A 230,492-nucleotide genomic window follows, 5' to 3' on the forward strand; every position below is an offset into this window, starting at 1 on the left:
GATGCAAAATATTCGTTTAGATATTGTGCCATGCCTAGATTATCCTTAATCTCCACTCCATCTACAGTCTTCAGCGGTCCCACTTCACTATCTGAAGCCCCAGTAACCCTCCCCACCAGCACAGGGGGCTGATTGCAGGACCGGAGCCCTAGTGGGGTACATTTTTCATGAAAGCCTCCAGGACAGTAATGTTGGAAGTTGGCTCTTTCCAATTCAGCAAACAGAGTGAGTCAGTTCCAGGAAGGGAAACACCCCCTTGCTGCTGCAGGCGGGGCATAGTGTGAACTCAGAAAATTGAAATTTACCCTGTTACTCTGCCCAGAGGGAGCCATGGCTGCAGTGAACCCTGTGGAAAGTCTCCAGGACGAAGCTACATGTCCCATCTGTCTGGAGTATTTCACAGAACCTGTCACTCTGGAGTGTGGGCACAATTTCTGCAGAGCCTGCATCAGCCAGTGCTGGGAAGGATCTGATACAGCCATCTCCTGCCCTCAGTGCAGAGAAACTGTGCAACAGAGAAACCTCAGGCCGAACAGGCAGCTGGCAAATGTCCTAGAAATAGCCAAACGGCTGAGTTTACAGGCAGCAAAAGGAGCAGGAGGGGACGGGGCGTGTGAGAGACACCAGGAGACTCTGAAACTGTTCTGTGAAGAGGATCAAACTCCCATCTGTGTGATCTGCAGAGAGTCCCAGGCTCACAGAGCTCACACGGTGGTTCCCATAGAGGAGGCTGCCCAGGAGTACAAGGTAGGGAATTGCTGTCAAGTTTAATGGGTAATAACTGGATTTTAATTACAGGCTGATTTCACTGAAAGTTGCCTGTCACAGGTGTAATGCATCATTCAGCTCTGTAAAGCCTTCATTGTATGGGTGATGTTATAAGAAGTAAATGATCAGCTAGCGTGGCAAGAAAGGCAAACAATGAAGTCTTTAAAATATCTGATGTGGGAAGCTTTTCTCTTATCCTTTTCAAAACTACTTTCCCCTGTTAATTGAAGCTGTTAATTGATCAATAAGGTTTAAATCTTAAGAACTGCAGGCCAGTCTATGTGGGTGTGTTATCTTCAGCCTGGAAAAGGGAAGGTACAAGCTGCTGTTACAGATTTGTTTAATACAATTTATTATTATCTTTATTTGCATCCCAGTAGCCTTAATAGACCACAAATGAGATCTGGGCCCTGCACAAAACACAGTGAGGGACAATCCCTGCCCTGAGCACTTTACAGTCTAAATAAGCAAGACAAACAAAGGGTGGTGAGGAAAACTGAGGCACGAGGAGGGGCAGGGAGTTGCCCAGGGTCACCCAGCATGTCAGTGACTGAGCTTGACATAGAACCCAGCTCTCTCCTGTCCCAGTCCAGGGCCCAAACCACTAGGCCATGCTGCCACCTTAGTATCAGCCCCTGTGAAGAAGTTTGTCCATTAGGAAGGAAAGACGCCTCGATAAAGGTCCCAGGCCCAGCAGGGAGATGAGGTTTCTCACTGGGATGCTGAACTCCTGTGTTGCTCCATCAGGGGTTAAAATCCGATGCCAGCCTGCACTAGAGGAGATCACTGGGCTGAACACTGGGTGGACCCCAAACACCTTGAGTCCACCCACAAAAGGGCTCCAGACAGTGCAGGGCTGGGCCAAATACCAGGGGGATTAGCCTGGATTGTAGCAAATAACTTCTGGGCAGTGCTGACCTGTGTCAATCTGAACTGCACTAGTGTGTACGTGGGCAAGGACCAGCCAAAGTGGTTCCATTAGGCCCACCTGCAGCCTTTGGAAATCTCCCAGAATCCACTGCTTCTGGGATCTTTACCAGGGAATGGGACAGGGAGGTACCTACCCAGAGGGCATTGCCACTGAAAAGCTTTAGGACAGCACTAGGGCAATCCCCAAATGTTCTTTATACAAATCTGCATTTCTAATACGGTGGCCATAGATACATCCCCAGAATATGGGACATCCCCACACCTGCCTGCATGGGCCCACCCCACCTTTGTCATTCTGCATGGAGGTGTCCCCCCCCCACCCCCTGCTGGGACCTGGGGAGTCTGTGTGGGGCACTGGGAAGTTGTTGGGGGGGCTGTATAGGGGGCACTGGGGTGCCTAAATGTTAAAAGTGGTGGTACCCCTACTTCCCACAGGGGTTAGGAGCTCCGAGCCACTGCAGGCAGTGGGGGTTGTGACGGGTTGGATCACAGAAACCCCCTTGGGAGCTGCCACCCAATGTGCAAAGACTACCCCTGCTTCTGTTTTCCCTGCCAGCTCAGGATTCCAGCACCCTGTCTTGCTGAGCCAGACACTCCAGTCTGCTCTAACAAAGACTCAGGGTCTGAATTACTAGTCCCAAAGCTGCAAGTTTACCCGAAACCAACTCACAGGAGTGTGCTTGTGTATAGCACTCAGATGCCCAACTCCCAATGGGGTCTAAACCCAGATAAATCCGTTTTACCCTGCATAAAGTTTATGCAGGGCAAACTCATAAATTGTTCGCCCTCTATAACACTGATAGAGAGATATGCACAGTTGTTTGCTCCCCCAGGTATTAATACATACTCTGAGTAAATTACTAAATAAAAAGTGATTGTATTAAATACAGACAGTAGGATTTAAGTGGTTCAAAGTAGTAACAGACAGAACAAAGTAAGTCACAAGCAAAATAAAATAAAAAGCGCAAATCTATGCCTAATCAAACTAAATACAGATAATCTCACCCTCAGAGATGCTTCAGAAAGTTTTTCTCAGACTGGACACCTTCCAGGCCTGGGCACAATTCTTTCCCCTGGTACAGCTTTTGTTCCAGCTTAGGTGTTATCTAGGGGATTCTCCATGATGGCTCCTCTCTCCTCTCAGTTCTCTTCCACCCCTTTATATATCTTTTGCATAAGGCGGGAACCCTTTGTCCCTCTGGGTTTCCACCCCCTCCCCTCACTGGAAAAGCACCAGGTTAAAGATGGATTCCAGTTCAGGTGACATGATCACATGTCACTGCAAGACTTCATTACTCACTTGCCAGCACACACATACAGGGAGACTCACAGGTAAACAGCCATCTGCAGACAATGGGAGTCATCAAGATTCCAAACCATCATTAATGGCCCACACTTTACATAATTACAATAGGCCCTCAGAGTTACATTTTATATTTCTAGTTTTAGATACAAGAGTGGTACATTTCTACAAATAGGATGATCACACTCAGTAGCTTATGAGCTTTGTAATGATACCTTACAAGAGACCTTTTGCACAAAGCATATCCCATTTGCATTATAGTCACTTATTATCAAATTTTTTATAAAACTATCCCAGTTACATTATATTCACTTATTATCATGTTTTTATAAAACCATGTAGACTGCACAACGTCACAGGGGTACTCTGCAGCTTCCAGACACCACAGACAGCAGGGGACCCTGGAGCTCCGAGTCCCTGCAGGCAGGGGAAGGGAGCTCGGACCCGAGACCCCTGCAACTGCTCAGCCACTGGGGGCAGTGTGGGGACCACGCCGGGGGCACGCACATGTAAATCCAGCGCTCTCTCATTTTCACCGGACAAAGCCATGTCCAGTGCTCAGTCCCTACCGGACAGGGATAGTGCTCCACAAAACTGGGACTGCGCAGCTTCAAACCAGACAAATGGCCTCCTGACGTCTCATGGGGTTTGACCTGGTGCTTGGATCAGCTCTGTCCAACCAGTGCAGTCCCCAGGGCTTCAGGGCTGAACTCCCAGCCAATATTTAAACCCTGGTGGCTTCTGGGATTTGTATCACTTTGTTCATTAAGCCTTCTCGATCACAGGTTTATTGATTCACCCCCATGTGACTCCAGAGTCCTGTTATGCGCTGTACCACTAATCAATTCACAAATACCAAAAAAGCTTGGTTACAAATGAGATCTCCCTAATTACCAAAAAAAAAAAAAAAAAAGTTGAACCTGAATTGCTAACAAGTCTGAATATGACACACTCCCAGTCTCCATTAATAAGGTTTCATCTCCTTGGTGGTCCTGATGTCACAAAGTGATTAGAACCAATCAATCTGGGGGTTTGGATGGAAAAAACACCCAGCTCCACACCCTTCTCAACCCTCCAAATAAAACCTCCCAAATCATTTCTGTTTCTTCAGGAAAAAATCCAGGCCCATTTGAAGACTCTGAGGGGAAAGAGAGAAAAGCTGCTGGGATTTAAAGTGACTGGAGAGGGGAAAAGCCAGGAGTATCTGGTAGGTGTTGTAGGAGCAACAGTGATCTGTATGCTCTGTATAACCTGTATGCTCAAAAGGTCTGTTACACTTCCCCTCTCCCCCCCCCCTCCTCTCCCTCTTTGAATACCTGTGAAGTGGCTTTCCCCCTCCCCCACCCTCCTGAAATGCTTGTGGGATGAATGGGCTACTTAAACAGCTGGAAGATCAGAAGAGCTCCCAAGTAGACAAGGTGTCTGGCACTCTGATTAGGCAGAGCTCACACACCCAATGCATGGACACTGCATGGACACCTCCCGAGGTGGAGTGTGTTGAGAGTAACAGAGTTCACTCTTTTGTTTGGGTACAGCAAATCAGATTCTTTATTCTCTTTAACAGCTGTGTAAAGGAAGAGAGTGCACTCTAGGACACAGGGTCTCCCCCTCCTAGGCAGGTCTCTCAACAGGTAAACAATTACAGCAAGCATTTATACCTTTTGATACAGACAATGAAAAGCAACCACAGCATTTTGTTTATACATAGGTCATTCTGATATCTTGTTTTTCTCACTAATGTAGACTCTCAGTCTGCATTCCATATTGTTTACACATTATATCTACACAAGGTCGAAACAACTTCTCACACAGTTCTTTCCCACTCGCCTCACACATCCTTGCTTCTACAAATCTCGCGTTATTAGGGTTACAGTTAGCCTGACTCTTGTTAACAAACTGTTATGCATTGCAATCCCCTTCCTGTCAGTTCTTTCTCTGCTTCCACAACCCCCCCCCCCCTTTTGTACTACTAGTACAACAAACATTCTCAAATCTCTATTTGCATTAAGTCTTGGAATTCAGATTCTACTTCAGATGCTTCAACCTTAGGGGTTTTGATTGGATGTAATGACAATGCATGATGAGCATGGACATGAAAGGTATTACTATTATTACATCCTTTACAATAACATAATCCTAAGCTAACTAATAACAATACAAGCAATAACATTCCCATAGCAATAATATGATGGGGTTGTTGTACTGTTTTAGTCATAATACATCATACTTAGTACATAAGGTAGACACTCTATAAGCTGTATGAAAGGCATACTTTTCAACTTGATATATATTTTGAAGCATGTGAATTTGCCCTTGTATTTCAGAGATTCTTTGAACCTCTGGTAACACTGAAAGCAAATTTTGAAATCAATCAGGTCCTAAGCTGGTCCAGTTAAAGGGTATCTGGAACCTAAGGACTACTTGCAAAATTCTGTCTGCAGGCCAGTAAACAATATGATTGCCTGCAGTGATAATAAGATTAAAATGTATGTCTTGCAATGTGGTGGCATTAACATAGTGTGGCAGAGCTCTGACCTTGTCCCCGTGGGTTCTGCGCTTCTAGGCGGCATATGCTAGCCTCAGTGGCTCTCTGTGACCCTCCATGTAGCCCTTCTCTCTCTAGGGCTAGGGTTACAGTCTACTGAGCCCTTTTCATCATAAGCCAGCAAGGAAGTTGGTGAGAGAATTCCCAGTCTCTGTTGTCCCTAGGGCTTGTTTTAGAACAGTTTAGCCTCCTGTCCTGACAGGGGCCTGACTTCCCCTTCCAGGAGGTATTCCTGTAGTGGTGGGTTGGGGGAAACCCAGGCCCGCCCTCTACTCCGGGTTCTGGCCCAGGGACCCTAATGGTAGCAGCTGTTGTCAGCCAACCTTTCAGTGCCAGAGTTGCTACATTTCCCTGGGCCACTTCCCCACAGCTCTCCTGCTACTCTCTTATCAATAACTTGAGGGTGTCTTCATTAACCAGTCCTTCAGCCACACTTCCTCTCCTCTGCCTGACTGGAGTGAGCCCTTTTTATAGTATCAGCGGGGCCTTAATTAGAGTCAGGTGGTCACATTAGCTTAATCGCCTCACCTGACTCTTTGCAGGTTAATTGGAGTCAGGTGTTCTCATTAGCCTGGAGTAGCCCCTGCTCTGGTCAGTCAGGGAACAGAAAACTGTTAATCTAGTGGCCAGTATATCTGCCTTCTGCTATTCTGCTGTACCCAACTGGCCTGGGTCTATCACAATACACACGGCTATCATTAGCTTGAAAAAGTAAGTGTCCTGTCAGGGTAGTTCCTTGTCCCCTACCCTCCCAGCAAATGCAGTCATGAACAGTGACAACTTCTCCTGGCTTCAGTTTACATGTACACTGAAGCTGTGGGGTTCTAATGGCCAAAATGTCCATTGACTCACTAACCCCATTCAAATGTCAGGTGTAATCCCAGGAGCACTGACTAAAAATCGATTGGGCATACCAGGTAGTCTAATTTCCCAGATGTCTCGGTGAATAATCCAATCCCACATGCATCCTCCCCATGGACCCGGCAGGATTCGGTATGTGGGAGCCCCCCCCTCCCCCCAACCGGTCCATATGCTTGGAAGGAGCACTGTGAATGTCCGCAATTCCACCCAAAAAGTCTCCAAGTATGTCTCCATGGCCACAGATCAGATGGTACTCCTGATGGGTCTGTAAGGGCAGTGGGCCAAGCCTGATGCTCTAGATCATTCCGAATGGCCATTAGCTGGTCATTCAGGAAATCCTGAATTTCTGAACATGCTAGATTCCACTGCAATGCCTTTCCAGCCTCAGTGATATTCAATACCATCTCTGTCAGCAACTTCTGGGTCATAGAACTAAGGGCGGAGATAACATGTAACTCACCAACTCCAGCCTGTACCTGGGTTAGCTTTGCCCCAGAAATAAGGCCAATGGCCTTCTCTAGTTGTCCCAATTTCTCAGCATGTTCTTGGCTCTTAAAAATATTCCAAACTGCTGCTGCACTATTGGCCCCATCCCAAAGGGATCCAGTCAAGTCTCTTCTTTCTAGAGGAAATAACCCAAGCCCTCTGTTGTGCTAATCTAATGGCAGCCCCCTTTGAGCAGTTTGGATATGTAGAGGTGATCTGGAAACTGGATAAGGGCAATGAAAATTTAACAGTCCCTAGTGTAGTGTTAATCATAGTCCATTGATATCCTAATACATTTCTCTTTGGTGTAGTACTATACCACATCTGTTGGTTGAACACCTTTATATATTTCCGGGAGTCATTGATACTAATGGCATAAGGAGGGGTGTATTGTAATAAAGTACAGGTAACATTATTAGTCACTGGAATAATTTCTATGCAGGTAAAATTTCCAGTGGCAAAACAAACTCTTTGGGTATTTGTTTAATTGTTCACTAATTGGGTGACCAAATAACAATAAGGGCCTCTCTCATTTAACACAGTGCAAATTCCGGAACAGCCATCATATCTACTTCACTATAGAACCCATTAATTGCAATTACAAATTCTTGGGGTTCACTTGTAGTGATATCATATACTTTTATCTCCACTGATCCATTCTTTTCCATTCAATTGTTCGCTTATATGGGATATCCTGAACCTTAAAAATAATTTTTTTCAAACAATATTTAAATAAATCACTAAAGTGTGAAGGCCTTGGCCATTAGTTTTATCAAATATATGGCATTGACTGTATTTGGATGTGTGACAGGGGTAATAGTGTAATGGAGGAGATGGCAGGGGCACTGGCAACAAGGTGCCTTTGTTACTTATCATTTAAAATCCAATTAGGGAGGGCAATACATGCTGAAGGACTTATCCAAAACACAGGGTGCAGCCTGTAGAATAAACCCCCAAATCCAATCAATACCACATTCCCAAGCATGGGTCCCACAAGTTTCTTCCTGCCAGTGTATAATTCTTTGTTTCTTCACCAGGGTCAGTTCTTAATGTCTTTTGTAGGCAGGAATCCCTGGACTTTGTGGTTTCAATGAGGCAAGTGTTCCTTCTTCTCTTTTCCTGAAACAGTTGTGGTTCAGCATCATACAGGGGAGAGGTTACTAGCACTTCACCCTGTACTGGTTTGATTCCTTTAGAAAAATTCAAAGGCACAGTAGGTCTGTCAGTGGACAAGGGAGAGGTTACTAGCACTTCACCTTGTCTTTTTTCCCCTGCTGTCCAGAAGGCACAGCAGAGCTAGAAGGAGAAATAGGCTTATCAGGCGGAGAGTCCTCCCGAGGTGGAGGGGTTTTTTTACAGTGAGAAGCATGGGTCCAGGTAGGCAGTCCTTGGCACTTCACAGCGGTGTTGGTGGTTAACAGGACTTGGAAAGGGCCTTTCCAGCATGGAGCCAAAGCAGTCTTTTGTAGACTCAGTCTCCTGGTTTCAATGAATGGCAGGGCTGCTAGGATCTTTGGGTAGCACTTCTTTTATCTGTGAGAAAAGAAACCTAACACATTTCATTAATGCCTGGCAGTGTTTTGCAGATCTCATAGTTGCTTGGGCACATTCAGGCCCCCCTTTTCTTGGCTGTCAGCCAAGTCTTAGCTGTGGGCAGTGTCCTTGGATGGGGCCAGCATCTTATCTTTGGACTGAGCTTGCTAGCTATTTTTTCTTCCAGTTAACTCATTCTGTTCTTTTTCCTTTTTCCCTTCTTGGCTTCTTTTCCTGAAAGGAAACTTCCACTCTTCACTCATACACCTTTTCCCAACAATGAACACATACACATTGCCATTATACAGTACATTAGTCTTATTATTCAATGTATGCCATATACACCATTCCAGTAAAATAACTTTATTACAGAGCTTTGGAGCAACAAACCAGGACAAGCACACCCACTTTTGAGGAGTCCACTCGGTACAACCTCTGGTGTCCAATAGCTTTCCTCCCTCCCCAGCCCTCTGGCTAGAAATCTGAGGTAGCCAGAAGGATCCCATGTGCAATATGGGGAGTGGGTTAAGCCTTCCATGTCCTTGCTTCCAAAGACTGTTGGTATGCAAATTTCAACAACAATTTTTCAATTAAAAGATCTGGCCAATGAAATTTCTTTTTCTTACTTAAGCAAATGTATTAGACTTTAGTATATCACATTTTCCTGATTTATCCAAACACTTTGTATTCCAAGTTGAATAAAACAAGTATCTGCTTTTTTTTGATTTAACCCTTCTATTTAATTTTGAACTAGACTGTCTTATGAAAATATTAAACACAACAATTCTGGCCACAAGACAAACACCACAAGACAGGACATAGAACACAAAAAGAATTCCTATTGTACCAGTAAATGCATGGTACGTTGAATGCTGGTCAGCTGGCATCCATTTTCTCTGATGATCTGAAAGACAAAAGAACAGAGGTCTACCCCTTCTGGGTAGTCAGTCATTGCTTAAAATATTTCCTTTATATACAAATACTCTTGTTGATTTCAGGCAAAACAGAGGAATTACCCCATATTTCCTTGTATTTGTTTCATAGGCAGCCCAGGTTTTAGTGGCTTCTACCTTATCAGTTAGATAATTGCATTAATACAGATGCTTTCTGGCTTGCTTCTGGATCCAAAGCTATCCACAGCTTAAAGATTCTTACTTAAAAAGGGACACAATTAACTTTCCCAGACTCTTGATTGCCTTTTACTTCTAACTCCTGCTTTCAAACACCCAGTGATCTGAAAAAGACAACATAACCTATATTGGTAGGTTTGCATTTCTTTTACCTCTGCTACAATATACACTGCACATGTTCTGGGGAAAATGCACATCCTCTCCACAATTCAATTTCTACACAAGGTGTAACTGTTTCTTTTGTGCTTACAAAATCTCCATGCACCCCTAGTAAAGTGACAGCTCGACCACACAGAGCCAGGGGCACTGTCCTTCTCTCTCTTTACCAGATCTTTTATCTGCTATTTTGTTACCCCAAAACAAATTCAAATCTTTTATTCTCCTGGCTTTGACTACCCTGCTGCAGCCACAACCTTTGGTCTTTAGTTAAACATTTTAAATTTTGTAAAGCATTAAGTCACCTTAAGGATTACATGCTAAATACCATATTAAACAACACTAGTTTCCTGTGTCTGGCAAAAGTATTCTCGGTTTTGCAACTTTAAAACAATACCAATTAATCTCAAACTTATAAAACACAGATTGTACACAGCAGGAGTGTTCTTCAGCAAATTCGACTAACTTATTCATAGTCAAATAATTCCACTTAAATAACCTCTTGCCTGGATTACTTACAGACATTCCTACCAAGTTTCACTGCTTGATTCCCTCTAGCAACTACAGAGTTAACTTCTCATTCTATTTTCTTAAATCACTTGCTTGTCTCCCAAAATGACACCCAATCAACTCAGATTTTACCATTCCAATTATTGTCCTGGGGACTTGAAATCCCCATGCTTATAATTACTTACTCCTTTCCTTCCACTATGCCCTCAAAGTTTCCAACCTGTTTTCCAATCTCTCTATCTGTTGCCTGCCTGCTTGGGCCCGATCCTGCTTTTCTCGCTGAACCATCCCTTCCATGGGCACCGGCTTTTTTCACTACCAATTTAGCTAGGAGGGTGGGCTTCTCAACTAGCCCCCACTCTTCCTGGTCTCTTCCCTTAAACATTCTTACTCCCAAGGCTACCCGAGTCCTCCCTCGTGAGGCTTGCCACCTGGGCAAAACGCATGGCCCATTGGCGTTTAACTATTCAATTTTCTCTTGTGGCAAACACACTGCTGTTACGGCATATACTGAGCACAAATGATTAAATTTTGACAAGTCCCTGAAGGACCGGTACTTGCTTAGCCAGTGCTTCCTTTTCTGCCTGGAAGTCCTGTCTCAAGGCTTGCCACTTGCCCTGGGCGTAGGTTTGAGTTGCTGCCTGGTTCATGATCTATGCTCTTAATTGCTCAATTCTAGTTATCAAGTACACAACTTTTCCCTTTTTCCCAACTTGTCTATTGCCCAGTCTTGCTACGACTGGGGTAGATCCACCTGACACCCTTCCCAGTCAACCGGGGTGGACAGAGGAATGCTAAACCCCTCTCCGGTTCTCAGACTTACTGCAGCTGAGAGTAGGCACACTTTCATACTCACATATGTACGTCCAGACTGGCCACGTCTGTATATAACGTCCAGAGAAGGGGAAGAGGTGGACGGGAGATTATCCTGTATACAGCTTGTCCAGAATCTCCAACTTGCTTCCACTCTTGGGAGGGCTGTTCTTTTACACCCTGGGGTCTCCTGCGGCATCTCTTTCAGAGATTCCAGTCCAGGCCGGCTGCCTGTGGCTTCTTCACAGCATCCCCAAACCACGCCAGCTCCAGGGTCTCAAAGGCAGACTGTTGGATCTCACTGGACAGTTAAGCTTTGCAAATGTAATCTCAGCACTGTAACTTGTATTGCCTTTGGTTTGCCTCTGTCTATATATTTTTTTCACAGCCAGCTGGGGCCAAAAGCAGTTTTTCTTTGTACTTAGCCTGGTCTGCGTTGATTCTTTTCCTCAATAGACACATTGCTCCCACTGTGTGTCAGAGGTTTTTGGTGATGTAAGGGTTTCTCTGAGATATGTAAGTTTATCTAAATCGAAGGTACCTTCCAGTGGGCATTGTTTAAATGGATTTGCACGTGTGTAATTATTCCAATTCTCTAAATACCTGCAGGTTTTAGGACCATAATGTACGTACATGAAATAAGCTGGGGTACCCTTAGGGGGTGAGAGGGAATACTTAGACTGTCCCCCACCCATTTTCCAATCACACACACAGGGGGGATGCCCTGTCCGTGCTAGCAGCACATAAACTAAGGATCTCTCCCTACAGGGTACTCACACAGGAGAGACTAGCGAGGATGGCCATGACCCTCCAACACCTCCCTTCAGCAAAGAGCGCCGGCTAGTCTCAGAGAGATGGCACCGCTCACTCTCTTTGCATCCAACGAGATGATCAGACTGTCAGTGGCTCACACAGAGAGGAAAGGGGAGGGAAGATGGGTTCACACACTCCTAGACCCAGGTAGCTTCCTCGCTGGACGATGCCAGGCTGAGTCAGCCTACCATGGGTCAGATCTTCTAAAGATCCTCTAGTTACCGGGCTTGCGTTAGAGTAGTTCTGGTCACAAGCCAAACAACTTCGCAGAATACTCTGGGCGTCTTCCAGTAACTCTCAATTCACACTGGTGTACACACACACTCCAAGGCCTCTATTTCTAAATACCATGATGCATCTATACCTTATGTCCAGACTCAATACACTATGAGGCGGTAACAACCCCTCTTGAGGCGGTAACAACCCCTCAGCACCGGTCTTTATTAAATCCTACTGTCTGTATTTAATAAAATCACTTTTTATTTAGTAATTTACTCAGAGTATGTATTATTACCTGGGGGAGCAAACAACTGTGCATATCTCTCTATCAGTGTTATAGAGGGCGAACAATTTATGAGTTTGCCCTGCATAAGCTTTATGCAGGGTAAACGGATTTATCTGGGTTTAGACCCCATGGGGAGATGGGCATCTGAGTGCTAAAGACGAGCACACTCCTGTGAGCTGGTTTCAGGTAAACTTAATGCATTTCCCTTATGCATATGGGGGCGGCCAAACTAACAGTTCCCCAGTACCGCATACAACTACCTTATTGAAGGTGGCAAACTAAGTCCTCAGTACCACTTTAACTAACCTTGTTGGGGGCGGCAAAACAGTTCCCCAGTACCGCTCTGCATCTGATCTTGCTGCACAGTCAATAAGTTCAGATGGCGTAAGCCCAACAGGGACAGACGATCTCCACGGGCAGTCCTCCTCCGATACCCCAATAGAGATTTCAAAAGGTCTCCTACCTCTATTGTGGCACCATGGGGTTCGAAGGGGAACGATCCGTAGCAGCTGCCGCTGTCTCAGCGGGCATTGCCATCCCGGACGAGCCCCCAAATTGTCAGAGAATAACAGAGTTCTCACTCTTTGTTTGGGTACAGCAAATCAGGAGGGGGCAGGCAGCCCCAAGTACCGGACACACTGTGGCAGAGACCGAGTTGACTCCCACACAAGCAATAAAGTTAGCAAAAACCCTGGGTAGCATAGATAAAACCCTGGAGGGAAAATGGGTACACCACAGACAACTCAAACAAGCAGGGTCTCGCCATGGTGGAAGCACTGCACTAATTTGTTTCTAAGCCTCTATCTTTCAGCCTCCAAACCGAAACATCAGAAGAGCTGGTACCAACTAAAAAGTTATAGAAATACCATGGTTATAGTGTCGTGACAAAGTCTGTGTTCCATGTTCTGTGTCTGTCTCTGGTGGGTGTCCTGTGCTAGCATTGGGGATATTACACTAGACAGGGTAAATGCCTTTTCCTTTCTCTACTTCTCCCATCTCCAACTAAATTATCAATCACATCCACCTCTGTCCAAAAGACTTTGGTCCCCGATGCATCAGGTTTATTTTTTGTTAGGTTCTCTAATAATCATTTTGTTGTTGATTTTTGTATTTAATACATTTGTATTGTTAGTTACATTTTCTTGTATTGTTAATTTCACACTTTCCTCTATGCACCCTGGTTCTACTTCCCCAAGTAGAATTGCTAACATAGTTCCTGTTTTTAAGAAAGGGAAAAAAAGTGATCCGAGTAACTACAGGCCTGTTAGTTTGACATCTGTAGTATGCAAGGTCTTGGAAAAATTTTTGAAGGAGAAAGTAGTTAAGGACAATGAGGTCAATGGTAATTGGGACAAAATACAACATGGTTTTACAAAAGGTAGATCGTGCCAAACCAACCTGATCTCCTTCTTTGAGAAGGTAACAGATTTTTTTAGACAAAGGAAACGCAGTGGATCTAATTTACCTTGATTTCAGTAAGGCATTTGATACGGTTCCACATGGGGAATTATTAGCTAAATTGGAAAAGATGGGGATCAATATGAAAATTGAAAGGTGGATAAGGAACTGGTTAAAGGGGAGACTACAATGGGTCATACTGAAAAGTGAACTGTCAGGCTGGAAGGAGGTTACTAGTGAAGTTCCTCAGGGATTGGTTTTGGGACCAATCTTATTTAATCTTTTTATTACTGACCTTGGCACAAAAAGTGGGAATGTGCTAATAAAGTTTGCAGATGACACAAAGCTGGGAGGTATTGCTAATACAGAGAAGGACGGGGATATCATACAGGAAGATCTGGATGACCTTGTAAACTGGAGTAATAGTAATAGGATGAAATGTAATAGTGAAAAGTGGAAGGTCATGCATTTAGGGATTAATAACAAGAATTTTGGTTATAAATTGGGGACACATCAGTTGGAAGTAACAGAGGAGGAGAAGGACCTCGGAGTATTGGTTGATCACAGGATGACTATGAGCCGCCAATGTGATATGGCCGTTAAAAAAGCTAATGTGGTCTTGGGATACATCAGGCGAGGTATTTCCAGTAAAGATAAGGAGGTGTTAGTACCATTATACAAGGCACTGGTGAGACCTCATCTGGAATATTGTGTGCAGTTCTGGTCTCCCATGTTTAAGAAGGATGAATTCAAACTGGAACAGGTACAGAGAAGGGCTACTAGGATGATCTGAGGAATCATTATGAAAGGAGACTCAAAGAGCTTGGCTTGTTTAGCCTAACCAAAAGAAGGCTGAGGGGAGATATGATTGCTCTTTATAAATATATCCGAGGGATAAATATCAGGGAGGGAGAGGAATTATTTAAGCTTAGTACCAATGTGGACACAAGAACAATGGATATAAACTGGACATTAGGAAGTTTAGACTTGAAATTAGACAAAGGTTTCTAACCATCAGAGGAGTGAAGTTCTGGAACAGCCTTCCAAGGGGAGTAGTGGGGGCAAAAGACTAAGCTTGATAAGTTTATGGAGGGGATGGTATGATGGGATAGCCTAATTTTGGCAATTAATTGATCTTTGATTATTAGCAGGTAAATATGCCCAATGGTCTGTGATGGGATGTTAGATGGGGTGGGATCTGAGTTACTACAGAGAATTCTTTCCTGGGTGCTGGAGGTGAGTCTTGCCCACATGCTCAGGGTTTAACTGATCGCAATATTTGGAGTCGGGAAGGAATTTTCCTCCAGGGCAGATTGGCAGAGGCCCTGGAGGTTTTTTGCCTTCTTCTGCAGCCTGGGGCACGGGTCACTTGCTGGAGGATTCTCTGCACCTTGAGGTCTTTAAACCACGATTTGAAAACTTCAGTAACTCAGGCATAGTTTAGGGGTTTGTTACAGGAGTGGGTGGGTGAGCTTCTGTGGCCTGCGTTGTGCAGGAGGTCAGACTAGATGATCATAATGGTCCCTTCTGACCTTTAAAATCTATGAGTCTATGAGTCTATAAGCCCCAAAGGGTATTTCATGGGCCCCCATAACCTGTAAAATGGGCCCGTAATTGTAGGGCCCCGTCTTTCAGCTCCTGGATTTGTTGTCCCCCCCACCCCCCAGACCTCTTAAAAACAACTGTTAGTAATAGGTGATTCTGCAACATTTTAGCAACTAAATGTTAGTTTAAGTCCAAATCAGTTTAACCTTGCATAACAACTGTGGTACTCCTACAAATCTTGTTTGTTGTGTGTACTTAAGGAGGTCCTGACCTCAGTAACTTTAATTGTTTGATGGCTATTGCAGCATCAAACTTGGACCTCATTTTGTTTGTCAATGTACCTAATTATTGTAATGGTGATGGTTTTATTGTATTCCTAATTATTATAATTGTTTGCATTTGTGTTTGTTATATCTCATGTTTACTCAATTGTAATGTTTTTAGTTATATTCACCTGGTTATAATTGTTTGGTTTGTTTGCAACAAATCACCTGTGCTCTACAATTACAACAACTACTGTAATAATCATAGATCAAGGGGCAGAGTGCTGTAGGAGCAGCAGTGATGTGTATAACCTGTATGCTCAAAAGGTCTGTTACACTTCCCCCCCCTTTTGTCTCCTCTCCCTCTTTGGGTATGTCTACACTACGAAATTAGGTCGAATTTATAGAAGCCGGTTTTTTACAAATCATTTTTATACAGTCGATTGTGTGTGTCCCCACATAAAATGCTCTAGGTGCATTAAGTCGGTGGACCGCGTCCACAGTACCGAGGCTAGCGTCGACTTCCGGAGCATTGCACTGTGGGTAGCTATCCCACAGTTCCCGCAGTCTCCACTGCCCATTGGAATTCTGGGTTGAGATCCCAATGCCTGATGAGGCTAAAACAGTGTCGCGGGGGATTCTGGGTACATGTCGTCAGCCCCCCCCCCCTTTTTCACCGTCACCATATGTCATCTGGGTGCCGGCAGACGTGGTACTGTATTGCTACACAGCAGCAGCTAATTGCCTTTTGGCAGTAGACGGTGCAGTATGGCTGGTAGCCTTCATCGGCTATCTGGGTGCTGGCAGACGTGGGGCTGCATTGCTACACAGCAGCAGCTCCTTGCCTTTTGGCAGTGGATGGTGTATTACAGTTGGTATCCGTCATCGTCGTACTCCTCAGTGAGTTCGGTCAGAGGCGCCTGGGCAGACATGTTTTGTCTCCTGGAGACTCAGTCCTGCCGGCAGTCCTATTGCACCGTCTTGACGATGATGGCTAGCAATCGTAATGCAGCATCTTCTGCCAAGCACCCAGAAGATGCTGATGGCTATCAGTCATGCTGCATCATCTGCTGCCAGCCTAAGATGTAAAAGATAGATGGACCAGATTTGTTCTGTATTCATTTGCTTCCCCCTCCCTCCGTGAAATCAACGGCCTGCTAAACCCAGGGTTTTGAGTTCAATCTTTGGGGGGGGGGGCATTCTGTGTGACAGTTGTTTGTGTTTCTCCCTGATGCGCAGCCACCTTTGTTGATTTTAATTCCCTGTAAGCCATGTCGTCACTTGCTCCTCCCTCCCTCCGTCAGACAATAGTCTCGCGCCTTTTTTCAGCCCAGACGCCATAGCTCTGGGATCATGGAGCCCGCTCAGATCACCGTGGCAATTATGAGCACTATGAACACCACGCGCATTGTCCTGGAGTATATGCAGAGCCAGAACATGCCAAAGCAAAACCAGGCGAGGAGGCGATTGCAGCGCGATGACGAGAGTGATGAAGAAATTGACATGGACATAGACCTCTCACAAAGTACGGGCCCCAGCAATGTGCAAATCATGGTGTTAATGGGGCAGCTTCATGCCATGGAACGCCGATTCTGGGCCCGGGAAACAAGCACAGACTGGTGGGACCACATCGTGTTGCAGGTGTGGGACGATTCCCAGTGGCTGCGAAACTTTCGCATGCATAAGGGCACTTTCATGGAACTTTGTGACTTGCTTTCCCCTCCCCTGAAGCGCCAGAGTACCAGGATGAGAGCAGCCCTCACAGTTGAGAAGCGAGTGGTGATAGCCCTGTGGAAGCTTGCAACGCCAGACAGTTACCGGTCAGTCGGGAATCAATTTGGAGTGGGCAAATCTACTGTGGGGGCTGCTGTGATCCAAGTAGCCAACGCAATCAAAGACCTACTGGTATCAAGGGTAGTGACTCTGGGAAACATGCAGGTCATAGTGGATGGCTTTGCTGCAATGGGATTCCCTAACTGTGGTGGGGTGATAGAAGGAACCCATATCCCTATTTTGTCACTGGAGCACCAAGCCAGCCAGTACATAAACCGAAAAGGGTACTTTTCAATGCTGCTGCAAGCCCTGGTGGATCACAAGGAACATTTCACTAACATCAACGTGGGATGGCCGGGAAAGGTACATGATGCTCGCGTCTTCAGGAACTCTGGTCTGTTTCAAAAGCTGGAGGAAGGGACTTTTTTGAGCTTAGCTATCAGTATAATAAACGTGCTGCTTTCTGCCAAAGTCTGGTGAGTCATTAGTCCTCCCTAAGCTTACTAACTGGCCCAATTTCGGGTAACAGTAGGTGCCTGTTGTTATTAACCAGCAGGGATTCGCAGCGAGAGGTCTGTTAGGAGGCAGATTCCTCTGTGGCCTTGGTGAACATGGGCTTGTGTGTGTTTCTTCATCATCATGGATTTCTGGGTTAGATTCATGCGTAGACAAGCCCTAAGCTTCCATTGCAGCTGATTAGTTAATGTCTAGCCCTTGTGTCTTTCACAGAAATCCCCCCCAAGTGAACTGAATGTCACCCTTGAAGTGCTGTCCACTGAGTCTGGTCATTTCTTGCATTGCTAAAATGTTTGTTTCTTTTAACTCCCCTGGTGTCTCTGTCGGTGTAGTGCTGAGTCCTGCCTCCTGCTGCTCTGGATCTGAGTTCCCAGAGATGATGAATAACAGAATATGCTAACATGACAGACATGGAAACATCCCTTTCAGAGACACAGGTGCCAAAGGGGAAGGTGTGAGAGAATCCTCTCCCTAGTACCCATAGGGTAGAGTCAAATGTCAGAAATCAGGATTTTCAACAAAGTTCTCCCTCCTGCACACTCAGCTCTCCATGAAAGGGCCCTGGGCTCCATCCATGTCCCTGACCAGCCCTTTCCCTATTTTTGTACAGAAACAAACACAAACCAAGAGGCAGAAGATTGTGTCTGAATTTCAGCAACTGCGGCGGTTCCTGGAGGAACAAGAACGACTCCTGCTGGCCCAGCTGGAAAAGCTGGACGAGGAGATTGTGAGGATCCAGAATGAAAATGTCAGTAAACTCTCAGAGGAGATTTCCTGTCTCAGTGAGCTGATCAGTGAGATGGAGGGGAAGTGTCAGAAGCCAGCGAGTGAATTCCTGCAGGTGAGACTGAGTGAGAAACAGAGACACCGACTCCGTGGGTACCCCAGGGCTGGAGCACCCATGTAAAAAAATTAGCAGGTGCTTAGCACCCACTGGCAGCCAGCTCCCCCCCTCTCCCCATAGTGCCTCCTGCATGCCGGCAGCCTCACCGATCAAGTCCTCCGCCTCTCCCCGCAGAGCCTCCTGTCTGCCACAGTCAGCTGTTCCACAGTGTGTAGGAGGTGCTTGGAGGGAGAGGGAGGATCAGGAATGGGGTGTGCTCAGGGGAGGGGGCAGAAAGAGGTGGGGGCAGGAAGATGAGGGGCAGGGGTGTGGCATTGGGGGAAGGGGTGGGGTGGGGGCGGGAGCTGGGGTTGAGCACCCCCAGGGACAACTGGAAGCCAGCGCCTGTGGTTAGAAACATCCCAGGTCCCCACACAGGGAAGGGAGGGCTCCTGAATCATAAGCACTGGGACCAGCAGTCGGAGATCTCAGTGTAATTCGGCGTGTGCGTTCCTGTTCTTTGGAGCGTTACAGACACATTGATATTACAGATGGAAAAGCCCAATTAGCTCACGGAATCCATGGTCTGGGGTCAGGGCAGGGCCTCTCTTCCCCATATTTGCAGAATCCCTTCCCTGGGATCCCCTGTGTGTGCATGTCAGATGGGACTGAAATTCCCTCTCTCTCTCTCTCTAGGATGTCAGAAGCACCTTGAGCAGGTACGTGGCTCTCTCTGACTCCTCTTCACATTTCACAACACTGGGAAAGAGCGTGGTGGTGATGTTAGTGTGACTTTCTATACCTTTGTGGAGCACTCTGTAACCTCCAGAGTCCTCATTTACATATAATTGTGATATTGCGTATAAAGCATGCCATGTGAGGTATCACGGGAACAGTTATGATCTGCTGAAACCCATTGTTCCATCTAAATGTGTATATCATCAATACATATGAAGTTATGAGAATGTATTGTATGCTTGTCACTAAAATATGCTGTGGGTTTGGGAGGCGCCTAGATACTAGCTCTCCAGAGAGAATGACAAGGGAGGTATCCAACTCCCAGGTGTGTACTGAACAAACAACACCAGCCATTGTCCAGCAAGGGAGCTACAATGCGATGACTCACTTGCATAAGGCCACACCAGGGCAATTGCTCAATCTTGCCTGGGGACTCAGCAATGCCCACCAGAGACATGCCTGGACTTGTGTTCTCCAAGCACATGGGCTACGGGTATAAAACAGAACACAGGGGGGGCATGCTTGGCCTTTCTCCTTCCCCCCACCTATGCTGCAAGCAACCAAGACATAGAGAAGACTTAAGACTCCAACAGAGGAGACTGGCCCAGATTTTAATGGTGAAATCTGTGTACTATGAACTCCAATATCCAGTGGGGTGAGAAAACCTGCTTAATCTAGATGTTGCCCAGTCTAATAGTGTTGAGAGATTAGACTGCGTGCTTATATTTTATTTTATTTTGGTAAATAACTCTGACTTTTTGTCTATCACTTATAGTCATTTAAAATTTATCTTTTGGAGTCCAGAAATTTTTTTTACTGGTTGTCTTTACCAGTGAGTTTGTATGAAGTGTGTGGTAAATCTGCTCAGGTTTTGCAAAGGCTAGTGTATATCCACTTTCCCTTGATGAAGTGGTGAACCAATTAATAACCAATTAATAAATTAGATGATACATTCCTGAGGTAAAGTGCTGGGTGCTGGAAGCTGGAAGCTGGGATGTGGGGTGGGGGAATTTGGATGGTGCTTTTCTCTGTGTGATTTGTGAGTGGCTCTGGGAGCATTCAGGCAATCTAGCTGGGTGTGGACGGGCTTGCTGCTTGTCACTAGCAAGGCATTGTGAGAGACAGCCCAGGCTGGAGAGAGTTAAGGGGGTGCAGTGGTCCCACAGTCCCAGGCTGCACTCCGGAGAGCCCATCACAGTTAGCACCACATCTCCCCAGGGCTCTACAACAAAATGTCTGGTGAAGGTCACAGGTTGGATACAAATCTCTCTGGCCAACTTCATCCTGAGGTTCTCACCCTTGCAGAGAAGACTCTGGAATTATCCATTCAGTGGGAAGGACTGACCTAAAGTATTTCGTAGAGGTGTTACATCCCTGGGGGACTGGCTGCCTCAGGATTGTGGGGATGGATTATGGGCCTGTCACTGCTGGGGCACTGGTTACCATTCAGCCCAGGGCAGCAGTGGTCAAGAGTCTTTCCCACCTGAGGACTGTTTGGAGCCCTGTGTGGAATGAGCTGGGGAGGGGGCAGTTGGTGTCTCAGTCTAGTTCCTAGTGGGCATATTTCTACAGCACTTCACCTGGGAACCTGCTGTCCCCCAGAGCATGGAGGCCATGGAGTGAATTGGCCACAGAGACTCAATTCCCCTTTTATCCTCAGAGCAGGTCTCTTCAGGCCAGAGATGGAGGGGAGGGATAGCTCAGTGGTTTGATCATTGGCCTGCTAAACCCAGGGTTGTGAGTTCAATCCTTGAGGGGGGCCATTTAGGAATCTGGGGCAAAAATCTGTCTGGGGATTGGTCCTGCTTTGAGCAGGGGGTTGGACTAGATGATCTCCTGAGGTCTCTTCCAACCCTGATATTCTATGATTAATGGGTCCTTGGAGGGGAAGGTTGCATGGACATGGCCTGTGTTGCACCTGTTCTGAGGCTGGGAGAAGTAGAGAAATTCTAACTCCAGGCCCATTAGAGCAACGACTTCCTAGCAACAACTTATAATAAGTCACTAAATGAAATATAATCACGTGAAATTGTTTCTCTCCAGGTGGGAGAAGGGGAAGTTCCAGCAGCCAGAGGAGATTTCTCCTGAACTGGAAGAGCAAGTCAGTGGTTTCTCCCAGAAAACTATTGCGCTATCGGAGGCTCTGAGGAAGTTCAAAGGTATCTAGGAGGGGAAATTGGGATACATGTCTGAGACTGTGGGAAGAGAATGGCGCTGGTCAATTGGTTCATAATTAGATTATGCTTCTATTTAATTGTTGGATGAGAATGCCATACACTTAGAATCCAAGACACACAGACTGATTAATTCAACCCCTTATTTGTTCCAAAAGCATGTCTTGCCATTACAATTACTATTCAAGTAAGACATGACAGACATACCGAAAGAAATACTGCCCAGCTACCTTCTTCGGGGGCATAGGCAGGTCATGATACATTTCTCCTATGATGCTCCATCTACCCTTTACAATGTCTTACATATTACACACATCCAAATTATATATTTATTAGTTCTTTCCCAATCACCTTTGTGTGTTATTAATAGTATCTTGTATAACTCATACACTACACATGCATGAACTTTCTAATTGGCAGGGCTTTTGCTGTCCAAGCTATTTTCAAGTTATTCTCTTTTCTGATTCGTTCATTACCAGTCATTACACACTGATGTGCACAGGTCACTTTGATCCTTTTCTCCACATGGGGTTTTTTGGACTTTGCTAACTGCTCCTTGGCAGTACGTTTTGGGTGCCTGTTGTCTTTAAGCACATTGTGTGTGTGACATTGCACTCTATATGATTTTATGAAAATATGCTAATGTAACTGGAATATGCTTCATGCATAAGGTCTCTTGTAAGGTATCATTACAAAACTTATAATCTACTGAGTGTGGTCATCCTATTTGTATGTATGTATCACTCTTGTATCTGAAACTAGAAATATGAAATATAACTCTGAGGGCCTATTGTAATTATGCAAAGTGTGGGCCATTAATGGTGATTTGGAATCTTGATGACTCCCATTAACCAGGACCATTGACTGCAGATGGCTGTGTTTTACCTGTAAGTCTTCCTGTATACTTGTGTGCTGGCAAGTGGGTAATGAAGTCTTACAGTGACATGTGATCATGCCACCTGAACTGGAATCCATCTTTAACCTGGAGCTTTTCCATTGAGAAGTGGGGGGTGGGAACCCAGAGGGGCAAAGGATTCCCGCCTCATGCAAAAGATATATAAGTGGGTGGAACAGAGAAAAGAGAGGAGCCATCATGAGGAATCCCCTAGCTACCACCTGAGCTGGAACAAGGGCTGTACCAGGGGAAAGGATTGTGCCCAGACTGGGAAGGCATCCAGTCTGCGAAAGAGATTTATTGAAACATCTTTCAGGGTGAGATTTTACCTGTATTCAGTTTCTTAGACATAGACTTGTGTGTTCTATGTCATTTTACTTGGTAATTCACTTTGTCCTGTCTGTTACTACTTGGAACCACTTAAATCCTACTTTCTGTATTTAATAAAATCACTTTTTACTTATTAATTAACTCAGAGTATATATTAGTACTTGGGGGGGCAAACAGCTGTGCATATCTCTCTATCAGTGTTATAGAGGGCAAACAATTTATGAGTTTACCCTGTATAAGCTTTATACAGAATAAAATGGATTTATTTGGGTTTAGACCCCATTGGGAGTTGGGCATCTGAGTGTTAAAGACAAGAACACTTCTGTAAGCTGCTTTCAGTTAAGTCTGCAGCTTTGGGGCAAGTAATTCAGACCCTGGGTCTGTGTTGGAGCAGACGGGCGTGTCTGGCTCAGCAAGACAGGGTGCTGGGGTCCCAGGCTGGCAGGGAAAGCAGGGGCAGAAGTAGTCTTGGCACATCAGTTGGCAGTTCCCAAGGGGGTTTCTGTGATCCAACCCGTCACGGTGTGGTCAAAACATCTCTTTGTCCCACATAACAACTTATGAATACATCACTTAATAACAAGGTGACTTAAGGAAACATTTCCCTTATGTTAAGCAAACTGCTCACCAGGCCAAAGCCAAGTCAGTCAGTATAAACGCACAATCTCGGTTTGTCCAAACTTCTGCATAAGAAATGACCCTTGCACCGATTCTCAAAACTTAACCTAATAACTAGTGGAAAGCAGACACTTTGAGCAGATGTAGTAGAGGCCCAGGCCTCAGGATGTCTCCCATTAATTCATGACTTAGCAAAGGTCACAACATTAAGGCCCATATTTACGAAAAATGACCTAATTTGGGACACCTGAGTGTCTCTCTCCCAACTCGAGAGCTGCAGGGCAGGTGCTCCAGAGCTGTGTAGCCTCCCCAGCTGCAGGTGGAGTCAGTGGGAGCTGCAGGTGCCCAAACCCTCTGAGAACCAGGCCCCAGGTACCTAAAGGTCGGCACCCAAAATCTAGTCCCTAAATGAAAGGCCACTTGTTAGAGCTGGACCCAGCCCATCACTGGGCTCTGGTCCCGTACGGCAGCTAGTCTGGGCACATGGGCTGCGGGGAAGGAGAAAGCCCCTCCCCCACGATGAGGGATCCCTCCAGCACAGGAGCCTCTTGTGCCTCCTCCCCAGCAGCTGCAGGCACAAGGCGTGTTCCTGAGAGGGCTGGGAATGGGGTGGGGGTGAGGGCGGTTGGAAGAGGGAGGGGGGTAGACGAGGGACAGAGGGACGTGGGCAGTGTAAAACTGGGCCTCTGACACTCTGCACACTGGGCAAGACACACAGGGGCCATTGTCATAGGGATGTAACTCTGGCTGGCTTCAGAACTTCCTCAGCCTGTGCCAAGGTCTGCACCAGCCCCTGCAGCCACTGAATAGCGGAGTCACAAACGGCCCCTCCCCTCTCTCCTTTTGCCGGTACGGGGTGAATCTGGCCCATGGAGCCAACCTTCCCCCTGCCTCAATTCCCACATGGATAAAATTATTTTATTATTATTCATATTTCTGCCTAGGGAGGATGAGAGCCCCATTGTGCTGCTCTCTGTAGAGACGCTGAGTAAACAGACCCAACAGCTCACAATTAGAGCCAGGACTTCGTAAGCTCTGAACATCCCGTTAGTGTCAAAGGGACCCAAGTGGGTTACTTTTATGCCAAAGTCTTTGCAGGATCTGGGTCTAGGTTATGAGAAAAGGCAGCAAGTCAATGAGACCAACTGGAGTCTGAACAGTGGGGGTGGGAGGGGGGAGAGTAAATCACATTTACAGATTTTGTATCCTGGGATGGTTGTGAGGCTTCATGGATGTTGGTTCCATTGATGGGAGATGCCTGAATGAGAGAGGAAAGAGAAGGTTTCCGACCTTTTTATATTAATTACCTGAGTGTGTCTCTGTCTGTTTCTCTGTCATGATGAAAACACAGTTCTAGGAGTTCAGAGTGGTGATGCTGTTATAATATGAAAGCCTGAAATCTCACCTCTCTTATCCTTTCCCCTCCAGACACTCTGCCGTTTGCACTGGAGACCAAAAGAGGGAAATACCTACGAGCACACAGACAGGGTAAGGTTGCAGGTGGAGCTTGTCTTTAAATTATGAGAAAATTCCAGTGAAAGCATCTTCATGAGATTGTAGCTAAAGATATCAACCAAACCAACAGCAACCATGACACACAGCCCTAAAAATAACTCATTAAACAGTGAGGAGATCCAGAGGCCAGGCCATACCACTTTTAAAAGTGGGATGGTCAGGCCCCCCTTCTTTTTAACATAGCCATAGTTTGGAGGAAGGCAATGGCAGATTTAGAGTTAGTGGGTCCCTGTGCACAGCTTCATTTCTCTCCCGCCCCCCGCCCCCGGCCCCTCGGGACCCAGCCAAGAAAAAGAACATTCTCTCTTATCTCCCCCCTGTTTTTCATTCTTTTTTCCTTCCTCCTCCTCCTATGTTATAGGAAGTAAAGGAAAATAAAGTGGGGTACTTTGATTGGGGCAGGGGGTTGGGGTGCAGGAGGAGGTGTGGGGGTTGGGCTCTGGGAGGGAGTTTGAGGGCTGGGTGTGGGCTCTGTGTTGGGGCAGGGAGTTGGGGTGTGGGAGGGGGAGAGGAGTGCAGGCTCTGGGAGGAAGTTTGGGTGCAGGCTCTGGGCTGGGGCAGGGGGTTGGGGTGTGGGAGAGGGTCAGGGGGGCAGTGCTTATCTTAGGCGGCGCGGCTCCAAAAGCGACTGGCACACCCCTCTGGCAGCAGCTCCTTGGCGGGGGGGCAGGGGGTCTCCGTGCGGCGCTGCTGGCAGGCACCACCCCTGCAGCTCCGTTTGGCTGCAGTTCCTGGTCAATGGGAGCTGCAGAGTTGGCGGATACACCCCCACCCCCAGGGACATGCCGGCCACTTCTGGAAGTGGCGCAGTGTGGAGGGGGGGAGGCAGAGCAGGCAGGGAGCCACCTTAGCCCTGCTGCGCTGCTGATGGCACGTCTCTGCACACCCCTTGGGGGAAGGGAGGCAGTGGGTCAGGCAGCGTGTGGAGCCACCTCCCCCTCCCGCCAGGGGAATGCAGAGACGTGCCAGCAGCTGGTCACTTCCAGGAGTGGCACGGGGCCACTGCCTGCCTGAGCCCTGCTGCATTGCCGCATTTTGGGAGCCCCCCCTGTCATTGAGGGCCCTGTGCCACCGCACGGTGTGTTTAATGGTAAATCCGCTCCTGGGGGCAGGGGACCATGTTGCCCCCCAAAACTGCAAGCCTTGGGCAGGCATAGAGCATCACAGGCAGTGGCTGTGCTTTGTGGTATGGCAGCTGATCAGCTTCCCCCCGAGGAGCACAGACCCTGACTGCAGCGCCAGCCTCTTCCCGGTCCTGGCCCCTCTCAGTGGCTCCTATCCATGCTTCTCTTCCCCCAAGGCCCTGCCCCCTGGCCAGGCCACAAGCTAGAGCTGTGCTGTCACCCAGGGAGCCCAGGCTGCACTAGGGAGCCCTAGACCCTCCACCTGCCCTGGGTGGCGCACTCCGGGGAGAGGGGACATGGGCCGGGGACTGCTCTCAGGCCCCCTGGATCTCGGCCCAGGGCAGGTGGAGGGTCAGGGGCTCTCCACAGTGGCCAAGGCTCCCAGCCCTGTCAGGGGGCGGGACCTCGGTGGGAAGAGGAGGTGTAGGGCGGTGCCATGGAGATGGTGGGGTCACAGGCTGCGGAACCTCTTGCCCCCAAGGTTCAGGAACTCCTGGGGAGATCCCAAGCTGACGTCACACAAAAAATCCTGACACCAAGGTTAGTGTTGAGTTCATGCCCACGCTGATGAACAGAAACACTCACTGAGCAGCACCTGGACAGAGCTCTCTGCCCTGAGGGCTGACACATCCCTCTGCTTTACCCCAGTGCAGAGGGTCTCCCCATCGCTCTTCTCCAACATCCTGCCTTTCCTTTGGGCACGGCTGGGCTCTCCCATTGGAGCTGCTCACTGCTTCCTGGATTGGGGAGATGCTCTCCCTGTGACGCTGTCAGCTCCTCCCTTCTCTCTGGGCTGGGGATGGGGCTACCCCACCCAATGCCACCTCCTACTCTCTGGTCTTAAGCAGCTCTTCCCCAGTGCTGCACCTTCCTCTCTGTTCCCTGGCCTGGGAGTGGAGGCTGCATTAGGGGAGGGAGCTTCATTCTGGGGCTTAAAGCTGGTACCTGCCTCTTCTGCTCCCTTCTCAGTCAAAGCTTCTGACACCTTCCTGTCTGTGTCTGTGCCACTGGGAATGGAGCAGCCCCAGAAGGGGAAGCTGGGAACTGAAGCCTCTGCAATAAATGAGAAACTATTGAAGTGGGTTCCATTCAGGGGTGAAAGTAAGGTGGTACGGGCTGGTATAGCATACCGGTAAAAAGTGGCTGCCTGTACCGGCCCATACCGCTGGCAGCACTTTAAAGGACCCTGCCTAAAGCGCTGCCATGTCGCTGCCACTTTTGTGCCCCCCATCGCCGGCCCTGCCAGACCTGATGGGGGGCACAAAAGCAGCAGCAACATTAAGCCACGGCAGCGCTTTAACATCCCTGCTCCTTTTGCCCCTCCCCGGGCCACCGACGGGGAGGGGCAGGAGCAAAAGGAGCAGCTATCCCGGGGCCAGCTACTTAAAAGGGCCTGGGACTCCAGCTGCTGCTGCGATACGCCGCTGGAGCCCTGGGTGGTGCGGGCGGGCTGGCTGGGGGACACTGGAGCTTCAGCCCCGCCCCTTCTGGCCGAGGCCCCGCCTCTTCTGGGGTGGGATGTGGGGCGCAAAGCTCCCCCCCGGTACCGGTAAGAGAGAAATTTTACTTTCACCCCTGGTCCCATTACAAAGACAGAGGAACTGCAGTGACATCTCTGCTCAGTCTCAGGCGCCCAAGACAGAGGCAGCTCCCTGGGATCCAGGACTGTCCCAGCCAGAACTGCTGGGGAGTGTGAGAAATGGTCCCAGCCTCCCCCAGGGCCGAGCTCTGCCCCATACGTTCTGATTCTCTCTCCCCAGCGAATGTGACTCTGGATCCAGACACGGCTCATCCCCAACTCGTCCTGTCTGAGGATCGGAAAAGTGTGAGACTGGGAGACACACGGCAGGATCTGCCTGACAACCCTGAGAGATTTGACGCTGAGCCCTGGGTGCTGGGCTGTGAGGGATTCACCTCGGGGAGACATTGCTGGGAGGTGGAGGTGGGGAGTGGGCGATACTGGGCTGTGGGGGTGGCCAGAGAGTCTGTGGGAAGGAAGGGAGAGATCAGCCTTAGCCCTGAGGGGGGGATCTGGGCTGTGGGGTTGGCGGCTCAGTTCTGGGCTCACACCTCCCCTCTGACCCCCCTGCCCCTGAGCCGGGTCCCCAGCAGGATCCAGGTTTGTCTGGACTGTGACCAGGGGCAGGTGACATTTATCAATGCTGGTGACAAGACCCCGATCTTCACTTTCCCGCTGGGCTCTGTCCCTGGGGAGAGAATCCGACCCTGCCTCCGGGTGTGGAGATCCCAGCTCAGCCTGTGGCCCTGAGACCCCGGGGAGAATATTCCACTGGGGACCCTGAGATCAGCCTCTCTAGCCTCACACACCCTAGTCTCTGTGATCATTGCCTGTGGACTTTCTATCATGCCATCTCTATGACCCTGGAGGTTGCTTCCGGTTCTGCACCGTCTGAACTGTCAAACCATAGAGAGCATTGAGTGAGTGAGGTAGAGAAGCCAAATCTCATCACTGCCCCAGGCATTGTGCAGCCTGTTTGCCACTGTCCTCTATGAGCCAGGGGGACTCTGGGGATCCTGGGTCAGACAGTGCCACTGAGAAATGGGGGGAACAGCCCACTGGGAATGGAAAAATAGGCTTCTCTAGCCACAGTCATCCTAGCCCCTATGGCCTGGAGGACTCCTGTCTACCCAACCATCTGGCTAGCTCTATGATCCCTGGAAGCTCCTCCCCACTACCTCTGTGCAGAATCAGGGATGGGAGGGGACGGGGTGAAGAACCCCTGGAGCTGCAGGAGGAGCAGAGGGGTCCTGAGGGGCAGATGTGGGGGCTGCAGGGTCAAAACTGAAGGAGGGGCTGGGGGCAGAAGTGATGTGGGGTAGAATTAACAGCCGGGCTGGGGACAGGTGGATGTGGGGGTGGCAGGGACACAGAATTAATTGGGGTTTTGGGGAGAAGCTGGAGGCTCTGCACCAGCAGGGATACTAGCAGAGGGAGAGCCAGGGACTGGGGAGTGTGCATTCATCCCAATATCCAGTAGAAATGAATGGCTAGCATAGACAAGTCCTGCATTGATAGAGAGGCAGCAGTTAGGGCAACAAAGAATTCTTCCCTTGACCTATCTGCGTCTACATCGGGGTTAGATCGACCTAACTACATCACACAGGATGTGACATTTTTCACGGCTCTGAGCAATGTAGCTAGGCTGACCTAAGGTTTAGGTGTGGACTAGGCCTCAGGATGAACAAGGGTATGTCTACACTACAGTGACTAGAGTGGCACAGCTACAACGCTACAGCTGTGTCCCTGAAGTGCCGTTACATTGACAGAAGTGTTTTTTCCATCGCTGTAGTTAATCCCTCTTTCTGAGAGGCCATAGCCAGGTCACCAGGGGAATTCCATTGTCAGCACCAGGGGCTAGGTCGATCTAGCTGTGGCACTCAGATCACACAATGTTTCACAGCCCTGAGTGATGTCACCAGGTTGATCTTAGTGTTAGGTGTAGAGCAGGCCCTCTGAGGGACTGGCTGGCAGCTTGGTGTGTGTGTGAGGCAGAAAGCCAAGAGAAGCAGTCGTGAGTGTGATCCCGGGAGGACAGAGAGACAGAAGTTGCTTCAGGCACAGGGTTCCCTGGAAAGGCCGACATGGAGTTCTGAGTAAGGAAACTGCCGGCTGCTGTTTGTTTGTACCGTGTTCAGGGCACAGGAATGTGCGGACATTGTTTGTAAATAATAAAGATTGCACCCAAGAAATACCTGACTCCTATAATCAATTTCTCCTCCCAGTGGAACAACTTAGCAAGACCCCAAACACTGGGTAACTGCTGAGGTCAAAGGAGCAATGGTACAACCCGAGTCAGAATCTAGACCTGTGGAGGCAAATGTGTTGGTGGGAAACATTTGCCGGGAGCTCCAGCAGCAAAGAGCCTATGCAGAGGAGCAGATTGCTGCTAATTGTGGACTTGAGCATGTCCAGCTTTGTGGGCCGAACAGTCCCCATTGTCCCTTGTCTCAGGCCTGACACTCCTCTGCCTAGAGTCAGACAAACCAAAACATGGATCCATGGCTCATATTTCCCCCCAGCAGACCCAGTCCACACAGTGATTATGGGCTCAGTATGGGGCCAAGGAGAAAAAATGACAGGAATAGACTGGGGCAGCTGGAATGGGGCGTGGGTAGGATTGTTACTTTCCTTTCTGTGCATGGAGTTTTACAAAGATTAAACCTAAAATCTTTCCAGCTCTTAGCTGGTGTTTTGAAGGGGCTGGGCTGTGACCTTTAGCCTGTAACATCAGAAAGCTTAGAAGATTTACCATAATATCACCCTTCAGCTCAAGGATTGCTCCTGATTAATGAGCTGTTTACATTTACATGCCTTGTCACTAGCACACACAAGCTGCCTCTGATCTTAACCCAGGGAGCCCCTGTATCCCGGCTGGTCCCGGCGGGGGGAGGGAGAGCGGCCAGACGTTCAGCAACACGCAGCCAAGCCAAGGCTTTTCTACACCGCCATTGAGTTATTTCAGTGACAAAAAAAACAGGAGTACTTGTGGCACCTTAGAGACTAACAAATTTATTTGAGCATAAGCTTTCGTGGGCTACAGCCCACTTCTTTGGATGCATAGAATGGAACATATATTGAGGAGATATATATACACATACAGAGAACATGAAAAGGTGGGAGTTGTCTTACCAACTCTGAGAGGCCAATTAAGTAAGAGAAAAAAACTTTTGAAGTGATAAGCAAGATAGCCCAGTACAGACAGTTTGATAAGAAGTGTGAGAATACTTACAAGGGGAGATAGATTCAATGTTTGTAATGGCTCAGCCATTCCCAGTCCCTATTCAAGCCTAATATCAGGGGGTAGCCATGTTAGTCTGTATCTACAAAAACATCCGAAGAAGTGAGGTTTTTACCCATGAAAGCTTATGCCCAAATAAATCTGTTAGTCTTTAAGGTGCCACCAGACTCCTTGTTGTTTTTATTCAAGCCTAAATTGATGGTATCTAGTTTGCATATCAATTCCAGCTCAGCAGTTTCTCGTTGGAGTCTGTTTTTGAAGCTTTTCTGTTGCAAAATTGCCACCCGCAGGTCTGTCATTGAATGACCAGACAGGTTAAAGTGTTCTCCTACTGGTTTTTGGGTGTTATGATTCCTGATGTCAGATTTGTGTCCATTAATTCTTTTGCGTAGAGACTGTCCGGTTTGGCCAATGTACATGGCAGAGGGGCATTGCTGGCACATGATGGCATATATCACATTGGTAGATGTGCAGGTGAACGAGCCCCTGATGGTGTGGCTGATGTGATTAGGTCCTATGACGGTGTCCCTTGAATAGATATGTGGACAGAGTTGGCACTGGGGTTTGTTGCAGAGTTAGGTTCCTGGGTTAGTGTTTTTGTTGTGTGGTGTGTGGTTGCTGGTGAGTATTTGCTTCAGGTTGGGGGGCTGTCTGTAAGCGAGGACAGGTCTGTCTCCCAAGATCTGTGAGAGTGAGGGATCATCTTTCAGGATAGGTTGTAGATCTTTGATGATGCGCTGGAGAGGTTTTAGTTGGGGGCTGAAGGTGACAGCTAGTGGTGTTCTGTTATTTTCTTTGTTGGGCCTGTCTTGTAGGAGGTGACTTCTGGGTACTCATCTGGCTCTGTCAATCTGTTTTTTCACTTCAGCAGGTGGGTACTGTAGTTTTAAGAATGCTTGATAGAGATCTTGTAGATGCTTGTCTCTGTCTGAGGGATTGGAGCAAATGCGGTTGTATCTTAGAGCTTGGCTGTAGACAATGGATCGTGTAGTGTGTTCAGTGACAATGCGCTTTAGTTCCCACCTCGTGTTGTTTCAGTGCAAGTCTGTGTGTGACTGTGGACACTGTCATTGTGAATTAAGAATGGCCTGGTTCGATTGAGGGCACGTCTACACAGCACCTGGGAGATGTGATTCCCAGCTCGGGTACATGTACACATGCTGACTGCTGGTTCGACCACACTACCAATAGCAGTGCGGTCGTAGCACCAACGGGGCGGCTTGTGCTAGCCGCAGGAGTACAATCCAGCCCCACCCCTGCCTAGACACGTACTGTGTAGACAGACCCTGACTGTAAGCTTTTGTGTCCTTGTTTGTTTCCTCCCCCCCTTTTCCTTTCATTCCCTTTCTGCGTCTTTACAAACCGCTGCTCCCATTCCTTACCTATGTAATTCCTGCTTCCTTCTTTCCTCCTCCTCCTGGGCTCTCCTTTCTCTTCACCTCATTCTGCACCTGTACAGCTGATATGAGGTGGGACAGGCACCTGCCATTATCAGAAAAACCATTTCTGCTGCAGAAAGAACAGAAGACCAGAGATCCCAGCAGCCATGGCCTCAGTGGCTCCTGTACAGGAAATCCAAGAGGAAACCAAATGTCCCATCTGCCTGGAATATCTGACAGACCCAGTGACCACACACTGTGGGCACAACTTCTGCCGAGGCTGCATCACTCAGCACTGTGAGACATGGGGCAGAGCTGGTCTCTGACCCTTTGTGCTGCCCCAGCTGCAGAGCCCGAATCCAGAAAGTGCTCTCCATAGTAATTATCAGCAAGCAAATATAGTGGGAAAAATCAAACAACTGGATTTCAAACCAGGAAAAGAGAATCTGTGAGATGCACGACAGAGCCCTGGATCTGTTCTGTGCAGCGGCCGGGGAAGCCGTGTGTGTGGTTTGTGAGAGATCCCTGGAGCACAGACGTCACACGGTGCTTCTCATGGAGGAGGCTGCCCAGAAATACAAGGTAGGACACATACTCAGAGTCTCTGAGAGCCACAGAGTCTCCCAGTTTCCCAGATTTTCTCCCCTGATTTCTGCTTCCACCTAAATCTCTGCCCTGCAGGCTCATTCCTCTAGGCAGGTGCAGGGAGCCCTGGCCACTGATGCTGCCCCAGCCTGTCAGCCCCGCACTGTTCTTTAGAGAGAGGTGGGCACCAGAGCTCTGGGTGAGGCACTTTCCTTGCACAGAGGATTGAAGCTGGATGCGTCCGTGCTGCTGCCAGGCAGGAATGGAGGGAACGAGCTGCTCCCACCGCACCCCTGACAGTGCAGGCACTGCCAGCAGGGCAAACACATTAATCATGCACACAGCCGCCCTCGCTCTGCTGCACGGAACATGAGTGGATTTAAACACAGGTGCTATATAGGATATTCCCTAGGGACCCATCTCTGGAGTCACATGATTAAAACAGATCCTCAGGTTTCATAATAAAAAAATCAGCAACCAAAAAGGAACCTTCTAGCCCCTCTGACTGAAAAGATACATTTGAAAATGTGGCCTGAGCATAACTGACATAGAGATCCTGAGCCAATAGCTCTGAGAAGAGGGAACTGCCCCATCCATCTCAATGGGCTTGTCTACTTTACACAGGTAGGTTGACTTAAGTTAGGTCACAGTTACTTAAGTTACAGGCTACAGCCCCCTTCATCAGATGCATAGAATGGAACATACAGTAAGAAGATATAGATACATACAGAGAACATGAAAAGGTGGGAGTTGACCTACCCACTCTAAGAGGCTAATTAATTAAGATGAGCTATTATCAGCATGAGGAAAAAAAACTTTTGTAGTGATAATCAAGATGGCCCATTTCAGACAGTTTGACAAGAAGGTGTGAGGATACTTAACATGGGGAAATAGATGCAATGTGTGTAATGGCTCAGCCATTCCCAGTCTCTATTCAAGCCTAAGTTGATGGTATCTAGTTTGCATATCAATTCAAGTTCAGCAGTTTCTCGCTGGAGTCTGTTTTTGAAGCTTTTCTTGATTATCACTACAAAAGTTTTTTTTCTCCTGCTGATAATAGCTCATCTTAATTAATGAGCCTCTTAGAGTTGATAGGGCAACTCCCACATTTTCATGTTCTCTGTATGTATCTATATCTCCTCACTATATGTTCCATTCTATGCATCTGATGAAGGGGGCTGTAGCCAGAGGTGAGCTGGAGCCGGTACGCACCGGTTCGCAGGAACCGGTTGTTAAATTTAGAAGCCCTTTTAGAACCAGTTGTCCAACCGGTTCTAAAAGGGCTTTTAAATTTAAAGTGGCGCCTTAGGCATCAACTCCGTGGGTGCTCCGGCAGCTCCCCGCCCCGCCCCCGGCCCCAGCTCACCTCCACTCCGCCTCCTCCTCCTCGCCTGAACGCTCTGCCCCGCTTCTCCTCCCCCCACCCGCTTCCCGCGAATCAGCTGTTCGCGCGGGAAGCCTGGGAGGGCTGAGAAGAAAGTGGTGGCTTCACGCTCAGGCCCAGGGAGACGGAGCGGAGGTGAGCTGGGGTGGAGGGGCGCGAGGAGGGCCGCCCGCGCCGCGGCAGGTAACCCCCTGTTCCCCCCCTAGCTACGCTACCCCACCCCTAGAAGCCAGAGGGACCTGCCGGAAGCTTCCTGGGAGCCGCCCCAGGTAAGCACCGCCAGGACTTCGATTCCCCACCTCGTCCCCCAGCAGGTCCCTCTGGATCTTAGGGGCGGGGCAGGGTGGGCACCCACTATGGTGGCACACGAGACCCTCCTGCCCGGCCCCTAAGCTCCTGGCCGGGGAGGCTAGTCCCCGGCTGTTCCCCCTCCCCCGCAGCTTCATCTCGCCCCACCGCTGGTGCATGCTTTGGGCGGCAGGCTGCGAGCTCGGCCTGACCCTGTGCTCCAGATGCTGTGCGGCGGCGACGTGGCCCGGCTCCAGCCGAGTGGCACGGCTGTAGCGCCGCCAGCCACCAGTGCTCCACGTGGTGCGCGGTGGCGGCAGCGCGGCCCGGCTCCTGCCGAGTGGCGCGGCTGTAGCGCCACCAGCCACCTCCAGGCAGCGCGGTAAGGGGGCAGGGAGCAGGGAGGGGGTGTTGGATAGAGGGCAGGGGAGTTCAGGGTGGTGGTGGGGGGTGGATAGGAGTTGGGGCTGTCAGAGGCCGGGGAACAGGGGGATTGAATGGGGGCAAGGGTCCCGGGGGGGCAGTCAGGAAGGAGCAGGGGTTGGATGGGGCGGTGGGAGGCAGTCAGGGGCAGCGGTTCCAGGGGCAGTCAGGGGACAGAAAGAAGGGGTAGTTGGATGGGGCAGGGGTCCCGGGGGGGCATCAGGAATGAGAGGAGGGGTTGGATGGGGTGGTGGGGGGCAGTCAGGGGACAGGGAAGGGGGGTGGATGAGGCAGGAGTCCCGGGGGGCGGGGTGGGCCCCGACCCCCTCGTGGGGTGAGGAGGGAACCGGTTGTTAAGATTTTGGCAGCTCATCACTGGCTGTAGCCCATGAAAGCTTATGCTTAAATAAATTTGTTAGTCTCTAAGGTGCCACAAGTACTTCTGTTCTTTTTGTGGCTACAGACTAACACAGCTGCTACTGTGAAACCTGTCATTATGCAAGGATTCAGATAGTCTGAGTTTAACTTTAACCAGTAAAATCCATGACTAAAGCATTCTCCCAGGGTCACCAGCCACCGTTGCTGGGATCCCCCTTTTCATGAATGCAAAACACACTCTCTTGTTTGCTGTGGGATCCCCCTTTTCATGAATGCAAAACACGCTCGCTTGTTTGCTGCCTGAAGGATCGCAGGGTGCGGTTCTTGTCCCTCAGTTATAGTCCAGCAAACCACTGAAGTGCCTCCCCGCCGCCCCCATTGTTTGTTCTCCAGTGTGCTCTCTTTGTTGGTCTTATGTGCCAGTAGCTCTCAGCCTTTCCCAACCACTTTAACCCTTTCAGGAGGCTGATTTGTCTTGTGTACCCCCAAGTTCCACCTCATTTAAAAATGACTTGCTTACAAAATCAGACATAACAATACAAAAGTGTCACAGCCACTAGTACTGAACAATTGCTTCCTTTCTCATTTTTACCATATAATTTTATAAAATAAATCAATTGGAATATAAATATTGTAATTTCATTTCAGCGTATAGTATATAGAGCTGTATAAACAAGTCATTGTCTGTATGACATTTTAGTTTGTCCTGACTTTGCTAGTGATTTTTATGTAGCCTGTTGTAAAACTAGGCAAATATCTTGATGAGTTGATGTACCCCTTGGCAGACCTGGGGGAAGGGGGGGCATACCCCTGGTTGAGAACTACTGCTATATGCAAACAGGACTTCAATTGTATTCGCTTACAATGCTTCATCTACATGTGAACAGTGGGAGAGAGACGACTAGATATCCCTTTGTCTGGCAAAACCTGTTTCTCAACCCTGCCTGGATTCAGACTTTAAAACAGTTTCTGGTATATAAACATAGCTCCTTAAAGATCATCTGCCCACACTTCTTGCAATGATCCTGAGGACCAGTGTGACATGAGCCTTTATTAGACCCATTGTGGATAAATACGATGAAAGCAATGCCTGAGGAGTAGTGAGTTGGTCAGGCCTGATCGGCGTTGCCCTCATAGAACAATGCACCCTTTTCCGGTCAACACTGGAGGGCTCTTAGTGTCACACCTATGAGTGGCAGGTGAAACCCCCTTTCAGGGATGCTAGCCCCCTGGCCCCACCCCTTCTGCCCGAGGTCTTGCCCCTTCCACCCCCCTCACCTGCCGGAGCCCCAAGGCCCCCCCACTCCCACTGTGGCCAGAGGAGCACTGGACCGAGCACCCACCCAACCCCCAGGCTGGCCTGAGCACCATCCCGAGCCACCCCGAAGGAGGAACACAGCAAGCTGTGGGAACCTCTGGGGTGGGGGGAGGTGGAGAGGAGGGACTCACCAGGCAGTGCGTGGGCAGTGGAGGCCTTGGGGAAGGGGCGAAGCAGGGAGAGGAAGAGGCGAAACACAGGCGGGACCACCACAGCCCAGGTGTCCGGTGGCAGCTGCGCCAGGGGAGGCTTAGCCTGAATTCCCCCCCCCCCCCCCCCCCCCGCAGTTACATGCAGTGTTGCCAATTTAGTCATTGGTTGAAATGAAATTGAAACATTAATACACACTTTAAAAGCATATACAGTATATGAGAAAATACTTGTACCTGAGAAAGCACAATGGGTTTGAAAAGTCTGAACAAAGACTGGCTTCCTCACACAGCTGTTGTTTATGACAATGTCGGCGCATTGGTTTCGGCTATATTGGCCTACCTAATAATTTCAAATTATGATTTGTAAGCAAGGTCTGAATGAGCTCTCCCCTGACAGCTAGTGAGGAGCCTGTGGTGTGGGGAAGGCTTCAGGACCAGACTGTATTTACATGAACTCACCTACTCTGCCTGGGTATCCAGCAGACAGAGCTGTGCTGCCCAAGTGATCAATTTTGGCTGGTGTTCGGTTACAAATCATTTTAGTATTAAATGTGGGGGTCAGGAAATGTTTGTATCCTTATTGTGTGAGTAAAGGGCAGCAGAACTGTACTTAGCCTGACTGAACGGGGGAGTCTCCCTCGGTGCTTAGTTTGTGCTAGGGCTTGCCAGGCTCAGCCCCGGCACCTCTAGGCTCGGCAGTTCATAGCCCCAGCACCTCTGGGCTTGTCACATCAGTTATGAAAGTAACAGACTTGCTTGAGCTCCGGCACCTCTTTCGTTACAAATTAAGCACTGGTCATCCTCAACTGAACTGCACTCGCTAAGCAGGAGGTTTGGATGCCAGATCCTAGCGCAGAGAGAGAGAGAGAGAGAGAGGGTGGGGCACAGGTGTTTTGCTAACAGTCACAGGCACTATTTGACCTGCCCCTCTCTCCTGTTTAGAGAGAGAGCTGATTAGGCTCCATAGAGAGTATTTTGGTTTGTTAAGTGACCACCAGAGCTGAAATCACTGATAACCAGGTCTAAGTGCTTAGATTTGCTGTGGAACAGTGTTTCTGTGGAAGAGACGGCCCAGCCTGCACTAGCAGTGAGGTTCCCCCACTGAGAGCTGAAATCACTGAGAGCTGGGTGGAACCTTGAAAGACCAACTCACAGAGGTCACAGTGGCAAGTGGCAGCAGAAGGTGATGGTCCAGGGATATTGTGGAAGGAGCGGTGGAGTGAACAGTGGCACAGCAAACAACAATGGCCAGAGCATTTGTTTGTTGGACTATGTTTTAGTGACTTTGCTCCAGAATGCTACATTTGTGACCGTGAAATGTACATAAATATACGTTTCCAAGTAAGCCAAGATTTGGGTCACCTCGAGCCAGGTGATTGGGTCTACGTACGGCACCATCATCGAAAACACGCCTTGGAGCCCCGGTGGAAGGGTCCTCATCAGGTACTGCTTACTACCCAGATGGCTGTTAAACTATCTGGCATAGCAGCGTGGATACATGCTTTGCAGTGTAAGAAGGCACCATCCCCAGCGAACCAATCATCACCTCAGAACCGCGCAGAGTCAATTTTGACTCCGGAAGAAGACGTAGAGGAACAGCCTGCAATACCTTACAATCTATGCTCTCGTAAGGGTTGCCAGAAGCAGACGACGACCTAAAGCAAGGCCCAAGAAGAAGCAGTAGCAAGCCTAGCGCCTGCTGCCTGGTGGATGTAAAACCGTGACTGTGGTTCCCTCAGTTGAGGTTGTCAGAACCAGAAGGGCCTTGCCTCCAACATGCGCCTCTGGTGGCGCCTGTTCCTCAGCTGCTGGTGTCTTAAGGTCTGGGGAGTCCACAATGACAATTCTTTTATCCAGCAGCAAGTGTGGATAGCTCAGACCCTTAATATTTCTAATTGCTGGGTCTGCAGCCACATCCCAGCCCACTCTCAAGCTGGTGTTCCTGTCCTGGCAATCCCACTCAATTCCCCAGACCTCACTGGAGGACCTTGTCCATTTAACAAAACATGGAACAGCAATGACACTTGGGAAGCAGTGGGAATAAATGTATCTAAATGGATAAGTGTGGTGGAGGGAAAAGGTCATTGGTGTTGGGTGTGTAATGGGACAGGGCTGGATCTGGGAAAAAGCCGTTGCCTTCAGCATATTGTGGCCAATGGTGTATGGGATTATTTGAACAAAACTAAAGAGTGGCAGGCCGGGTATGGGGATATGAACTTTTTCTTGACCTGGGATCAAACAGAAAAATCAATCTCATGTTCCCCCTACAGTAATCTTAATGAAAACAATACAATCTTTCAATGCCATGCAAATAACACCACTCCTCGTAAGGAGAATTACCCTGTGCCCTTTGGAGGATATTACTCCTCCTTCGCAGGCACCTATGTGACAAATAGGCCATCATTGGGTTTGTGGGACCAAAGCTTATACTGCATTACCAGCTAACTGGTCAGGTATCTGTTATCCCGCCCGACTCTTCCCATTATTCCGAGTGCTAGGGTCCTTCCCACGAGAACGCCTCCGTAATTTCAGGCGAAGAAGAAGGGACTTACCAGATGCCCAATGGTATGTAAATAACATAAGCCCCTTAACCTGGGAAGAGGCCATTGGCGGTTCCCTTATCCCACTTGGGGGAGTAATACACCATGCAAAAAGGCTCCTGAGGTTACAAGCAGTAGTTGAAATAATGGCAAATGAAACCAGAGAGAGTTTAAGAGCCCTGGCCAAAGAAACAGGGGCGATCCGACAGATGGCCCTCCAAAACCATCAGGCATTGGAAATAGTGCTGGCGGCCAAAGGAGGGACCTGTGCTCTCATTGGAAAAGAATGTTGTGTGTTTATACCTGACAACACCAATGAGGTAATAGATCCCTGCTAGCCACTTAGAACAAATCACATATCTTCCCCATGAAGAGCCGAGTTCTTTATGGAAGTGGCTACATAACCTGTTCAATTTCTCTGGCATAGGAAACTGGTTGTTTCAGGACGCCCTGACTATCCTGTTTGGAATCCTAATGATTTTTGTATGTTTTCAGTTAATCTCCTGTTGTATCCAGAATTGTGTAAGGTATGCCACCCAGGTGACTGCCCCAAAACAGAGTGCTAAAATGATGATTTTAAATATCGCTGATGAACAAAGAGATAAAGAACGGTTAATATGTGGAACCCAGTAATTGTTGGTCATTTGCGTAGCTTGACCAAAAGGAGGGATTGTGAAAGTAGAATGAATTATATTGTAAAAATAGAATGGATTAAAGAAATGCTGTATGTACCTTTAAGCAGAAATAAGGAATGTTGAAATACAGGTGTCAGGAAAAGAAACATTAAGGCATAAACCAGGGGTCGGCAACGTTTGGCACATGGCTCACCAGGGTAAGCACCCTAACGGGCCGGGCCAGTTTATTTACCTGCTGACGCGGCAGGTTTGGCCGATCACAGACCCCACTGGCCGCGGTTTGCCGTCCCGGGCCAATGGGGGCGGCGGGAAGCCGTGGCCAGCACATCCCTCGCCCCCGCCGCTTCCCGCTGCCCCCATTGGCCCGGGACGGCGAACCGAGGCGAGTGGGGGCTGCAATCGGCCGAACCTGCTGCGTCAGCAGGTAAATAAACTGGCCCGGCCCGCTAGGGTGCTTACCCTGGCGAGCCGCATGCCAAACGTTGCCGACCCCTGGCATAAACAATGAGTCCACTGAAGCTAATGGTGGAACATTAACCGGAGATCTGTAAAAGTTAGCACAGAAATTGAATATGTATGTCTAGCCTCAGGTAAACATGTCAGTTCTGCTTTTTTTGTCCTCTTGTTAAGTTTGCACCCTTTTTATCTGTATAAAATAAGGTAGTGTGGGTCTTGCATGGTGCTCACATTATCTAAGTGTATTAGCAGAGCGCTGTGCTAATAAACAGAGTGGTCTAACAAATTGTGAGTCCTGAATTTAACTTTGACAATAGGAACATATGAACGGCCATGCTGGGTCAGATCAACGGTCCATCTAGCCCAGTATCCTGTCTTCCAACAGTGTCCGGTGCCAGATGCCCAGAGGGAATGAACAGACCAGGGAATCATCAAGTGATCCATCCCCTGTCGCCCACTCCCAGCTTCTGGCAAACAGAGGCTAGGGACACCATGCCCGCGCATCCTGGCTAATCGCCATTGATGGACCTGTCCTCCATGAACTTATCAAGTTCTTTTTTGAACCCTATCATAGGCTTCACAACATCCCCGGCAAAGACTTCCACAGGGTGCCTGTGCATTGTGGGAATAAATACCTGACCACAGGCTGCCTGGGGCGCCCGTGGGGCTGTTGCTTCTGCCCCTCGGCCCTTGACATCCGCCCGGCTCAGCCCCTGGGCAGCTGGGCAATGGGGCGTTGGCACCGTGGAGGAGGAGGCTGCGGCTCCCTCGGTCCCCGTTCAGGCCGATCCCCGAGCTGCTCCTGGGGGCAGAGGGTCCTGGGTCCTGCAGAGCATCGCCCAGCCCTGCGGCTTCCGGGCAGAGTCACTGGGGGCGCCCTGGGGCCTGGCAGAGAAAATCCCCCATCCCTCCCGCTAGCCCCACGGCCAGGGGCTGATTTCTCTCCCCATTCCCTGCAGGGCTCCTAAGTTAGATCCTGGGTGTCGGATCCCCCGGCCGGCAGGAGTTTCCGTCCATTTCTCCCAGCACCTCGCCCAGCCCAGAGAATGCAGAACCTGGGGCCGGTCCCTTCCTGTCCCTGTCTGCTCCCCGTGCTCTGCCCGGCTCCAGCCCACGCTGCCCCCACCTGGGGACCCGTCCCTGCCCCTCAGTCCCAGCAGGGCCCTGGGGCGACCCCTCCTACGTTAACCCTTTCCCTGCCCCAGCCCAGCCCCATGTTTCCTCTCGCTGCCCCCGCTGCCCTCGGGGAACCTTTGGGGGATGCTGCTCCGCAGCCTTGGGGGGAGCCGGAGCGAGGCCGGGCGCTGTTAGAACTGCTGCACCCTAATAAACCATCCCCAGCCCCCCCCCCGGCTCCGTGCTCACTGCTCCCCCGGGGACAGGGCTGGGGGCTCTGGGCCCTCTGGGCTCTGGCTGGGGGGAGCGGGACGCAGGGCACAGACCAGCTGCCCTGGGGGAGGGGACTCCCCAGACACACCATGGGGCTATTTAGCGGCTGGAGGGATCAGGGTTGTTGTGCTGGGGAGGGGCCTGGGCAGGACCGGATCGGGAGGGAGGGAGGGGGCAGGACCCCAGAGAGGGGCTCTGAGGGTGGGGGTGACTCCTGGGGGGGGGAGGCTGTGGGTTCCCAGTCCCACTGCAGACTGGTTCCTTCCCCAGGGGTGGGGGGCATCAGGGAGGAGGCAGTGGGGAGTGGGAGCCCCAAGCCCCTTTCCCATGGGAGAAACAGCTGCAGGGGGGGAGCCTCACAGCACGGACACCCCAGCCTGGGGGGCAGCGACAGGGCCGGGCTGTCAGTGAGCTGGGCTATATGGCAGGGGAGCAGCTCAGGGATGGGGCAGGGCAGTTATTATCCAGGGGTCCAAACCCCACAGGGAGTCACAATGTAGAACTGATGAATGAAATTGTTTTTAATTGTTCACTTTATTAATGTAACTTCATAAGTAAAGTTTTATGAATGAAACAACATTCATTCATAAAACCGATTATAGCTGTTCAGCCAGTTGCCTTTGTAAGTTTCACTGTCACTCCAATTCCTGCTTAAATCACTGAGATTTGCACTGTTTCAGTATTGTAACTTCTGTTCATTGTTTGCCATTCATTACACTTGTCTACTTCTGTTCACTGTTTGCCATATTGTAATTCAAACTCCATTTTAAAACGCTCACTCCATTCTGTAAAAGCTTGCTGCAACCTTCATTTTTGCAAAACCCTGCTGTAATCTTATTAGTTTAGTTCAGATGTGTGAATGAGGTATGTATGGATGATGGAATCAACTTCCAGCGCCAGCCTGTCAAACACCAATGGCTGAAGATGCAGACAACAGCCCTAACAAAGTAAGAAGAGGTTTCAGGGTAGCAGCTGTGTTAGTCTGTATCCGCAAAAAGAACAGGAGTACTTGTGGCACCTTAGAAACTAACAAATTTATTTGAGCATAAGCTTTCGTGGGCTAAAACCCACTTAATCGGATGCATGCAGTGGAAAATACAGTAGGAGGATATAGATAAACACACAGAGAACATGAAACAATGGGTGTTACCCTAGACACTAGAGTGAGGGTGAGCTATTACCAGCAGGAGAGGAGGGGGGGGGGGGAACCACTTTTTGTAGTGGTAACCAAAATGGCCCATTTCCAGCAATTGACAAGAAGGTGTGAGGAACAAACAGTAGGGGGGAAGAATAAACATGGGGAAATAGTTTTACTTTGTGTAATGACCCATCCACTCCCAGTCTTTATTCAAGCCTAATTCAATGGTGTCCAATTTGCAAATCAATTCCAATTCAGCAGTCTCTCGTTGGAGTCTGTTTTTGAAGATTTTTGTTGTAATAATGCGACTTTTAGGTCTGTAATCGAGTGACCAGGGAGATTGAAGTGTCCACCCTAAAAAGAAAAGAACAAAGGTGCAATTGAAACAAGATCAAAGCCAGGTCTGAGGCTGAAAGTCAAGTCTGCAATTGACGGGTGATGAATCACCAAACCCAGAGGCAGCGTGACACAGCAAGACCTATAGACTCTGGATTCAAATGAGAGCCTACACAAAGGATGGGTGAGATGGAAGACTTTGGAGGGTAACGGTCTGCTGCCAACATGGGAGCGCAGACCCAGCCCTTCCTTGTGCCTGGCTTTCCTAGCCAGTTAGCTGCCACAAGCTGCAAAATCAAGCCACGAACTGAAGCTATGTTCAGGACTGGTAACTATGCAGCACCTGCAGAACATCTGATGGATGTGTGTGTGTGTGTGTGGATGTGTGTGTGTGTATAGGTATTAGGTATATTGGTCATAAATCAAATTGTGTTATCATAATAAATGTGGCAACTTCGTCTTGCCCCCTGAAACGATCCTGTGTAGTTTTGTTTGCATAACAACAGCCCCGCCCCCCCAGGGGCCCAGAGACTCACCACCGACACCAGAGCCCCATCCCAGTCAGAGTCCCACATCCCGCTTGGGGGGTTGACTGTGGGGTCCCAGCTATGGGGGATCCCACAACCTCTGGGACGATATGTGGGCTGGGTGCTCACATTCCCCCTCCCCCCCCAGCCCAGCCCTGATCTATCACTCACCCTGCCCCAGGACTGTAGGGGAGACGCCAGGCCCAGCCCCGGCCCCGCCATGGCAATTAACGCTCCCCTGGCCCGTCCACCCTGCCGCTCCCACTGGATACTGGTGTCTCCGTCACTTCCTGTCCCAAAGTGACGTGCTGTTTCCCAGCTGCCAGGCCCCACCCCAGAGGTGGCTGCATTTCTGTGCGGGGAATTGGCCCCAGTGCTGTCGGGTGCAACGAGCTCTGGGATCCTGGTGGGGGAGCGTCCCAGAGAACGGGGAGAGGAGGCCATGGGGACGTCCCTGTCAGCTGCTCCCATGGGCTGTCCCTGCTGGAGGGGACACAGGACGAGGGTGTGAATCTGTGTGAGTCACTCAGAGCCTGGCCTGCTGCTCCTACTGCCCCCCCCCCACACACATACACCCCGGCTATTCACCGTCCTGCCGCTGTGCTAACCAAAGTCTGTGTCACAACTTAACTATCATGTAGCTACGGCAGCCCCAAGGCATCAGGACTCCTGGGTTCCAGCCCAGCTCTGAGTACTGGCCCCTCCTGACTCCAGCCCTTGAGCGCGGCCCCCCTCGGCTTTCCCTGCGCAGGCTCCATCTGGGAGGGCAAGTGGACGGGGCAGCGCTGAGGGGTTGCGGGGGGGGGGGGGGGGGAGGGACTGGCTGGCTCACGGGGTTGGGGATGGGACACCGGCCTCTGCCCTTTGGGGGCTGGGGGCTCTGATCCAGCCTCAGGGCAGGGGACTGGCTGGCTTAGGGGGCCGGGGCCAGGACATGGGGCCTTTGCAGTCCAGGGCCGTCAATCCAGTGTCAGCGTGAAAGTCCCCGTGCAATTGCCCACAACCCAGTGGAGACATTTCTCCGGCCCCGCGACCCAGAAAGGGTTAACTCTCCACATCGTTTCATACCCCGTCCGCTTGTGGGTGGACAGACGGACAGACTGACGTCTGCTTTTCCCCTCACCTGGTTTCACTCCCCCACCCCCCAGGGATGGTTCTGAGCCCCCCCAGCCCTGAGCCCCCGCAGCATCCAACACACTCTGCTCCCTGGCCCGACTCTGCCCAGCGCCCGGTGATGCCGGGTCGGTGCTGCGCTGCCACTGGCCGAGCCCCGGAGGCACTAACCCCGGCCCAGCGTCGCTGCCTGTTTGTGCGTCAATGAGACACCAGGGTCCCATGGGCGGGAGTCATTTCGGTGCCAGGGACTTTCCATCCGAAACCACCCGGGCCTGCAGCCTGGCTGGCATCCGGGGGCCTGGCCCCGCCCCACACCTGCACTGGCAAGGAATAAACTGCAAGTGAAATGCAGCCCCGGTCGGTATCCTCACCCCACTGTACAGAGGGGGACACTGAGGACAAGGGACTTGTCAGAAGCCACTGAGCTGGGATAAAACCCAGGAGTCCTGGCTCCCAGTCCCCCCTGCTCTGATACACCAGCCCCACTCCCGTCCCAGAGCTGGGGATAGAACCGAGGGGTCCTGGATTCCCAGCTCTAACCGTTACACCCCACTCCCCTCACAGAGCTTGGAACAGGACCCTGGAATCCTGGCTCCCAGCCCCCGCTGCTCTGGTCCACTAGACCCCACTCCCCTCCCAGAGCCAGGATAGAACCCAGGAGCCCTGGCTCCCAGGCCCCCTCCCCCACATGCTAGAGACAAGCTTGGGGGCTGTCTGTCCATCTGGGGTGCTCAGTCAGAGGAGTGGGGCTGGCACGGAATGAGGGGTCCAGGCTGAGAATGGAGGTTCGGGGGTGCTCAGGATTGGGGTGTAGACGGAGGGTCAGGCTGCGGGTCACGGATATCCCCCCCCCGCCCAAGCGGGACCCTGTGCAGCCGGCTTCCCTGTGGGCAGGTTCTGGGGGTGTTGGTGGTGGGGGGGATCTGTGGGACACATCCCCTCCTTCATGGGTGAGGCACTTCCCAAGAAATCCAGCCCATCCTGCACTTCCCCCACTGGATCCTCCCCCATGTTCCTGCTCCCTCCCCCCCAGCTATATGGAGCGGGTGCTGCTGTGGGTGTGAACGGAGCCCCCTGGTGATGCTCTCAGAGACAGACACGGGTCGCTCCCTGTCCCCCAAATGCTGCTCCCTGCAGGGTCCCCAGGTCAAGGAATCCCCTGTCCCGTCCCACCTGGCACAGACCCATAGCAAATCCCATCCCAGAGCCGACAGCCTGCCCCACGGGGCTCCAGAGAGCAGGACAGGGAGTGAGCAACCGTGGGGTGAATCCAGGGGCTCTGCAAAGACCAACTGCTCCCCCTGGGGCGGGGGTCAGGCACTCTCCCCCCTGCCCACCCAGCTCACACCCACCCAGCAACGGGGTGCTCTGGTAGGGCCAGGCTGAGCAGCGGGCAGGCCGAGTCCCAGGGCAGTGCCAGGCGCTGTAGGGCCTGGCTATGGAGGGCTGCCCCAGCCGGGGTCACTCGGCACTGACTGATGGAGCGACATTGAGTCACAGCAGCTGTGGGTCTGTCTGTGTTTAAAGCTGGGGCTGGGGGACGTCCTGACTCCACTGAACTCATGGGCAGACATCTCTCCCCCCCCCATCTCCATGGGGTGAGAACAGCTACGGGGCGGGGGGCGGGACATTCTCCCCAGGTGATTGGTCAGACCCAGGGCAGGGGTCTCCACAGCTTTACCAGCTCCTGTCTGGCTCTGGGGCTGCCTCCAGCTCAGCGTGGGGGACCCTCCCCCGCCCCATGGGGACCTACCAGCCCCGATTCCCTCAGAGCAATGTCTGTCCTCTCCCCTGCAACCCCCACACCGGCCTGTGGATGGGGGGACGCCAGCTGGGGCTCTCCTGGCACCACTGAGCCGGCTGAGACTCCAGCAGAGCCTAGCCATCGGGGGCCAAGCAGCGCCCCGGTCGAGGGGCTGGGCCGTCAGGCCACACTGCCCACCTTCTCCCCGGACATTGGGGCTCCTCAGGGCATCATGTGTCAGCCCCCCAGAGATGGAGGGGCCAGGAGTCGCCTCGGGACGTGCCCCCCCAGTTCAAGGCAGAGGATCTGCCCCTCGCGGGGATGGAGCCGGGCTGAGGAGCAGCGGGGATGGGCTGGCAGGGGGACGGGGGGCCAGACTCCTTGCAGGTGGCAGCGAGGGCAGCGTCTGGAGGTCATTCATTTGGGTAGTGGCATCTCCCACCCTGCAAAGGCCCAGCCTGAGATAGTGACAATGGTGCCCCCCCTGCCCCTGGGCTCCCCAGGACTCCAGGGGCACCCCACTGATCCTCCCCCCCAAAGCCAGAGCCCTGCAAATGCCACCAGGAGACAGGGCAAATGCCTGGCTCTGGACTCTGCCGCATACCCGTCCCCCAGCAGGACGCAGGAGGGGGGCTGGACGCCGCCTCTCAGGCTGGTCTGGGCGGGGGGGGGGGGCAGCCTGGGGCGTAGCCAAGCGGACGTACAGCCAGTCAGGACAAGCTCCGTGCGAGGCTGGACACAGGGATCCCGGCTGAAATCCCCGGGGTCGAGTTACGCAGGAGGCCAGGCTGGCTGAGCAGAAACCAGGGGACATTTCAGAGGCCCAGGACTGCAGCCCCCAGAGCCCTGGTCTGACGAAATGGAGGGTTTTCTTGTTTTTTTCTTGGTTTCTCCAGTGGTTTGGATGCAGAGGGAGTGGGACTCAGTTCCCCTGGCTGTTACTGGTTTAACGAGGTGAGGGGAGAGGTTGTTGGTTGTTACAGAGGACCGGCAAGGGAACGTGGGACCCCAGCCAATGGCCTGGAGAATGGACACCCCAGTGACTGGTGACCTGGTGACCCAGAGGCCCAGCTCAGGAGTCGCCGCTGGTTCTGGCCAGTGGGAGGACAATGGGCTGCAGAGAGAAGATCCCAGTGACCTGACCAGCCGGTTCCAGCCAGAGGAGGGCGGAGAGGAGAGGAGGTCCAGGCGACCTGTTTACCTGGAGAGAAGACAACGGACAGAGGCGGGGCTTGGGGCCGGTGATCTCAGATGCCCAGCTGGGAAGCAGGGGGGCTCAGGACTGGAGGGGGGAGCAGGCAGAGCCCACCTGGATGCAGGGAGACTGGGATGTGCTGGGCTGAGGGAGGCCAGGCCTGAGGCCCTGAGAGTTTCCTGTGCTGTGTTCAACGCTCAATAAACCCTCCTGTTTTATGCTGGCTGAGAGTCGCTGTGGACTAGAGAACAGGGCGGGGAGGGGGGGACATCATTCCCTTCGGGGGTGGAGGCCCGGGAGGTCCAGAGCGAGTGGACTCCCTGAGGGGGCCCACGGCAGAGACAGACGTGCTAAGGCTCCGAGAGGTGCAGCTCCAGGAGGTGGAGGGGCCTGACCCCGAGAGAGAGTGGACCCCCGAGAAGGGCTGTCACACTGAAGGGGGTTCCCCCCACGGACAAGAGTGGGCACGATCTGTGAGTCCGTGACACCTGGCTACTGTGATTCTGGGGATCCTGACCCCAGGCCCGTGACCCCCCAACACAGAGACCATCAACATTCACATTTCACACCCCTTAAAAATGCCCCTTCCCGGGCTGCTACCGCAACCAGCGCAGAGCGCCTGTCTGGACTTCTCTGAGCCCAGCTCGGCCGGTCGGCCCCTCTCCTCCAGGGAGCCCCTACGCCCCCCTGCCCGCCTCTGGGGAAGGGGCAGCACTGGGGAGCTGGGAAAGCGCTAAGCCCATGGCGATGGGGCAGCCGGGGCCCAGCTGGGGGGACCTTGCTGGGGCGGGAGGAAGGCAAACGCAGCATGGGGGGGGGCTCAGTTTGACCCCAAACCAGCAGAGCACGTCAGCACATGCGGCAACTCACAAAATCCAGGAGGTCGCTCGGCACGTGTGCAGGATCGGGGCCTCTAGCCCCTTAGTGACCTGCCTGCATCCCCCTCCCCCGCCGTTCTCAGCCCCTGGGACTTCAGTCTAGCTCCTCCCGCTGCCGGGACACGGACACGGCCGGGCGTTTCCCCCACAAGCTGGGGCCTGCCCATGCCAGAGAGACACACGTGTGTGTGTGTGTGTGTGTGTGTGTGTGTACATGGATTCCAATAGCCTAGTGCCAGGGGACCCCAGGATTCCGCCCCCCCCCCCAGGGCCGAGTTAACCTTTTGTGGGCCTGGCACCAAACATATCTGTGGTCCCCCATGGAGACAATGGAGCCTGGCGCGGGGAGGTCGGTCCCCGGAGCGAGGGGCCAGCCAGCGGCAATGGGGCATGGCCGGGGTGACCCTGCTCCACCCGGTGCAGGGCACTAGTTACAAACTGGCAACTGCCAGATGCACAGTGGCCTGCCTGGCCCTGTGCTGCCAGTGTGCCGCTTCCCCTCGGGAGTCGGGCCCATACTACACAACCCCCCCCCCCCCCGCCCAGCACCCCCCGACTCTCTATGGCCAGAGGCTCCCCCAGACCCACTATGCCCAGCACCCCCCATAGAGTCCCCCACCCTAGTGCCCCAACACATACAGATCCTCCCCGCCCCTTCACAGCCCAGCACCCCCCCCATACTCCCCACAGACCCACTCCCCCACGCCCTGCGTCCGGCCGCACTCACCAGGCTGAGCCGGCAGCACAGCCAGGGCTGGTCCCAGGGCCGGGAATCGCTCTGGCCCCTCGGCAGTGGCGCGATCAGCCAGGCCCGGGCTTGCCCCAGCCAGGCTCCTTCAGGACCCACTTGCCTGGAAGGGCCCAGCCAAGCCCCCCCCACTGTCCCATCGCCCCCCCCCCCCAACTGGCTGAGACTGGCCAGGCTTCTGCACCAGTTCCAGTCAGCTCAGTTCCAGGGAGACAGGTGGGGCCCCACAGGTGGTGGGAAGCAGAGACTGCCCGGAGCCGGAGGTGCAGTGGAGTCTGGTCAGGGGGCAGAGAGGAGCCGGCAGCTGGGGCCAGGGGGCGGAGAGGAGCCCTTGGCGGGCAGGCCAAGAGGAGCAAGTGGTGGGTGGGGGGAAGCCAGCGGGGTCTCAGGGCACAGTGCAAGCGCAGCATGCCGGGGCCCCTTCTGAACATGGGCCTGGCTCCATGGCGCCACTGGAGCCATAGTAAACCCAGCACTGCCCCCCCCAGGGGATTACCAGGGTCCTGCCGCAGCTGCCTGGCTCTGACATACCCAGCGGGCCCTGCCTGGGCCTCGCACCCGTCTGACGCAGCACCAGGGCCCCCGCTGGACACCAGGCTGAGGGTGGATCCCTCTGGGGCAGCTCCTCCCCAGGTGCAAACCAGCATTGCCGTCGGGGGGGCGTTGCTGATTTACACCGCTGAGTAGCTGGGCCCAATTCACCCTCACGTGGCCATTTCCACGCGTCCTTGTCACCAGGTGGGACAGGGTCTCCCGGATGCCTGCACCAGGCCCCCGACGGGAGCGTCCTGGCTGCAGACGTGTCTGGCTCAGGCTCCACACTCAGGAACGTCTCTGCCCCGCTCTGCGCCGGTGGGCGGCTGCACCAGCCCCTCCCTCTGCTGGGGGCTGGAAACAGGCTACGTGCCGGCCTCAGCCTGCTCCTGGCCGGGTCCCCCCACTGGTTCTTGGGCCTTGGCCTATAACTGCTGCAGTTCGTCCACCCGCCAGGCGTTTAGCCTCATTGGCTACAGAGCGATGGGAGCCCCTGGCAGCCGAGCTCCTCCGGCCTCCTCTAGGTCAGCTCTCCAGTCCCCGAGCGGCCCAGCAGCCCTTCCAGGGCTCATCGCTCGGCCCCAGGGGACCAGAACCGGCCTCAGCGTTCCAACTCCGCACCGGATTCGCTGGCACAAAATGGGTGCAAAGCACTCGCCCCCACCGCCCCCCCCACCGTGTAACTGGATGCATGACGCACCAGGCGGCGGTGAATCGGGTTGGGTTGGGGGGGAAAATCCAGCTGCGAGCGGCTGGTGCAGGCCTTATAGACCAACAGACGTATTGGAGCATAAATGTCTAAATCTAAAGCTTTGTAATGATACCTTACAAGAGACCTTTTGCATGAAGCATATTCCAGTTACATTATATTTAACTCATTAGCATATTTTCATAAAATCATATAGAGTGCAACATCACACAATGGATTTGGCCTGATGTGAGGGGTTCTCTCCAGATGCTGTTTTTAAACCGGTCTCAGAAAATAGCTCACGAACAAGAGAAGCAGCTAATCAAACCTGAGAGTGACAAATGGTGAACACTTGGGTTTCTGGAATGGCAAAGAACCCTTCCCATGGGCTTGGGTGCCATGAGGGTTCTCTAAGAGACGGGAAGCATCACCAAGTTAAGGGCTCCAGAGAAACTGGCCAATATTTTCAAACTTTAGGATGCCTGAATTTCAGCCCCTAAACCCACTTTTAAGCAACTAACTAAAAGTGACCTGATTTCCATAGGTGCTGAGCACTCAAAACTCCTAGTGAAATCAACAGGAGCTGTGGGTGCTCAGCTCCTCTTCAAATCAGGCCACTTATAAGTTATTTAGGTGCCTAATTTAAGGCATCTAATTTTCAAAATGTAACCAAAGCCTATTTCATGCCGTTACAGGATGAGTTTTGCTAATAGCAGATATCACTGACTAAAACTCCAACACCAACGGTGAATCAATGGGAATGATGTCATAAAAGGATGACATATCCCCTCTGGCTTGGGTAACAAATGAAGTAGCTGCCCATTGGTTCTCAGACAACCAATCAGAAAGTATGTTTTCTCTGTCTGCACTGAGGTTATAAAAGGCTGCAGGCTCAGACAGGGTCAGCATACTACTGTGGTGATTTCAAGAGGTGGCTTAGCCAAGCCACACTTTGTCAGGCCAGTCATAATCAGGCCAGAGCAGGAAGAAATCAAAGAAGGCAAAATAAGAGAGAGAAAACCAAGTGAACAGAGCAAGGAACAGAAGGAAAGAGAGTCAGGCAAGCCAAGCAAAGAAAGACACAGGCAAGTGGAGCCAAGCAAGGAAACATCCACTGAAGCCAAGCAAGTCAAGAAAAAAGCTAGGCAGGCCAATTCCTGAGGAAAGACTCAGGTAAACCAAGCAGAGAAAACAAAAGAAAGCCAAGAAAGTCAAGCCAAGTGTTGCTGGAACACTAGAAGTCTGCAATATGTCTGAGACCGAGTCTGAGTCTGAGTCTGAGCACTCTGGGGAGACCTCAACCGCAAAAGACCCTAAGGCCAAAATCACCCGTTCTTCCCGGGCTGGGCTGCAGTTCTCTGTCAGTCGCATAGACAGATTGCTCCGCAAAGGACAATTTGCAGACCGTATTGGAGCTGGAGCCCCAGTATATATGGCCGCGGTGCTTCAATAAGTGACTCATGAGACTGTGGATATTGCTGGGGAAGTCGCTGCACACAGCAAGAAGCGTCGGATTTCCCCACGGCACTTGCAGCTGGCCATTCACAGCAACTCAGAGCTCAAGAAACTGCTGGGAGGTGTCACCATCTCTCAGGGCGGAGTCCTGCACTTAAATCAGCCTGTGGTTTTACCTTCCAAGAAGAGGAATGGCAGGAGAGCCATCAAGAGAAGGATTGCCCCTGCTGCTGTCCCTGTTAAGTGAGAACAGAGCAAAGGGGAGACTGCCACCCCAGATTTGGGAGAAATGACATTGACTTGATTGCAAGGCTCTTTTCAAATGCATCAGTATGGTCTAATAAAAGCAGTTAAAATGCCTGGTCTTCTTTTGTGAATTAATTTCCTCTTTTACTATCCTACAATTTTAAGGGATCATTCAGTTGGTCAGGTAGCTGCATTGATAATATGGTATAAAAGCCTAGAAAGATAGAACTCAATCATTTCATTAAGAAATTTACATCAGAAATTGTCTAAATGGTGTCAAGTATCAGAGGGGTAGCTGTGTTAGTCTGGATCTGTAAAAAGCGACAAAGAGTCCTGTGGCACCTTATAGACCAACAGACGTATTGGAGCATAAATGTCTAAATCGTGTAGATTCTGGGAGGTGATTTCTGTGTTTTTTTCAGGCATTTCCCCAATAGATTGAAGATTAGGAACATTTTTCCCATGGTGGTGTTGATGTGTATTGCATGTTTTGTGAAAACAGAAAAAAGAACAAACTCGTGACAGAAAAATTTAATCCATTACACATGAAGGATAAAGCCTATGGGCCTGGTTTTTCTTTTTGTTTTGTTCTTTTTGTTTTGTTTTGTTATTTTTTAGTTACCCCATTATAAAACCATTGACTCATTTAGAGTAATATCAGATTTATACAGTATAAGTGATACTAGAATCAGGCTTTCTGAAATTATTAAATACCTGGAGGGGTTCACATAAACTTTGATCACCTTTTTAAAGGGAAAACATTACCCACTTGCCAGCACACAGGTATACAGGGAGACTTACAAGTAAAAGAGAGCCATCTGCAGACGATTGTCCTGGTTAATGGGAGTCATCAAGATTCCAAACCACCATTAATGGCCCACACTTTGCATAATTACAATAGGCCCTCAGAGTTATATTTCATATTTCTAGTTTCAGATACATGAGTGGTACATTTATACAACTAGGATGACCACACTCAGTAGATTATAAGCTTTGTAATGATACCTTACAAGAGACCTTTTGCATGAAGCATATTCCAGTTACATTATATTTAACTCATTAGCATATTTTCATAAAATCATATAGAGTGCAACATCACACAATGGATTTGGCCTGATGTGAGGGGTTCTCTCCAGATGCTGTTTTTAAACCGGTCTCAGAAAATAGCTCACGAACAAGAGAAGCGGCTAATCAAACCTGAGAGTGACAAATGGTGAACACTTGGGTTTCTGGAATGGCAAAGAACCCTTCCCATGGGCTTGGGTGCCATGAGGGTTCTCTAAGAGACGGGAAGCATCACCAAGTTAAGGGCTCCAGAGAAACTGGCCAATATTTTCAAACTTTAGGATGCCTGAATTTCAGCCCCTAAACCCACTTTTAAGCAACTAACTAAAAGTGACCTGATTTCCATAGGTGCTGAGCACTCAAAACTCCTAGTGAAATCAACAGGAGCTGTGGGTGCTCAGCTCCTCTTCAAATCAGGCCACTTATAAGTTATTTAGGTGCCTAATTTAAGGCATCTAATTTTCAAAATGTAACCAAAGCCTATTTCATGCCGTTACAGGATGAGTTTTGCTAATAGCAGATATCACTGACTAAAACTCCAACACCAACGGTGAATCAATGGGAATGATGTCATAAAAGGATGACATATCCCCTCTGGCTTGGGTAACAAATGAAGTAGCTGCCCATTGGTTCTCAGACAACCAATCAGAAAGTATGTTTTCTCTGTCTGCACTGAGGTTATAAAAGGCTGCAGGCTCAGACAGGGTCAGCATACTACTGTGGTGATTTCAAGAGGTGGCTTAGCCAAGCCACACTTTGTCAGGCCAGTCATAATCAGGCCAGAGCAGGAAGAAATCAAAGAAGGCAAAATAAGAGAGAGAAAACCAAGTGAACAGAGCAAGGAACAGAAGGAAAGAGAGTCAGGCAAGCCAAGCAAAGAAAGACACAGGCAAGTGGAGCCAAGCAAGGAAACATCCACTGAAGCCAAGCAAGTCAAGAAAAAAGCTAGGCAGGCCAATTCCTGAGGAAAGACTCAGGTAAACCAAGCAGAGAAAACAAAAGAAAGCCAAGAAAGTCAAGCCAAGTGTTGCTGGAACACTAGAAGTCTGCAATATGTCTGAGACCGAGTCTGAGTCTGAGTCTGAGCACTCTGGGGAGACCTCAACCGCAAAAGACCCTAAGGCCAAAATCACCCGTTCTTCCCGGGCTGGGCTGCAGTTCTCTGTCAGTCGCATAGACAGATTGCTCCGCAAAGGACAATTTGCAGACCGTATTGGAGCTGGAGCCCCAGTATATATGGCCGCGGTGCTTCAATAAGTAACTCATGAGACTGTGGATATTGCTGGGGAAGTCGCTGCACACAGCAAGAAGCGTCGGATTTCCCCACGGCACTTGCAGCTGGCCATTCACAGCGACTCAGAGCTCAAGAAACTGCTGGGAGGTGTCACCATCTCTCAGGGCGGAGTCCTGCACTTAAATCAGCCTGTGGTTTTACCTTCCAAGAAGAGGAATGGCAGGAGAGCCATCAAGAGAAGGATTGCCCCTGCTGCTGTCCCTGTTAAGTGAGAACAGAGCAAAGGGGAGACTGCCACCCCAGATTTGGGAGAAATGACATTGACTTGATTGCAAGGCTCTTTTCAAATGCATCAGTATGGTCTAATAAAAGCAGTTAAAATGCCTGGTCTTCTTTTGTGAATTAATTTCCTCTTTTACTATCCTACAATTTTAAGGGATCATTCAGTTGGTCAGGTAGCTGCATTGATAATATGGTATAAAAGCCTAGAAAGATAGAACTCAATCATTTCATTAAGAAATTTACATCAGAAATTGTCTAAATGGTGTCAAGTATCAGAGGGGTAGCCGTGTTAGTCTGGATCTGTAAAAAGCGACAAAGAGTCCTGTGGCACCTTATAGACCAACAGACGTATTGGAGCATAAATGTCTAAATCGTGTAGATTCTGGGAGGTGATTTCTGTGTTTTTTTCAGGCATTTCCCCAATAGATTGAAGATTAGGAACATTTTTCCCATGGTGGTGTTGATGTGTATTGCATGTTTTGTGAAAACAGAAAAAAGAACAAACTCGTGACAGAAAAATTTAATCCATTACACATGAAGGATAAAGCCTATGGGCCTGGTTTTTCTTTTTGTTTTGTTCTTTTTGTTTTGTTTTGTTATTTTTTAGTTACCCCATTATAAAACCATTGACTCATTTAGAGTAATATCAGATTTATACAGTATAAGTGATACTAGAATCAGGCTTTCTGAAATTATTAAATACCTGGAGGGGTTCACATAAACTTTGATCACCTTTTTAAAGGGAAAACATTACCCACTTGCCAGCACACAGGTATACAGGGAGACTTACAAGTAAAAGAGAGCCATCTGCAGACGATTGTCCTGGTTAATGGGAGTCATCAAGATTCCAAACCACCATTAATGGCCCACACTTTGCATAATTACAATAGGCCCTCAGAGTTATATTTCATATTTCTAGTTTCAGATACATGAGTGGTACATTTATACAACTAGGATGACCACACTCAGTAGATTATAAGCTTTGTAATGATACCTTACAAGAGACCTTTTGCATGAAGCATATTCCAGTTACATTATATTTAACTCATTAGCATATTTTCATAAAATCATATAGAGTGCAACATCACACAATGGATTTGGCCTGATGTGAGGGGTTCTCTCCAGATGCTGTTTTTAAACCGGTCTCAGAAAATAGCTCACGAACAAGAGAAGCGGCTAATCAAACCTGAGAGTGACAAATGGTGAACACTTGGGTTTCTGGAATGGCAAAGAACCCTTCCCATGGGCTTGGGTGCCATGAGGGTTCTCTAAGAGACGGGAAGCATCACCAAGTTAAGGGCTCCAGAGAAACTGGCCAATATTTTCAAACTTTAGGATGCCTGAATTTCAGCCCCTAAACCCACTTTTAAGCAACTAACTAAAAGTGACCTGATTTCCATAGGTGCTGAGCACTCAAAACTCCTAGTGAAATCAACAGGAGCTGTGGGTGCTCAGCTCCTCTTCAAATCAGGCCACTTATAAGTTATTTAGGTGCCTAATTTAAGGCATCTAATTTTCAAAATGTAACCAAAGCCTATTTCATGCCGTTACAGGATGAGTTTTGCTAATAGCAGATATCACTGACTAAAACTCCAACACCAACGGTGAATCAATGGGAATGATGTCATAAAAGGATGACATATCCCCTCTGGCTTGGGTAACAAATGAAGTAGCTGCCCATTGGTTCTCAGACAACCAATCAGAAAGTATGTTTTCTCTGTCTGCACTGAGGTTATAAAAGGCTGCAGGCTCAGACAGGGTCAGCATACTACTGTGGTGATTTCAAGAGGTGGCTTAGCCAAGCCACACTTTGTCAGGCCAGTCATAATCAGGCCAGAGCAGGAAGAAATCAAAGAAGGCAAAATAAGAGAGAGAAAACCAAGTGAACAGAGCCAGGAACAGAAGGAAAGAGAGTCAGGCAAGCCAAGCAAAGAAAGACACAGGCAAGTGGAGCCAAGCAAGGAAACATCCACTGAAGCCAAGCAAGTCAAGAAAAAAGCTAGGCAGGCCAATTCCTGAGGAAAGACTCAGGTAAACCAAGCAGAGAAAACAAAAGAAAGCCAAGAAAGTCAAGCCAAGTGTTGCTGGCACACTAGAAGTCTGCAACATGTCTGAGACTGAGTCTGAGTCTGAGTCTGAGTCTGAGTCTGAGCACTCTGGGGAGACCTCAACCGCAAAAGACCCTAAGGCCAAAATCACCCGTTCTTCCCGGGCTGGGCTGCAGTTCTCTGTCAGTCGCATAGACAGATTGCTCCGCAAAGGACAATTTGCAGACCGTATTGGAGCTGGAGCCCCAGTATATATGGCCGCGGTGCTTCAATAAGTGACTCATGAGACTGTGGATATTGCTGGGGAAGTCGCTGCACACAGCAAGAAGCGTCGGATTTCCCCACGGCACTTGCAGCTGGCCATTCACAGCGACTCAGAGCTCAAGAAACTGCTGGGAGGTGTCACCATCTCTCAGGGCGGAGTCCTGCACTTAAATCAGCCTGTGGTTTTACCTTCCAAGAAGAGGAATGGCAGGAGAGCCATCAAGAGAAGGATTGCCCCTGCTGCTGTCCCTGTTAAGTGAGAACAGAGCAAAGGGGAGACTGCCACCCCAGATTTGGGAGAAATGACATTGACTTGATTGCAAGGCTCTTTTCAAATGCATCAGTATGGTCTAATAAAAGCAGTTAAAATGCCTGGTCTTCTTTTGTGAATTAATTTCCTCTTTTACTATCCTACAATTTTAAGGGATCATTCAGTTGGTCAGGTAGCTGCATTGATAATATGGTATAAAAGCCTAGAAAGATAGAACTCAATCATTTCATTAAGAAATTTACATCAGAAATTGTCTAAATGGTGTCAAGTATCAGAGGGGTAGCCGTGTTAGTCTGGATCTGTAAAAAGCGACAAAGAGTCCTGTGGCACCTTATAGACCAACAGACGTATTGGAGCATAAATGTCTAAATCGTGTAGATTCTGGGAGGTGATTTCTGTGTTTTTTTCAGGCATTTCCCCAATAGATTGAAGATTAGGAACATTTTTCCCATGGTGGTGTTGATGTGTATTGCATGTTTTGTGAAAACAGAAAAAAGAACAAACTCGTGACAGAAAAATTTAATCCATTACACATGAAGGATAAAGCCTATGGGCCTGGTTTTTCTTTTTGTTTTGTTCTTTTTGTTTTGTTTTGTTATTTTTTAGTTACCCCATTATAAAACCATTGACTCATTTAGAGTAATATCAGATTTATACAGTATAAGTGATACTAGAATCAGGCTTTCTGAAATTATTAAATACCTGGAGGGGTTCACATAAACTTTGATCACCTTTTTAAAGGGAAAACATTACCCACTTGCCAGCACACAGGTATACAGGGAGACTTACAAGTAAAAGAGAGCCATCTGCAGACGATTGTCCTGGTTAATGGGAGTCATCAAGATTCCAAACCACCATTAATGGCCCACACTTTGCATAATTACAATAGGCCCTCAGAGTTATATTTCATATTTCTAGTTTCAGATACATGAGTGGTACATTTATACAACTAGGATGACCACACTCAGTAGATTATAAGCTTTGTAATGATACCTTACAAGAGACCTTTTGCATGAAGCATATTCCAGTTACATTATATTTAACTCATTAGCATATTTTCATAAAATCATATAGAGTGCAACATCACACAATGGATTTGGCCTGATGTGAGGGGTTCTCTCCAGATGCTGTTTTTAAACCGGTCTCAGAAAATAGCTCACGAACAAGAGAAGCGGCTAATCAAACCTGAGAGTGACAAATGGTGAACACTTGGGTTTCTGGAATGGCAAAGAACCCTTCCCATGGGCTTGGGTGCCATGAGGGTTCTCTAAGAGACGGGAAGCATCACCAAGTTAAGGGCTCCAGAGAAACTGGCCAATATTTTCAAACTTTAGGATGCCTGAATTTCAGCCCCTAAACCCACTTTTAAGCAACTAACTAAAAGTGACCTGATTTCCATAGGTGCTGAGCACTCAAAACTCCTAGTGAAATCAACAGGAGCTGTGGGTGCTCAGCTCCTCTTCAAATCAGGCCACTTATAAGTTATTTAGGTGCCTAATTTAAGGCATCTAATTTTCAAAATGTAACCAAAACCTATTTCATGCCGTTACAGGATGAGTTTTGCTAATAGCAGATATCACTGACTAAAACTCCAACACCAACGGTGAATCAATGGGAATGATGTCATAAAAGGATGACATATCCCCTCTGGCTTGGGTAACAAATGAAGTAGCTGCCCATTGGTTCTCAGACAACCAATCAGAAAGTATGTTTTCTCTGTCTGCACTGAGGTTATAAAAGGCTGCAGGCTCAGACAGGGTCAGCATACTACTGTGGTGATTTCAAGAGGTGGCTTAGCCAAGCCACACTTTGTCAGGCCAGTCATAATCAGGCCAGAGCAGGAAGAAATCAAAGAAGGCAAAATAAGAGAGAGAAAACCAAGTGAACAGAGCCAGGAACAGAAGGAAAGAGAGTCAGGCAAGCCAAGCAAAGAAAGACACAGGCAAGTGGAGCCAAGCAAGGAAACATCCACTGAAGCCAAGCAAGTCAAGAAAAAAGCTAGGCAGGCCAATTCCTGAGGAAAGACTCAGGTAAACCAAGCAGAGAAAACAAAAGAAAGCCAAGAAAGTCAAGCCAAGTGTTGCTGGCACACTAGAAGTCTGCAATATGTCTGAGACCGAGTCTGAGTCTGAGTCTGAGCACTCTGGGGAGACCTCAACCGCAAAAGACCCTAAGGCCAAAATCACCCGTTCTTCCCGGGCTGGGCTGCAGTTCTCTGTCAGTCGCATAGACAGATTGCTCCGCAAAGGACAATTTGCAGACCGTATTGGAGCTGGAGCCCCAGTATATATGGCCGCGGTGCTTCAATAAGTGACTCATGAGACTGTGGATATTGCTGGGGAAGTCGCTGCACACAGCCAGAAGCGTCGGATTTCCCCACGGCACTTGCAGCTGGCCATTCACAGCGACTCAGAGCTCAAGAAACTGCTGGGAGGTGTCACCATCTCTCAGGGCGGAGTCCTGCACTTAAATCAGCCTGTGGTTTTACCTTCCAAGAAGAGGAATGGCAGGAGAGCCATCAAGAGAAGGATTGCCCCTGCTGCTGTCCCTGTTAAGTGAGAACAGAGCAAAGGGGAGACTGCCACCCCAGATTTGGGAGAAATGACATTGACTTGATTGCAAGGCTCTTTTCAAATGCATCAGTATGGTCTAATAAAAGCAGTTAAAATGCCTGGTCTTCTTTTGTGAATTAATTTCCTCTTTTACTATCCTACAATTTTAAGGGATCATTCAGTTGGTCAGGTAGCTGCATTGATAATATGGTATAAAAGCCTAGAAAGATAGAACTCAATCATTTCATTAAGAAATTTACATCAGAAATTGTCTAAATGGTGTCAAGTATCAGAGGGGTAGCCGTGTTAGTCTGGATCTGTAAAAAGCGACAAAGAGTCCTGTGGCACCTTATAGACCAACAGACGTATTGGAGCATAAATGTCTAAATCGTGTAGATTCTGGGAGGTGATTTCTGTGTTTTTTTCAGGCATTTCCCCAATAGATTGAAGATTAGGAACATTTTTCCCATGGTGGTGTTGATGTGTATTGCATGTTTTGTGAAAACAGAAAAAAGAACAAACTCGTGACAGAAAAATTTAATCCATTACACATGAAGGATAAAGCCTATGGGCCTGGTTTTTCTTTTTGTTTTGTTCTTTTTGTTTTGTTTTGTTATTTTTTAGTTACCCCATTATAAAACCATTGACTCATTTAGAGTAATATCAGATTTATACAGTATAAGTGATACTAGAATCAGGCTTTCTGAAATTATTAAATACCTGGAGGGGTTCACATAAACTTTGATCACCTTTTTAAAGGGAAAACATTACCCACTTGCCAGCACACAGGTATACAGGGAGACTTACAAGTAAAAGAGAGCCATCTGCAGACGATTGTCCTGGTTAATGGGAGTCATCAAGATTCCAAACCACCATTAATGGCCCACACTTTGCATAATTACAATAGGCCCTCAGAGTTATATTTCATATTTCTAGTTTCAGATACATGAGTGGTACATTTATACAACTAGGATGACCACACTCAGTAGATTATAAGCTTTGTAATGATACCTTACAAGAGACCTTTTGCATGAAGCATATTCCAGTTACATTATATTTAACTCATTAGCATATTTTCATAAAATCATATAGAGTGCAACATCACACAATGGATTTGGCCTGATGTGAGGGGTTCTCTCCAGATGCTGTTTTTAAACCGGTCTCAGAAAATAGCTCACGAACAAGAGAAGCGGCTAATCAAACCTGAGAGTGACAAATGGTGAACACTTGGGTTTCTGGAATGGCAAAGAACCCTTCCCATGGGCTTGGGTGCCATGAGGGTTCTCTAAGAGACGGGAAGCATCACCAAGTTAAGGGCTCCAGAGAAACTGGCCAATATTTTCAAACTTTAGGATGCCTGAATTTCAGCCCCTAAACCCACTTTTAAGCAACTAACTAAAAGTGACCTGATTTCCATAGGTGCGGAGCACTCAAAACTCCTAGTGAAATCAACAGGAGCTGTGGGTGCTCAGCTCCTCTTCAAATCAGGCCACTTATAAGTTATTTAGGTGCCTAATTTAAGGCATCTAATTTTCAAAATGTAACCAAAGCCTATTTCATGCCGTTACAGGATGAGTTTTGCTAATAGCAGATATCACTGACTAAAACTCCAACACCAACGGTGAATCAATGGGAATGATGTCATAAAAGGATGACATATCCCCTCTGGCTTGGTTAACAAATGAAGTAGCTGCCCATTGGTTCTCAGACAACCAATCAGAAAGTATGTTTTCTCTGTCTGCACTGAGGTTATAAAAGGCTGCAGGCTCAGACAGGGTCAGCATACTACTGTGGTGATTTCAAGAGGTGGCTTAGCCAAGCCACACTTTGTCAGGCCAGTCATAATCAGGCCAGAGCAGGAAGAAATCAAAGAAGGCAAAATAAGAGAGAGAAAACCAAGTGAACAGAGCCAGGAACAGAAGGAAAGAGAGTCAGGCAAGCCAAGCAAAGAAAGACACAGGCAAGTGGAGCCAAGCAAGGAAACATCCACTGAAGCCAAGCAAGTCAAGAAAAAAGCTAGGCAGGCCAATTCCTGAGGAAAGACTCAGGTAAACCAAGCAGAGAAAACAAAAGAAAGCCAAGAAAGTCAAGCCAAGTGTTGCTGGAACACTAGAAGTCTGCAATATGTCTGAGACCGAGTCTGAGTCTGAGTCTGAGCACTCTGGGGAGACCTCAACCGCAAAAGACCCTAAGGCCAAAATCACCCGTTCTTCCCGGGCTGGGCTGCAGTTCTCTGTCAGTCGCATAGACAGATTGCTCCGCAAAGGACAATTTGCAGACCGTATTGGAGCTGGAGCCCCAGTATATATGGCCGCGGTGCTTCAATAAGTGACTCATGAGACTGTGGATATTGCTGGGGAAGTCGCTGCACACAGCCAGAAGCGTCGGATTTCCCCACGGCACTTGCAGCTGGCCATTCACAGCGACTCAGAGCTCAAGAAACTGCTGGGAGGTGTCACCATCTCTCAGGGCGGAGTCCTGCACTTAAATCAGCCTGTGGTTTTACCTTCCAAGAAGAGGAATGGCAGGAGAGCCATCAAGAGAAGGATTGCCCCTGCTGCTGTCCCTGTTAAGTGAGAACAGAGCAAAGGGGAGACTGCCACCCCAGATTTGGGAGAAATGACATTGACTTGATTGCAAGGCTCTTTTCAAATGCATCAGTATGGTCTAATAAAAGCAGTTAAAATGCCTGGTCTTCTTTTGTGAATTAATTTCCTCTTTTACTATCCTACAATTTTAAGGGATCATTCAGTTGGTCAGGTAGCTGCATTGATAATATGGTATAAAAGCCTAGAAAGATAGAACTCAATCATTTCATTAAGAAATTTACATCAGAAATTGTCTAAATGGTGTCAAGTATCAGAGGGGTAGCCGTGTTAGTCTGGATCTGTAAAAAGCGACAAAGAGTCCTGTGGCACCTTATAGACCAACAGACGTATTGGAGCATAAATGTCTAAATCGTGTAGATTCTGGGAGGTGATTTCTGTGTTTTTTTCAGGCATTTCCCCAATAGATTGAAGATTAGGAACATTTTTCCCATGGTGGTGTTGATGTGTATTGCATGTTTTGTGAAAACAGAAAAAAGAACAAACTCGTGACAGAAAAATTTAATCCATTACACATGAAGGATAAAGCCTATGGGCCTGGTTTTTCTTTTTGTTTTGTTCTTTTTGTTTTGTTTTGTTATTTTTTAGTTACCCCATTATAAAACCATTGACTCATTTAGAGTAATATCAGATTTATACAGTATAAGTGATACTAGAATCAGGCTTTCTGAAATTATTAAATACCTGGAGGGGTTCACATAAACTTTGATCACCTTTTTAAAGGGAAAACATTACCCACTTGCCAGCACACAGGTATACAGGGAGACTTACAAGTAAAAGAGAGCCATCTGCAGACGATTGTCCTGGTTAATGGGAGTCATCAAGATTCCAAACCACCATTAATGGCCCACACTTTGCATAATTACAATAGGCCCTCAGAGTTATATTTCATATTTCTAGTTTCAGATACATGAGTGGTACATTTATACAACTAGGATGACCACACTCAGTAGATTATAAGCTTTGTAATGATACCTTACAAGAGACCTTTTGCATGAAGCATATTCCAGTTACATTATATTTAACTCATTAGCATATTTTCATAAAATCATATAGAGTGCAACATCACACAATGGATTTGGCCTGATGTGAGGGGTTCTCTCCAGATGCTGTTTTTAAACCGGTCTCAGAAAATAGCTCACGAACAAGAGAAGCGGCTAATCAAACCTGAGAGTGACAAATGGTGAACACTTGGGTTTCTGGAATGGCAAAGAACCCTTCCCATGGGCTTGGGTGCCATGAGGGTTCTCTAAGAGACGGGAAGCATCACCAAGTTAAGGGCTCCAGAGAAACTGGCCAATATTTTCAAACTTTAGGATGCCTGAATTTCAGCCCCTAAACCCACTTTTAAGCAACTAACTAAAAGTGACCTGATTTCCATAGGTGCGGAGCACTCAAAACTCCTAGTGAAATCAACAGGAGCTGTGGGTGCTCAGCTCCTCTTCAAATCAGGCCACTTATAAGTTATTTAGGTGCCTAATTTAAGGCATCTAATTTTCAAAATGTAACCAAAGCCTATTTCATGCCGTTACAGGATGAGTTTTGCTAATAGCAGATATCACTGACTAAAACTCCAACACCAACGGTGAATCAATGGGAATGATGTCATAAAAGGATGACATATCCCCTCTGGCTTGGTTAACAAATGAAGTAGCTGCCCATTGGTTCTCAGACAACCAATCAGAAAGTATGTTTTCTCTGTCTGCACTGAGGTTATAAAAGGCTGCAGGCTCAGACAGGGTCAGCATACTACTGTGGTGATTTCAAGAGGTGGCTTAGCCAAGCCACACTTTGTCAGGCCAGTCATAATCAGGCCAGAGCAGGAAGAAATCAAAGAAGGCAAAATAAGAGAGAGAAAACCAAGTGAACAGAGCCAGGAACAGAAGGAAAGAGAGTCAGGCAAGCCAAGCAAAGAAAGACACAGGCAAGTGGAGCCAAGCAAGGAAACATCCACTGAAGCCAAGCAAGTCAAGAAAAAAGCTAGGCAGGCCAATTCCTGAGGAAAGACTCAGGTAAACCAAGCAGAGAAAACAAAAGAAAGCCAAGAAAGTCAAGCCAAGTGTTGCTGGAACACTAGAAGTCTGCAATATGTCTGAGACCGAGTCTGAGTCTGAGTCTGAGCACTCTGGGGAGACCTCAACCGCAAAAGACCCTAAGGCCAAAATCACCCGTTCTTCCCGGGCTGGGCTGCAGTTCTCTGTCAGTCGCATAGACAGATTGCTCCGCAAAGGACAATTTGCAGACCGTATTGGAGCTGGAGCCCCAGTATATATGGCCGCGGTGCTTCAATAAGTGACTCATGAGACTGTGGATATTGCTGGGGAAGTCGCTGCACACAGCCAGAAGCGTCGGATTTCCCCACGGCACTTGCAGCTGGCCATTCACAGCGACTCAGAGCTCAAGAAACTGCTGGGAGGTGTCACCATCTCTCAGGGCGGAGTCCTGCACTTAAATCAGCCTGTGGTTTTACCTTCCAAGAAGAGGAATGGCAGGAGAGCCATCAAGAGAAGGATTGCCCCTGCTGCTGTCCCTGTTAAGTGAGAACAGAGCAAAGGGGAGACTGCCACCCCAGATTTGGGAGAAATGACATTGACTTGATTGCAAGGCTCTTTTCAAATGCATCAGTATGGTCTAATAAAAGCAGTTAAAATGCCTGGTCTTCTTTTGTGAATTAATTTCCTCTTTTACTATCCTACAATTTTAAGGGATCATTCAGTTGGTCAGGTAGCTGCATTGATAATATGGTATAAAAGCCTAGAAAGATAGAACTCAATCATTTCATTAAGAAATTTACATCAGAAATTGTCTAAATGGTGTCAAGTATCAGAGGGGTAGCCGTGTTAGTCTGGATCTGTAAAAAGCGACAAAGAGTCCTGTGGCACCTTATAGACCAACAGACGTATTGGAGCATAAATGTCTAAATCGTGTAGATTCTGGGAGGTGATTTCTGTGTTTTTTTCAGGCATTTCCCCAATAGATTGAAGATTAGGAACATTTTTCCCATGGTGGTGTTGATGTGTATTGCATGTTTTGTGAAAACAGAAAAAAGAACAAACTCGTGACAGAAAAATTTAATCCATTACACATGAAGGATAAAGCCTATGGGCCTGGTTTTTCTTTTTGTTTTGTTCTTTTTGTTTTGTTTTGTTATTTTTTAGTTACCCCATTATAAAACCATTGACTCATTTAGAGTAATATCAGATTTATACAGTATAAGTGATACTAGAATCAGGCTTTCTGAAATTATTAAATACCTGGAGGGGTTCACATAAACTTTGATCACCTTTTTAAAGGGAAAACATTACCCACTTGCCAGCACACAGGTATACAGGGAGACTTACAAGTAAAAGAGAGCCATCTGCAGACGATTGTCCTGGTTAATGGGAGTCATCAAGATTCCAAACCACCATTAATGGCCCACACTTTGCATAATTACAATAGGCCCTCAGAGTTATATTTCATATTTCTAGTTTCAGATACATGAGTGGTACATTTATACAACTAGGATGACCACACTCAGTAGATTATAAGCTTTGTAATGATACCTTACAAGAGACCTTTTGCATGAAGCATATTCCAGTTACATTATATTTAACTCATTAGCATATTTTCATAAAATCATATAGAGTGCAACATCACACAATGGATTTGGCCTGATGTGAGGGGTTCTCTCCAGATGCTGTTTTTAAACCGGTCTCAGAAAATAGCTCACGAACAAGAGAAGCGGCTAATCAAACCTGAGAGTGACAAATGGTGAACACTTGGGTTTCTGGAATGGCAAAGAACCCTTCCCATGGGCTTGGGTGCCATGAGGGTTCTCTAAGAGACGGGAAGCATCACCAAGTTAAGGGCTCCAGAGAAACTGGCCAATATTTTCAAACTTTAGGATGCCTGAATTTCAGCCCCTAAACCCACTTTTAAGCAACTAACTAAAAGTGACCTGATTTCCATAGGTGCGGAGCACTCAAAACTCCTAGTGAAATCAACAGGAGCTGTGGGTGCTCAGCTCCTCTTCAAATCAGGCCACTTATAAGTTATTTAGGTGCCTAATTTAAGGCATCTAATTTTCAAAATGTAACCAAAGCCTATTTCATGCCGTTACAGGATGAGTTTTGCTAATAGCAGATATCACTGACTAAAACTCCAACACCAACGGTGAATCAATGGGAATGATGTCATAAAAGGATGACATATCCCCTCTGGCTTGGTTAACAAATGAAGTAGCTGCCCATTGGTTCTCAGACAACCAATCAGAAAGTATGTTTTCTCTGTCTGCACTGAGGTTATAAAAGGCTGCAGGCTCAGACAGGGTCAGCATACTACTGTGGTGATTTCAAGAGGTGGCTTAGCCAAGCCACACTTTGTCAGGCCAGTCATAATCAGGCCAGAGCAGGAAGAAATCAAAGAAGGCAAAATAAGAGAGAGAAAACCAAGTGAACAGAGCCAGGAACAGAAGGAAAGAGAGTCAGGCAAGCCAAGCAAAGAAAGACACAGGCAAGTGGAGCCAAGCAAGGAAACATCCACTGAAGCCAAGCAAGTCAAGAAAAAAGCTAGGCAGGCCAATTCCTGAGGAAAGACTCAGGTAAACCAAGCAGAGAAAACAAAAGAAAGCCAAGAAAGTCAAGCCAAGTGTTGCTGGAACACTAGAAGTCTGCAATATGTCTGAGACCGAGTCTGAGTCTGAGTCTGAGCACTCTGGGGAGACCTCAACCGCAAAAGACCCTAAGGCCAAAATCACCCGTTCTTCCCGGGCTGGGCTGCAGTTCTCTGTCAGTCGCATAGACAGATTGCTCCGCAAAGGACAATTTGCAGACCGTATTGGAGCTGGAGCCCCAGTATATATGGCCGCGGTGCTTCAATAAGTGACTCATGAGACTGTGGATATTGCTGGGGAAGTCGCTGCACACAGCCAGAAGCGTCGGATTTCCCCACGGCACTTGCAGCTGGCCATTCACAGCGACTCAGAGCTCAAGAAACTGCTGGGAGGTGTCACCATCTCTCAGGGCGGAGTCCTGCACTTAAATCAGCCTGTGGTTTTACCTTCCAAGAAGAGGAATGGCAGGAGAGCCATCAAGAGAAGGATTGCCCCTGCTGCTGTCCCTGTTAAGTGAGAACAGAGCAAAGGGGAGACTGCCACCCCAGATTTGGGAGAAATGACATTGACTTGATTGCAAGGCTCTTTTCAAATGCATCAGTATGGTCTAATAAAAGCAGTTAAAATGCCTGGTCTTCTTTTGTGAATTAATTTCCTCTTTTACTATCCTACAATTTTAAGGGATCATTCAGTTGGTCAGGTAGCTGCATTGATAATATGGTATAAAAGCCTAGAAAGATAGAACTCAATCATTTCATTAAGAAATTTACATCAGAAATTGTCTAAATGGTGTCAAGTATCAGAGGGGTAGCTGTGTTAGTCTGGATCTGTAAAAAGCGACAAAGAGTCCTGTGGCACCTTATAGACCAACAGACGTATTGGAGCATAAATGTCTAAATCGTGTAGATTCTGGGAGGTGATTTCTGTGTTTTTTTCAGGCATTTCCCCAATAGATTGAAGATTAGGAACATTTTTCCCATGGTGGTGTTGATGTGTATTGCATGTTTTGTGAAAACAGAAAAAAGAACAAACTCGTGACAGAAAAATTTAATCCATTACACATGAAGGATAAAGCCTATGGGCCTGGTTTTTCTTTTTGTTTTGTTCTTTTTGTTTTGTTTTGTTATTTTTTAGTTACCCCATTATAAAACCATTGACTCATTTAGAGTAATATCAGATTTATACAGTATAAGTGATACTAGAATCAGGCTTTCTGAAATTATTAAATACCTGGAGGGGTTCACATAAACTTTGATCACCTTTTTAAAGGGAAAACATTACCCACTTGCCAGCACACAGGTATACAGGGAGACTTACAAGTAAAAGAGAGCCATCTGCAGACGATTGTCCTGGTTAATGGGAGTCATCAAGATTCCAAACCACCATTAATGGCCCACACTTTGCATAATTACAATAGGCCCTCAGAGTTATATTTCATATTTCTAGTTTCAGATACATGAGTGGTACATTTATACAACTAGGATGACCACACTCAGTAGATTATAAGCTTTGTAATGATACCTTACAAGAGACCTTTTGCATGAAGCATATTCCAGTTACATTATATTTAACTCATTAGCATATTTTCATAAAATCATATAGAGTGCAACATCACACAATGGATTTGGCCTGATGTGAGGGGTTCTCTCCAGATGCTGTTTTTAAACCGGTCTCAGAAAATAGCTCACGAACAAGAGAAGCGGCTAATCAAACCTGAGAGTGACAAATGGTGAACACTTGGGTTTCTGGAATGGCAAAGAACCCTTCCCATGGGCTTGGGTGCCATGAGGGTTCTCTAAGAGACGGGAAGCATCACCAAGTTAAGGGCTCCAGAGAAACTGGCCAATATTTTCAAACTTTAGGATGCCTGAATTTCAGCCCCTAAACCCACTTTTAAGCAACTAACTAAAAGTGACCTGATTTCCATAGGTGCGGAGCACTCAAAACTCCTAGTGAAATCAACAGGAGCTGTGGGTGCTCAGCTCCTCTTCAAATCAGGCCACTTATAAGTTATTTAGGTGCCTAATTTAAGGCATCTAATTTTCAAAATGTAACCAAAGCCTATTTCATGCCGTTACAGGATGAGTTTTGCTAATAGCAGATATCACTGACTAAAACTCCAACACCAACGGTGAATCAATGGGAATGATGTCATAAAAGGATGACATATCCCCTCTGGCTTGGTTAACAAATGAAGTAGCTGCCCATTGGTTCTCAGACAACCAATCAGAAAGTATGTTTTCTCTGTCTGCACTGAGGTTATAAAAGGCTGCAGGCTCAGACAGGGTCAGCATACTACTGTGGTGATTTCAAGAGGTGGCTTAGCCAAGCCACACTTTGTCAGGCCAGTCATAATCAGGCCAGAGCAGGAAGAAATCAAAGAAGGCAAAATAAGAGAGAGAAAACCAAGTGAACAGAGCAAGGAACAGAAGGAAAGAGAGTCAGGCAAGCCAAGCAAAGAAAGACACAGGCAAGTGGAGCCAAGCAAGGAAACATCCACTGAAGCCAAGCAAGTCAAGAAAAAAGCTAGGCAGGCCAATTCCTGAGGAAAGACTCAGGTAAACCAAGCAGAGAAAACAAAAGAAAGCCAAGAAAGTCAAGCCAAGTGTTGCTGGAACACTAGAAGTCTGCAATATGTCTGAGACCGAGTCTGAGTCTGAGTCTGAGCACTCTGGGGAGACCTCAACCGCAAAAGACCCTAAGGCCAAAATCACCCGTTCTTCCCGGGCTGGGCTGCAGTTCTCTGTCAGTCGCATAGACAGATTGCTCCGCAAAGGACAATTTGCAGACCGTATTGGAGCTGGAGCCCCAGTATATATGGCCGCGGTGCTTCAATAAGTGACTCATGAGACTGTGGATATTGCTGGGGAAGTCGCTGCACACAGCAAGAAGCGTCGGATTTCCCCACGGCACTTGCAGCTGGCCATTCACAGAGACTCAGAGCTCAAGAAACTGCTGGGAGGTGTCACCATCTCTCAGGGCGGAGTCCTGCACTTAAATCAGCCTGTGGTTTTACCTTCCAAGAAGAGGAATGGCAGGAGAGCCATCAAGAGAAGGATTGCCCCTGCTGCTGTCCCTGTTAAGTGAGAACAGAGCAAAGGGGAGACTGCCACCCCAGATTTGGGAGAAATGACATTGACTTGATTGCAAGGCTCTTTTCAAATGCATCAGTATGGTCTAATAAAAGCAGTTAAAATGCCTGGTCTTCTTTTGTGAATTAATTTCCTCTTTTACTATCCTACAATTTTAAGGGATCATTCAGTTGGTCAGGTAGCTGCATTGATAATATGGTATAAAAGCCTAGAAAGATAGAACTCAATCATTTCATTAAGAAATTTACATCAGAAATTGTCTAAATGGTGTCAAGTATCAGAGGGGTAGCTGTGTTAGTCTGGATCTGTAAAAAGCGACAAAGAGTCCTGTGGCACCTTATAGACCAACAGACGTATTGGAGCATAAATGTCTAAATCGTGTAGATTCTGGGAGGTGATTTCTGTGTTTTTTTCAGGCATTTCCCCAATAGATTGAAGATTAGGAACATTTTTCCCATGGTGGTGTTGATGTGTATTGCATGTTTTGTGAAAACAGAAAAAAGAACAAACTCGTGACAGAAAAATTTAATCCATTACACATGAAGGATAAAGCCTATGGGCCTGGTTTTTCTTTTTGTTTTGTTCTTTTTGTTTTGTTTTGTTATTTTTTAGTTACCCCATTATAAAACCATTGACTCATTTAGAGTAATATCAGATTTATACAGTATAAGTGATACTAGAATCAGGCTTTCTGAAATTATTAAATACCTGGAGGGGTTCACATAAACTTTGATCACCTTTTTAAAGGGAAAACATTACCCACTTGCCAGCACACAGGTATACAGGGAGACTTACAAGTAAAAGAGAGCCATCTGCAGACGATTGTCCTGGTTAATGGGAGTCATCAAGATTCCAAACCACCATTAATGGCCCACACTTTGCATAATTACAATAGGCCCTCAGAGTTATATTTCATATTTCTAGTTTCAGATACATGAGTGGTACATTTATACAACTAGGATGACCACACTCAGTAGATTATAAGCTTTGTAATGATACCTTACAAGAGACCTTTTGCATGAAGCATATTCCAGTTACATTATATTTAACTCATTAGCATATTTTCATAAAATCATATAGAGTGCAACATCACACAATGGATTTGGCCTGATGTGAGGGGTTCTCTCCAGATGCTGTTTTTAAACCGGTCTCAGAAAATAGCTCACGAACAAGAGAAGCGGCTAATCAAACCTGAGAGTGACAAATGGTGAACACTTGGGTTTCTGGAATGGCAAAGAACCCTTCCCATGGGCTTGGGTGCCATGAGGGTTCTCTAAGAGACGGGAAGCATCACCAAGTTAAGGGCTCCAGAGAAACTGGCCAATATTTTCAAACTTTAGGATGCCTGAATTTCAGCCCCTAAACCCACTTTTAAGCAACTAACTAAAAGTGACCTGATTTCCATAGGTGCTGAGCACTCAAAACTCCTAGTGAAATCAACAGGAGCTGTGGGTGCTCAGCTCCTCTTCAAATCAGGCCACTTATAAGTTATTTAGGTGCCTAATTTAAGGCATCTAATTTTCAAAATGTAACCAAAGCCTATTTCATGCCGTTACAGGATGAGTTTTGCTAATAGCAGATATCACTGACTAAAACTCCAACACCAACGGTGAATCAATGGGAATGATGTCATAAAAGGATGACATATCCCCTCTGGCTTGGGTAACAAATGAAGTAGCTGCCCATTGGTTCTCAGACAACCAATCAGAAAGTATGTTTTCTCTGTCTGCACTGAGGTTATAAAAGGCTGCAGGCTCAGACAGGGTCAGCATACTACTGTGGTGATTTCAAGAGGTGGCTTAGCCAAGCCACACTTTGTCAGGCCAGTCATAATCAGGCCAGAGCAGGAAGAAATCAAAGAAGGCAAAATAAGAGAGAGAAAACCAAGTGAACAGAGCAAGGAACAGAAGGAAAGAGAGTCAGGCAAGCCAAGCAAAGAAAGACACAGGCAAGTGGAGCCAAGCAAGGAAACATCCACTGAAGCCAAGCAAGTCAAGAAAAAAGCTAGGCAGGCCAATTCCTGAGGAAAGACTCAGGTAAACCAAGCAGAGAAAACAAAAGAAAGCCAAGAAAGTCAAGCCAAGTGTTGCTGGAACACTAGAAGTCTGCAATATGTCTGAGACCGAGTCTGAGTCTGAGTCTGAGCACTCTGGGGAGACCTCAACCGCAAAAGACCCTAAGGCCAAAATCACCCGTTCTTCCCGGGCTGGGCTGCAGTTCTCTGTCAGTCGCATAGACAGATTGCTCCGCAAAGGACAATTTGCAGACCGTATTGGAGCTGGAGCCCCAGTATATATGGCCGCGGTGCTTCAATAAGTGACTCATGAGACTGTGGATATTGCTGGGGAAGTCGCTGCACACAGCAAGAAGCGTCGGATTTCCCCACGGCACTTGCAGCTGGCCATTCACAGCGACTCAGAGCTCAAGAAACTGCTGGGAGGTGTCACCATCTCTCAGGGCGGAGTCCTGCACTTAAATCAGCCTGTGGTTTTACCTTCCAAGAAGAGGAATGGCAGGAGAGCCATCAAGAGAAGGATTGCCCCTGCTGCTGTCCCTGTTAAGTGAGAACAGAGCAAAGGGGAGACTGCCACCCCAGATTTGGGAGAAATGACATTGACTTGATTGCAAGGCTCTTTTCAAATGCATCAGTATGGTCTAATAAAAGCAGTTAAAATGCCTGGTCTTCTTTTGTGAATTAATTTCCTCTTTTACTATCCTACAATTTTAAGGGATCATTCAGTTGGTCAGGTAGCTGCATTGATAATATGGTATAAAAGCCTAGAAAGATAGAACTCAATCATTTCATTAAGAAATTTACATCAGAAATTGTCTAAATGGTGTCAAGTATCAGAGGGGTAGCCGTGTTAGTCTGGATCTGTAAAAAGCGACAAAGAGTCCTGTGGCACCTTATAGACCAACAGACGTATTGGAGCATAAATGTCTAAATCGTGTAGATTCTGGGAGGTGATTTCTGTGTTTTTTTCAGGCATTTCCCCAATAGATTGAAGATTAGGAACATTTTTCCCATGGTGGTGTTGATGTGTATTGCATGTTTTGTGAAAACAGAAAAAAGAACAAACTCGTGACAGAAAAATTTAATCCATTACACATGAAGGATAAAGCCTATGGGCCTGGTTTTTCTTTTTGTTTTGTTCTTTTTGTTTTGTTTTGTTATTTTTTAGTTACCCCATTATAAAACCATTGACTCATTTAGAGTAATATCAGATTTATACAGTATAAGTGATACTAGAATCAGGCTTTCTGAAATTATTAAATACCTGGAGGGGTTCACATAAACTTTGATCACCTTTTTAAAGGGAAAACATTACCCACTTGCCAGCACACAGGTATACAGGGAGACTTACAAGTAAAAGAGAGCCATCTGCAGACGATTGTCCTGGTTAATGGGAGTCATCAAGATTCCAAACCACCATTAATGGCCCACACTTTGCATAATTACAATAGGCCCTCAGAGTTATATTTCATATTTCTAGTTTCAGATACATGAGTGGTACATTTATACAACTAGGATGACCACACTCAGTAGATTATAAGCTTTGTAATGATACCTTACAAGAGACCTTTTGCATGAAGCATATTCCAGTTACATTATATTTAACTCATTAGCATATTTTCATAAAATCATATAGAGTGCAACATCACACAATGGATTTGGCCTGATGTGAGGGGTTCTCTCCAGATGCTGTTTTTAAACCGGTCTCAGAAAATAGCTCACGAACAAGAGAAGCGGCTAATCAAACCTGAGAGTGACAAATGGTGAACACTTGGGTTTCTGGAATGGCAAAGAACCCTTCCCATGGGCTTGGGTGCCATGAGGGTTCTCTAAGAGACGGGAAGCATCACCAAGTTAAGGGCTCCAGAGAAACTGGCCAATATTTTCAAACTTTAGGATGCCTGAATTTCAGCCCCTAAACCCACTTTTAAGCAACTAACTAAAAGTGACCTGATTTCCATAGGTGCTGAGCACTCAAAACTCCTAGTGAAATCAACAGGAGCTGTGGGTGCTCAGCTCCTCTTCAAATCAGGCCACTTATAAGTTATTTAGGTGCCTAATTTAAGGCATCTAATTTTCAAAATGTAACCAAAGCCTATTTCATGCCGTTACAGGATGAGTTTTGCTAATAGCAGATATCACTGACTAAAACTCCAACACCAACGGTGAATCAATGGGAATGATGTCATAAAAGGATGACATATCCCCTCTGGCTTGGGTAACAAATGAAGTAGCTGCCCATTGGTTCTCAGACAACCAATCAGAAAGTATGTTTTCTCTGTCTGCACTGAGGTTATAAAAGGCTGCAGGCTCAGACAGGGTCAGCATACTACTGTGGTGATTTCAAGAGGTGGCTTAGCCAAGCCACACTTTGTCAGGCCAGTCATAATCAGGCCAGAGCAGGAAGAAATCAAAGAAGGCAAAATAAGAGAGAGAAAACCAAGTGAACAGAGCCAGGAACAGAAGGAAAGAGAGTCAGGCAAGCCAAGCAAAGAAAGACACAGGCAAGTGGAGCCAAGCAAGGAAACATCCACTGAAGCCAAGCAAGTCAAGAAAAAAGCTAGGCAGGCCAATTCCTGAGGAAAGACTCAGGTAAACCAAGCAGAGAAAACAAAAGAAAGCCAAGAAAGTCAAGCCAAGTGTTGCTGGCACACTAGAAGTCTGCAACATGTCTGAGACTGAGTCTGAGTCTGAGTCTGAGTCTGAGTCTGAGCACTCTGGGGAGACCTCAACCGCAAAAGACCCTAAGGCCAAAATCACCCGTTCTTCCCGGGCTGGGCTGCAGTTCTCTGTCAGTCGCATAGACAGATTGCTCCGCAAAGGACAATTTGCAGACCGTATTGGAGCTGGAGCCCCAGTATATATGGCCGCGGTGCTTCAATAAGTGACTCATGAGACTGTGGATATTGCTGGGGAAGTCGCTGCACACAGCAAGAAGCGTCGGATTTCCCCACGGCACTTGCAGCTGGCCATTCACAGCGACTCAGAGCTCAAGAAACTGCTGGGAGGTGTCACCATCTCTCAGGGCGGAGTCCTGCACTTAAATCAGCCTGTGGTTTTACCTTCCAAGAAGAGGAATGGCAGGAGAGCCATCAAGAGAAGGATTGCCCCTGCTGCTGTCCCTGTTAAGTGAGAACAGAGCAAAGGGGAGACTGCCACCCCAGATTTGGGAGAAATGACATTGACTTGATTGCAAGGCTCTTTTCAAATGCATCAGTATGGTCTAATAAAAGCAGTTAAAATGCCTGGTCTTCTTTTGTGAATTAATTTCCTCTTTTACTATCCTACAATTTTAAGGGATCATTCAGTTGGTCAGGTAGCTGCATTGATAATATGGTATAAAAGCCTAGAAAGATAGAACTCAATCATTTCATTAAGAAATTTACATCAGAAATTGTCTAAATGGTGTCAAGTATCAGAGGGGTAGCCGTGTTAGTCTGGATCTGTAAAAAGCGACAAAGAGTCCTGTGGCACCTTATAGACCAACAGACGTATTGGAGCATAAATGTCTAAATCGTGTAGATTCTGGGAGGTGATTTCTGTGTTTTTTTCAGGCATTTCCCCAATAGATTGAAGATTAGGAACATTTTTCCCATGGTGGTGTTGATGTGTATTGCATGTTTTGTGAAAACAGAAAAAAGAACAAACTCGTGACAGAAAAATTTAATCCATTACACATGAAGGATAAAGCCTATGGGCCTGGTTTTTCTTTTTGTTTTGTTCTTTTTGTTTTGTTTTGTTATTTTTTAGTTACCCCATTATAAAACCATTGACTCATTTAGAGTAATATCAGATTTATACAGTATAAGTGATACTAGAATCAGGCTTTCTGAAATTATTAAATACCTGGAGGGGTTCACATAAACTTTGATCACCTTTTTAAAGGGAAAACATTACCCACTTGCCAGCACACAGGTATACAGGGAGACTTACAAGTAAAAGAGAGCCATCTGCAGACGATTGTCCTGGTTAATGGGAGTCATCAAGATTCCAAACCACCATTAATGGCCCACACTTTGCATAATTACAATAGGCCCTCAGAGTTATATTTCATATTTCTAGTTTCAGATACATGAGTGGTACATTTATACAACTAGGATGACCACACTCAGTAGATTATAAGCTTTGTAATGATACCTTACAAGAGACCTTTTGCATGAAGCATATTCCAGTTACATTATATTTAACTCATTAGCATATTTTCATAAAATCATATAGAGTGCAACATCACACAATGGATTTGGCCTGATGTGAGGGGTTCTCTCCAGATGCTGTTTTTAAACCGGTCTCAGAAAATAGCTCACGAACAAGAGAAGCGGCTAATCAAACCTGAGAGTGACAAATGGTGAACACTTGGGTTTCTGGAATGGCAAAGAACCCTTCCCATGGGCTTGGGTGCCATGAGGGTTCTCTAAGAGACGGGAAGCATCACCAAGTTAAGGGCTCCAGAGAAACTGGCCAATATTTTCAAACTTTAGGATGCCTGAATTTCAGCCCCTAAACCCACTTTTAAGCAACTAACTAAAAGTGACCTGATTTCCATAGGTGCGGAGCACTCAAAACTCCTAGTGAAATCAACAGGAGCTGTGGGTGCTCAGCTCCTCTTCAAATCAGGCCACTTATAAGTTATTTAGGTGCCTAATTTAAGGCATCTAATTTTCAAAATGTAACCAAAGCCTATTTCATGCCGTTACAGGATGAGTTTTGCTAATAGCAGATATCACTGACTAAAACTCCAACACCAACGGTGAATCAATGGGAATGATGTCATAAAAGGATGACATATCCCCTCTGGCTTGGGTAACAAATGAAGTAGCTGCCCATTGGTTCTCAGACAACCAATCAGAAAGTATGTTTTCTCTGTCTGCACTGAGGTTATAAAAGGCTGCAGGCTCAGACAGGGTCAGCATACTACTGTGGTGATTTCAAGAGGTGGCTTAGCCAAGCCACACTTTGTCAGGCCAGTCATAATCAGGCCAGAGCAGGAAGAAATCAAAGAAGGCAAAATAAGAGAGAGAAAACCAAGTGAACAGAGCAAGGAACAGAAGGAAAGAGAGTCAGGCAAGCCAAGCAAAGAAAGACACAGGCAAGTGGAGCCAAGCAAGGAAACATCCACTGAAGCCAAGCAAGTCAAGAAAAAAGCTAGGCAGGCCAATTCCTGAGGAAAGACTCAGGTAAACCAAGCAGAGAAAACAAAAGAAAGCCAAGAAAGTCAAGCCAAGTGTTGCTGGAACACTAGAAGTCTGCAATATGTCTGAGACCGAGTCTGAGTCTGAGTCTGAGCACTCTGGGGAGACCTCAACCGCAAAAGACCCTAAGGCCAAAATCACCCGTTCTTCCCGGGCTGGGCTGCAGTTCTCTGTCAGTCGCATAGACAGATTGCTCCGCAAAGGACAATTTGCAGACCGTATTGGAGCTGGAGCCCCAGTATATATGGCCGCGGTGCTTCAATAAGTGACTCATGAGACTGTGGATATTGCTGGGGAAGTCGCTGCACACAGCAAGAAGCGTCGGATTTCCCCACGGCACTTGCAGCTGGCCATTCACAGCGACTCAGAGCTCAAGAAACTGCTGGGAGGTGTCACCATCTCTCAGGGCGGAGTCCTGCACTTAAATCAGCCTGTGGTTTTACCTTCCAAGAAGAGGAATGGCAGGAGAGCCATCAAGAGAAGGATTGCCCCTGCTGCTGTTCCTGTTAAGTGAGAACAGAGCAAAGGGGAGACTGCCACCCCAGATTTGGGAGAAATGACATTGACTTGATTGCAAGGCTCTTTTCAAATGCATCAGTATGGTCTAATAAAAGCAGTTAAAATGCCTGGTCTTCTTTTGTGAATTAATTTCCTCTTTTACTATCCTACAATTTTAAGGGATCATTCAGTTGGTCAGGTAGCTGCATTGATAATATGGTATAAAAGCCTAGAAAGATAGAACTCAATCATTTCATTAAGAAATTTACATCAGAAATTGTCTAAATGGTGTCAAGTATCAGAGGGGTAGCCGTGTTAGTCTGGATCTGTAAAAAGCGACAAAGAGTCCTGTGGCACCTTATAGACCAACAGACGTATTGGAGCATAAATGTCTAAATCGTGTAGATTCTGGGAGGTGATTTCTGTGTTTTTTTCAGGCATTTCCCCAATAGATTGAAGATTAGGAACATTTTTCCCATGGTGGTGTTGATGTGTATTGCATGTTTTGTGAAAACAGAAAAAAGAACAAACTCGTGACAGAAAAATTTAATCCATTACACATGAAGGATAAAGCCTATGGGCCTGGTTTTTCTTTTTGTTTTGTTCTTTTTGTTTTGTTTTGTTATTTTTTAGTTACCCCATTATAAAACCATTGACTCATTTAGAGTAATATCAGATTTATACAGTATAAGTGATACTAGAATCAGGCTTTCTGAAATTATTAAATACCTGGAGGGGTTCACATAAACTTTGATCACCTTTTTAAAGGGAAAACATTACCCACTTGCCAGCACACAGGTATACAGGGAGACTTACAAGTAAAAGAGAGCCATCTGCAGACGATTGTCCTGGTTAATGGGAGTCATCAAGATTCCAAACCACCATTAATGGCCCACACTTTGCATAATTACAATAGGCCCTCAGAGTTATATTTCATATTTCTAGTTTCAGATACATGAGTGGTACATTTATACAACTAGGATGACCACACTCAGTAGATTATAAGCTTTGTAATGATACCTTACAAGAGACCTTTTGCATGAAGCATATTCCAGTTACATTATATTTAACTCATTAGCATATTTTCATAAAATCATATAGAGTGCAACATCACACAATGGATTTGGCCTGATGTGAGGGGTTCTCTCCAGATGCTGTTTTTAAACCGGTCTCAGAAAATAGCTCACGAACAAGAGAAGCGGCTAATCAAACCTGAGAGTGACAAATGGTGAACACTTGGGTTTCTGGAATGGCAAAGAACCCTTCCCATGGGCTTGGGTGCCATGAGGGTTCTCTAAGAGACGGGAAGCATCACCAAGTTAAGGGCTCCAGAGAAACTGGCCAATATTTTCAAACTTCAGGATGCCTGAATTTCAGCCCCTAAACCCACTTTTAAGCAACTAACTAAAAGTGACCTGATTTCCATAGGTGCGGAGCACTCAAAACTCCTAGTGAAATCAACAGGAGCTGTGGGTGCTCAGCTCCTCTTCAAATCAGGCCACTTATAAGTTATTTAGGTGCCTAATTTAAGGCATCTAATTTTCAAAATGTAACCAAAGCCTATTTCATGCCGTTACAGGATGAGTTTTGCTAATAGCAGATATCACTGACTAAAACTCCAACACCAACGGTGAATCAATGGGAATGATGTCATAAAAGGATGACATATCCCCTCTGGCTTGGGTAACAAATGAAGTAGCTGCCCATTGGTTCTCAGACAACCAATCAGAAAGTATGTTTTCTCTGTCTGCACTGAGGTTATAAAAGGCTGCAGGCTCAGACAGGGTCAGCATACTACTGTGGTGATTTCAAGAGGTGGCTTAGCCAAGCCACACTTTGTCAGGCCAGTCATAATCAGGCCAGAGCAGGAAGAAATCAAAGAAGGCAAAATAAGAGAGAGAAAACCAAGTGAACAGAGCCAGGAACAGAAGGAAAGAGAGTCAGGCAAGCCAAGCAAAGAAAGACACAGGCAAGTGGAGCCAAGCAAGGAAACATCCACTGAAGCCAAGCAAGTCAAGAAAAAAGCTAGGCAGGCCAATTCCTGAGGAAAGACTCAGGTAAACCAAGCAGAGAAAACAAAAGAAAGCCAAGAAAGTCAAGCCAAGTGTTGCTGGAACACTAGAAGTCTGCAATATGTCTGAGACCGAGTCTGAGTCTGAGTCTGAGCACTCTGGGGAGACCTCAACCGCAAAAGACCCTAAGGCCAAAATCACCCGTTCTTCCCGGGCTGGGCTGCAGTTCTCTGTCAGTCGCATAGACAGATTGCTCCGCAAAGGACAATTTGCAGACCGTATTGGAGCTGGAGCCCCAGTATATATGGCCGCGGTGCTTCAATAAGTGACTCATGAGACTGTGGATATTGCTGGGGAAGTCGCTGCACACAGCAAGAAGCGTCGGATTTCCCCACGGCACTTGCAGCTGGCCATTCACAGAGACTCAGAGCTCAAGAAACTGCTGGGAGGTGTCACCATCTCTCAGGGCGGAGTCCTGCACTTAAATCAGCCTGTGGTTTTACCTTCCAAGAAGAGGAATGGCAGGAGAGCCATCAAGAGAAGGATTGCCCCTGCTGCTGTCCCTGTTAAGTGAGAACAGAGCAAAGGGGAGACTGCCACCCCAGATTTGGGAGAAATGACATTGACTTGATTGCAAGGCTCTTTTCAAATGCATCAGTATGGTCTAATAAAAGCAGTTAAAATGCCTGGTCTTCTTTTGTGAATTAATTTCCTCTTTTACTATCCTACAATTTTAAGGGATCATTCAGTTGGTCAGGTAGCTGCATTGATAATATGGTATAAAAGCCTAGAAAGATAGAACTCAATCATTTCATTAAGAAATTTACATCAGAAATTGTCTAAATGGTGTCAAGTATCAGAGGGGTAGCCGTGTTAGTCTGGATCTGTAAAAAGCGACAAAGAGTCCTGTGGCACCTTATAGACCAACAGACGTATTGGAGCATAAATGTCTAAATCGTGTAGATTCTGGGAGGTGATTTCTGTGTTTTTTTCAGGCATTTCCCCAATAGATTGAAGATTAGGAACATTTTTCCCATGGTGGTGTTGATGTGTATTGCATGTTTTGTGAAAACAGAAAAAAGAACAAACTCGTGACAGAAAAATTTAATCCATTACACATGAAGGATAAAGCCTATGGGCCTGGTTTTTCTTTTTGTTTTGTTCTTTTTGTTTTGTTTTGTTATTTTTTAGTTACCCCATTATAAAACCATTGACTCATTTAGAGTAATATCAGATTTATACAGTATAAGTGATACTAGAATCAGGCTTTCTGAAATTATTAAATACCTGGAGGGGTTCACATAAACTTTGATCACCTTTTTAAAGGGAAAACATTACCCACTTGCCAGCACACAGGTATACAGGGAGACTTACAAGTAAAAGAGAGCCATCTGCAGACGATTGTCCTGGTTAATGGGAGTCATCAAGATTCCAAACCACCATTAATGGCCCACACTTTGCATAATTACAATAGGCCCTCAGAGTTATATTTCATATTTCTAGTTTCAGATACATGAGTGGTACATTTATACAACTAGGATGACCACACTCAGTAGATTATAAGCTTTGTAATGATACCTTACAAGAGACCTTTTGCATGAAGCATATTCCAGTTACATTATATTTAACTCATTAGCATATTTTCATAAAATCATATAGAGTGCAACATCACACAATGGATTTGGCCTGATGTGAGGGGTTCTCTCCAGATGCTGTTTTTAAACCGGTCTCAGAAAATAGCTCACGAACAAGAGAAGCGGCTAATCAAACCTGAGAGTGACAAATGGTGAACACTTGGGTTTCTGGAATGGCAAAGAACCCTTCCCATGGGCTTGGGTGCCATGAGGGTTCTCTAAGAGACGGGAAGCATCACCAAGTTAAGGGCTCCAGAGAAACTGGCCAATATTTTCAAACTTTAGGATGCCTGAATTTCAGCCCCTAAACCCACTTTTAAGCAACTAACTAAAAGTGACCTGATTTCCATAGGTGCGGAGCACTCAAAACTCCTAGTGAAATCAACAGGAGCTGTGGGTGCTCAGCTCCTCTTCAAATCAGGCCACTTATAAGTTATTTAGGTGCCTAATTTAAGGCATCTAATTTTCAAAATGTAACCAAAGCCTATTTCATGCCGTTACAGGATGAGTTTTGCTAATAGCAGATATCACTGACTAAAACTCCAACACCAACGGTGAATCAATGGGAATGATGTCATAAAAGGATGACATATCCCCTCTGGCTTGGGTAACAAATGAAGTAGCTGCCCATTGGTTCTCAGACAACCAATCAGAAAGTATGTTTTCTCTGTCTGCACTGAGGTTATAAAAGGCTGCAGGCTCAGACAGGGTCAGCATACTACTGTGGTGATTTCAAGAGGTGGCTTAGCCAAGCCACACTTTGTCAGGCCAGTCATAATCAGGCCAGAGCAGGAAGAAATCAAAGAAGGCAAAATAAGAGAGAGAAAACCAAGTGAACAGAGCAAGGAACAGAAGGAAAGAGAGTCAGGCAAGCCAAGCAAAGAAAGACACAGGCAAGTGGAGCCAAGCAAGGAAACATCCACTGAAGCCAAGCAAGTCAAGAAAAAAGCTAGGCAGGCCAATTCCTGAGGAAAGACTCAGGTAAACCAAGCAGAGAAAACAAAAGAAAGCCAAGAAAGTCAAGCCAAGTGTTGCTGGCACACTAGAAGTCTGCAATATGTCTGAGACCGAGTCTGAGTCTGAGTCTGAGCACTCTGGGGAGACCTCAACCGCAAAAGACCCTAAGGCCAAAATCACCCGTTCTTCCCGGGCTGGGCTGCAGTTCTCTGTCAGTCGCATAGACAGATTGCTCCGCAAAGGACAATTTGCAGACCGTATTGGAGCTGGAGCCCCAGTATATATGGCCGCGGTGCTTCAATAAGTGACTCATGAGACTGTGGATATTGCTGGGGAAGTCGCTGCACACAGCAAGAAGCGTCGGATTTCCCCACGGCACTTGCAGCTGGCCATTCACAGCGACTCAGAGCTCAAGAAACTGCTGGGAGGTGTCACCATCTCTCAGGGCGGAGTCCTGCACTTAAATCAGCCTGTGGTTTTACCTTCCAAGAAGAGGAATGGCAGGAGAGCCATCAAGAGAAGGATTGCCCCTGCTGCTGTTCCTGTTAAGTGAGAACAGAGCAAAGGGGAGACTGCCACCCCAGATTTGGGAGAAATGACATTGACTTGATTGCAAGGCTCTTTTCAAATGCATCAGTATGGTCTAATAAAAGCAGTTAAAATGCCTGGTCTTCTTTTGTGAATTAATTTCCTCTTTTACTATCCTACAATTTTAAGGGATCATTCAGTTGGTCAGGTAGCTGCATTGATAATATGGTATAAAAGCCTAGAAAGATAGAACTCAATCATTTCATTAAGAAATTTACATCAGAAATTGTCTAAATGGTGTCAAGTATCAGAGGGGTAGCCGTGTTAGTCTGGATCTGTAAAAAGCGACAAAGAGTCCTGTGGCACCTTATAGACCAACAGACGTATTGGAGCATAAATGTCTAAATCGTGTAGATTCTGGGAGGTGATTTCTGTGTTTTTTTCAGGCATTTCCCCAATAGATTGAAGATTAGGAACATTTTTCCCATGGTGGTGTTGATGTGTATTGCATGTTTTGTGAAAACAGAAAAAAGAACAAACTCGTGACAGAAAAATTTAATCCATTACACATGAAGGATAAAGCCTATGGGCCTGGTTTTTCTTTTTGTTTTGTTCTTTTTGTTTTGTTTTGTTATTTTTTAGTTACCCCATTATAAAACCATTGACTCATTTAGAGTAATATCAGATTTATACAGTATAAGTGATACTAGAATCAGGCTTTCTGAAATTATTAAATACCTGGAGGGGTTCACATAAACTTTGATCACCTTTTTAAAGGGAAAACATTACCCACTTGCCAGCACACAGGTATACAGGGAGACTTACAAGTAAAAGAGAGCCATCTGCAGACGATTGTCCTGGTTAATGGGAGTCATCAAGATTCCAAACCACCATTAATGGCCCACACTTTGCATAATTACAATAGGCCCTCAGAGTTATATTTCATATTTCTAGTTTCAGATACATGAGTGGTACATTTATACAACTAGGATGACCACACTCAGTAGATTATAAGCTTTGTAATGATACCTTACAAGAGACCTTTTGCATGAAGCATATTCCAGTTACATTATATTTAACTCATTAGCATATTTTCATAAAATCATATAGAGTGCAACATCACACAATGGATTTGGCCTGATGTGAGGGGTTCTCTCCAGATGCTGTTTTTAAACCGGTCTCAGAAAATAGCTCACGAACAAGAGAAGCGGCTAATCAAACCTGAGAGTGACAAATGGTGAACACTTGGGTTTCTGGAATGGCAAAGAACCCTTCCCATGGGCTTGGGTGCCATGAGGGTTCTCTAAGAGACGGGAAGCATCACCAAGTTAAGGGCTCCAGAGAAACTGGCCAATATTTTCAAACTTCAGGATGCCTGAATTTCAGCCCCTAAACCCACTTTTAAGCAACTAACTAAAAGTGACCTGATTTCCATAGGTGCGGAGCACTCAAAACTCCTAGTGAAATCAACAGGAGCTGTGGGTGCTCAGCTCCTCTTCAAATCAGGCCACTTATAAGTTATTTAGGTGCCTAATTTAAGGCATCTAATTTTCAAAATGTAACCAAAGCCTATTTCATGCCGTTACAGGATGAGTTTTGCTAATAGCAGATATCACTGACTAAAACTCCAACACCAACGGTGAATCAATGGGAATGATGTCATAAAAGGATGACATATCCCCTCTGGCTTGGGTAACAAATGAAGTAGCTGCCCATTGGTTCTCAGACAACCAATCAGAAAGTATGTTTTCTCTGTCTGCACTGAGGTTATAAAAGGCTGCAGGCTCAGACAGGGTCAGCATACTACTGTGGTGATTTCAAGAGGTGGCTTAGCCAAGCCACACTTTGTCAGGCCAGTCATAATCAGGCCAGAGCAGGAAGAAATCAAAGAAGGCAAAATAAGAGAGAGAAAACCAAGTGAACAGAGCCAGGAACAGAAGGAAAGAGAGTCAGGCAAGCCAAGCAAAGAAAGACACAGGCAAGTGGAGCCAAGCAAGGAAACATCCACTGAAGCCAAGCAAGTCAAGAAAAAAGCTAGGCAGGCCAATTCCTGAGGAAAGACTCAGGTAAACCAAGCAGAGAAAACAAAAGAAAGCCAAGAAAGTCAAGCCAAGTGTTGCTGGAACACTAGAAGTCTGCAATATGTCTGAGACCGAGTCTGAGTCTGAGTCTGAGCACTCTGGGGAGACCTCAACTGCAAAAGACCCTAAGGCCAAAATCACCCGTTCTTCCCGGGCTGGGCTGCAGTTCTCTGTCAGTCGCATAGACAGATTGCTCCGCAAAGGACAATTTGCAGACCGTATTGGAGCTGGAGCCCCAGTATATATGGCCGCGGTGCTTCAATAAGTGACTCATGAGACTGTGGATATTGCTGGGGAAGTCGCTGCACACAGCAAGAAGCGTCGGATTTCCCCACGGCACTTGCAGCTGGCCATTCACAGCGACTCAGAGCTCAAGAAACTGCTGGGAGGTGTCACCATCTCTCAGGGCGGAGTCCTGCACTTAAATCAGCCTGTGGTTTTACCTTCCAAGAAGAGGAATGGCAGGAGAGCCATCAAGAGAAGGATTGCCCCTGCTGCTGTCCCTGTTAAGTGAGAACAGAGCAAAGGGGAGACTGCCACCCCAGATTTGGGAGAAATGACATTGACTTGATTGCAAGGCTCTTTTCAAATGCATCAGTATGGTCTAATAAAAGCAGTTAAAATGCCTGGTCTTCTTTTGTGAATTAATTTCCTCTTTTACTATCCTACAATTTTAAGGGATCATTCAGTTGGTCAGGTAGCTGCATTGATAATATGGTATAAAAGCCTAGAAAGATAGAACTCAATCATTTCATTAAGAAATTTACATCAGAAATTGTCTAAATGGTGTCAAGTATCAGAGGGGTAGCCGTGTTAGTCTGGATCTGTAAAAAGCGACAAAGAGTCCTGTGGCACCTTATAGACCAACAGACGTATTGGAGCATAAATGTCTAAATCGTGTAGATTCTGGGAGGTGATTTCTGTGTTTTTTCCAGGCATTTCCCCAATAGATTGAAGATTAGGAACATTTTTCCCATGGTGGTGTTGATGTGTATTGCATGTTTTGTGAAAACAGAAAAAAGAACAAACTCGTGACAGAAAAATTTAATCCATTACACATGAAGGATAAAGCCTATGGGCCTGGTTTTTCTTTTTGTTTTGTTCTTTTTGTTTTGTTTTGTTATTTTTTAGTTACCCCATTATAAAACCATTGACTCATTTAGAGTAATATCAGATTTATACAGTATAAGTGATACTAGAATCAGGCTTTCTGAAATTATTAAATACCTGGAGGGGTTCACATAAACTTTGATCACCTTTTTAAAGGGAAAACATTACCCACTTGCCAGCACACAGGTATACAGGGAGACTTACAAGTAAAAGAGAGCCATCTGCAGACGATTGTCCTGGTTAATGGGAGTCATCAAGATTCCAAACCACCATTAATGGCCCACACTTTGCATAATTACAATAGGCCCTCAGAGTTATATTTCATATTTCTAGTTTCAGATACATGAGTGGTACATTTATACAACTAGGATGACCACACTCAGTAGATTATAAGCTTTGTAATGATACCTTACAAGAGACCTTTTGCATGAAGCATATTCCAGTTACATTATATTTAACTCATTAGCATATTTTCATAAAATCATATAGAGTGCAACATCACACAATGGATTTGGCCTGATGTGAGGGGTTCTCTCCAGATGCTGTTTTTAAACCGGTCTCAGAAAATAGCTCACGAACAAGAGAAGCGGCTAATCAAACCTGAGAGTGACAAATGGTGAACACTTGGGTTTCTGGAATGGCAAAGAACCCTTCCCATGGGCTTGGGTGCCATGAGGGTTCTCTAAGAGACGGGAAGCATCACCAAGTTAAGGGCTCCAGAGAAACTGGCCAATATTTTCAAACTTTAGGATGCCTGAATTTCAGCCCCTAAACCCACTTTTAAGCAACTAACTAAAAGTGACCTGATTTCCATAGGTGCGGAGCACTCAAAACTCCTAGTGAAATCAACAGGAGCTGTGGGTGCTCAGCTCCTCTTCAAATCAGGCCACTTATAAGTTATTTAGGTGCCTAATTTAAGGCATCTAATTTTCAAAATGTAACCAAAGCCTATTTCATGCCGTTACAGGATGAGTTTTGCTAATAGCAGATATCACTGACTAAAACTCCAACACCAACGGTGAATCAATGGGAATGATGTCATAAAAGGATGACATATCCCCTCTGGCTTGGGTAACAAATGAAGTAGCTGCCCATTGGTTCTCAGACAACCAATCAGAAAGTATGTTTTCTCTGTCTGCACTGAGGTTATAAAAGGCTGCAGGCTCAGACAGGGTCAGCATACTACTGTGGTGATTTCAAGAGGTGGCTTAGCCAAGCCACACTTTGTCAGGCCAGTCATAATCAGGCCAGAGCAGGAAGAAATCAAAGAAGGCAAAATAAGAGAGAGAAAACCAAGTGAACAGAGCCAGGAACAGAAGGAAAGAGAGTCAGGCAAGCCAAGCAAAGAAAGACACAGGCAAGTGGAGCCAAGCAAGGAAACATCCACTGAAGCCAAGCAAGTCAAGAAAAAAGCTAGGCAGGCCAATTCCTGAGGAAAGACTCAGGTAAACCAAGCAGAGAAAACAAAAGAAAGCCAAGAAAGTCAAGCCAAGTGTTGCTGGAACACTAGAAGTCTGCAATATGTCTGAGACCGAGTCTGAGTCTGAGTCTGAGCACTCTGGGGAGACCTCAACTGCAAAAGACCCTAAGGCCAAAATCACCCGTTCTTCCCGGGCTGGGCTGCAGTTCTCTGTCAGTCGCATAGACAGATTGCTCCGCAAAGGACAATTTGCAGACCGTATTGGAGCTGGAGCCCCAGTATATATGGCCGCGGTGCTTCAATAAGTGACTCATGAGACTGTGGATATTGCTGGGGAAGTCGCTGCACACAGCAAGAAGCGTCGGATTTCCCCACGGCACTTGCAGCTGGCCATTCACAGCGACTCAGAGCTCAAGAAACTGCTGGGAGGTGTCACCATCTCTCAGGGCGGAGTCCTGCACTTAAATCAGCCTGTGGTTTTACCTTCCAAGAAGAGGAATGGCAGGAGAGCCATCAAGAGAAGGATTGCCCCTGCTGCTGTCCCTGTTAAGTGAGAACAGAGCAAAGGGGAGACTGCCACCCCAGATTTGGGAGAAATGACATTGACTTGATTGCAAGGCTCTTTTCAAATGCATCAGTATGGTCTAATAAAAGCAGTTAAAATGCCTGGTCTTCTTTTGTGAATTAATTTCCTCTTTTACTATCCTACAATTTTAAGGGATCATTCAGTTGGTCAGGTAGCTGCATTGATAATATGGTATAAAAGCCTAGAAAGATAGAACTCAATCATTTCATTAAGAAATTTACATCAGAAATTGTCTAAATGGTGTCAAGTATCAGAGGGGTAGCCGTGTTAGTCTGGATCTGTAAAAAGCGACAAAGAGTCCTGTGGCACCTTATAGACCAACAGACGTATTGGAGCATAAATGTCTAAATCGTGTAGATTCTGGGAGGTGATTTCTGTGTTTTTTCCAGGCATTTCCCCAATAGATTGAAGATTAGGAACATTTTTCCCATGGTGGTGTTGATGTGTATTGCATGTTTTGTGAAAACAGAAAAAAGAACAAACTCGTGACAGAAAAATTTAATCCATTACACATGAAGGATAAAGCCTATGGGCCTGGTTTTTCTTTTTGTTTTGTTCTTTTTGTTTTGTTTTGTTATTTTTTAGTTACCCCATTATAAAACCATTGACTCATTTAGAGTAATATCAGATTTATACAGTATAAGTGATACTAGAATCAGGCTTTCTGAAATTATTAAATACCTGGAGGGGTTCACATAAACTTTGATCACCTTTTTAAAGGGAAAACATTACCCACTTGCCAGCACACAGGTATACAGGGAGACTTACAAGTAAAAGAGAGCCATCTGCAGACGATTGTCCTGGTTAATGGGAGTCATCAAGATTCCAAACCACCATTAATGGCCCACACTTTGCATAATTACAATAGGCCCTCAGAGTTATATTTCATATTTCTAGTTTCAGATACATGAGTGGTACATTTATACAACTAGGATGACCACACTCAGTAGATTATAAGCTTTGTAATGATACCTTACAAGAGACCTTTTGCATGAAGCATATTCCAGTTACATTATATTTAACTCATTAGCATATTTTCATAAAATCATATAGAGTGCAACATCACACAATGGATTTGGCCTGATGTGAGGGGTTCTCTCCAGATGCTGTTTTTAAACCGGTCTCAGAAAATAGCTCACGAACAAGAGAAGCGGCTAATCAAACCTGAGAGTGACAAATGGTGAACACTTGGGTTTCTGGAATGGCAAAGAACCCTTCCCATGGGCTTGGGTGCCATGAGGGTTCTCTAAGAGACGGGAAGCATCACCAAGTTAAGGGCTCCAGAGAAACTGGCCAATATTTTCAAACTTTAGGATGCCTGAATTTCAGCCCCTAAACCCACTTTTAAGCAACTAACTAAAAGTGACCTGATTTCCATAGGTGCGGAGCACTCAAAACTCCTAGTGAAATCAACAGGAGCTGTGGGTGCTCAGCTCCTCTTCAAATCAGGCCACTTATAAGTTATTTAGGTGCCTAATTTAAGGCATCTAATTTTCAAAATGTAACCAAAGCCTATTTCATGCCGTTACAGGATGAGTTTTGCTAATAGCAGATATCACTGACTAAAACTCCAACACCAACGGTGAATCAATGGGAATGATGTCATAAAAGGATGACATATCCCCTCTGGCTTGGGTAACAAATGAAGTAGCTGCCCATTGGTTCTCAGACAACCAATCAGAAAGTATGTTTTCTCTGTCTGCACTGAGGTTATAAAAGGCTGCAGGCTCAGACAGGGTCAGCATACTACTGTGGTGATTTCAAGAGGTGGCTTAGCCAAGCCACACTTTGTCAGGCCAGTCATAATCAGGCCAGAGCAGGAAGAAATCAAAGAAGGCAAAATAAGAGAGAGAAAACCAAGTGAACAGAGCAAGGAACAGAAGGAAAGAGAGTCAGGCAAGCCAAGCAAAGAAAGACACAGGCAAGTGGAGCCAAGCAAGGAAACATCCACTGAAGCCAAGCAAGTCAAGAAAAAAGCTAGGCAGGCCAATTCCTGAGGAAAGACTCAGGTAAACCAAGCAGAGAAAACAAAAGAAAGCCAAGAAAGTCAAGCCAAGTGTTGCTGGAACACTAGAAGTCTGCAATATGTCTGAGACCGAGTCTGAGTCTGAGTCTGAGCACTCTGGGGAGACCTCAACCGCAAAAGACCCTAAGGCCAAAATCACCCGTTCTTCCCGGGCTGGGCTGCAGTTCTCTGTCAGTCGCATAGACAGATTGCTCCGCAAAGGACAATTTGCAGACCGTATTGGAGCTGGAGCCCCAGTATATATGGCCGCGGTGCTTCAATAAGTGACTCATGAGACTGTGGATATTGCTGGGGAAGTCGCTGCACACAGCAAGAAGCGTCGGATTTCCCCACGGCACTTGCAGCTGGCCATTCACAGCGACTCAGAGCTCAAGAAACTGCTGGGAGGTGTCACCATCTCTCAGGGCGGAGTCCTGCACTTAAATCAGCCTGTGGTTTTACCTTCCAAGAAGAGGAATGGCAGGAGAGCCATCAAGAGAAGGATTGCCCCTGCTGCTGTCCCTGTTAAGTGAGAACAGAGCAAAGGGGAGACTGCCACCCCAGATTTGGGAGAAATGACATTGACTTGATTGCAAGGCTCTTTTCAAATGCATCAGTATGGTCTAATAAAAGCAGTTAAAATGCCTGGTCTTCTTTTGTGAATTAATTTCCTCTTTTACTATCCTACAATTTTAAGGGATCATTCAGTTGGTCAGGTAGCTGCATTGATAATATGGTATAAAAGCCTAGAAAGATAGAACTCAATCATTTCATTAAGAAATTTACATCAGAAATTGTCTAAATGGTGTCAAGTATCAGAGGGGTAGCCGTGTTAGTCTGGATCTGTAAAAAGCGACAAAGAGTCCTGTGGCACCTTATAGACCAACAGACGTATTGGAGCATAAATGTCTAAATCGTGTAGATTCTGGGAGGTGATTTCTGTGTTTTTTCCAGGCATTTCCCCAATAGATTGAAGATTAGGAACATTTTTCCCATGGTGGTGTTGATGTGTATTGCATGTTTTGTGAAAACAGAAAAAAGAACAAACTCGTGACAGAAAAATTTAATCCATTACACATGAAGGATAAAGCCTATGGGCCTGGTTTTTCTTTTTGTTTTGTTCTTTTTGTTTTGTTTTGTTATTTTTTAGTTACCCCATTATAAAACCATTGACTCATTTAGAGTAATATCAGATTTATACAGTATAAGTGATACTAGAATCAGGCTTTCTGAAATTATTAAATACCTGGAGGGGTTCACATAAACTTTGATCACCTTTTTAAAGGGAAAACATTACCCACTTGCCAGCACACAGGTATACAGGGAGACTTACAAGTAAAAGAGAGCCATCTGCAGACGATTGTCCTGGTTAATGGGAGTCATCAAGATTCCAAACCACCATTAATGGCCCACACTTTGCATAATTACAATAGGCCCTCAGAGTTATATTTCATATTTCTAGTTTCAGATACATGAGTGGTACATTTATACAACTAGGATGACCACACTCAGTAGATTATAAGCTTTGTAATGATACCTTACAAGAGACCTTTTGCATGAAGCATATTCCAGTTACATTATATTTAACTCATTAGCATATTTTCATAAAATCATATAGAGTGCAACATCACACAATGGATTTGGCCTGATGTGAGGGGTTCTCTCCAGATGCTGTTTTTAAACCGGTCTCAGAAAATAGCTCACGAACAAGAGAAGCGGCTAATCAAACCTGAGAGTGACAAATGGTGAACACTTGGGTTTCTGGAATGGCAAAGAACCCTTCCCATGGGCTTGGGTGCCATGAGGGTTCTCTAAGAGACGGGAAGCATCACCAAGTTAAGGGCTCCAGAGAAACTGGCCAATATTTTCAAACTTCAGGATGCCTGAATTTCAGCCCCTAAACCCACTTTTAAGCAACTAACTAAAAGTGACCTGATTTCCATAGGTGCGGAGCACTCAAAACTCCTAGTGAAATCAACAGGAGCTGTGGGTGCTCAGCTCCTCTTCAAATCAGGCCACTTATAAGTTATTTAGGTGCCTAATTTAAGGCATCTAATTTTCAAAATGTAACCAAAGCCTATTTCATGCCGTTACAGGATGAGTTTTGCTAATAGCAGATATCACTGACTAAAACTCCAACACCAACGGTGAATCAATGGGAATGATGTCATAAAAGGATGACATATCCCCTCTGGCTTGGGTAACAAATGAAGTAGCTGCCCATTGGTTCTCAGACAACCAATCAGAAAGTATGTTTTCTCTGTCTGCACTGAGGTTATAAAAGGCTGCAGGCTCAGACAGGGTCAGCATACTACTGTGGTGATTTCAAGAGGTGGCTTAGCCAAGCCACACTTTGTCAGGCCAGTCATAATCAGGCCAGAGCAGGAAGAAATCAAAGAAGGCAAAATAAGAGAGAGAAAACCAAGTGAACAGAGCCAGGAACAGAAGGAAAGAGAGTCAGGCAAGTCAAGCAAAGAAAGACACAGGCAAGTGGAGCCAAGCAAGGAAACATCCACTGAAGCCAAGCAAGTCAAGAAAAAAGCTAGGCAGGCCAATTCCTGAGGAAAGACTCAGGTAAACCAAGCAGAGAAAACAAAAGAAAGCCAAGAAAGTCAAGCCAAGTGTTGCTGGAACACTAGAAGTCTGCAATATGTCTGAGACCGAGTCTGAGTCTGAGTCTGAGCACTCTGGGGAGACCTCAACCGCAAAAGACCCTAAGGCCAAAATCACCCGTTCTTCCCGGGCTGGGCTGCAGTTCTCTGTCAGTCGCATAGACAGATTGCTCCGCAAAGGACAATTTGCAGACCGTATTGGAGCTGGAGCCCCAGTATATATGGCCGCGGTGCTTCAATAAGTGACTCATGAGACTGTGGATATTGCTGGGGAAGTCGCTGCACACAGCCAGAAGCGTCGGATTTCCCCACGGCACTTGCAGCTGGCCATTCACAGCGACTCAGAGCTCAAGAAACTGCTGGGAGGTGTCACCATCTCTCAGGGTGGAGTCCTGCACTTAAATCAGCCTGTGGTTTTACCTTCCAAGAAGAGGAATGGCAGGAGAGCCATCAAGAGAAGGATTGCCCCTGCTGCTGTCCCTGTTAAGTGAGAACAGAGCAAAGGGGAGACTGCCACCCCAGATTTGGGAGAAATGACATTGACTTGATTGCAAGGCTCTTTTCAAATGCATCAGTATGGTCTAATAAAAGCAGTTAAAATGCCTGGTCTTCTTTTGTGAATTAATTTCCTCTTTTACTATCCTACAATTTTAAGGGATCATTCAGTTGGTCAGGTAGCTGCATTGATAATATGGTATAAAAGCCTAGAAAGATAGAACTCAATCATTTCATTAAGAAATTTACATCAGAAATTGTCTAAATGGTGTCAAGTATCAGAGGGGTAGCCGTGTTAGTCTGGATCTGTAAAAAGCGACAAAGAGTCCTGTGGCACCTTATAGACCAACAGACGTATTGGAGCATAAATGTCTAAATCGTGTAGATTCTGGGAGGTGATTTCTGTGTTTTTTTCAGGCATTTCCCCAATAGATTGAAGATTAGGAACATTTTTCCCATGGTGGTGTTGATGTGTATTGCATGTTTTGTGAAAACAGAAAAAAGAACAAACTCGTGACAGAAAAATTTAATCCATTACACATGAAGGATAAAGCCTATGGGCCTGGTTTTTCTTTTTGTTTTGTTCTTTTTGTTTTGTTTTGTTATTTTTTAGTTACCCCATTATAAAACCATTGACTCATTTAGAGTAATATCAGATTTATACAGTATAAGTGATACTAGAATCAGGCTTTCTGAAATTATTAAATACCTGGAGGGGTTCACATAAACTTTGATCACCTTTTTAAAGGGAAAACATTACCCACTTGCCAGCACACAGGTATACAGGGAGACTTACAAGTAAAAGAGAGCCATCTGCAGACGATTGTCCTGGTTAATGGGAGTCATCAAGATTCCAAACCACCATTAATGGCCCACACTTTGCATAATTACAATAGGCCCTCAGAGTTATATTTCATATTTCTAGTTTCAGATACATGAGTGGTACATTTATACAACTAGGATGACCACACTCAGTAGATTATAAGCTTTGTAATGATACCTTACAAGAGACCTTTTGCATGAAGCATATTCCAGTTACATTATATTTAACTCATTAGCATATTTTCATAAAATCATATAGAGTGCAACATCACACAATGGATTTGGCCTGATGTGAGGGGTTCTCTCCAGATGCTGTTTTTAAACCGGTCTCAGAAAATAGCTCACGAACAAGAGAAGCGGCTAATCAAACCTGAGAGTGACAAATGGTGAACACTTGGGTTTCTGGAATGGCAAAGAACCCTTCCCATGGGCTTGGGTGCCATGAGGGTTCTCTAAGAGACGGGAAGCATCACCAAGTTAAGGGCTCCAGAGAAACTGGCCAATATTTTCAAACTTCAGGATGCCTGAATTTCAGCCCCTAAACCCACTTTTAAGCAACTAACTAAAAGTGACCTGATTTCCATAGGTGCGGAGCACTCAAAACTCCTAGTGAAATCAACAGGAGCTGTGGGTGCTCAGCTCCTCTTCAAATCAGGCCACTTATAAGTTATTTAGGTGCCTAATTTAAGGCATCTAATTTTCAAAATGTAACCAAAGCCTATTTCATGCCGTTACAGGATGAGTTTTGCTAATAGCAGATATCACTGACTAAAACTCCAACACCAACGGTGAATCAATGGGAATGATGTCATAAAAGGATGACATATCCCCTCTGGCTTGGGTAACAAATGAAGTAGCTGCCCATTGGTTCTCAGACAACCAATCAGAAAGTATGTTTTCTCTGTCTGCACTGAGGTTATAAAAGGCTGCAGGCTCAGACAGGGTCAGCATACTACTGTGGTGATTTCAAGAGGTGGCTTAGCCAAGCCACACTTTGTCAGGCCAGTCATAATCAGGCCAGAGCAGGAAGAAATCAAAGAAGGCAAAATAAGAGAGAGAAAACCAAGTGAACAGAGCCAGGAACAGAAGGAAAGAGAGTCAGGCAAGTCAAGCAAAGAAAGACACAGGCAAGTGGAGCCAAGCAAGGAAACATCCACTGAAGCCAAGCAAGTCAAGAAAAAAGCTAGGCAGGCCAATTCCTGAGGAAAGACTCAGGTAAACCAAGCAGAGAAAACAAAAGAAAGCCAAGAAAGTCAAGCCAAGTGTTGCTGGAACACTAGAAGTCTGCAATATGTCTGAGACCGAGTCTGAGTCTGAGTCTGAGCACTCTGGGGAGACCTCAACCGCAAAAGACCCTAAGGCCAAAATCACCCGTTCTTCCCGGGCTGGGCTGCAGTTCTCTGTCAGTCGCATAGACAGATTGCTCCGCAAAGGACAATTTGCAGACCGTATTGGAGCTGGAGCCCCAGTATATATGGCCGCGGTGCTTCAATAAGTGACTCATGAGACTGTGGATATTGCTGGGGAAGTCGCTGCACACAGCCAGAAGCGTCGGATTTCCCCACGGCACTTGCAGCTGGCCATTCACAGCGACTCAGAGCTCAAGAAACTGCTGGGAGGTGTCACCATCTCTCAGGGTGGAGTCCTGCACTTAAATCAGCCTGTGGTTTTACCTTCCAAGAAGAGGAATGGCAGGAGAGCCATCAAGAGAAGGATTGCCCCTGCTGCTGTCCCTGTTAAGTGAGAACAGAGCAAAGGGGAGACTGCCACCCCAGATTTGGGAGAAATGACATTGACTTGATTGCAAGGCTCTTTTCAAATGCATCAGTATGGTCTAATAAAAGCAGTTAAAATGCCTGGTCTTCTTTTGTGAATTAATTTCCTCTTTTACTATCCTACAATTTTAAGGGATCATTCAGTTGGTCAGGTAGCTGCATTGATAATATGGTATAAAAGCCTAGAAAGATAGAACTCAATCATTTCATTAAGAAATTTACATCAGAAATTGTCTAAATGGTGTCAAGTATCAGAGGGGTAGCCGTGTTAGTCTGGATCTGTAAAAAGCGACAAAGAGTCCTGTGGCACCTTATAGACCAACAGACGTATTGGAGCATAAATGTCTAAATCGTGTAGATTCTGGGAGGTGATTTCTGTGTTTTTTTCAGGCATTTCCCCAATAGATTGAAGATTAGGAACATTTTTCCCATGGTGGTGTTGATGTGTATTGCATGTTTTGTGAAAACAGAAAAAAGAACAAACTCGTGACAGAAAAATTTAATCCATTACACATGAAGGATAAAGCCTATGGGCCTGGTTTTTCTTTTTGTTTTGTTCTTTTTGTTTTGTTTTGTTATTTTTTAGTTACCCCATTATAAAACCATTGACTCATTTAGAGTAATATCAGATTTATACAGTATAAGTGATACTAGAATCAGGCTTTCTGAAATTATTAAATACCTGGAGGGGTTCACATAAACTTTGATCACCTTTTTAAAGGGAAAACATTACCCACTTGCCAGCACACAGGTATACAGGGAGACTTACAAGTAAAAGAGAGCCATCTGCAGACGATTGTCCTGGTTAATGGGAGTCATCAAGATTCCAAACCACCATTAATGGCCCACACTTTGCATAATTACAATAGGCCCTCAGAGTTATATTTCATATTTCTAGTTTCAGATACATGAGTGGTACATTTATACAACTAGGATGACCACACTCAGTAGATTATAAGCTTTGTAATGATACCTTACAAGAGACCTTTTGCATGAAGCATATTCCAGTTACATTATATTTAACTCATTAGCATATTTTCATAAAATCATATAGAGTGCAACATCACACAATGGATTTGGCCTGATGTGAGGGGTTCTCTCCAGATGCTGTTTTTAAACCGGTCTCAGAAAATAGCTCACGAACAAGAGAAGCGGCTAATCAAACCTGAGAGTGACAAATGGTGAACACTTGGGTTTCTGGAATGGCAAAGAACCCTTCCCATGGGCTTGGGTGCCATGAGGGTTCTCTAAGAGACGGGAAGCATCACCAAGTTAAGGGCTCCAGAGAAACTGGCCAATATTTTCAAACTTTAGGATGCCTGAATTTCAGCCCCTAAACCCACTTTTAAGCAACTAACTAAAAGTGACCTGATTTCCATAGGTGCTGAGCACTCAAAACTCCTAGTGAAATCAACAGGAGCTGTGGGTGCTCAGCTCCTCTTCAAATCAGGCCACTTATAAGTTATTTAGGTGCCTAATTTAAGGCATCTAATTTTCAAAATGTAACCAAAGCCTATTTCATGCCGTTACAGGATGAGTTTTGCTAATAGCAGATATCACTGACTAAAACTCCAACACCAACGGTGAATCAATGGGAATGATGTCATAAAAGGATGACATATCCCCTCTGGCTTGGGTAACAAATGAAGTAGCTGCCCATTGGTTCTCAGACAACCAATCAGAAAGTATGTTTTCTCTGTCTGCACTGAGGTTATAAAAGGCTGCAGGCTCAGACAGGGTCAGCATACTACTGTGGTGATTTCAAGAGGTGGCTTAGCCAAGCCACACTTTGTCAGGCCAGTCATAATCAGGCCAGAGCAGGAAGAAATCAAAGAAGGCAAAATAAGAGAGAGAAAACCAAGTGAACAGAGCCAGGAACAGAAGGAAAGAGAGTCAGGCAAGCCAAGCAAAGAAAGACACAGGCAAGTGGAGCCAAGCAAGGAAACATCCACTGAAGCCAAGCAAGTCAAGAAAAAAGCTAGGCAGGCCAATTCCTGAGGAAAGACTCAGGTAAACCAAGCAGAGAAAACAAAAGAAAGCCAAGAAAGTCAAGCCAAGTGTTGCTGGCACACTAGAAGTCTGCAATATGTCTGAGACCGAGTCTGAGTCTGAGTCTGAGCACTCTGGGGAGACCTCAACCGCAAAAGACCCTAAGGCCAAAATCACCCGTTCTTCCCGGGCTGGGCTGCAGTTCTCTGTCAGTCGCATAGACAGATTGCTCCGCAAAGGACAATTTGCAGACCGTATTGGAGCTGGAGCCCCAGTATATATGGCCGCGGTGCTTCAATAAGTGACTCATGAGACTGTGGATATTGCTGGGGAAGTCGCTGCACACAGCCAGAAGCGTCGGATTTCCCCACGGCACTTGCAGCTGGCCATTCACAGCGACTCAGAGCTCAAGAAACTGCTGGGAGGTGTCACCATCTCTCAGGGCGGAGTCCTGCACTTAAATCAGCCTGTGGTTTTACCTTCCAAGAAGAGGAATGGCAGGAGAGCCATCAAGAGAAGGATTGCCCCTGCTGCTGTCCCTGTTAAGTGAGAACAGAGCAAAGGGGAGACTGCCACCCCAGATTTGGGAGAAATGACATTGACTTGATTGCAAGGCTCTTTTCAAATGCATCAGTATGGTCTAATAAAAGCAGTTAAAATGCCTGGTCTTCTTTTGTGAATTAATTTCCTCTTTTACTATCCTACAATTTTAAGGGATCATTCAGTTGGTCAGGTAGCTGCATTGATAATATGGTATAAAAGCCTAGAAAGATAGAACTCAATCATTTCATTAAGAAATTTACATCAGAAATTGTCTAAATGGTGTCAAGTATCAGAGGGGTAGCCGTGTTAGTCTGGATCTGTAAAAAGCGACAAAGAGTCCTGTGGCACCTTATAGACCAACAGACGTATTGGAGCATAAATGTCTAAATCGTGTAGATTCTGGGAGGTGATTTCTGTGTTTTTTTCAGGCATTTCCCCAATAGATTGAAGATTAGGAACATTTTTCCCATGGTGGTGTTGATGTGTATTGCATGTTTTGTGAAAACAGAAAAAAGAACAAACTCGTGACAGAAAAATTTAATCCATTACACATGAAGGATAAAGCCTATGGGCCTGGTTTTTCTTTTTGTTTTGTTCTTTTTGTTTTGTTTTGTTATTTTTTAGTTACCCCATTATAAAACCATTGACTCATTTAGAGTAATATCAGATTTATACAGTATAAGTGATACTAGAATCAGGCTTTCTGAAATTATTAAATACCTGGAGGGGTTCACATAAACTTTGATCACCTTTTTAAAGGGAAAACATTACCCACTTGCCAGCACACAGGTATACAGGGAGACTTACAAGTAAAAGAGAGCCATCTGCAGACGATTGTCCTGGTTAATGGGAGTCATCAAGATTCCAAACCACCACTAATGGCCCACACTTTGCATAATTACAATAGGCCCTCAGAGTTATATTTCATATTTCTAGTTTCAGATACATGAGTGGTACATTTATACAACTAGGATGACCACACTCAGTAGATTATAAGCTTTGTAATGATACCTTACAAGAGACCTTTTGCATGAAGCATATTCCAGTTACATTATATTTAACTCATTAGCATATTTTCATAAAATCATATAGAGTGCAACATCACACAATGGATTTGGCCTGATGTGAGGGGTTCTCTCCAGATGCTGTTTTTAAACCGGTCTCAGAAAATAGCTCACGAACAAGAGAAGCGGCTAATCAAACCTGAGAGTGACAAATGGTGAACACTTGGGTTTCTGGAATGGCAAAGAACCCTTCCCATGGGCTTGGGTGCCATGAGGGTTCTCTAAGAGACGGGAAGCATCACCAAGTTAAGGGCTCCAGAGAAACTGGCCAATATTTTCAAACTTTAGGATGCCTGAATTTCAGCCCCTAAACCCACTTTTAAGCAACTAACTAAAAGTGACCTGATTTCCATAGGTGCGGAGCACTCAAAACTCCTAGTGAAATCAACAGGAGCTGTGGGTGCTCAGCTCCTCTTCAAATCAGGCCACTTATAAGTTATTTAGGTGCCTAATTTAAGGCATCTAATTTTCAAAATGTAACCAAAGCCTATTTCATGCCGTTACAGGATGAGTTTTGCTAATAGCAGATATCACTGACTAAAACTCCAACACCAACGGTGAATCAATGGGAATGATGTCATAAAAGGATGACATATCCCCTCTGGCTTGGGTAACAAATGAAGTAGCTGCCCATTGGTTCTCAGACAACCAATCAGAAAGTATGTTTTCTCTGTCTGCACTGAGGTTATAAAAGGCTGCAGGCTCAGACAGGGTCAGCATACTACTGTGGTGATTTCAAGAGGTGGCTTAGCCAAGCCACACTTTGTCAGGCCAGTCATAATCAGGCCAGAGCAGGAAGAAATCAAAGAAGGCAAAATAAGAGAGAGAAAACCAAGTGAACAGAGCCAGGAACAGAAGGAAAGAGAGTCAGGCAAGCCAAGCAAAGAAAGACACAGGCAAGTGGAGCCAAGCAAGGAAACATCCACTGAAGCCAAGCAAGTCAAGAAAAAAGCTAGGCAGGCCAATTCCTGAGGAAAGACTCAGGTAAACCAAGCAGAGAAAACAAAAGAAAGCCAAGAAAGTCAAGCCAAGTGTTGCTGGCACACTAGAAGTCTGCAACATGTCTGAGACTGAGTCTGAGTCTGAGTCTGAGTCTGAGTCTGAGCACTCTGGGGAGACCTCAACCGCAAAAGACCCTAAGTCCAAAATCACCCGTTCTTCCCGGGCTGGGCTGCAGTTCTCTGTCAGTCGCATAGACAGATTGCTCTGCAAAGGACAATTTGCAGACCGTATTGGAGCTGGAGCCCCAGTATATATGGCCGCGGTGCTTCAATAAGTGACTCATGAGACTGTGGATATTGCTGGGGAAGTCGCTGCACACAGCAAGAAGCGTCGGATTTCCCCACGGCACTTGCAGCTGGCCATTCACAGCGACTCAGAGCTCAAGAAACTGCTGGGAGGTGTCACCATCTCTCAGGCTGGAGTCCTGCACTTAAATCAGCCTGTGGTTTTACCTTCCAAGAAGAGGAATGGCAGGAGAGCCATCAAGAGAAGGATTGCCCCTGCTGCTGTCCTTGTTAAGTGAGAACAGAGCAAAGGGGAGACTGCCACCCCAGATTTGGGAGAAATGACATTGACTTGATTGCAAGGCTCTTTTCAAATGCATCAGTATGGTCTAATAAAAGCAGTTAAAATGCCTGGTCTTCTTTTGTGAATTAATTTCCTCTTTTACTATCCTACAATTTTAAGGGATCATTCAGTTGGTCAGGTAGCTGCATTGATAATATGGTATAAAAGCCTAGAAAGATAGAACTCAATCATTTCATTAAGAAATTTACATCAGAAATTGTCTAAATGGTGTCAAGTATCAGAGGGGTAGCCGTGTTAGTCTGGATCTGTAAAAAGCGACAAAGAGTCCTGTGGCACCTTATAGACCAACAGACGTATTGGAGCATAAATGTCTAAATCGTGTAGATTCTGGGAGGTGATTTCTGTGTTTTTTTCAGGCATTTCCCCAATAGATTGAAGATTAGGAACATTTTTCCCATGGTGGTGTTGATGTGTATTGCATGTTTTGTGAAAACAGAAAAAAGAACAAACTCGTGACAGAAAAATTTAATCCATTACACATGAAGGATAAAGCCTATGGGCCTGGTTTTTCTTTTTGTTTTGTTCTTTTTGTTTTGTTTTGTTATTTTTTAGTTACCCCATTATAAAACCATTGACTCATTTAGAGTAATATCAGATTTATACAGTATAAGTGATACTAGAATCAGGCTTTCTGAAATTATTAAATACCTGGAGGGGTTCACATAAACTTTGATCACCTTTTTAAAGGGAAAACATTACCCACTTGCCAGCACACAGGTATACAGGGAGACTTACAAGTAAAAGAGAGCCATCTGCAGACGATTGTCCTGGTTAATGGGAGTCATCAAGATTCCAAACCACCACTAATGGCCCACACTTTGCATAATTACAATAGGCCCTCAGAGTTATATTTCATATTTCTAGTTTCAGATACATGAGTGGTACATTTATACAACTAGGATGACCACACTCAGTAGATTATAAGCTTTGTAATGATACCTTACAAGAGACCTTTTGCATGAAGCATATTCCAGTTACATTATATTTAACTCATTAGCATATTTTCATAAAATCATATAGAGTGCAACATCACACAATGGATTTGGCCTGATGTGAGGGGTTCTCTCCAGATGCTGTTTTTAAACCGGTCTCAGAAAATAGCTCACGAACAAGAGAAGCGGCTAATCAAACCTGAGAGTGACAAATGGTGAACACTTGGGTTTCTGGAATGGCAAAGAACCCTTCCCATGGGCTTGGGTGCCATGAGGGTTCTCTAAGAGACGGGAAGCATCACCAAGTTAAGGGCTCCAGAGAAACTGGCCAATATTTTCAAACTTTAGGATGCCTGAATTTCAGCCCCTAAACCCACTTTTAAGCAACTAACTAAAAGTGACCTGATTTCCATAGGTGCGGAGCACTCAAAACTCCTAGTGAAATCAACAGGAGCTGTGGGTGCTCAGCTCCTCTTCAAATCAGGCCACTTATAAGTTATTTAGGTGCCTAATTTAAGGCATCTAATTTTCAAAATGTAACCAAAGCCTATTTCATGCCGTTACAGGATGAGTTTTGCTAATAGCAGATATCACTGACTAAAACTCCAACACCAACGGTGAATCAATGGGAATGATGTCATAAAAGGATGACATATCCCCTCTGGCTTGGGTAACAAATGAAGTAGCTGCCCATTGGTTCTCAGACAACCAATCAGAAAGTATGTTTTCTCTGTCTGCACTGAGGTTATAAAAGGCTGCAGGCTCAGACAGGGTCAGCATACTACTGTGGTGATTTCAAGAGGTGGCTTAGCCAAGCCACACTTTGTCAGGCCAGTCATAATCAGGCCAGAGCAGGAAGAAATCAAAGAAGGCAAAATAAGAGAGAGAAAACCAAGTGAACAGAGCCAGGAACAGAAGGAAAGAGAGTCAGGCAAGCCAAGCAAAGAAAGACACAGGCAAGTGGAGCCAAGCAAGGAAACATCCACTGAAGCCAAGCAAGTCAAGAAAAAAGCTAGGCAGGCCAATTCCTGAGGAAAGACTCAGGTAAACCAAGCAGAGAAAACAAAAGAAAGCCAAGAAAGTCAAGCCAAGTGTTGCTGGCACACTAGAAGTCTGCAACATGTCTGAGACTGAGTCTGAGTCTGAGTCTGAGTCTGAGCACTCTGGGGAGACCTCAACCGCAAAAGACCCTAAGTCCAAAATCACCCGTTCTTCCCGGGCTGGGCTGCAGTTCTCTGTCAGTCGCATAGACAGATTGCTCTGCAAAGGACAATTTGCAGACCGTATTGGAGCTGGAGCCCCAGTATATATGGCCGCGGTGCTTCAATAAGTGACTCATGAGACTGTGGATATTGCTGGGGAAGTCGCTGCACACAGCAAGAAGCGTCGGATTTCCCCACGGCACTTGCAGCTGGCCATTCACAGCGACTCAGAGCTCAAGAAACTGCTGGGAGGTGTCACCATCTCTCAGGGCGGAGTCCTGCACTTAAATCAGCCTGTGGTTTTACCTTCCAAGAAGAGGAATGGCAGAAGAGCCATCAAGAGAAGGATTGCCCCTGCTGCTGTCCCTGTTAAGTGAGAACAGAGCAAAGGGGAGACTGCCACCCCAGATTTGGGAGAAATGACATTGACTTGATTGCAAGGCTCTTTTCAAATGCATCAGTATGGTCTAATAAAAGCAGTTAAAATGCCTGGTCTTCTTTTGTGAATTAATTTCCTCTTTTACTATCCTACAATTTTAAGGGATCATTCAGTTGGTCAGGTAGCTGCATTGATAATATGGTATAAAAGCCTAGAAAGATAGAACTCAATCATTTCATTAAGAAATTTACATCAGATATTGTCTAAATGGTGTCAAGTATCAGAGGGGTAGCCGTGTTAGTCTGGATCTGTAAAAAGCGACAAAGAGTCCTGTGGCACCTTATAGACCAACAGACGTATTGGAGCATAAATGTCTAAATCGTGTAGATTCTGGGAGGTGATTTCTGTGTTTTTTTCAGGCATTTCCCCAATAGATTGAAGATTAGGAACATTTTTCCCATGGTGAAGTTGACGTGTATTGCATGTTTTGTGAAAACAGAAAAAAGAACAAACTTGTGACAGAAAAATTTAATCCATTACACATGAAGGATAAAGCCTATGGGCCTGGTTTTTCTTTTTGTTTTGTTCTTTTTGTTTTGTTTTGTTTTGTTTTGTTATTTTTTTAGTTACCCCATTATAAAACCATTGACTCGTTTAGAGTAATATCAGATTTATACAGTATAAGTGATACTAGAATCAGGCTTTCTGAAATGATTAAATACCTGGAGGGGTTCACATAAACTTTGATCACCTTTTTAAAGGGAAAACATTACCCTCCATAGGCCGGCCTTGCAGGGGGCCACGGATCTGCACGTGGGTTTGTTCCTGTCCCATATTTTCCTGGGGGGTGAAGGAAAACAGAGCAGCGGAAAAAGCCCGGGGTGGAGCAAAGCGCCCGAGCAGGGCGAGGCCAGGGGGAGTATTGGGGGGAGCCGAGGGAACGGGACACCAAAAATAACAGCCCCCAAACGCAGCAAAATTCTAGCTGATATATTACAACACAACTTCCAAAATTACTTACAAACATTACACCGGCCGCCGGCTCAGCACCGGGGGCGCCCGCTGCCTGTCAGACCCTGAAAAGCTAAGACAGTCGCCCCATGAAATGTGTCCGACAGCCCAGAGAAAATCAGTTGGATCCTCCCCGTCCCCAGCTGCAGACAGGCAGTGTCGTACCGGAGCACGTGGGCTTGTTTGGGATTCAAACTCTGCAGCAGGGCCCAGACCCCTGTGTGTCTCCACGCCTTAAATAATAGAATTAATTTAAAATAAAAGAATAAAACCAGCGTCCTTCTTTTCGCTCCTTGGCTTCTTCCACGGCGGGAGGTTGGTGAAGGCTTTTAAAATACACCCAGAGCAGCAATCCCTTGCAAACAGCCGGGAGGGGGGCGGGGATCTGAGCCCTGGGGAGATGTTAATTAACAGGGCTTGTTCATTATTTTAACTGATAGGGCAGGGAAGGGAGAGAGCATGGGGAGGGAACCCAGGAGTCCTGGCTCCTGCCCCCCCCCGCTCCAACCCACCAGCCCCCACTCCCCACCCAGAGCTGGGGAGAGAACCCAGGAGTCCTGGCTGCCAGTCCCCCCCCCCCCCGCTCCCATCACACTCACCTCCTGCGTCTCACCTCCTGCATCTCCCCGCTAGGGTAACCAGACAGCAAGTGTGAATAATCAGGACAGGGGTGGGGGGTAATAGGAGCCTATATAAGAAAAAGCCCCCAAAATCAGGACTGTCCCTATAAAATCGGGACATCTGGTCACCCTACTCCCCACCAGCCGTGAAGTCGCAGTGCACCTTGAAGGAGTCCCGGGAGCAGCCCTCGTTGGGGTCAATCCAGTACTCGCCTGGTGGCGGGGGACATGTCAGTGCACAAAGAATCCTCTTCGTTTCCCCCACTGAGACACCCCAGCAGCACAGCCCCTAGCGCTGCCCTGGGGCAGTGGGGAGCCCTGACTGCCCGGGCAGAGCTGCCTGCTGCCCCCTCCCCGCTTCCTGCAGCACAGGCCCTAGCGCTGCCCCATCTCCCAGCGAGCCTGGCCCGGCACTCACCGTTGGGCAGGTCGGGGTGGCAGAGCCGCAGGTTGTGACGGTGCTGCCCGTGAGAGCCAGCTGAGGTCACTCAATTAGGGTGAACTACAAACAGAACGGGGCAGACAAACCCCAAACACTGGTGGATATTCCAATACTTAGATTTACCAAGCCAGCACAAAACAACTTCTATATTACCATACAGGTTACTCAGAAGTCCAAACAACGCAGTTCCCTTAAAGTACCCAGCCTCAGGCCTCCATCCAGACACACCTGTCAGATATGATGATGATTACTGAAAATCTTATCTCATCATATAAAAGAAAAGGTTCCTCCAATCCCAAAGGATCAGCCACACACCCAGGTTCAATTATAACTTAGATCTTACCCAAAATACACGCTTATAGCCAATTCTTTTTAACTAAGCTAAAATTTATTAAAAAAGAAAAGAGAGAGAGTGTTGGTTAAAAGATCAATATACATACAGACTTGAATTCAATTCTTGAGGTTCAGATACATAGCAGAGGTGAGCTTGTAGTTGCCAAAAGTCCTTTTAGAAATAGTCCATAGGTTATAGTCCAATGTCCATATTCAGGGTGGCTCCAGTCAATGACTGGGGATCTCAATCCTTATGGCTCAAGGTTTCCCCCTCTTGAAACCCAAAGCAGATCTGAGATGAAGTAGGATTGTGTCCCAGGGTTCTTATACATTTCCAGCAGCCTTTCGGCCTGAGAAAACAATAGGCTTAAGTCTCCTTCTCCCAAACATCCTGGCAATTAGCACAGGGTAATCTATCCATTAAACAGTTCAGATACAGGTTACCACAACTTTCAACGAGACATAGAGACAATAATACTATTTCACTCAAGAATCATCATAAATGTTAATGTTCCTTTTTTGATCTTTGAATTAAAGTTATAGCAAGTTATAGACAAGACTCATTTGCTTACATCACAAGACCTGAGCAAACATCTACCCTATGGGCAAAACATATGGAAAGAAGAGGATCAATTTATACAGAGGGCTGAAGGGGGACTCCCATAGTGCATTAATTAACACTTAACAAATGCATCAAATTTAAATACATTACAGAGATAAGAGCCTGTCATGACAGACGTTACTTCATGAGAAGCTCCAGAGAAAGAAGACCCAGAGGGAGTAATGGGAGGGGGGATCCTAGGGAGGCCAAAGGGGCTGGTAGAGGGAGCGGACAGAACAAGGGTAGAGGCAGAGTCGCTGAAGTGTTGACCCAGTCTTCTGCCTCTCCCCTGTGGGAGATGGCAAAGTGTATCCAGATATGGATTTCAACCCCCTTCGATGTAGAGATTATATAAGACTGACTAACGAGCAAGTGAGAGAAGAAATTGCTGTTAAAAATTCAATCTCTCGCCTAATGAATGAGGTGGACTCTCAAAACAGCATAAACAATAACAGCAAAACTTCAGAATCATCTGCAGACTTGGGAACCTGAAGAACCTAACATGAGCGTGGCAAGCGACATGACATTTTCTGTTTGGGTTTCCTTCTGTGAGATTTACAATGAGTGTGTTTATGACTTGTCACTCCCAGTGTCAAATGACAAGAAAGGAAGGGTGCTCTGTCTTGCTCAAGACATCAGAGGCTGCTCTGATGTAAAAGATCTGCAGTGGATTCAGATTTCTGATTCAAAAGAAGCTTTTAAACTTCTGCAGCTCGGGTTGAAGCACTAGAGTATTGCTTGCACCAAACTGAATCCTTACTCCAGTAGAAGTTGCAGCAAATTCACTGTTCAAATGTTAAAGCCTGAAGATTCTGAAGCACCTGATGTAACACGAGTCAGCGACTTGGCGCTCTGTGATCTTGCTGGCTCAGAAAGATGTACCAAGACGCACAATGAAGGTGATAGATTGAAAGAGAGTGGAAATATTAACACTTCTCTACTGATTCTAGGCAAATGCATCAATGCACTCAAGAACAGTCAACAGTCAAAGCGGCAACTGCACATACCGTTTTGGGAAACTCACTTCCTTCAAGGCTTTTTCAGTGGAAAAGGGAAGCTGTATATCATGGTAAACATCAGCCAGTGTACCGCTGCATATGGTGAAACACTCAGTGTGCTAAAGTTCTCAGCAATTGCCCCAAAATTTGTATTCTAGACTCGTCTAATGCTCCCCAAGAGCAGCCATTTGTCCAGAAGTCTGCAAGAGACGTGTCTCTCATAAATAATGCTGACACTAAAATGCAGGTAGCAAGGAAAAGAGCCCCTGTACTTTGGGACAGGAACCTGGAAGATGTGATAGAAGATAATGATCATTTAAGTGTGGATAACAATGACACACACGAAGAGCATGATATGGCAAAAGGGATGTCAAATGAGGAGGAGGAAAAGAAAGTAATTATTGGAAAAGAAGAGTATCTGAGACTACTAACTATAAGAGAAGACTTGAAAAGCAAGCTGGTCAACGAGAGAAAAGATAAGTTACTCTTGGAATTAAAAATTCATGAAGAAGTCACACAAGAATTTACTCAGTATTTTGCTCAATGGGAAACAGATTTCAAGCAATGCCTGTCTCATGATTTAGAGTTGCTGGAAGAAGCTTCTGAATAATGCTTGGAAATCTACAAGGATTTGGTAAATGAATGTGCCAAAAACCTGGATGAAGAACAGGAGATAAAGAATTCCCACTGCAACGAAAGAGCTGGAATGCTGGAAGGAGGCAATAATGTAGCTCCTGAAAACTGTATTGCTCTTGAGGGCATTATTAATTCTCTGCAAGATGATGTCACTGATGTTAAGAAGCAGGCAGGAGGAGCTCACAGGTATATTGGATCCCTAGAAGACCCACAGGAAGCTATTGTTAGCTTGAACAAAAACTGGGGAAAGTTACTGTTGAGCTAACTAAAACCAAAGAGAGCTGACACAGAGAACTGAAGAGCTTGAAATGCAGGTGATTAAATTAAATGAATCTGCTCTACAACTTGAAGAAGCTACTGAGAAAATGACTACACAGAATAAATGAATTCAAGAGCTAATGCACATTGTGGAGCAACAAGCGGATGTTACAAGTAGACTACAGGACTTAATATCCCATTTAGAAACTACAGTAAAAGACTACGACAACCCTGGAACTACTATTGAAAGACAAATGGCAAAGGAGACCAGCAATGGAACAATAGAAGGCACTCAGTCTAGTGAAAGTGTGAAGCATGTGTTGGATGTAGGAAGAAAACGCTGGTTTGAAAGTAAGTCTACCCACGAGGAAGAGCCACCTACAAAGAAAGGTACTGTTTCTACCACAGCCGAACAGGGAGCCTTCTGAAAAAATCTCATTCCAGTGACAGAACCAGAGCAAAAACTCGCAATTCGTAAATGTTATCGTCTGAGGAGAAGAAAGTCTGCAACATGAAATGCTACGTGGAAGTAACTGTTTATTTTCACTGTCTTGTGTGTTGCCTCTAAATTCTTAACATAAAATAAAATAAAATAAAATAAAATAAAATAACTGCTTTTAGAAAAAACAATCTCCCCTGTGGGTGGAGACACTGATCACTATCACTGCAGGGGGAACAATAGAGTGGAATGCCCAGAAGAATGAATGAATGAATGACTTGAGTACAATTTCCTGAAGGGACCCTTACCCCTGAAGAGCTTTTCTAGCTCTGACACTTACATTTCCACGTAGGGTGGTTTGCCCACAGAAATAAAAATCTGCACCTCTTCCATGTGCTTTTGGACCAATGGGGAAAAAAACAGGTACAATTCAAGTGACTTTTAAAATTGCCTCTGAAACTGAGTTAACAAAATAAATGAACAACCAGAACATATACTTCGCAAGTGAAAAATGATAAATGGAGTTCTTTGCAAAGAAATTGTACGTTTTCTTATCGGAAAAGCCACCAGCTGTCTGGAAAGGAAGAGTAGCTTGAATTACTTGCCTCAGTGAAATTAAACACTGAGGCAAGAGAATTGCTGGGCCTGTGATGCTGATGACCGGGGCTTGCTCACCTGTGGCTCCCCCTCCCCGCACTGTGGAGGCACCAGGCAGGTCTGAGTCTGCAAGCAGGCGCCTGCCTCAGGTGCAGCTCCCATTGGCCGTGGGGGCCAATGGGCTGGGGGGAGGGGGAAGGCAAAGGGGGAGATTGTAGGGAGCAGGGGGGAGGGGAGCTGTCTCTGGAGGCACAAAGGGAGGGCTCTCCAGAGAGGGGTGACGGGGCATAGGGGCCAGTGGTTTCTCGGGGGGGGGGGGGGCAGGGGGTTGTGGGTCTCTCTCTGTGGGGTGAGGGCGGGGAGTGATGGACGGAGCTAGCTGCAGCCCGGGTCTGCTCTGCGGTGGGGTGGGATTGCTATAGCCTCCCAGGAAGCCCCTTCTGTACTGTGTATTTAATGCCAGTCCCAGAGTGCCCATCACCGCTCCTGCTTCCCCTGCCTCCATCTGTCTGTGTCCCCGCCCATCTCTCTGTCCCCACAACCCCCCGGCTGTGTCTGTCTCTGTGTCTGTGTCTGTCTGACAGTGACAGACTCCTGCTGTTCGCCCTGCCCTGCGGCTCCCTCCCCAGCCCTGCTGTGGGGGCGGAGCCAGGCAGCTCTGACCCCGCCCCCACCGCTCCCATTGGCCACGGTTCCCGACCAATGGGCTGGAAGCCGGGTCAGCGCAGGGTGGGTGGAGCCGCCCCCGTGGGAAAATGTCTCTGGCCCGCAGACCTCAACGTGTTTACCAGGGACACATTGCCGACCCGTGGGGGTGGGGGCTAGGAGTGGGGAGGGCAGAGGGTGGGGTGGGTAAGGGGGCAGGCAGCAGGGTAAGTAACCGAGCCGGGAAGGGTGACGACGCACTGAGGGACACACCAGGGGGAGAGATGGAGGGAGCAAAAGGCAAATGGAATTAAAGCCGCTGGAGATCAATGGACGAGAAGCGGGAGAGCAAAGAACCACACAAGCAGAGATGCCGGACAAGAGGCTGCGCACCAGAGCGCCCTGGAACTGAGACCGATAGAGGCTGATAAGGAAACCGAGGCCCAGAAGCTCGCCATGGAGGAGAAGAAGGAGAGAGGACGCATGACCTGGACTTGCTAGAGAGGCAGAACCAGCACCCCACAGACACACCAGGGGGTCTCACCATTCCAAAAATCCACCAATGGGAGCGGTTGTGTCCTGCCTACAGCAAGACAGGGACATGGCTGACTATTTCATCACCTCTGAGTGGCTGTGTGTGCTCCATGCGATCTCTGAAGACCAAATGATGCCCACGTTGGTTGCAAAGGTGTCTGGGAAAGCTCTGGACAGATTCAATAAGATGCCTATTGGTGATGCTGCAAATTATGGTAAATTCAAGGGAATGGTTTCAAAACACTTTCACACTTGAAGCATCTAGAGTAAAATTCAGAAGCCTAAAGTGAGGGGCTGGAATGAGTAATGTGGCCTGTGGCAGCAGGTGAGAGATGTGATGGAGAACGGGGTATGGGGGAAGGTGTTACAAGCTCTGCAGAAATGGGTGATCCTGTTGCTCAGGGGCATTTCCTGAGTGTGTGTGATGATGATGTAAAACAGTGTTTGTGGGATAAAAAGGTGAAAACTGTCGCTGAACTGGCTACTCCAGCTGATCAGTTTGAACAATCCCAAGATCTATTAGGGTATGTCTACACTACGGGATTAATCCGAATTTATATAATTCGAATTTAGGAAACCGATTTTATAAATTCGAATGTATTCGGCCACACTAGGCACCATTAATTCGGTGGTGTGCGTCCAAGCTACCATAGTAGCATCGATTTCCAGAGCGTTGCATTGTGGGTAGCCAATAACATTGAATTGCCAATAACATCGAATTGCGGCCACACTAACCTTAATTTGGATTAACAATACCGATTTTGACGCTACTCCTCTCGTCGAGGAGGAGTACAGAAATCGAATTAAAGGGCTCTTTAATTCGAATTAAATGGCTTTGTTGTGTGGACGGGTCAAGCGTTAATTCGAATTAAAGCAGCTAAATCCGAATTAAAGTCGTAGTGTAGACCAGGAGGAATAAATCACAGGCAGAGGGGCTACGTTTGGTAACTTGTTTTTGTTTTGTCTAACAACAGCGTGTGAAAATCATAACGGGGGGCAGGAAGCTGTGCGTATTCCTCTCCACACTGCGGGAGGGGGTGAATTTCACGAGCTTGCGCTGTACCGATCTCTGTGCAGCGCAGGGCGGTGTAATTTTGGGTTTACCCTCGGGGGGGGGGTGTCCACTTGAGTACTGGGCAGTTTCCTAGTTGAGCCTTCCCATGCAGAGCTGATCTCAGCATGTGTGTGAAGCTGCAGCTGGGTGTGTCCCTACCTGTGTGTGCTGGTAACATGCAGTCTGAAGCCTGGGGGGGAGGGGGCTGGCAGGCTGCAGAGCAGTATGGAGTAAAGGGAACCCAGGCTGGTGAGTCAGAGGGCTCAGTGTTGCCCCAGTTCCAAGTGGCACCATGGGGGGGGGGCTCTCCCAGCACGTGCCAGGGAAGGGGTGTGAGGAAGCACTGGGTTGGGGGCTCAGTGCCATGTTTGGGGCCGGGGGGTGTGTGACGAAGTGGGACTGTTCTTAATGTTTCCTCTGAATACTGTAGGGGTGCCTCAGTTTCCCCAATGCATTTCTTAAGTCTCTAGGGGGTGAGATTGTTGCAGAGCAAACAGGGCCGGCTCCAGGCACTAGCCCACCAAGCTGGTGCTTGGGGCGGCACCTGGAGGGGGGCGGCGCGGCGCTCCAGCCGCCGGGGAGAGCGGGGCCACAGCCGGGCTCGCCGCCCTCCCCCCGGCGCTCTGGCCGCCCTCCCCCCCCCCGCACCCTCCCCCCGGCCGCCGGGGGGAGAGCGGCGAGCCCCAGCCGGGGGGAGAGCCGAGCCCCAGCCGGGGGGAGAGCCGAGCCCCAGCCGGGGCTCGCCGCCCTCCTCCCAGGGCTCCGGCTGCCCTCCCCCCCGGCGCCCTCCTCCCGCCGGGGCTCCGCCCCCCCCCCCCCCCCCCCGCAGGGGGGGGGGGGGCGGCCGGAGGCTTTTTTGCCTGGGGCGGCAAAAAAGCCAGAGCCGGCCCTGAGAGCAAAGGGCCAGTGCACATAAATGGCTGACACTCTGTCTCCTGGCAACTAATGGCCAGGGCCCTTCCCCCCATAAAGAGATAGCTAAAGGTGCTGGAGAACAAAGAGATCAGGTAACCTCCTGGCCCGGGAAAGGAAAAAGCCCAGAGGAGGAGGGGCTGGAGGGGGAGTCAGTTTGAAGCTGGCTGGGGACTAGGAGTGAGTGCAGACGTGGGTGTCTGGCTCGCTGCCCCCCCAAAATGGACCTGGCTGAGGGGTCCTGTTCTCTGTACCTACAAGCTCTGTTTTAGACCATGTTCCTGTCATCTAATAAACCTCTGTTTTACTGGCTGGCTCAGAGTCACGTCTGACTGCGAACTGGGGGTGCAGGACCCTCTGGCTTCCCCAGGACCCCGCCTGGGCGGACTGGGACGATCTCAAAGTGCTCCATGGACCATCCTTCATCCCCAGAGCTCCCACCACCACCGCAGAAGGAGACTGGCCATATTTCACACAGGGGGAAACTGAGGCACATGATGTGTCACAACTTGCAGCAAGTCAGTGTCACCAATGGGAACCCCAGAATCCTGACTCCCAGTTCTCCCCCACTCACCCCCACTCCCAACCCAGAGCTGGGACAGAACCCAGGAGTCCTGGCTCCTTCCTTAGCCCTCATACCAAACTCCCTTAACTCCCTGTATAACTCGATGCCCATGGACAGAAGGGGGCTGGGCTGGGATAACACAGGCTGCCGCGGGCACGGCACAGACTGACCAGATTTTAAATCATGATCAAAACCTCAGAAACATCCCAAAAACCCACTTTATTGCTGTTAGCAAAGCTGCAGAGTGAGATCGGGGGTGGCCGGGCTGTGGACACACACGGGGCACAGGGCGGGGGCTATACAGGGGCTGGGCCCGTCCCACACAGACCCCGCGCTGGGCGCTGGGCTCAGCAGGGCTGGACCCTGGGGGAGCCGCACACGGGTGCGATGGAGCCTTTAGCCAGGCTGCCCCACTGCCAGCCATGGGCCCGATCCCGCCCCACAGGGGCCCCATTGACCTGGAATGGCCGAACCTGTCCCAAAGCCTGCTGGGTAATGGCTGGAGGGGCTTTACCTGGGGTGACTGACAGCAGCCTCTGACCAACAGGGGCCGGGCTTGGGGCCCAATCCAGTGCCCACTGGAGTCAAGAGAAACCTTCCCCATGACAGCAACGGGGTTTGGATCAGCCCTGTGGGCCCTGCTGCCCCCTGACGAGGGGCAACCCCCATTCCCAGTCCCATGGGGCAGTAGCCCTCTCCCGGGATAGGTACCCCCCTCCCAAGCCCAGCAGGGGGTGAGTGAGGGAAGTCCAATGGGCCGGCTCCCCAGTAAATCTCCAGCGGGTTGGCTCGTCGTGGTTACAGGGCCAGGGGGCTCCCGCCTTGGTACAGCAGCTGGCACCGACAGGCACAGAGCAGGGACGCTGGGGACAGCACGGGGAGGGGCGTGCGAGTGCGTCCCACGAAGGCACCTGGGGGATTCGGGGGCCCCGGCTCCTCCCCGCGTTTATCTGAAAGGCAAAGAGGATCAGTTACCAGGAGCCCTGGGCCCGACGCGAGGCTGGCAGGGATCGGGGCCATTCCCCAGCACCCCCCATCAGTCTCTCATTCAAACAGGGGGTGCTGGGTGGGCCCAGGGGCTGCGGGTGCAGCAGGTGCCCTCCCCGGGCAGTGGCTACTCACAAGGGGCCCCGCGGGTTGCGGGCGGCGTTCATCTTCATGCCCTTGATGATGAGGATGGTGCCCACGATGATGCCGATGATGCCCACGGCTAGGCCCAGGGCACACACCAGGGTCTCTGTGGTCTCGGGGACAGGGGTGGGCACCTGGACTTCTGGAGAGAGGAGGAGAGGGACAGAACATGGAGTGAGGGGGGCTGTTCCCACCCTTCCTTCTCAGAGCTGGGATAGAACCCAGGTGTCCTGGCTCCCAGCCCTGGGCCCAGCAGGGACCCTGGGCGCATCGGCCTCACCCCAGTGCTTCGTGAAGGGCTCGGGCCGCCCCCAGTGCTCCACCCGGCAGTCGTAGAAGTCGCCCGGGCTGGGGAGGAAGGGCAGGTAGGAGAACTTGCGGAAGGAGTTGTCCTGGCGCGGGTAGAAGTCGGTCTCGGAGATGCCCTCGGTCACCTCCTGCCCGTTCTTCAGCCACGTGAGGCGTAGCACCGGCGGGGAGAACTTGTCCATGAAGCAGATCAGGACGTTGGGCTCGCCCAGCTCCACAGGGTCTTCGGGGAACACGGTCACCTCAGGGGGCACTGGGGAGACAGGGGTTAGTGGGTCCCATTGCCCGACCCCCGAGCCAGCCAGTCCCTGCCCTGGGGCCAGATTAGAGCCAGCACCCCCTAGAGGGGACAGGGCCCATGTCCCATTCCCTGCCCCCCTGAGCCAGCCAGTCCCTGGTGCTCACGCTCCAGCTCAGGGTCTCTCCCCAGGGCTGTGGGGGCATCATCGGGACGGTCCCAGCTCCCTGCACTGACTGCTCATGAGGCACCAGGGGCAGGGGAGAGAATCTCTCAGGGGCAGGGCCTGGTGCTGGGCAGGGGCCACGAACAGCCCTCAGCAAAGGAGCTGCCCTGGGCCACCAGCCTGGAGGGTGTGAACTGCCCGGGCCCCCTGCCCTGCAGAGCCCTGGCCCCAGCTGACTGGCTCCCCAGAGCCCTCCAGGGGCTGGGAGGGGAGCTGGGAGGGGGCTCTCAATCTCTGGAGGGGTCTGGTATCAGCCCGGGTGGGTGTGCGAGCAGGGGAAGGTGGGGGAGAGATGGGATGGGTCTCTGCTCAGGAAGGTGGGGAGAGGGATCCAGGGAAGCGGGAGAAGGCTCAGGTCCTTGGCAGGGAAGGTGGGGGGAGGGATCAGGCCCCTGGTGGGGAAGGTGGGGGGAGGTATCAGGTCCCTGGCGGGGAAGGTGGGGGAGGGATCAGGCCTCTGGCAGGGAAGAGACACTGTATGTAAGAGAGCAGTGTGATTGCTCAGAGCTCCAGTATGAAACTGGAGAACAGCCTGTTGAGAGTCTTTGGGTTAAGTTTAGAGGCGAGAGCAACAAGGGTGATGTTGTGATGGGCGTCTGCTATAGACCACCAGACCAGGAGGATGAGGTAGACGAGGCTTTCTTCGGACAACTAACCGAAGTTTCCAGATCACAGGCCCTGGTTCTCATGGGGGACTTCAATCACCCAATATCTGCTGGGAGAGCAATACAGCGGTGCACAAACAATCCAGGAAGTTTTTGGAGAGGGTTGGGGACAACTTCCTGGTGCAAGTGTTGGAAGAACCGACTAGGGGCCATGCTCCTCTTGACCTGCTGCTCACAAACAGGGAAGATTTGGTAGGGGAAGTAGAAGTGGGTGGCAACCTGGGCAGCAGTGACCATGAGATGGTCGAGTTCAGGATCCTAACAAAAGGAAGAAAGGAGAGCAGCAGAATACGGACCCTTGACTTCAGAAAAGCAGACTTTGACTCCCTTAGGGAACTGATGGGCAGGAACCCCTGGGAGGCTAATATGAGGGGGAAAGGAGTCCAGGAGAGCTGGCGGTATTTTAAAGAAGCCTTATTGAGGATGCAGGAACAAACCATCCCGATGTGTAGAAAGAATAGCAAATATGGCCGGCGACCAGCTTGGCTTAACAGAGAAATCTTCGGTGAGCTTAAACTCAAAAAGGAAGCTTACAAGACGTGGAAACTTGGACAGATGACTAGGGAGTATAAAAATATTGCTAGAGGATGAAGGGGTGTAATCAGGAAGTCAAGACACAATTGGAGTTGCAGCTAGCAAGGGATGTGAAGGGAAACAAGAAGGGTTTCTACTGGTATGTTAGCAACAAGAAGAAGGTCAGGGAAAGTGTGGGACCCTTACTGAATGGGGGAGGCAACCTAGTGACAGATGATGTGGAAAAAGCTGAAGTACACAATGCTTTTTTTGCCTCGGTCTTCACAGACAAGGTCAACTCCCAGACTGCTGCACTGGGCAGCACAGTATGGGGAGGAGGTGAGCAGCCCTCAGTGGTCAAAAACCAGGTTAAGGACGATTTAGAAAAGCTGGACATGCACAAGTCCATGGGTCCAGATCTAATGCATCCAAGGATGCTGAGGGAGTTGGCTGAGGGAGTTGCAGAGCCATTGGCCATTATCTTTGAAAACTTGTGGTGATCGCGGGAGGTCCCGGACGATTGGAAAAAGGCAAATATAGTGCCCATATTTTTAAAAGGGAAGAAAGAGAACCCGGGGAATTACAGACCATACAGCCTCACTTCAGTCCCTGGAAAAATCATGGAGCAGGTCCTCAAGAAATCCATTGTGAAGCACTTGGAGGAGAGGAAAGTGATCAGGAACAGTCAACATGGATTCACCAAGAGCAAGTCATGCCTGACCAACCTGATTGCTTTCTGTGATGAGAGGTTTCAGAGTAGCAGCCGTGTTAGTCTGTATCCGCAAAAAGTACAGCAGTACTTGTGGCACCTTAGAGACTAACAAATTTATTAGAGCATAAGCTTTCGTGGGCTACAACCCACCGAAGAAGTGGGTTGTAGCCCACGAAAGCTTATGCTCTAATAAATTTGTTAGTCTCTAAGGTGCCACAAGTACTGCTGTTCTTTTTGTGATGAGATAACTGGCTCTGTGGATATGGGGAAAGCGGCGGACGTGATATATCTTGACTTTAGCAAAGCTTTTTATACGGTCTCTCATAATATTCTTGCCAGCAAGTTAAAGAAGTATGGGCTGAATGAATGGACTATAAGGTGGATAGAAAGCTGGCTAGATTGTCGGGCTCAATGGGTAGTGATCAATGGCTCCATGTCTAGTTGGCAGCCGGTATCGAGCCGAGTGCCCCAGGGGTTGGTCCTGAGGCTGGTTTTTTTCAACATCTTTAATAATGATCTGGAGGATGGCGTGGATTGCACCCTCAGCAAGTTCACAGATGACACTAAACTGGGAGGAGTGGTAGATACGCTGGAGGGTAGGGATAGGATACAGAGGGATCTAGACAAATTGGAGGATTGGGCCAAAAGAAATCTGACGAGGTTCAACAAGGACAAGTGCAGAGTCCTGCACTTAGGACGGAAGAATCCCATGCACCGCTACAGACTAGGGACCAAATGGCTAGGTAGCAGTTCTGCAGAAAAGGACCTAGGGGTTATAGTGGACGGGAAGCTGGATATGAGTCAACAGTGTGCCCTTGTTGCCAAGAAGGCTAACGGCATTTTGGGCTGTATAAGTAGGAGCACTGCCAGCAGATCGAGGGATGTGATCATTCCCCTCTATTCGGCACTGGTGAGGGCACATCTGGAGTACTGTGTCCAGTTTTGGGGCCCCCCACTACAAAAGGGACGTGAACAAATTGGAGAGAGTCCAGCTTTGAGCAGGGGGTTGGACTCGATACCTCCTGAGGTCTCTCCCAACCCTGATATTCTATGATTCCATGAAGGTTGGAGGACGGGTCAGGCCCCTGGCGGGAAAGGTGCCCCCACCCCCGCGTACCGTACCGTTCCGGGCCCGTGTGCGGTTGGACCTCTGGATCATGATCTCCATGTTCTTCTTCAGCACGGCGATGTTGCCCAGGGCGCCCTGCGCCTCGAAGCTGGTGAACTTGCCGAAGTCAGGCAGGCGCCAGACGGTCTCTTTCCTCTCCAGGTCCACGTGGAAGATCTCATCCTGGTCGAACTCAAACATGAACTCCCCGGCCTCCCGCTGGGTCGGGTCCGTGCGCTGGTAGAAGGCCACCTGGGAGAGCATGTTCTCCGCTGCGGGGAGACGGGGCGTCAGCACCGCCACCGGCCACCCGGGGAGCTGATCCCCACCCCAGGGAGGGGGTCTCAGCGCTTCTTCCAGCAGTGCAGCCCCCCAGCTCCCGGGCTGTGACTTTTACACTAGGACTCGCTGGTGTCAGGGGAAGGCAGGTGCATGGAGCACGGTGCCCCCCCCGCATCACAGTGGGGCTCTGGGGCCAGCACTGACTGCCAGGGGAGAGCGCCCCTGCCCCAGTCCCCCCAGCACAGGCCCCCTAGGGCAGCCCTGGTGCAAAGACTGAGAGAGCAGAGACCCCCCTGCTGACCCCTGCTCAGTTCCCTGGTTTCCATTCACGTCTCCCAGCCGAGCAGTGACCAGACCAAACCCGGCTTCACTGGCAAGTGGGGTCATGACCCAGCCCAAAGCGGCTCCTGGGGGGAGTTGGGGGCTGTGGCTGCAGGACATTTCATTCTCCCATCTGCAGGGCCGGCTCTAGGCACCAGCAAAACAAGCTGGTGCTTGGGGCGGCACATTTTTAGGGGCGGCATGGCCGGCGCCAGAATGCCGCCCCTAAAAATGTGCCCCGGCCGCCCTAGCTCACCTCCGCTGCTGCTGCCACGGCGCGCGAAACAGCTGATTTGCGCGGGCTTGAGAGCCTGGGAGGGAGGGGGAGCAGCGGCGCGCAAATCAGCTGTTTCGCGCGCCGCGGCGGCTGGGGGTCTCCCCCTCCCTCTCTCAAACCTGGGAGGGAGGGGGAGATCCCGAGCGGCCGTTTCGCGCGCCGCTGCTCCCCCTCCCTCCCAGCCTTGGGAGCCTGGGAGGGAGGGGGAGTAGCGGCGCCCGCGCCGCGGCCACTCGGAGTCTCCCCCTCCCTCCCAGGCTCTCAAACCTGGGAGGGAGGGGGAGATCCCGAGCGGCCGCGGTGCGGGCGCCGCTTCTCCCCCTCCCTCCCTCCCTCCCTCCCTCCCTCCTAGGCTTGAGAGCCTGGGGGGAGGAGGCAGGGCTGGGGATTTGGGGAAGGGGAGGAGTTGAGGTGGGGCCGGGGGTGGGGTAATTAAAAAACCGGGGGGGGGCGGCCAAAATTGTTTTTGCTTGGGGCGGCAAAAATCCTAGAGCCGGCCCTGCCCATCTGTGTGGGGCTGGTTCCGTGTCCCGCCGTCGCCAGGACCTGGTTCTCGGGGCAATTTCAGTCCCTGGCCCCCAACACTCACACCCCAGGGCCGGTCACTGGGAGACCCGGGAACTCCCCAGCCAGAGACATTAAAGCTGCGCTGGGGGGTCAGACACACTCCGGGAGGGGGAGGGGACTGGCTCAGGGCTGAGGCTGGGATTCCCCAGCGCCCAAGGGAGTTGGGCACCTACATCCTAGGGAGTCGTTCGCTGACCCCAGCTCGCCCGGCAGGATCTCACCGAGCGACTGCAAAGGAGGGGTCCCCCCACCACTAGCCGAGGAGAGAGTCGGCCCCACAGAGCCCCCCTCATGGGTCTGAGCCCTGGGAGGACGGGGGACAATGGGGCCAGGCTGGGGAGCGGGGCCAGGGGCTCCCTGCTCTGCACAGACGCACTCACTGCTCAGCAGGGTCTGGCCCTGGTGCGGCTCTTTGGGGAACGTTCCCCCATCCCCCCCTGTGCCTGGTGCCCCCCTGGGAGGGGTCAGCCCCTGAGTCCCTGTGGGGAAGGGGGGGCTGCACCCCTAGGGCAGGGCTTTGTCGTACCCAAACCACAGCGACTTCCCCATGATCCCTCTGCTGCCCCCGCGCCAGCCTCCTCTCCCCCGCTCGCATGGGTGTGAGACTCTCCCCTCCCTGCAGCCCCCACCCTGCCCAGATCAGCCCCCCAGCCCTGTCCCTGCCCACCCCATCCCCTGCCTGCCATGGCATGACATCCTCCTCCCTGCAGGCCCCCCGCATCAGGCTCCCCCTTGTGTCCCTCCCTGCCCCATCAGCCCCCCATTGTCCCCTCTCCTCAGCCCCCCCAAACCTTTCAATGGTGCCCCCCACTATCAGGAGCTACGCGTCCCCTGAGGAGCAGTGGCAGAGCCGGGCGCACCAGGGCAGGGGTGCGCGAGCACCTCGGGGAGCCTCTCACGGCAGCCGGGCTCCGTGGGCAGGGACCGGCTCCACGGGGCGTCGCTGGGAACCGTCCTGCTCACCGGGCCTGGGGCGCACCCGGCCATGCAGGGGCAGCTCGGGGAGCAGGGCAGGGGGGGCTGCCAAGCAGTGCCCTGGCTCCCACAGCACCCTAGGGGGTGCACCCCACAGTTTGAAACCCTCTGTGCTAAATGGAACCTCACCCCATTGTTCCACCCCCACGGCTGTGAGCCCTGGGCGGCCGCCCCACTCGCCCTGTCCTGGCTACAGTCCTGCCAACACCTGCCCAGGACGGGGTGCTCCTGGATTTGTGGACTCTGATCTCCCCCATGATATGCGCAGCCCCTGCCCAGGACAGGGCATCCCGGAGCATGTGGGGTCCGATCCCATCCCGGATACACCCAGTGCCTGCCCAGCACAGGGCTCCCCGGAGCATGTGGGGTGTGAGCCACCCTGGATACACCCAGCGCCTGCCCAGGACGGGGATCCCTGGTGCGCTGGGGTCTCTGCTCACCTGGGGGCTCCATGCAATGAGTCAGGTGGGTTCTCAGCACCGTCAGTGTCACTAGCAGAGCCCCAGCCCAGCGGCTCCCGGCCACCAGGATCCGACCCACCCCCATCGCTGCTCAGGAGGGAGATCTGGAAAGTCGTCGGGACCCCCAGCCTGAGACCTTCTCCGCCCAGCTCCGAGCACCAGCCGTGGGATGCTGCCCACGGCCCCGGGGATTGGGCACCCCCAGCCCAGGGACCAGGCAGCATCGGGTCTGGGCAGCATCATCAGTTGCCAGGCAGAGCCGGCTCCAGCAGGGCTCAGTTCCCTACTTCTCCCTCGTAGGGGGCAGAGCACGGGCCTGGGTCTCGGGCTGCAGGACTAGCCCGGCGCCTGCCATGGCACTAGCCCAGATGCCACCAGAGAAGAACACACAGTAAAGTGTCTGGCAGACTCTGTCCCCTTCCCTGTTGCCCCAAAGCCCCCTCTCTGCTGGGTTGGGGCAGGCCGTGTGTGTGTGGAGTCTCTGGTTTGTCTGCGTAAATTTAGCCCCCGAGGAAGGTTTGGGGCTGGCCCCACAGGCAGAAGTTCTGAGCTTCCCCCCACCCCCATGGGACTGAGCCCTGCCCCCCCCAGACACCCCGCCATAGAGGGGGGCTCAGTCCCCATGGGTCAGGCACAGCTCGGCCTCCCAGATGCTCCCACCATCAATCTCGCTAAGGGGCTTCTCTGGCCCCCCAGTCTCTGAGCCCCTCCCACTCTCTGCTGCATTCACCCCCTGCCCCGTGGGGCAGGGCAGGGCCATTGTCCCCATGGCCCAGCTGGGGAGGGAGGCCCAGAGAAGTCAGTGACTGGCCCAGGGTCACACACAGTCTGTGGCAGGGCCAGGAATGACCCCAGGGCTCCTGGGTCCCAGGCCAGCCCCGAACTGCTGGGCCGGCCCCTCTCCGCCCCCTCCAGCGCTCGGCCCCTCCTGCCAGGAGCAGTGTGAACACCCAGCGCGTTAGCCGGGGCGGGGGGTGACTTAGTGCCATGGGGGCGGGAAGCAGCGGCTTTGGGCAGGGGGCAGGGACCAACGTGCCCCACACAGGGCCCAGGACAGACCCCGGGGGAGGGAGTTTGGTCACAAACAGCAGATCGGAGCCGGTGCCAGCAGAAAGGAAAGGCCCCATGTCCCCATCCCCACCTCCCCAGCCAGTCAGTCCCCACCCTGGGGCCAGATGGGAACAGCGCCCCCTAGAGGGTGATGGGCCTGTGTCCCAGTCTCCCATGGATGGTGCCCCAAACCCCGTTTGTGGCCTGGCCTGGTCTACACTTAACACTTATCCTGGCAGATCTCTGTGGGTCAGGGTGTAACCTCCGCCTCCCCCCCCCCCCCCCCCCCCCCCCCCCCCCCCCAGTGCAGAGCTGGGCCGGCCAAGTCCCCTGTGTGCAAACAGCCGTGCTGAAGAACAGGGTGTCTGGGAGTGGCGTGAGCGCTGTGTGCGGAGATAAACCCTCCCTGGAGACGCCGCGTCCACACCGGGGACAACTCCCCCCCCCACTCCGGAGGCGCCATGTCCACACCGGGAGCAGGCATCTGGCCGGGAATTTGCAGTATTGTCAACCCCAAATGTTCAAAAATCCTGCGATGATGTACAAATACTAGCTGTGGGATTTATTTGCCTTCTGCTTTTTGACCCCTTAGGGTGCCCAGAGGGTCACAGGTTGAAGCTCTTCCCACAGGCCCGAGGGCTGGACACTCCCTTTATCGCTAAGAATGGGGCTGGAATCGTCCCAGACCCACATGACTCCTGGAGCTGGGGCTTTAGGAAAACACAAGAATTATCCTGAGACTCGTGATACAATCCTGAGAGACGGTGTGATGAAGTGGGGGATTGTCTTGTTTTTTCCATGTTTTTCCAATGGTTTGCATGCAGAGGGAGTGGGACTCAGTGTCCCCGGGTGTTACTGGTGAAGGGAGAGGGAGTTTGTTGTTACAGAGAACCGGAGAGGGGACTTGGGACCCCAGCCAATGGCCTGGAGGACAGATACCACAGCGACTGGTGACCTGGTGACCCAGAGACCCAGGTCAGGAGTCGCAGCCGGTTCTGGCCAGTGGGAGGACAATGGGCTGCAGAGAGAGGACCCTGGTGACCTAACCAGCCAGTTCCAGCCAGTGGGGGCCAGAGGACAGAAGAGGGGAGAGGAGGCCCAGGCGACCCTGTTTTCCTGGAGAGAAGACAATGGACAGAGGCGGGGCTTGGGGCCGGTGATCTCAGATGCCAGCTGGGAAGCAGGGGGGCTCTGGGCTGGAGACGGGGAGCAGGCAGAGCCCACCTGGATGCAGGGGAGACTGGGATGTGCTGGGCTGAGGGAGGCCAGGCCTGAGGCCCTGAGAGTTTCCTGTGCTGTGTTCAACTCTCAATAAACCCTCCTGTGTTACGCTGGCTGAGAGTCACTCTGGGCTAGAGAACAGGGTTGCATCAACCCCTTCAGGGGGGTGTAGGCCCCGGGGGTCCAGAGCGAGGGGACTCCCTGAGGGGGCCCATGGCGAGAGACAGACGTGCTCAGGCTCCGAGAGGTGCGGCTCCAGGAGGTGGAGGGGCCTGACCCCCGAGAGAGAGTGGACCTCCGAGAAGGGCTGTCTCACTGAAAGGGGCACCCCCCACGGACCGCACGGGGCCAGGAGTGGGCACGATCTGTGAGTCCGTGACAGCTGGGAACACTGAATTTCTCCATCTCCTCTCTGAGGGGCTCAGCCCTGCTGCTCTGCCCGGTAACAGCCTGGTCGGCGCAGGGATTTCAGCCATTGGCATTCAGGCTCCCCTGGCCAATGCCGGGCGCTGCCCCCCTCCAAGGTGTGACATGTGCCCCCCCCGGGTCCCCTAGTGCTGCCGTCCCAGTGCCCGGGAAGAGGAGATGGGGGCATGATGGGGCGTCCCCATGGCCCAGCTGGCCCTGGTCACCCTGCTAGCCCTGCCGGGCAGTGACAGGTATGGGCAGTGTGGGGGCTGTGACACCAGGGCCTGGGGTGAGACTTAACCCCCATAGCGCCTGGCTCCCCCTCAGGGAGGGGACAATGGGGGGGCTGATGGGGGAGGGATAGGTACGTGGACGGTGGGGTAGCCGTATTTGGAGGGGGCTACAGGAAGGAGGGTCTCATCCCATAGTGGGGAGGGGATGGGGTGGGCAGGGTAGGATGGGGGCTGATCTGGGCAGGGTGGGGGCTGCAGGGAGGGGAGGGTCTCACCCTCATGCCAGCGGGGGAGGGGAGGCTGGTGCGGGGGCAGCAGAGGGAGCGTGGGGAAGGTGCTGAGGTTTGGGTATGACACAGCCCTGCCCTAGGGGTACAGCCCCCCTTCCTCACAGGGACTCGGGGGCTGACCCCTCCCAGGGGGGTGCCAGGCACAGGGGGGGATGGGGGAACATTCCCCAAAGAGCCGCACCAGGGCCAGACCCTGCTGAGCAGTGAGTGCGTCTGTGCAGAGCAGGGAGCCCCTGGCCCCACTCCCCGGCCTGTCCCCATTGTCCCCCATCCTCCCAGGACTCAGACCCACAGGGAGGGGGGCTCTGTGGGGCTGACTCTCTCCTCAGCTAAATCCTTCCTTCCTTCCTTGCATCGCCCTGTGAGATCCTGCCGGGCAAGCTCCCTAGGATGTTGGTGCCCAACTCAGCCCTGAGCCAGACCCCTCCCCCTCCCGGAGTGTGTCTGACCCCCCCGGCGCAGCTTTAATGTCTCTGGCTGGGGAGTTCCCGGGTCTCCCAGTGACCGGCCCTGGGGTGTGAGTGTCGGGGGCCAGGGATTGAAATCACCCCGAGAACCAGGTCATGGCGACACCGGGACATGGAACCAGCCCCATGCACAGACGGGAGAATGAACTGTCCAGCAGTAATGACATCCAACTTCCCCCCTAAACCACTCTGGACTGGGGTCATGTCCCCCTTCACAAGGTAAGTGGGGATAGGCCTGGCCACAGCTTGGATGGGGTTGAACTGAGCAGAAGGGGGAGCACAGTAGGGGGCGCTGTCCCCTCCCAGGCAGCGCTGACCCCAATGCCCCAGCACGATACCAGGGGTCACTGGGGTCCCTGCACCCACTTTCCCCTCATACCGGGGCATCCCAGTGCCAATGTCACGGCCAGGGGGCTGTGGCCCCAGGGGAAGGGATCAGACACCCTGTATCCCAGGGGGTGCGGGTGCTGATGGGGATGCCTGTCTCCCAGCAGTGGATCACGTGACCTCCCAGGTGGCGTTCTACTAGCGCACGGACCGACCCCAGCAGGGGTCCGGGGAGTTCATGCAAGAGTTCGACCAGGACGAGATCTTATACGTGGACCTGGAGAGGAAGGAGACCATCTGGCGCCTGCCCAACTTCAGCAAGTTCACCAGCTTCGAGGTGCAGCACGCTCTGGGCATCATGGCTATGATCAAGCTGTACCTGGAGAACCTGATTGAGAGGTCCAACCACACACGGGCCCAGAACGGTGGGACATTTCCATGCCAGGCACCACTCCCGGGACCCTTCCCTCCTCGTGCATGCCCACTGTGAGTCCCGACTCAGATCCCCTCCCAGCCCCTGGCAAGGGCTCCGGGGAGCCAGTCAGCCGGGCCAGGGCTCTGCAGTTCACACCTTCCAGGCTGGGGGCCCAGGGCAGCTCCTTTGCTGAGGGCTGTTCGTGGCCCCTGCCCAGCATCAGGCCCTGCCCCTGAGGGATTCTCTCCCCTGCCCCTTGTGCCCCATGAGCTGTAAGTGCAGGGAGCTGGGAAGGCCCTGGTGATGCCCCCACAGTCCTGGGGAGAGACCCTGAGCTGGAGCGTGAGCACCGGGGACTGGCTGGATCAGGGGGGCAGGGAATGGGACACGGGGCCTGTCCCCTCTAGGGGGCTTTCATGGAGTCCCTGGGAGATGCTCTGGAACTACTCCCTACGAAGCCAGTCAGGACTCTGGGGAGCCTCCTCTCTCTGAGCAGACTGTCTTCAGGACAAGAAGCTCACATGGCTTCACCTCCTGGGTCTGACCCTGGAGCAGTCAGCATTCTCTGCCCCTCCGTGCGCTTCCCACAGCGAGTCCTCCCAGGCGGTGTCCTGGGGAAGCCAGAAGGTCCTGCACGCACCCCCACTTCGCAGTCAGACGGGACTCTGAGCCAGCCAGTAAAACAGAGGTTTATTAGATGACAGGAACACAGTCTAAAACAGAGCTTGTAGGTATAGAGAACAGGACCCCTCAGCCGGGTCGATTTTTGGGGGCAGTGAGCCAGACACCCATGTCTACACTCACTCCTAGTCCCCAGCCCGCTCCAAACTGAAACCCCCTCCAGCCCCTCCTCCTCTGGGCTTTTTCCTTTCCCAGGCCAGGAGGTCACCTGATCTCTTTGTTCTCCAGCACCTTTAGCATCCCCTTGCAGGGGGGAAGGGCCCTGGCCATTAGTTGCCAGGAGACAGAGTGCCGCCCATTTATGCACACTGGCCCTTTGCTCTGCAACAATCTCACCCCCTAGAGACTTAAGAAATGCATAGGGGAAACTGAGGCACCCCTACAGTATTGAGAGGAAACATTAAGAACAATCCCACTCCGTCACAGGGGCGCTGGCTCCGATCCGACTCCAGGGCAGGGACTAGCTGCCTCAGGGGCAGGCAATGGGACCCACTGACCCCTGTCTCCCCAGTGCCCCCTGAGGTGACCGTGTTCCCCAGAGGCCCTGTGGAGCTGGGCGAGCCCAACGTCCTGATCTGCTTCATGGACAAGTTCTCCCCGCCGGTGCTACGCCTCACGTGGCTGAAGAACGGGCAGGAGGTGACGGGGGGCGTCTCCGAGACCGACTTCTACCCGCGCCAGGACAACTCCTTCCGCAAGTTCTCCTACCTGCCCTTCCTCCCCAGCCCGGGTGACTTCTACGACTGCCGGGTGGAGCACTGGGGGCTGCCCGAGCCCTTCACGAAGCACTGGGGTGAGGCTGGTGCGCCCGGGGACCCCGCTGGGCACAGGGCTGGGAGCCAGGGTTCTATCCTAGCTCTGGGAGGGAAATGGGGACTAGTGGGTCAGAGCAGGGGGGCTGGGAGCCAGGACTCCTGGGTTCTATCCCAGCTCTGGGAGGGAAGGGTGGGAACAGCCCCCCTCACTCCATGGCCTGTCCCTCCCCCGCTCTCTCCAGAAGTCCAGGTGCACACCCCTGTCCCTGAGACCACAGAGACCCTGGTGTGCGCCCTGGGCCTGGCTGTGGGCATCATCAGCATCATCGGGGCACCATCCTCATCATCAAGGGCATGAAGATGAACACCGCCCGCAACCCGCGGGGCCCCTTGTGAGTAGCCGCTGCCCGGGGAGGGCACCCGCTGCACCCGCAGCCCCTGGGCCCAGACAGCACCCACTGGGAAGACCCCCCCCACCCACTATGCCCCCCCAGCCAGCCACAGCCCCTGGGACCACCCATCCCTGGGGGTGCCAGGGAGTGGCCCTGATCCCTGCCAGCTTCGCGTCGGGGCCCAGGGCTCCTGGTAACTGACCCTCTTTGCCTTCGTGAGACCCACTCACACACACCACCGCGCTGCCCCCAGCGTCCCTGGTCTGCTCTCATCAGTGCCAGCTGCTGTACCCAGCCCCCCGGACCCGTAACCCGTGATAAGCCAACCCGCTAGAGACTCACTGGGGAGCTGGCCCCTCTGGCTGCCCCCGCACCCCCCTGCTGGGCTTGGGGGGGGGGGCGCCTATCCAGGGTGAGGGCTCCTGCCCTATGGGGGCTGGGAATGGGGGTTGCCCCTCGTCAGGGGGCAGCAGGGCCCACAGGGCTGATCCAAACCCCGTTGCTGTCATGGGGAAGGTTTCTCTTGACTCCAGTGGGCACTGGATTGGGCCCCAAGCCCGGCCCCTATTGGCCAGAGGCTGCTATCAGTCACCTCAGGTAAAGGCCCTCCAGCCATTACCCAGAAGGCTTTGGGCCAGATTCGGCCATTCCAGGTCAATGGGTTCCCATGGGGCAGGATCAGGCCCATGGCTGGGGGTGGGGCAGCTCCAGCGCCCAGCTAAAGGCCCCATGGCACCCGTGTGCGGTTCCCCCAGGATCCAGCCCTGCTGAGCCCTGCGCCCAGCGTGGGGTCTTTGTGGGACAGGCCCAGTCCCTGTATAGCCCCCGCCCTGTGCCCCCAGCGTCCCTGGTCTGCTCTCATCAGTGCCAGCTGCTGTACCCAGCCCCCCGGACCCGTAACCCGTGATAAGCCAACCCGCTAGAGACTCACTGGGGAGCTGGCCCCTCTGGCTGCCCCCGCACCCCCCTGCTGGGCTTGGGGGGGGGGGGCGCCTATCCAGGGTGAGGGCTCCTGCCCTATGGGGGCTGGGAATGGGGGTTGCCCCTCGTCAGGGGGCAGCAGGGCCCACAGGGCTGATCCAAACCCCGTTGCTGTCATGGGGAAGGTTTCTCTTGACTCCAGTGGGCACTGGATTGGGCCCCAAGCCCGGCCCCTATTGCCAGAGGCTGCTATCAGTCACCTCAGGTAAAGGCCCTCCAGCCATTACCCAGAAGACTTTGGGCCAGATTCGGCCATTCCAGGTCAATGGGTTCCCATGGGGCAGGATCAGGCCCATGGCTGGGGGTGGGGCAGCTCCAGCGCCCAGCTAAAGGCCCCATGGCACCCGTGTGCGGTTCCCCCAGGATCCAGCCCTGCTGAGCCCTGCGCCCAGCGTGGGGTCTTTGTGGGACAGGCCCAGTCCCTGTATAGCCCCCGCCCTGTGCCCCATGTGTGTCCACAGCCCGGCTGCCCCCAATCTCGCTCTGCAGCTTTGCTAACAGCAATAAAGTGGGTTTTTGGGAAATTTCTGAGTTTTTGATCCTGATTTTAAATCTGGTCAGTCTGAGCCGTGCCCATAGCAGCCTGTGTTATCCCAGCCCAGCTGCAGTCTGTCCAGGGGCATCGGGTTATACTGGGATTTAAGGGAGTTTGATATGAGGGTTAAGGAAGGAGCCAGGACTCCTGGGTTCTCTCCCAGCTCTGGGAGGGGAGTGGGGTCGAGTGGGTTAGAGCAGGGGGTTTAGAGTCAGGACTCCTGGGTTCTGTTACTATTGCTGACACTGACTTGCTGCAAGTTGTGAGGCTTTCTGTGCCTCAGTTTCCCCTTGTGTGAAATGTGGCCGGTCTCCTCCTGGGGCAAGGGTGGGGGCTTTAGGGCTGAGGGATGGTCCATGGAGCACTTTGAGATCGTCCCATGGCCGGGAGCCCTGTAGCAGGGCAGGGTTAATGGGCCAGGCTCCCCCGGGACTGAGCCCCGCAGGGTGAGCAGCTGCAGAGAGACGCTGGCCTGTCTGGGGGCTGCGGTGACGTCCCCCAGGCTGGGGTCACTGTGACGTGAAGGGCAGATTCTCCCCCCCCCCCCCGCCCCGACCATGGCACCAAGACCCAACCCAGCTTCTTCGCACCCTTTCCCTTGCACATGATGGGAGACCCGCCCCACCCCCGGCTCCCACCAGCAGCGATTGGATGCTCCAACCAGCCAATAATGCCACCAACTGAGCAAGCTCTCCCATTGGCTGCTGATCCTTGGTCCAGCCTCCTGCGCGTTCCCATTGGCTGCGGCCGTACAGCTGTCCCTGTTGGGAATGTTCCCAGTTCCCTTTAGGCAGCTCCAGACACAGGCCCTGGGCTCCTGCTGGCTGGGGAGGCCATGGGGGCTGGGCGCACGGCTGGGGGGCTGTTTCCAGTGGGGTCTGGCGGGGCCTGGCCCTGGGGCCAGAGCTAGTCAGTAGCTGGGTGAGCCAAGAGACGATGTAACCCCTCCATGGGGCACGTCTGCAGGGACACCGAGGCTGGGGAGTGGGGGGTAATGCCGGGACGGGCTGGGGCACGCGGGGAGCTGGGCCCATTCACACGTGTTTTCACACAGCCAGGTGCCAGGCTGGACAGCGAGGAACAGGGTATGTCTACACTACGAAATTAGGTCAAATTTATAGAAGCCGGTTTTATAGAAATCGGTTGTATACAGCCGATTGTGTGTGTCCCCACATAAAATGCTCTAAGTGCATTAAGTCGGCGGACCGCGTCCACAGTACCGAGGCTAGCGTTGACTTCCGGAGCGTTGAACTGTGGGTAGCTATCCCACAGTTCCCGCAGTCTACGCCGCCCATTGGAATTCTGGGTTGAGATCCCAATGCCTGATGATGCAAAAACAGTGTCGCGGGGGGTTCTGGGTACATGTCGTCAGGCCCCTCCCCCTCTGTCAGAGCAACGGCAGACAATCGATTCGCACCTTTTTACCTGGGTTACCTGTGCAGACAACATACCACGGCAAGCATGGAGCCCGCTCAGCTCAGCTCAGCTCACCGTCACCATATGCCATCTGGGTGCCGGCAGACGTGGTACTGCATTGCTACACAGCAGCAGCTCCTTGCCTTTTGGCAGTAGATGGTGTATTACAACTGGTATCCATCATCGTCATATTCCTCAGTGAGTTCAATCAGAGGCACCTGGGCAGACATGTTTTGTCTCCTGGAGACTCAGTCCTGTCGGCAGTCCTATTGAACTGTCTTGATGATGATGGCTAGCAGTCGTAGTACAGCATCTTCTGCCAAGCACCCAGAAGATGCCGATGGCTATCAGTCATGCTGCACCGTCTGCTGCCAGCTTAAGATGTAAAAAATAGATGGACCAGATTTGTTCTGTATTCATTTGCTTCCCCCTCCCTCCGTGAAATCAACGGCCTGCTAAACCCAGGGTTTTGAGTTCAATCTTTGGGGGGGCCATTCTGTGTGACAGTTGTTTGAGTTTCTCCCTGATGCACAGCCACCTTTGTTGATTTTAATTCCCTGTACCTGTACGCCATGTCGTCACTTGCCCCTCCCTCCCTCCGTCAGACAATAGTTTCGCGCCTTTTTTCAGACCAGACGCCAGATCACCGTGGCAATTATGAGCACTATGAACGCCACGCGCATTGTCCTGGAGTATATGCAGAGCCAGAACATGCCAAAGCAAAACCAGGCGAGGAGGCGATTGCAGCGATTGCAGCGCGGCGACGAGAGTGGTGAGGAAATTGACATGGACATAGACCTCTCACAAGGCACAGGCCCCAGCAATGTGCAAATCATGGTGTTACTGGGGCAGGTTCATGTCGTGGAACGCCGATTCTGGGCAGCTAAGTCTGCAGAGCAGAACAGCTGGGCAGTTAATCTCTTGGGAATGCAGGGGATGGCAGGTAAACTCTCATCTCTAGGCACTTTGGGTATAACTTGTAGTCTCTCAGTGAATTTAACGTTTGATTCCATGTGGAAGCAGAGGTTGGTAAGGGAAGGACACCAGAACTAGCGTGTTAATGAATCGAGCTTTAAGACAGAGCCCAGCCTTGGAATCGGTAGCAATTAACAGGGCCGGCTCCAGGCACCAGCTTAACAAGCAGGTGCTTGGAGCGGCCAAGGGAGAGGGGCGGCATCTGCGGCAATTCAGGGGCGGCAGGTCCCTCACTCCCTCTAGGAGCGAAGGACCTGCCGCTGAACTGCCGCTGCTGATCGAGGCTTTCCCCCCCCCCCCCCTCCATCGCCGCCACTAATAGCGGCTTTTTTTTTTTGCTTGGGGCGGCAGAAATGCTGGAGCCGGCCCTGGCAATTAAGGATCTAAAAACTGGTGAACTGGCTCCTGTCTGTGTTGATGCAAATTACCTGACTGACTGGGGGAGGAAAGACTTGCTAATAGCTGTTAGCACAGAGAGCCCACCCCACCAGCCAGTGAATTCTGTTAAGCAAGAGCAATCAGGGTTTGATCCTTCAGGACTAGGGTGACCAGATAACAGGGATGAAATATCGGGACGTGAGGGGGAGGGGGCGGGTGGGCAAAGCAAAAAAAAAAAAAAAAACGGCGGCGGAGCAAAAAAAAGCAGTTTTGCAGGGGCTGGGGGCATTAGCAGGCCCCAGCCGCGCTGCCGGATCGCACACAGCACCCTGGCCGTGCGCACTGCCTTCCCCACGCAGCCTCCCGCCCCCCGTCCCGCCCCGGGCACATGCGGCGCGTCCCGCCGCTGGCAGGGAGCCCCGCTCCTCTCCTGCTTTGCTGCGCTCCAGCGGCTCCTTCCCGGCGGGGCGAGCCACTGGAGCGCAGCTGAGCGGAGAGGCGCGGGGCTCTCCGGCAGCGGCGGGGAAGTTTATCGATTCAGGGGACCTCAGCCGGCTCCTCGCCCCTGTCCGCCAGCAGCCCCGCCTGGGACAAGTCTCGCCGCCGCAGCCCCTCTCCGCCGCGTGTCTCCGGCGGGCGGCCCACGCCCCCGGGCCGTGCCGCCCACCTGGTCCCTGCCCGCTCCGTGCTGCCCCCGGACCCACCGCGCTGCCCCGTGGGCTGCAGGGCTGGAGCAGCCTCCACGCTGCACTGCAGCGCTCCCGGCCCCGGCCGGCCATGGCCCGTGTGCCCAGGCTGCTGCACAGGGGCGTCTCCTCCCCAGGCCTGGCTCGGGATCCAATGGGACAGTGAGGGGGCGGGGATGGGGGTGGGGATTTGGGGAGGGCTCCAATGGGGGAAGGAGGGGGCGAAGTCGGGGCGGGGGGCGAGAGCCCCTCCGGGCTCCACCTGTGTGCCGGAGCGGAGGGCAAAATTGTTTGTTTGTCCAGTGTCCCTACCAAACATCGGTCGGGACGTGGGACAAACAAGCAAATATCGGGACAGTCCCAATAAAATCGGGACGTCTGGTCACCCTATTCAGGACAAGGAGGAAAAAGAGAACTTACTTTTGCAAAGAGAAGCCACAGGGGAACCCTAAAATGCCAAAACCCCAATGGTATTGGGCCAAAGCTGTGGAATAATAAACATAATTGTAAACACTTGCAATGAATTTGTTGTTATTGCTAATGGTAATTTTTGTAACCACTGTGTTGCTATTACCAAGAACTGTAAAAATGTACAGTGTGCCTAATCTTCTGAAAACACCCTTCAACATGTTAAAAGGATCACATGAGAACACACCTTCTGTTAAAAGGCCTTGTTATACTGATGTTGCACAGTTAATGCCTGTAAACAGTCTTGGAACTTTTCACAGGGGAAAAGACATTCCAGACCTGATGTGCGCTATGAAAGGAGAAACTGAGGCACACTACCATATTGCTTTCACGGCTAAATGCCAAGAGTCCTATACTATGGACAACATTAATATCTACACTGTCTTAATATTAATTGGATTTCAAACATTTGCCAGAGCTTGTATGGATCAAGTAGCTCTGTTCTTTAGCTCTTGGCAAGATCACATAAGACATACAGGAACCATGCTGCAAGAGCAGATCCAATCCATTATTGTTCTAATCAAGTTTTACCGTGAGTTTGGAGAGAGATTCAATCATGTTATTAAACATGACTTTGATAAACCATTTCTGTTGTACCCTGATATGGCTTCTAGCCCAATACTAGCTGTAGTGAGACAGACCCAAGGATGGGGAGCTCTTGGGATGCGGTCAGTGATGTTTGTGTCATCCCTTCCTGCATCAATTTTGTGTTGGGGGTGTGACGTTATTGACATGAACTGGGACCGTATAGATCATTGTTGCAACCAAGGTCCTGTGGTGGCACCAAATCTTGTATAAAGGGGGTCAAATAAGGTGTCTATGAGGAGGTTATGGTTTGCTGGTTATGATTATGCTATCTGGATGCATGTATCATTTTGTATTTAAAGTTCTAAGTATTGGCTCTAGACTGTCTGTATTTCAAACTTGTGCTCTGCTTCTGGGTCACACCCCGGACAATTTGGTGTCAGCTCTGCCTAGCCAGCTTGATGGCCCATTAAGGACCATCAGCTACATAACTGACCCATTGAGAGAAAGCAGATACACCTTGTGACTCAGCAAGGCAGGGACAGGCCTATGGACAGAACTCTGAGGTTTTTTCTTGCCATGTGCCCGAATGATTGTAGAAACAAAAAAAGAAAGGTCACATGACAAGAGACTATAAAAGGCTGCTGCAGCTCCTCCATCTTGTCTTCAGTCCTGCTTCTTGCCTCTGGAGGGACTTTGCTACAAACGGAAGCTCTGAACAAAGGACTGAATGACCCATCCCAGCTGGGGATGGTCCAGAGACTTGATTGGAACCTGCAGTTTATTCCATCACTGCTACAAGCCTGAACCAAGAACTCTGCCATTACTGTATGGAATTGATTCCATTTAACCAATTCTAGCTCTCATCTCGATCTTTTTCCTTTTATGAATAAACCTTTAGAGTTTAGATTCTAAAGGATTGGCAACAGCGTGATTTGGGGTAGGCTCTGATTTATATATCGACCTGGGTCTGGGGCTTGGTCCTTTGGGATCAAGAGCATAGGTGCTGACTCCGTGGGTGCTCTGGGGCTGGAGCACCCACGGGGGAAAATTGGTGGGTGCTCTGCACCCACCGGCAGCCAAGCTTCCCACCCCACCCCCCGCCCCAGCTCACCTCCGCCTCCTCCCCTGAGCGCACCATCCCCACTTCTCCCCCTAGCTCCCAGCGCTTGCCACCGCAAAACAGCTGTTTCCTGCAGCAAGCGCTGGGAGGGAGGGGGCGGAGGGGGAACGTGGTGTGCTCGGGAAAGAGGTGGCGCTGGGGTGGGGATTTGGAGAAGGAGTCCAATGGGGGCAGGGAGGGGGTGGAGTTGGGGTGGGGACTTTGGGGAAGGGGTTGGAATGGGGACGGGGCAGGGGTGGAGTCGGGGCGGGTCGAGCACTGGGAAAACTTGGTCCTATGATCTAGAGAACCTTTTTTCTTTTACTGGGGCATTGATTTTCATAACCATTCGTCTCCATAACGAGTGGCACTGGTGGTGATACTGGGAAACTGGAGTGTCTAAGGGAATTGCTTGTGTGACTTGTGGTTAGCCAGTGGGGGTAAAACCGAAGTCGTGTCTGTTTGGCTGGTTTGGTTAGTAAAGGAACTCCAGCTTTGGGCTGTAACAGAGAGACAAGAACAGGCATTGTGGGACACCTCCCAAAGGCTAATTCCAGTGCTATAATCGATCAGGGTGTCTACACTGGCACCAGGGTGTCTACACAGGCTTTACGCCTCTTGTTAGTGTAAGGGGACTGTTGCCCCCTTACTAACATTCAGTGGGGGTGTTTTGGTTGGTTAGCTCCCAGCACTAAAAGAATGGGGAGAGGCCAATGCTCCAGGTCAGCCTCAACCTCTGAGCCTGATTGACAGGGCGGGCAGGCTAATCAGGGAGTCAGGAGGCCAGGGGGGTCCCGTCCTCCGTGTGAGCTGGAATTGCCTGGGTCAGACAGAGCGGGGCCGAGCTAAGGAGAAAGCAGGGGCCCAAGCTGAGCTGGGGAGCAGAGCCGTGCCAGATCCAGAGAGGCCAGAAACGCAGCCCAGGAAGCAGGCCACAGTTGGGAGCAGAGCTGCAGCCACAGAGCCAGAGACAGTCCTGGGCAGGGGTCCCCCACCCGGTGCGCCCGCGTACTGACCGGAGGATGAGCACAGGGCCGGCTCTAGGTTTTTTGCTGCCCCAAGCAAAAAATTTGCTGCTCCAAGAGCGCAACTGCCCAAGTGTGCGCCAAAAAAAAAAAAAAAAAAGTGTCCGGAATGCTGCCAAAGCAAAAAAAAATGCTGCCTCTGGAATTGTGCCGCCCCAAGCACGTGCTTGCTTTGCTTGTGCCTAGAGCCGGTCCTGGATGAGCATCTGCCGAAATGCCGCCGACAAGCAGCGTCACCCAGAGGCGTTGCCGCCGAATTGGCGGCATTTCAGCGGCGACGCCTATTGACGTTGCCGCTTGTCAGTGGCATTTCAGCGGATGCTCGTCCGCCGCCATGGTCCTCCGTGGCTCGTCGTCTGGTGCCCGCCAGGTGAAAAAGATGGGGGACCACTGGTCCAGGGAGAGCAGATCCTGTGCTGGGAGCAGAGCTGCAACCACAGAGCCAGGTGTGGTGAGCAACTGGGGCCAGCCAAGGGGGGACCTTGGGCCAACGGCCCAGTGCAGAAAGACACCCCCAGCCCAGGGTCCTTGCAGGCCAGACCGGGAGGGGGATCTTAACCTGACGGGGGGCTGACGCTGGGAAGAAGGGTCCCACCACCCAAAGCCCGGAGGTGTGTGGCCACCACCATTGCAAGTGTCTAACCCACAGCATCCCTGCCAGGGCCTGGGACCTACAAGGAACAGACTGTGAAGTGCCCTGATGTCCAGATACACTGTTTGTAATGTTCCCTGCCACAGAGCAGGGTGATGTGTTTTCCTTTAACCTTTCCCATTTTTCCTTATTCTTTTTTTTTAATTAATTGTTAATTAAACAACTTGTATTTGCTTTAAATTGTATGAAATGATCAGTGGGTCAGGGAGGTGTCCAGTGCAGAGAGAGTACCCCAGAGTGGGGACACCCTAGCCCCTGTCCTAGGTGATAACAGCAAGGTTGGGGGTCGAGCCCCCCAGGAATCCTGGGCCCAGCCTTGTCGGGGTTACGAGAACTCTGCCAGACAGGAAAGTGGAAGGGGAGCCCTCAAGGGCAGGGAGGCCTCTGGGTAGAGGAAGTGGGAGCGAGGACTCAGATCCTTTCGCTAGCCCACTTCACCGGGGTAGTGCAGAACCCAGGAAAGTTCCCCACAATAGCGGGACCATTCCCCCACTTACATCAGGGTGGTTTTTTTACAGCGCTACAACTGCACAGTTTCTGCACACAAAGTGGCTTGGCAGTGTGTACAGCTCAGGAGTTTCACCGCAGAAAGCTGCTTTGCTGCGCAGAAACTTGCCAGTGTAGACAGAGCCTCAGTGCTCACTTTAACAAGGCCAGTTTCTTGCTCTTATGGCTCTCACGCCCCCTGCCCCCCGGCATGTTTCCTTCAGCCAGCCTCTGGTTTTTGATTATGTGGTGTGGGCAATACTGCCTTGGCCATGATCAGTTTGTGTTTTTAGGCCTGGCTTCTCCAGCAAAGGCTCTAAGGACCTAAATATAAAAATGAACATTCTAATTTATCTCTTTAGTTCATCCCCGATTCAGGGGGGCTGTGCTCATTTGCTGCTTGGGCCCACAGCCCGGCTCCGTGCGCATTCCCACACCTTGCCCTCTCTGTCTATTTCCCTTTCTGTTAACCATGCAAAATTAGGGGGCTTTCCATGGGTAGCGGATAGAGATTTAAGGTCTGAATTCTCAATGGCACCGTCTTGCCAATCCCAAACTTTTAAAAATCATGAGTCAGGACCCTCAAAATGATGTGATTGCCTTTTATGAGACATAAAAATAATAATAAATGTTGGGTTCTTTCTATTTGCATTCTGGTTTCTCAGACCTTTAGGCTACACTCATATCACATTTTTAAGTTTTTCTCTGCAACCAATAGAGCTAGAAACTTTCTTTGTTTAGGAAACGAAAGCCAAGAGTCTCACCTCATCACATGCTTCCAGGAGCTGGGGATTTAACAAACACACCAAATATCATAAGACTCATTATAAAATCATGAGTGTTGGTGACACTGCGGCCCCTTTACACTGAGCCAGAGCTGCCTTGGTGTACGTTAGAATCAGGCCTTTGAAACATTGATTCCAGCTAAACCAAGTTTTTGGCCTGTGAATTGAATATGACTAGATTTCGAAGGATTCGATTATATCAATAGGTGTCTGTAATCGTTGATTTAATTTTGCACACACAAACTGATGAAAAAATATTTCCATTGATAATAACATAAATTTACAAATAGGCACAGTAAGAAAAATGCGGTATGAGAACTTATTAGAGTTTGATTTAAAGATGTTTACTTAGTATATTTTGAAATGTGATGCTGATAATTTGTGTTTTAATGGTTACAAAATTTTAACTTTTTGAATCTCAGTAGCTACTGTCATTAAATAATTATTGCGTGACCAAAATATTGCCCATAAATTCCCACAAATGGGAACATTTAAATTGATAAAAACTGTGCAACTGTGAAAGTTGAAATAGATACAATTTATTTTAAAGTATTTTTTTATATTTATCTGTCAAAATGATATATTCAATAAAATGAATTCTGCCCAAGCCTAAATATCACTCCTTAGACACACGGTTCTGCAAGCTCGTCAGGACAGGTGGACGGATTCTGATGTCCATCTGAAGCCCCAGTGACCCTCCCCACCAGCACAGGGGGCTGATTGCAGGACCAGAGCCCTAGTGGGGTACATTTTTCATGAAAGCCTCCAGGGCGGTAATGTTACCAGTTGGGAGTTGGCTCTTTCCAATTCAGCAAACAGAGTGAGTCAGTTCCAGGAAGGGAAACACCCCCTTGCTGCTGCAGGTGGGGCATGGTGAAATTGACATTTACCCTGTTACACTGCCCAGAGGAGCCATGGCTGCAGAGAACCCCGTGGAAAGTCTCCAGGAGGAAGCGACATGTCCCGTCTGTCTGGAGTATTTCACAGAACCTGTCACTCTGGAGTGTGGGCACAATTTCTGCCGAGCCTGCATCAGCCAGTGCTGGGAAGGATCCACTACAGCCGTCTCCTGCCCTCAATGCAGAGAAATTGTGCAACAGAGAAATCTCAGGCCAAACAGGCAGCTGGCAAATGTGGTAGAAATAGTCAAACGGCTGAGTTTACAGGCAGCAAAAGGAGCAGGAGGGGATGGGGTGTGTGAGAGACACCAAGAGGCTCTGAAACTGTTCTGTGAAGATGATCAAACTCCCATCTGTGTGATCTGCAGAGAGTCCCAGGCTCACAGAGCTCACACGGTGGTTCCCATAGAGGAGGCTGCCCAGGAGTACAAGGTAGGGAATTGCTGTCAAGTTTAATGGGTAATAACTTTGGATTTTAATTACAGGCTAATTCCACTGAAAGTTACCTGGCACAGGTGTGGTGCATCATTTAGTTCTGTAAAGCCTTCATTGTATGGGAGATATTATAATAAGTAAATGATTTGCTAGCGTGGCAAAAAATGAAGTCTTTAAAGATATCTGATGTGGGAAACTTTTCTCTAAGATTCTCAATCCTTTTCAAAATTATCTTCCACTGTTAATTGATCAGTAAGTTTTAAATCACAAGAGCCGCAGGCCAATTTATCTGAGTGTGTTACCTTCAGTCTGGAAAAAGGGAAGTTACAAGCTGTTGTTACAGATTTGTTTAATAGAATTTATTATTATTATCTTTATTTGCATCCCAGTAGCCCTAATAGACCACAAATGAGATCTGAGCCCTGCACAAAACATAGGGAGGGACAAGCCCTGCCCTGAGCAGTTTACAGTCTAAATAAGCAAAACAAACAAAGGGTGGTAAGGGAAACTGAGGCACAAACACAGGCAGTGAGTTGCCCAGGGTCACCCAGCATGTCATTGGCTGAGCTTGGCATAGAACCCAGCTCTCCCATCCCAGTCCAGGGCCTGAACCACTAGGCCATGCTGCCACCTCAGTATCAGCCCCCCTTGAAGAAGTTTGTCCATTAGGAGGGAAAGACTCCTCAATAAAGGTCCCAGGCCCAGCAGGGAGATGAGGTTTCTCGCTGAGATTCTGAACTCCTGTGTTGCTCCATTAGGGGTTAAACTCCAATGCCGGCCTGCACTGGAGGAGATCACTGGGCTAAACACTGGGTGGACCCCAAACACCTTGAGTCCACCCACAAAAGGTCTCCAGACAGCACAGGGCTGGGCCAAATACCAGGGGGATTAGCCTGGATTGTAGCAAATAACTTCTGGGCAGTGCTGACCTGTGTCAATCTGAACTGCACTAGTGTGTACGTGGGCAAGGACCAGCCAAAGTGGTTCCATTAGCCCCACCTGCAGCCTTTGGAAATCTCCCAGAATCCACTGCTTCTGGGATCTTTACCAAGGAATGGGACAGGGAGGTACCTACCCAGAGGGCATTGCCACTGAAAAGGTTTAGGACAGCACTAGGGCAATCCCCAAATGTTCTTTATACAAATCTGCATTTCTAATAGGGTGGCCATAGATACATCCCCAGAATACGGGACATCCCCACACCTGCCTTCATGGGCCCACCCCGCCTTTGTCATACTGCACGGAGGTGCCCCCCCACGCCCTGCTGGGCACTGGGGAGTCTGTGTGGGGCACTGGGAAGTTGTTGGGGGGGCTGTGCAGGGGGCACTGGGGTGCATAAATGTTAAAAGTGGTGGTACCCCTACTTCCCGCAGGGGTTAGGAGCTCCGAGCCGCTGCGGGCGGTGGGAGTACTCGGCAGCTTCCAGACGCCGCAGACAGCAGGGGACCCTGGAGCTCCGAGTCCCTGCAGGCAGGGGAAGGGAGCTCAGACCCGAGGCCCCTGCAACTGCCCAGCCACCAGAGGCAGTGTGGGGACCACGCCGGGGACACACAAGCTGTAAATCCAGCTCTGTTTCCTCCTCTCTCTCATTTTCACCAGACAAACCCATGTCCAGTGCTGAGTCCCTACCGGACAGGGATAGTGCTCCACAAAACTGGGACTGCGCAGCTCAAACCAGACGAATGGCCTCCCGACGTCTCATGGGGTTTGCCCTGGTGCTTGGATCAGCTCTGTCCAACCAGTGCAGTCCCCAGGGCTTCAGGGCTGAAATCCCAGCCCATATTTAAACCCTGGTGGCTTCTGGGATTTGTATCACTTTGTTCATTAAGCCTTCTCGATCACAGGTTTATTGATTCATCCCCAAGTGACTCCAGAGTCCTGTTATGCGCTGTACCACTAATCAATTCACAAATACCAATAAAGCTTGGTTACAAATGAGATCTCTCTCCAATTAAAAAAAAAAATTGAACCTGAATTGCTAACAAGTCTGAATATGACACACTCCCAGTCTCCATTAATAAGGTTTCATCTCCTTGGTGGTCCTGATGTCACAAAGTGATTAGAACCAACCAATCTGGGGGTTTGGATGGAAAAAACACCCATCTCCACACCCTTCTCAACCCTCCAAATAAAACCTCCCAAATCATTTCTGTTTCTTCAGGAAAAAATCCAGGCCCATTTGAAGACTCTGAGGGAAGAAAGAGAAAAGCTGCTGGGATTTAAAGTGACTGGAGAGAGGAAAAGCCAGGAGTATCTGGTAGGTGTTGTAGGAGCAGCAGTAATTTGTATGCTCTGTATAACCTGTAGGCTCAAAAGGTCTGTTACACTTTCCCTGCCCCCCTTGTCTCCTCTCCCTCTTTGAATACCTGTGAAGTGGCTTTCCCCCTCCCCCACCCTCCTGGAATGCTTGTGGGATGAATGGGCTGCTTGAACAGCTGGAAGATCAGAAGAGCTCCCAGGTAGACAAGGTGTCTGGCACTCTGATTAGGCAGCGCTCACACACCCAATGCATGGACACTGCATTGGACACTGTCCAAGGTAGAGTTTGACCAACCAGACACGGCCAAGTCATCTCTAGTCACAGGCCATGAGGAGCAGGTCCTTAAAAGGGGAAGGGGCCATATGTTCAGCAGTGCACTCACAAGCTTGTACTTCCCGTGAAGGCCCTTTGCCCAGAACGCCTGGCCAGTGGTTCACCGCGTTGCATTCCATCGTGCCTTGGAAAGATTTACCTTCATCGCACCATCCATCGCTGCACTGTGGGACACTTACCTTAAAGGATCCTTACTGACATCTCCAGTGCCGTGCCTGTCCTGGGAGCATGAGTATGTGAGTGTGAGAGTAACCCCCCCCCTTTTTTTTTTGAGCTTAGCTATCAGTATAATAAACGTGCTGCTTTCTGCCAAAGTCTGGTGGGTCATTAGTCCTCCCTAAGCTTACTAGCTGACCCAATTTCGGGTAACATTACTGGTGGAGAATGCGGGCAGCTTAGTGGAGGATTTGACCCAAGAGTAGTAGTGTTAGTTACATTTTCTTGTATTGTTAATTTGACACTTTCCTCTATGCACCCTGGTTCTACTTCCCCAAGCCCTGAAGGGTATTTCATGGGCCCCCATAACCTGTAAAACCTTGGCCCGTAATTGTAGGGCCCCGTCTTTCAGCTCTTGGATTTGTCCCCCCCCCCCCCCCACCCCTGAGATCTCTTAAAAACAACTGTTAGTAATAGGTGATTCTGCAACATTTTAGCAACTAAATGTTAGTTTAAGTCCAAATCAGTTTAACCTTGCATAACGACTGTGGTACTCCTACAGATCTTATTTGTTGTGTGTACTTAAGGAGGTCCTGACCTCGGTAACTTGTATTGTTTGATGGCTATTGCAGCATCAAACTTGGACCACATTTTGTTTGTCAATGTACCTAATTATTATAATGGCGATGGTTTTATTGTATTCCTAATTATTATAATTGTTTGCATTTGTGTTTGTTATATCTCATGTTTAGTCAATTGTAATGGTTTTAGTTATATTCACCTGGTTATAATTGTTTTGTTTGTTTGCAACTAATCACCAGTGCCCTACAATGACAACAACTACTGTAATAATCATAGATCAAGGGGCGGAGTGTTGTAGGAGCAGCAGTGATCTGTATGCTCTGTATAACCTGTATGCTCAAAAGGTCTGTTACCGCCCCCCCTTTTTGTCTCCTCTCCCTCTTTGAATACCTGTGAAGTGGCTTTCCCTCTCCCCCTCCCTCCTGGAATGTTTGTGGGGTGAATGGGCTGCTTGAACAGCTGGAAGATCAGAAGAGCTCCCAGGTAGACAAGGCGTCTGGCACTCTGATTAGGTAGCGCTCATACACCCAATGCATGGACACTGGCTGAGGTGGAGTGTGACCAACCAGACGCGGCTAAGTCATCTCTAGTCGCAGGCCATGAGGAGCAGCTCCTTAAAAGGGGAAGGGGCCATGTGCTAAGCAGTGCACTCACAAGCTTGTACCTCCCGTGAAGGCCCTTTGCCCAGAACGCCTGGCCAGTGGTTCGCCGCGTTGCATTCCATCGTGCCTCGGGAAGACTTACCTTCATCACACCATCCATCACTGTGCTGTGGGACACTTACCTTAAAGGATCCTGACATCTCCAGTGCCGTGCCTGTCCTGGGAGCGTGAGTATGCGAGTGTGAGTGTGACCCTCCCCTTCTTTTAAGCTTAGCTATCAGTATAATAAATGTGCTGCTTTCTGCCAAAGTCTGGTGGGTCATTAGTCCTCCCTAAGCTTACTAGCTGTCCCAATTTCGGGTAACAGTAGGTGCCTGTTGTTATTAACCAGCAGGGACTGGCAGTGGGAGGTCTGTTTGTAGGCAGATTCCTCTGTGGCCTTGGTGAACGTGGGCTTGTGTGTGTTTCTTCATCATCATGGATTCCTGGGTTAGATTCATGTGTAGACAAGCCCTAAGCTTCCATTGCAGTTGATTAGTTAATGTCTAGCCCTTCTGGCTTTCACAGAAATCCCCCCAAGTGAACTGACTGTCACCCGTGAAGTGCTGTCCACTGTGTCTGGTCATTGCTCGCATTGTTAACAGGTTTGTTTCTTTTAGCTCCCCTGGTGTCTCTGTCAGTGTAGTGCCGAGTCCTGCCACCTGCTGCTCTGGGTCTGAGTTCCCAGAGACCATGAATAAATATAATATGCTGACCATGACAGACATGGAAACCTCCCTTTCAAAGACACAGGGGCCAAAGGGGAAGGTGTGAGAGAATCCCCTCCCTAGTACCCATAGGGTAGAGTCAAATCTCAGAAATCTTAGCATTTTCAACGAAGTTCTCCCTCCTGCACACTCAGCGCTCTGTGAAAGGGCCCCAGGCTCCATCCATGTCCCTGACCAGCCCTTTCCCTATTTTCATACAGAAACAAACACAAACCGAGAGGCAAAACATTGTGTCTGAATTTCAGCAACTGCGGCAGTTCCTGGAGGAACATGAGCAACTCCTGCTGGCCCAGCTGGAAAAGCTGGACGAGGAGATTGTGAGGATACAAAATGAAAATGTCAGTAAACTCTCAGAGGAGATTTCCTGTCTCAGTGAGCTGATCGGTGAGATGGAGGGGAAGTGTCAGAAACCAGCAAGTGAATTCCTGCAAGTGAGACTGAGTGAGAAACAGAGACACCGACTCCATGGGTACCCCAGGGCTTGAGCACCCATGTAAAAAAATTAGCAGGTGCTTAGCACCCACTGGCAGCCAGCTCCCCCCCTCTCCCCATAGTGCCTCCTGCATGCCGGCAGCCCCATCGATCAACTCCTCCCCCTCCCTCCCAGCGTCTCCTGTCTGCCACAATCAGCTGTTCTGCAGTGTGCAGGAGACACTGGGAGGGAGAGGGAGGATCGGGAATGGGGTGTGCTCGGGGGAGGGAGCAGAAAGAGGTGGGGAAGAGGCAGGGTGGGGGCAGAAAGAGGAGGGGCAGGGGTGTGGCATTGGGGGAAGGGGTGGAGTGGGGGCAGGGTCTGTGGTTGAGCACCCTCAGGGACAATTGGAAGCCGGCGCCTGTGGTTAGAAACATCCCAGATCCCCATACAGGGAAGGGAGGGCTCCTGAATCATAAGCACTGGGGTCCAGCAGTCAGAGATCTCAGTGTAACTCGGTGTGTGCATTCCTGTTCTTTGAAGCGTTACAGACACATTGATATTAGAGATGGAAAAGCCCCATTAGCTCAGGGAATCCATGGCCTGGGGTCAGGGCAGGGCCTCTCTTCCCCGTATTTGCAGAATCCCTTCCCTGGGATCCCCTGTGTGTACGTGTCAGATGGGAATGACACATTGGGAACAGATGGGAACAAAATTGTCAGACACATAGAAAAACATAAACTCTTGAGCAATAGTCAACATGGTTTCTGTAAAGGGAAATCGTGTCTTACTAATCTATTAGAGTTCTTTGAAGGGGTCAACAAACATGTGGACAAGGGGGATCCGGTGGACATAGTGTACTTAGATTTCCAGAAAGCCTTTGACAAGGTCCCTCACCAAAGGCTCTTACGTAAATTAAGCTGTCATGGGATAAAAGGGAAGGTCCTTTCATGGATTGAGAACTGGTTAAAGGACAGGGAACAAAGGGTAGGAATTAATGGTAAATTCTCAGAATGGAGAGGGGTAACTAGTGGTGTTCCCCAAGGGTCAGTCCTAGGACCTATCCTATTCAATTTATTCATAAATGATCTGGAGAAAGGGGTAAACAGTGAGGTGGCAAAGTTTGCCGATGATACTAAACTACTCAAGATAGTTAAGACCAAAGCAGATTGTGAAGAACTTCAAAAAGATCTCACAAAACTAAGTGATTGGGCAACAAAATGGCAAATGAAATTTAATGTGGATAAATGTAAAGTAATGCACATTGGAAAAAATAACCCCAACTATATATACAACATGATGGGGGCTAATTTAGCTACAACGAGTCAGGAAAAAGATCTTGGCGTCATCGTGGATAGTTCTCTAAAGATGTCCACGCAGTGTGCAGAGGCGGTCAAAAAAGCAAACAGGATGTTAGGAATCATTAAAAAGGGGATAGAGAATAAGACTGAGAATATATTATTGCCCTTATATAAATCCATGGTTCGCCCACATCTCGAATACTGTGTACAGATGTGGTCTCCTCACCTCAAAAAAGATATTCTAGCACTAGAAAAGGTTCAGAAAAGAGCAACTAAAATGATTAAGGGTTTAGAGAGGGTCCCATATGAGGAAAGATTAAAGAGGCTAGGACTCTTCAGTTTGGAAAAGAGAAGACTAAGGGGGGACATGATAGAGGTATATAAAATCATGAGTGATGTTGAGAAAGTGGATAAGGAAAAGTTATTTACTTATTCCCATAATACAAGAACTAGGGGTCACCAAAAGAAATTAATAGGCAGCAGGTTTAAAACAAATAAAAGGAAGTTCTTCTTCACGCAGCGCACAGTCAACTTGTGGAACTCCTTACCTGAGGAGGTTGTGAAGGCTAGGACTATAACAATGTTTAAAAGGGGACTGGATAAATTCATGGTGGCTAAGTTCATAAATGGCTATTAGCCAGGATGGGTAAGAATGGTGTCCCTAGCCTCTGTTCGTCAGAGGATGGAGATGGATGGCAGGAGAGAGATCACTTGATCATTGCCTGTTAGGTTCACTCCCTCTGGGGCACCTGGCATTGGCCACTGTCGGTAGACAGATACTGGGCTAGATGGACCTTTGGTCTGACCGAGTACGGCCTTTCTTATGTTCTTATGTTCTTATGTTCTTATGTTCTTATGACTGAAATTCCCCCTCTCTCTCCCTCCTCTAGAATATCAGAAGCACCTTGAGCAGGTACGTGGCTCTCTCACTCCCCCTCAAACTTCACAATGCTGGGAAAGAGCTTGGTGGTGATGTTAGTTTGACTTTCAATACCTTGGGGGAGCAATCTGTAATCCCAGATTCCTCATTTACATATAATTGTGATATTGCGTATAAAGCATGCTATGTGAGGTATCACGGGAACGGTTATGATCTGCTGAAACCCATCGTTCCATCTAAATGTGTATATCATTAATACATACGAAGTTATGAGAATGTGTTGTATGCTTGTCACTAAAACATGCTGTGGGTTTGGGAGGCGCCCAGATACTAGCTCTCCAGATAGAATGACAAGGGAGGTAACCAACGCCTGGGTGTGTACTGAACAGACAACACCAGCCATTGTCCAGCAAGGGAGCTACAATGCAGTGACTCACCTGCATAAGGCCACACCAGGGGAATTGCTCAACCTTGCCTGGGGACTCAGCAATGCCCACCAGAGACATGCCTGGACTTGTGTTCTCCAAGCACATGGGCTAAGAGTATAAAACAGAACACAGGGGGGCCATGCTTGGCCTTTCTCCTGCCCCCACCTATGCTGCAAGTATCCAAGTCACTGAGAAGACTTAAGACTCCAAGAGAGGAGACTGGCCCAGATTTTAAGGCAGAAATCTGTGTACTATGAACTGCAATATCCAGTGGGGTAAGAAAAATTGCTTAATCTAGATGTTACCCAGTCTAATAGTGTTGAGAGTTCAGATTGCATGCTTATATTTTCTTTTCTTTTGGTAAATAACTCTGACTGTTTGTCTATCACTTATAGTCATTTAAAATTTATCTTTTGGAGTCCAGAAATTTCTTTTACTGGTTGTCTTTACCAGTGAGTTTGCCTGAAATGTGTGGTAAATCTGCTCAGGTTTTGCAAAGGCTGGTGTATATCCACTTTCCCTTGATTAAGTGGTGAACCAATTAATAAATTAGACGGTATATTCCTGAGGTAAAGTACTGGGAGCTGGGGTGAGGGTGTGGGATTTGGCTGGTGCCTTCCTCTGTGTGATTCATGAGTGGCACTGGGATCATTCAGGCAATCTAGCTGGGTGTGGAGCTCCGCATGCTGTTGTGCTGAGTGATAACAATGCCTGGAGGGGTTTGCTGCTTGTCACTAGCAAGGCATTGTGAGAGACAGCCCAGGCTGGAGAGAGTTAAGGGGGTGCAGCGGTCCCACAGTCCCAGGCTGCACCCCGGGGAACCTGTCACAGCACCGCATCTCCCCAGGGCTCTACAACAAAATGTGTGGTGAAGGTCACATTCTGGATACAAATCTATCTGGCAAACTTCATCCTGAGGTTCTCACCCTTGTAAAGAAGACTCTGGAATTATCCATTCAGTGGGAAGGACTGACCTAAAGTATTTCCTAGAGATGTCACCTCCCTGGGGGACTGGCTGCCTCAGGATTGTGGGGATGGAATATGGGCCTGTCACTGCTGGGGCCCTGGTCACCATTCAGCCCAGGGAAGCAGTGGTCAAGAGTCTTCCCCACCTGAGGACTGTTTGGAGACCTGTGTGGAATGAGCTGGGGAGGGGGGAGTTGGTGTCTCAGTCTAGTTCCTAGTGGACAGAATTCTATAACACTTAACTTGGGAACCTCCTGTCCCTCAGATCATGGAGGCCATGGAGTGAATTGGCCATGGAGACTCAATTCGCCTTTTATCCCCAGAGCAGGTCTCTCCAGGCCAGAGCTGAAGAAGATTAATGGGTCCTTGGAGAGGAAGATTGCACGGCCATGGGCTCTGTTGCACCTGCTCTGAGGCTGGGAGAAGTAGAGGAATTCTAACTCCAGGCCCATTAGAGCGGCGACTCACCAGCAAGAACTTATAATAAGTCACTAAATGAAATATAATCACGTGAAATTGTTTCTCTCCAGGTGGGAGAAGGGGAAGTTCCTGCAGCCAGAGGAGATTTCTCCTGAACTGGAAGAGCGAATCAGTGGTTTCTCCCAGAAAACTATTGCGCTATTGGAGGCTCTGAGGAAGTTCAAAGGTACCTAGAAGGGATCTAGGAGGGAAAATTGGGATAAGTGTCTGAGACTGTCGGAGGCGAATGGTGCTGGTCAATTGGTTCATAATTTAGATTATGCTTCTATGTAACTGTTGGATGAGCATGCCACGCACTTGGGGTGAAAATCACTCAAGTTGATTAATTCAACCCCTTATTTGATCCAAAAGCAAGTCTTGCCATTACAATTACTATTAAAGTAAGAAATGACTGACATATTGAAAGAAATACTGCCCAGTTACCTTCTTCAGGGGCATAGGCGGGTCATGATGCATTTCTCCTATAATGCTCCAACTACCCCTTACAATGCCTTACGTATTATACACATCCAGATTATATGTTTATTAGTTCTTTTCCAAAGCCAAGTCAGGCAGTATAAACACGCAATCTCAGTTTGTCCAAATTTATGCATAAGAAATGACCCTTGCACCAATTCTCAAAACTTAACCTAATAACTAGTGGAAAGCAGACACTTTGAGCAGATGTAGCAGAGCCCCAGGCATCAGGATGTCTCCCATTAATTCATGACTTACCAAAGGTCACAGCATTAAAGCTCACAATCAGCAAAATGGCCTAATTTGGGGCACCTGAGTTTCTCTCTCCCAACTCGAGAGCTGCAGGGCAGGTGCTCCAGAGCTGTGCAGCCTCCACAGCTGCAGGTGGAGTCGGTGGGAGCTGCAGGTGCCCAAACCCACTGAGAACCAGGCCCCAGGTGCCTAAAGGTCAGCACCCAAAATCTAGAACCTAATTTAAAGACCACTTCTTAAAGCTGGACCCAGCCCATCACTGGGCTCTGGTCCAGTACAGCAGCTAGTCTGGGCACATGGGCTGTATGGAAGGAGAAAACCCCTCCCCCACGGTGAGGGATCCCTCCAGCACAGGAGCCTCTTGTACCTCCTCCCCAGCAGCTGCAGGCACAAGGCATGTTCCTGAGAGGTCTGGGAATGGGATTGGGGTTGGGGTGGACGAGGGACAGAGGGCCATGTATAGCTGGGCCTCTGATACTTTACACACTGGGCAAGACACATGGGGGCCATTGTCATAGGGATGTAACTCTGGCTGAGTTCAGAACTTCCTCAGCCTGTGCCAAGGTCTGCACCGGCCCCTGCAGCCACTGAACAGCAGAGTCACAAACGGCCCCTCCCCTCTCCCCTTTCGCCGGTACAGGGGTGAATCTGGCCCACGGAGCCAACCTTCCCCCTGCCTCAATTTCCACACGGATAAAATGATTTTATTATTATTCCTGTTTCTGCCTATGGAGGACGGGGCCCCGTCGTGCTGCTCTCTGTAGAGACACTGAGTAAACAGACCCAACAGCTCACAAATAGAGCCAGGATTTTGCACACTCTCAATATCCTGTTAGTGTCAAAGGGACCAAAGTGGGTAAAGTTACTTTTATGCCAAAGTCTTTGCATGATCTGGGTCTAGGTTATGACAAAAGGCAGTAAGTGAATGAGATAAACCAACGGGAATGTGAAGGGTGGGAGGGGATGATGAGGAAAAAGTAGATCGCATTTACAGATTGCCCATCCTGGGATGGTTGTGAGGCTGCAAGGATGTTGGTTCCATTGCTGGGAGATGCCTGAATGAGAGAGGAAATAGAAGGTTTCAGAACTTTTTATATTAAATACCTGAGTGTGTCTCTGTCTGTTTCTCTGTCATGATGAAAACACAGGTCTAGGAGTTCAGAGTGGTGATGCTGTTATAATATGAAAGCCGGAAATCTCACCTCTCTTATCCTTTCCCCTCCAGACACTCTGCCGTTTGCACTGGAGACAAAAACAGGGGAACTCCTAGGAGCACACAGACAGGGTGAGTTTGCAGGTGGAGCTTGTCTTTAAATTATGAGAAAATTCCAGTGAAAACATCTTCATGAGATTGTAGCTAAAGTTACCAACCAAACCAACAGCAACCATGACACACAGCCCTACAAATAACACATTAAACAGTGAGGAGATCCAGGGGCACTGAAACAGGGGGGACCAGAGGGCCAGGCCATACCACTTTTAAAAGTGGGATGGTCAGGCCCCCCCCTACTTTTTAACATGGGCATAGTTTGGGGGGCAGGCAGTGGAGGATTTAGAGTTAGTGGGGCCCTGTGTGCAGCTTCATTTTGGCCCCCATCCCTCGGGACCCAGCCAAGAAAAAGAACATTCTCTCTTATCTCTTCCCCCCCCCCCCCGTTTTTCATTCTTTTTTCCTTCATCCTCCTCCTATATTATAAGTAATAGGAAGTAAATGAAAATAAAGGGCGGTACCTTGATTGGGGCAGGGGGTTGGGGTGCAGGAGCGGGTGTGGGGGTTGGGCTCTGGGAGGGAGTTTGAGTGTGGGCTCTGGGCTGGGGCGGGGGTTGGGGTGCGGGAGGGGGTCAGGGGGGCAGCACTTATCTTGGGCGACGCGGCACACTCCCCTGGCAGCGGATCCTTGGCAGGGAGGCGGGGGTCTCTGTGCGCCACTGCCGGCAGGCGCCACCCCTGCAGCTCCCATTGGCCGCAGTTCCCAGCCAATGGGAGCTGCGGAGTTGGCGCTTGGGGCAGGGGCAATGCACGGATACACCTCCCTCCCCCAGGGTCCACAGGGATATGCTGGACACTTCTGGAAGCAGTGCAGCGTGGAAGGAGGGAGGCAGAGCAGGCAGGGAGCCGCCTTAGCCCTGCTGCACTGCTGATGGCACGTCTCTGCACGCCCCTTGGGGGGAGGAGGGCAGGGGATCAGGCAGCGCGTGGAGCCGCCTTCCCCCTCCCCACACTCCCCCTGCCAGGGGTGCACAGAGACGTGCCAGGAGGCGGCCACTTCCGGGAGCGGCATGGGGCCACTGGCCACAGCATGCAGGCAGCCTGCCTGCCTGAGCCCTGCTGAGCTGCCGCATTTTGGGGGCCCCTCTGTCATTGGGGAGCAGGGATGGGGGCTTTGGGGAAGGGGTTGAGTGAGGGCGGGGCTGGGGCGGAGCAGGGGCGGGGGCTTTGGGGAAGGGGTGGAGTGGGGGTGGGGCTGGGGCGGAACAGAGATGGGAAGAGGTGGAGCAGGGGCAGGGGCCATGGGAAAGAGGTGGAGCAGGGGCTGGAGCAGCACGCAGCTACGTACTTTGCGTATGGGTAAGGACGGCCCTGCCCGGAGCTTCGCAGACAGTTTCTGTGCTTCGTGGTATGGCAGCTGATCAGCTTCCCCCCATGAAGCACAGAGCCTGCCCGTGGCGCCAGCCTCTTCCTGGTCCTGGCCCCTCTCATTGGCTCCACCCCTGCTCCTCTTCCCCCAAGGCCCTGCCACCTGGTCAGGCCACAAGCTAGAGCTGGGCTCTCACCAGGGCCGGCTCTAGGATTTTTGTCGCCCAAAGCAAAAACAATTTTGGCCGCCCCCCCCCCCCTGTTTTTTAATTACCCCCACCCCCGGCCCCGCCTCAACTCCGCCCCTTCCCCAAATCCCTAGCCCTGCCTCCTCCCCCCAGGCTCTCAAGCCTGGGAGGGAGGGAGGGGGAGCAGCGGCGCGCGAAACAGCACCGCGGCCGCTCGGGATCTCCCCCTCGCTCCCAGGTTTGAGAGCCTGGGAGGGAGGGGGAGACTCCGAGTGGCCGCGGCGTGGGCGCCGCTTCTCCCCCTCCCTCCCAGGCTCTCAAGCCTGGGAGGGAGGGCGAGTAGCGGCGCGCGAGCTGCAGCGGAGGCGAGCTAGGGCAGCCGGGGCACATTTTTAGGGGCGGCATTCTGGCGCCGGCCATGCCGCCCCTAAAAATGTGCCGCCCCAAGCACCAGCTTGTTTTGCTGGTGCCTAGAGCCGGCCCTGGCTCTCACCCAGGGAGCCCGGGACACAGTGGGGATCTGGAGCCGGTTCCCACCGGTTCCCGGCAACTGGTTGTTAAATTTAAAAGCACTTTTAGAACCGGTTGTTCCGAGACAAGGAGGGCTGAGAAGGAAGCAGCAGGTTCCTGCAGGTAAGCTGGGGCGGGGGGGGGCGCGAGGAGGGACTCCTGCCGACCGGGCAGCGCAGCTCCGGGCCAGACCCCGGCCCCGACTCCGAGCCAGCCAGCGGCCCCCAACTTCGGGCCGGTCCGCTGGTGCGTATTTTTTCTGCTCCCTTCTCATTAAAAGCTTCTGACACCTTCCTGTGTGTGTCTGTGCTGCTGGGAATGGAGCAGCCCCGCCCCAGAAGGGGGAGCTGGGAGATGAAGCCTCTGCAATAAATGAGAAACTAGTGAAGTGGGTCCCATTACAAAGACAGAGGAACTGCAGTGACATCCCTGTTCAGTCTCAGGTGCCCGGGACAGAGGCAGCTCCCTGGGATCCAGGCCAGGACTGTCCCAGCCAGAACAGGGTTGCGGGGGAGTGTGAGAAATGGTCCCAGCCTCCCCCAGGGCTGAGCTCTGCCCCTAATGCTCTGATTCTCTCTCTCTCTCCCCAGTGAACGTGACTCTGGATCCAGACACGGCTCAACCCCAGCTCGTCCTGTCTCAGGATCGGAAAAGTATGAGATGGGGACACACACGGCAGGATCTGCCCAACAACCCTGTGAGATTTGACCCTGAGCCCTGTGTGCTGGGCTGTGAGGGATTCACCTCAGGGAGACATTGCTGGGAGGTGGAGGTGGGGGATGGAGGATACTGGGCTGTGGGGGTGGCCAGAGAGTCTGTGAGGAGGAAGGGAGGGATCAGCCATAACCCTGAGGGGGGGATCTGGGCTGTGGAACGGGACTGGAGTCAGTTCCGGGCTCTCACCTCCCCTGTGACGCCCCTGCCCCTGAGCCGGGCCCCCAGCAGGATCCGGGTTTGTCTGGACTGTGACCAGGGGCAGGTAACATTTATCGATGCTGATGATGAGGCCCCGATCTTCACTTTCCCGCCGGGCTCCGTCCCTGGGGAGAGAATCCGACCCTGGCTCTGGGTGTGGAGATCCCAGCTCAGACTGTGGCCCTGAGACCCGGGGGAGAATATTCCACTGGGGACCCTGAGATCAGCCTCTCTAGCCTCACACACCCTAGTCTCTGTGATCATTGCCTGTGGAGTTTCTATCATGCCGTCTCCATGACCCTGGAGGTTGCTTCTGGTCTCAATTCTGCACCATCTTGACTGTCAAACCATAGAGAGCATTGAGTGAGCGAGGTAGAGAAGCCAAATCTCATCACTGCCCCAGGCATTGTGCAGCCTGTTTGCCACTGTGTTGTACCAATAAAAACTAGCAGGATCTTATTAAGAGGGATAAGGCAAAGATGCCACATTTATTGTAAATATAATAATACTATAAAAGATAACAGTAAATAACGTTGTTTGGCTACTTATTTCTGTTACTACTTATTTCTTATACACACACATTATACCTAATACCTATACACTTACACACACATTCACACACACACACATCCATCAGATGTTCTGCAGCTGCTGCATAGTTACCAGTCCTGCTTGAGTTTGCAGCTTGAGTTTGCAGCTTGGGTTCGTAGCTTGTGGCGGCTAACTGGCCAGGAAAGCCGGGCACAAGGACGAGCTGGGTCTCTGTTGGGCATGCACCGATACCCTTCCATGTTGGCAGCAGAATGTTACCCTTCTCCCAAAGTTTTCCATCTCACCCATCCTTTTTGTAGGCTTTAGTTTGAATCCAGAGTCTATAGGTCTTGCTGTGTCATGCTGCCTCTGGGTTTGGTGATTGATCACCCATCAATTGCAGACATGACTTTCAGCCTCGGACCGGGCTTTGATCTTCCTTCTATTGTACCTTTTCTTTTTAGGGTGGATTCTTCTTACTTTGTTAGGGCTCTTGTCTGCATATTCAGCCGTTGGTGTTTGAACTCTATTTAATCAGGACAGGCTGGGGCTGGAGGTTGATTCCATCATCCATACATACCTCATTCACACATCTAAACTAAACTAATAAGATTACAGCAGGGTTTGCAAAAATGAAGGTTGCAGCAAGCCCTTACAAAATGGAGTACGCGTTTTAAAATGGGGTTTGAATTACAATATGGCAAACAGTGAACAGAAGTTACAATATAGACAAGTATAATGGATGGCAAACAGTGAACAGAAGTTACACTGTAGGCAAGTGTAATAAATGGTGAACAGAAATTACAATACTGAAACAGTGCAAGTCTCAGTGATTTAAGCAGGAATTGGATTGATAGTGAAACTTACAGAGGCAGCTGACTGAACAGCTATGGCTCTTAACAGGCATCTTAATTGTTATTTAGCCAGTTATTGGGGTAACCGGTTTTATGAATGAATATTATTTCATTTATAAAACTTTTCTTATGAAGTTGCATTAATAAAGTGAACAATTAAAAACAATTTCATTCATCAGTCCTACATCTGTCCTCTATGAGCCAGGAGGACTCTGGAGATCCTGGGTCAGACAGTGCCACTGAGACATTGGGGGGGGGAACAGCCCACTGGGAATGAAAGAATGGGCTTCTCTAGCCACAGTCATCCTAGCCCCTATGGCCTGGAGGACTCCTGTCTACTCAACCCTCTGGTCTCTTAGCTCTATGGCCCCTGGAAGCTCCTCCCCCTCCCTCTGTGCAGAAACAGAGGACCCCTGGAGCTGCAGGAGGAGCAGAGGGGCCCTGAGGGACAGCTGGAGCAGAGGGGCCCTGAGGGACAGCTGTGGGGGCTGCAGGGTCAGAACTGAAGGAGGGGCTGGGGGCAGAAGTGATGTGGGGTAGAATTAACAGCCGAGCTGGGGACAGGCAGATGTGGGGGTGGCAGGGACACAGAATTAATTGGGGTTTTGGGGAGAAGCTGGAGGCTCCGCACCAGCAGGGATCCTTGCAGAGGGAGAGCCAGGGACTGAGGAATGTGATTCATCCCAATATCCAGTAGAAATGAATGGCTAGCATAGACACGTCCTACATTGCCAGACAGGCAGTAGTTAGGGCAACAAAGAATTCTTCCCTTGGCCTATCTGCGTCTACATTAGGGTTAGATTGACCTAACTACATCACACAGGGTGTGACATTTTTCACAGCTCTGAGCAATGTAGCTAGGCTGACCTAAGGTTTAGGGGTGGACTAGGCCTCAGGATGAACAAGGGTATGTCTACACTACAGTGGCTAGAGTGGCACAGCTACAATGCTATAGCTATGTCCCTGAAGTGCCGTAATGTAGATGCTTCCTACATTGATAGAAGTGATTTTTCCATCACTCTAGTTAATCCCCCTTTCTGAGAGGCTTTAGCCAGGTCACCAGAGGAATTCCATTGTCAGCACTGGGGGCTAGGTCGATCTAGCTGTGGCACTCAGATCACACAGTGTTTCCCAGCCCTGAGTGACCAGGTTGATCTAAGTGTTAAGTGTAGAGCAGGCCTAAGAGGGGTTTCCCTGGAGCTGGCTGAAAACACGGGCTGAGGGATTGGCTGGCAGCTTGGTGTGCGTGAGGCAGAAAGCCAAGAGAAGCAGTCGTGAGTGTGATCCCGGGAGGAAACGGAGAGACAGAGTTGGATTCAGGCACAGGGTTCCTCGGAATGCCGACGTGGAGTTCTGAGTAAGGAAACTGCCGTCTGCTGTTTGTTTGTACCGGGCACAGGAATGTGCGGACATTGTTTGTAAATAATAAAGATTGCACCAAAGAAATACCTGACTCCTATCATCAATTTATCCTTCCAATGGAAGAACCTAGCAAGACCCCAAACACTGACTAACTGCTGAGGTCAAAGGAGCAATGGTACAACCTGGGTCAGAATCTAGACCTGTGGAGGCAAATGCGTTGGTGGGAAACATTTGCAGGGAGCTCCAGCAGCAAAGAGCCTGTGCAGAGGAGCAGATTGCTGCTAATTGTGGACTTGAGCATGTCCAGCTTTGTGGGCCGAGCAGTCCCCATTGTCCCTTCTCTCGGCCTGACACTCCTCTGCCCAGAGTCAGACAACTGACAGCTGGGGGCCCCAAATGTGAGCCTGGAGCCTGGCTGACGTCTCAGGATATCTCGTATTTCCCCCCAGCAGAACCAGTCCACACAGTGATTATGGGCTCGGTATTGGGCCAAGGAGAAAAAATGACTGGAAGAGACTGGAGCAGCTGGAATGGGGTGGGGGATGGGGATGGGGAGTGGGTAGGAGTGTTACTTTCCCTTCTGGGGATGGAGTTTTACAAATATTAAACGTAAAATCTTCCTTCCAGCTCTTAGCACTGGGGCGGGAGGGCTCCAGCAGTTAGCCCAGCTGGGGCAAGGGGGGGGCGCAGCTGTCAGCCCTGCACCAATGTGAACGACTGCTCTGGGGTCCTCATCCACCATAAGTGCCGACTCCGTGGGTGCTCCAGGGTTGGAGCACCCAAGTGGAAAAATTGGTGGGTGCTCTGCACCCTCCGGCAGCTCCCCGCCCCCCCCAGCTCACCTCCGCTCCGCCTCCGCTTCCTCCCCCGAGCACGCCACGTCCCCGCTTCTCCCCCTAGCTCCCAGTGCTTGTGCCACGAAACAGCAGTTTCGCGGCAGCAAGCGCTGGGAGGGAGGGGGGAGGAGAGGGAATGCGGCGTGCTCTGGGAAGAGGCGGGGCCGGGGAAGGGATTTGGGAAAGGAGTCCAATAGGGGCAGGGAGGGAGTAGAGTTGGGGCAGGGACTTTGGGGGAAGGGGTTGGAATGGGGGTGGGGCAGGGGCGGGAGGGGGCGGGGCAGGGGTGGAGTCGGAGAGGGGCTGAGGGGTCGAGCACCCACTGGCGCCGGGAAAAGTTGGCACCTGTGTCATCCACCACTCTCCAGCTGGGAGCTATGTGTGTGCGGCAGGCAGGGAAGAAGGCAGTGTACCCAGCTCGCCGGTACAAGAAAACAAACATGATACACAAATCGGCAGCTTATAGGTACTGAGGTCCCTGCCCCAAAGAGGTTGCAGTCTATAAAGATGAGTAGAGACAAATTCCCCCTCCCCTCCAAATAAGCATTTGTGCATGTACTTTATTTTCAAACATAGTTTGAGAACCTTCTGAATTTTCTGCTGTTCTAAGATTGCATTTACCCAAAATAAATAATAGCCGTTTGACAGAGGCAGACCTTTTTAAAAAAATCTGATTTCTACCCAGGACCATGGTTGAACTCAGTGTCTGTGTATTACAAAGGTTCAATGGCTGCAAAATTCACCTTTGACGCTCTCTGAGTCATTGCTAGCTAGCTTTCAACCCCCTAAGCTTCTCTCTCTCTCCACATCCTCAGTGTAGATAAGCCCTAAGATTTAAGCGTGAATGAGCAAAGCAATAAGACCAACAGGTTACACATCAAACACCAGGTATAACAGGATTCAGATAGTCTGAGTTTAACTTTAACAAGTAAAATCCATGGCTAAAGCATTCTCCCAGGGTCACCAGGGATCCCCCTTTTCATGAATGCAAAACGTGCTCTCTTGTTTCCTTCCTGAAGGATTGCAGGGTGCGGTTCTTGTCCCTCAGTTATAGTCCAGCAAACCACTGAAGTGCCCTCCCCTGCCCCCCGCCCCCATTGTTTGTTCTCCAGTGTGCTCTTTCTGTTGGTTCTATGTGCCAGTGGCTCTCAACCTTTCCCAACCACTTTACCCCTTTCAGGAGGCTGATTAGTCTCGCCTACCCCCAAGTTTCACCTCACTTAAAAACTACTTGCTTACAAAATCAGACATAAAAATACAAAAGTGTCACAGCCACACTATTACTTAAAAATTGCTTCCTTTCTCATTTTTACCATATAATTTTATAAAATAAATCAATAGGAATTTAAATACACCTCTACCCAGATATAACGCAAGCCGATATAACACGAATTCGGATATAACGCGGTAAAGCAGCACTCCGGGGGGATGGGGCTGCGCACTCCGGTGGATCAAAGCAAGTTCAATATAACTATGGATATTAGGAAAAACTTTTTCACTAGGAGGGTGGTGAAGTACTGGAATGGGTTACCTAGGGAGGTGGTGGAATCTCCTTCCTTAGAGGTTTTTAAGGTCAGGCTTGACAAAGCCCTGGCTGGGATGATTTAGTTGGGATTAGATCCTGCTTTGAGCAGGGGGTTGGACCAGATGACCTCCTGAGGTCCCTTCCAACCCTGATATTCTATGATTGATTCTATGAACACTGTTTCACCTATAACGTGGTAAGATTTTTTGACTCCCGAGGACAGTATTATATCGAGGTAGAGGTGTATTGTACTTTCATTTCAGCGTATAGTATATAGAGTAGTATAAGCAAGTCATTGTCTGGATGAAATTTTAGTTTGTCCTGACTTTGCTAGTGATTTTTATGTAGCCTGTTTTCAAACTAGGCAAATACCTTGATGAGTTGATGTACCCCCTGGCAGACCTGGCGGGGGGGGGGGGGGGGGTGAGGGAGGCGTACCCCTGGTTGAGAACCACTGCTATATGCAAACAGGACTTCAATTGTGTTCGCTTACAATGCTTCATCTACATGCGAACTGTGGGAGAGAGATGACTAGATATCCCCTGGTCTAGCAAAACCTGTTTGTCAACCCTGCCTGGATTCAGACTTTAAAAAAAGTTTCTGGTATATAAACGTAGTTCCTTAAAGATCATCTGCCCACACGTCTTGCAATGATCCTGAGGACCAGTGTGACATGAGCCTTTATTAGAGACTGCCCGTGACCCGTGGTGGATAAATACTATGAAAGCAATGCATGAGGAGTAGTGAGTTTGTCAGGCCCTCATAGAACAATGCACCCTTTTCCGGTCAACACTGGAGGGCTCTTAGTGTCACACCCATGAGCGGCAGGTGAACAGGGCTGGCCAGAGTGGGGGGAAAGTGGGGCAATTTGCCCCAGGCCCCGGGCCCCAGGCCCCGCAGGGGCCACCACGAGAATATAGTATTCTATAGTATTGCAACTTTTTTTTATGGAAGGGGCCCCTGAAATTGCTTTGCCCCAGGCCCCCTGAATCCTCTGGGCAGACCTGCAGGTGAAACCCCCTTTCGGGGATGCTAGCCCCCTGGCCCCACCCCTTCTACCCGAGGTCCTGCCCCTCCAGCCCCCTCACCTGCTGGAGCCCCAAGGCCCCCCACTCCCACCGTGGCCAGAGGAGCACTGGACCAAGCACCCGCCCAACCCCCAGGCCGGCCTGAGCACCATCCCGAGCCACCCCGAAGGAGGAACACAGCAAGCGGTGGGAGGAGTGGGGAGAGGAGGGACTCACCAGGCAGTGCGTGGGCAGTGGAGGCCTTGGGGAAGGGGAGAAGCAGGGAGGGGAAGAGGCGAAACACAGGCGCGACCACCACAGCCCAGGTGTCCGGTGGCAGCTGCGCCAGGGGAGGCTTAGCCTGAATTTCCCCAACCCCCCCCCCCCCCGCAGTTACATGCAGTGTTGCCAATTTAGTCGTTCGTTGGAAATTTGAAATGAAATTGAAACATTAATACACACTTTAAAAGCATATACAGTATATGAGAAAATACTTGTACCTGAGAAAGCACAATGGGTTTGAAAACTCTGAACAAAGACTGGCTTCCTCATACAGCTGTTGTTTATGACAATGTCGGCGCATTGGTTTCGGCTATATTGGCCTACCTAATAATTTCAAATTATGATTTGTAAGCAAGGTCTGAATGAGCTCTCCCCTGACAGCTAGTGAGGAGCCTGGGGTGGGGGGAAGGCTTCAGGACCAGACTGTATTTACATGAACTCACCTACCCTGCCTGGGTATCCAGCAGACAGAGCTGTGCTGCCCAAGTGATCAATTTTGGCTGGTGTTCGGTTACAAATCATGTTAGTATTAAATGTGGGGGTCAGGAAATGTTTTTATCCTTATTGTGTGAGTAAAGGGCAGCAGAACTGTACTTAGCCTGACTGAATGAGGGGGTCTCCCTCAGTGCTTAATTTGTGCTAGGGCTTGCCAGGGCTCAGCCCCGGCACCTCTAGGCTCGGCAGTTCATAGCCCTGGGACCTCTGGGCTTGTCACATCAGTTATGAAAATAACAGACTTGCTTGAGCTCCGGCACCTCTTTCGTTACAAATTAAGCACTGGTCATCCTCAACTGAACTGCACTCGCTAAACTGGAGGTTTGGATGCCAGATCCTAGTGCAGAGAGAGAGAGAGAGAGAGGGTGGGGCACAGGTGATTTGCTAACAGTCACAGGCACTATTTGTCCTGCCCCTCTCTCCTGTTTAGAGACAGAGCTGATTAGGCTCCATAGAGAGTCTTTTGTTCTGTTAAGTGACCACTGCAGCTGAAATCACTGATCAGGTCTAAGTGCTTAGATTTGCTGTGGAACAGTGTTTCTGTGGAAGAGACGGCCCAGCCTGCACTAGCAACGAGGTTCCCCCACCGAGAGCTGAAATCACTGAGAGCTGGGTGGAACCTTGTAAGACCAACTCACAGAGGTCACAGTAGCAAGTGGCAGCAGAAGGTGACGGTCCAGGGCCATTGGGGACAGAGCGGTGGAGTGAACAGTGGCACGACAAACAACAATGACCAGAGCATTTGTTTGTTGGACTATGTTATAGGACAGGGAGGCTCAGAGGGCTCTGGCTATTGCTGAGGGAGAGGAGGAGGCGGGTGCGTGTCTATCTCTGCTCCTGATATTAGAGCCCTTGAATTGAGCTTCCTGGGTCAGATACTGCTGCCTCCTCTACCTGAGAGCCCAGACTGTGAAACTGCTGCTCCCCAGCTGGGGCTGTGCCAGGAGCAGACCTTCATTAACCCCCCCAATCTGTGCCCAGCTCAGGTGGGCACTTTTGATGGACCTGGAACTAGCCCCCGGGCATCCCCGGGCTCTGCCAACACCAGTTCCTGAGCTGGAGCCTGCAGGTGATGGGAGAGACCCGGGGGAAAGGGCTGGGGCCGGGCAGGACAGTGACTCTGCACAAGGGGCCCCTTTCAGCGACCTGCTGGTGAGTTTGTACCGGAGGGGGAGGGGCTCTCCATGTGCCTGCAGGTCCCAGAGCTGCTGCCCCCAGTGACACAGCCAGGCTCATACTGGAGAGCGAACGCCCATGGGAACGGGACAGTTCCCAGTTCTCCCAGGCAGAGGGGAGAGGGATGGAGACAGGAAGGGGAATGGTGAGACCGAAAGGGGCAGCAGGAGCAAGAAGTGGGGAGGGAGGTTCCCAGCTCCCAGCCCTGCCCTGATCCATTCCCTGCATCCCCCTGGGCCGACTCACTCTCCTGGGATTCAGAACAAGGGGAAGCGCTGACAGAGGAAAAGCCAGATCCTGCATCTGCCTAGTCCATGCGCTGCTGGGGGTACACGCTGCCCTCAGGGCCAATGTCAGGGGGAATCCCCCAAAGTGGATCCTTTGATTCTGCTCTTTTCTAGCATTTGTCTTAGTGACTCTGTCCCTGGGGGGGGGGGGGGGGGGGGTTAAAATTGTCTCAGGGGTTCAGTGCTGGTGGGAGGGGTTGGGTCTCTGTTGTAATAAAGTGACTGAGGGTTTTCCCAGCATGGCAGAGCCCAGAGTGTCTGTCTGCAGGGAGAGAGCCTGGGGGGAATCGGGGTGTGAAATGGACTCAAGCCCCTTCTGAAACTTCCTCCATCACTAGGGTTACCATATTTAACAAATAAAAAAGAGGACCCTCCACGGGGCCCTGGCCCCGCCCATTTCCCACCCCAGCCCCGCCCCAACTCCGCCCCTTCCCCACCCCACCCCAACCCCGCCCTGACTCCGCCCCCTCCTCCCTCCCACTCCCAGCCACGCGAAAAGGGCTGCCCGAGCGCTACCGGCTTCACGGTTTGCCGGGCAGCCCCCAGACCCTGCGCCCCTGGCCGGCGCTTCCCCAGCGCAGCTGGAGCCCGGGAGGGGAAGCGCCCAGCCTTAAACAGAGCCGAAGAGTCAGGGGAGGAGCAGAGCAGCCGTGGGAGGGGAAGTGCCCGGCCGGCATTTTCCCGGACATGTTCGGCTTTTTAGCAATCCCCCCCGGACGGGGGTTTGATTACCAAAAAGCCGGACATGTCCGGGAAAAACCAGACGTATGGTAACCCTATCCATCACCCCTCTCGCCCTGACAGGCTGAGGAATCATGTCCATGTTTCACTCCAGATCGTCCTGTCTTCCAGGAGACAGGGAAGGGAAATGGCTGTGATGGAGCCAGCTCAGGTAGGGGATTTTCAGGGAGCTGCAGGGGGGTTGCTGTAGAGGAGGAGGGGCAGGAAACACACAAGGGGAGGTGGGGAGGGGACAGGTTGTGATAAACCTGCTGGGACATGATCAACCTGGGCCTGATTTTCTGAACAGGCCCATTGGCCAGAGGGGGGTATTCCCCCATTTCTGAAACAGGGAACGCCCCCCCCCCCCCCGGGCAGGGATGGGAAAACTGAACCCACTTGCCAGAGGCTGCTGTGAAATACGAAGGGAAGCTGTCGGGATTCCTGTCCCTGTCCCTGGCTCAGAGCTCCGCTTCCCGCATCAGCCTGTGGCTGGCAGGAGTGTGGGAAATGAGAAGAGCCTGCCCTGCTCCGTGTGCTGGGGTGACAAGGAGCTCTCACCTTCTCCCCACCCCCTGAAGCCTCCTGGCTGCTCTGAGCAGGGGGGGGGGGGGAGGGGAGATTCTGCTTCTCTGGGCCTCCTCCGCCATGAATAGTGGGATTGTGGCTGGGGCAGCAGACTCTGAGTGAGAGAACTGATGTTTCAGATGCCGGTGACCTTCTAGGAGGTGGCTGTGTATTTCACCCAGAGGGCAGGGGGCTCTGCTGGACCCTGGTCAGAGAGCCCTCTACAGGGACGTCATGCAGGAGACCTATGAGACTTTGACCTCTCTGGGTAAAGGATTCCTGGGCCCTCAGCTATTAAAAGCTGTGGGGTCTGCGTGTCTGACTCTGGTCAGGTTCTTCCCTGATCAGTTGGATTGGCGGAGAGGGTCGCGTAGTTCACAGCTCCACAGTGAGAAATGCTTAGACTGTGGGAAAAGCTTCAGTAGGAAGCTATGTCTTATTATACACCGGAGACATCATCTGCCCATACGTCTTGCAATGATCCTGAGGACCAGTATGACATGAGCCTTTATTAGCGACCTCCCATGACCCATGGTGGATAAATACTATGAAAGCAATGCATGAGGAGTGGTGAGTTTGTCAGGCCTGATCCGCGTTGCCCTCATAAAACAATGCACCCTTTTCCGGTCAACACTGAAGGGCTCTTAGTGTCATACCCATGGGTGGTGGGTGAAACCCCCCTTCGGGGAGGCTAGTCCCCTGACCCCACCCCTTCTGCCTGAGACCCCACTCCTTCCAGCTCCCCTCACCCGCAGAAGCCCCAAGCCCTGCCACGCCCACTGTGGCCGGAGGAGCGCTGGCCTGAGCAGCAGGCTGACCCACAGGCCGCTGAGCCGCCCGCCCCCGCCCCCCTGAGGAGAGACACAGGGAGCAATGGGAACCACCCGGGTGGGGAGGTGGAGTGGAGAAGCGGAGAGGAGTGACTCACCAGGCAGCGTGCAGGCAGTGGCGGCCTCAGGAAAGGAGTGAAGCAGGGAGGGGAAGAGGCACAGAAAGTCGGGACCACCACAGCCAAGGTGTCCGTTGGCAGGCGCGCTAGGGGAGGCTTAGTCTCCTCTGGCCTATTATACCTGCTGCCCATGCTCAGACCAGAGCTGCCAGTTCTTAAGATGGTTAAAGAAACAGTTTGACAGCATTCTGTCTGGCAAGAAATCACTTATCAGTAGTTGTGGTTGTGAAACTCTCATTTCTTTATGGCTTTGTCTTTATGGTCCCCACTTCTCTATTCCTTATCTGGATGGTCTCTGTCTGGTTCTTTGATTGTTTCTGTCTGTTGCATAATTAATTTTGCTAGGTGTAAATCAATTAAGATGATGGGGTATGATTGGTTAGAGAATTTTGTTACAATATGTTAGGATTGGTTAGTAAAATTTTAATAAAATGATTGGTTAAGGTACAGCTAAGCAGGACTCAAGTTTCACTATATAAACTGGGGTCCAAAAGGAAGTTCTTTGGGAACCAACTTCAGGACACAGTTCAAGATCAGAGCTCCCAGACCTCAACACCCTGCCAAAGCTGGAGTCCCCCAGATGACCTGACCCAGACTGGCCAGCAGGAAAAGTTTGTCTGCCCTATTGGGCGTGATGAGCATTGTCTGCTTAGCGTGTGTATTCTGACTGTTTTGGTCATTGCTAATAAATAGAGGATAAGGATATAACTGTGTGTTAAAAGGTATCTTTAATGGCCCACAACTGGGCAGAATGTTTACCGGTACAGTGAACAAGTCAGATTCAGGATGCTCAGTGCACAACAGTTTATTTGAGAAAACCTTATGCTGCTTGTGTAATTCTATCTAATGCACATCTCCCTAGTGAGCCTCAATTCCCCAAGCCTAAACCCTCAGTACTTATGCCCCACACAGTATTCTGATTGGCTAGTAAAGCGGGTATAGCTACCAATCTAGACGAGGATTTCTCTTTCTTCTTGTCTTCTCTTCTCAGGCACCTGGTCTATCAAGGATTCCCCTGAGGCAGAGATTTAGCTACCCTGGGACCCTCTGTCTTACAGCATCACAGACCTCTTCAGATGTTAATTAGGGAACCCTTCTTCTTCTTCTTCTTCTCTTCCTCTCCTCCTCCTCTTTAGCTAATTTACTTTGCTTAACATTTATACGTTTTGCTCTCAGAGGAGTCACATGTCCTAGAAACATGTCCTGTGGGCATTTTATTACTAATTTTCTCCTAATTAATACTTTGGAAGGGACTGCAGAAGGGGCACCCACCAAACATCACCCCACGTTTATGCTTTCATCAGTCATTCACTCAAGCTCTCAGCGTGATGCCTTCCAAAGGGGTCATTTTGCCCCGGGTCAGCTTGTGCCAAGCTCACTGATCTTGTGTTTATACGATTTCTTTACCTGGTGAGCTGGCATATTGACTGACAAAGGAGAGTAATAGAACAGACACGCAGAATAGAGAATTTCCACATTAACCGTTTTATAGAATCATAGAAGATTAGGGTTGGAAGAGACCTCAGTCCAATCCCCTGCTCAAAGCAGGACCAACACCAACTAAATCATCCCAGCCAGGGCTTTGTCAAGCCAGGCCTTAACAACCTCTAAGGATGGAGATTCCACCACCTCCCTAGGTAACCCTCCTAGTGAAACCTAGACCTCCCACACTGCAACTTGAGACCAGTGCTTCTTGTTCTGTCATCTGCCACCACTGAGAACAGCCTAGCTCCATCCTCTTTGGAACCCCCCTTCAGGTAATTGAAGGCTGCTATGAAATCCCCCCTCACTCTTCTCTTCTGCAGACTAAATAACCCCACTTTCCCCAGCCTCTCCTCGTAAGTCATGTGTCCCAGCCCCCTAATCATTTTCATTGCCCTCCGCTGGACTCTCTTCAATTTGTCCACATCCCTTCTGTAGTGGGGGACCAAAACTGGATGTAATACTCCAGATGTGGCCTCACCAGTGCCAAATAGAGGGAAATAATCACTTCCCTTAATCTGCTGGCAATGCTCCTACTAATACAGTCCAATATGCCATTGGCCTTCTTGGCAACAAGGGCACACTGCTGACTCATATCCAGATTCTCATCCACTGAAATCCCCAGGTCCTTTTCTGCAGAACTGCTGCTTAGCCAGTCGGTCCCCAGCCTGTAGCAGTGCATGGGATTCTTCCTTTCTAAGTGCAGGACTCTGCACTTGTCCTTGTTGAACCTCATCAGATTTCTTTTGGCCCAATCCTCCAATTTGTCTAGGTCACTCTGGACCCTATCCCTACCCTCCAGCATATCTACCTCTTCCCCCAGTTTAGTTTGATGCTAAGGAGGCCCTGCTCCCAGAATCCTCTAGCAAATTCAAACATGTCAAGCCATACCACATTCATTCATAACAACCACAGTTATTCATAATAATTCAGGACCATCCCAATAGCCCCCCACTCAATATCCAATCATACCAATTATACCAATATGCCATTTATTAGATCACGTGTCTCCTGTTTTCCTTCTTATTCCTTTAAAATTTAAAGCATCCTTTTACGATCTTCAAAAGCATAAACTGGCAATTTAATCTTAATCTGCAATGCTTGTCTTTTTTTATATTGCTTACACATTTGGTGCCCAAGACAGAAGCATAGTAGAAATGATGCAGTTTTTTCACAAATCCACAATAACATTGCCCATCCAATGTCATTCCATTCTGTCACTTGACATACAATATCATACTAGACACACATTTGAGATCTTATTTTTCTACAACTTTTTCAACAATTTTATATTTTACAGTTATTACAAGTCTGGGTGATTATTTGATTTGATTTAATGTTCCTTAATTTGTCTATATTTCCATATCCCAGTCTGTATCATTCGATTCTCTTTCCTCCAAATATGGCGATATCAATCTAGGGCGAGTTATAAAGGTTTCAGTCATGTGGGGGTGTCAGTGGTATTGCTTATACTCAATTCCTTGGGCCATCGGGCAGGTTTGGTTATTTATTGTTACATTACCCTTTTTTTTTTTTTTGATGCTGTTAGAGGGCTGTCCCTCCACCCTCCCACTTCCCTCATTCTTGTCACACAGACAGAAGCAGCAAAAGATCAGAAGTCCGAAGTGCAGACAATGCAATGTTTATTGGGGTTAATTTCCAGCAAGCATGATTCCAATTTCCCTATCCACTTCCTGTTTGACACCAGTTTATATAGTAATTTTCTCAGCTATACTTTAACCAATAATTTTACTGAAATCTATCTAACCAATCCTAACATGCTGTAACATAATTATCTAACCAATTATATCCCACTACCCTAATTAACTTACAGCTAGTAAAATTAATTATACAGCAGACAGAAACAATTAGAGAAGCAGACAGATTAACAATAGAAAAGTGGGGGCCATAAAGATAAAACAATACAGAAATTAGGGTTCCACAACCACAGCCGTTGATAAGTGATTTCTTGCCAGACAGAATGCTATCAAACTAAGTGTTCTATAACCATCTTTATCTGGTGGTGATAGGCACTATCAGGACAGGGTTGTATTCCTAACAGCCCAATAGCACCTTATTTCAATGTGGCTGGTTTGGAATGTGTGGATGTGACCATAATTGTCCCAGGTTATGGCTGCCCCTGCTGCTTAGCCTCAGACTATCCTAGTGAGAGAAGGCCCATACACAGGCAGGCTTGTGATTTTGATTCTATGTTTTATACCTCTATAACTAGCTAAGTGATAAAAATACACCTAAGTTATTCAAGTACAGGCCTTTACAGACAGGCCTGAATATCTATATTCTCACAGATGCCAAGATATGTTTTGATTTATTTCATACAGACCCCACCAATCATTTTTCATAGGAAGGTTACCCCATTTTTATTTGGCTACCACAATTTATTAGTTTGTTTTCATCCCTCTCTGGGTATTTACCACTATCCATTTCCCTCTGATACTATTTCATAGTACTCCGTTTTATTCCCCAGGCACTTGTATATATTACTGGATACACTTCTTGTGCCTCTCTGTTTGCTATACCAAAAAGAACAAGGCTGCACTGGCGTATGATACATGTATGCACTTGCACCTTCCAGGTATCTTGGAATGACAGATTAATGCATGATTAATAACTCAATGCCCAATTAAGTCTCTCTGGCCAATTATCTCTCTGACTTTGTTTCAAGATATCTCTCCACTGTTCTCCCAAAATGTCCTGGACTTCTATATACACTTCTCCCCAAGAAAATCCTGAGTGAATATTTCTTGTCCCAAAACACTTTCCCTTAATAATTCACTTAATTCCATTACAGAATATCCCATTTCTTGATTCATGATTTTTCCTTGTTCCCCAGTATGTGCTGATTGTACCAATTGTTCCAGAGTTTCTTTTACTCTCTCTCGCAAGGTGGAGAGACTCCATGTATTTCCTAATCACATCCCAGTATTAAATGTTTCCCTGATTGTGTCTCTTTTAACCATCCCTCTTCTTCCCACATCCCAAAACCAACATGTTTTATATTTTGCAATTCATGTAGAACAATTTGGATAATGACTGTCTATCATCCAATCCTTAAGGACTAAATTTACAAAAAATTTAAATCTATATCCGTTGTGTATATATCTATGGCTATGATCATAATTTGAAATTAACCATTCCATACCGTCAGGGGAATGGTTAGTTACATTGTGATGTTCTTGTGTCAATTTGGTTACACTAAGCCATGTTTTATCTTTCTCTGTGTTGTAGATTACCCCCATATGAGGTATGGCATTTTAAAGCACATTTCTGTCCTTCAGGGCACTTTCGTCTGGACACTTCCCATCCCTTGAATTGGGTATTATGACGATGTCCTTTTACCATTACCCACTCATTTCCTGGCTCCCATTTAAATACAGATTCATTACCATGCCCCAGTGAACGTGTGTTTTGTGTACACCAATCACACTTTCACTGACATATCCCCACATTTTTGGTGGTGTTATACAATTTCACAGCTGATCTTATACCTCTGTCTGGAATTTTTGTTCCATTTTCAAACCAGGCCCCTTGAATTATACATTCTTGGGGTGCTGTCCCCAGATGGGAGTTGGTCTGTCTGAGGGGTTTCTCCATATGGTACATTTGGTTTCCGCAATTCTCAGTTCTGGTATCAATTACTTGGGACTCGTGGGTCCCCAATTCATGGACACAATTTCTTACATTTGAGGTCCATAAGCATCTTTTATGACTTGGATTATATTCTCTCTGAACTACTAACATATGTTTTCTGAAGTCCCTTGCCACCCTTTTGTTAATATTTTAGAAATCGATTCTTGAACGAAGCACGTGTTTCTATGTTACATGAAATATCCATATCCTTTGAGTATCTTTCTTAGCTTCAAAGGGATTAACTGGCTTCATTACTATACAATGCCAGACATCCCTGTCTCCCACGTCCAATCCTTCCTCCTTATTATACCCTTTACCGGGCTTAGCAACTTGATATCCCTTATTGAGTTATGGAGAGTGTGACACCCCAGCACCCTCTTATTTACTTCTGTTATATAATTAGGATGTGTTTTGCACAAAGTATGCCTTGTGAGGTAGCATTCTAAAAGTCTTGATCTGCTAGACATTAATATCTCATTGGATTGTATGGGCTATCATCGTGTGTGAAGTTATAATGTTTGGCTGGTTGTGAGGTTGAAAACACCCACCCACAAGCACCCTTTAAGCCTGGTACAGCAGTAAAAAGGCCAAACAATGTTAATGGCTTATTGAGGAAATGCACAAACCACAAGGATTACCTCAGGAACTGTGGACAATAGAAACCTCTCAGAGATAGCAGCACACAATAGGAACTGCTTGACCCAAGTCACAGCCAAAGAGCTTTCCAGCAAGTGGGGAGAAAATATAAAAGGGGGGAAATTACATCATGAGGGTACCTCACTCTCCCTACAACAACACACCTGGAAACACCTGAGGAAAAAGACTAAACTGTGAGAAGTGATGGTCCCAGGCTACAGAGTGGTAGCCATGTTAGCCTGTATCAGCAAAAATAATGAGGAGTCCTTGTGGCACCTTAGAGACTAACAAATTTATTTGGGCATAAGCTTTCGTGGGCTAAAACCCACTTCATCAGATGCATGGAGTGGAAAATACAGAGGCAGGTATAAATACACAGCACATGAAAAGATGGGAGTGGCCTTACCAAGTGGGGGGTCAGTGCTAACGAGTCAATTCAATTAAGGTGGAAGTGGGCTATTCTCAACAGTTGACAAGAAGGGGTGAATACCAAGGGAGGAAAATGCACAGGCTAGAGAGATTTCTAGCCTGTGTATTAAAGCTTGGGAAACCCGAGCTACAAAGTCAAGGCAGCATGTGCCTTAAGAACCTGCCAGCCTGTTTATCACACAGGGTGAGAATTTGCTAATATATATCTGACCTATTTAACATGTTTAAGTTGCAGTTTGGTTTATTTACCAGGTAATCTGCTTTGATCTGTTTGCTACTATCCAGAATCACTCAAAATCTATCCTTTGTATCCAACAAACTCATCTTTGTTTTGTCTAAAACCCGTGTGTAAATTCATACCGGAGGGGAGCAAAAGCGGTTGAATATCTTCTTCCACATTGAGGGAGGGGGTGAACTTCATGATAATTTTATTCCCCAGAGGGGGTTGTGCACTTGAGTAGCTGGGCAGGTCCTTAGCTGAGTCCCCCATGCAGAGCTCAGCATCTGTATGAAGCTTCAGCTGGGTGCGTCTCAACATGTATGTGTGCTGGTAAAGTGCAGTCCGAAGCCTGGGGAAGGCTTGGCGGTCTGCACAGCATTACAGTGAAAAGGGAACCCAGACTAGTGAATTAGGAGGGCTCTGTGGTACCCCAGTTCCAAGCGGCATCCTGGGGGAAACCTGTGACAGAGAGTTTTCAGATTTCTGTACTAGAGAATCGGCTGTCTAGATAGAAATGTCTTTATCTCCTTTTACGTTGCTTTTTTCCAGCCTTCCTTTTCCCTCTGATCCTAGTGAAATAAACACTGCTAAAGTAAGCATTACCAGGGAAACAGCTTCAACATGACTTTTGTACAGCACTTTTGCAGGGGTCGGTTCCAAGTTGTTGCCCACAGTAAGGTTTACTTTGGCTGGGACTTTGATCAAATCTGTACTGTTATCTACCCCGAGACTGGAATTTAGACTTTCCAAAAGCTCTTTCAAATCTTTTCCACAGAGAATTAACCCTAGAGGCTACTTTCAGGTTTGGGAATTTTTCTTTCATATTTAACTACATCAGAAGCAAGAAGCCTGCTACACCACCAGTGATTAAGGTTTCTTTAACACCTTGGAACACTTAAGAAGGATAAGGTCATTGCAGAAAAACTAAATGAATTCTTTGCATCCATCTTTACAAGTGAAAAACCTATAGTGAAAACCAATTTACTAGAATTTTTGAGGGGGTTAACGAGCATTAGACAAGATGATCCAGTGAATACAGTGTACTTAGATTTTCAGAAAGCCTTTGAACCCTTACTAAAGGTTTTTAAGCAAGTAAGCTGTCATAGGATAAGAGAGAGGGTCCTTTTGTGGATGAATAATGGTTAAAAGATAGGAAACAAAGAACAGGAATAAATGGTCAGTTTTCAGAATGGAGACAGATAAATAGTGGTGTCCCCAAGGGGTCTGTACTGGGCCAAGTACTGTTAAACATATTCATTAATAATCTTGGGGAAAGGAGGTAAACAATAAGGTGGCAAAATCTGCAGATAATACAAAACTACTTAAGATAGTTAAGTGCAAAACAGACTGCAAAGAGTTACAAAGGGATCTCACAAAACTGGGTGACTGGGCAAGAAAATAGCAGATGAAATTCAGTCTTGACAAATGCAAAGTAATGCACATTGGAAAACATAATTCCAACCATACATATAAAAGGATGGGATTTAAATTAGCTGTTACCACTCAAGAAAGAGATCTTGGAGTTATTGTGGATAGTTCCCTGAGAACATTCATTCAATGTGCAGCATCTGTCAAAAGCTAACAGTGTTGGGAATCATTAAGAAAGAGATAGATAAGACAGAAAATATTATATTACCTTTATATAAATCTATGATATGCCCACATCTCGAATAAGATATACTGGAAATGGAAAAAGACACAGAAAAAGCAAAAATGATCAGGGGTCTGGAACAACTTTATATGAGAAGAGATTAATAAGATTGGGACTTTTCAGCTAGGAAAAGAGATGACTAAGGGGGAATATGATAGAGATCTATGAAATCATGACTGATGTTGAGAAAGTAAATAAGAAAGTGTTATTTACTTCCTTTTATAACACAACCAGAGATTATCAAGTGAGATTACTAAGCAGCAGGTCCAAAATAGACAAAAGGAAATATTTATTTACACAACACAGAGTTAACCTGTGGAACTTCTTGTTAAAGGATTTAGTAAAGGCCAAGACCATAACAAGATGTTCCTTTTTTGTTTGTTTGTTTGGTTTTTTGTGGGTTTATTTATTTATTTTTGCAAAACAACCAAGTAAATTAGTGGAGGACAGGTCCATTAATGGCTATTAGCCAAGATGGGCAGGGATGGTGTCCCTAGCCTCTATTTACCAGAAGCTGGGAATGAGCAACAAGGGTTAGAGCAGTTGATCATTGCCTGTTCTGTTTCTTTTCTTTGAAGCACCTGGCATTGACCACTGCCAGAAGACAGAATTCTGGGCTAGATGGTCTTTTGGTTTGACCCACTATGGCCATTTTTATATTCTTATGCTTGTACCCCTAATAAAGGTTGTTCATTGTATTAAAATTTGATCAACTAATCTTCTGGCTTATTCTTCAGATGGAGTCCTGTGGCACAGACAGGTTCAGTAATCACATAACCAACAAGCCCACAAGCACTAAAACAAAGCAAATTCCACAGCATACTTCTTGCTTCCATAAATTCATAAATTAACATGCAAAAACAAAAACAAAACACACAAGGCCTCTGACCGGGCTTTAGAGGTTAGTACATACTATGCATTTATTTTGAAATTTGTTATATCTTGGAAAGTATTTGATCAGAATGTTTTTACACATCTCTGGCCACATACTTAACTGGAAAGGGTTTCTTTTATCTAGGTTTTATTGTACCTTTGTTTACCAATTCTTTAAGCATCACTGTGTTTTCTATGTTCCATTGATATTCCAATTGTTCCTTCTGCTCTTCTTTTTATTTGTGTTGATCTTTTTTCTCTCCAAATCTTCTTGAGTGTTTGCACCAAATTTGCTACCCAGATCTTCTTTTGTACCTGCTCAGGCAATTGTTTCTTTGGTGCTAACAGGAACTCTGGAGTTCTTATAATTCAGCCTGTTATTAATTCAAAGGGGTTAATAACATAACAAAGAAACAATTAACAATGGTCAATACAGAGAACCATTTAGCCCTGGCCACTGCTCCGGCCATTACAGTTGTAAGATTGGTTACAATTGGACCCTAGGTACTGTCGATTTACAAATGTTTATAATTAATCAATCGTGGGATGCCATCTGCCGTCCGGTTTCCGTACAGGCCAGGTTGGGGAGTTGTAGGGGCTTTGACACTTTGTTACTACCCCTTGTGCTTTTGAATTCTGCAACTGTTTTCTTATGTGGGGAACAGCTTTTACTGGGTAAGAATACTGAGAAGTTAACTTTATACATTTTCCCACTGTCTTTACTGCCGCTTCCATGCCTTCACATTCAAATTTCCCACTTTCTTAATCCTTCTGAAATGAGCTGCTCATTCATGGTCTCTCTCTCTCTCTTTTCTACCATCAGCCTTCTACCATATTAATTATCCACTTCTCCCATTGTACCACATCTACTTCCAATATAGCTTCCTCAGTCACACTGTTACAAACCACTGTATCTCTTTAAAATTTAGTTTGATCTACTACCCATAGCAGATATTTCAATAAGGTCCCTTTTACTTCTTTGCTGTGGAATCCAAACAAAGAAATGATTTACCCTCTCCGCACATCCTCCTGCACTGACTTAATTAAAGTTGCCTTCGCTTCTGCATTAATTAATGCTAGCAACCATTATATGTTTCCTTCTGTCCCCGCTTCCACATCTACCAGTTATGTGGGGCTGTAATGTGGCCACTAACATTCAATCTTGGGGACAGAGGTTGCTAAGGGTGAGGCGTTTTTACTGAGATGTGAGGCTACCCTGACGGGAAGCTGCCACGTCCATCTGAGCCCTGAGGGCTCACCAGCAGATCTCCTGTACCTGATCCTGTGATCTCACCAGCCCTAGCTCCTGGTTGCAGCATCGACTGTGATCTAGTCCTTGCCATCAAATCACTTAAAACAGCTAATAAAGTTTCCAGAAGTTGCCCATCCAAACGAGCCATATCTGCCCCCCTTTCCTGAAGTTGAGCCCATACCTGAGCTTGCAATGATCCCCCACTAGACACTCCACATCTCCTACCGAACCGTCCTCAGCCTTGTCCTATCTCATTATAACTACCATGCCCCATGTCAGCGTGGTTGCAGCCATTATAGCCTTCCCGATAGCTGCAGGAAACCTCACTAACCACCTTCCAAGAAGAGCCACCTGCTCCACTTACTACCCTTTCTGCCTCCCGAGCTGCTGTAACCAATCCAGCCTGATCTAAATCCATCCAAGATCCTATGAACACCTTCATAGGTCTCCTTAAACCATCATAGATCAAATCCGTCACCTATTTCTCCTCGATTTCAGCCAGAAAGCATACCAACAACCATGTAATACAATAAGCCAGAACAGATTCCCCTTCCCTCTGATGTATCAATAAAACAGCTCTTCTCAATTCAGAGGGGGTCAGAAAGTATCGGGCTATTTTCCAGCTAGCACCGCCTCCGTCATCTTTGTTTAACTCTGCCGCAATTTCTGCCAACAATGCCGTTCCTTCCGTAGGGCCAGCACAGGTTATTATCAGTTCTCTTAAATCTCCAAGATCTAGATGTTTTCTAACCATGTATTCCAACAGCCAGGACAAACGCGTTCTCTTAGTTAAAGAGCCCAGTTGTTTAGCCAGTGCCTGTTTTTCAGTTTCGGTCAGAGGACGAATGACTTCCTCTTGTATTTGCAGTGGAGGTTGAGGCATTTGCACTATCACTACTGGCTGAGCTGCTCCCGGAGGCCCTGGAAGGGGCTCCTCTTCCTCCACCTGTACATTTATTCTCTCCTCTAAATCCTGACACATCTGGGTTAAAGGTGTTATCTGCTGGGCATTAGTTACCTTCTGTGCTACAGCAGTTTGCAAATCATGTCTCAGGTTTTCATGTTGCAATTTTAGTTTTTCCAATTCCTGTTCCAAATGTTCCTTTTCATATTCACAGGTCTTGTGCTTATTTACAGCCTGAGACATAGCACAGATGACTCGTGCTGCTGTTTAGGCTTTCTTGGGAGTGTAACCCTTTTGATACCCCAACAACAAGTTGTTCAAACCTTTTTTATGCAGTGTAGAGACTGCAGCAGCCAAACATGGATCAGACCCCAAGCTTTTAAACACCTGTCTTAACAAGCACTCATCAACCATAGACGGAGGCTTCAGGGTGTCCCCCTTGTCCTCTGGAGTAAACCCGCCTTGCTCGCACTTGCAGAACATCATAGACTCAAAGATAGCACTAATACAACCCTGCGTACCTGTGTATTTCCCTCTCTCCCAATAATCTGTAACCAATCTGTTCCCAAACTCTATCCGGTCCTCAGTTCCCTGGCCAGTATAATATCTTAAGACAATATTTTAGCTTATCCAACCAGTTCAGAAACAGTTAACTTATTCACTGGCATGGTAACAAATGCTGAAATGGATCTTTAATGGCCCACAACTGGGCAGAATGTTTACCGGTACCAATCAACAAGTCAGACTGAGGATACTTAATGCACAACAGTTTATTTGAGAAAACCTTATACTGTTTGTGTAATTCTATCTAATGCGCATCTCCCTAGTGAGCCTCAATTCCCCAAGCCTAAACCCTCAGTACTTATGCCCCACACAGTATTCTGATTGGCTAGCAAAGCGGGTATAGCTACCAACCTAGAAGAGGATTTCTCTTTCTTCTTGTCTTCTCTTCTCAGGCACCTGGTCTATCAAGGATTCCCCTGAGGCAGAGACTTGGCTACCCTGGGACCCTCTGTCTTACAGCATCACAGACCTCTTCAGATGTTAATTAGGGAACCCTTCTTCTTCTTCTCTTCCTCTCCTCCTCCTCCTCTTTAGCTAATTTACTTTGCTTATATTTATACCTTTTTGCTCTCAAAGGAGTCACATGTCCTAGAAACATGTCTTATGGGCATTCTATTACTAATTTTCTCCTAATTAATACTTTGGAAGGGACTGCAGAAGGGGTACCCACCAGACATCACCCCACGTTTATGCTCTCATCAATCATTCACTCAAGCTGTCAGCATGATGCCTTCCAAAGGGGTCATTTTGGTCATTTTGCCTCGGGTCAGCTTGTGCCAAGCTCACTGATCTCATGGTTATACGATTTCTTTACCTGGTGAGCTGGCATATTGACTGACAAAGGTGGGTAATAGAACAGACACGCAGAATAGAGAATTTCCACATGAACCGTTTGATGCTAAGGAGGCCCTGCTCCCAGAATCCTCTAGCAAATTCAAACATGTCAAGCCGTACCACATTCATGTGCACCACATTCATTCCTCACATCCACAGTAATTCATAATAGGGAGACGTGCTTCTGCTGAGCTGGGTGTCAGTTCCCTGTCACCTCCAGGCCTTTTAACTCCCCACCCAAACTCCCCAGGGCTCTGCCAGTCCTTACTTTGCCTTGCAGGTTAACAGTAGGTGCAACCTCGTTCTCCTGCTCCTCTGACATGTCCTTCTGCAGTGTCCAGCCCCTCTCCACTAGACACTCAGAAATTCCCAGATAAGCCGTCCCCAAAGGGACAAAACCCCAGCTTTAATAGAGGATTGGCACCAATATAACATCACAGCTCTGAGATATAGTTTTAGTGAAAACAAACAGGAGTTTATGAACAAAGATTAAGATTTAAGAGATAGTGAGTGAAGCAATAAGACTAAATGGTTACACATCAAACACCAGGTATAACAGGATTCAGATAGTCTGAGTATAACTTTAACAAGTAAAATCCATGTCTAAAGCATTCTCCCAGGGTCACCAGCCACCGTCATTGGGATCCCCTCAGGGCCATCCTTAGGCACACGCAGCATACGCGACTGCGTATGGCACTGGAAAATTTGGGGCACCATTCCCCTCGTTGGCCATGGCTGGAATCCTCTCTTCTCTGGCCCCTACCCTGCGCTGGGCTGGTGGGCTTCTCCCCAACCCCAACCCCGACCCCTCCCTCCCTCGCTCCTCAGCTTCCGGCTCTGCCCGCCCAGCCCCGGGGAGCCCAGAGCGGGGTGGCTGGTCACTGGTGGCACGGTAGCCCGGCCCACCACCGCCAGGAACAGAGTCCTTCCCTGGACTCTGCCTGCCTGCGCCGCTCAGTCTCCAGTGGGGGCTGGGCCAGGGCCAGGACAGCAGGAGCGAAACTTCCACCTGAGTGGGGGGTGAGGGCGGAAGAGGGGAGAGCTGGGCTCAGTGGGGGAGGGAGGGAGGGAGCGGGGGACTTAAAGTAACAGTGCACTCACTGTCTCTCACACTTCCCTAACACACACACGTTGTCCCTCTCTCAGACACAGACTGGCTCTCACACCCACATACACTCTGAAGTGCCCCCCCACACACACGCCCCATTGTTGATTCTCCAGTGTGCTCTTTCTGTTGGCCCTATATGCCAGTGGCTTTCAACCTTTCATCACTACTGTACCCCTTTCAGGAGGCTGATTTGTCTTGCCTACCTCCAAGTTCGACCTCACTTAAAAACAACTTGCTTATAAAATCAGACATCAAAATACAAAAGTGTCATAGCACATGTCATAACTATAAAGGGAAGGGTGACAGCTCTCCTGTGTACAGTGCTATGGAATCCCTCCTAGCCAGAGACTCCAAATCCTTTTACCTGTAAAGGGTTAAGAAGCTCGGGTAACCTGGCTGACACCTGACCCCAAGGACCAATAAGGGGACAAGATACTTTCAAATCTTGGGGGGGGGAAAGGCTTTTGTGTGTGTCCTTTGTTTAAGGGGTTGTTCGCTCTTGGGACTGAGAGGGACCAGACATCAATCCAGGTTCTCCCCATCTTTCTAAACAAGTCTCTCTTATTTCAAAATTGTAAGTAAAAGCCAGGCAAGGCGTCTTAGATTTACTTTGTTTTCTCAACTTGTAAATGTACCTTTTACCAGAGTGCTTATCTTGTTTGCTATACTTTGAACCTAAGACAGAGGGGATTCCTCTGAGCTCTTTAAGTTTGATTACCCTGTAAAGTTATTTTCCATACTGATTTTGCAGAGATGATTTTTACCTTTTTGCTTTAATTAAAAGCCTTCTTTTTAAGAACCTGATTGATTTCTCCTTGTTTTAAGATCCAAAGGGGGTTTGGATCTGTATTCACCAGGAGTTGGTGAAAGGAAGGAGGGGGGAAGGGTCAATCTCTCCTTGTTTAAGATCCAAGCAGTTTGGATCTGTATTCACCAGGGAATTGGTGAAAGGTTTCTCAAGGCTTCCCAGGGAGGGAATCCATCGAGAATGGTGGCAGCGGGACCAGAGCTAAGCTGGTAGATAAGCTTAGCAGTTTTCATGCAGGCCCCTACATTTGTACCCTAAAGTTCAAAGTAGGGATACAGCCTTGACATGGTGGCAGAGCGGTGGGATCGTTTTAAACCCAAAAGCCAGTAAGAGATTTTTTTTTCCTTCTAGCTGCTTGGAGAGCAGAGCTGAAGGTAGATGCATATCTTATCTCTCCTTGCCTGAAGGCAGAGGTGTTAAGTTTTTTTTAACAAGGTCCTTTGTTAAGAGAACGGTTCAATCAGTGAGCAAACTTTGATCTGGTAAAGGTAATTTACAATCTGAATTGTGTTTTTTTTCTTTTTACATCCTCGGGAGTAGCTTGTTAGAAAGTCTCTGTTAACTCAGCAGCACTCAGCAGGAGCCTGAGCTAAATACATCCCAGTTTCAGTCAACTGCAGAGGGGTGTGGCCCAGCACAGAAAACCAGGAAAATGACTACCAGTGAAGCAGCTAGCAAACTAGAACTGGCCAGACTAGAAGCAGAAGAAAATGAGAAAAAACATCAGAGACTACTTCAAATTAAAAAACTTGAACAGGAGGCCCATGACAGAGAAGAGAAAGCCAAACAGGAGGCCCATGAAAGAGAAGAGAAAGCCAAACAGGAGGCCCATGAAAGAGAAGAGAAAGCCAAACAGGAGGCCCATAAAAGAGAGATGGAACTGGAAGCAGCAAGGACTAGGCAGGGTGCATCAGACCATCCTAACAACTCCTCTCCAGGTACCACTTCCCATCCCAGGAAATTCCCCACCTACAAGGCAGGCGATGATACTGAGGCCTTCTTAGAAAATTTTGAAAGGGCCTGCCTTGGATACGACATCCCTCCAACCCAGTACATGGTAGAGCTGAGGCCGCAGCTCAGTGGACCCTTAGCAGAGGTGGCGGCTGAAATGCCTAAGGAACACATGAACAGTTATGAACTTTTTAAAAACAAGGCCAGAATCAGAATGGGGCTAACACCTGAGCATGCCCGTCGGCGGTTCAGAGCCCTAAGGTGGAAACCTGATGTGTCATTTACCCGACATGCCTACCACATTGGGAAAAATTGGGATGCCTGGATATCAGGAGCAAATGTTAAATCTACGGAAGAGTTGCCCTTCCTATTGCAAATGGAGCAGTTTTTAGAGGGTGTTCCTGAGGAAATAGAAAGGTACATCCTAGATGGGAAGCCCAAAACTGTAACCGAGGCGGGGGAGATTGGAGCCAAATGGGTGGAGGTGACAGAAAAGAAAAAAGCTAGTAGCAGTTGGAGCGAATATCAGAAGGGGCAAGCCGAAACAAAACCTTATCACCGGGGACAACCCAAGACCCCACCCACATCCCAAGGGAAACCCCAGACGCCTTCTCACCCCACCACACCAGTCTCCAGCAACCCACATCGCCCCGGTGATACCTTAGCAGGGCGATGTTTTAAATGTAATGAACTGGGGCACATAAAGGCTCACTGCCCCAAGAACCCCAACCGATTACAGTTCATTACACCCCAATCACACCAAAGAACCCCAGACCCAGATGCCTCTCTCATACCCTCGGAGCGAAGGGAAACCTTGAGAGTGGGCGGAAAGAAGGTTATCGCTTGGAGAGACACTGGGGCACAAGTGTCAACTATCCACCAATCCCTAGTGGACCCCAAACTCATCAACCCTGAGGCTACAGTGACAATTCAACCCTTCGTGTCACAGTCTGTAACCTTGCCTACAGCCCAGTTGCATGTCCACTACAAGGGCTGGTCAGGAATGTGGACTTTTGCAGTCTATGACAATTATCCCATTCCCATGCTGCTGGGGGAAGACTTGGCCAACCATGTGAAGCTAGCCAAGAGGGTGGGAATAGTCACCCGCAGCCAGGCTAAGCAAGCTTTCACCCCCATCCCTGTTCCTGAGCCGTTCACCAGGGCCCCGTCTGTGTTACCGGAGACCCAAAACCAGGTGGTGGAACCGGATCCCCTGCCAACGACTGCAACAGCCGTAGTGGATCCAATCCCAGAGACCCAGCCAAAGCCAGTCCCAGAACCGGAACTGGCAACGCAACCAGCACCAGAACCATTGCCAGCACTGAGTCCAGCGCTTGCAACCCCGTCTACAACTCCAATGCCAGAGGACACCAGCGAGCCTAAACTGGCGGAAGCAGCAGATAACCCTACCCAAGAGGCTCAGCCAGAGCCTGAAATACCACATAGTGCACCAGCGGACAGCGGTTCACAGTCAATGGAAAAAGCCCCAGCACCTGCATCGCTTCCAGAGGGACCAAGCCCCAGTCCACAGTCCAAGGAGGAACTGATGTCTCCAGCATCAAGGGAACAGTTCCAGGCCGAGCAGGAAGCAGATGACAGCCTTCAAAAAGCTTGGGCAGCGGCACGGAGCACCCCACCGCCTCTCAGCTCTTCTAACCGATCCCGGTTTGTTGTAGAAAAAGGACTTTTATACAAGGAGACTCTTTCTGGTGGGCACCAAGAAGACTGGCATCCTCAAAGACAGCTGGTAGTTCCCACTAAGTATCGGGTAAAACTCTTGAGCTTAGCCCATGATCATCCCAGTGGCCATTCTGGGGTGAACAGAACCAAAGACCGGTTGGGGAAGTCCTTCCACTGGGAGGGAATGGGCAAGGACGTTGCTAATTATGTCCGGTCTTGTGAGGTGTGCCAACGAGTGGGAAAGCCCCAAGACCAGGTTAAAGCCCCTCTCCAGCCACTACCCATAATTGAGGTCCCATTTCAGCGAGTAGCTGTGGATATTCTGGGTCCTTTCCCAAAAAAGACACCCAGAGGAAAGCAGTACGTACTGACTTTCATGGATTTTGCTACCCGATGGCCGGAAGCTGTACCCTTAAGCAACACCAAGGCTAACAGTGTGTGCCAGGCATTAGCAGACATTTTTGCCAGGGTAGGGTGGCCCTCCGACATACTTACAGATTCGGGAACTAATTTCCTGGCAGGGAACATGAAAAACCTGTGGAAAGCTCATGGGGTGAATCACTTGGTTGCCACCCCTCATCACCATCAAACCAATGGTCTGGTGGAGAGGTTTAATGGAACTTTGGGGGCCATGATACGTAAATTCGTAAATGAACACTCCAATGATTGGGACCTAGTGTTGCAGCAGTTGCTTTTTGCCTACAGGGCTGTACCACATCCCAGTTTAGGGTTTTCACCATTTGAACTTGTGTATGGCCGCGAGGTTAAGGGGCCATTACAGTTGGTGAAGCAGCAATGGGAGGGGTTTACGCCTTCTCCAGGAACTAACATTCTAGACTTTGTAAGCAACCTACAAAACACCCTCCGACACTCTTTAGCCCTTGCTAAAGAAAACCTAAAGGATGCTCAGGAAGAGCAAAAGGCCTGGTATGATAAACATTCCAGAGAACGGTCCTTCAAAGTAGGAGACCAAGTCATGGTCTTAAAGGCGCTCCAGGCCCATAAAATGGAAGCGTCGTGGGAAGGACCATTTACGGTCCAGGAGCGCCTAGGAGCTGTTAACTATCTCATAGCCTCCCCCACCTCCAACATAAAGCCTAAGGTATACCATGTTAATTCTCTTAAGCCCTTTTATTCTAGAGAATTAAACGTTTGCCAGTTTACAGCCCAGGAAACTGATGACGCGGAGTGGCCTGCAGGTGTCTACTATGAAGGAAAAAGGAATGGTGGCGTGGAAGAGGTAAACCTCTCCACGACCCTGGGATGTCTGCAGCGACAGCAGATAAAGGAGCTGTGCACAAGCTTTGCACCGATTTTCTCAGCCACTCCAGGGCGGACCGAACGGGCATACCACTCCATTGACACAGGTAATGCTCACCCAATTAGAACCCCACCCTACCGGGAGTCACCTCATGCCCAAGCGGCTATACAAAGGGAGATCCAGGACATGCTACAGATGGGTATAATCCGCCCCTCTACCAGTGCATGGGCATCTCCAGTGGTTCTAGTTCCCAAACCAGATGGGGAAATACGCTTTTGCGTGGACTACCGTAAGCTAAATGCTGTAACTCGTCCTGACAACTATCCAATGCCACGCACAGATGAGCTATTGGAAAAATTGGGACATGCCCAATTCATCTCTACTTTAGACTTAACCAAAGGGTACTGGCAAGTACCACTAGATGAACCCGCTAAGGAAAGGTCAGCCTTCGTCACCCAGGCAGGGGTGTATGAATTCAATGTACTCCCTTTCGGGTTGCGAAATGCACCCGCCACCTTCCAAAGACTTGTAGATGGTCTCCTAGCAGGATTGGGAGAATCTGCAGTTGCCTACCTCGATGATGTGGCCATTTTTTCTGATTCATGGACAGAACACCTGGAGCACCTGAAAAAAGTCTTCGAGCACATCCGGCAGGCAGGACTAACTGTTAAGGCTAAAAAGTGTCAAATAGGCCAAAACAGAGTGACGTACCTGGGGCACCAGGTGGGTCAAGGAACTATAAATCCCCTACAGGCCAAAGTGAATGCTATCCAAAAGTGGCCGGTTCCAAAGTCAAAGAAACAGGTCCAATCCTTCTTAGGCTTGGCCGGATATTATAGGCGATTTGTACCACACTACAGCCAAATCGCCGCCCCGCTGACAGACCTAACCAGAAAGAAACAGCCAAATGCAGTTCAGTGGACTGATAAGTGTCAAAAGGCCTTTAACCAGCTTAAGGCAACACTCATGTCTGACCCTGTGCTAAGGGCCCCAGACTTTGACAAACCGTTCCTAGTAACCACAGATGCTTCCGAGCGAGGCGTGGGAGCAGTTTTAATGCAGGAAGGACCAGATCAAGAATTCCATCCTGTCGTGTTTCTCAGCAAGAAACTGTCTGAGAGGGAAAGCCACTGGTCAATCAGCGAGAAGGAATGCTACGCCATTGTGTACGCGCTGGAAAAGTTACGCCCATATGTTTGGGGACGGCGGTTCCAACTACAAACAGACCATGCTGCGCTACAGTGGCTTCATACCGCCAAGGGAAATAACAAAAAACTTCTTCGGTGGAGTTTAGCTCTCCAAGATTTTGATTTTGAAATACAACACATTTCGGGAGCTTCTAACAAAGTGGCTGATGCACTCTCCCGGGAAAGTTTCCCAGAGTTAACTGGTTAACAATTGTTCTTGAAATAAAACATATTGTTAGTTTTTATATAATCAGTAGTATGTCTAAAGGTACATGTGTTTTATTAACTCTGTTTTCTCCTAGAGCTCCAGGAAGAAATCACAGCCAGTGTGGAACCGGACGTCCAACACTATCTGTGATTTGGGGGGCGTGTCATAACTATAAAGGGAAGGGTGACAGCTCTCCTGTGTACAGTGCTATGGAATCCCTCCTAGCCAGAGACTCCAAATCCTTTTACCTGTAAAGGGTTAAGAAGCTCGGGTAACCTGGCTGACACCTGACCCCAAGGACCAATAAGGGGACAAGATACTTTCAAATCTTGGGAGGGGGAAAGGCTTTTGTGTGTGTCCTTTGTTTAAGGGGTTGTTCGCTCTTGGGACTGAGAGGGACCAGACATCAATCCAGGTTCTCCCCATCTTTCTAAACAAGTCTCTCTTATTTCAAAATTGTAAGTAAAAGCCAGGCAAGGCGTCTTAGATTTACTTTGTTTTCTCAACTTGTAAATGTACCTTTTACGAGAGTGCTTATCTTGTTTGCTATACTTTGAACCTAAGACAGAGGGGATTCCTCTGAGCTCTTTAAGTTTGATTACCCTGTAAAGTTATTTTCCATACTGATTTTGCAGAGATGATTTTTACCTTTTGCTTTAATTAAAAGCCTTCTTTTTAAGAACCTGATTGATTTCTCCTTGTTTTAAGATCCAAAGGGGGTTTGGATCTGTATTCACCAGGAGTTGGTGAAAGGAAGGAGGGGGGAAGGGTCAATCTCTCCTTGTTTAAGATCCAAGCAGTTTGGATCTGTATTCACCAGGGAATTGGTGAAAGGTTTCTCAAGGCTTCCCAGGGAGGGAATCCATCGAGAATGGTGGCAGCGGGACCAGAGCTAAGCTGGTAGATAAGCTTAGCAGTTTTCATGCAGGCCCCTACATTTGTACCCTAAAGTTCAAAGTAGGGATACAGCCTTGACAGCACACTACTACTGAAAAATTGCTTCCTTTCTCATTTTTATCATATAATTTTATAAAAGAAATCAATTGGAATTAGGGATGTCAAGTGATTAAAAAAAGTAATCGTGATTAATCACATGATTAATCACACTGTTAATAATAGAATGCCATTTATTTAAATATTTTTGGATGTTGTCTACATTTTCAAATACATTGATTTCAATTACAACACAGAATACAAAGTGTACAGTGCTCACTTTGTATTTATTTTTGATTACAAATATTTGCACTGTAAAAAAACAAGAGAAATAGTATTTTTCAATTCACCTAATACAAATACTGTAGTGCAATCTCTTTATCATGAAAGTTGAATTTAGAAATGTAGAATTATGTAAAAAAAAACCTGCACTCAAAAATAAAACAGTGTAAAACTTTAGAGCCTACAAGTCCACTCAGTCCTACTTCTTGTTCAGCCAATTGCCCAGACAAACAAGTTTGTTTACATTTGCAGGAGATAATGCTGCCTGCTTCTTGTTTACAATGTCACCTGAAAGTGAGAACAAGTGTTCTCACGGCACTGTTGTAGCCGGCGTCGCAAGGTATTTACCTGCCAGATGCGCTAAAGATTCATATGTCCCTTCATGCTTCAATCACCATTACTTAATCTCCCCTGACTTATTATACCTGCTGCCCATGCTCAGAACAGAGCTGCCAATTCTTCAGCTTTTCATACTCTTCTAGGGGTCTGTGGGAAAAAATTTTCATCTCCCAGGGAAATCCCTCTGGTTGGCATTTCCCATTTGCCTGCCTCCTGCAGAAGGAAACTCAATACGCCTGGGGAGGCATTTTTTTTTTTTGAACTTCTCCCACAGACATAGCTGCCATTAGATCTCCTGCTGATGGCCGCCAGCTCCCATTATGTGCAGGGCATGGGAAGCTAGCCCGCGCCATGCTGGGGGCTGGTACAGCCACACCTGGGGGGGGGAAGGGAGGAGCTGAAAGGGGGCTGAAGAGGGGTGGGGGGTGTAGATAAAGTGGGATTGAGGGGGGATCAGGGATGTGTGAGGGGCAGGAGGGGGATGCAGGGGGCAGGATGGGATGGGGGCAGGGGGTGTACTGAAGGGATGATGGGGCAGATAAGGGGGGAACAGGAGGGGGTGAAGGGGATGGGGGTGCTGAAGGGAGGATGGGGCAATGCAGGGGAATCAGGGGAGACTTATGGGGCAGATGGGAACAGGGCTGCAATAGAGAGAAACTCTGAGTGGGGGGCTGGGCTGGAGGCAGAACAGCAGCAGCACTGAGGCAGAGGGGAGCTGGGGCTGGAGCAGTCCGGAGCTGGGTGCGGTGAGCAGCTGGGTAGAGCGAGGGGGACGTGGGCAGAGGGCCTGGCGCAGGAAGATGCCCCCAGCCAAGAGGCCTTGCAGGCTGGACTGGGAGGGGGATCTTAACTCCAATGGCGGTGGGGGGACACTGGGAAGAAGGGTCCTGTCACCTAGAGCCTGAGGGCATGAGGCCACCGCCAAAGCACGTGTCCGACCCGCAGCGTCCCTGCAGCACAGCCAGGGCCTGGGAGGGAGGCCTGGGACGTGGGAGGAACAGACTGTGAACTGCCCTTACATTCCAGAGACGCCTGTTTGTGGTTCATCCCAGAGTGGGGTGACGTGTTTTCCTTTAACCTTTCCCATTTTTTCCTGATTTTTTTTATTAGTTGCTGTTTAATAAATTGCATTTGTTCTGAACTCTATACAATGGTCAGGGAAGAGGGAGAGCAGAGACAGTATCCCAGAGTGGGGACAGCCTAGCCCCTGTCCTGAGTGATCACAAGGTTCGGTGTCGAGCCCCTCAGGAACCCTGGGCCTACCCTTGTTAGGGTTACAAGGACTCTGCTACACAGGAGAGTGGAAGGGGAGTCCTCGAGGGCAGGCAGGCCTCTGGGTATAAGGAGTGGGAGCGAGGACCCAGATCCTTCTGCTATTCCATTCCATGGGGGCAGTGTATAAACCAGGAAAGTTTCCCACTGTTCCCCGCTTACCTCTGTGCATATTTATTGTTTTTTTCCTAAAGGTAATTACATATTTTAGGAAAAACCATCAGAGTGGCCACCCCAAGAGCTGCTGGTCTCACTCTCAGGCCATCAAAAATTTGGTCCTGAGAATCCCTGGGCTAGATGATCGTGATGGTCCCTTCTGACCTTAAAAACTAACAGAAGCCAGACACAGAGAGGCAAAGCGCCTCCCGGGAGATATCGCTAGGACCCAGGAGCAGCTGGGTGGGAGCGATACTGGGGTCGCTCATTCCCCGGCAGCAGGAAGGGAATCGCAGACGCTGCAGTGACCCTTGGACCCAGGCTCCTGGCGAGATCTCCGCGCCCCGGCGGCTGGTGCTGGGAGCCCGGAGCCCTGGCTGCAGCCGGGAGAGGGGAATCTCCAGCAGGGCCCTTCCCGCTGCTCCCCAGGAGCCTCTCCCGGGGCAGAGCCCCCGGCCCCTGCCCCAGGGGGGCCCCGCTCGGAGGGAAGGTAAGAGGGACCCGTCACACCCGGGCTGCAGGGGGAGGTTTGGCCCCAGGCTGACACTGGAGAGCCAACACCCATGGGAACGGGACAGGCACCAGTTCTCCCAGGCAGAGGGGAGAGGGACGGAGACAGGAAGGGGAATGGTGAGACCGAAAGGGGCAGCAGGAGCAAGAAGTGGAGAGGGAGGTTCCCAGCTCCCAGCCCTGCCCGGATCCATTCCCTGCATCCCCCTGGGCCGACTGACTCTCCTGGGAACAAGGGGAGGAGCTGACAGAGGAAAAGCCAGATCCTGCCTCTGCCTAGTCCCCGCGCTACTGGGGGGACGTGCTGCCCCAGGGGGAATCCCCCAAAGTGGCTCCTTTGATTCTGCTTTTTTCTAGCATTTCTCTCAGAGACTCTGTCCCTGGGAGGGTTTAAAAGTGTCTCAGGGGGTTCAGTGCTGGTGGGAGGGGCCGGGTCTGTGTTGGAATAAAGTGACTGAGGGTTTTCCCAGCGTGGCAGAGTCCAGAGGGTCTGTCTGCAGGGAGAGAGCCTGGGGGGAATCTGGGTGTGATGTGGACTCAAGCCCCTTCTGAAACCTCCCCCATCACCCCTCTCACCCTGACAGGCTGAGGAATCATGTCCACATTTCGCAGAAGGTAAATGCCTGTGATGGAGCCAGCTCAGGTAGGGGATTTTCAGGGAGCTGCAGGGGGAGTTACTGTAGAGGGGGAGGGGCAGGAAACACCCAGGGGGAGACAGGGATGGGACAGGATGTGATAAACCTGCTGGGACACGTTCAATTTGGAGCCTGATTTTCTGAACAGAACCATTTGCAGATGCTGGAAACATCCCCCCATTTCTGAACCAGGAAACACCCCCTCTAGGCAGGGCTGGGAAAACTGACCAGACTCCCAGTGCTGGGGCCTGACCCCACTGGCCAGAGGCTGCTGTGAAATACGAAGGGAAGCTGTCGGGATTCCTGTCCCTGTCCCCTGCTCAGAGCTCTGCTTCCCGCATCAGCCTGTGGCTGGCAGGTGTGTGGGAAATGAGAAGACCCGGCCCTGCTCCGTGTGCTGGGGGGACAAGGAGCTCTCATCTTCTCCCACCCCCTGAAGCCTCCTGGGTGTTCTTAGCAGGGTGCGGGTGGGATTCTGCTTTTCTGGGCTTCCTCCCCTGTGACTAGTAGGATTGTTGCTGGGGCTGCAGATGCTGAGTGGGGGAACTGATGTTTCAGATGCCGGTGACCTTCGAGGATGTGGCTGTGTATTTCACGGAGGAGCAAGGGGCTCTGCTGGACCCCGGTCAGAGAGCCCTCTACAGGGATGTCATGCAGGAGAATTATGAGACAGTGACCTTGCTGGGTAAGCGATACCCGTCCCCTCGATTATTAGAAGCTGTGGATCTGCATATCTGACTCTGGTCAGATTCTTCTCTGGTGAGTTAGTTTGGAGGGGGAGGGTCGCATAATCCACAGCTCCAGTGGGAGAGACCTTTTATCTCCACACCCCATTCTAGGGAACAGGGGAGGCAGAAACCTAATGGACAGGCCAATTCATCCCCATCTCTCCAGCTTTCAAGAGGCCAGAAGCAGGGTATTGCCCTGTCTGTATTATTTCTTCTTCACAGACCGTTCACCTTCCATCCTGGGACTAGCTCCATCTGTGGGGAGGGCTCTCCATTCTGCAGGCTTGGAAATAGGCAGGTCACACCCAAGCTGTGTGTGTGTCAGTGAGTCCCCAGAGAGCATCTACCCTGAGACCTCCTAGTGAGGAAGTGACAACACCCCCATATCTTCCAGATGTCTGCTGCTCCCAAGGGGTCTGAGCTGCTACAATCCCATGTAGGGTCAGGTTAAACTCAGGGAATATTCCATGTGACAAATACTCTACCAAGACTCCATGCACCCTGACCTTGTCTAATTTCACTGCTCAGCAGGATTCCCCATTCCCAAACCGGACCTGATTGGCCAGCTGGAAAGAGGGGAAGAGCCATGGGTCCCGGATCTCCAACTCACTGAGGAAAGAGAGAGCCCGAGAGGCACCCGCACAGGTGAGGAATGGGGGAAACAGATAAACATTTGGTGAGTAAAGGGAAAAGCTGGGACTCCCAAAAACTTGCTGTGACCAAGAGCCCTCAGTTCTGTCCCATCTCACCTAGGTCAGGGCTGCAGTCAGCAGGTGTCGTGGCATCAAGGCAAAGATCAGTCACGGCTTCTCACCCATCCTGTTAGCTGTGGGCATTTCCTCCCTGACTTTACTTCCCTGGGAGTGTTTGAGTGGGATGTGGAGGCAGAATCCAGTGTCTCCATCTCCCCAACGGTCACTGTGTTGTGTTTTCTCTCTTTGCTATTCCCCTTTCTGTCTTTTCCCCCCGGCACAGGCAGTGACTCCTGTCTGGCTTCTCTCTCTCCCAGCAGGTGATAGGACAGTGAGTGAGAACAAGGAGGAGAATCAGCAGCAGGAAGTTCCTGGGAAAGTGGAACCGCAGGAGATGTTTTTGAGAAGAGCTGAATGGAATTTTCCCCAGCGCTTGGAGCAGGGAAATGCCTGGGGAGATCGACACAGATCAGAGATGCAGCTGGGAAACTATCCCGGGAAGAAACTGGACAAATCAATTCAACATGGCAGAGGATGCAAGGATCCCAAGGAAACCACAGTCCGGCAGACAAGTCACAGTGAAGAGAAACCCTGCAAATGCCTTGACTGTGGGAAAAGATTCTGTTTCAGTGGAAACATTCTTACACATCAGAGAAACCACACAGGAGAGAAGCCTTATAAATGCTTGGACTCTGGAAAAATCTTAATTCAGAAGTCACAACTTATTGTACACCAGAGAGTGCAAACAGGAGAGAGACCCTTTAAATGCTGTGAGTGTGGGAACAGTTTTAGTCAGAGTGCAACGCTTATTACACATCAGCGAACCCACACAGGAGAGAGACCTTATAAATGCCTTGAGTGTGGGAAAGGTTTTAGTCAGAGTGCAACGCTGATTGCACATGAGAGAACCCACACTGGAGAGAGACCCTATGAATGCCATGAGTGTGGGAAAAGTTTTAGTCAGAGCTCAGCACTTTTAACTCATGAGAGAACCCACACAGGAGAGAGACCCTATAAATGCCTTGAGTGTGGGAAAGGTTTTATCGCAAGTTCAGCCCTTACTAATCATAGGAGAATCCACACAGGAGAAAAACCCTATAAATGCCCTGAGTGTGGGACAAGTTTCAATTTGAAATCAACCCTCACTACACATCAGAAAACCCACACAGGAGAGAAACCGCATGAATGCTTGGACTGTGGGAAAGCTTTCCGTTTCAAATCAAACCTTAAAGCCCATGAGAAAACCCACACAGGAGAGAAACCCCATAAATGCTTGTACTGTGGGAAAACTTTCTGTCTGCGCTCATACCTTATTAAACATGGGAGAATCCACACTGGAGAGAGACCTTATAAATGCCTTGAGTGTGGGGAAAGCTTTAGTAGGAGGTCAGCGCTTACCACTCATCAGAGAATACACAAGGGTGAGAGACCCCAGAAATAGCTTGACTACAGGAAAAGGTTCAATTTTACTTCACACATCAGTGATCCACACAACAGAGACACCTTGAATGTGGGGGAAAGTTCATTTGGGGTCAGGCATCCGCAAATCCGCACAGGGAAGAAACCTCTGAGGTGTTCTCAATGTGGAAAATTCCCCAAGTGGAGCTAACACCATACTGGACATCAGAGACTCTTCCACACAGCAGGGAAATTCTCTCAGGGCCCTGACTAGGGCTGGCCATGGTGACAAACCCATTTCCTCGTTCCCACACACATCAGGGGCGTTTGGCTCCCAAGGCCCCAACTGCCCATGGCTGGGGTGAGGATCCAGGAGCAGCCGAGCATCAGCTGGTCAGTGACCCTCTGGCTCTGCCTGGTCTAAGCAAACCGCAGGCAGAGGAGGAGAAGCCCCCATCAGCCCCTCCTCCCTGCTGCAACCCTGGCTGCTGAGCTGATGGGCCAAAGGTGGGGGAAGGGAGAGAGAGAAACTCCTCCAGCTGCTCCCTCTGCCTGGCTGAAGTCCCCCCTCTCCCTTCCCCTCCCAGCCCGGATCCTCCTGCCAGGGAGACGAGGAGAAGGACACTTGGGCCAGGCCCCACCTTCACTCTACACACCTGTCCCCACCCCCCATCTTCCACCAGCCCCTGGGCTGGGCTCCCCCACTTACCTGGAACTGTCCCCTGCAGGGGCTGGTAACTCCTCCCCTCCCCAAATCCCCCAGGGCTCTGGGGATCAAACGTTAAGAGACCAGGCCGATGGGCTGTGGTGAGGAAATTGGGGATTGAATGGCTGGGGCTGGGGGAGCAGGGTGCTGGGGCTATTGAGTGTTTGGGGACCCTGGGATAAGAGGCGAGGGAGAGCACAGGGGTAGAAAGGTGCTGCCTCTCATCACTCACCCCCTCTGCCCCTTCTCCCTCTGCATTCAGACAGCACCATTAGGAGAGACTGATTCCCATAGGGCCTTTTGTTGGAAGCCTGGATTTCCCACCTCTGCTACAGCAGCATCAGCCTCTGAGAGGGAAGCAGCGCTGCCTAGTGGATAGAACCCCGGCCTGGGACTCAGGAGACCTAAGCTCTATTCCCAACACTGCCAGCAGCTTGCGGGGTGACCTGAGACAAATCTGTGCCTTCCAGAGAGGGAATAAATGGGGGGTGATAATATCAGCCTCCGAGTGCCTGTCTAGGGCAGGAGAAGTGGTTGGGATTAGCTAGTGCGTCTCCTTTGTTCCTCCACCCCTTTTTCTAGTCTAGACTGACCCTGAGCAGTTTATTCCAATCTCCCATTAGCAAACTGATTGTTAGAGTTACTAAGTGCCCCCTTAGCAGTGAGATTGTCTCATTCCCAGACATCCTCACATTGCTCCAGGTAATGCTGAAAAGCATTTCATTTTTTCTGCTGTTTCTCCCTTATACACCAGCATTCAATAGAGTCTAAAAAAGCTGGAGCAGGGATAGCAAAATAATGTGGTGTTTTAACTTCTGTTTTATTTGAGGGGGATGGGTTGAGTCCGAGGGATTCCCTCCTGCCCCCATCAAGCTCACACATCTCTGACAGAGCAGCCTCTGCCCAAGCCGTGGAGAGTTTATCATTTTTCCTTTCTACCCCTCCACCTTCATGTGTGTCATTTACCACAGTGTCCTTTTCCCACCATGCTTAGGAATCAGGCTTTGATCTCTTTGATCCTTAATCAGACCCTTGAGGGCTGGAGAAAAAGTGTCACATTCCTGAAGGGGGAATTCAAATGAACCCCAAAGCACAGTTTGAGCTTAAATCTGTAGCCCATAAGGTTACTTTTCTAGCTTGCTATATTGCCTAGAGTGCTTTCTTCATTGATTTGATTGATTATATTATCTTCAGGGAGTTTGGTTTATACCGGATCTCAATATATATTACTCAGAACAGTTGGTTGTAACGCAAAGGAGCCTACAGGCCTGTATCCTATAAGAGGAAGCTTAGCTTGAGTCAGTTAGGATAAGTGATTGCAACCTTTGGCATAGATAAATGTCCTATTGGCTACCCCTTTGTCTCTGGGGGAACTTAATAAAGAATCAAATGAAGAACCAAAGGTGTTTACCTTAAATTTGGAACAGACCGGTAACCACAGGGTGCACCACAGCAGAACATGGAAGTTATGATTAATGTCAAAGGTAATGATTTCAGGGATGAGATAATCAATATTAACATGTATGAATATATGTCACAATATGTTAGCCTATAGAATAAGCGTACCCGAAGATTTATCTGGATGAGGAGATAAGATTTGGGCACAGTAGATTGGGTACGGCTATGAATATTCATGCCTTTATGAGGACCCTATAAAATAATAATTATTATTTATTATTATTATTATTATTATCTGGGTGAGGAGATAAGATTTGGGCACAGTAGATTGGGTACGGCTATGAATATTCATGCCTTTATGAGGACCCTATAAAAGGGCAAACACCCATTCAGAGGGGTCGCTCGTTCATCACTCTTTATACGTTCTATTAAGCTATCAGCTCAGCTTGGCAACATAGCTACTCATCATCCGGTCCTGATCTTCACCTAGACCATCACATCTATCGGGCATGCCAGAGACAAGGCTGGTCCTCTGTCTCCTACTACCAGGTCTTCAGGGAAAGGTGTGAGCATGCTAGCTTAAATAATCTTAAGAATAGGAATGTTGCCACCAGGAACTTTAGAATTGTATTACTGATTTGTGACTCTGTGCCTTGGAGCTTTGATTGCTTTTTCACTTGTTTTAATAAAGATCTTAAAACTCTGGTATTGTCCTCAGTATCAGTGCCCTTGCCACACACTGCAAGAGTCCGCACCTGACCTAAAACTATCTGTGTTCTTTAACCTTCTGGGAGCCTGAATTGGGACACGAACCTAAATTCTTTTAATCAGATCACTGGCAAGCCATAACAAACTAGCCCCCATAAATTCGGGTCTACAAATCCCAGCTTCCATCTATTGGTAAAGTGGCATCTGGAGTTTTTCCAGCCAAATCCAGATCATTTGTAGATAGGAAGGTTTTGGTTAGGTTCGTCTTGTTTTCCTCTTTCTTTTATGATGATGATGCTTAAAACTTTTGTCAATAACACAGCCAAATAACGTGGCGGTGCTGAATAAAGCAGGTTTGGCCTGTTCAGAAGGAAATGGCTAAATTTGTTCTCCAGATTTTGAATCTTAAGATTCTCTGGGATTTCACTTCATGAATGGGAAAGTGGTTTGTAGCCCACCCTGCATTGTGGGTTTTTCTCTTTTTGGTGAAGACTGTTCTGTCACATATTAAATTATTCTGGCAGGCTGGAGTTCAGATTTATTGGGGACTTCAAAAGACAAATGATAACTTTCCAAAATAGTCCTTTCTGATTTTCTTTTCATGTTTCCCTAGCCTTTCTCATGAGATTTTTCTTGTTCTTAGGACAATGAAAATGACCAGTATCTGTCAGCAAAAACAATGAGGGCGAGTGCTGGATATGCACTCCAAGAGTCAGAGACTGAGGGTATGTCTGTTTTGGGACTGGCTCTGTTCAATATCTTCATCAACAACTTAGATATTGGCATAGAAAGTACGCTTATTAAGTTTGCAGATGATACCAAACTGGGAGGGATTGCAACTGCTTTGGAGGATAGGGTCATAATTCAAAATGATCTGGACAAATTGGAGAAATGGTCTGAGATAAACAGGATGAAGTTTAACAAAGACAAATGCAAAGTGCTCCACTTAGGCAGGAACAATAAGTTTCACACATTCAGAATGGGAAGAGACTGTCTAGGAAGGAGTATGGCAGAAAGGGATCTAGGGATTATAGTTGACCACAAGCTAAATATAAGTCAACAGTGTGATGCTGTTGCAAAAAAAGCAAACATGATTTTGGGATGCATTAACAGGTGTGTTGTGAGCAAGACACGAGAAGTCATTCTTCCGCTCTACTCTGCGCTGGTTAGGCCTCAACTGGAGTATTCTGTCCAGTTCTGGGCACCGCATTTCAAGAAAGATGTGGAGAAATTGGAGAGGGTACAGAGAGGAGCAACAAGAATGATTAAAGGTCTAGAGAACATGACCTATGAAGGAAGGCTGAAAGAATTGGGTTTGTTTAGTTTGGAAAAGAGAAGACTGAGAGGGGACATGATAGCAGTTTTCAGGTATCTAAAAGGGTGTCATAAGGAGGAGGGAGAAAACTTGTTCACCTTAGCCTCTAAAGATAGAACAAGAAGCAATGGGTTTAAACTGCAGCAAGGGAGGTTTAGGTTGGACATTAGAAAAAAGTTCCTAACTGTCAGGGTGGTTAAACACTGGAATAAATTGCCTAGGAAGGTTGTGGAATCTCCATCTCTGGAGATATTTAAGAGTAGGTTAGATAAATGTCTATCAGGAATGGTCTAGACCAGTGGTTCTCAAACTGTGGTCCATGGACCACCAGTGGTCCGCGAGCTCCATTCAGGTGGTCCATGGATAGTTCCCTCTAAGATGTATGCCTGGGCAGCCGCACCAGAAGAATGAAGGGCCACCCACCTAATTAGTGAAGCTATGCAGGCATGGCTCCACTAATTAGGTACCTGGACCCTGGAGAAGACGCACATGTAAGGTGAGGTGGTGGCCTTGGGAAGGAATAAGGGGTATATGGGAGGGGGGCAATGGGGTGAGAAAGGGGGCGGGGGGAATTTGGGATGTGCAGGGCTGCAGCGGCCACAGAAACAAGTGACTTTCCCCAGCTCCAGGGCTGCGGCTGCCAGGGAGAGACAGCCCTTCTTCCCAGCCTCAGCTCTGTTGCTGCTGTGGTGTGGGAGAGACCCCACTCCTTTCGAGCCCTAGCTCAGGGGCTGCTGCGGTGGGAGAGAGAGGAAGAGACTCCCCCCCTCCTTCCCAGTCCAAGCTCGGGGGCTGCCGTGGTGGGGGAGAGAGGGAGAGACCCCCCATCCTTCCCAGCCTCAGTTCAGGGGCTGCCATGGCAGGGAAATGAGGGCACATCCATCGCATTAGAAAGATAAGACTACTGATATTAAAATATGTGTTGTGTGCTTTTATTTGTAGAACAAAAAAAATTAATTATTATATAGCACTTTTATCCAAAATGCTTTACAATAGTTAGCTAATGGTACAAATAACATTTGGAAAGATCATTAAGTGGTCCGCCGAGACCCTCAGCAATTTTCAAGTGGTCTGCGAAAAAAAAGTTTGAGAGCCACTGGTCTAGACAGTATTTGGTCCTGCCATGAGGGCAGGGGACTGGACTCGATGACCTCTCAAGGTCCCTTCCAGTCCTAGAATCTATGAATCTATGTCTACATTGGCAAGTTTGTGTGCAGTAAAGCAGTTTTTTGCACTCCAACTGCAGAGGTGTACACACTGCCAAGCCACTTTATGCGCAGAAACTGAGCAGTTGCAGAGCAGTAAAAAATCCACCCCGACGAGAGGCGTAGAGCTTTCTGCGCCAGGGCTATAGCGCTGCGGTGCCAGTGTAGACACTGTGGCGATTACAGCATTGTGATTGGCCTCCGGGAGGTGTCCCACAATGCCTGTTCTCACCTCTCTGGTCATCAGTTTGAACTCTACTGCCCTGCCCTCAGGTGACCAACCATCAGCCCTACCCTTTAAATTCCTTGGGAATTTTGAAAGTCCCCTTCCTGTTTGTTTGGAGATGCGTGCAGTGGTCTCAGCGCATCTGTCCAGGTGACCGTGGCTGCTGCACGCACCAGGTGCTCCCCCGCTTGGAGCAATACCAAGCTGTTGGACCTCATCCGCATTTGGGGAGAGGAGACTGTCCAGTCTCTGTTGCACTCCAGCCGTAGGAATTATGATACCTACGGACAGATATCACACTTCATGACATAAAAGAGGCCATGACCGGGACACACTGCAGTGCAGGGTCAGAGTGAAGGAGCTGCGGAACGCCTACCACAAGGTGCGGGAGGCAAACTGCCGCTCCGGTGCTGCTCTGAGCTGCTGGTTCTACAAAGAGCTGGACACGATACTCGGCGGCGATCCAACCTCCACTGCAGAGACCACCGTGGATACTTTGGTGGCTCAGGGGACAGTTGAGAGTGGACTGAGCCAGGAGAAAATAATGGACAGGGATGTGGTGCAGGATGGGGACCCAGAGGCTGAGGACGACTCGGTGTTCACAGATGCATGAAGCCAGCAGCTCTTCTCTATTCCGGAGGAGGCTAGCCAGTCATGGTGGTCAGAGTTTGGCGAAGCAGAAACAGGCAGGAGGCCCCTGATAAGTGGTTTTGATTTTGGGAGTCGCTGAAGTGAGTTGTTGGTGGGGAGGAAAGTTGCAGAAGGCCCGCTTGTTTCTTTGTGGTGAGGGATTTGCAGAAGGCTGCCTTGTGTCTGTGTGATGCATGTACCCCTTGTTGAGAACCACTGCTATATGCAAACAGGACTTCAATTGTATTCTTACAATGCTTATAAGAACATAAGAACGGCCGTACCGGGTCAGACCAAAGGTCCATCTAGCCCAGTATCCTGTCTACCGACAGTGGCCAATGCCAGGTGCCCCAGAGGGAGTGAACCTAACAGGCAATGATCAAGTGATCTCTCTCCTGCCATCCATCTCCACCCTCTGACAAACAGAGGCTAGGGACACCATTCCTTATCCATCCTGGCTAATAGCCATTAATGGATTTAACCACCATGAATTTATCCAGTTCTCTTTTAAACGCTGTTATAGTCCTAGCCTTCACAACCTCCTCAGGTAAGGAGTTCCACAAGTTGACTGTGTGCTGTGTGAAGAAGAACTTCCTTTTATTTGCTTTAAACCTGCTGCCTATTAATTTCATTTGGTGACCCCTAGTTCTTGTATTATGGGAATAAGTAAATAACTTTTTCTTATCCACTTTCTCCACATCACTCATGATTTTATATACCTCTATCATATCCCCCCTTAGTCTCCTCTTTTCCAAGCTGAAAAGTCCTAGCTTCTTTAATCTCTCCTCATATGGGACCCATTCCAAACCCCTAATCATGTTAGTTGCCCTTTTCTGAACCTTTTCTAGTGCCAGTATAATCTACATGTGAACTGTGGGAGAGAGATGACTAGATATCCCTTGGTCTAGCAAAACCTGTTTGTCAACCCTGCCTAGATTCAGACTTTAAAACAGTTTCTGGTATATAAACGTAGTTCCTTAAAGATCATCTGCCCACACTTCTTGCAATGATCCTGAGGAACAGTGTGACATGAGCCTTTATTAGCGACCTCCCATGGCCCGTGGTTAGGGTGACCAGACAGCAAGTGTGAAAAATCGGGATGGGGGTGGGTAATAGGAGCCTATATAAGAAAAAGACCCCAAAATCGGGACTGTCCCTATAAAATCGGGACATCTGGTCACCCTACCCGTGGTGAATAAATACTATGAAAGCAATGCATGAGGAGTAGGGGGGGTGTCACGCCTGATCAGCGTTGTCGTTATAGAACAATGAACCCTTTTCCGGTCAACACTGAAGGGCTCTAGTGTCATAGGAGGCAGGGTCTGGGGCAGGGGGCTGCCGTTGATGGGTTTATCGCTAGGACCCAGGAGCAGCTGGGAGGCGGCTCTGGGGGGAGCGATCGCTGCGGTCAGTCCCGGCAGCAGGAAGTGACTCGCAGCCGCTGCGGTGACTCTGGCTCCTGGCGAGATCCCCGAGCCCCGGCGGCTGGTGCTGGGAGCCCGGAGCCCTGGCTGCAGCCGGGAGAGGGGAATCTCCAGCAGGGCCCTTCCCACTGCTCCCCAGGAGCCTCTCCCAGGGCAGAGCCCCCAGCCTGGCCAGGGCCCTTCCCGGCCCGGCCCCAGAGGGGCCCCGCTCGGAGGGAAGGTAAGAGAGACCCGCCCACCCCAGCACACCCGGGCTGCAGGGTGGGGTTTGGCCCCAGGCTGCTCCCAGCGGAGCTGGCTGCGAGTCCCTGCCCTGGGCCCGGGAAAGCTGCCGCCAGCTCCCGGTGTGTGCGGGGCGGGGGGAGCCAGCCCGGGCCGTGCTGGGGGCTGGGACAGCGACACCTGGGTGGTCGGGCGAGGAGCCGGGAGGGGGCTGAAGGTGGGCGGGGGATGCAGATAAGGGGGGACTGAGGGTGGAACGGGTGTGTGAGGCTGGGGGCAGGGGCGATGATTGCACTGAAGGGAGGATGGGGCGATGCTGGGGAATCGGGGGCAGGGGGGAATTATGGGACTTTTTGAGGGGAACGAGGCTGGAATGGAGGGAAGATGTGAGGGGGGGGTCACTGCGAGGGAAAGGGGGGATGTGGGGAGGGGAGGCTGGGGGGAGACTGTGAGCGCAAAAGGAGACTGGCGGGGGAAGGGAGAGCCCAGGGGCCGGGGATACGGCGGAGGGGTGGGAGAGATACGAGGCAGCTCCACCGCCCCATGGGATAAGGAAGGGTGAGGGGGCTGCCCTGCTCAGCAGGGAAAGCAGTGGATGTGCTATATCTTGACTTTAGCAACGCTTTTGTTACGGTCTCCCACAGAATTCTTTGCAGCAAGTTAAAGAAGTATGGGCTGGATGAATGGACTATAAGATGGATAGAAAGCTGGCTAGATTATTGAGCTCAACGGGTAGTGATCCACGGCTCGATGTCTAGTTGGCAGCCAGTATCAAGCGGGGTGCCCCAGGGGTCGGTCCTGGGGCTGGTTTTGTTCAACATCTTTATCAATGGTCTGGATGATGGGATGAATTGCACCCTCAGGAAGTTCGCAGATGACACTAAGCTGGGAGGAGAGATAGATACGCTGGAGGGTAGGAATAGGGTCCAGAGTGACCTAGACAATTTGGAGGATTGGGCCAAAAGAAATCTGATGAGGTTCAACAAGGACAAGTGCAGAGTCCTGCACTTAGGACAGAAGAATCCCAACCAAGCACTGCTACAGGCTGGGGACCGACTAGCTAAGCAGCAGTTCTGCAGAAAAGGACCAGGGGATTACAGTGGTTGAGAAGCTGGATATGAGTCAGCAGTGTGCCCTTGTTGTCAAGAAGGCTAATGGCATATTGGGCTGCATTAGTAGGAGCATCACCGGCAGATCGAGGGAAGTGATTATTCCCCTCTATTCGGCACTGGTGAGGCCACATCTGGAGTACTGCATCCAGTTTTGCCCCCCCCCCCCCTACAGAAAGCATGTGGACAAATTGGAGAGTCCAGCAGAGGGCAACAAAAATGATCAGGGGGCTGGAGCACATGACTTATGAGGAGAGGCTAAGGGAACTGGGCTTGTTTAGTCTGCAGAAGAGAAGAGTGAGGGGGGATTGGATAGCAGCCTTCAACTACCTGAAGGGGAGTTCCAAAGAGGATGGAGCTAGGCTGTTCTCAGTGGTGGCAGATGACAGAACAAGGAGTTGCAGTGGTGGAGGTCTAGGTTGGATATTAGGAAACACTATTTCACTAGGAGGGCGGTGAAGCACTGGAACGGGTTACCTAAAAAGGTGGTGGAATCTCCATCCTTAGAAGTTTTTAAGGGATTGACAAAGCCCTGGCTGGGATGATTTAGTTGGTGTTGGTCCTGCTTTGAGCAGGGGGTTGGACTAGATGACCTCCTGAGGTCTCTTCCAACCCTAATCTTCTATGATTCTATGATTTGTTCCCCTAGAAATGGCCAAACCAGCAGTGGGGGATGGGCAGGATGACCATCCATCCCGATTTGGGCAGGGCAGTCCTGAAATGCAGAGTTCAAGTCCCGGTCCTGGGCTGAATGACTCCAGGACACCATTTGTCCCAGATTCCCGGTGCCGGGGCTCTGTGCCTGCCTGAGGCTCAGGGGCAGCAGCAGCCTGTTGCCTGTGGGTAGGGCTAAGGTGGGCCTTAGCCCCTCTTGGCCACGAGCCCCTGCTCCTTCTCTTCTCCCCCCTTCCCTCGAGGCCCTCCCCACTGGCCTGGCTGAAGCTAGATCCTGGCCATAATAAAAGCCACCCAGGGAGCCCAGGCTGCAGTGGGGAGCCCCAAACCCTCCACCTACCCTGGGGGGTGGGCATACGGGCCAGGGGATGTTCTTGAGTACCCCTGCCCAGGGCAGGTGGAGGGTCGGGGCTCCCTGCAGTGGCCCCGGGCTCCCTGGGCGGCTCTTATCAGAGGTCGGCTTCTGACCTGGCCAGGAGGCAGGGTCTCAGGGGGAAGAGGTGGAGCAGGGGGCGTGGCCTTGGGGAAAGGGGGCAGGGGTCCTGCATGTGTCCCACTTTTGCCTTGTGAAAGGTGGTCACACTAGGGGTAGGGGGTGGGCAGGAGACTTCCCCCAAAGGGCTGAGAATTTACAAGGCAAAGGTCCACCCAGAAACCTCCCCCCCGCCCCCCAGCTCCCAATTTCATATTTGTGTTTAAAGACAATCTCCTTATCTGCGGGGGGTCTGACTCCTGGGCTGACAGCACTGAACAGGGGCTGGTCTGATTTCTGCGCAGGATTCGGTGTCCAACCAGAGTCACTGCGAGCTGCAAGGAGTGGAACTGGGGTTTGGTTCGGGTTCAGTGGCAGTCGGTGTGTTCGGTTCTGGTTTAGTTACCAGGCAGTGCCCCAGAAGGGGGGAGGGGGTTGGGAGTGAGCCCTGTGGCTTGCTTCAGTGGGGAACTGAATCTGCGGCATGGAGCCTGCCTCAGGTTGTGACAGTTGGAGGGAGGAGCTGCCCCAAGGGGTGGGGAAGGGTGAGAGGAGGCCTGTCTAAGCGGAAGAAGAATTGAGCAGCCTTTTTCCTTGGCCTTGAAGAGTTAATGTTAACTTCTGGGACAGGGAGCCCCCACTTCTCTCCCCTTCCTCCCTGCTCCTGTGGGCTGCCCCCTTCTCTTCTCCTACTGGGACAGGCCGGGTAGCGATCACATGCCTGGGGGTTGTTTTGTTGTCTTGTTTTATAATGAAAGTGAGATCAGAGTAGGTTTTGTTTGATCAAATATTGAGCTGAAAAATTGCTAAAACTTTATTTTAACTGGTAGCCATTTCCCCCCTGAGTTCGATTCAGAGTCACTAAGAGGAAAAATGATGGTTTAAGTCTGGTTCCAGTTCAGTTAAGCATATCGGTTCAAGCTGGTTTTCTGGTTCTGTTCTGGTGTGAGTCCTGGTGGGCAAATGAAATCCACAGCTGCTGAACTTTCCTCATATAGGGGTGGGGGGTGGGGAGGGTTGGTTATTGCTAAGGCAGACAAGGCTGGTGTCTCTCTCTGTCTGCTCATGATATTAGTGCCTGGGAGTTAATTGAGCTCCCTGGGTCAGTTGAAGCTGCCTCCTGCAGTGTGATCTGGGGCCCAGACTGAGCAACTGCTGCTCCCTCAGCGGGGTCTGTGCCAAGGAGAGACCTTCATTAACCCCCCTCTGTGCCCAGCCCAGGTGGGGACTTTTGACAGTCCTGGAACTAGCCCCTGGGGCAGCCCCAGGCTCTGCCAACATCAGCTCTTGAGACAGAGTTTCCAGGTGACTGGGGGGAAGGGCTGGGGCCGGGCAGGCAAGTGACTTTGCACAAGGGGCCCCTTTCAGGGACCTGCTGGTGAGTTTGTACCAGAGGGGGAGGGGCTCCCCCTGTGCCTGCAGGTCCCAGAGCTGCTGCCCCCAGTGACACAGCCAGGCTCACACTGGAGAGCCAACGCCCATGGGAACAGGACAGTCACCAGTTCTCCCAGGCAGAGGGGAGAGGGATGGAGACAGGAAGGGGAGGGGTGAGACCGAAAGGGGCAGCAGGAGCAAGAAGTGGAGAGGGAGGTTCCCAGCTCCCAGCCCTGCCCGGATCCATTCCCTGCATCCCCCTGGGCCGACTGACTCTCCTGTGAAGAAGGAGAGGAGCTGACAGAGGAAAAGCCAGGTCCTGCCCCTTCCTAGTCCCCACGCTGGTGGGGGGGATGCGCTGCCTTTGGGGACAATGTCAGGGGGAATCCCCCGTAGTGGCTCCTTTGATTCTGCACTTTTCTAGTATTTGTCTTAGAGACTGTAGCCTTTTATTTTATTTAAAGTGAGTTTAGTAATGTGGGATTACACCACCGTGGGTTTGGCTCTGGTGGACACAGTTTCACGCTTAATGGAGTAAAAGTCACCTCTGGTACTTGCTTCAGATTTACGGTCTCTAGGAACATATAAAGACCAAGGGCAGTGACCACACAGACATTCACAAGTACAAAGTCTAGTCTGGTTTACAAGTTTTATTAAAGTTACCATTAAAGTTATGAGTACCGAGGCATATAGAAATTCCATACAGACCTATGCACGAGTTACAAACATAGTTATACTCACATCCTCCTAGATAGTGTTATGGTCTGTGGGTCTCTCATGGATTGATCATCAGTGGAGGGATGGTTCCTGCTGGAGTTTTCCCATATGTCACGGTGGATGCACACCCCGTCGCGAAAGGGGGTGGGAAGTGGGTGCGTGGACACCACCGGTCAGTCTACTTGTCCGTGTCCAACCCCGCTAGCCCAGGGTCCAAGGACCAAAGCAAAGGCGATAGCCCCAGTGCCCGGGGAAGCATGGCCTAGTGGCCAGAGTTAATAGCGCAGCCCTTCGGTTCAGGGCGATGGGGTCTAGTGGCCAGTACCCACCAGCAAGGGGGGCTGGCAGCCCAGGTAGGGGGGACCCAGAGTCACTGGCTCAGCAGGGAATCCTACCAAAACGCGCTGAGCTTACCCGGATGGGAGATACCTCTCCATCACCCTCCCTGGGTCACTTCCTGCCATTGTCTCTGGTGAGGCAGTCCATGAGGCTTCTGGGTCTCCAGCACATGTAGCTTCCTGGAACTCCATCGGTCGCAGGGGTCCAAGCCGGTCCTTGGGGCCTCCGATCTCTGCAGGTGGTGGCTGTAGCCAGTCCACAGCGGGAGCATCCAGTCCAGGTCCTTCCCCTCCAGCCTCCAACCCGGAATGAGCTTGGCTTCCTCCCTCTAGACTGCTACAGCATCTGGAGCACGCCCAGTCCGGCCTAGGGGCGGGAATTTTGCTGTCCATAATGTGGGTTTAACCCTGTCTTGGCTACGGTGGGGGATGCACACCCCATCACACTACAGGGAACTCAAATTTCCTAATCTGGGCACCCTCTTTTTATATGGTGATTCCGACTATACCTACATTCTGCGCACGTTCATGAAAGTGTCAACCCTCTTTGTTCTTATTGGTCTGGTGTCCCCCAGAAGCACAAGGGACCCCAATTTCTATTGGTCGGGTAGGTTCTATTTATTCTCATTAGAATTGATGCACAATTTATATCCTGCGGTTAAGACACATGTTGGAAACAGATGTGCCATTACAACATTTTTGTGATTTAAAATTAATCTTCTGGCTAATTTTTCACAATATTACCCACTGGTACATCTTTGCCCGTAATCTTGTGGCATCGGGTCATTCTTCAGTGACATACTTAGGTCAGCATTTCTCAGCACCAAGGCCTAATATGGCTAATCTAAAATCTTACAAGCCTCAGCCTGCAGGCCTTGCGTTTCAATCCTACTTACTTAGATACCTAATGCATACCTATCCCCTTCTACTACTAATCAATCTTATACTTTTATAATTCTACAATTTAACTCTATTTAACATAAAATGATTAGATATGACCTAACATATGAATTAATCATAACATCACACAATAAATGACCAAAAACCTAAAATCATTGGCTACAGGACTCTGTCCCTGGGAGGGTTTAAAAGTGCCCTCATGGGCTCAGCCCTGGTGGGAGGGACCAGGTCTATATTGTAATAAAGTGACTGATAGATTTTCCCAGCATGGCAGAGTCCAGAGCGTCTGTCTGCAGGGAGAGAGCCTGGGAGGAATCGGGGTGTGAAATGGACTCAAGGCCCTTCTGAAACCTCCCCCATCGCCCCTCTCGCCCTGACAGGCTGAGGAATCACGTCCGCGTTTCGCTCCAGATCCTCCCGTCTTCCAGGGGACAGGGAAGGGAAATGGCTGGGATGAAGCCAGCTCAGGTAGGGGATTTTCAGGGAACTGCAGGGGGGTTGTTGTGGAGGGGGAGGGGCAGTAAACACCCAGGGGGAGGCAGGGATGGGACAGGGTGTGATAAACCTGCTGGGACACATTCAACTTGGAGCCTGATTTTCTGAACTGGTCCATTGGCGGTGGCGGGGAGTAACATTCCCCCATTTCTGAAACAGGAAACACCTCCTCCCCCCCCCCCCCCCCCCGGCAGGGCTGGGAAAACTGACCAGACTCCCAGTGCTGGAGCCTGAACCCACTGGCCAGAGGCTGCTGTGAAATACGAAGGGAAGCTGTTGGGATTCCTGTCCCTGTCTCCAGCTCAGAGCTCTGCTTCCTGCATCAGCCTGTGGCTGGCAGGCGTGTGGGAAATGAGAAGACCCTGCCCTGCTCCGTGTGCTGGGGTACAAGGAGCTCTCACCTTCTCCCACCCCCTGAAGCCTCCTGGCTGCTCTGAGCAGGGTGCGGGTGGGATTCTGCTTTTCTGGGCTTCCTCCCCTGTGACTAGTAGGATTGTTGCTGGGGCTGCAGATGCTGAGTGGGGGAACTGATGTTTCAGATGCCGGTGACCTTCGAGGATGTGGCTGTGTATTTCACTGAGGTGCAGGGGGCTCTGCTGAAACCCGGACAGAGAGCCCTCTACAGGGACGTCATGCAGGAGAACTATGAGACGGTGACCTTGCTGGGTAAGGGATTCCTGTGCCCTCAGCTATTAGATGCCGTGGGGTCTGCACATCTGAATCTTGTCAGGTTCTTCCCTGGTCAGTTGGATTTGGGGGAGGGTCACGTTGTCCACAGCTACAGTGAGGGAGAGACTTGCATCTCCATACCCCCTTCAAGGGAACAGGGAAGTCAGAAACCAAATGGACAGGCTAATTCATCCCCATCTCTCCAGCTTTCAGGGGATCAGAAGCAGGGTATTGTCCTGCCTGTATTATTTCTCCTTCACACACCGTTCACCTTGCTCCAGCCGTGGGGAGGGCTCTAGGTTCTGCAGGCTTGGAAATAGGCAGGAGTTTAACACCCGAGCTGTGTGTGTGTCAGCAAGTCCCCCAGAGCACATCTACCCTGAGACCTCCTAGTGAGGGTGTAACAACACCTCCGCGCCCTCAGAGATCTGCTGCTCCCATAGGGTCTGAGTTACCACAGTACCCTGTAGGGTCAGGTTAAACACAGGGAATGTTCCTTTTGACAAATACTCTACCAATGCTCCATGCGCCCTGAGCTTGCCTGATTTCACTCCCTGAGCAGTATTCCCCATTCCCAAACCTGACCTGATCCCCGGCTGGAACAGGGGGAAGAGCCGTGGGTTCCAGATCTCCAGGCTGCTGAGAAAAGGGAAAGCCCGAGAGGCACCTGCACAGGTGAGGAATGAGGGAAACTGAGACAGAAACATCTGGCAAGTGAAGGAAAAAGTTTGGACTCCCAAAAACTTACTGTGAGCGAAAGCCCTCAGTTGTGCCCCATCTCACCCAGGTCAGGGCGGCGTCATATCATCAAGGCAAATATCAGTCATGGCTTCCCACCCACCCTGTTAGCTGTGGGAATTTCCTCCCTGACTTTGCTTCCCTGGGAGTATTTGGGTGGGATGTGGCGGTAGAATCCAATGTCTCCATCTCCCCAACAGTCACTGTGTTGTGTTTTCCCTCTTTGCTATTCCCCTTTCTGTCCTTTCTCCCCGGCACAGGCAGTGACTCCTGTCTGGATTCTCTCTCTCCCAGCAGGTGATAGGACAGTGAGTGAAAACATGGAGGAGACTCAGCAGCTGGAAGGTCCTGAGAAAGTGGAACCGCATGAGAGGCTTTTGAGAAGAGCTGAAGGGAATTTTTCCCAGTGCTTGGAACAGGGAGAAGCCTGGGGAGATCGACACAGATCAGACATGCAACTGGGAAACTATCCCGGGAAGAAACTGGATGAATCCACTGAACGTGATGGAGGATGGAAGGATCCCAAGGAAACCACAGTCCAGCAGACAAGACACAATGAAGAGAAACCCTACAAATGCCTTGACTGTGGGAAAAGATTCCGTTTCAGTGCAAACCTTATTAAACATTGGAGAACCCACACAGGAGAGAAGTCCTATGAATGCTTGGACTGTGGGAAAAGCTTCAGTGAGAAGTCACACTTCATTACACACCGGAGACTGCACACAGGAGAGAAACCCTATAAATGCCTGGAGTGCGGGAAAAGCTTTAATGAGACGTCACACCTTATGTCACATCACAGAACCCACACAGGAGAGAAGCCCTATAAATGCTTAGACTGTGGGAAAAGCTTCAGTAGGAAGCCGCATCTTATTAAACACCAGAGACTGCACACGGGAGAGAGACCCTATAAATGCCCCGAGTGTGGGAAAGGTTTTATCGAAAGTTCATCCCTTACTAAACATGAAAGAATCCACACCGGAGAAAGACCCTATACATGCCTTGAATGTGGGAAAAGTTTCATTCAGAGGTCACAACTTATTATACACCAGAGACTGCACACAGGAGAGAGACCTTATAAGTGCCTTGAGTGTGGGAATGATTTCAGTAGTCGCTCCCACCTTATTAAGCATCAGAAAATCCACACAGGTGACAAACCCTATAAATGCCTCGATTGTGGGAAAAGTTTTGTTGACAGAACAAAACTTACCACTCATCAGAGAATCCACACAGGAGAGAGACCCCATAAATGTTTAGACTGTGGGAAAAGCTTTATTGAGAAGTCACAACTTATTCTACACCAGAGACTGCACACAGGAGAGAGACCTTTTCAATGCTGTGAATGTGGGAAAAGTTTTATTCGGAGCTCAGTGCTTATTACACATCAGAGAACCCACACAGGAGAGAGACCTTATAAATGCCTTGAGTGTGGGAAAGATTTTAGCGAGAGCTCAAGGCTTATTACACATCAGAGATCCCACACAGGAGAAAGACCCTACAAATGCTTGGACTGTGGGAAAACTTTCAGTCAGCGCTCATACCTTACTAAACATGGGAGAATCCACATGGGAGAGACACCTTATAAATGCCTTGACTGTGGGGAAAGGTTCAGTAAGAGCTCAGAGCTTACCAAACATCAGAGAATCCACAAGGGTGAGACACCCTAGGAATAGCCTGACTGCAGACACAGATCAGGGACCTACACAACAGAGAAACCTTGAATGTGGGGGAAGCTTCATTTGGTGCTCCCAGAGTATCAGGCATCCGCAAATCCGCACAGGGAAGAAACCTCTGAGATGTTTTCAGGGGGGAAAATGCTCCAAGCGGAGCTAACACCATGTTGGACATCAGAGACTTCTCCACACAGCAGGGAAATTCTCTGAGTGCCCTGACTAGGGCTGGCCCTGGTGACAAACCCATTTCCTCATTCCCACACACATCGGGGGCATTTGGCTCCCAAGGAGGCAGCTGCCCATTGCTGGGGTGAGGATCCAGCAGCAGCCGAGCTACAGCTGGTCAGTGACCCTCTGGCTCTGCCTGGTCTAAGCAAACTCCAGGCAGAGGATGAGAAGCCCCGATCAGCCCCTCCTCCCTTCTGCAGCCCTGGCTGCTGATCAGATGGGGCACAGGTGGGGGAAGGGAGAGAGAGAAACTCCTCCAGCCGTTCCCTCTGCCTGGCTGAAGATTCCCCCCCCCTCCCTTCCCCTCCCAACCAGGATCCCCCTGCCATGGAGATGAGGAGAAGGACACTTGGGCCAGGCCCCACCTTCATTCTAGACCCCTGTCCCCATCCCCCATATTCCACCAGCCCCTGGGCTGGGCTCCCCCACTGGCCTGGAGCTGTTTCCTGCAGGGGGAGTGTCCCTGGGGGCTGGTAACTCCTCCCCTCCCCAAATCCCCCAGGGCGCTTGGCTCTGGGGGATCAAACATTAAAGGACCAGGGCGATGGGTTGTGGGGAGGACACTGGGGATTGAATGGTTGGGGCTGGTGGAGCAGGGGGAGCTGGGTGCTGGGTTTGGGGATCATGGTATAAGAGGCGAGGGAGAGCACAGGGGTAGAGAGGTGCTGCCTCATCACTCTGCCCCTTCTCCCTGCCCCCTCTGCATTGAGACAGCATCTCTGAGAGGGAGTGATTCCCACAGGGCCTTTTGTGGGCGGCCTGGAGATCCCACTTCTGCTTCCGCAGCATCAGCCTCTGAGTGTGTCTATGGTAGGAAACGTGGTCAGGATTAGCCAGCACAACTCTGTGACCCTGCACCAGATTTCCTAGTGTAAACTCTCCTTGAGGATCTTATGTGTAAGGCTAAGATTTTGTCATGGATATTTTTAGTAAAGGTCATGAACAGGTCACGGGCAATAAAGAAAAATTCACAGAAGCCTGTGACCTGTCCATGACTTTTACTACTCATATCCGTGACAAAATGGGGAGGGAGAAGGCTCCAGCACCTATCGCTGCTGGGGCTCTGGGGTCCCATGTTGGGTGGGGAGGTGCGGGGGCTCTGGCTGGGGTCTCAGAGGGCCTCCCCCTCCCCCCCCCGCCGTCTGCAGCTCGGTGCTCCGGAGCTGCCCCGCAACCCATGGCAGCTGGGAGCTATGGGGGGCCCAAGCTGCCTGCAGTTACTCAGACCTCTGGGAGCCACCCATTGCGGCCAGGAGCTGTGGGGTAACCCCACGGCTTGCAGCAGGTCAGAGCTCCGGGGGGCAGCTCTCGGCTGCCATGGGTGGCAGGGGGACCCCACAGCTCCGAGCCGCCACGGGCAGAAGTCACGGAGGTCTCTGGAAGTCACAGATTGCCTGAGTTCCGCGACCTCCATAATAAAATCGTACCCTTACTTGTCTGTTCTGATCCCCTCCCATTCGCAGAATGATAGTTAATCTCTGAGTTCCCCCGTTGGGGCCGGATTGTCTCATTCCCAGATAGTCTCACATTACACTAGGCCATGCTGAAAAGCATGTAGTGTTTGTACATTTTCTCCCATACGCACAAGAATTAACTACATGCTAAAAAAATGGGGAGCAGGGACAATAAAATGTGGTGTTTTAGCTTCTGTGCTATTTCAGAGCAATGGGGTGAGTCTCAGGGATTCCCTCCTTCCCCCATCACTGTCAAGCTCCACTCTCGACACAGCAGCCTCTGTCCAAGCGATAGAGAGTTTTATCCTGTCCCCGTTCTACCCCTCCTCCTCCTAAGGTGTCACTTTACCACCGTGTCCTGGCTCTCCATGCTTAGGAATCACAGTTTTGATGTCTATGATCAGAGGGCTGGAGAAGAAAGTGTCACAGACCTAGGAGTGGGTGGGGAAATCCCATTGAACCTAAAGCACAGTTTGACCTTTCAGATCTTGTAGCCCTGTTTCCATCGGTTGGTAACATTGCTTCCCGGCTTTTTCTAGGCTAGTCCAGATCATTTGTAGATGGCAAGATTTGTCTTTCTTTCTCTTTCTTTAATTATGTTGATGCTAAAACTTTTGCAACTAATACAACCAAATAATGAGGCGAGAAGTGAAGCCAGTTTAGCCACTTCAGAAGAAAATGGGTAAATTTATTTTCCTGATTTTGAGTCTTGAGATTGATGATTCTATGGGATTTCACTTTATGAACATGAAAGTGTTTTATAGCCCACCCTGGATTGTGGGTTTTTCTCTCTTTGTGAAGGCCATTTGGTCTCATACTTTGATATTGGTTTAGTTTGACAGGATGGAGGTCAGATTCATTGAGGCCTTCACAAGACAAATGATCGTTTGCCAGAATAGTCCTTTTTTAGATTTTATTTTGATCTTTATCTAACCCTTTGTCTTTTTTGTATCCTTTGAACAATGACCGTGATCAATATCTCTCAGGACAAACACTGATGGTGCGAGATACATTCCTCTCCTTTTGTCCCTCCAGACCCACAAACATGATACAGTTCTGCGGTGACCTAGAATCCTACTTTCGACGTCTCCGACTCAAAGAATATTTCCAACATACCTCTGAACAGCATACTAACCCACAGAATCCCCCCTACCAGCACTCCAAAAAAAAGGATTCTGTGTGGACTCCTCCGGATGGTCGAAACAACAGACTGGATTTCTACATAGATTGCTTCCGTCAACGTGCAAAGGCTGAAATTGTGGAAAAGCAACATCACTTGCCCCATAACCTCAGCCATGCTGAACACAACGCCATCTACAGCCTCAGAAACAACCCTGACATCATTATCAAAAAGGCTGACAAAGGAGGTGCTGTCGTCATCATGAATAAATTGGAATATGACCAAGAGGCTGCTAGACAGCTCTCTAACACCACATTCTACAGGCCATTATCCTCTGATCCCACTGAGGATTACCTAAAGAAACTACACCATCTGCTAAAAAAACTCCCTGACAAAGCACAGGAACAAATCTGTACAGACACATGCCTAGAACCCCGACCAGGGACATTCTATTTGCTACCCAAGATCCATAAACCTGGAAATCCTGGACGCCCCATCATCTCAGGCATTGGCACCCTAACATCAGGCTTGTCTGGTTATGTGGACTCTCTCCTCAGACCCTACGCTACCAGCACTCCTAGCTATCTTCGAGACACCACTGACTTCCTGAGGAAACTACAATCCATCGGTGATCTTCCAGAAAACACCATCCTGGCCACTATGGACGTAGAAGCCCTCTACACCAATATTCCACACAAAGATGGACTACAAGCTATCGGGAACAGTATCCCCGATAATGTCACAGCTAACCTGGTGGCTGAACTCTGTGACTTTGTCCTCACCCACAACTATTTCACATCTGGGAACAATATATACCTTCAAGTCAGTGGCACTGCTATGGGTACCCGCATGGCCCCACAGTATGCCAACATTTTTATGGCTGACTTAGAACAACGCTTCCTTAGCTCTCGTCCCCTAACGCCCCTACTCTACTTGCGCTACATTGATGACATCTTCATCATCTGGACCCATGGAAAAGAAGCCCTTGAGGAATTCCACCATGATTTCAATAATTTCCATCCCACCACCAACCTCAGCCTAGATCAATCCACACAAGCGGTCCATTTCCTGGACACTACTGTGCTAATAAGCAATGGTAACATAAATACCACCCTATACCGGAAACCTACTGACCGCTACACTTACCTACATGCCTCCAGCTTCCATCCAGGACACACCACACGATCCATTGTCTACAGCCAAGCTCTAAGATATAACCGCATTTGCTCCAATCCCTCAGATAGAGACAAGCACCTACAAGATCTCTATCAAGCATTCTTAAAACTACAATACCCATCTGCTGAAGTGAAAAAACAGATTGACAGAGCCAGACGAGTACCCAGAAGTCACCTCCTACAAGACAGGGCCAACAAAGAAAATAACAGAACACCACTAGCTGTCACCTTCAGCCCCCAACTAAAACCTCTCCAGCGCATCATCAGAGATCTACAACCTATCCTGAAAGATGATCCTTTACTCTCACAGATCTTGGGAGACAGACCTGTCCTCGCTTACAGACAACCCCCCAACCTAAAGCAAATACTCACCAGCAACCACACATCACTGAACAAAAACACTGACCCAGGAACCTATCCTTGTAACAAAGCCCGATGCCAACTCTGTCCACATATCTATTCAAGTGACATCATCATAGGGCCTAATCACATCAGCCATACCATCAGGGGCTCGTTCACCTGCACATCTACCAATGTGATATATGCCATCATGTGCCAGCAATGCCCCTCTGCCATGTACATTGGCCAAACCGGACAGTCTCTACGCAAAAGAATTAATGGACACAAATCTGACATCAGGAATCATAATACTCAAAAACCAGTGGGAGAACACTTTAACCTGTCTGGCCATTCTATGACAGACCTGCGGGTGGCTATCTTAAAACAGAAAAACTTCAAAAACAGACTCCAACGAGAGACTGCTGAGCTGGAATTGATATGCAAACTAGACACAATCAACTCAGGATTAAATAAAGACTGGGAATGGCTGAGCCATTACAAACATTGAATCTATCTCCCCTTGTAAGTATTTTCACACTTGCTTCTTATCAAACTGTCTGTACTGAGCTTTCTTGATTATCACTTCAAAAGTTTTTTTTCTCTTACTTAATTGGCCTCTCAGAGTTGGTAAGACAACTCCCACCTGTTCATGCTCTCTGTATGTGTGTATATATATCTCCTCAATATATGTTTCACTCTATATGCATCCGAAGAAGTGGGTTGTAGCCCACGAAAGCTTATGCTCTAATAAATTTGTTAGTCTCTAAGGTGCCACAAGTACTCCTGTTCTATTCACAGTGTGCGAGCCCGAGACTGAAAGAGGGAATGAAGTTAGTGCCTGATCCCTGAAGTGATGTGAGATACCGTTTGGAGGGGGAGAAGATGGGGGGAACAGAGCTGGGAAACTGCTGGGTTTGCTCCTCAGAGCTAGACGGCAGAGGCTGAGAACTGTGAACTTGCTGCACCAGTGCCAGAGAGAAACTTGAATTGGATTGTGAGAGTCGTGTGAAGCTGCCCCTGAAATCTAAAGGACCATGAATGACACCCCAAAAAATGATAGGGGGAGGGGCAGCATCTCCCTATTGCTGAGATGCCGAGGTTGGGCGCAGGCAAGAAGAGAGCCAGGGATGTCAACAGACCTGGGCAGCCTTGAAACCAGACCAACACCCAGCATTGAGGCCAGCGGGAGATGGGGAACCTAACAGTCCAGCTGCTCACTGTGACACTGCATCCCATATTCTTCACAGAGATACTATTATGATATGATTATAGCATAACTATGATATATTTTATACAAGATAGGTCATGTGAAAGATCATTGAAAAGGTTCTGATTTACTGATTATGATCATCCTATTTGTATGCATCTATCATTTTTGTATCTGAAGTTAGGAATATTGGCTATGCATCTATATTAGAAATGTGTTTACACTTGGGGAATGCCCACTAGGCAAAAGATTGTCAATAGGGCTGTCATGCGATTTAAAAAATTAATCACAATTAATCATGCGATTAAACAAATTGCAATGAATTGCAAGATTAACAAAATTAATCACGTGATTAATCGAACTGTTCAACAATTATAGAATACCATTTATTTATATATTTTTGGATGTTTTCTACATTTTCAAATATATTGATTTCAATTACAACACAGAATACAAAGTGTACAATGCTCACTTCATATTTATTTTTATTACAAGTATTTGCACTGTAAAAAAACAAAAGAAATAGTGTTTTTCAATTCACCTAATATAAATACTATAGTGCAATCTCTTTATCATGAAAGTTGAACTTACAAACATAATATTATGTAGAAAAAAAACTGCATTCAAAAATAAAACTGTAAAATTTTAGACCCTGCAAGTCCACTCAGTCCTACTTCTTGTTCAGCCAATCACTCAGACGAACAAATTTGTTTACATATGTGGGAGATAATGCTGCCCGCTTCTTGTTTACAGTGTCACCTGAAAGTGAGAACAGGCATTCTCATGGCACTGGTGTAGCCACTGTCGCAAGATATTTATGTGCCAGATGTGCTAAAGATTCATATGTCCCTTCATGCTTCAACCACCGTTACAGAAGACATGCATCCATGCTGATGACGGGTTCTGCTCGATAACGATCCAAAGCAGTGTGGACCGATGCATGTTCATTTTCATTATCTGAGTCAGATATCACCAGCAGAATGTTGATTTCCTCTTGGTGGTTCAGGTTCTGTAGTTTCCACATCGGAGTGTTGCTCTTTCATGACTTCTGAAAGCATGCGCCACACCTCGTCAGATTTTGGAAGGCACTTCGGATTGTTAAACCTTGGGTCGAGTGCTGTAGCTATCTTTAGAAATCTCACATTGGTACCTTCTTTGCGTTTTATCAAATCTACAGTGAAAGTGTTCTTAAAACAAACAACATGTGCTGGGTCATCATCCGAGACTGCTATAACATGAAATACATGGCAGAATGCAGATAAAACAGAGCAGGAGACATACTATTCTGCCCCAAAGAGTTCAATCAAAAATGTAATTAACATTTTTTTTTTAATGAGCATCATCAGCATGGAAGCATGTCCTCTGGAATGGTGGCTGAAGCATGAAGGGGCATATGAATGTTTAGCATATCTGGCACTTAAATACCTGGCATTGCTGGCTACAAAAGTGCCATGTGAACTGCTGTTCTCACCTTCAGGTGACACTGTAAATAAGAAGCCAGCAGCATTATCTCCTGTAAATGTAAACAAGCTTGTTCGTCTGAGCGATTGGCTGAACAAATAGGACTGAGTGGACTTGTAGGCTCTAAAGTTTACACTGTTTTGTTTTTTAGTGTGGTTATGTAACAAAAAAAAATCTACATTTGTAAGTTGCACTTTCATGATAAAGAGAATGAATTTCAGTACTTGTTGAAGTGAATTGAAAAATACTATTTCTTTTGTTTATCATTTTTACATTGCAAATAGTTGGAATAAAAATAATAATACACTTTGATTTCAATTACAACACAGGATAGAATATATATGAAAATGTAGAAAAACATCCAAAATATTTAATGCATTTCAATTGGTATTCTATTGTTTAACAGAGCAATTAAAACTGCGATTAATCGTGATTAATTTTTTTGAGTTAATCATGTGAGTTAACTGCAATTAATCGACAGCTCTAATGATCAGTCTAAATGGCTGGCTGGGAAGGGCCATTAGGGAGAACAATAGATTTTAAAAGAAGCTAATCCCCCACCAGGAAGCCTTCCTGAAGACCCTACAAACAGTCTGGAGTCATGGCTGTTGTGACACTGTAGGGTCATGTGACTAGATCACCTGGTACTGGACTCCATCTTGGAAAACCAGTGTTTTTCCACTGAAGGGCGTGGGGACCAAGGTTGGAGACAAAGGGTTCCCATCACAAAAAGCTATTTAAGGCAGAGGAGAGACATCATCATGGTTCTTCACTGACTCCCCGCCCAAAGGAGACTCTGGGAAACACCTGAGGAAAAAGGACTGAACTGGGGGGAAGTGCTGAAGCCAGGCTAGAGGGGTTTCTAGCCTGTGAAAGGAATACCTGGGGTTTTTAAGCTGCAAGCAAGGGCAATAGGCCTCTTAAGAATCTCTGTAACCTGCTTAAACCATTATTTAGGGTGAGAAGTTGCTACTCATATCCAATTTCTTTAGTATATAAAACTTAGATTGCACTTTGTTTATTTGCTAGATGATCTGCTTTGATCTGTTTGCTATTCTTATAATCCCTTAAAATCTATCTTTTGTTGTTAATAAACTTGTTTTGCTTTATCTAAAACAGTGTGTGGGAGTTATAACTTGGGGCAGAAAGCTGTTGTATATTCCTCTCCACATTGAGGGAGGGGGCAAATTTCATGAGCTTACACTGTACAGTTCCTTGTGCAGCGCAAGACGGTATACACTGGGTTTACACTCCGGGGCGGGGGGGGGTCGCCTTAGGAAGTGGGAGGAGCCTTAGCTGTGCCTTCCCATGCAGAGCTGATCATAGAGTCTGTATGAACTCTAGCTGGGTGTGTCCCTACCTGTATGTGTGCTGGTAAAGTGCAGACTGAAGCCTGGGAGAGGGCTTGGCAGGCTGGTCACAGCAGTACAGTGTATAGGAAGCCCAGGCTCGTGGGTCAGGCGGGCTCAGTGGTACTCCAGTTCCAGATGGCACCCCGGGAGGAATACATCACAACTTCCTCCCCATCTACCGCAATGTCCTGTGTGGGGACAAGAGAGACTGTCTCTGCCCCACTCATCCCACACTGCATCACTCTTGTAACTAACCCCCTGTGCCCCATGCTCACCACTTGTGTATGGTTATGATATATAGTGTACAAAGTATGCCTAGTGAGGGATCATTGGAAAACTCATGATCTGCTGAATATTACACTGTTGAAATGTATGTAACACCAGTGCATGTAGAAAGGTGAGATTGTACTCTGTGTTTGTTACTAGGGTGACCATATTCCAGGTTCCCAAAAAGGACGCTGATGAGGGGGGTAGCTGGGGGAGGGTGAAGTTCAGGGTGCTGGAGGGGATACTCACAAGGTGAAGGCAGTGTCAGTCACTGTCAGTGTCAGGGAGCTTGTCACAATCCCAGAATGTAGTGACAGCCATCCCTCAGCACCTACCTGCGGGACCCCCTCCCCAGGGCTGGGAGCTGGGGTATGGGCTGTTCCCCTCCCAATTTGACACCAGACCATTGATAACTACTCGGAGTACAGTCTTTCAGCCAGTTGTGCATCCACCTTACAGTAATTTCATCTAGACCAACAAATTCCTCCCTGCTGGTCAGAACTGAGTCTAACCTGGTTGCCCGCAGTTACTTCCCCCACCATAAGAAAGCAGAAGTTGTCCCCAACGTGTTCCCAGAACTTATTGTACGTTGGGTGCTACTCGGGTGGCCAGGTGCCCGGTTTTCGACCAGAAAGTCCAGTCGAAAAGGGGAGCTGACAGTGTCTGGTCAGATCTAGTGACTGGACACCCAAAGTCCAGTTACTGGGAGAGCCTTGGGGGGAAAGGGAGGGCAGGGTGGGACCTCGGGGGAAAGAGGCGGGGCAGGAGAGATTCCAGCACTGCTGCTGGTGTGTCTGGTTTTTAAAAATTACCAAGTTGGCCACCCAAGTAGCTAGCTGAGAGGCTGTGAAAAATATGAACAAACATACAACTATCACTTTTCACAAAGCAGCCTTACTAGCTAGCAATAAATAAATAACGATATTGATGTGTATATCAGGGTAAGGGGACTGTTGGCCTCAAGATCCAGAGACTGACAATGGGCACGGGCCAATGCTCCAGGTCAGCCTGATGGACAGGGCAGACAGGCCAATGAGGAAGTCAGGAGTCTGGGGTCGCATCCTCTCTGTAAGCTGGAGGGGCCAGAGCAGGGCAGGCGCTGCTAAGGAGAGAGCAGAGCTGGGAGCAGAGCAGCAGCAGTGGTGAGGCAGAGGGGAGCTGGGGCTGGAGCAGTCCAGAGCTGGGTGCAGTGAGCAGCTGGGGAGAGTGAGGGGGGATCCTGCGCAAGGAACCAGCGCAGGGCGACATCTCCAGCCAAGAGGGCTTGCAGGACTTTTGTGGTTCATCCCACAGAGCGGTGATGGTTTTTCCTTTAACCTTTCCCATTTATTCCTTGATTTTTTTTATTAGAATCATAGAATATCTGGGTTGAAAGGGACCTCAGGAGATCATAGTTGCTGTTTAATAAATTGTATTTGTTCTGAACTCTATGCAATGGTCAGGGAAGAGGTCAGGGAAGCATCCAGAGTGGAGAGAGCACCCCAGGAGTGGGGACGCCTTAGCCCCTGTCCTGAGTGATCACAACAAAATTGGGGATCGAGCCCCTCATGAATCCTGGGCCCAGCCTTGTCAGGGTTTCAGGGACTAGAGTGGAAGGGGAGTCCCCGCGGGCAGGCAGGCCTCTGGGTGAAGGGAGTGGGAAGGAGGACTCAGATCCCTCTGCTATTTGATTCCACCAGGGTGGTGTATAAGCCAGGAAAGTTCCCCACCATATTGGGACCATTCCCCCGCTTACCTCTGTGCATATTTATTGGTTTTTCCTAATGTTAATTAAGTATTTTAGGGGGAAGTGTCAGAGCGGCCACCAGCGAGAGCTGCTGGCAACACTCTGAGGCTATCAAAAATGTGGTCATGAGAACCCCACGGCTAGATGATCAGGACGGGCCCGTCTGACCCTAAAGTCTAGAAGCCGGACACAGAGAGGCGAAGCGCAGTGCGATGGGTTGATCGCTAGGACCCAGGAGCCGCTGGGAGGCGGCTCTAGGGGGAGCGATCGCTGGGGTCAGTCCCGGCAGCAGGAAGTGACTCGCAGCCGCTGCGGTGACTCTGGCTCCCAGCGAGATCCCCGAGCCCCGGCGGCTGGTGCTGGGAGCCCGGAGCCCTGGCTGCAGCCGGGAGAGGGGAATCTCCAGCAGTGCCCTTCCCGCTGCTCCCCAGGAGCCTCTCCCAGGGCAGAGCCCCCAGCCTGGCCAGGCCCCTTCCCGGCCCGGCCCCAGGGGGGCCCCGCTCGGAGGGAAGGTAAGAGAGACCCGCCCCCCGTCACCCCCGGGCTGCAGGGGGAGGTTTGGCCCCAGGCGGCTCCCAGCGGAGCTGGCTGCGATTCCCTGCCCTGGGCCCGGGAAAGCTGCCGCCAGCTCCCGGTGTGTGCGGGGCGGGGGGAGCCAGCCCGGGCCGTGCTGGGGCTGGGACAGACACACGGGAGGGGGCTGAAGAGGGCCGGGGGTGTGTGTCAGGGTAAGGGGGGATTTGGGGGGCAGGATGGGATGGGGGCGGGGGTGCGCTGAAGGGAGGATGTGGCGATGCAGGGCAATCAGGGGAGACTTATAGGGAGGTGGGAACAGGGCTGCAATAGAGGGAAATTGAGGGGGGGTCACTGCGAAGTAAAGGGGGGTGGGGTGGGGAGGGGAGGCTGGGGGGCGGGAGACAGAGCAAGAGCAGACTGGCTGGGGAAGGGGGAGAAACAGGGCCAGGGTCGGGGAGAATGAGAGGGAGAGATACAAGGGCAGCTCCCCCACCCCATGGGGCAGCAGAGGGTGAGGGGCTGCCCCACCCAGCAGCCAGAGGAGAATTCTTTCACCGCGAATAATCAATGATGCTTTGGGGGTAGGTGGAGACTTCACCTAAGGCCTCAGAAGCTACAAGGTAAAGACCCCCCCGGTCCCAGTGTATTATTTTCAGACACACTCATGATTTTGGGGTCTGTCTCCTGAGTGTTCGGGGCTGCCCACGGCCCTGGTCTGATTTCCGGGCACGTTTCACATCTCAGCCATACCAGTGTCAGACCGGAGTCACTGCTGGCTCTGGCAGGGGGTGAGTGCGGATGGGCCAATGGGATCAGCCTCTGCCTGCCTGTCCCTGGGGGCTGCAGGGGCAGGACAGGGAGGCTCAGTCATTAGCTGCTGCCACCAGAGGGCTCCGGTTATTCCTAAGGGAGAGGTGGAGGCTGGTGCGTGTCTCTGTCTGCTCCTGATATTAGAGCCCTTGAGTTGAGCTCCCTGGGTCAGATACTGAGAGCCCAGACTGCGAAACTGCTGCTCCACAGCTGGGTCTGTGCCAGGGACAGACCTTCATTAACCCCCCCTCTGTGCCCAGCCCAGGTGGGCACTTTTGCTGGACCTGGAACTAGCCCCCTGGGGCAGCCTCAGGCTCTGCCGACACCAGCTCCTGAGCCAGAGACCTTCAGGTGATGGGGAAAGGGCTGGGGTCAGGCAGGAGAGTGACTCTGCACAAAGGGCCCCTTTCAGGGACCAGCTGGTGAGTTTGTACTGGGCGGGGAGGGGCTCCCCAGGTGTCTGTGGGTCCCAGAGCTGCTGCCCTCAGTGACACAGCGAGACTGACTCTCCTGGGAACAAGGGGAGGAGCTGGACGAGTTTCCCTCCTCTGGAGGAATCCCCCATGTGGTTCCTTTGATTCTGCTCTTTTCTAGCATTTGTCTTACTCTGTCCCTGGAGGGGTTTAAAATTGTCTGAGGGGTTCAGTGCTGGTGGGAGGGGCCGGGCCAGGTCTGTGTTGTAATAAAGTGACTGAGGGTTTTCCCAGCATGGCAGAGAGCAGAGCGTCTGTCTGCAGGGAGAGAGCCTGGGGGAAATTGGGATGTGAAATGGACTCAAGCCCCTTCTGAAACCTCCCCCATCTCCCCTCTCGCCCTGACAGGCTGAGGACTCACGTTTCGCTCCAGATCCAGGGGACACGGAAGGGAAATGGCTGTGATGGAGCCAGCTCAGGTAGGGGATTTTCAGGGAGCTGCAGTGGGATTTGCTGTAGAGGGGGAGCAGCAAGAAACACACAGGGTGAGGCAGGGAGGGGACAGGGTGTGGTAAACCTGCTGGGACACATTCAACTTGGAGCCTGATTTTCTGAACAGGCCCATTGGTGAGGGTGGGAATGTCCCCCCATTTCTGAACCAGGAAACACCCCCCTGGGCAGGGCTTGGAAAACTGACCAGACTCCCAGTGCTGGAGCCTGACCCCACTGGCCAGAGGCTGCTGTGAAATACGAAGGGAAGCTGTCGGGATTCCTGTCCCTGGCTCAGAGCTCTGCTTCCTGCATCAGTCTGTGCCTGGCAGACGTGTGGAAAATGAGAAGACCCTGCCCTGCTATGTGTGCTGGGAGTACGGTGACCAGATGTCCCGATTTGATAGGGACAGTCCCAATTTCTGGGTCTTTTTCTTATATAGGCTCCTATTACCCCCCACCCCCTGTCCCAATTTTTCACACTTGCTGTCTGGTCATTCTGTCTGGTAGGGACAAGGAGCTTTCACCTTCTCCCCACCCCCTGAAGCCTCCTGGCTGCTCTGAGCGGGGTGGGGGTGGGATTCTGCTTTTCTGAGCCTCCTCCCCCATGAACAGTGGGATTGTGGCTGGGGCAGCAGATGCTGAGTGGGGAACTCTTGTTGTTTCAGATGCCGGTGACCTTCGAGGAGGTGGCTGTGTATTTCACCCAGGGGCAGGGGGCTCTGCTGGACCCCGGTCAGAGAACCCTCTACAGGGACGTCATGCAGGAGAACTATGAGACAGTGATCTCACTGGGTAAGGGATTCCTGTGCCCTCAACTATTGGAAGCTGTGGGGTCTGCATTTCTGACTCTGGTCAGGTTCTTCCCTGCTCAGTTAGATTAGAGGAGGAGGGTCGCATAGTCCAGAGCTCCAGGGTGAGATCTCTATACTCCATTCAAGGGAACAGGGGAGTCAGAAACCTAATGGACAGGTTAATTCATCTCTGTCTTACCAGTTGTCAAGGGGTCAGAAGCAGGGTATTGTCCTGCCTGTATTATTTCTCCTTCACACACTATTCTCCTTGCTCCATCCGTGGGGAGGACTCTAGATTCTGCAGGCTTGGAAATAGGCAGGAGCTGAACACCTGAGCTGGGTGTGTGTCAGCAAGTCCCCAAGAGTGCACCTATCCTGAGACCTCCTAGTGAGGGTCACCCCCACCTCAGGATGTCTGCTTCTCCCAAGAAATCTGAGTTACCACAATCTGTGTGTGTATTTGTGGAGACATACAGACTGTCTGTGGAGACACTGTGTGTGTGTGCGTGTGCATGTAGAGACACAGAGACTCTGTGTGTGTGTGTTTCTACAGACAGACTGACTGTGTGTGTGTGTGTGTGTGTGGAGACAGACAGACAGAGATTGTGTTTGCTGGGTGCTGGGGAATCAGACTCTGTGTGGGGTTCAAACCCTCTCCTTCTCAGAGTGCTGAGCGAGGCTGTTCCATCTCCCCTGCTGGGGTACAGGGGCGGGGGGAAGAGGTACCCTGACATCAGCACCCCTTTTCCCTTGCCCCTGCTCTGCACAGCCAGGAGCCACAGGGGCTCAAAGGCAGAGGGCTGCATTGCAGGGTCGCGGGGGCACCTAAATTCATGCTGCCTGCTGGATGTGAGCGGCTCTGGAGCCTAATCAACTGTGCGGCACTTCAGTCACTCCTGGGTGGCCGCTCCAGCACGCAGCTTACAGGAAACACGGGTTCCTTGTGACAAATAATCTACCAAGACTCCCTGCGCCCTGACCTTGCCTGATTTCACCCCCTGCGCAGGATTCCCCATTCCCAAACCAGACCTGATCGCCCGGCTGGAACGAGGGGAAGAGCCGTGGGTCCCAGATCTCCAGGCTGCCAAGGAAAGGGAGAGCCTGAGAGGCCCCCTCACAGGTGAGGAGTCAGGGAAACGGACAGAGAAATCGTCTGGCAAGTGAAGGAAAAAGCTGGGACTCCCAAAATGTGCTGTGACGAGAGCCCTCAGTTCTACCCATCTCACCCAGGTCAGGGCTGCAGTCAGCACGCAATGTTCCCTCTAATTTTTTCCATCCATGTGCAGAATAAATGTTGTGTGCACCGAGATATGTGCCTATGTGCACCACCAGTAGAAACAAAAAACCTAGATATAATATGTATATTTTTTAAAAGTTACCATAGGGCTTAGTCCAGCCAGGACAGGTTAGGCATTTTAGAACTCACTATTCAAAGAATTAAATTTAAGTGTAAAAGAAATAAAAATTATGAAATGCATAGACCAGTCAACACCCTAAAATAACAATATGAAAGAATAAAATTACAGAGAATATTTGTGCATTGCAGGAAGTACCAACAAATAATATCAACAATAATACAAGTATGTGTTGGGAGGTGAGTGTCACACACAGACTGTGTGTGTGAGAGAGAGAGTGACACAGAGACTGTGTGTGAGACAGTGACACAGACTGTGTGTGTGTGACACAGAGACAATGTGTGTGCTGGCTGCTGGGGAAAGCAGTTCGCTGTCTCTTTAAGACACTCACTGAAAGCTCTCCTGCTCTGTCCTGAGCCCTGTTGTCTCCCCTCCCCTGCTCTGCAGAGATGTGGTACTTGGGTAGGGGAGAGAGAGAGAGAGTCAGCTGACTGCTGGGGAAATCTCAGAAACATTGCATTGTCTCTTTAAGAAAGGCACTCAGCCACCCACCACCATTCAGACCTCAGGCTGTAGCAGCTCCGAGTCCTCCTGAGCCAGGCTGTCCCCTCTACCCTGCTCTGTCGAGATGGGGTACAGGGGGAGGGGGACACCCTGACATCAGCACCCTCCCACCCCCGATCTGCACAGCCAGCAGGAGGATCCCGGGAGCATCTGCAGGATGGAGCAACCTGTGGGGAGGGGCACCTGAACACATGTTGCCGGCTGTGCTCGCATTTGAATCTCTCCTTCGTGGCAGCCCAAGCCTGCAGCTTACAGGGAACACAGGCAGGTGTTGTATCATCAAGGCAAATATCAGTCAGAGCTTCCCATCCATCCTGTTAGCTGTCGGGAATTTCCTCCCTGACTTTCCTTCCCTGGGAGTGTTTGGGTGGGATGTGGAGGCAGAATCCAATGTCTCCATCTCCCCAACAGTCACTGTGTTGTGTTTTCCCTCTTTGCTATTCCCCTTTCTGTCCTGTCTCCCCAGCACAGGCAGTGACTCCTGTCTGGATTCTCTCTCTCCCAGCAGGTAATAGGACAGCGAGTGAGAAGAAGGAGAAGAATCAGCAGCAGGAAGGTCCTGAGAAAGTGAAATCGCAGGAGAGGTTTTTGAGAATTGCTGAAGGGAATTTTTCCCAGTGCTTGGAACAGGGAAATGCCTGGGGAGATGGACACAGATCAGAGAAGCAGCTGGGAAACTATCCCATGAAGAAACTGGATGAATCCATTCCATGTGGTGGAGGATGCAAGGATCCCAAGGAAGTCACAGACCAGCAGACAAGTCACAATGAAGAGAAACCCTACAAATGTCTTGACTGTGGGATAAGTTTTAGCAAAAGTTCATCCCTTATTCAACATGGGCGAATCCACACGGGAGAGAGACCCTATAAATGCATAGAGTGTGGGAAAGGTTTTATTGAAAGTTCATCCCTTACTAAACATGAAAGAATCCACAGAGGCGAAAGACCATATAAATGCCTTGAGTGTGGGAAAAGTTTCAGTGTGAAATCAACCCTTAATACACATGAGAAAACCCACATGGGAGAAAAACCCCATAAATGCTTGGATTGTGGGAAAACGTTTGGTCAGAACTCATACCTTATTGAACATAGGAGAATCCACACGGGAGAGAGACCATATAAATGCCTTTACTGTGGGAAAACTTTTAGTCAGCGTTCACACATTATTAAGCATCAGCGAATCCACACGGGTGACAAACCGTATAAATGCCTCAATTGTGGGCAAAGTTTTGTTGACAGAACGAAACTTAATAATCATCTGAGAATCCACACAGGAGAGAAACCCTATAAATGCTTGGACTGTGGAAAAAGCTTCATTCAGAAGTCACAACTCATTATACACCAGAGAGTGCACACAGGAGAGAGACCGTATAAATGCCTTGAGTGTGGGAAAAGTTTTAGTCAGAGCTCAAAGCTTATTACACATCAGAGAACCCACACAGGAGAGAGACCTTATAAATGCCTTGAGTGTGGGAAAAGTTTTATGGAAAGTTCATCCCTTATTCGACATGGGCGAATCCACACAGGAGAAAGAGCCTATAAATGTCCTGAGTGTGAGAAAATTTTTACAGAAAATCGATCCCTCATTAAACATAGGAGAATACACACGGGAGAAAGACCCTATACATGCCTTGAGTGTGGGAAAAGTTTTATTGAAAGTTCATCACTTACTAAACATGGAAGAATCCACACAGGAGAAAGACCCTATAAATGTCTTGAATGTGGGAAAAGTTTCAGTGTGAAATCAGCCCTTAATATACATCAGAAAACCCACACAGGAGAGAAACCCCATAAATGCTTGGACTGTGGGAAAACTTTCAGTCAGATCTCATACCTTATTAAACATGGGAGAACCCACACGGGAGAGAGACCGTATAAATGCCTGGACTGTGGGAAAACCTTCAGTCAGCGCTCATACCTTATTAAACATGGGAGAATCCACACAGGAGAAAGACCCTATAAATGCCTTGACTGTGAGAAAGTTTTCAATGAGCGATCGGCCCTTATTAGACATGAGAGAACTCACATGGAAGAGAAACCCCATAAATGTTTGGACTGTGGGAAAAGCTTCATTCAGACATCACAACTTATTATACACCAGAGAGTGCACACAGGAGAGAGACCCTTTAAATGCTGTGAGTGTGGGGAAAGTTTTATTCAGAACTCAAAGCTTATTACACATCAGCAAATCCACACAGGAGAGAGACCTTATAAATGCCTTGAGTGTGGGAAAGGTTTTAGTCAGAGTTCAACGCTTATTACACATCAGCGAACCCACACAGGAGAGAAACCCTATGGATGCCTTGAGTGTGGGAAATGTTTTATTGCAAGTTCAGCCCTTACTAAACATAGGAGAACTCACACAGGAGAAAGACCCTATAAATGCCTTGAGTGTGGGAAAAGTTTCAGTGTGAAATCAGCCCTTAACATGCATCAGAAAACCCACACAGGAGCGAAACTCCATATATGCTTGGACTGTGGGAAAAGTTTTAGTCAGCGCTCATACCTAACTAAACATGGGAAAATCCACACAAGAGAGAGACCTTATAAACACCTTGACTGTGGGGAAAGCTTCAGTAAGACCTCAGAGCTTACCAAACATCAGAGAATCCACAAGAGTGAGAGACCCTAAAAACAGCTTGACTGCAGGAAAAGATTCAATTTGATTTCACACATCAGTGACCCACACAACAATGAGACCTTGAATGTGGGGGAAGTTTCATTTTGTGCTCCCGGAGTATCAGGCATCTGCAAATCTACATAGGGTAGAAACCTCTGAGATGTCCTCGGTGTGGAAAAGATGCCAAGAGGAACTAACTCCATACTGTACATCAGAGACTCCTCTGCACAGCAGAGAAACAGTGCCCTGATAAAGGGTGACCATAGAGAAAAATCCATTCCCTTGTTCCCACACCCATCAGGGGCATTTGGCTCCCAAGGATCCAGTTGCCCATTGCAGGAGTGAGGATAAAGCAGCAGCCAAGCATCTGCTGGTCAGTGACCCTCTGGCTCTGCCTGGTCCAAGCAAACCCCAGGCAGAGGAGAAGCCCCGATCAGCCCCTCCTCCCTGCTGCAGCCCTGGCTGCTGAGCTGATGGGGCACAGGGGGGGAAGGGAGAGAGAGAAACTCCTCCTGCCCCTCCCTCTGCCTGGCTAAAGCTCCCCCCTCTCCCTTCCCCTCCCAGCCGGGATCCCCCTGCCATGGAGATGAGAAGGACACTTGGGCTAGGCCCCACCTTCACTCTACACACCTGTCCCCATCTCCCATCTTCCACCAGCCCCTGGGCTGGGCTCCCCCACTGACCTGGAACTGTCCCCTGCAGGGCGAGTGTCCCTGGGGGCTGGTAACTCCTCCCCTCCCCAAATCCCCCAGGGCGCTGGGCTCTGGGGCATCAACCGTTAAGGCACCAGGGCGATGGGTTCTGGGGAGGACACTGGGGATTGAATGGCTGGGGCAGCTGGGAAGCTGGGTGCTGGTGGTATCAAGTGTTTGGGGATCATGGGATAAGAGGCCACGGAGAGCACAGCGGTAGAGAGGTGCTGCCTGTCATCACTCACCCCCTCTGCCCCTTCTGCATTCAGACAGCACCATTGGCAGAGACTGGTTTCCACAGGGCCTTTTGTTAGAAGCCAGGATTTCCCACCTCTGCTACAGCAGCATCAGCCTCTGAGAGGGAAGCAGCGTTGCCTAGTGGATAGAGCCCTGGCCTGGGACTCAGGAGACCTAAGCTCTATTCCCAACACTGCCAGCAGCTTGCAGGGTGACCTGAGACAAATCTGTGCCTTCCAGAGAGGGAATAAATGGGGGGTGATAATATCAGCCTCCGAGTGCCTGTCTAGGGCAGGAGAAGTGGTTGGGATTAGCTCCTTTGTTCCTCCACCCCTTTTGCTAGCCTAGACTGACCCTTAGCGGTTTATTCCAACCCCTATTAGCAAAGTGATTGTTTAGAGTTGCTAAGTCCCCTCTTTGGAGTGAGATTGTGTCATTCCCATATATTAAATTAGTTTGACAGGTTGTAACACAGGTTTATTGGGGGCTTCAAAAGACAAATGATCACTTGCCAAAATAGTCCTTTCTGATTTTCTTTTCACATTTCCCTAGGCTCTGTCATGAGTCTTTCTTGATCTTTGAACCGTGAAAATGACCAATATCTATCCGAGAGTCAGAGACTGAACTGGGGAAGGAAGTGACTGCCTGATCCCTGCAGAGATGTGTGATACATTCAGGAGGGGGGAGAGGGTGGGTGGACAGGGCTTTGAAAGGGCGCTGTTTGCTTTTGCGAGCCAGAGAGCTGAGTCTGAGAACTGTGAACTCACTGCACATGTCCCAGAGAGAGAGGAAATGTCCTACGAGTGCTGGGTAAAGTCATCCTTGAACTCTGAAGAACTACCAATGATGCCCCAAGAGGATTGATGTGGAGAGGGGTCGGCGTCTCCCCATTGCTGAGAGGAGGAGGGAGGGCAAATGCCTCCCTCATTGATTGTTAGTGCTTTTCTACCAGCTTTAATTTGTTCCTCTTTCCCTGGGGCGCGTGTGTGGCTGGAGCACCAGTGTGCTGGGCTGGGGCTGAAATGCACTGTGCCAAGCTTGGTGTTGGATTGTGGAGGGGGGCAGGATTCAGCTTTTATTTCTTGCTTTGAAAAGAATAAAGTAGAATTTTTAGTTTCTCAAACTCCTTGTGTCCCTTGTCTTGAATAATGGAGGTGAAGAGGAATGGTCTTTAATGGACTTCGCGGCTTTCTGGCTGTCACCCATTGATGCAGCTGAGGAAAAGGCTGGTATTCTGGGGTGTATTAACGTGAGTGTTGTAGGAGGTCGTTGTCCCGCTCTGCTCAGCCCTGGGGAGGCCTCAGCTGGAGTCCTGTGTCCAGTTCTGGGCACCACACTTTAGGAAAGATGAGGACAAATTGGATTGAGTCATGAGGAAAGCAACAAAAATGGCAAAAGGTTTAGAAAACCCGACCTGTGGGGGGAGGTTAAAAAAAGTGGGTCTATTACTCTTGAGAAAAGCAGACTGGGGATGGTCTGCAGCCATGCTAAGGGCTGTTATAGAGACTGGGGATCAGTTGTGCTCTATGGCCACTGACGATACGATGAGAAGTAAGTGTTAAGCTGCAGCAAGAGAGATTTAGGTTCAATATTAGGAAAACTTTCTAATCATACAGGTATTTAAGCTCTGGAATGGTTTCCAAGGGAGCTTGTAGTGTCCCCAGCATTGGAGGGTGGTGGGTTTTTTTGTGTGTTTTTGGTTTTTTAAGCCCCTTGGAGGTGTTATTTCACCATCCCTGAGCTCCACACACTGCAGGTTCCGGCTGTGACGTTTTCTCAGAGTGCCCAGGACTGTGAATCTCCTTGTTACCCCCCGGCCTCAGTGCGAGGGGGACGTGTTGCTGCTGAACTGGGTGTCAGTTCCCTGTCACCTCCAGCCTTTAGCTCCGCACCCAAACTCCCCAGGGCTCTGCCAGTCCTTACTTTGCCTTGCAGGTTAACACTAGACGCAACCTTGTCCTCCAGCTCCTCTGATGTGTCCTGCAGTGTCCAGCCCCTCTCCACGGGACACTCAGAAATTCCCAGGTAAGCCGTCCCCAAAGGGACCATACCAGCTTGTTTGAGTCAGTTGAGGATCAGTGCTGATATAACATTACAGCACTGAGATATATTTATAGTGAAAACAAAGAGGAGTTTATTAACTAAGATTTAAGAGAGAGTGAGCGAAGCAATAAGACCAATAGCTTGACACATCAAACACCAGGTATAACAGGATTCAGATAGTCTGAGTATAACTTTAACAAGCAAATTCATGGCTAAAGCATTCTCCCAGGGTCACCAGCCACCATCACTGGGATCCTCCTTTCCCTGAATACAAAGTGTGCTCTCCTGTTTGCTTCCTGAAGGATTGCAGGGTGCGGTTCTTGTCCCTCAGTTATAGTCCAGTAAACTGCTGACGTGCCTCTCCCCCCCCTCCCCCCATTGTTGGTTCTCAAGTGTGCTCTTTCTTTTGGTCCTATATGCCACTGGCTCTCAACCTTTCCCAACCACTGTACCCCTTTGTCTTGCCTACCCCCAAGTTTCACCTCACTTAAAAACAACTTGCTTACAAAATCAAACATAACCATACAAAAGTGTCACAACCACTAGTACTGAACAATTGCTGACTTTCTCATTTTTACCATATAATTTTAGAAAAGAAATCAATTGGAATATAAATATCATACTTTCATTTCAGTGTATGGTATATAGAGCAGTATAAACAAGTCATTGTCTATATGAAATTTTAGTTTGTCCTGACTTCACTAGTGCTTTTTACGTAGCCTGTTGTAAAACTAGGCAAATATCTAGATGAGTTAATGTACCCCTGGAAGACCTCGGCGTACCCCCGGGGTGGCGCTTACCCCAGGTTGAGAACCATTCCTATATGCAAACAGGGCTTCAATTGTATTTCTTACAATGCTTAATCTACATGGGAACTGTGGGAGAGATATGACTAGATATCCCTTGGTCTGGCAAAACGGGTTTCTTAACCCTGCAGCTATTCAGACTTTAAAATAGTTTTTGGTATATAAATGTAGTTCTTTAAAGATCATCTGCCCACACTTTTTGCAGTGATCATGATGAACAGTGTGACACATAGCACGGGAACCAGAGGTGTGGGGGGTGCTGCAGCACCCCCAGGCTCCCAGCCCTGCACCCAGGGTCCCGGCTGCTGCCCTGCGCACCTGGGGATCTGCTGTTGGCCCCGTGCCCGGAGCTTTGCTCCCACCTCAGCTCTGGGAGGGGGTGTATGGACAGGGGTAAGAGGACTGGTTTCCAGCACCTCCACTATTAAAAATGTTCCAGCGCCACTGGTGTGACATGAGCCTTTATGAGAGACCTCCCATGGCCCGTGGTGGATAAATACTATGAAAGCAATGCATGAGGAGTAGAGAGTTTGTCAGGCCTGATTGGCGTTGCTATCATAGAACAATGCACCCTTTGCATTGAAGGGCTCTTAGTGTCATACCCAGGGGCGGCAGGTTAAACCCTCCTTCAGGGGTGGGGAGTGCATCAACCCAGTATTCCCTCTAATTTTTCTCACACGTGCGGAATGAATTTTGTTATGTGCACCGATATGAAGGTGATGTGTGACACATCACCTTCATATCGGTGCACATAACAAAATTCATGTCATGGGGTGGGACCGAGGGGTTCAGAGTGTGGGAGGGGGCTCAGGGCTGGGGCAGAGGGTTGGAGTTCAGGGGTGTGGGGGTGCAAGCTCTGGGGTGGGGTCAGGGATGAGAAGTTTGGGGTGCAGGAGAGTACTCAGAGGCTACGGTGGAGAGAGAGGACTCCCCCTAGTCCTCTGTCCCCACAGCAGCACCTGGGCTGGGGGGAGAGGCGCCTCTCCCCGCCATGGCAGCTCCGGGGCTGAGGCCACAGGATAGGCACCTTTTCCCCGTCCATGGGCACCCCTCCCCTGGCCGTGGCAGGTCTGGGACTGGGTTGGGGCTGGGGGAGAGGTGCCCCTCCCCCAGCCGTGCCAGGTCATGGCTGGGCAGGTTCTCTGAGCACCTGCATGGCACTTAAATGGCTGCTGCATGGCCGTGCAGCTTACAAGGAACTTAGCCAACCACTGAGCTGTAGGATACTCTTCTATGAGTTTCTCTCAGTCTCTCTTGTAGAAGCCATTCCACTTCATTTAAATTAATAAATATTAATTAGGTCAGAGACCAAATGCGAATCATTCTATAGCCTAAAATACCCAATGCTCTGGTGCTTAGAGTGTTTTCAAGATGGGGAAACTGAGGAAAGCAACTTGCTCTCCATACACAGCAACACAGTAGCAGAACCAGGACTCAAACCCAGGAGATCTCACTCCACAAACACGGCTCTCTCTGCTAGATAATTCTGTAGACTGCAGGCTGTCCATCACTGCTGAGAGGAGATTTACACACTACACAGAAAGGGTCAAATTTTCCTCTTATTTACAGCAGTGTAAATCTGAAGTAAATCCAGATCAAAAGTTAGCCTCTTTGTTCCAGATTTGCGCTGGTGTAGCTGAGAGCAGAATGCAGCCCATAAAACATAGAGGGAGAGCCCTTGTTCTACAGAGATAGACACACTAAGGATTTGGAT

The 230,492-nt window shown here is 49.2% G+C and overlaps 5 protein-coding genes and 2 pseudogenes across 6 annotated transcripts; 6 read left to right on the top strand and 1 right to left on the bottom strand.

Moving 5' to 3' along the window:
* The first annotated feature begins 259 nt into the window (after nt 1-259).
* On the top strand, nt 260-28,334 carry LOC135887984 (zinc finger protein RFP-like). The gene is made up of 7 exons (XM_065415792.1): nt 260-747; nt 4,113-4,208; nt 18,459-18,689; nt 19,368-19,390; nt 21,453-21,568; nt 24,855-24,914; nt 27,826-28,334. The coding sequence occupies exons 1-7, from the start codon at nt 331-333 to the stop codon at nt 28,332-28,334; spliced, it is 1,452 nt and encodes a 483-aa protein (XP_065271864.1). The 5' UTR covers nt 260-330.
* Nucleotides 28,335-32,657: 4,323 nt separating this feature from the next.
* On the top strand, nt 32,658-108,417 carry LOC135887394 (kinesin-like protein KIF20B; annotated as a pseudogene).
* Nucleotides 108,418-114,323: 5,906 nt separating this feature from the next.
* On the bottom strand, nt 114,324-121,317 carry LOC135887985 (HLA class II histocompatibility antigen, DR alpha chain-like). Of its 2 annotated transcripts, XM_065415793.1 has the most exons (5): nt 121,212-121,317; nt 118,364-118,621; nt 114,859-115,140; nt 114,570-114,720; nt 114,324-114,397 (listed from the first exon to the last, which is right to left on the bottom strand). In XM_065415793.1, the coding sequence occupies exons 1-5, from the start codon at nt 121,315-121,317 to the stop codon at nt 114,394-114,396; spliced, it is 801 nt and encodes a 266-aa protein (XP_065271865.1). In that variant the 3' UTR covers nt 114,324-114,393. The 2 variants fall into 2 exon arrangements, with proteins under 2 accessions (XP_065271865.1, XP_065271866.1); XM_065415794.1 differs by lacking the exon at nt 114,324-114,397 and having other exon boundaries at nt 114,566-114,720.
* LOC135887987 (HLA class II histocompatibility antigen, DR alpha chain-like) lies at nt 117,504-127,475 on the top strand (annotated as a pseudogene).
* A 10,924-nt stretch (nt 127,476-138,399) lies between these two features.
* LOC135887978 (zinc finger protein RFP-like) lies at nt 138,400-153,072 on the top strand. Its single transcript, XM_065415785.1, has 7 exons — nt 138,400-138,816; nt 140,981-141,076; nt 143,720-143,950; nt 146,123-146,145; nt 148,037-148,152; nt 149,920-149,979; nt 152,561-153,072. The coding sequence occupies exons 1-7, from the start codon at nt 138,400-138,402 to the stop codon at nt 153,070-153,072; spliced, it is 1,455 nt and encodes a 484-aa protein (XP_065271857.1).
* A 51,501-nt stretch (nt 153,073-204,573) lies between these two features.
* Nucleotides 204,574-207,105, top strand: LOC135887395 (zinc finger protein 501-like). Its single transcript, XM_065415164.1, has 2 exons — nt 204,574-204,700; nt 205,739-207,105. The coding sequence occupies exons 1-2, from the start codon at nt 204,574-204,576 to the stop codon at nt 207,103-207,105; spliced, it is 1,494 nt and encodes a 497-aa protein (XP_065271236.1).
* A 12,529-nt stretch (nt 207,106-219,634) lies between these two features.
* Nucleotides 219,635-226,050, top strand: LOC135887396 (zinc finger protein 883-like). The gene is made up of 6 exons (XM_065415166.1): nt 219,635-219,658; nt 220,337-220,463; nt 221,469-221,582; nt 222,890-223,888; nt 224,057-224,689; nt 225,962-226,050. Exons 1-6 carry the CDS (start codon nt 219,635-219,637, stop codon nt 226,048-226,050), a joined length of 1,986 nt encoding a protein of 661 aa, XP_065271238.1.
* The last annotated feature ends 4,442 nt before the right edge of the window (nt 226,051-230,492 follow it).

This window comes from Emys orbicularis, chromosome 13, assembly GCF_028017835.1.
Source record: "Emys orbicularis isolate rEmyOrb1 chromosome 13, rEmyOrb1.hap1, whole genome shotgun sequence".
NCBI lineage: Eukaryota > Metazoa > Chordata > Testudines > Emydidae > Emys > Emys orbicularis.

What these genes read in the sequence shown, in the direction of transcription:
- LOC135887396 (XM_065415166.1), top strand. Translation starts at nt 219,635, where the DNA reads ATGGCTGTGATGGAGCCAGCTCAG. An exon ending in CCTGAGAGGCCCCCTCACAG is followed by an intron (nt 221,583 to 222,889) that starts GTGAGGAGTCAG and finishes CTCTCCCAGCAG; the next exon opens with GTAATAGGACAGCGAGTGAG. An exon ending in ACCCTATGGATGCCTTGAGT is followed by an intron (nt 224,690 to 225,961) that starts GTGGGAAATGTT and finishes TTCTGCATTCAG; the next exon opens with ACAGCACCATTGGCAGAGAC.
- LOC135887978 (XM_065415785.1), top strand. Translation starts at nt 138,400, where the DNA reads ATGGCTGCAGAGAACCCCGTGGAAAGTCTCCAGGAGGAAGCGACATGT. An exon ending in GGCTCTGAGGAAGTTCAAAG is followed by an intron (nt 148,153 to 149,919) that starts GTACCTAGAAGG and finishes TTTCCCCTCCAG; the next exon opens with ACACTCTGCCGTTTGCACTG. An exon ending in CCTAGGAGCACACAGACAGG is followed by an intron (nt 149,980 to 152,560) that starts GTGAGTTTGCAG and finishes CTCTCTCCCCAG; the next exon opens with TGAACGTGACTCTGGATCCA.
- LOC135887395 (XM_065415164.1), top strand. Translation starts at nt 204,574, where the DNA reads ATGCCGGTGACCTTCGAGGATGTGGCTGTGTATTTCACTGAGGTGCAG. An exon ending in TGAGACGGTGACCTTGCTGG is followed by an intron (nt 204,701 to 205,738) that starts GTAAGGGATTCC and finishes CTCTCCCAGCAG; the next exon opens with GTGATAGGACAGTGAGTGAA.
- LOC135887985 (XM_065415793.1), bottom strand. Translation starts at nt 121,317, where the DNA reads ATGGGGGTGGGTCGGATCCTGGTGGCCGGGAGCCGCTGGGCTGGGGCT. An exon ending in CCGCACACGGGCCCGGAACG is followed by an intron (nt 115,141 to 118,363) that starts GTACGGTACGCG and finishes CTGTCTCCCCAG; the next exon opens with TGCCCCCTGAGGTGACCGTG. An exon ending in GCCCTTCACGAAGCACTGGG is followed by an intron (nt 114,721 to 114,858) that starts GTGAGGCCGATG and finishes TCCTCTCTCCAG; the next exon opens with AAGTCCAGGTGCCCACCCCT.
- LOC135887984 (XM_065415792.1), top strand. Translation starts at nt 331, where the DNA reads ATGGCTGCAGTGAACCCTGTGGAAAGTCTCCAGGACGAAGCTACATGT. An exon ending in GTCAGAAGCACCTTGAGCAG is followed by an intron (nt 19,391 to 21,452) that starts GTACGTGGCTCT and finishes GTTTCTCTCCAG; the next exon opens with GTGGGAGAAGGGGAAGTTCC. An exon ending in GGCTCTGAGGAAGTTCAAAG is followed by an intron (nt 21,569 to 24,854) that starts GTATCTAGGAGG and finishes TTTCCCCTCCAG; the next exon opens with ACACTCTGCCGTTTGCACTG.